At 41.2% G+C, this 288,358-nt stretch overlaps 3 protein-coding genes across 3 annotated transcripts; 2 read left to right on the forward strand and 1 right to left on the reverse strand.

The window, feature by feature from the left end:
- Positions 1-3,619: 3,619 nt before the first annotated feature.
- kcnh3 (potassium voltage-gated channel, subfamily H (eag-related), member 3) lies at positions 3,620-231,007 on the reverse strand. Its single transcript, XM_061723226.1, has 15 exons — positions 230,646-231,007; positions 72,794-73,027; positions 65,326-65,460; positions 58,035-58,174; positions 54,334-54,592; positions 50,784-50,941; positions 48,871-49,072; positions 41,383-41,736; positions 37,618-37,817; positions 36,162-36,411; positions 15,445-15,659; positions 8,117-8,373; positions 6,738-6,838; positions 6,506-6,558; positions 3,620-4,742 (listed from the first exon to the last, which is right to left on the reverse strand). The coding sequence occupies exons 1-15, from the start codon at positions 230,719-230,721 to the stop codon at positions 3,822-3,824; spliced, it is 3,555 nt and encodes a 1,184-aa protein (XP_061579210.1). The 5' UTR covers positions 230,722-231,007; the 3' UTR covers positions 3,620-3,821.
- Positions 231,008-238,673: 7,666 nt separating this feature from the next.
- On the forward strand, positions 238,674-249,383 carry idh1 (isocitrate dehydrogenase (NADP(+)) 1). The gene is made up of 9 exons (XM_061723227.1): positions 238,674-238,785; positions 239,626-239,747; positions 243,144-243,435; positions 243,976-244,078; positions 245,910-246,087; positions 246,174-246,325; positions 246,454-246,594; positions 246,701-246,863; positions 248,656-249,383. Exons 2-9 carry the CDS (start codon positions 239,626-239,628, stop codon positions 248,747-248,749), a joined length of 1,245 nt encoding a protein of 414 aa, XP_061579211.1. The 5' UTR covers positions 238,674-238,785; the 3' UTR covers positions 248,750-249,383.
- A 1,811-nt stretch (positions 249,384-251,194) lies between these two features.
- Positions 251,195-272,496, forward strand: epsti1 (epithelial stromal interaction 1). The gene is made up of 10 exons (XM_061724368.1): positions 251,195-251,419; positions 252,211-252,269; positions 252,353-252,436; positions 252,532-252,605; positions 254,905-254,988; positions 258,484-258,557; positions 261,987-262,065; positions 265,957-266,024; positions 266,379-266,581; positions 271,801-272,496. The coding sequence occupies exons 1-10, from the start codon at positions 251,277-251,279 to the stop codon at positions 271,944-271,946; spliced, it is 1,014 nt and encodes a 337-aa protein (XP_061580352.1). The 5' UTR covers positions 251,195-251,276; the 3' UTR covers positions 271,947-272,496.
- Positions 272,497-288,358: the final 15,862 nt, after the last annotated feature.

Consider the following 288,358-nt stretch of genomic DNA (forward strand, 5'->3'; position numbering starts at 1 on the left):
CTCCTTTAAGGATTACTGTGGCAAAAGTCTCTGTTTTTCTGAGTCAGTCGTGTCTAAAACTTAAAGAGCAGATTGCAGGTTGGAGACCCCTGTGAATCAATGTGTAGGAAAATAATGTAGGAACTGAATTTTCATTGAAATACGCATAAATATATACTACAGTGACCTCCGGAATTGTTTTTGTGAGAGTATTTTACTTCCGCATCTGAAAAAGCTGAACCGGAAGTGACGTAGCGGCAGGGAGTGCAGTGAATTTGAACAATAGGAAAAATAATGGATCTTAATGTTAGTTGTGACACTGAAGAGGTTGTGAATGTGTATTCACACCAATATGACGGGCCACAGCCTTATAATTACGAACCCGTTAGGGCCCCCACGTTCTTTTGATTGACAGCTGAAACTCGCTTTTTAAAAGGCTGATTTATGTGTCCACATAAGGTCAGGTATAATTTTGGAAAAAACCCTAACCTGCAATGTTCTCTTTAAAGCAGGTGCAGACAAAGTGGAAAAAAAGTAGATGTGAAAGGAGAAAAATCAACATGCCTTAAAAATAGAAAATAATGAAAGAGAGAGGACTGATGGAGAACTTTGTGGACTGGTGTCAGCGAAACAACCTCCTGATCAAACCAACGAGATGGTGGTGGATCTTTGTAGAAGCCGTTGGGCCCTCCCCTCACCAGTGAACATCCAGGGAATGGACATGGTACCTGGTTGTTCACCTCGACACCGGACTGGACGACACTCGGCACACTGATACGCTCTACGGGAAAGGACAGAGCAGGCTCCACCTTCTGAGGTGACCGAGGTCTCTATGAGTGAAGGGGACACTCCTGAACACCTTCATGGCTCTAGTGGCATCAGCCGTTCTGTACGGAGGCCTGCTGGAACAGGATGAGAGGAAGAAGCTGGGTAAGGTCATCAGGAAGTCCAGCTCTGTCCTGGGCTTCCCTTGGGATTTAGTGAAGGAGGTGGGTGGCTGGATGGTCTTGGCTAAAGTGTCATCCATACTGGACAATGACCCCCCACCCGCTGCACGGTGACCTGACAGCTGACAGGAGCAGCTTCAGCCTCCACGTGTGAAGGAAAGATATAGAAGCTGTTTCCTTCCTGCTCCTGCTAGACTCCACAACAAACACTCTTAATCCAGCTCTTATTCTGTATGTTGTTGCAAACTGCAATTCCTCCATTGTGGGACAAATAAAGGTTTTCTTATCTTGTACAAAGAACAGCAGCTCATTGGTTATGTGGGGGTACAAATGTTAGATACCTTTCCTCATTCCACCAGTCACAAGTAAGTTTGGTGATTAAAAAAAAAAAAATGTACAGGATGATTACATCTGCTCCGACACCAAAGAACGTTAAAAAGGCTTTCTTTCTTTCTTTCTCTTTCTTTCTTTCTTTCTTTTAAAAAGAAAAAATGCCCATCTCATCTCAATTCGACTTTACACTGGAAATTGGAAAAAGATGGTCCAATGCGAGACTAAGTCCTGTAAAGCTGACAAATAAACCTCTGTTTGCCAGCAGTTGTATGAAGCAGTAGCTTATGGAGGACAAAAACTGACATAATTAAAAATAAAAGCAGAAATATATATATATATATATATATATATATATATATATATATATATATATATATATATATATATATATATATATATATATGTATGTATTTGTTTTTCCTTTTTGTTAAACAGGAAGGATCTTGCTCCTTCTTGTTTATTGACCAATAATAGAGGAGCTGCAGCAAGAATGGCAGCCCTTCTCATTTGCTTAATGAGGCAGAAATGCAGAAGGTGAAGTAAAAAGAGGAGACGAGGGAATGTAAAAACAAGGAATGCGAAAAAGGAAAAACAAAATATATATATTTCTGCTTTTATTTTTAATTATGTCAGCTTTGGTCCTCCATAGTAGCTCCGGCGGTCTGAAGCATCTGTGTCAAGTTCCAGGGCTGCAATGCACCTGCAATGCACCTCCTCCTTAAACTTTCTCTCTCCTGCAATTGAAATAAAACGAAAAAGGCACACATATTCCAAGAGATGGACAAGAGTCAGGTTTTATAAAACAACTCTTCTTTATTTTTGTATTGTATGTAATTGTGGCTTCATATTTATTTATTTTTTTGTAACAGCGGTCTTTAATAAAATACATCTGCAGCCTGCAGGAGGGCAGGCAGGTTCTGCTTCACGAGCCTTCTGGCCTGGACAGCTCCAAAGCAGGCACATTTCTCATGCAAAAGTTCAAAAAAAGAAATAAAAGAACAACCTAACATGCATTAATTTTAAACCCCCAACCCCGCCCATCACACCCCTCAGGAATCAAGAGTCCAGACATCGCTGGGAGTTTGTGTTTCAGTGTCAGAGTAAGCACCTCCCCTACTTCTGTTACACAAACTGGAAAACTGAGCGTCTATATTACAAGTGTTGTGGTGCACAAAGCACCTCCTCAAAAGAAAAAAAGACAACAAAAATAAATAAATAAATAAAAAATATTCACAGAAGTCCTGAGACCTCCACCGTAATGCCGCCGGGATGTTGTAGTTCCAGCTCCAGGCTGTCGTCTCGTACCAACATGAAGCCCAGGAGATGGTCCAAAGTGTGCGTGCTACATAAGAACCGGGAACGTTTGCACCCATCCATTCACGGGGACGTGCAAGGGGATCCCATCAGAAATAAATTAAAGTATCAATAAATAAAGTGGTTATACTTTAAATAAAGGTGCAAGTGTTTTCAGTAGGGGACATTGATGGCTTTTTTTTTTTCTTCTTCTTGAACGTAAAGTTTGATCTGAACCCAAACAAATGATGGATTGTGGGGGAAGTGTTTACATGGAAAAGGCACGAATGGCTGGATGGCTAAAGCTGGGAGTGGGTGGGGTGGGGGTGGGGGGGTACAATCAGACAGGCTGCTTGTAAACACTTATGAGAGGAGGAGGTGGTGGGGGGAGGGAAGGGGGGGTGCTCTGTTTATGATTTGAGCTCTCGTACATCCTACTTTCCTCACAAACTTTGAAGTTGCCTCTGACACCGAGAGAAAATGTTTATTCTTATGAGTGGAGGGAGTGCGAATGACTTTTGTTTCATGCTGTTTTTAAAGACCCCCCCCCCCCACATGAAGCATACTGGCCTTCCAGATGAGGATACCTGGTGAAATTCAACAAAGAGCTTACATTCTCCGTCCCAGAGCACCGGCCTCTGGATCATAGTAAGACATTTCCTGCAGATACGTACTGTGTGTGTGTGTTTGTATACAGGACTGTCTCAGAAAATTAGAATATTGTGATAAAGTTCTTTATTTTCTGTAATGCAATTAAAAAAACAAAAATGTCATACATTCTGGATTTATTACAAATCAACTGAAATATTGCAAGCCTTTTATTATTTTAATATTGCTGATTATGGTTTACAGTTTAAGATTAAGATTCCCAGAATATTCTAATTTTTTGAGATAGGATATTTGAGTTTTCTTAAGCTGTAAGCCATGATCAGCAATATTAAAATAATAAAAGGCTTGCAATATTTGAGTTGATTTGTAATGAATCCAGAATGTATGACATTTTTGCATTACAGAAAATAAAGGACTTTATCACAATATTCTAATTTTCTGAGACAGTCCTGTATATATATATATATATAACTGGAGTTTGACGTGGAGTTTTGCCCTGGGGTGACCGGTGTGGAAACGCACTCCCGACTGAGGGACAACCGGCAGCGTCATGCGGCGTGGAGAAGTTGCTCCTCGTGTCAGATGGACCAGCTGTCTGCTCCTGATTGTCCCACCATCACTTCTCCCGCGACTCCGCTCTCGTTCTCCAGTTGTATCCGTTCATATTGCTGGCTCCTCGTCGTCGATGAAGCTGATGTGCTCCATGGAGGACGTTGTTCCCTCCTCTGCCCATCGCCCCCACTCTTGCATCTCCAGCTCCTCGGGGTCGGCGGTGGTGGCTCTCGTCTCCCTGAGCTGCTGCTGCGAGTTGCAGTCCAGGGCTACCGGCAGGGAGAGGGTGGAGGGATGGAGGGGCACAGTGGGGGGTACGCTGGGGGTGGAGGGGGAAGGCCTCAGTCGGTGATCTCCGGGGGAGGACGCGAGGGACGGAGGAGCTGAGCAGCGGGAGGATGAAGTGGGAGGGTCGTCCTGGGAGCGGAGCAGGGGCGTCAGGCCTCTGCTGGGGTTGCTGCCGGGGCGGGACGGATGGGGACCCTGGCAGGGGGAGAGGGATGGGGAAGAGGAGGGGGACATGGAGAAGGAGAGAGATGAGGACGGGGTGTGGGAAGCCAGAGGAGGCTGATCCTCTGGTGACAGTAAAAGCATCCCATTGGTGGAGGAGGAATGGGGGCTTTTGGGAGACCCCTCCACACATCCCTCATCAGGGGCAACAAGGTTGGAGCTAACTGGCTTCTTGGCGTCGCCCCCCGCGGGGTTGGCTGGGGGCCTTGCCGATACTGATGCAGGTGAATTAGGCCTTTTTGGTGAATGAGTGGTTGGGAGAAGGCATCCTGGCAGATCCACACCCTCCGTGTCTCTGCTGTCCAACAGGGAATGAGTGTCCGGTCTCTGGGAGGGACAGGGTGCCATGAGACACGTGCTGCACGACAGTGGGACGGTGCTGCTCTGAGGTGCGGTCAAATGTGGCGCCATGCTCATCAGGATGGGCTGTGACGCTGTCTGGAGGAGGGGCTTTAGCAGGCTAGCCATGTCCTGCAGCTCCTGGCTGAGCCTGGACACTTGTTTGGAGAGACTGTTCATCTTTGGGGTGAAAAGACACAAGTACAGGAAGTCAGCATTAAAACATCTGCATATTGGTGCCAACAATCTAATCAAAACATTTCCTCTAACAATAAGTGTCAAAAGTATTCACATTCATTACTCAGGTAGAAGTATAGATACTAGAGTTTAAAAATACTCCTGTAGAAGTTGAAGTATCAACTCAAGTTTTTTACTCAAGTAAAAGTATAAAAGTACTGGTTTCAAAACTACTTAAAGTATAAAAGTAAAAGTAATGTAAGGGGGAAAAGCCATTAAGGACAAAAACCATTGAAAATGAATGCATCTTAGTATAATGCAAATATATTAAAGAAGCATATATGTGTACTATTGAGCATTAACATGTGTTTCAGAGAGCAGGAGATATGATGACTAGTTGCCTATAAGTATTGTAATGGTGCAAAAAGTCAAACTTCAGAGGCATGTTATCATTTATCCTAACCTTTATTGGAATGTACATCCAAGTTTAGTTGCAGGAATCTGAGGGAACGGATGTAAGAACAAAACTGGACAAGAACATCTGAAACAACCACAACCAAATTCACTCTATCCGGATGGAGCAATTTAACTGGATAGTTTTTATTAAAGGCCGAAATGAAATAGAGTAACGAGGCTGTTTTTAAAATGTAAGGAGTAAAAAGTACTGATAATTGCGTGAAAATGTAAGGAGTAAAAGTAAAAAGTCGTCTGAAAAATAATTACTCCAGTGAAGTATAGATAACCAAAATTTCTACTTAAGTAAGGTAACAAAGTATTTGTACTTTGTTACTTGACACCTCTGCCTCTAACATTTGGAGATCCTCTTGCATTGCTGTACAATGACAGTGGAGTAAGCTGAAAAGTAAATGGCTAATTTGTTAATAACTAATAGAATATAATGACTAAAAAAAACATTACCATCAGGAGCCAAATTTACCATCGGTGTTCCGTGATGGAGGGACTGTATGTTAAACAGGACAGTGAACCGGGTGAAAAAGCATAATTAGGCCGCATCAACTGCTGCGAATGTTACCGGTGGAACTAGTAAAAGGTTGTCGTGTTATTAACGACATTAGTCACTTTTTCTGCATTGCAGAGCACACGTTTGAGGGTCTGCTGTGAATCGGTTTGTTTGGGGCCGTCTAGGTATCAAAATATGTCCTTCAGTGAGTCACTATTATGTCACAGAACCAGAATTATCCAGTTTTCAAGCAGTGCGAGTGTGCGATTCTCTGCGTCACCACAATCTGTCTCCTGATTCAAGGCAGTGTAGCCATAAGTGAAGAGTCGCAAAAACTGACATGTGAAGATGCCACTTTACTTTCAATTGTTTCAGCATTAATAACAACAGATAGCATTTTAAACCTAAATAAGACAGATGTAAAAAAAAAAAAAAATCATATAAACTTAGTGTATATGCTGATGTAACGGTCTGAAAAATCAATGAGAGTTTATTTGTATCAGGTTTTTGGGGGGTTTGGTGTTTATAGTATCTTTCTATAATCTTTTATATATGCATTTGGATCTTATAGCTAAAACTGAGATAAAACTTTTCTCCCTTTAATATTTTATGCATGGTTTTGGTGAGCACCGTGCACAAGACTACACCAAAAATGGAGCAGCGAGATGCGTTTCATTACATAATGTAGTTTATGACTGCTGGGGAAGAATAACGCTTACTTTAAATAATCTGAAAATGATTTGACGGATGAGTAAACATGCAATCATCATCATCATCATCATCATGTGTCAAGTCAGTTGCTCACCTCCTCCGTCAGCTTAGACACGCTCTGCTTGATCTCAGAGTGCTCGCGGATCCCTGCAGACAACACAAACACGCATCTACATTAACCTGCCATAAAAATACATTGCTTTCAGACAGAATACTCCAGTGGCTGTGAGTGAGTGAGTGAGTGAGTGAGTGAGTGAGTGAGTGAGTGAGTGAGTGAGTGAGTGAGTGAGTGAGTGAGTGAGTGAGTGAGTGAGTGAGTGAGTTACCTGGGTATGGGGAAGGTGGAGCTGCAGGTGACATGCTGGGGCTGAACTCAAACTTATGTGAAGAGGGAGAAATAGTCTCTGTTTCGATGCCGTCCACGAATCTATGCAGAAAAAAAGGATTAAATATAAAACACAGAGTGCAGCGCAGGAATGTTGATCGTGAAAACATTTGTCTTCTGCAGCATTTTCTCACAAACGCCCTCCCACCCCATCAGCAGATTCCGTTCACTCCAGGATGCCATAAATCTCTCTGCACACGTGGACACACTGCACACACACACACACACACCCCCCATCTTGGAGTATGAAACTCCACACACAGCAGTTAGGCCCCATGTAATCCACTAGCCCCGTAATGTACTGGTTGCTACGGCAACCTGCCATGTATGCCTGCAGAGCGATTGTGGCTTGTTATTCTTCCGAGTCTGTGAGATTGTGTTCCACATGTGATTTAGTATTCCTGATCTTTTTGATTATCCACACTCACATTCCTGGTGTGTGTGTGTGTGTGTGTGTGTGTGTGTGTGTGTGTGTGTGTGTGTGTGTGTGTGTGTGTGTGTGTGTGTGTGTGTGTGTGTGTGTGTGTGTGTGTGTGTGTGTGCGTGTGTGCGTGTGTGCGTGTGTGTGTGCGCGCGCGCTCGTGCGTGCGTGCGTGCGTGCGTGCGTGCGTGCGTGCGTGCGTGCGTGCGTGCGTGCGTGCGTGTTACCTGCAGAGGTGTCAAGTAACGAAGTACAAATACTTCGTTACCTTACTTAAGTAGAAATTTTGGTTATATATAATTCACACAATTATCTGTACTTTTTACTCCTTACATTTTAAAAACAGCCTTGTTACTCTATTTCATTTCGGCCTTTAAAAAAAAACTATCCAGTTAAATTGCTCCATCCGGATAGAGTGAATTTGGTTGTGGTTGTTTCAGATGTTCTTGTCCAGTTTTGTTCTTACATCCGTTCCCTCAGATTCCTGCAACTAAACTTGGATGTACATTCCAATAAAGGTTAGGATAAATGATAACATGCCTCTGAAGTTTGAATTTTTGCACCATTACAATACTTATAGGCAACTAGTCATCATATCTCCTGCTCTCTGAAACACATGTTAATGCTCAATAGTACACATATATGGTTCTTTAATATATTTGCATTATACTAAGATACATTCATTTTCAATGGCTTTTGTCCTTAATGGCTTTTCCCCCCCTTACATTACTTTTACTTTTATACTTTAAGTAGTTTTGAAACCAGTACTTTTATACTTTTACTTGAGTAAAAAACTTGAGTTGATGGACTACTTCAACTTCTACAGGAGTATTTTTAAACTCTAGTATCTATACTTCTATTGAGTAATGAATGTGAATACTTTTGACACCTCTGGTTACCTGGGGCTGAGCTCAGCTGGAGCGCTGCTGAAGCTGAGCACGGGGATCTGCAGGGTGGCGGGCCGCAGGTGCTCGGCCGGGGCCCGGAAGGGCCGCGGCGGCAGCAGGGGGGAGCGCAGCGGCGAGCTGAGCCCCCGGCTGAGGTGCAGCGGGGAGCGGGGAGCTCGGGACACGGTGCTCTGCTCCTCGTCCCCCTCCTCATCCTCACGGATGGACGGCAGCTTCTTCACCAGGCCCCCGTTGCTCTCCCAGTCCACCTGAGAGAACAGAAACACCATCACAGTTGGAGCTCAGGTGATGTCTGCAGGTCGGGCCATCACACCTGTTGTGACTGACTTTATGATCACTTCAAACAACCCGGTTGTTAAATGTGCTGCACGTATCGTTGTTCTACCACTAGGTGTCAGACAAACACAAGAAGTGACGTTCCTAACACTATTTTTATATTTGATGCACAATGTTTCATAAAATATAACTTCAATCTCAACCTTTAAGATTATTCAAAGGAAATTAAGTTAGACAACTGAAATTGTGAGGAAACTCAAGTCAGAGATGTGTCCTGCTGTCTCCTGTAGTATTTGGAGTGCAACATTTTACGATTTTGCCTTTACTCATCAGTAGAATGAATTTGTAATAGAAGAATCAAGATGTGAACAAAGTGCAGACGTTCAGCCTTAATTTAAGATATTCACAAAAATATAGCCTTTGCCATCAAGAATCATAGATATTTTCATAAACAAAGAACCTCAAGTGCTCAAGAGTCTTTGACTAAGTGACTGAAAAGTAGTAAATCAGCGAGATGTTGTCCATTCCTTTGTTACTTCAAGACAACAAAACAGATACAGGAGTTGATATCATGCTGAATTGGCATTTGGGATCTGTTTGAAGACCAAGTACATCTTGTTGTAAGTGAAAGAGGCTTTTATTAGGCTGAAAGAAACAACACAAATATGTAAGAGACAGCACAAGAACGTAGGTGTGGCCAAATCAACTGGTACACACTTTAAAAGAAAAGGCACTTGTGAGCTCAACGACATGGAAAGGCCAGGAAGAACGTGAAGATGAAGGTTGACAGAGTCCTTTCTGCAGTGAAGGAAAAACACCTTCACATCATTATCAGAAGTCAAGAATACTCTGGAGAAGGAAGACATGTCCTTGTCAAAACGGGCAATCAAGACACACCTTCATGGACGTATAAATACGGAGGGTTTGCAACACTCAAGAGCAGGAAAGCTGAATTACACTTTGTCATCTGAAAAATCATGTTATAATACGAGATTCTGTGGATGGATGAAACCAAGATCAACTTGTGATGAGAAGAGACAAGTATATGGAGAGAAACGGCTTATTATCAGGAAATGTGCCAAACATGGAGGAGGTGGTGTTATGATTTGGACATGGACAGGTTCACTGGTGTTTGATAAATATGTGCATGTTGACAGAAGCTCTAAGATCCAGAGTTTGATTATGTCCGTGGATTTTCATTTTCATCCAAGCATTGAAAATGACGGTTATATTTACAAGTGGAAAGGCCAATTCTTTAAAAAAGAAAGAAAAAAAAGGTAATTCTCCAAACACATCTGGACCTAAATGTGACTGCATTTAATATTTGCATAGCTTTGATTTTTATTTCAAGATTTATTCAATTGTCAAGCAATCTGGTTCATCTGTTTGTGTAACATTAAGCACCCATCCATCCATCCATCCATCCATCCATCCATCCATCCATCCATCCATCCATCCATCCATCCATCCATCCATCCATCCATCCATCCATCCATCCATCCATCCATCCATCCATCCATCCATCCATCCATCCATCCATCCACCCATCCATCCATCCATCCATCCATCCATCCATCCATCCTACTTGAAATGGAAGAACTGTGTACGGATGGATTAATGCACTTTGAAATCATCCTTAGTGCATTTGATGCATTTAAGTTGCTTTTATATTTTATACGTATAAATAAAAAATGCATCAGTAGAAAGTTACATTTTTGGGTCGTTGATGTTGCAAGCACAGGGGATGACAAGAAACATGTCCAAACTTCGAATGTCCATCTAAAGGGATGAGCAAGTTCAGAATGTTGAGGTTTTAGTTTGTTTGAGAGTCGGTAGACTTGTGCTTAGTTACTCCTATAAAAACCCTCATAGTTTCAGATAAGTGTGCAGAACTCCACCTGTTACTTTTCCCTCTCAGGAATTGTACCTTGAGTATATAGAAACATTTCAGAAAAACAGAAGTTCACTAAATATGGGGAAAAGTTTGCTACATTGCTATATTCAGTGTCTTGTCATATTTTGTCTTTAGGATTTTTTCTCTGTTAAAACACACATTTCTGAGACAGTTTCTGTAGTCTGGTTTGGATGTTGTACTGCTTCCTGTTGATAGTGTAATTTTTTAAACATTTATTATGATGAATAATCATGACGACTGAAATGTTGCTTATACTCAGGATCTTTCCAAAGACTAACCAACGTCTGGAATCAGACCCAAAATCCAGATGAGTTGAAGAGGATGTATCAAGGGCGTAGATAAGAAAGAAAACTGAGAGAAAGGAGGAGGAAAGTTTGCTTGATCATCCTGTGAAATGTAAGATAAGAAGGTGGTGCAGCTGGTAGTGCAGCCGTCTCACAGCAAGAAGGTCCTGGGTTCAATTCCCGCCGGGGATGCTGAGGGCGCTGAATGCGTGTTAAGTTCCTCCATGACTTCAGCACCCACACCCTGGGTGGGGTTGGCGAAAGGGCCTTTCTGTGTTCTCCCCTTGTTCCCCATGTGAGCTACCCCCACAAAAACATGTATGCAGTCCACACACTGCCCCCTCTGACCAGCCGGGGCGCCAGATGGGGTGGGGAGGATCCGGCCAGAATAACGTGATCCTTCCACGTGCTACGTCCGGCCAGAGAAACCCCACCCTGTCTGGTGAAAAGAAGCAGCCTGCTCACTCCTCAGGATAAAGAGGAGACCTGAGCTCAGTGCAGACCCCCACCCCCCGGGGTTGGTAGAGGATGGCAATGCCATCTTCTTTTGAAAGGTAACACTCTGAAGTTTTTCCCCCAACTGTCAGAATCACTGTAAGTGATTGAGTAATCTAAGTTTGAACAGAACTGAAATAGAAAGTTTTTATTTCCGCCTGAAATTTGTTTTGTAACCAGATGTCTGCAGATGAGTGTAGCTGTGACTTATTAGCTGGAAAACACAATGGCACCGCAGTATGAAGCCTTACCTAGTGCAAGTTCAAATTTGATAACAATACCGCAAAAAATTAGTATTATAAACATGTTTTTGTAAGATTGTGTCAAGGTGTTTCCAAAAATGGCCATTTGGAGATGCCAAAAGGATACTTGGATAACCATAGTCACATACCTGGGATAAAAGGGCATAACTCTTGAAACTTTCAACGTACAGTCATAATTTTGGCCTCTAATGAAAGGTGACTTAGAGGTATCCTATCCCATATCCAGATTCACTATCAATATTGCTAAAAAAAAGTTACTGAAACATTAAGCTAAACTTTGCATATAAAAGAGTCAAAACAAGTGCCATTGCATGTGATAACAAACTATTCACATATTTCCACAAATTTACAATTATAACCAATTACAGGTTATTGGCAACACACCAGTCATTGTAGCAATCACAAGTGGGGATAAAGCACAAAGGCACGTCACACGAGGAGCATTTCACTGGTGTTTCAGCATTTCACTGGTGTTTCAGCATTTCACTGGTGTTTCACGTCAGCTGCCGTAGAAGGCGCTGCCTTGTAGCTTCACAACACCCCTTTGTGGAAAAAAAAGCTCTATGAAGGACATCTTTTTAATAAAGACAGTGGCATCGCACACACACACCTCCAACCCCAACTCAATTACCCATGAGTCACCTCCCTGCTTATGAAATTAATAATTTGGGTCCTATTGAGTGCTGAGTGCTGCGGGAGCGGAGTGGCTTAGTGGTTCGAGCTTCGGGCTCATGATCCGAAGGTCGTGGGTTCGAACCCTGGCACTGGCATCACTTTCTTTACACTCGGCTTTCCTCACTTCACCCAGGTGTATGAATGGGTATCTAGCTTTGCTAGGGGAAGTATCCAGCGATAGACTAGCGTCCTATCCTGGGGGTGGTTACCATGGTTACCACCTGTTCGTTTGCGCTACAGAAACCGGAGATAAACACTGCACCACAAGGCTCAAAAAGGACATACTATTGAGTGCTGATACTTAACTGCTGCAACTTCTAGAAGGGACTAATGTGCAAAATGGATGTTTTTAAATCCATGTTGAAAATAAAGTTGCAAAAGCTTCTCTGAATACAAGTGCAGAAGAGAAGATTTTAATGCACTAATTTGTATTTGAACTGGACGGTTAGTCCCAGACATGCACTTTTAATTACTTTATTTATGCAACTGTTTGAGTGTATCTTAATGATAAGTGTGCTGTCACTCTGCAGAGATCATATGTTATACGGATAATAAATATACCTTCTCTCATAGGTTCAACCACTGCATGATGGATGTGAAACACTTTCATCACTCTCTGCACCAGATGAGCCAACGCCCCACTGCTCTCCCCTTCCCCCCAGCTCTCCCCCACCCCCAGCATCACTCACCCCCTAATCAAGTCTTACCCTCTGCCCCTCCATCCCTGCCTGCTCAGCATTCTCCCCCTCCCCTCCTCCTCCGTGCCACTGTGATGTATTTTTAGCCCTCTTGTTCTAATCTTAGCTCCCAGCTCCACGGGAGACCAGAGAGCGCTCTGCGATGCGGGGGCGTGATAACTGTACAGTTGCTTCGTGTCGGTGTGTATCTGTGAAGGAGTCGGGCTGTTTGCAGGAACCCGGCTGCACGTGAGGGGATGAATGCAAATTACACTCACGTTCCTGCAATGACAAGAATGCGCTTTGTTTGTCCTGCAGTATTTATAGGACATTGTGTTAGAGTGTGTCTAAGTAGCCTGCATGCACATGTGCACCTGTAGCCTTTACTTTCCTACATTTCATTCTGATGCTGAAGCTGAGCAACACAAGAGTTACAAAACTTGCAGTAATATAGTCAGCACACTCTGTGGATAAGTTGGTGTCGTGAGCAGCCTGTAAACTGCCAGCAACATATAAACAGAATTGAATTTCTGCTGTCTGCCATCCTTTGTAAACCACAGTTATTTCCTCATAAGCACCTCTTTCTTCTATTTATCAATTCCACAAGTGTCAGTGTGTTTCTTTTTGTTGCTGTGACCATTCATCTCTTTAATGTGCAAATACCTGAAAAATGGGGTGCTACATTTCCCAGCAGCCCATTTCTCGCATGCATATGCAAATACGCTCTCCCAGGCTGCTGGTACCAGAAGGGTTTTTTGCATAAATTACAAGAATGGACATCTGTAACCCAACCTTGAGATCTGGCAGCAGATTGTGCGTCCAGAATCATGCGTCTCTCATGATACGTATGCGCACTTGCTCCCCTCTCACACTCTGCAGCAGTGTGCAGTGCCACAGAGAAATGAAAAGTACCACTGCAGTAAAACAGAAGCAGAGAAAATGAGAAAGTGAAAGTAATGCCCCCTCCTCCCTTCTCTCCTCCTCTGCTGGCAGGGCTATTTATATCGAGCAGGATCCAATCTTAGCAGCAACGAAGGGGGAGACAGCCAGTCAGGGAGCGCCGTGCTTCCCCCCTCGTCTATTTTTAGCAGCAGGAGAGCTTCAAACAGCAGCACTCTTCTATTCTCGTCCTTGTGTTTTTCTCCCTCAGCGGCTGCTGCTGCTGTTTTTGGCAGGAGTTTAAAATGGAGCTCATGAAAGCAGCCACACGCACAGACATGACCATCTCTTTCAACTGCCAATTATCTTCACATAAAATATGACTTGCGATTTGCACCATCCAGGATGCACGTGAAGATGTTGTGGTACTCAGCTCGGCTGAGGGACGCCAGCTGCACAATTTCTAAGTCTTTTTCTAACCGCTGTCGTTAATGCAGCTTAAAAAGGACATTTGCTTCTATCCATCATTTGATGTGTTTCAACATTCTTCAGACTGCCCCCCCCCCCAACACTTTTGTGTTTTTGTGTGCAGGATTTGCCTCTACTGTCTTTGAATTTGACTCTGTGTGGATCTGATTCTTTGCACCATAAGAAGTGTTAACAAAGTGTGTGCGTTGCCTTGTACTCGGCTGTTAATGCACACTATTCACTTCACTCTTCATTCTGCCGGCAAGCCTGTCTTAGACTATTTTTTAGTTTATTTAAATGTTTAACCTTCACTAAGAACGCTTTGTGGTTTGTTGCCTATTTGTTGGCAAAAGTTTTCCAAAAGTAAACCCAGCATACTAGCCCAGAGTAGGAGGGCTTAATGCCTGCAGCTGGGCTAGAACTGGTTCTGGATTCAGGAGGTTGTTTTAATTTTTATTTTTTTTTTAACCTCGTTGGGGGCATGCATTCCTGGATTTGTCTTGATCTTGATGTTGTGAAAAGCCCTAATCACACAAGCTTTCCAAACTTTGGCAGCATTTCATTGATAAAACAGCTCATTTTCATTCCAGATCTTTAGTACTGACTGAAATCAGGTCAGTATTTACACAGATACGCATTTATATAATCAATTGAATTCACAATCCTGATAATTAAGACATAAAGCACAAATTCCCACAGCAGTTCTCAACAAACCCAATGGCTGCTGGCAGATGTGTGTAACTTGTCCAGAAGGGGGCAGTCTAAACTCTTCAAAATGCATTTTAAATTACTATTTAATATGTAATTGAACTATTCTACAGAGAGAAAAAAAAGCTTGATGCAATACAGCATAAGAAAGCCCATGCAACTGATGACCAGGTAATTTACTTGACAGCTCTGTGCTGCAGCCATCCAACGGCAGCATGCATGGACCGTCATGTGTGGAACATCTGGACTGAGCTGGCAGGCTGATAATCAAAAATGAAATGCAGGGCTACTTAAACTTAAACCACAGCTACTTATGATTGAGTGATGAAAAACCATACTTAAAAAGCTCCACAAATAGAAAAGTATCAACAAGAAAATCAAAACAAACCTGGATGTGGTTGCGGTTTAATTCAAAAAGTTTGTCTCTTTTCCAATTCGAATAAAAACTTGTATCTGCCAGTTGAAAGGAGTAGTTAGTACACTAACTAAATGCCGTTGTTCAATGTACATATAACTGTTGTAACATTGTTGACCTTCAGCTTGGAGTCCCGCTGCCTACTGTGAGCTCTCTACAATTACTTTTTATTCTTAAGGCCAGTGCAACGACCTAAAGGCTCACTGATAGGTTTAACACGCTCTCGTTGCGCTGCTCTTCATCAGCCGACACGTGGGTACTCACATCAGCTCCGTGGCCCTCTCGCAGGTTGTACGTGAGGTCGTGCTGGATCTCGCTGATGAACTTCTGTGCGTACTCGGGGTAGAGACGGAGGACCTCGCGGAGGCCCTTCAGGCTGATGTACTGCAGGTCGCAGTAAGTCAGGGCCTTCACGTTGGCGTTGGTTTTGATCACCTGCTCCTTCGTAAGAGAGTCTGAACCAATCAGGTCTCCTTTACCTGGAAGAAGGGATGAACCAACAAAAAAAAGGATGTAAGACAAGACAAGAATTATTAAGTCCTCCCATCTCTATCTCCAGCTTCCCAAAATGCTGTGTTTTGCATTTATTTGACGTGAGTAACACAAAGCTGCAACAGCAAATTTTGCTGATCCAGTCCCAATAACCAGCTGCTGATGACAAAGCTGTAAAGACATGCAGAGAAATTGTAAATGTATTAATAGATAGCCCCTTGAGATGAATCATCTCGTTTTCGAGGGGGTCCAACAAAAAACATACAACACAATACAAAACAGTTACCGGTACATACAACATACATAATACATACATAAGGCTCTCACACACAAACCCGACCACACACCAGTCCCCAAGACCTACCACACCTGAAGAACACAAGTAAACACTGCATATAATGCAGTAATAGCAACAATAACAACAATATTAATATTAATAATAGTCATTATCATCATCATTATGATACAGTATATGAAGAAATAGATACATTGTATATAAAATAAATAAATAAAAATAAAATGAGAGGGCAATACCACTAGAGGCAACTACATGGTTTATTGAGGTTGGAAAATAGTGAGTTTTTAAAGAGATGTAACGAATTAAGTTTTCTTATATTAATGGGTAAGTTGTTCCAGTCTGATGGGGCTTTAAACTTAAAAGCACGTCTGCCAATTTCTTTAAAGGTTAAAGGAACGAAAAAGAAGGGTTGCTGAGTGTTTCTATGAGAATATGAGGATGTATATGGAATCAGATATTGTTTTAAGTAAGAAGGATAACTAAAGTGGATACATTTGAATATGAGTTGGAGCCAGTGGTGTTGTCTTCTTGAGCTGAGGGGGAACCAGTTTAATGAATGATACATGGAGCAGTGGTGAGTTCGGTATGGGCACCTTAACACAAATCTACAGAGACTGTTGTAAATTACATTGAGAGGTTGAAGATGTGTTTCATAGGTGTTCTGGTAAACAACATCAGCAACATCAGAAATGTCACCTTTTGTACTGTAACTCTGTGGCATTATGATCAAAACATCATTTAGACCTCTGCTAACATCATAAGTCACCCTTAATACACTGTTTAGCTTTTTTCAACCCAGAATCCCATTAGTTCAAAGATGAGTTACAGACATAACCAGTTCTGTGAACCGTCTCAGTAATAAAGACAGCAGAGACCCCGTGTCAACAAAAACAAAGGAGTCGCTGGGAAAATCATGATGAAAGCAATAGAGTTTGTTATTTTTGCATTTGTTTTCTACCAAAGATTAAGACTGTTCTTGCCCTGTAAAGCACACGAGATAATAAAGATAGGATAAGTGTACAGGGAGAGACGAGCCCGCTCAGTGACAACATCTTTCTTCTCATCTCTCTTTCTTACCCTGTCTTAACAGGACACCACACCTGTTGCTAGTGCTGTGACGCTGCATAAGCTTCATTTCACATAGGGACAAAATGTAGTTTTGTTTTAATTCACAGGTTCAGAATAGGAGTATGTGTATACCATCTTAAAAAGTAAGCCACTCAGTTGACGGCTGCCTGGTGGATCTGGAGAAGGTGGAGGTCTGAAGATCTCTGTTTAGCCCGAGTACTAGGGCCCCAACAGGCAGTTGGATGGGCAGAATAATAGCACAGCTTAGATTGTCTTTTTTCTTCAGTGCCGTTTAAGTGTGCAAGGTCTGTGCAGTCTTTTTCAGAAAGATAAGGTAAGCCTCTACCTTAGTGCCGAAAAAAAAAAAGGAAATGCATTGTGGTCTAGAAGGGAAAACAGTAATTTGTGAGGCCTTTGACAGCTGCTGCGGTGTTTGGGAATAAAACAAAAACTCAGACAAAGACTGCTCGGGGCTGTGTAGCCACACATCAAGGAGAAGGCTGGAGAAAAACTGTGCCAAGAGGGAGCAGAGAGAAGAAGAAAGGGGCTGTGTTGGACCGGGGACAGGGCCGAGGAGGGATCTCAGACGGGCGATGGAGGAGTAAAGGTGAAAGAGAGAAACACGTGGTGGTGGGGGTTGCTGCAGACATGCAGGGGTGAGGGGAGAGTTATAAGATAAGGTAAGGTGATAAGGAGAGTGTGTCTGTGCCCATCCTCTGAACACCTCCAAACCTCGCTCTACCCGCTCTCTTTTTTTTCTTTTTTTTTTACCTTTTCTGCACACATATTAATGGTTAATACCATGCTGGTAAAAACCTAAGGCATAAATATGTGCATTGTTACTATATTTAATATATATACATATATATATACATACAAACCCAGTGGTTTTTTTTTTTTGTTTTTTGGGGGGGGGGAGGGGGGTGACATCCACTGCCAAACCAGGAAGCAAGAACACATGGAGGCAAACGTCGAGCACTAGAAATCTGCAACAAAAACCACAAACGAAACACGAAACCGACACGGAACCGACCAAAACACGAGCAGCAATCGACCCAAATCTCGAGATCCAATCACAGTCTGAGCTAAGATACTAACTAACTAACCCCAAAAACTACAGAGCAAGCATGCAGGTGAACAAGCCAATGTGTATGTCTATGTGTGTGTGAGTGCGTGTATGTATATGTCTGTGTGGCTATGTGTGTGTGTGTGTGTGTGTGTTTGTATATGTATATGTATATGTGTGTGTATGTATATGTGTGTGTGGCTATGTGTGTGTGTATGTGTATGTGTATATGTATGTGTGTGTATGTATGTATATGTCTGTGCTCTACCCGCTCTCTAACGCTCCTGCTCCATCCCTCCCCCCTCCTCTGTGTTTTCACTTAATTTGTCATTATTAGCTCTTTATAAGCTCCGTCCACCGTGCCGTCTTTTTCACATCAATCACATCTCCACTCCTCCTCTCCCCCACTCCCCAGCCCAGTCCTCTATTCAGCAGCGATGACGGACAGCAGAAGCATCAGGGAACACTTTCGCTCATGATAACAACTCGATGTTAAACTGAGCAGAAGACAAAAACTGGATAGCAACAGTCCTGTGGGTGCATCATTTTTGTTAGTGTAGGTGAGACAGACGAGACAAAAGCTTATGAAAGAAGTAATCTTTTTTAATCAATATCAGTGATTCTAAGCCTTTAGTATGCCCACAGTTCAGCTCTTGGTAAGTGTAAATATTCACCCAAGATTTCATACATTTGTAGTAATATAATGAAAATAGTCTACATCTAGCTCAGTGTGATGATCTCGCTGTGTTACAGCAGCTATACTGCCGTAACGAGATGAGTCTTATCCCGACACCAAACCTGCTCCTCTCATGCGGTCTTCTAACAAATTAGGCCTCCCAGCCAAGCAGGAGGTGATGTGAAATAAAAGGTCAATGTTTTTACTTGTGTCATAAACTATTAATTCAGCTTTAAGAAACACACAGCTCCATACTTGCAATGATTTCGTGCGATGGTCAGAGTAAAGGTCAACGCAAGAACAAACGTATGAGCTGTTAGATCACAGTCCTTGGTCCGGACCCGGTTTAATCTAATTAGTCTCGGTGCTGATTGGCCCGACACCGTGACAAACGACGACTCTCCATGCGAATTACACACGCCTGTAATTCAGCTCTTCTTGGTCAAAAAGGTGTTTTCTTTTTTTTTTTTTTCCCCACCCCAAAAAACAATAAAAAATAAAAAATAAAAAAATCACTGGGTTTGTATGTGTATATTTATGTATGTGTATGCATATGTATGCGTATATATATATGTATATATATTAAATATAGTAATAATGCACATATATATACCTTTGGTTTCTACCTTCATGGTATCAATCATTAATATGTGTGCAGACAAGGTAAAAAAAAAAAGAAAAAAAAAAGAAGGTGTTTTCTTGACGGAAACATTCTTCTGGAGTATGATAATACATCGATCATAAAATTGGAACAATGAGTTTCCAATTACCCGGTTATGAATAATTAAAATGTAATAACTGCTTTCTCAAGTTAGAGTAATAACAATGTTCGCAGATGTACATTGTAGCTGCTTGACAGCTAAAAGGATGCCGTGTGAGGACATAAAACTTTAACTGACTGTATATATTATTATATTATCAATATTATTAATATAATATTATATTCTACAGTAAGTAGAAAATGGTCCCCTCTACCGAAAGCACCCTTGTGTTTTATAACCTCCATAACAGCAGAAGGTTCAGTTTTTGGGTCCGGAATATTCATGTGAGTGTTAATATAGTGCCAAGGGGAAAATACATCAGAAATGATGTTTCTGCCTGTCAGTCTGGAAAGGTTTATGGAGTCATTTCCAAACGTCAAACAAAATCTTCACTCTTCGCAGGTGTTAATATCCAAGCAAGTTTGCACAAGAACACAGAGGCATAGATTATTTTAACAAAATTGTATCTGAAGAAACTGCAAGACTGTAATAATCTCCTTTGGACAAACGAGACCAGAGCTGAGATGTTTGACCACAATGCACTCTTTAGCCTGACGAAAACCAAACATTACATATCAGCATGGTCGTGAAGGATTGACTATTTGTTTTTTGTTTTTTTTTTAACATTTTTTCCCCTCAGCCACAGGTTTTGGGCACTGTGCCTTATACAAAAGTATTCTTATGTCAAATGTGATTCTTAAAATTTGGCCAAAACCGATCATGCAACCGGACAATGATCCGAAACGCACCAGCAAACCTAAGAAAGGATTGGCTGAAAAAAGACATCTGGTCTACAAAACTCAGTGATCTTGTTTACCCAATATTTTCTGAACTTATTGAAATGGTTCTTTCTCCCCTTGAAATTGACAGAAGAACCTGAACAATTTCTGTTATTGTCGCATTTTACAATATACCATCAAGTTATCTAAACCTCAGTAACAGTATCCACACACTGTAGTTGATGCTCCATCAACTTGAGGTTCACTGTGCATGATCAATTACTGTAGCTACTCTTTTGGCTCTTCTTTGATCAAGATCAGTGACGTCCTTTGTGCATCAAAGTTCTAGCAGATTGGCAGCTTTTAAAACGCTCATACCAGCCTCTCAAGTACAAATGAAACTAGTTCCCGATTCTGATCACGTGACCAGAATCAGGAAAGACAGATGATTTAAGTGACTTTGAAAAGTGGTATTATTTATGAATGATCGAAATCGATTGGAAATTATCAGCACAGCACCTCTCCGTGTCCAGACTGCAAACACTTGCAAACACGCCTCCACAAATGAACGCCTGGCTGATTTTGTGCTGGCCCAACACCATTGAATAATAATAATTATTCATACAGTATATAATTATAATTATCTGTCCCATGGCTGCCCTGCGATAGACTTGCGACCTGTCCAGGGTGTACCGCTGCCTCTCGCCTGTGACGAGCTGGGATAGGCTCCAGCAGACCCCCGTGACCCTGCTAAGGATAAGGCGGGTATAGAAAATGGATGGATTGCGATGGAAAATTCAACCTTGGCCACCTGATTAAACCAAAACTGCTGAGAGCAGCAAAATAATAGCCTTGGCCCGACTAAATGTACGGACTGGTAGTCTGCTCAAAAAAGATTAATACTGACCTTAAAAATGTTTTTGTCGACTCGAATCGTAGGAATGAATCATCCTCTGTGCCTTACACTCATTATGCTTCCTCTGTTTCATTGACATTCTGCATCTCATGTATGTTTTGACCCTTTTGGATGCAACTGTTTAATTAAATCTACTGAAATCTGGATCATTTCTCAAGTCTTATTCTTGGCAACTTAGACACTCAGTTTTCGTCCAGTTATCCATCTAGTTTAGGAAGAAGATATTAAAGAGAATTTGATGAGTTTTTCCATGACATTGACGTCCCAAGACTTTGGTCCTCTCTCCTACAGCATCAATTACAGTAACATATGCAATAGTGGGCAAGGAGCGGGCTCCTTGGAGATATTTCAAGTTGGACAGAAAACGCAGGGCTACAGCACCTTCTGTTCCAATTTGGGAACTGGTTGGATGGAAAGGTCAGATCCTTTTATCAAAAAGTTTTTTGTGGTACTAGGGGCTTTTATTGGGGAAGTAGGTAGATAGACTTACATGCAGTAAAGAGCGACAGGCTAGGACTTGAACATGCGCCACCTTGAACATGACCTTCATTTAATGAAGTATCCTCCTTTGCAGCTCCAGAGGCTCCAGCCATCCTTCTTTATCAGTTTGTCCAGTTTCTCTAAGTCTCTGGTCCTGATGCTGCTCCCCAACACATGGCTGCAGATGTGACTGAACTCTCCACAACAGACTTATAGAAGATATTTAACATCGTCCTGCAAACGCTGAAGGACCTAGCCTTCCTTTATAAGTAAAGTCTGCTCTGTGTTCTAAACAGCGTCAGTGTTGCATCTGCAGTCCAGTCTGTTGTCCAGGTGAACACCGAGGTATTTATACTCCTCCACCTCCTCCACTTCCCCCTTGATGGAAAAACTATCTTAATCCCAGCTCCCCTCAATCTCGCAATCATCCACAATCATCTCCTATGTCTTGTTGACATTTAAGATGAGATGATTGTTCCCACACCATGCCACAAACCGGTCCACCGGTTCTGTGTACACAGTTTCTTGTCCATCATTGAAACACCCCACAACTGCAAGGTCATCTGGTCATCAGTAATTCTGCAGATAGGAAAGACAGGACTCCGACTTGTCCTGGAAGTCTGAGGTGTACAGCGTAAAGAGGGATGGGAGAGTATATACACTATATTGCCAAAAGTATTTGCTCGCTTGTGGAAAACGTTACCAGTAAATATCAGACAGTCGTCTTCCTCTGACATTTTTAAATCTTCTCTTAAGACCCCACTTTTCTGCCAGGCTTTTAAATTAATATGAGATGTAGACTTTAACTTGTTATTTTCATTTCTTTTAATTATTTTTTATCTTAATCTTCATTTTATTCTTAATTTTGTATCTTTGTGGTTTTCATGTTATGTTTTTGAATTTGTTTCTTTTAGTGGTATGAAGTGTATTTTATGTTCAGCACTTTGGTCAGTGCTTGCTGTTTGTAAAGTGCTTTATAAATAAAGGTGGCCAAACCCTTCCACTCTTCCATCTGATTGCATCTTAACATCCGAGTTGCACGTACATCCGATTATAGTGATAATTCATGTGAGAAACAATGTAATTCAAATTATCCATGCTGTTTCATTATAGCTATACAAGCTAAAGTTACAACATATTTATATATGTTTTTCATATTATTTACATGATATTCAATTAACATTAACAATATTATTTAAGCCTGTCTATACAATAAAGTCATACTGGATTTACAACTGGTCTGAAAAATGATTTGAAAATTTTTTGAATATTTTGAATATCGATATCGAATCGGCCGGCAAAGTATCGCAATATATTGCCATATTGATATTTTTGCCCACCCCTACAGTTGATTTAGGAGTGAGGAAACTTCACAATGGACTTGTTGTAAAGGTGGCCTCCTATCACAGTACCACGCTGGAAGTCACGGAGCTCCTGAGAGCGGCCCATTCTCTCACAAATGTTTGTAGAAACAGTCTGCAGCCTGGGTGCTTACTTTTATACACCTGTAGCCATGGAAGTGATTGGAACACCTGATTTCTATTATTTGGATCAGTGAGTGACTACTTTCGGCATATAATTTATGTCATGCTCTGGGTATCTTGTATTGTAATCAATGCAATATAAATAAAATTGGATTGTGTATATATATATATATATATATATATATATATATATATATATATATATATATATATATATATATATACATACACTGTATGTATATATACATATACACACAAGTGTTTCTTCAAGTATATTATAGTGGATTTCTTTACATGCAACTCTCATTTGTAACAGGAAGGATGCTGTTATGTGAATTTAAATTGTACTTTGGTACAGTAGTGCAGTTTGATTTGATTTAGTGGCAAAATGGGCTGCCATCAGCAGGCCTACATTTGTTGTTCCACCACTTATGCTACCATCATAAATCTTTCATATCAGACTAACATCCAGTGTACAGACTGCAAATGTTTATATTTTCTGATAATAAAAGAAGAGCAGCTGTGAACACAGTCATTATTGGGAGCAGGAGAAAAACTAAGTGAGGTATGCAGCCTTGCACCTCCACTTTGTTTTTCCGAATTTTAATTGCCGTAAATTATAAATTTCAGCTTTTAAGTTCTGATATTGTCATTCCCTAGTTGTAGCCTCTTTGGGATGGAAAGTTTAGTTTTGATAAAACACAACCCCCTACCTTCAAACGGTTTTACTCTTAATTGGTGTATGTTGGTGTGTGTTGGCTCAGAATTTGCCGATAATACTCGGTACACGCAATCTGAGGCAGGAGCAGCTTCTGTATGACTAATTCCAGACATGCTGACTTATAGTCAGATATGTGTTTGTGATGGGAGAGACTGGTCGTCGGCTCTGAGACGTATCCTCTGTTATGCTCATTAATGGACTCTCTAATCCCAAGGTTAGGTAAAGGCCAACCAGGGCTGCAGCATGTGGGGGGCTTTCTAAATTCTGCTCGCTCCGAACTTCAGCATTAATAATCAAGGCCTTTTTAATAATGCAATATCTATTCATTATTAACAGCAGCAGCGCTCTGCATGCTGTCTGCTGCCTGCGTGTGTTTGTGTGTGTGTGTGTGTGTGTGTGTGTATGTGTATGTGTGTGTGTCATGATCAGGATCAAATAAATGCTAGAGGCTTGGCATTTCAAGATAAATCTACTTCATTTGACACACAGGCACAGACATACAGGTACATGCTGTTAATACATTAATACATTAATACATTTTGACCTTTAGATAAACAGGTACATCTGTTTTTGCTATGAAATCTTCCCCCCTTTCTCCAGATCGCCCCCCTATCATATTGTGTACCAGACATTCACACAAAAGCACCTCAGGACACTCGATTGTTGGATTAGTGTTACCAAAGCTCTGGGGCACATCAGGACTAATTAGATTTGACTCTGTGAGCAAAGCATCTAAAGAAATTACTGCAAACTGTTGTCACAGGTGCAACAGGTTGTCTGACGGCGCAGCTCACAATCAGATTCACTTCAATCTAAAAATGACAGCTCTTTTTAACATCCGACAAATGTATGATCGAAAGGCTTTGCAAACATGACCACAATAAACCGGCCTCTGAATTATTGGACACAGAGTGCTGAGTAAAGTTAGCTGGTTTCCAGGAGAAATTACTGCAAATGTTTAGGCGACAACAGAAGCAGCATTTTGACTCAAGTCAGAGGAGAAAGCTTTTAAAAAGCTTTTAAGAACCCCTCTTAGTCAAACAGCTTCCTGTGCCCACAAAATGGTCCCTGATAGAGCACAGGAGCACAGAGTTTTAGTCAGGATTTAGATCATAGCACAGACACAGCAGTGGTGAAAATGACCGAAAATGACCTGACGGCCTTAGATTATAGCGTTACCCATTTTATATATCTATATAATACATATAGTATATATATATAGATGGTTGTAGCAGCAGAGCCTTTTCTACAGTCTGTGATGGACCTGTTAGGATCAGCTGACTTAGCAAACTATTACTCCATACTACTGGGCCCTTTCAATGTCTGCCATCTGGCAATAAGAAAAGGAAGAACAAAATGCCAAAGCAGAACAACAAAACAAACTGGGTCGACGAGATCCGCTTTGAAGGAGCTGAGATGGTTGCTGCGTTTCTGTTTGATGAATCACATCAGTAGGAAACAATCCCAGCCGAGAGGCTCCAACACACAACACACCGGAGGCTCTGCTGCTGAAATCACAGCACCAGACACACCAAGATATCCTCTCTTTTTCCAGATCCAGACTGGTACGTACATACACATTTTATATATATATATATATATATATATATATATATATATATATATATATATATATGTGTGTGTGTGTGTGTGTGTGTGTGTGTGTGTGTGTGTGTGTGTATGTATATGTATGTATATATATGCACATATATATACGCACACACACACCACACACACACACACACCACACACACACACACACACACACACACACACACACACACACAGCTGGTGATTTAGATGAGATTTGGACCAACTCCTGTGCAACAAACGGGGAGCTGGTATAGTTTTTGCACTCCGCTTTGCAAAGAGATGCCCTTCGACACTTTCAGAAGTTGGCCTGAAGCAACATGCAGAGTAGAAAACATCTCATTCAGAAAACAGGGAGCACAGCCAGCACAGCTTGCATTTTCTTTTTCTCTCCCCACGTGTTGTGCTCTTATAGCCTTGACTTCATGGTGAAATGTTTATGGAGTTCACCAATGGTGTCCCTGAGGTTGAAAACACCAAGAACACAAACAACATTTCAGAGAATAAAACAAACTTTAGAAGGAAAAAAAAAATTGTATTTTGGCAAAATGACCTTTTTTTTTTGTAATATTGTGAAGATGACAACAAGAACACAGTGAAATATAGATCTTGGTTTTATTTTGTGGAACGCTGAAAAAGTCGATCGATTTTTGTTCTGAAACTTGTGGTGCTTTTGAGCCTCTGGTTTACAGCGTCATACTAATAATTTGATGTAAAAAGTCGGAGAAAACAAAGCCGTAACCCGATAACCTGACTCTGAGCTGAGCACTAATTACAGCAACTCCCTGCTGATAATGACGTCTTACAAGAAATATTTTGACTGCCTGTACCAACCATGGCAGCTTGTATAACAACACTCAGCAACATTTCTAAACCTCACCTTCTAGTATTATTATTATTATTATCATCATTATTATTATTATTAGGCATCTCACGTTAATAGTAATGATAAGAACACCAAGAGCTCCTTCATGTACTATTATTATTACCATTATCGTGTGTACTTATTTGTTTTCCCTTCACTCTTCATCTGTACCATGCATATATTATTAATTCAATCTATGACTGACTATCTTAATTGATGTGTTTATTTCTACCGTGGCCTCGGTGGCTGGGGTGGGGGCTGCTTTCCCAGTGGATACATGGCAACAGAGCAAATAAAGCAAATCACATTTGACTTGGAGCTGATAAATGTTGAGCAACAGTATTGCAGTATTACAACATTTTGTAGCATTTTATTTCTACATGGGTTGAAATTGACAAAGAAGAAGTAGTAGGATTGGAAAATACGCAGGAAGAAATACCAAACACACCAGTCACAGGCAGCGGCTGGCGTTGACCATAAGTAACGATTTGGAGAGGTGCAAGTCAGTTCAGTGTAGAAGCATAAGCCACAAAGATCAGACATTTTTAAGGCCGTTGTCACACCTGACTGTCCCGTGTGAACTTGATTTGATTATGATTACAGCATTCAGCTGGTCCGGGTTTCCTTTCACACAGCGCGTTGTCAAACTAACCGAACCTTCTGAATAACGTATATCCCTCCTCACCTGTGGTGGCATTGCATCAAGAATGACTGTATTTTGTGGACCATTAAGCGCACCGGCGCTTGATAAAACATATATACAGCTAAACTAAACAGTCTGGTAAGTCGAACTTTATTCACCTGATTCACAATAACTCAGAATATCGTTGAGTTGTAACTAAAACAGAAAAAAATTTCACATTTTAAATCATTTGTCTTTCATGAATCCACAAATAAAAAGTGGAGGAGGTTAGCATCGTACTATTTCTTGTTCTCTGATTGGTTCATCATTGCCAGCGATAGCGGACACCTGAAGTCAGTGTGAGGTTGGAACAACATTTGATTATAACTGGATTATGATACAGATTTGAAAACTGGGTTTACTCTAAAAACCTGACGTTGGGTTGACGTGTAATTATAGTGAGGTAACGTTGAATAGATGTTGGATGACTGTTGCTTGCCAGCGCTACATAGTTTCTGACGTTGCGACTCGTATCCAACCAACCGACTTTAATGTGTCAGCTGAACGGTCCGACCATCAATCAAGCTGAACGGCTTCATCACTACCAAAGTCGCACTAACACTGCACTATTTTTGAGTGCACTGTACCACAAAAAACTGGTTTCAGGTCAGTAAGCACATCAAAATTCATACATAAGACGCACCTGCTTATAGGACGCACTGCCGGTTTTTGAGACAATTTAAGTGTCTTATAATAGGGAAAATACGGTACTGAAGGAGACCACAAGACGAACAACAGCGCTACTTCCCTGCTAGTTAGTTAACAAACTCCATTGGTCTTGTGGGTGTTAACCACCAACTGTGATATATTTTCATACAACCATACTTCCTGTTAATTCATTTTCCTTCGGAGATTAATAAAGTATCACTCAACTGAATTGAATTTACCTCGTTTTCACTTAACGTCTGACCGTGACATATTTCTCCTGAAAATCATGTGCCCTTGTTGTCGTGATACGGTTTGCTGAGGACCCAAATGCAGGAGAGCGGGAGCCAGGAGTTGCAAAAACCAAGGATTTATTCAAGAAAAACCAAGAACTAAAAGCGCTGCAGAGCAGGATCAACAAAAACCAGGATCATGAAAAACTACGAGGAGACATGGAGGTAGAAACAGTACAGACTGACAGGGAACAAGGGAATGACAAGACCAGATATACACAGGGGATAACGAGACACGACGAGACACAGGTGCAGACGATCAGGGCCAATGGGACCCAGGAGGGACAGAACTGAAACTCAGAAACTGGGGGGAAGTGTCAAACCTTGACAGTTGTTTAGGTTCTGTTTATGCCCTGCATTGTAGTCCTCCTCCTGCATGGAGACCTATAGTTTTAGGCGTACCACAGTTCACTTCTTTGAGTTCAATTGCGCTTTCATACCAACGCAAACAAACCAAAGCAAACCGCCTCTTGTGCGTTTAAACTGGACCAAACGCGGCCGGTGTGAAGTCTAAATTTGATACATCAAAATGCATTTAAAAGTGAACATTATTTTCTCTGTATTTCCCCTGACGTTAGAGTTTCTCTAAAGTGTGAGCTTTTTTACTTTTAGTTGAATATTCCTGAAAACCACAACGAGGCGAGGAAAGGACCTATGGCAGCGCCAGGTTTCTACAACACCTGTCTTAAAGTGGCTGCTTTCTCAGATGTTTTCTGGAAGCTTATTTCAGAGTTTAAAAGCAACTAACGTCCATTTCACATCACTGCAGCCGTGACATCTCTACAGGGGTGTCTCCAATAGAAACACTTTTCCTCACCACCCTTGAAGCAGCAGAAGGGCAGATGGAGGAAGGTGCTCACCTGTTTTTATTTAGCTTCTGAAACTCACATTTGTGCTTTAAAGGACAAGAATGAAGGAATATGCTCTAATTTAAGATCTGATGATGTGAAACACACAGCGTAGTAACAAGATGGCAACTCTGATATCAGGAACAACAAGAGCCGGTGACACAATTCAAGACAAACTCTGCCTATATAAATGAATGAGGTTTGAGAGTCTCCTCTGCCTAACTCTAACTCTAAAGGCCCTTTTCCACTAGTATCTACTCAGCTTGCTTCTACCCGCCACGCCCCCGTCTTACGCTTTTCCACTACGGGCTGAGGCGGGTGGAGCCGCGCCAACCAGATACTTTTTCTGTAACCATTCTGCCGAGGTTCTAACCGGGCTGACGTCATCACCCTCCACGCCACTGATTGGTCGGGGGGCCGTCAGACATTTGAATCAGGAAGCGGCTCGCGGTGATTTTATTATACAGCGCAAACGTCTGTTTGGTGATCCAACTGAGGTGCAGATGTTCATAAACCTGGTGGCTGACGAGAGAATTAAAAAAGGGATGTAGACGGGTGATAAGGAACAATCAGATCCACCAGGAGCTGTGCTTTACTCTCAGCCGCTCGCGGCTCCAGCTGATTTCTCATCAGCACCGACACGAACAAAGGGGTTGCGCAATCGAGTACGTCACAGCAGCTTCACCCCAACCTGCCCACTTCTCCCCTGGCTGTGGAAAAACAAACAGGGACAAAACGGGTGGAGCCGGGACGAGCCGCGCCGAGTCGGGCTGAGTAAGTACTAGTGGAAAAGCGCCATAACTGACTCGTTCATAAACCACAAAAAAAGGAGTTTGAGACCTCTCTACAAAATCCTCTTTTATGCATTAAACTATTTTTTTAACTGTCTATTCTAAGTCATATGTGAGATCTGACAATAAACATCTCATATTTATTCAATATTTCTTCGAGGATCGACACTAAACGGTGCAGAGTGCCCCCCCCACATAAAACCCATGACTGCCCCCGTCTTTAGTAGGCGGCTGTCTGGAATCTACCGGTACACCTGATGGTCTCCATCAGCTTTGCTGATTACATTCTCAGGTCCTGCGCCCCACTTTCCTCCAGTCCATTCTCAGTCTCTAAGAGCCGAGTACTTCAATTTGCCGGTTCTTGTTTTGTTTTTTTTTGTCCCTCTTTCCAGCCTCTCCTCGACTTGTTAACCTCCGCCTCACCGCTCCTTCCTGGAAAGTGTTTATGTTGTCTTCATCTATTTACTTACCTTATTCCAGAGACCCAGCTCTGTGTATGTGTGTGTGCGTGTTTCAATTATTTATTTCCGTCTGGTACTCCACGTCTCACTTTTGACCCAAATCCAGCATTTGAGTCTCCTGTTTTCCCCTTTTGCACACAACACCGAGGCCCTGTGTTTGTGTCAAGTACTCTGGTAACTCTTTCAAGCAGCGGAGCGCAGACAGCAGCTCTTTATCAGCTTTCTCTCAGCCCTTCATGCTGGCTGACACACACAAATAAACACATCAGTCACTGTGTCCGGGCCACACACCCGTCCTCATTTCCTTCGTCGCCTTCATCAGCCTAATTTCCATTAAAACCCAGCCCGACTTGCTCTGGGAGGATGAAGTCAGAGCCAGCACTGTGAAATTATTTCAAGTGCAATCACTGAACTGGCAGATGATCTTTGTCTTCGCACCGTTTAAAATCAAACTGACACGCACACGCGGCTGCCTCCCGCCGGACAATCCCTCAGACGAGCCGCTAAAATGCAAGAGTGCCCTTAATCACCTGAAATCCTCACAGTCTCCGGACGATAGATCATTTTAGTTAGAGTGGAGCTGCTCGGGGTGGGATTTCCATTCTGCACTGTATCACACAGTCTTGAATTATTTACACAAAATAACATCACCCGTCTGAGTTTATTTATACAACCAAAATGGAAGAACGGCAAAACAGACAAGACAAGTGCAAAAGAAAATGAACTGGTACGCATATGTACGAAAACGGGTTGAAAGAATAAAGTTTGAGATACATTTTTGCTGAAAATTTAGACTATGTAAATATAGGCTACCGTTAAATACTAATGTTATTTCAATTTCTTCATTTATGTATTGAATTTTTTTATATAAATTAATTTAATGTCTTTATTTCCTCTTATATTTCTGCATATGTTTATTACATATATATATATACAGGGCTGCACATAAGTGGGCCGCCAGAGCGCATGCGCCGTCAAAATCCACAGTGCGCTGTCAATCTTGTGCTGCGAAGCGCTTTTGCGTACCAACAGCTGGGGCTCATATTATTGGTTGTGGCCAGACCAGAATACTAATATTAAAAAATCTATTGGGAGAGCTTTTCCCCAGAACCGCCACCATAAGTTTGTACTGGCCAATCTGCGCGTCCTTACTCCCCCTCCATGCTCGTTGCGGCGGTGAGGAAGAGAGGTAAGGATCAGCTACAAACCCCGACACGTCTCGTCAAAATGTCCAAGAAGCAAGCGCCATTAAGTAATTATTTTGGCGTTCCACCACCACCAACTACAAAGAGACGCCAAACTGAACCACTACCCGAATCGAACAGAAAACGTGTGTTCGCCGAGAAGTGGCTGCAAGATGTTACGCGGCGACGCGTACCATACGTTCGCGCTCCCGCGTATCCTACCCCGTAAGCTCTGCGTTGGTGCAACGCGGAACCATAAATCAGCCAGTGTCCGTCACTGCATGCAGCAGTTACCTGCACCAGCAAGACGCTGCTCTCTGATTATGGCTCAAAGTTTATGAAAACCCCAAATAAAAAATAATAAAAAATAATTAGAGAATATTTTATGAAATCAATAAACAATTCCATCATCAAAATTGTAACAAATAAAGGTTCAACATATCTTGCTTTGCATGTACAGTAAGACTAGGTAATATATTAGTTTCACCTTTTAAGTTATTATTATTGAAATAGATTAACTTTTACACCATATTCTAGTTGAATTATTGAAATAAATTAACTTTTACACCATATTCTAGTTGAATTATTGAAATCAATTAACTTGTACACCATATTCTAGTTGAATTATTGAAATAAGTTAACTTTTACACCATATTCTAGTTGAATTATTAAAATAAGTTAACTTTTACTCCATATTCTAGTTGAATTATTGAAATAAATTAACTTGTACACCATATTCTAGTTGAATTATTGAAATAAATTAACTTTTACACCATATTCTAGTTGAATTATTGAAATAAGTTAACGTTTACACCATATTCTAGTTGAATTATTGAAATAAGTTAACTTTTACACCATATTCTACACCTTGGCTGATGTGGACATACAGAGCATAGGCGGCTATTTCAGCTGCTATATGGTTGGCTGTCTGTACAGTCATGCAAGTTAGTTTAGAAGTTTTGGGGCTTTTTTTTGGCTCCTGCGCTGCTGAAATCGGGGCGTCCTTTATTTCTATTTCTGAAAGTTGGCAACCCTAGGTGCAAAATAGGCCGTGAGCATCCCAATCTGGCCGATAAAAACTGTAACTTACCGTATTTTCGCGACCATAAGGCGCAACTTTTTTTTTTTTTTTTTTTTTTTTAAATGTGCCGGGCGCCTTAAGAAACGGTGCGCTGTGTCTATTACCTGAATTACGGTAATGTGAGGCCGGCCACCATGTGAATGGTAAAAAGAGAAGGGGGCGGGTGAAGCCCCCGTGAGCTGCGACGTGAATGAGACCATCCACTGAGCTGTTTAATGCGAAACAGATGATGAAAACTTTTAAGGATTTGCTTGATGTGTAAAGTGAAACAAAATACAATCAAACTAAGTTTTGCTCCCGCTCTATTTAAATAAGCACACTTGTTCTGCAGCGCGCGTGTGTTTTGCATGTCGGGAACCGAGGATGCACCTGCCGTGGGTTTGCGGGTCCGATCGCCGGTTCCCCGGGGCAGATCCGGCTGAAATGCCGGTGCTCTTTCCCCGGGAGCCATTCCATGTGGGCTCCTCCGGTCCCGGCCGGTCGGAACCGTCCACATTCCCCGGTTAAAGCCGCGGTGATGGGCGCTGCTGCAGCCCGACTTCCTGGTTCCCAAAGCGGTCTGATGACCTGGTTCCTGCCCGCTTTGCGAGAAGGGATTTCTGGGGTACGTCTCAGGTCAGATCAGCTTCACCCTCCGAGATTTGCAGCCAAATCTGTCGGTTACAAACCCGGTATGCGCGTGTGTGTGTTCGCGGCGCGACACACACATTCTCATGTATGTGGTGCTTGCCTGCCGCGCTGATGGACAGAAACCTATGGTGATTTTTAAAAGAAAAACTTTGCATAAGACGATTCCAGCCGGAGTCATAAGGACGAATGAAAAGGGGGGGCTGGATGAAGGGATGATGATGATCAAGAAGCTGAGACAGGTCTGGAAATTCGGACTGGCGCAGCTGAATTAACGAGCGGAGCTCCTGTCGGATACAAACCCCGGTACCGGCTCCCCGACAGCGCGTGTGTGTGAGCGGGACCAGCGCGGGGGGCGGAGGAGGACCAGCGCGGGGGGGGGGCGGGACCCGGGACCCGGGACCGCCGCGGTCGGGATCCGCAGCACAACGGGGTATGAAAAGTTTATCTACTCTTGTGCTTGTCTGCTACGCGGATGGACAGAAACTGCCGGCCGTGGTGATTTTTAAAAGAAAAGCCTTGCCTAAACAGACTTTTCCAGCCAGAGTGAAATGAAAAGGGCTGGTGGCTGAGACAGGTTTATGTGCAGCGCCCCGGTGGTTTTTTTAAATTCTTTAATGCAGAAACAGAATATGAACCTTTGAAGGGTTTGATTGATGTGAAAAGTGAAATAAAATATCAAACTAAGTTTTGCTTCCGCTCTATTTTTAGCGCGTGTGTTTTGCAACGCCTGTGTGTGCAGCTCCGTCTCCGTAGACGGCGCCTTTTGGGTCGGTGCGCCGGATGTGTGTTTTAAAACCAAAAATGACACACAAAACTGAGCAGAGGTGGAAAAAGTACAAAAATATTGTACTTAAGTAAAAGTACAAATTTTCTGCTTGAAAATTACTTAAGTAAAAGTAAAAAGTACCCATTAAGAAAATTACTTAAGTAAAAGTATAAAAGTACCTCAACTTAAATATAATAAAGTACAAAAAGTACATGGGTTAACATGTACTTAAGTACAAAAGTAAAAAGTACAAAGTACAAAGTACAAAGTACAAAGTACAAAATTCAAAGTACAAAATTATTTTCAAAAGGATTGCAAAGAAATGAAGAATCCAAGAATTTGCTTACAACTCTAAATAATGGTGATATTATTCTGACCCCTTTAGCGTTTGTTTCCATTACCCCATTTTAATTTCTCCCTTTGCTCATCACTGCTGCTGTACCCCATTGGCCCCGCTGACAGGTCCACCCCCAGCCTGGAGTATGCAGTGACAACATTAAGCAACCCCAGCTGATAAAGGATGAGACTTTTGAACTTTTAAATGCCAAAACCACCTTAGAAGGGGTGGAATCAAAGAATGGTGCGCATGGACACGCGTGGGCTGCCGCTCAAGGCTGATTTATGGTTCGGCGTTACACCAACGTACCCTACGGCGAGGCTCTGCGTCGATTTAACACGGAACCATAATTCAGGCTTCAGTCCTCCTCGGTACTCGACGCGACGGCGGTTCCTCCGGCCTTCCGGCCCGCCTCTGCGGCGCAACTCTCCCGGGAGCTGCGGCTCCTTCTCGGTATATTCACGCGCCCCCCTTCCTTCCCGTCCGCCTCATGGTTCCGCGTTAAATCAACGCACACCTTACGCCGTAGGCTACGGCGTAGGGTGTGCGTCGCCGCGTACCCTACGCTGTAGCTCTGCGCCGGTGTAACGCGGAACCATAAATCAGCCCCCGCTGTGCTGTTCTTTAATTTGTAGCGAGTAACGACGTGTCCAATTTTAAATGTAGCGGATTAAAAGTACGATTATTTCCTTGAAAATGTAACGAAGTAAAATTAAAAGTACAGAAAAATGAAAGTATCAATAAAAGTACAAATTCTCAAAAATCTTACTTAAGTAAAATAACGAAGTACTTGTAGTTTGTTACTTTACACCACTGAAACTGAGGGTGCGCCTTTCCACACAGTGCGCCATATGGTCGCGAAAATACGGTACTTATACTGACTCTACAGACTAACACGCACCATAATTTGTTAATTCATCTTTATAAGTGAATAAATATCATTTTGCCTATAACTTATTCCTGCATCCCTCTTTTATCGATCGGGCGAGATGGGTCACCGTGTTTTTGGAGGCCCAAGTCACATATCCAGGGGCTCCTCTGAGCACCAGACCAAAATAATTATGTGCAGCCCTGTATATATATATATATATATATATATATATATATATATATATATATATATATATATATATATATATATATATATATATATATATATTATTAAATGTCTTTGCAAGCTTATGCTTTTTAAAATATCCTACACTTGTTCCTTACTGATTTCACCGTTATACTATTAGACAATAATGTTTGCAATCCAGCAGTCATCAAATTAAATGGCAGATTATAAACTCCAGTTTGAAATAGAAAAAAAGAAATGGGCCATTGTCAAATGTAATGCAAATCCCATAAACCCACATTTTATTCACAGAAAACATGTCAAATGTTTAAACTAAGGAAATTTACTTTCTTAAAAAAAAACTCAAACTCAAATTCTTTGTAGTTTTACATTGAAATATTTCATTATTTGTGTATGCAGCCTTTTAAACTTGACTTCTACGAGACTTTGCCTCTCAGGAATTCCCTTTTTAAAGTCAACCAGGTCACTGATCTGTTGCCAATTAACCTAATTGCTTGCACGATGAGGGCTTTTTTGTTGCCCATGTTCCAAAGTGTCTTTGAAACGTAGTGCTGCTATCAAATTTAAAATGAAAAAAATCTCTCGAAATGGTCACTCACTCGGTCCCTTCTCCCTATGGTAGCAGACAGGTCACTTACGCGGCTTTGTTTACTTAAAAACCTGCAGAACTTTGAAGAACTATCCACTATCCACTATCCACTTTGTTTACTGCCACTGGCAGTGATGAGGGGACGAAACACAGCTAATTTTGAACATCTGACACATTTTCTGTGTTTTACTGTGAATAAAATACGTGTTAATGAGTCAATCTGATTTCCTGATTTCCTTAAACACGTTTGGTCATCTAAATGGTGATTCTTAAATGAACGTACAAGTGAGCGTGAGTGTGTCTACGATGGGCTGGTGACCTGCCCAGGTGGAAATCTACCTTTCCCCTGAAGGCAGCTGAAGCCCCACCAGCCCCCGCCACCCTAATCAGGACGTTAGGAGAGGTTATTGATGCGTGATCTGTGTTATTTTCAGTCTTGAAGTCTGTGACCCAGACTCACCCAGAATAGCCAGCACAGTGTTGTCCTTCAGCACCTCCATGGAGCCCGAGCAGACGAAGTAGATGGCCTGCAGGGCGTCCCCCTGCCGGATGAGGAACTCCCCTGGAGCGCAGAAGGAGGTCTTGATGATGAGGGACAGAGAGCGCAGGCAGCCCCTGCTCGCCGACTCGAACAGCGGCAGCTGCAGCAGCTCCTTGTTCAGGTGCATGGCGATGTCGGCCCGCAGCTCGTCCGGGAAGTCCTTCAGCAGCTGCCAAGCCAGAGGAAGTTCACATTTAACAGCTGCTCTGTCGTAAGATCTGATCAGGGGTTGCAGTAAACAGCAGGCCTCCAGACAGTCTGCAAAAAGCCTTTAGAAACATGAAATGGCTATCCCCAAACACATCTAAATTCACTTGGCCTTAATACATGTGCTACATTTAATAGCACTTGAGAAGTTGGAATATCTGATTATTATAATTAGAGATTAACGAGCGAAGGCTAAATTACCTTTTAAACCTGGAGGGACACACATATCAAATCAGGAAATTAAAGGAGCATGAGGTTCCTTTTAAGAAATGAGACTTATTAGCGCCACCTTCACCACAACGGCCGTCGGGGGTACTGCAGCCAACAGCGAAGCCGGCACGGGAGAACGGGGAGAACGTGCATGCAGCGTCATGTGATGTCACATCCGCAGGACAGCGCGGGAAATTCCGGCCCGGAATTGCAGCACATTTTGCAGCACACAGCCTGTTCAAGGCAACGTAGAGATGCACTAGAGGGCTCATTCTTTTTGGTTTGGAACGCTTCATCTGACATTATTACTAGAAAACTTAAAACGTATACGAATTTTTTTCATAAATCCTGCCTCAATCCTGCCTCATGCTCCTTTAAGGACACACAAAGCTCAAACATCTCAGAAAACATAGATCTTCAAGGTAGAGCTGGGTATCATCACTGACCTCCCGATACGACACAATTCCGATACACTAGGTCCCAAGACGATACGATTTCAGATACGATACGATTCGATACGATTCGATATCGATATTCTGGTTACAATAAGGGAATAACATGATCCTTCCACGCGCCACGTCCGGCCAGAGAAACACCACCCTGCCTGGTGAAAAGAAGCAGCCTGCTCACTCCTCAAGTAAGGAGGAGACTTGAGCTCAGTGCAGGGCCTCCAGGGGTTGGTAGATGGAGCAATGTCCAGGACTGACTTAGGTAGAAGCACTGGGTGATGAAATGGGGGAAAAAATCGGGATAAAAAAAATATATATATATATATTTTTTTTTTTCTTAAATCGATACTTGGATTTATGTATCGATAATCGTTCCTACACATGCATATCGATAAAATATCGATATATCGATATTTTTAACCCACCCCTACTTCAAGGTCCTAAACATGTGTTTGGTGTAAGCAGAGCAACGAGCACATAAACGTGACACAATCCCACACCCTCCTCACCTCACTGACGTCTATCCCGTTGTTGACCGACCAGGTGGTTTGAAAGCACTCCAGCATGCGCTGCTCCAAGGCTTTGGGCAGGCGGTGCACCCTGATGAAGTCCTTCAGGTCCTTGGTGCGGGTGTGGTACAGCGAGCGGCGCGAGTACATCCTCTGGATGATGGCCGTCACGTTACCGAACACCACCGCGTGCATCAGCGCTGGGGACACAGGAAAGATGCCTTTATTGTTGTCTGGGATCCCAGTATGAGACATTACTGACCGCTGGTGGGACAGTGGGCAGCGCCGTATTGGCGCTTCACATTCAAGAATCCTTAAATCTCAGAAAGATGCTTTCCACGTGGAGTTTGGATGTGTGACCGTATTTAGATGAGTGACCTGTCCAGGTGTGAGCCTCCTCTGACCCAATGACAGCTGGAATAGACTCCATCCCTCGTGACTCAGACAATGATGAAGCTGGTAAAATAGATGGATGTTTGATTGGTTTCTGCAGACGTTCTTGCCCAGCCTGCTTTACAGAGGAACTTTTGATGCCCCAGGATATTAAGAAACTCAGGTCTAAATCTTTTATTTCTAGAATAAAACAAGATCAATCTAAGTGTTGAAACAGCTTCTTTCCCAGTTTGAAGAATGAGTCTTGGTGCTTCGGTGACATTTACAGCCTTGGTTTTACTACGAATGTGAACTCAGCCAATCAGCAGCGTAGTGGAATCATTTGCTGCACGGTGGTTTCATTCCCTGTATGTCTCCCGAGTTGAAAAGCTGCAGAACCACAGCTCAGACTGCAGGACGCTTACTGAAACCCACTCTAATGCCTGTTAAGTTCACTTTTCTTCCAGCTGCAGGACACAGTTCCTCTGGGCAGCATCTCTCCACTGAAGATGGAGAACACTCAGGCCAGGATACAGTTCAGATGGATTAACAAAGCTAATCTTTCTTTCTTTCTTTTTTTTCCTTCAGAGGGGCTACACTTATCTCATGTCACTTGAGTTGCAACACAAAAACAGTAAATACGCCCACTCCAAACATAACTAACATCATCAGAGGAGTTTTTCTTCCTGTGAATCCTGTGATTTCTGCCCAGAGCTGTTTTCCTCCCAATTATTGTTAAACAATGGGTCAAAATATTAAATGCATTTTCTGTGCTTGAGAGAAAATATTTGGGTCTCCAAGGCTGCAAAATAACAACTCGGACATCACACAACCCTAAAAACATGTCCCGTTCACTGAGCCACTCCCATTTGCAGAGTATTGTTCCATCACTGAAACCCCAAAACCAATCGCTGCTCATTAAGAGGGATTTAAAAGCAAGCTTTTATCACGTATCTCCATGGTATTTAGACCAAGCCGTGGCACAAACATTTAATTAAGACCTCAAGAAATGGTATCAACAAGGTCATAAACTCCTTCAAGTGTACAAAACATCAAAACGCGTACATTAATTTAGCCCTCCCATGGTTGGGGTGAGTGAATGCAAAAGTGGAGCTGAAGCCGTGAACATTCAAAAAGTAGTTGGATAAAGACTAAAAGGTAAATAATGTGTAAAAATACGAATTACAAAATGATACTTGAATTAAATTCAAGAAGAGTCCTGGCCAGGAACCCAAACTGGTCCTGAGATAAATGAATTGGGCTAAGACTAAAGGAATCTGAGTGGTGAGAACCAAGTAAGGGCAGAGGAAGAAAAAAACTTGAAAAAGAAAAAACTTAGCAAAGGGCAGAAAAAAAACATATTTTCAGAGTAAACCATGACACTTAAACAAAGAGAGCATCAGAAGTCGAGCGTAAAACCCAGAATGCCTTCTGCTGCCAGGTTTCCTGAAAGCACACGACACGGACACACTCAGCGGTTTGACAAGCACGGCCACCTTCTACCGCTTCATGGTCAAGCGAACGGTGTAATCGTTGTTCTGCAGTGCAGTTACCACCCAATTACAGCCCACATTACGGTGCTCAGTGGTTTGCAGGGCTTCCACCACAGGTCCAGCCTCCTCTCCCCACATGCATTAGTGAGTCTCACCCATTTTCCATCTTTAGACTACTTTTAGCCCATAACCACTGGGAACATCCAACGGTACCTGCTGTTCTCTAGACCAGCATTCTCTCTATTCCCCTGTGACCTTTGTCCAAGTGTCATTGATCCTCACACTACATCAAAAATTATTTCTTCAAGTACATTTAATACCAAGTAACATTGAATTTCATTGAACTTTTTACAGTTTTCTTGATCACTGTCAGATGAATTATTTACTACGATTAGGATTAAGATTGTTTTTATAGTTATTCTGCATCCAGTTAAATACGATTAAAACTGCATGTGCACTGTCTGCATGTGCATTAAAGTAATACTCTGTTCTTTCTTTCTTTATACAACTCCAAATTAGATAGATAGATAGATAGATAGAACTTTATTCATCCCCAGAGGGAAATTCAACCGTCCAGCAGCTCATCAAAACGTAAACATAAAAAATCAACCACACAATAAAAACACATTCATAATATTAAAATAAATATGAAATATAAGGTTTTTAAAACAAATATCAAGTAAAGTGCAAACTAAAATATAGTCCAGTTGTGGCAGAGGTGAGTATGTGAGACTGAGTTCAGGAAGAGTTAAAAAAATTAAAGATTAAAAAAAGATTTAGAAAAATACAAATAGAAAATTAGCACAATATTTCCTGCATTTACTCTGACTTTGATTTCTTTGCAGCCAGACTGAACCTTATACAGTTCATGTTTATCTTCTTTTTATTGTTCTTGGCATCAATTTTTGTATTTCTGGTTTGCAACACTTCCCAAAATAGATGAGACATTTTTTTTTTTTTTTTTACTTTTTACCACTTTGTAATGTTGCCATTCCTTCTCATAACACTTAACACTTTTGGGGTGTTTCTGGCATCGAGTCCACCAAGTGATTAAATATTTCAGTTTCTTCAGATCCTTGTTCTTAAGTAGAAACTGAGACGCACTGAATCGATGGTTAATCAAAGTCCTTCCTCTTTCTACTATTCTATAGAGGAGTGATTGTTTGATTGATTTTTAATGTATTGGCATAATATCAATTGGAATCAATTGAATTATAAAGGGGTTAAAACACACTTGATTTAATGGAGTATAACTTGAACTGTGACTGGTCTGTTTGTATCTTTTTGTGAAAATGTGAAATGCACCATCTCCAGACCATCTAATCACAAGTAACTCAATAACTCCAATCAGAAGATTTTCACATTCAGCTATAATTTCACTCCTAATTCTTCTTTTTACCTATACCATGACTTCTTATAAAAACATTTGGCTTACACTGTTGTGGCAAGCTCTTTTTAAATAGTAGAAAATGTGCTGCTGTGATACTAATTCATTAGATTGCAAAAGTTTGTCACAAAAGATAAACAAATGCTTAGAAAAGAAATGCCCTATTTATATAATGTTTCTATGCACCAAAACTAATGACTTGTTTTGTGCCTCAGGGAGAAATTTTACACAAACATGCATTTTAACCTGCTTTGTTTTGTTGTCATATCAGAAAAGCAAACATGTAATGAAGCCTCTCAATCAGCAAAGTGAGAGTAATGAGACGGTGAACGGCTGCTTTCTGCATGCAAAGTGTAAGCATCAATTGTTTGTCACTAGTGTGAAAAGAGAGAGAACAAAATGTGCGCAGCTGCATGTTGATGACACCACATAATGAGCTGAGTAAGTACTTCAGACGGAGCGCTCCACATCCTCAGAGGAAACTCTCACATGCATACAAATCTGCAGCCTCACCTCCCACCAGCATGGTGCAGATGGAAAAGATCTTCTCCGAGTCCGTGTTGGCCGACACGTTTCCGAAGCCCACGCTGGTCAGGCTGCTCAGAGCGAAGTAGAGCGAGGTCACGTAGCTGCTGCGCATCGACGGGCCGCCTTCCAGGACCCCCAGACCACCGGTCCCAGACGCAGCTCCGCCGCCCGACGCGTTCCCGTAATCCTGGCTGGAGTTCCAGGTCTCCCGCCCGCTGACCTCTGACCCCGATACGTTCCACTGGCTGCCGTTGGCTGAGATGGTGGGGGGGACCTGCGTCGTCAGGGACGACAGGAAGTACGGGGTACCCAGACGCTTGGCCAGCTCATGGAGCCAACCTTGGAAAGATGAAGGGGAAGGAAAGGGAAAGGAATTATAGTTTATCCATTCTTCTTATGTTTGTCACAAATCATGTCAACAGAAGCCACTTGAAACATAAACATCGACAGAAGTCTATCTTACAAAGGAAACAGACTGCACATAAAACCCCTAATCTGACTTCAGAGGCTAAATAAATCTGGTAAATTTTGATTATACAAATACAATATATCTGATCAAACACACAGTTGTGTAACCAAACAACAAGCATGACAACAAAGGAGAAAGCATGGAAGAAAGAAACTGAAAGGAAACAGAGATTGAAAACCTTGCAAGGAAATGAGTGGCGGAGCCCAGCTGAGCTGCTGACAGCACGAGCAGAAAAACGGCATTCAAACTACACGGTTGGATATGGATACATGCACTGATTTCTCAGGCTGTTCAGATGATGTGTGTGTGTGTGTGTGTGTGTGTGTGTGTGTGTGTGTGTGTGTGTGTGTGTGTGAGTGAGAGAGAGAGTTTGTTCTCAGGCCTGCCAACATAAATAAGCAGCTAAACCAACAAAGCTAGAGGATTAAACACCTGAGTAGTTTCCTAATTATGTTGTCATTAGTGCAACTTAACCTCTGTCATGCTGAGGAAATATAGGCCCGATGAACACATTGGTTCACCTGCACGTCTGTGTCTGGACTACAATAAGAAGGATTATTTTTCTTTTTTCTTATTTGTGCGTGTGTGCAAAACGGAAGACTGCATTATCACTGAAAATGGACGATGACGTTATGAGATATATCAGAATAAGTCACCATTAGCTCCCCGTTACTGTGTGCTTCAGTAAAACCTCTCTGTAAAGGAACAGAACATCATGAATGTTACAATACTAGATGGCTGAGCAAGGTTGAATGGACTCCTAGTTTTTGAATTTCAAGGCTTGCTTGGGGCAGATGTAGTCTTGCCTCTCCAGCAAGCTCTTGGCTCTAACCTGACTTACAAACAGCTTGATTATTGATGAACACTTGAATGCCTCCAGAAGAAGTGCCTCATTTTAAAATATCTAAAATATGACTTAAGAAGCAAACCACACTTTAACAGTTAAAGGAGCATGAGGCAGGATTGAGGCAGGATTTATGAAAAAAATTCGTATACGTTTTAAGTTTTCTAGTAATAATGTCAGATGAAGCGTTCCAAACCAAAAAGAATGATCCCTCTAGCATATCTCTCCTTTGCCTTGAACAGGGTGTGTGCTGCAAAATGTGCTGCAATTGTGACTGGAATTTCCCGCGCTGTCCTGCAGATGTGACGTCAAATGACGCTGCATGCACGTTCTCGGCGGCGCACGAGTAAACATTGGATACGCGTTTGAGTCATGGAGGCAGCTTCAACTTGAATTGGGACTGAAAACAGATGCTGACATGGCTCATTTCCTACTGACCAGGTAAGATAACATTGTAAGTCATATTTAGAGCTTGATTTGAACGGCGCTCCCGTGCCGGCTTCGCTGTTGGCTGCAGTAACCCCGACGGTCGTCGTAGCGCTAATGAGTCTCATTTCTTATTCTTGCCTCAAGCTCCTTTAAAGGCTCTTATCTACAAGGAATAACTAACTCTGCTGGCAGTCATGTGATGACACTGCAGTCTATTTGAATCACATTTGGAGTTGACCACTTTTGGATTTGAGGGTTTCTTTGTGAGCTCATCTGAGTCGTCACATATGTGTGTGTCCAGTGGTGGATACTCTCTATTGTCCTCTTCCTCAGAAACCTGCTAATCTATATTGCTTTGCTGCTCTGTGACCTCTTCCTCATCATTGCTGGTTTTAAATCTCATTATTTTCAAATGTTATAAGCTGGAGATGTGTACGCTGCAAATCACCAACTCTAAACTGAGCGCAGACACGTTACATATCCGTACACGTCCATCTAGATGACACCTTTGGAAGCAGTATATGAGTGGCTATTAATAAACGGAGAGGAGCTGGCTGCCAGTGAGCTGTTGGCTGACAGGTTTAGTGAACTGATAGAGTGTTCATGATTTCAGTCTAGGTAATAACTATATTTGTATACTCTTATATTATAACTGGCTCAAAACTGACCCTAACCCTAAGTCAACATTTTCACCACATTTTAGAACTTTGTGAAATATTTTTTTTTGAAATGATTCCTGACAAAGTCAAAAAGCTTTGCTGCAAATTTAAATAATACAATTTTTTCATCATTTTATTAAACTAAATAAATTAAATTTCATCAGGCAAGCAATTAAAAACAGGCTTTTCTTTACAAATAGGGCTTGAGCCGAAGGAGCAAAGACAATATGAGAACAGTCCTGGTGATGATGGTGATTGTATGCGCTTTTTTCTTTTCTTCCTCCAGTGTAAAGTCAGGCAGCTCCTTTGTAATATCATTCACAATGCTTTCTTTTTGCCTTGTTCACTGCAGGGACAAAATCCCAAACTGTGTGTTTGGCTCTTCATCAGCTCTCAATTAAGTCCAAAGAATAAAACTGGGTTGTATGCCCTAAAGTCATCTGCCACCGCCGTGATCTCATCTGCCTTTTTCTCTTGGTCCACGGCTGCCCCTGATTAGGACCTTTATTTGAACCACATGTGCGTAAGTTATGTGTAGGATTCTCAAGACCTATATAGACTCAATCAGTCGCCTGATCCCTTATAAATCCGGGTGTGAGCACATTGCTGCCACTTAAGGGATGTATCAGAACAATTTCATAAATTAGGTATCAAATATGCCAACTGAAGTAACTAGCTAATTTGTTTTTAAAGGAACGAGAGGGTAGATGCAGCTCTGCTCCGCTAGGGATCTCCTCTAAATTTCTTTGAGTATGCTCCCTTTAGGATGCTTAATTGTCTTAATTGTCTTAATCCGTTGAAGTCTAGTCTAATCTTCCAGACTTGAGCAGTGGTGTGGAGTCTTCTTGTCCAAGGTTTTCCATCCATGAATTCCAGGACATTTGTTTTTTGTACTTCATATTATCAATAAATAAGTAAAATAAAAGAAAATACTGCACATATGCAGGACATGATGACAACTTTCTTTCAGATGTGGCATCCTATTTGATTTTCAAGTACATGTACAGCTGAGCCAAGCAAAGTGGAAGGTGCATGAATGGTGTAGAAAGCAACTTTTACTTTCATGTGCACGGCCTCTTACATCAAAGAATAGCACAACAAACATAATGAGGAAAAGCATAAATAATACATGCTTTATTGTGAACAAATGCATAAAACTTATCCAGTACATTCTTTTTTGGGGTGTTATGAAATCATAAACTAAGTCAAGATTACAGGCTTTTATGTTATTCTCTCAGAATATGAGAATCATTTGATAAAAGGAGAAAATAGCTTAAAACACCAAGAAAAATCGGCATGGGCCCAAACAAAATTGCTGCTGGTCCCGGGGAAGATATATATTACATTGTTAGGATGACATTTCATGAAATAATCTAAATTTTACAAAGTTATCTAGAATATAGAAACATAGATAAGAGCCTGTTAGAGGCGTGTAACTGATAATCTGAAAGCAGAAGAAAATGCAGAAAAAGGAAGCTGCTTTTATGAAACTGGATATCAGACAGAGGGATTGTGCTATACACCCAGTTAGCCAAACACATAATTACATAAACTTTGTAATTTGATCATTTCTCTACAGCAGGCAATGTTAATGCTCACATACTGCATCCATTCAAGCATTAAACCATGAGGAATCATGCATCATTTTTATAGGTTTTGGGTGGATCCAAATACTGAAGTGTAAGAGGATTCAAGATGCTCACAAGACAAAATAAAATAAGACTCATGATTAATCCTGTATCAACATCTACTTGTGTTAATTAACAACTATTATTAATCTCTAAGTTTGCTGTACTAACTTGGTAAAGGGGACGTCTACCGCCCACATTGTGGAGGAGAGCTGATTGATTTACATGTAGTCCAGGAAAATCTGATTTGGGGTCTTGATGAGTGAGATGTAATTGTGCAAGAATAAATCGGAAGTGTCAAGTTCAAATGAAGGTTTCAGGAGAGGCTTGTCTACCACTGTCCGTGGTTCTGATCTGTCCTCATAGGGTTACTGAGTGCTCTGAACTGTCCATGGTTCTGATTTCCTCTCTCCCACCAATACACTCTGCAACTGCAACTTAAACCTCCGGAGCACTTTTATACTTTATGCTCAAGATAGAAATTAAAATTATATTAAAGCACATATGAAGCTTAATGGTCACTGTTAGCGGTCAGGGAGATTGGGTTTCACTGAAACATAGCTGGAAAAGCATGACCAACCCCTGATTTACTCACAGAAGTGAAATTATTGTTATCAGTGTAGTGTCCACCCTCTCTTCCCACCACCACCTGCATCTCAATTTAGCAGCACTTTTTAAAATGGAAAAGACTTAGGGCATAAAAGCTATTTCTGAACATTCACAGAAGACCTTAATATATGCATCAAATTTGGACATCACACTTTGGGGCTCTGAAAAGTGCCTGGAGACAATTTGTATTGTGATAAATGTTATATAAATTACTCAAGTGGAATTGAAGGGTCTCCTTATGCTGCATAACAAGTGATACGACTGCTATGTTGTGGCCGCAGCCTTATCCTTGGTAAACGGTGCCTTGTCAGTCACGACAGCAGCCAATGAAATGGATTTCAGACAGTAGCTCCACTGTTTTAAAAAAGACAAGCACCTCCCTCCAGTACCATAACAACAGAAGAGTTCAGCATATGTTCATTCAGATATCAGATCTTCACTGCAAATCCCTGCTTGTGTCACGTAAAGGTCAGACCACCAACTGGTTCTTTGTTGTTCCCTGCAAAACCCCAGCCTTTCTGAATAGTCCATTGAGGGACCAATGACATGAAAGGACTGCAGTGCTGCCTACTGCCACTGTGCAGTTTTCTGGAAATATAATGACAGATGATCTGGTACAAATCCATGAAAGGAGAATTGATGAAGAATGCACTGAGATCAGACAAATAAGAGCCCCTTATTTATCTGAGCCATGACCATGTTCAGTTGGAGTACTCCGTACGTCCTTGTTGCTCAATGGAATGAGAAGCATATAAAATTCTAGCATTGCCTCAGGTCACAGTCAAAAGGATTAAAGTTTGCTTCCTTGCCCTTGGAAACTGTCTGCTCGTCTGTGTGTCTGTACTAGTTTATCAGACTGTGCCAGAGTTTCATGCTGCCAGTGGGTTTTAAGATTTTTCTCATAGAGAAGTTTTTTGAAAAATAAACAAAACCTCGAAGGTTATATGTCTTTTCTTAGATGTTTTCAACATTGGCAAATATCACACAAGGTGATCATTTATTCAACAAAACTAAACCAAATTCCAAAAGCATTGTGTGAAAAAATGAGTATACCCTCACTTCTTCTACAATCAAGCAATCGTAAGCAAGTGTGAGCACCTCTATAAAAGCAGAAGTTTTTGCTTTTAGTTGGTGTGAAGCATTCGGGTGTGTGTCAAGAAAAAAATGACATCAGCAAAGGTCATAAAGAAGCAACTGATACTGCTCATCAGTCAGAGAAGGGAATGAAGGAGAGTCCATCTTTCTACAGTAAGACAGCGTACCGACAAGTGGAAAACATTCAAGGCAGCTACCAATCTTCCAAGGAAAGTGCAGGATGTTCAGGTAAGGTAAGAAAGTGCGATGTTCAGAAAAATTGTAAAATACCTAAATGATATCTCTCAGTCTACCTAAGCTAGCATTTTGAAGGCCATGATGTTAAAGTTAAAAAGAGCCTGAGCGTATAGAGCTGGTTTGAAACGGTTCTGTAAAGATCTGTAAAATGTTCCTTATAGACCAGTCATGTGTGAAACTGCTCTTGGGCAGCACGCTGAACTGCACATTGTCCCTAGATGTGCTCATCAGGGTAAAAATGTAAAAGTGCAAATCACTCCGGTTTATAATTCACTTTTACTTATATATTGCAAATTGACACAGAAAGTAAATGCAGTTTACAAAATTATTTGCAGTCCAATAAATACGATCTGATTCAGTTCAACTCATTGTAATTTCGGTAAAATCCAATTAGTTCCAATTCTTGTATGGAACTAAACAAATATTCAGCATATTCACTCTGTAAACACAGTGAACATACGTGCATACATAAATACAGTGAAAATGTAAAAAAGGTACCCTAATGAGAATCACTGTAAAGCACCTTGTAGAGCCTAGTAAGGCTGAAAAGGCACTATTTATATACCATATAGACCATTTACAAGGTGGACCTTTTAGAAGGCTGTGCATCAACCATATCCAAGCATCAGTAAATTGAAGGAATATTGTAAATAGTGAACTGAAATTCCTAAAAACAATGTGAACCACAGGTGACATCATACAGAAAACAACTATTCTGTTATTGGAGCTAAAAGTAATTCAACAAGCTGTTGAATTTACTTCACCTCTTTTACCACTTATTTAATGCATTGTTGTTCATTTGAGTTTATACATTTAAAGCTTGGTAACTACAAGACTATTTTTATATCCTCAAACATAAAACCTTAGAATTCAAAAAAGAAGTGTGCTTTATTTTTCACACGACTGTATATTCTTTAAATGCTCGAATGAAACAGCGACAATAAAAGCGAATCCAGTCTCACTGGTGCACAGACTAAATATAGATCTGATTAGAGAGTTTACTGTTTGTCTTCAGGAAAAGTTATTTTTTGTCCTTAATAACACAGAAAGAGGTGAACATTTTTTCGTCCTTGCTTCTGTACTCTAGCGCTGCGCTGTACATCTGTGTAAATCTAAATGCAAATGTATATATGCTTTGCAGGTACATCTTTCCAGATGTAGGTCTGATCTATCAGGCTGCATCGGTGTGGATATAGTGAGGTATCTAACGTCACAGGACTGCACACTTTTGACTACTATTTTAGTTCTTAGACAAATTCAGACCATTAGCAATGTCATGATATCTTGATAACATCAAAGTAACAGATTAAACAAGATGAGAAGGTGAATACTGATAGAGAACAAAACAAAAAAAAAACACTGTCAAACTTTCCCACAACTTCTTGTTACAGCCCAACAGAAGCTCAGTCTCACACTACAAGAACATGATCATGCTTTATGGTAAAGTACACACTAAATGTCTTCCTCTCAACACTGTGCTTGAATGAAAACATGCACACTAACCGATATCCCAGGAGCCTGGGATTTCTATCTCTTTGCGACCGATGAAGTACCAAACACAGGCCATCCAGTGGGCCAGCAGGGCGAACATGGACATGAGCAGAGTCAGGACCACGGCGCTGTACTGGGAGTAGCGTTCCAGCTTCTGCAGCAGCCGCAGTAAACGAAGCAGCCGAACCGTCTTCAACAGGTGGACCCCGAAATACTACACACATAGATACACAGCACGTCAGTACACACAGCAAGTGCAAAACTGATATCATTTAAATAGCCAGTGTTTCTAAGTCACACAGCCCTTGGGAAAGTATGTGAAAAAGAAAAAATATGGAGAATTCATTTGACTGTTTAATTATAGTACGGGGAAAAAAAGACATGTTTTTTTCCAAATTAAACAGCTGAACATTCTGGCTTTGAAAAAAACCCACAAACTAGTAGTAATCAAGGTTATATTTATTCAAGCAAGATAAAGAATATGGAATCATAAGCTGCAAAAATCTAAATTGGTACTCTGTTGCAGCTGCTCCGGGTTTTCTGACAGATGGAAGTCTTTGATGCCAGAATTTCCCAAATCAACCATTTTTTCCAAAATAATCAGACTGCCGTTTTTAAATCAGCTTTGCAGGTTGGAACCTTGTCATGGACCTTTTCTTTTTTTTTTGGACTCAATTTCCACCATGAATTTTACATTGGACTTCCAGGCTGTGTTCTTTGATCATAGGGTGTCAAAAAAAGTAATATCATCTTCAAATCAACTAATTACTGATCAGGTGAGAAAAGTGTCTAAAAGTGTTGTGCATTTGTTGTGGCGTTAATGACAGCTGTCTCCACTGGCCCTTTCTCTGACATGTCACCCCTCTCTGTTGAAATGTGTAGCTTTCTTTGCTTCAAACTTCTCTTTTTTTGTTTCATTCTGCACTGCCACCCTCAGTGTATGACGGCTTCTCTGTACTGTTAACTGTGTTTTCCCCTGTAGTTATTTGTTTTTCATGTCTCTTTCAGCGTGTTTTTATTTTCAAAGCCCATTTCTTTGAGTTTTCTGCCCTGAAGCTTTGTCTTCTTCTTTGGTTTGTGCCTCCCATTTATCTCCCTCCCACTTTGTTTGCACTTGTTCTCTCGTTGGGGCCTGGAGTATTGTTGCTGGGTTTTTTATTTGGTCAATTTGCCAGCTGCAACAGCTCATTAAAGTGTGTAAGAACTGTACAGCAGACTCATTTCCATATTTATAATTGTGTAGGTATTTTGGTTTGGAAATACAAATGACAAATTCCTCATAATTAATTGGTTAATTTTTTTATTTTCTCTTCAACTTGATCTGAACATTTTATTTATTTATTTTACAAAAGCCACAATGTTCAGCTGTTAAATCAAGCCATAAATAAATATGATTCATGCTTTTCACTACAAACGTAAACTGCGTAATGAATGTGCTTTTGGCAGAGCTTTCACTATTAATAATTAGTTTTCTTTAATAATTTTGTTCATTTGCTGCATATTTGAAAAAAAATCATTCAAGACTTAAATGTATAATTTATTGTTTAGAAAAACGAAGAACCTAATTTTTAAAAATGAATAATTTTACACTTTCTTGTTCAAATTTATACTGTATTTGATTTTGTGGATGAAAATCCAAATTAAAAACACATACTGTGACCATCAGCTCTGTATCATGTGTCTTCAAAGAGCATAATTTTAGACAAATTGTTGATCTAATAAGTCCTAACGGGAGCTAATTATATTTTGCATTCATTTTACTATTCTCCACATGCCCCTTATAGCCTTCTGTGCATGGTTGAGGCAACTCCACTTCTACGTGTTTGTCTTTGCTGAAGAATCGTCACTTATTATGAATCTGTCACATGTTGTTTCAATTCACCTGAAGGAGACTCAAATCAGTTGATCCAAAACGGCAGACTCACCACGCTGACGTTGAAAGCGTAGAGCAGGTCGAAGGGCAGGGCGGCGATGAGGTCGACGAAGAGCCACGTGGTGACGTAGTGAACGCAGATGGAGCGGGCGTCGTACACCACCTGACCCGACGTGCTCACGAACGTCGTTCGAAAGTTCAACATGATGTCTGGAGATGAAAACCACATTAGCATGTTGAGAACATCCCATCATGTTTGTCTGCTCTGAATTTCTTTATCAGTGGATTGAGATGAAAGGATGAGAAACTGTTGCGTAAGAAGATACAAGTTTTGTTATTGTAGCTGTGTACCTAAAAACATTAACGTTATGTAACAAGTCTAAACTTCAAGAATAGCATGGTCAGTCATAAACATTCGCCTCATGAAATGGACATGGTACCCTTCCCATCATACTACTCCCTTGTTCACACACATTTTCACCGGTACAGAATGTACCAAACCAAACCAAAGGGTGCAGAGGTGGGCTTTATGTGATGGAGCGTCCAAAAACCACCATTCAAAATAATCCACATGGCTGCAGAACTCCCAATAACACTTTAGAGAAACTAGTTTTTAACTGAATCACCAACAGCAAGTCACTTGGGATGTCTTTTGTTGACTCCCTGGTTGTCATTCACAATGTGTCACATGCTTTATGTCTCTGACTGGCTGCATGCATGAGACTTCTTCTGGTCCGCTGACACCGCCCGCTGGACGCCGTAGTCGAAGCCTGAGGATCCAGATTAATTCCATGTATTGAAGAATTGGGATTGGCTGTCCAGGCTAGATGCTTTTAGCTTTAACTTGAAGATACTCACATCCTGACTGGAGAAGGGATTTAGGAACTACAGCTCTTTCAATTGTAGCGACATCTCATACAGAGGCTCAAATACCATCCACCTTCGAGTTGTTTCGTGGATCGTTGTCAGTAACTTCCCTCTTTATTTCCTCACCATTAAAAACGGGGGGAAAGTCTAGAGATGATTCCAAGTGTTTCATGTCATTATTGCATCTGTAACTGGTTGTCCATAACATGTGCTCAAAGGGACTCTAAATGAAAGGGAAATCACTATTCCACATTTCTGGACCCTCCTTTTTAAACAAATATAACTAAGTGTAAGCACTGTAGTAGCAGTGCAAATGCATTAGGATCCATGGTGACCAGAAACTCACTGAACAATCAGATAATATGCAGCTAGATAGTGTGTAGTCTACCTTAATGCAGGTACCATCTATCAGATATGAATAAGACAACGTACCAGCTTTGCTGCATGAGCACTCATGCAGATGAATAACTGCAGCCTCATCTCTGGTGTCACATATTGGATGGCTTTAATTTGTTTCCAACAGTAATATAACACCTTTTGCATATGCAAATGCACTATTAATTATTACATAGGCACCATATGGATTAAGTGTTAATGAGAACTAATGGACGTTTGAAAGTTGAGAAATTACACTCTACGGATTTAGGGTTCATGATAACGAAACAGCAGCACAACATCAGACGGCAAGACAGAAACTCATAAACAAGGCAGCTCAGAAAAGTGTAGATGTAAAAGAGATAAAAATCTAGAAACAACTGAGGCCTGCCAGCTGGATCTGAAGGGTTTAAAAGATGACTTTGTATTTAAAAGAATAAAAAAAGGAAGCTCGAGGAGTGTGTCTGTAATGCAAGTTGAAGTTTTGATTCGGTCTTGACGCAGACAGCTGAGCATTCACTGACCGTATCCTCGTTGGTGTCATGAACTGCAGCTAAGTGTTATTTTATCTCTTCGTAGCTCTGGTTTTCTCAGTGTGTGCTGAGGATTTTTCTTGTTGTGGATTGTGCCTTTCAGTCAGTCCACAAGTTACCTCCTGTTGTTTATTGTGAGTGAGAGCTGCATGCTACTAACCCGAGCCCGGTACAAATCCGTTAACTGCATTGCAGGCTGCATGCTAAGTAAAAATCGTGATGCAATGTACAGAACAGGGCCTGCTATGACCATCATGAATTCAGGCCTGGTTCTGACTTGTTGATATCTATGGTCAGGCGTGCACACAGGCCGCTACTTGAGGGCCAGTTTACTGCACGTTTTAGATGTTTTCGGGCCTCAACACATCTGATTCTGATTTATCATCATCAGCACGTCACAGAGGTTTGCACAAGTCTGTTAATGACACAGCCCTGCCATATCAGGGTGTGTTGAAACAGGGAAATACCTAAAACACGCAGACTCGCCCTCGAGTACCGGCTCGTGTGCAGGCCTTTCTATAGTGGTAAGAGAAAAACTACCGGGTGGAAGTCACTGGCATTCTCTGGTTTTGTGCATAAATTTGCCTAAAAAAGTGGACTGATCTTCTTTTAATGAACAATAATGGAAAACAATATGGTTAAGTGATAATACAAAATCAATTATCATGTATCATGTCCTTAATGAACACATGCATTAAACATTCACATTCCAGGAAGAAAAAAAAGGTAAACCTCTCACTAATTACTTCAATGAAGGCTGATTGGAGTAAGCAAGTTGCACAACTTAAGTTTAAGAAATGAAATGAATGAATGAATTAAAAACCAAACAAATCTCTTTTGGGGGCGGATAGTTATTTACAGATCCAATAAACATGTCCAAAAAAAAAGAAGGAATTATTTAATATCAGGCTTTACAAAGTTTACGACTTTAAATCAACTTTAACCTCACAGGTGATCGATCCTTGATTTAACGCTTTCTCACCACGAAGAACCTTTTAACTTAAGATTTCTCATTTGTATTAGTTTTGCATGGTACAAGCTTGTGTTTGATGCGTTATTGCCTCAGCATGGATGCAAACCACAGGCAGGAGACCAAAATCGCTTTTCAGGTTGCCGTAGTTCAATTATGATCATTTTAGTTCTGAGGATGCACTGCAGCGTCTCGGGTGAATTAAAGGGAACGTGATGGACCAATCCCGTCCTCTGTGGCTTGCCGAGGGAACGTATTGACAAACAGGCTTGGACTATTAGTCCTAACGAATGGGATATGTTCCGAAATGAGTCAGATGTTTATCTCCTGCTTGCTCATTTAATTTTATTTCTGAACTTTATTGATGGAGGCTTATATTCAATCCTGCTTCTCCATTAATGGAATTTGTTCATTGAAGAGCACTCATGCAACTTTCTTGCTGTTACTAGGACAAGACTGGTGATAAAGAGGTCTGCTGTTTTCTAGGAAATGACTTGTCAATGAGATGTAATGCTCCATTGTGAAGGGCTCATATCCTCTTACTGCACTTTGCGTCATTAACAACTTTAACTGAAATTTTATCATAACTAATGAGGCTTTCAGATGGAGGAAGTGTGACTGACCTCTCATCAGTGAGTGGTTTTATGTATCTTTTATCCCCCATACATTTTTCTCTCTTAAGAAAGATACATGTCACAAAAAAACACATTTAAAGCTGAGAAGGAGGCAAAATACAAGAAACATAATCCAATATAATAACTTATACTCTGTAGATGATTACGTATGTGTTATTTAACATATTTTTATGGCTTCCCTCTTGTTTTATGGTGTAGACTTGTTACACAACTCAGTCTTACCTAAAATAAAGAGGATCTCTACGAGGATGTCGCTGACGCTGGGTGGACTTCGCGGGGCGGTGCTGCTGCCTTCATCTCGAGCTCCCACCACTGTGAAGCAGACGTTGTAGGGCACTGTGACCGCCACGTAGAAGGTCGCCAGCAGAATCAACCAATCCCAGCCGGCCTTGAAGGTGCCGTAGTGGAGCAGGATGAAACGCGACTTCTGAATAGCTGCTACTTTGTACTCTGGGATCGGAGGCTTCTGGCCGAACATGTTCTAGATGAGACGGAACAGAAATGGATGTCAACAGGCCTCTCCAAAATCATTGCATGCCTATGTGTGCTCTATAAAACTGCAATATCTGTATGTTCTGGATTATATAAAACTGTCAATCGTGATCAGACTTTGCAGCACGGCTGCGTGGGTAAACAGATTCAAGCCTCCTGTAGGTAAGAACTGTAATGTCAGGGTGAAAACTGTTCTGTGTGTACATACTGAAAACATACAGACAATATTAGTGCCACATGCAAATTTAAAATACAAATCCAAATGACATTTCTTCCCAACATGACTACTGGTGGACTGACGGACTACAGTCATGCATCCAATGCAAATGAGGAATCACTCAGAAGCTAATGCCGCGGCCCATCAATCTGAAAAGGTTTATTTCCAGGTCAGTTTCCAACAATTTAGAGCCGATTATTCTACAGTCAGAAGAAACATTCAAGACTGTTGTTAATTTTCCCAGGAGTGGACGTCCCAGCAGGTTCACCCAGAAAGTCAAAAGACTGTGCAGCACGAAGAACAGGCAGAGCATTGCAAAGATGAACTGTGGGACACAGTTCGGTAAATGACTAAGACGGGCACTTAGGACTTCGAAACCCACAAACAATTTCTCCTAAAAGGTAGTTTGTAGTTGTAGTAGGGATGGTGGTGGTGGTGGTGGTCGTGGGTGGCTTGTAGCTTGCATTACGGAGCACAAGTCTTTCCCTGACCCTGCACCCCAACCTGGGACTTGATGATTGGGCCGGAGCTTCGGGAGCTGCATGCTGGCCTGCGGTCCCCACCACTGGTCATCCCGTTGCTGCTTCCACCTGCCTGCTGTGCTGTTGCCGTCCCTGACCCACCAGTCTGGCCCTCGGCAGGAGGGTCCCCCCTTATGAGCCTGGTCCTGCTCAAGGTTTCTTCCCTCCTAAAGGGGAGTTTTTCCTTGCCACTGTTTGGCTTAAGGTTTTTCTCCCACTAGGGGAGTTTTTACCTGCCATTGTTTATGTAATAATTGCTCGGGGGTTATGTTCTGGGTATGGGTCTCTGGAAAGCGTCTAGAGACAACTCTGTTGTATTAGACGCTATATAAATAAAATTGAATTGAATTGAATTGAAATTGGTGGTAGTAGTAGTAGTAGTGATGGTAGTGGTGGTGGTAGTGTTGGTAGTAGTGGTGGTAGTAGTAGTGGTAGTTGTAGTAGTGGTGGTCGTGTTGGTTGTAGTAGTAGTGATTGTGGTAGTAATAGTAGTAGTGGTGGTAGTTGTAGTGGTGGTGGTGGTGGTGGTTGGTGTAGTGGTGGTGGTAGTTGTAGGAGTAGTAATGGTGGTAGTTAAATGGTAAATGGTAAATGGCTTACACTTATATAGCGCTTTCCAGCTGTACTCCTACAGCCCCAAAGCATAGTTGTAGTAGTGGTGGTGGTGGTGATAGTTGTAGGAGTAGTGATGGTGGTGGTAGTGGTGGTAGTGGTGGTGGTAGTAGTAGTAGTAGTAGTGATGGTGGTAGTTGTAGTAGTGGTGGTGGTGATAGTTGCAGTAGTTGTAGTAGTACAAACCGGATTCGGTTGAAGTTGGGAAATTGTGTAAAATTAAAATATAAACAAAATACAACGATGAAAATCCTTCTCAACCTCTTTTCAATTGAATACACTACAAAGACAACATATTTAAAGGTGACCTATTATGAAAAACACGTTTTTTCTTGTTTTAACATATATAAAGTGGTCTCCCCTCACCCTGCCAGCACAGGGGAGACAAAATACCATGAATTTCTGCAAGGTGTCTGACCCCCGCCGGCCAGAGTCCCCCAGTGTCACGTGGTTTTTTTTGAGCCGTTTAGAATCTGCTCCCGTCGTGACGTCACGACGGGAGCAGATTTCCAGAGGTTCAGCCTCCGCTGCTGAAACCACGCCCACAACCAGCTCTCTCCGCTGCTGGAGCGGTGCTTCCTTCAGCCAGTCGGACGCAGCGCCGCGGCGGAGCGGATCCAGGTTAAATCATCCAGGTTCCCGGGTGGTTTGAGAGCTGGGTCCTCGGGGGTCCGTCCCAGGCTGGACCAGCTTAACCCTACGAGATTTTCAGCGAAATCTGTCGGTTTGATCTCCGGTAACGGGCGATGCGCCGCGGAGCCACGCTGGGCGCCCAGCATGGCTCCGCGGAGCGCCGTGGAGCCATGCTGGGCGCCCGGCGTGGCTCCGGGGCCAGCGTTCAGCATCCGCCGGGTAGATCCGGCTGAAATAGTGCATAAATGTTATTTATATACAACTCATATTTTATTTTTTTAACAATAAAGTTTCCATTTGTGAAAATTCAGTGTTGTGATAATTTACAGGCTCGGGCTGCTCTGGCGGAGCGAGGTTTATGCTCCTCCCCTGCTACACGTCATTCAGGGAGCCAATCAGCACAGAGCCTCATTATCATACCCCCCCCTTCCCTAAAAATGAGGCGCAGAAAAAGAGGTTAGAAGCGGTAAAACTAGTGACAGGGCCCACAGGCTGGATTTCTGATTTATGTAGAAAAAACAAGCTTTAGATTGTTTTTAAGACATTCAAGGCCTGTTTAAAATATACATTAAATGCCATAATAGGTCACCTTTAATGTTCAAACTGATAAACTTAATTGTTTTTTGCCAAATAATAATTAAATTAGAATTTCATGGCTGCAACACGTCCAGTAGAAGTTGGGAAAGGGCATGTTTACCACTTGGTTGAGTCAACAGGACCTTTCTGAACTGTCCATCCTCAGGCAGGCTATAATGATTTTATGACCCCCACACAACAAATATGTTTTGATGAACTCCGGGGGGAGAAATAAGGTTTCTCCATGAAATTACAAGAAGTACACAAGCCCATTAATCTTTTTTTTTCAATTTAACCTATCAACAAGCAAAAGGCAAGATTTCCACATGTACTAATTTATTGAATTGTAGCCATGCTCCCTTGATATTACAGGTTTTGACGTTTTATGTCTTTATTGTGTTTCTTTCGTGTTTCTGTATCTCTGTTCAGCAATTTCCCTTTCCCCCCATTTTATCTGAAATAAATCTTTTCAAAGGGAGACAAATGAAGTGATCTTGATTTGATGTTGACCGGATTGAAATGCTGTGGTGGGTGTTTAGGACAGCTTCGTGTAAAAGGATATCTGGACGCTGGAAGTGAGCTGAGGCAACAGTGTGGAGAAGAGTGGACTGAGATTTATCCATTACAATTCTAAAGACTGATAATATCACAGAAAACAATTACTTCAGGTTATTTTTTATTCATGGCGATTCTGAAGGCTGTTAAATCATGGGATGTACTTAGTCACTCGCTGCTTCTTCACGTTGGCTTAGTTTTTTTTAAATAAATGATACGGAACAATGATGCTGTGTTAATCATTTGAAGCACAGGATAATTTATTTTTCATATCAGCCAGTCGCACCAGGGTGAAGAGAGCAGCCAAACACACTCACATTGTTGATCTTGAGCTTGCTCTTGTCTTGTTTCTGCAGGTGTCCAGACAGCTGATAGAGCACCGCTCTGCTTCGGCGCCGGTTGGCGTTGAAGCCTGGAGGGCGCGTTACCTGATGCACCTCCAATCCCGTCTCCTCATCTGTGGAGAGAAGATGAAGCAGAAAAAGAAAACACGCTGAGCTTTGATCACATCCACAATGCGAGAGCAGAATTTAAAAAGGAGCTCTGTTTGATTCGCTGCATGTTGACTCAAGCACAGATTTCTGCTGCAACAACTGTGATGTTTTGACAAGGATCTGATATGGATCGATGCGGGACAAATCCCGACTGCAACGATCAAGATGCTGTCTCGCTGATACAAGCTGCTCTGATGCGCCACCTTTTCTTTGAATCAACTGTTCTCATATTGACCTGTTGTCTACATATGTGAATCTCATTTAACTTTTCAGGTACTTTAAAGGTAGAATTCAATAGTATGGATCCATATCTGTGTCTAGAGATAATCTGAAGGTCATGGATTATAAGTGGAGATCAGACAACATACTCTTCTGTTGTGCCTGCCATCAGTATTGTCTGTTACATCTGGATTAGCCGGCTAAGAGTTGATCAGAGTCGTTAGTGGAAAAGGGTACACAGTGAATTTAGAGCTCTAAAACAAGTGAGTTTTAAATTGGACGAGACAAATAAGAGCATCATATCACTGGGGAAAATCATTCCATGCTGATATTTTCATTAAACTATTTATTTTTTCCATAACTCACTATTGGTTTGTAATGAACTTTGGAGTGAGTCTCCCTGTTTTAAATGGAGAATTTTCTGAATGAAAGAAAGAGAGACAGAACTGCGATGACTCACTGGACTAATTCCCCCTATTACCAAAAGATCTGTTGAATCGTGGCTCATCTTGTGCAAAGGTTTGCCTGAGGCGAGATGCGAGGCTTTGGTTTTTAATTAAAACTAGAGGAAAGGGCTGTCTTTGTTCTTTTATCTTTGTTTACATGGAATTTTGGAGTAAAAAATGACTGATTTTAGGGGATCCTGGTCACATATCCTTCAGTGAAGTACTCTATCACTTTTGTGTAGACTGGATGCTGTTTATCTTTTGGGAATCATAGAGCAGAAGGTCATTAATAATAAACTGTTGATTCGATATCTTAAGCTCCAGCTGGCCTTCTTTGACTGTCTCGGTAATCTCCTAAAAGGCAGAGCACTGCGGGGTTTTTGTGTGGGCTGGGGTTAATTAGCTAAAGGCTGACGTCTTTTGCTAATGAATAAAACACAACAGAGCTTATGGAAACTGCGTCCAGAACCCAGGCTCATCACTCTCTCAGGTGTGTCTGTTTCAGCTTGTATGTGGGAGCCTGGTTTGCCATTTTAAACTAATTTCTAAAACCTGTGAAATGTTTGAAAAAAAAAAGACCTCTCATCCCCTGAAAACAATTTACAAAGCTGTCAATGTTCTCCTAAAAGGTATAGTTAAGAGTTAAGACCATTAAAAGTTCAAGGTATGTGGTGTTAATTGTTATTTATACCTTTTGGCCCTGAATAACAACAAAGGGGTATAGGTAACGGATGTTGAATGGGTGTTAATGTAGGGCTGGGCGATTTTGGACAAAAATAAAATCCCGATTTTTTTCTCTGAAAACCCGATTTTCGATTTCGATTTCAATTTTTTTGGTAAAACTACAAAAGACAATGGAATAAATTGTTTCAAATATTTTATCTTTATTTTTAAAGAAAAATAGCAAACAAATGTTCCTATTGGGAATGAAGTGCAATTGAAAGATACTGTAAATCCTCCTTGAGTTTAGTAAAGTGACAACATTTACCATTTTCTTGACCAAACATAGATGACTAGACGAGCTCTGTCTGTAATGCAGCCAGCTGCAAAAAAGGAAAATCGATTTTCCGATTTTCCTTTTTTAACATCGATTGTGATTAATAAATCCGATTTAGATTTAAAATCGATTAATCGCACAGCCCTATGTTAATGTGCTAATTAATGCTCATTTTGGCCTGTTACAATATGAGATGTGAACTGTCTCGAAAAGGTGAAGACATCTGTTCATCTCTTGTGTTAGATTAATCAAATGCATGTTGCTATCAACTCCAATAAAGATTGCATGCTATAACACATATTAACCAGCAAAGATTTGGCATTATGGCTTACAAAATAAAACATTTAACTTTTTCTTTTTACTTGTCAACCCTTTATGACTTTTGGACAGATCTGAGCTTGCCCTTTGTTTTTGTCCCACATTAAGCCAAAGTAATGGGCGGTTTTTAACAGCAGAGACCTGGACGTTATTAAAGGAACAGCCACCGAGGTGAACAACTACATTTTCCAAAATGTCAAACTTCAGCGTTCTGGAAGACAATAACAGACATTGTGATTAAGTCAGAACGGAGAAGCAGGAAGCTCTACATGCTTTTGCTTTTACTATATTGAAGATGATACAGTTTGTCCTCGAGAGGGAGTCTCTGTGCGCTGGGGGGGCTGGGAAGCTGGCTATGGATTTTAAATGATTAATAAGTCAATTAATACTGCATTCCTGTGTCCGAACATGCTGGGGTTTTTCATGTTATTTTGCAGCATACAGGTTTTGTAAATTGACCTCAGTTAAGCAATTACAGCCTTTTTCTTGCCCTCCTTTGCTACAGCTAATGTGCAGCCAGCCTTTTCGTTTCATTAACTGATTTGAAAAGGCGCATCACGCTGTGCTAAGAGGCAGACGTGAGCCAGTCTGCGGGTCTCCTACTGGCAGCTAAACGTGATTGTGCCTAATTCTTTTCTTGTGTGCCGCTTTAACCTCTCACTTTAATTCCGTTTCACGTTGAGAAGCGATTAATCAAGCAGAAGTGTGGAAACGTGTAGATGATCGCAGACAACAGCAATTTAAGTCGCCCATTTTCTCTTTCTTTTCTGTTGGGGCTCTACTTCCTAAATCTGAGAAAGCAAAAGCAGGACAGTGAGTTTTTAGGCGAGGGCTCATACGGTTTATAAAATAGACACGGTAATTAAATAATGGAAAGAGGCTTCAGTCCTTTTTCCTATTCATGAAACTATTGAGGGACAGTCAAGGGAAAGTCATGGGATCACCTAAGAGTTTTCTTTTCTTTTCTTTCTTTCAGCATTCAAAAGAGACAGACAACGTGGGGGACAAATTGAGTATGTGATTTCCAGCTGCCTGCTGAGCCATGGCTTCAGTTATGCTGCTATATGCTGCTGCTGCTGCTGGTCCAGACTGCTGGGGACACTGCCCATGATGCATTGGGCTCTTTCCTCACTTTGTCCACTTAAATCTTCTTTTCTGTTCACATCATCATTATTGGACTGCGTTCTCCTTTGTGCCTCGTCGGCAGATATCTCAGGACTATTCTCTTCGTGGTTATTGGTCTCTCATTCCTTTCATCTCAGAAACCAGAACCAGTCGGGGCAGATGTCCACCGTCCCCGAGCCTGGTTCCATGGACATTTTGATTGTTCCCATTCATTTTCAACTCCACTGTCACCTTATGCTTGCTCAAGATAGAAGAATGAAAAAATATGAAGGTTTGGTCTAATTCTTTTTTATTTTTTTAATAAAATGAGATAACCATTTTATATTCTACTGGAATATAATTTCACTGAATTGGAATATAACTGCATTTGCCTGGACTGTATTTAACATGACATCATTGATCTCATTTGCTTCTTGTGTAAAGTGACATAATGTGATTTTTTTGTGTGAACTGACACTACATATAGGAAATAAAGTCAATTTAAAGGGAATTGAACTTCAGCGTGAAGTGGGAAAATGTGGCCATTTCTGAAACCCCACACAAGCAGCGTTTCCTGAAAACAACCGGAGGCCTAATTGTTTCACTGCCAATCTTTTCTCATCATTGCACCGACTGAAAGGAACTTCACTTGCTGCAAATAGTAGCCATATTGACCTTGAAAGTGACATGACGTTGGCATCAACGTCCAATGGTCCAATGGTCCAATGTTATGTATGACAAGAGCATTCTGTGCAAGCCCTGCCAGAGCCCATAGAGATTGCATTAAAGCCTGTCCAGACCGTAAAAAAAAACAATGGACGAAGCATTCGGTCTCGTGACCCAAGCCGATGGGAACACGCCCACCGCTGGTCAATCAAAGTTAGATTTGCTCCCAGCTCCTTCAGCGGATCCGATGCTAGGTTAGTACAAATGGCTGGTTGCTTCTCTAAGCACGGCAGCATGATGATTACGGATGAGGAAATGATAACAGCTGGCCGAGCCGACTGTCAATCAATCATATTAAAAATATGTGATGCACGATATTATCGGTAGCATATCAGTAAGGCCCCTTATAATATAATGGCCAAAAAAATGCTGCATCGGTATCAAACCGATGTCAAAATAAACCTGATAATTTTCACCGATAAAAAAATGAACGTGTTTGCGTCCTCCAATGCCTTGGTAACATAGGCAGAGGCACCTCAGCACTGTAGTCTTCTCCCCAGCAGGTGGCAGCAGTGTTATCAATATGCTATGAAAGCAGGAAATACATGCACTCACATGCGAGGAAGGAAAACACAAGAGCAAAAGCAAGAAAAATGTCTCTGCTGTGGAATTATTTTAAAGTCAGTGAAGTTCAATATCGTGCATCTCTATTAAAAATAGATTTATTGCTTTCAATAAATAAGTTCTGCATGAACCTCAACCTTGAAGTTAGATAGTTGGTGTTGGAGATGTAAAAAAACTGACAATATTGGCACTTTTCCACTAGTACCAACTCAGCCCGACTCAACTTGCCTCGGATTTGCGCTTTTCCACTAGGGGTGGAGGCGGGTGGACCCGTGCCGAGTAGATACTTTTTCTGTAACTACTCTGCCGAGGTTCTAAGCAGACTGAGTCGTACTGCATCTGACGTCATCACAGTACGCCACCGATTGGTCAGAAGACGACTGAGTCAGGAGGCGGAAATCAGCGAAAGAGCGACTCTGACGGCGGCTTCTTGTTCATTTTATTCGACAGGCAATGGCAGCACAAAAGTCTGTTTGGTGATCCAACTCTGAGGTGCAGATGTTCATAAACCTGGTGCTGAGGAGAAAATTAAAAAGGGATCTAGACGGGCGATAAGGAACGACAAGATCTACCAAGAGCTCTGTCACTTCATAGCTGCTCGCGGCTCTTAGTGGACTTTTCAGCAGCGCCGAGACAAACAAAGCCGCTTGAAGCTTCGCTCACTCTCATTTTTTAACTTGGTATCGAACACAAGCCACAGACCCAGCAGCACATCTATCATCTCTTCCATGTTCTACATCTTTAGTGTTGTTGTTATCTTCGTTTAGATCATACAATCAAATAAGACACAGCAGCTTCACTCCAAGCCCGCCTACTTCTCCAAATGCTGAATTGTTATGGAAAAGAAACTTGGCTGAGTTGAGTCGAGCCGAGTAAGTACTAGTGTAAAAGCGCCATATGTGAGATCTTTTGCAATTTTTAACGTAAAATTGCCTCAGAAGGGGCGGGAGCACTGGTGGCATGACTGCTGATTGGATCACACAAAGAGGTGGCTCCAACTGTCATGTCAGTCAGGGCGACTGTAACAGAGGGTTAAAATGAATCCTTGTCCTACCGCTGGTACGTTGCCCACCTGCATACAGCCTATACAAGCACAGTTTAGCTGATCATACTGGTCCATTGGACATCATTAGTATGTAGTTCCCCAACTTAAAAGGGATTATGCTACAGAACAGTTGGAAGTCCATCAACTGGCTGCTCTAACAGATTCTGATGTAGTGGGCTATTGCATTATCGGGTACAGTGTGTGTGACATAAGGTGGTGAGTTGCGTACTGGAAATTCTCCCAGAAACAGAATGCCATCTGGGTAATGGTGGCATACTGTGCACTTATTTGCATTCTGCATACTACTACATACATATGTAATTGAATTGTTTTAAGTGGTGTTGAAAATGATATCAGTTTAGCGTTGATGATACCGAAGGTTCAGTTAATGTTGGTCGGATGTTGGTTTGATCTGTTTAGGCATTTCTTGTCCAAGATGATGTGAAGGAGTTTAAAAACACTCAGAATAAAAAGTAGTTTTGTAGGAATTCTCTGAGATCATGATAAACATTTTTGTGTATGTCACTTTCAGTTCTGGCTGCTTTCTCATTAATACACTACATTAATACATTAACAAAATACTGCACAGTAATTTAAAACATGGCTTCCCTCATCAAACGTCTGCATTATCGCAGCTAGCCAGGTGTAATCTCTGACTGAATGTTTACAGTGCAACTGCATTTGATTTAAGGAAGTCATTTAATAATAATGAAATGCTCAAACTGACAGACTAATTTAATCAGGGTGAGATTTACAGTGTGTGTGTGTGTGTGTGTGTGTGTGTTTGGGGGTAATTAAAATTATTAATTGATGTTTAATTGCTGTTTGCTTGCAGTTATAATGTCCGCATAGCTGAAAATCAAAAATATTTGCATGCTGCCAGTCTCTCCAGTGATGAAAATTAATTAATCAAAACATATTTTGAGGGGTTTATTGAATTGGTTTGTAGTTTTAAGAGAAGTAATTGTGCCGGTTTTTAAGCTTTTAGAAGTAGCCGCGTGTGTTTTGATTATGCTATTTTACATTATTTTACAATTTACAATCTACAATCTTGTCTTGTTTCAAAATATGTGAGTAAAAAAGAAAATCCCCATCAGCAATAAACATGACTTTGTTCCACCTTCACTGCATTTCATTTTGCATTAAAACAACTGTTTTTCAACTTGAACCAGTCTAACTTCATTCAATTATATTTATTTTAACCCTTGAAGGGAAATTATATTGTTGAACAATAAACAATATCACTTTATAATAAGGTACAATAAGGTGCTTAGTTACCAGGGAACAAATGAGGAGCCAACGGCTTCTCAACCACTGCAAATATAAAAATCGGATAATGAGCATGAAAACAAATAATCAGTATTATACAGCCCCTCAATAAAGCTCCATTTTAAAAGATTAGCTCTTAAATATGGAGAAAATATATTTACTCATTATCCCATTTACCTTTGCTGGTAAATTCATAAATCGCACACCTAAACATTCCTTTATCTATTACAAACAAAAAAATCACTTTAACCTTTGCAAGCAGAAGTGTGCATTTCAGACTATTAACACTGCAAATGCACACTGAACACATTTGTCACGTACACTGAAACAAAGTTGGATGCATTATTGTAAACAGAATTGTTTAAGATGCTGTGCAGTTTCACCTGCTGCACTGAGAGGAGGTGAGAGGAGTTTACTTAAACTCACCGGTGTCGGGCCCCTGCTCAGGGTCCTGCTCCCTCTTCTTGTCACTGATGTCTTTGTGGGACACAAGGAACAGAACCACCTCACCCTTCTCATTCTTTATGGGTACAATGTCCAGCAGACACCAGAACTGTGTACCTGCAGGAAACATCAATGAAAGTGAATACAGTTAATTTATTTATTTGAACAATGTACATGAATGTCTTGCCAAATAACAAAAAGTTAATTCTGCACATATCGCAGCACAACCATTAGACTTATTCCCCTCCCTCTCCTAATTAACATCTCCACACACACTTCAACGTGCTCATAAAATCTATACTTTACAGCCTTTTTAACGATGCAAATTACCATTGGGTGTTGCTGAATGTGCAGTCTATCAATATAGCTTCAACACATAACATGATAAACCCATCTCATTTATGTTCTCATAATTACATTGTGGTCATTTTAAAGGTTGTGTAAATGAGGCTTCAAAGATGACATTGCAAATATTCATTTTTATGATTTGCTTTGACCATTTGAGAGGCCATATGATCCCTGAGATCCTTTTCAGAAGTCCATATGGTTATTTCACCCAGGGATAACATGTGCCTGGAATTGCAATGAGACCAACGGGCTCCTTGAGCTGGGGATAATGTCGTGGAAAAATCTACTAAACTTTAATATGTTCTTTCCAAATAGGTGGATAACTGGACTGAAACTGAGTGTCTAAGTTACCAAGAATAAGACTTGAGAGATGATTCAGATTTCAGTAGATTTAATTAAACAGTTGCATGCAAAAGGGGAGACATGAGGCGTCTCGATGCAGAATGACAATGAAACATCCATTCGTCCATCCATTTTCTATACAGGTGTATCCTTTGCAGGGTCACGGGGGGTCTGCTGGAGCCTATCCCAGCTAATTTCAGGCGAGAGGCAGGGGTTACACCCTGGACAGGTCTCCTTCCATCCAGTCCATCACAGGGCCACATATACAGACAGATAACCAGACATACTCACCCTCACACCTGCAGGCAATTTATAATCATCAGTTAACCTAGGATGCATGTTTGTGGACTGTGGGAGGAAACCGGAGTACCCGGAGGGAACCCACGCAAGCACGGGGAGAACATGCAAACTCCACACAGAAAGACCCCCACCGGGCCCGGGAGTCAAACTAGGAACCTTCTTGCTGCGAGGCAACAGTGCTAATCACTAAGCCACCGTGCAGCCCGACAATGTATAAAAGGAAACATAATGTAAGAGATTTATTTTTGTTAAGTTTATTATGGTCATTCATGGTTCATTATTTTATAAATATATTTTGTATATTGAATGAATGAATGAAAATTTTTGAAAATGAATGAATGAATGAAAATGAATGAAAATTTTATTTCGAACATGCTAAAAAAATATATATATATATATATATATGTAAATATATATATATATTTAAACCAAAGAACAATAGTTAAATAATAATCATGATAAATACAGTATAATATAAATCATAACAATCATAAACAAAAACATGCCTCACTAGCTTTTCTTTTTTTCCTTTTTTGCATGCTCGAAATGGAGCAGGGAGAAGTTAAAAAACGTATTTAGCCCAGCCCCGGTATATTCTGATGTAAGTCAGGGACTATAGTTACATTAGTCAGCATACCTGTTGTGATTAAGATGTTTTACATTGGGCGGAGTGATACCTGTTGATGTTCAAAATTCCTACACTGTTTTGGGTCATTAAAGTACACTCGAACTCCGAAGAAGTTCTTTTGCACTTACTCACGACCCGAAAAATGATTCATTTAATCAAGTAAGGCTTAACTCAACACCAGCCTTACAATAATGATTCTAAGGCATAAGGGATGATTCATTCTTACGATTCGACTAGACCAAAACATCTTTAAGGTCAGTGTTAATCTTTTTTGAGCAGACTACCAGTCTGTACATTTAGTCGGGCCAAGGCTATATTTTGCTGCTCTCAGCAGTTTTGGTTTAATCAAGTGGCCAAGGCTAAACTTTCCATCAAAGATAAAACCTGCTTTTTATATGCCACTGATACCCTTGAATTGACCAGAACCCTTGAGGAGTGGGTATGGTGTGGAAATCCAAGTCTCCACTGGAATAACTGACGGCAAACAAGTACAAAGCTCCGTGGGAGACAAATAAAAAAAAACCAGATAATGTCCAGCCAACTGTTTTATTATTGAACAAAAGAAGTTAAAAGAAAAAAAAAGAATATTACACACAACAAGGGCTGTTTGTATTTCCACAGCAGGTTTAGGAAATAAATGATGTAAATGGAATCGCTGTTTAATGTCAGTAAACATGATCCTACACAACAGGCCATACTGCTGAAACAGGTAAGGCTGATCACCGAATCACTAAATCACCCAATATGTCAAAGCTTTATGATTAAAAAACGTCACACTTGCTAAATCGTGTGGAGTTGGGGAAATTTCAGCTCCTATATGTCTGATTAACCTACTTTACTTCTAACGCCATGTTTGCTTTCAGCACTGTTTGTTAAAGGAGCTTGAGGCTCCTTTTAAGAAATGAGACTCTCTAGCGCCACCCTTCACCACGACGGCCGTTGGGGGTACTGCAGCCAACAGTGAAGCCGGCACGGGAGAACGGGGAGAACGCACATGCAGCGTCATGTGACGTCACATCCGCAGCCCAGCGCGGGAAATTCGGGACCGAATTGCAGCACATTTAGCAGCACACAGCCTGTTCAAGGCAACGTAGAGATACACTAGAGGGCTCATTCTTTTGGGTTTGGAACGCTTCATCTGACATTATTACTAGAAAACTTAAAATGTATACGGATTTTTTTCATAAATCTTGCCACAATCCTGCCTCAAGCTCCTTTAAGTAAAGCACCTAATACTTAATTGTGGCTTAGCCTGCTAAAAAAATAAGATACAAGCTCTCTTTCTTTTTCTTTCACATTTATTTTAATTTTGGCCATGAGATTTGTAAGACAAACACTAAATCAGTGTGAAGACATTTAAAATAAGATGTTGGGTAACATCACAGCTGGTGACGCAGCTTGTTTGATCTTAACTGCCATACTATAATCACTATTCAAACGTCACAGAGTTGAATGGATAACATATTTTAAGATGGGTATACATATATACCCAACTTAAAAAGTTGCGTTTTTAATAAGACTGGAACGATGAGACTGTAATTTGTTCCTCTTGCTAAAAGTGGGATAAACAAAAGGTGTGAATAAATCCAAACATGACTATCAGCTTCACATTCGTTATGGCCTACTATAAGACATAGATGAGTACAGTTCTGTGGCCTGAATGAGGGAAAACTGTAGAGAAAGACATCTGTGAAATTTACTGAAAGTCTAAATCTGTGCTGATGACAGGCTAATGAAAGAACACTGAGCTAAAACAAAGGTACGGCTATGTCTTTGTTTTGTATATTAATATAATCCATTATCTTAAATGTTGTATCACCAGGCTTCTTATGTAACTAATAATTTTAAAGAGGATCAGTAAGTGCCTGCTCATTGGTACATAAATGCAGGAAATCAGACTAAAACAAGCTGTTTTGGTTTCCAGTTACTCACACTTAAGCTCTAAGTCGTGACATCATTGGCGACAACCGGCAACATGCACGCTGTGTCCTGCAGCTCTCAGACTAAACCCCAGCAGAGGCTCATGCATGTAAATAATGGATTTAAATAAGCAGGAGGACTGCTTCAATAAAAACATCAGCCATATTGAGGCTGGATTTGTCCCATTTGCCTGGAACATGATGTTAAACAGATGCAGTTGAGACAGCGGGACAATGAGATCTGGGGATACGGGTTTTAACACAGCTGAAGTAACATAGCTGCTAATTTCAGAGGGTTACCGTGGATCATTTCCAGGGCAGTATTTTTCTTTTTGCTTTGGGAAAATCTAATTGTTCTTTTCAATGTGAAATACCAACATCAGACTGAAAACTTTTATTGAGCCAGATGGAAACGTGTTAAACCTAAAACAATTTTAAGCTTGATCGGAAATAATTGTGACATGAGAAATAGAAATTAAAAGGTCCAGTGTGTGCAGGATTGAGTGGAAAATTCCCAGACTGTCACCATCTGAGTACACCCCCCTACCCCCCCCCCCCCCCCCCCCCCACACACACACACACACACAATCTTCAGCCTACCTACTGCTTTTGATATAGAGTGTTTGTTGCAAAGTTACTAAACCACAACAAATCTTACTCTCATAGCAGTTCAAATGCATGCATCGGGTCAAGGAGTGCGACATCCATCGCAATGAAGATTTTGTACTTGTCTGATGTGGAGAAAAGAGGGTTGTGCCAAAAGGCAAAGCTGTTGATTTACCATCTCATCAATACTCCAACCCTGAGCTATGAACTTTGGGTAACGACCAAAAAAGTGAGGTTGCAGAAAGAAGTGAGATTAATGCTCGTTCTATTGCTCAGACATTGGAACCAGGGAAAACACGCAAGTTGACCACATTCCAGTTGCAAAGTTGGAAAAGTTACATTAAGGTGTTTTATAAAGTGGTTGATTGTCAGTCAGTGTATTGATCTGGTACTAATAGCTAAAGTTCTATAGTTTTGACTGCTTCCACTTCCAGTACCTTCAGTTTTGGACATGATAAGTCCATTAATTGCTATTTGGAGAAACAAAAATATGACAAATTCCGGTTCAAGTTCAAACTTCCAAGTAAGAACTCAGAAATTCAGATTTTTAAGAAATTCAAGTACCGTATTAATGGTTTGTGTTACCATATATTTTCTGCTTAGCTTGGGAATAGCTCCGTTGAATTCATTTAGACTTGCAATGTTTTGGAAAATCGAAACCTGATTTAAATTGTGTGAACTGAAAGGCTGCTGAAGTAGCTGTCTGGAGTGTAACCATTGATTCATAGAAACTATCATTTCTTACTTTAAAACTCAGAAAAACAAAAAACTTTGAGCAAGCTGCACAGAACAGTTTAAGTTTTAATTTGATTCACTTACGCACAAGTGGAAATCATTAAGGGAGGGGGTCTCTTCTCACTCAGCGTATCTTGTAAACAGGATGTCATTTGATGACATTTCATAAAACCACATTTGTTTCTTAAATCACTGTTAAATCTTGGGTCGGTACAGGGAACAGGGCGGATAATTGCTCTGTTTGTCTTTAAGGAAGCTAGCCGGATCACACAAATTAAATCATCGTAATTAGCTGAATTTCTAATCAAGTTTCAAGTCATTGGGTTTATTAGAAAGATTGGTCTGGTGTTGCTAGCATAAATTGTGCCAGACAGCTAAGAATATTTTTTGTATTTTTTTGAAACGGCTGCGCAGAGCTTGAATGCATCACAACAGTTTGAATCCTGTCTTATATAAGACGATACATTTATTTATGTAGTTAACAGTTTTATGAAGCAAAAATATGTTTTCGACTTATTGTTTCCAAACTGTTTGATTTTATTATTTTTTATTATTACTTTGAATTTGATTGCCAAAAGACTTTCTGTAGAAAACATTGTCAACCATGGTGCCTTTAATATTTTTTCAGTATGTACTCAGTTAATAATATATTATCCAGTTTTAAAACCATGTCTGGGGCTGAGGATCTGAGTGAGACAATATGCTTATTCATTTCCTTGTTTTTCTTCATAGCTGCAACATGGTTCCATAAAGAGCTTAAATTATCCATATTTTTAATTTACTTGTTTTTGAGAGAAACAGGCTTTTATAATCCTCTTGCTTTATATTTGAAGACAAGACAAAGGAATGCCTACATCTTCCTCAGTCGATAAATAAACTCCCCTTAGCTTTTATTGGACTGAACCTCTGCTCTCTTACCTCCTCACTCTTTCTTTAATCATTCATAAAAGCAATGATTTGTAAATTATTTATAGAGTGAGGATTTTCTCCAGTGTTTCTCCTTAAATATTTCTCTGATTATAACTGTCTTTGCTTTTGAATGTAATTTTTTTTCTTTTTCAACCCCCTAAAGTTTAAACAGCCTTAAATATCTGTTGAGGAAAACAGCACAAACAGTCGTCTTATTTTCTACCTAAGCATCTCTCAATTTTTTTTGACCATTTCATGTATTTTTTTCTCTTTTTGATGAGGTTGATTCAAACACCTTTATCTGGTGTTTTCTTAATGTTACAAAAACACTGTTTTTTTGTCTTTTCTGGACCAGATGTTATCTAGAGTGGGCGTTGTTTCATTTAAAGGTGCTTTTGCAACTGCAGGATTTATTCCATTAAAACAAACTCAAGTTTACTGTCCCACCTGGAGTGCGTCATGTTGTCTTGAACATTAGTGATAAGAACTATTTGTTCAGTTGTTGTACTCGGTGTGCCCCGAAACAACCAGACCAAAGTCCCCAAAAAGAGGTTGTTCCTACGTTGTCATGCCATAAAGTGGAACATGAGTTTAGTTCTTCAACACAAGATCTGTCTACATTTACGTTTTGTTTTTTTTACATTCTTGTAGCAGACACGTGAAAATGATAGAAGGTATGCTTATAGTTTTTCGGGTTGTCATAAAGGAACCAAACCAAGGAAAAGAATGCTGCGAGTTTACAAACTTATCAAGAAATTCTGATCGAGCAAACAAATAGTTTGAAAGCATTAAACATCAAATTTGAATTCATGGGATGGAAATTTGACAGAAAGTCTTGTTCAGGGCTTAAAACTATTGCAAAAGTAAATTCATTTTCAAATTTGTAAAATTTAGACTTTCATTATTGTATTTATCTTTAAAATGACTAATTGCTAACTAATTCCTCCTGAAGCTTAATACTGTTTTATACCATGATGGAACTGTATGTTGACAGGGAAAATAAATTTAAGTTTAAAATAAATTCAAAACTTTTGGTTTAAAAGCAAACAATCAAACATCTTCTAAAACATTTCACCTTTACACCCAACAATGAACAAAAGTTATCTTTAGGTGATTCTCAGGTCATTGCAGGGTCTGTAATTTTAGCAGTTTCATCAGCATAGAATTTATTGAAGTGTCATCAGCATTAAAATGTTGAAAAGTTTGTGTTTAATAAAATTATTTTTTAACACAAAGTTCATGACAATTGGGGGCAGTGGCTGATCGAGCCAGTAAAAGCAAAAACTCAGAGCTGTTTGGACTTTTTAGGGTGGAGACAAAGACCATTTATGACACAGCAGACTGTAGTACTAGTGTATACTGATTTCGACAAGTAAACTTACAGTATGTTATTTCTGGAAAATGTGTAGTTTACAACTGACCAGGCTACTTCAAACTATGTCCGATAAGAAAATATACCACTACAGCAGGGGTGGGTTGGAGCAGTCATGTGAGCAGTATGAAAAACATACAACTAACTTGTATGTACTGCACACTACATTGTAAATGCAGTATTTAGTATGTGATTTTGAAAATGGCCAATCTCTCTAACCATGTAATTTTAAACAAAATGTATGAAGAAAAAAATAGCAGTCTTTAAGCAATTTTGAACAGATTGTCTGACCTTCCTTCTTGTAGAAGATCAACTCGGTCTTGAACTCCCCCCTGTCGTCCAGGGCTCCTTGGATCTGGGCGGTCGACCGGTCACTTGTTTCCGGGCCGTACAGGAAGTGACAAGCGCAGCTCTTCTGCATGAGCTCAGCACGGGCGTAGCCCGTGAGCTCACAGAAGCCGTCGGAGCAGTAGACAATGGGATAGAGCGACTGCACCTGGGCATTTCCCAGAACAAAGTTGCTGTCTGTAAAGGGAGAGGAGAGGAGACAGGAAGTGATCAATATGACATTTCATTTTCAAGTCCATCACCTGGTTAGTCACTGAGATGGTCCTTATTTTCTACTGTTAAAAGACTCAATATGATCGCGTGTGCACATCATTATGCAGATGAAGCAAATTCTGGATGTTGCTCTTAAAAAACATACAAAGAAAAAAATAACCTGAATAAACGTGCAATTAAAATGACGTAAAATATTAAGTCAGAGGTTCATTAGTACGGTACATATTTCAAACACCATGATTTGCTTTTGGGTTTTTTTCAGAGTGCCAGTGGAAAATCAATCATGTGCAACTTTGCACCTTCCTGTAATATAAATGACTTGTCACCTGGCAAATCACAAGTGCTTTTTTGCAGATAACAGCAATGTGGATCGATTTTAATCTTCATCCATCCAGTTTTTGTCCATTTACCTGAGGTCGGGTCACGGAGAAAGTAGCCTAAGCATCAAAGCCCAGACTTCCCTCTCCCCAGCCACTACGGCCAACTCATCTGTGAGGTGTTCCCAGGTCAGCAGAGAGACATAGTCCCTCCAGAGTGTCCTGGAGTGGGAAAACCTCACCAGGAGCGTCCAGGAGGCATCCCCACCAGTTGTCCGAGCCACCTCATCTGGCTCCTCTCAATGTGGAGAAGCAGTGGCTCTTCTCTGAGCCCCTCCCGGATGACCAAGCTTCTCACCCTATGTCTTAGGGAGAGCCTGGACACCTTGGGAAGCTGTTCCATGTCCCTAGAACAAGCTTTTGTAGCCAAGGATTAGACCGCCAGGTTCCCCACTTTTGTCCACCACCCAGCTCACACTGCACCCGACCCCTATGGCGCCTCCCACAGATGGTGATCCCATGGGAATGGATACCCACTTTGCCTTTTCGGGTTGTGCCCAGCTGGGCCCCATAGGTGCAGGCCTGGCCACCAGGCGCTCACCATCATGCGCCACCCCCGGACCTGGTTCCAGAGGGGGGCCCCAATGACCTACTGTACATTCGACCAAGGAAACACTGTGTTCACTGCTTTTACTGTTAATCTTTTCTCTCTTATTGGTATATAAATATTGGACCAGATCAACTCATCCCTATTTCAGGAAATGAGCAAAAGGTTCTTTCAGTTGTAGTAATTAAACCTTTACTCACAAAACCCTCACTTGATCGAGACACATTAACGAATTTCCGACCAATTTCCTGTATGATTTGTATCTAAAATTCTGGAAAAAGGTTGTTGCAAGCCAGTTACAGTATGTGACAATTTGTATATAAATTGTTCATTTGGAGTTTTGCAGTCAGGGTTCAGAATGCATCATGGCACAGAGACAGCATTGGTTAAAGTGACAATGGATTAATGTCCACACTAGTTATGCTTGACCTCAGTGCTGCGACATGATCCATCGAGTGGTGCCCCTCACCCCTTTTGCTCTCTCACTCTTTCCTTTCTTAAGCTTAACCTCCAGTTATTAATTATAAGTATCTCATAAGCATAATTGTTCTCAATTATACTTATTGTGCTGGTCTGCACCCTCCTTTTCTCTTCTGTGCATGTTTGCAGGCCAGAGCTTCAGGAGCTGCATGCTGACCTGCAGTCCCACCGTCTGATTATCCCAGTGTTTACCTCCATCTGTCTATATAGATGTCTCTGTTGGATATCTGCTGACATCCTGGCCTGCAGTCCCACCCTCTGACCACGTCAGTGTCTGCTGTCTAAATCCGTTTATATAGTCTTCTCTGTAGTCCACCAACTAACCATGTAGCAGTCAGTGTGTCAGAGGGTGGTTGAGTTGGGGTATGGACAATGATTGTGCTTTTGTAACGTTGAGGTATGGCCAGTGATTATGGTTTAAGGGACACATCATTGTTTTTTATTTAAAAACAGTTTCTCCAAACTGTCTCCAAACTATCTCTACCTCTCTCCAAACTGTCTCCAAACTATCACTGACTGTAACTCTCCATCAAACATCCACATTTTGAATGGAGCCTGTGGGGTTTATACAGTATTGCTGTCAAAACTTCCTGAATCAGTCCGTGCAGCGAGACTTCGGACGTCATCATTGTCATGTCCTCCCCTAAATGAAGCGAGCCTCGATATGCGCATCGAGGAAATGCCCTACTCGACACACGCTTCCAAGCCTCAATACCGAATGTCACATCACTACCTGCATGCTACCTCCGTCTCCTGTATCTGGGTCCTACTCACCCATACCTCGACACTGGAATCACTGGATCACCGAAACCCCACTATGATAAGATGGCAACTCGAGGAGGATTTACAGGATCCCTAACTTCACATTTTTCTCAGCTATAAGGATAAAGTTTTTGTCATTGTTTTAGTAATACAACATCAACATTTGAGCCTCATCTGAACTTGAATGGGAAAAAAACTCTTCAAATTCTAACATTAAAGCTCTTAAAGCATTTCCAAAATAAACCTCTAGAGACTCTTTTCTTTCAGACAATCAAGAATCTACAGTACATGGGACTGCTTCATCAATGACCACTGGAGACAAAGCTGATAAGTTGCAGGAATTGATCAGGTGAAATAAGTACCAAACTTTGAGTGTTGTTTTCTTTCTTTTTGTAATTGATGCCTTCAGTAACAAATGCCCAAGTAACTGTTAACAATCAGCAGGAACATGAGCCCCTGCTTACTTGCTTCACAAACACATTTGCTTTGTTTGGCTGCTAGTCAGAGATCTGCATAATATATATATTTGTATGAGTGTGTCTGTGTTTGTGTTGTGCCTATTGGGGATTTTCTTACTGTTCCATATTCAGTTAATGGTTTTTGGCATGTACATGAGTTCAAAATGGACTATTTATTTCTATCTGCTTGGTTGTTCTCATTGATCCTTGATCCGTGAGTGCCTTCAAGACCCCATATTAAAGATTTTATGACTGATGTGCCTCTTTTCCTTTAAGCTCATGTTTATGTAGTTTTTGTAAGACTGACATCAGTCATGCAAACCATCACTTTAGCTAATTACTCCCTTGTCTGACACATCCACCCTTGGTTCCTGCTCTTTCTGCATTTGTTCTCCTGGGGAGGAATGATTTTCAGCTTCAGCTCAAACACAAACAGAAAACAGGAGAGGTGATGACCACCTTCCTGCTCATCCTGTGGGAATCAGTGCTGTTGTCATCAGGTGCACTTGGACTCAGATGTGCGACCAGGATGGAGCCCAGGATGTGTCCCACACCTGGAAGCATGTCCAGCTTCCAACTACCTGCAATTCCACAACGACAATGATTATTTGCTCTCTACTTTCCATCATAGTTGTGCCAGCGTTATATAATTTGTCTGCCGAGTTTGGCTTGCCCTAGTCAATCTCCCCCATCATAAACATTGAAATGTTTAAAAACAATGCCCCTCAATGGAGGTTTGAAAGAGATTTACATATTTCTCCTTTACATGTACATGAAAAACACATGCACAAGCAGAGGAGTGTATGAGGAGAGCCAAAATATGAGTTAACTGTGACACGACAAAAACTCTATATTCCCAACAGAGTTAGACATCTCTTAAAGGAGCTTGAGGCTGGATTTATGAAAAAAAATTGTATACGTTTTAATTTTTCTAGTAATAAGGTCAGATGAAGCGTTCCAAACCAAAAAGAGTGAGCCCTCTAGTGTATCTCTCCTTTGCCTTGAACAGGCTGTGTGCTGCAAAATGTGCTGCAATTCGGTCCCGAATTTCCCGCGCTGGGCTGCGGATGTGACGTCACATGACGCTGCATGTGCGTTCTCCCCGTTCTCCCGTGCCGGCCTCACTGTTGGCTGCAGTACCCCCAACGGCCGTCGTGGTGAAGGGTGGCGCTAGAGAGTCTCATTTCTTAAAAGGAGCCTCAAGCTCCTTTAAGGATTCATAATAATGAATTCACTTTTAAGACATTTCAGCTCCTACAGGAGACAAGCAAACTACTTTTCAGACAGACTGGGAACATGATGTCACACGGATGTGAAAAGGGCAGACCATACTCAGCTGTGGGGGGGGGGGGGGGGGGGGGGGACTTGAGTGTCAACAATAAGTCATAAACACTCACTGCAGTTTATTTCTATCTCCTTAGTAACTCCAGGAGTCTGAACAAATGCCAAAGCATGAAGATCCACCTTTGCTAAGTGACTCACTGATTTCACGTCATTTGACATGTCATAGAAATCTGAGCTGAAAAAAAACCTTGGATCCAGTTTTATGCAGATGAAAATGCTCTTACAGTAGTTGTTCAGGGGAGGTATTTACATAGCTGAATTTAAATGACTGCTCATGGAACCACAAAGATTGGGTTGTTTAAATTTCTATAACAGTGTAGTGAGTTAGTAGCTTCTGAAGCTGATGAAATGAGGATCTCTGAATTCTCTTTTAGAACAATCAACTATGTCTCAGGGTTTATCAGAAAAAAGTAAATGCTCTTCAAGGTCTTGCTTTCTGAGTGTTTTTGTAATTTTCTACAAAATGTACACACTGCAATATAACAGGACAGTCAACGTTCCTAAATGTAGCCAAGGCACCACCTAATCCAGGCGAATAATACAGCAACCAAGATTGCAGTTTTGTATTTGCTTCTAGTCTTCAATCTCATCACCTTGTCAAGGGAGTTATTCTCACCTTTTGCTGGCTAACATGTGACAGACTGAATGAGAAGAATCATAAATGTCAAGCTGATGTTCCCTGTCCCTTGTGAAGCCTGTCTTCCGGGCTTTTGTCCAACATAAAGGCAAAAAAGCCACTTGTGAAAAAGCCCACCATACGTGACATGACTACTGTATGTTCACGGCAAATGCTTTGTCCTGTTGTTAGTCTTTTGTGCAACACAGCGTTATCAGTAAAAGCATTTGGAATAATATCATCTCAGATACCATCCAACCACTATGCAACAACATCTGTATTTGTATTGGTAGGTTAAAGTATCGGTTGAGTTTTGCTCTTCTTGGTTTTTTTTTTGAGAAGGTTGATACGAACCTATATAAATTCACCAGATGTGGTTCAAAATAAACGTATGAGGAATATATGGGATGAAGTCTGAATATATTAATTGAAAGTCTGAATATATGGAATAAAATCTGAATATATGGAATAAAATCTGAATATATGGAATGAAAGTCTAAATATATTGAATGAAAGGCTGAACATATATCCAGAGATCCTTTAACTTTCCTCTAATTAGTATGATGCTCCACTTCTTGAATGTTACCTCTACACAGCTATTGATCCTATTGATCCTATTTTTCCTTTTTATTTGTAGTAACCCGTGAAACAATACTCGACTTCAGATGGTAAAACTCTATGCAGAGAGCGAACCAGACTGTTCAATCATGTACTCTGTACCTTTTATTATAGAAATAGTGTATTTCTGTTAAAGCAGCACAACGTAACTTTCAGCTTTTCTGAGTTTGGCGGCATCTTGTGGACAAAAGCGGTAGTGTTTTACCAGAAAGAACACTACGTTTCCCATGAGCACCAGCGCGTACTGCAGGAAAACTCCTGTCCCGTCGCTGCATTTGTTTTGATGAGAGAACATGGGACGCTTTTCTGTTTCACCAAGTGAACAGAAGGAACGCAAAAAAAGATGTTAAACTGCTGGAAAGGAACTGGAATTTACCGGGATACCTTAAACAAGGAAGCCAGGGAGCGGTATATGGAGAAAATAATCATTATTAACGGTCTGGATCCATATGAAATCCCTAAGAGATCCCTGAATCCCTGAAGAGCCATGTGTTTCAATAAATTTGTATAATAGTACAACATACAGTACATGTTTTGTATCCCTCTTATTCTCTTTTCTTTTTTTTGACTGCTATATTATGTGGAAGAGGCTCCGAAGCGTGAGCAATATTTTTGTTTTCCTCGTGAGATTATTTTTTTCCTCTGCAGCTACAAATAGAGTTAATATTTTTTCCTCAACAAACTAGTTTTATCTGAAGATTGGGGTTAATTGCTCCGCAGAGAGCTGGCCAGCAACTGCGTTTAGCTGGAGAAGTGGGGAATAAAACCCGTGTTTTGATCCGACCCGGGGCCTGTACTACGAAGCGGGATTTGGGGTTAGCGAGGTAACTTCAGGTTTAACCCTGGGTTTTCAGGACTACGACGGTGGTTCACTTCTTACCGGGACACATCGCCATGGTAACTTATGCTGAACCGCTAACCTGCTCCGGAGCAGGTTATGTTCCAGATACAGATCGCCGGGTGTAAAAGCACTGCCCACTGACCAATCAGCTCTCTTGGAAAATGACATGCCCTTTCGAAGAGACCCCAGTGGAGCTTGGTGCGCGGATCGTGAGAGGATCCCTCCGAACAGAACGCGTATTCAGGGACCACCAAAACCCCTTTGCTTTCCCTGATGAGTACCTGTATGAACGATCCAAAAAAAAAGGAAAAAAAGAAAAAAGAGGTGGAGGAGAAAATAAAAAATAAATCAATCAATGAATAAATAAAACAAATCATCACCCAAAATCCGATGTACAGTCAATCCAAAACTAATACCAATTAAATAAATAAATCAAGAAGAAATCAAAAAGAAGATGCATTTGTAAGGGGATAGCAAAAAACGGATTTTCAATTTCGTCCCTCGAACATTCTGAGAAGTCACTTTAAAATACTAAATACCCCCCTCCTGAAAAAATAAAAAATTAAATAAAATAAATAAAAAAACCCAATTCTTTGGTACAGCATCAGCACAAGTTATCGGTCAACAACAATAGTTATAGAACCAATATATACAGACTGTCTCAGAAAATTAGAATATTGTGATTTTCTGTAATGCAAACACAAAAACAAAAAAAATGTCATACATTCTGGATTCATTACAAATCAACTGAAATATTGCAAGCCTTTTATTATTTTAATATTGCTGATCATGGTTTACAGTTTAAGATTAAGATTCCCAGAATATTCAAATATATGTTTATATCCCTATGAATTTACGCATTTATACAGTCAGCGATCTTTTGCCAGCTGTCTTTCCTGCATTTTGCAGCTGCAACTGTGTTGCTTTTTGCCTGTATTATATGCCTATACTCATCATATTTCCGTAAAATTATTGTTTGCTCTTTGCTACTGAAATAAGCGGCTCTGACAGCGGACTTCTCCATGCTTGCGATTGGTCATGCGCTGAAAACACTGCCCCTTTTATGTGCACGCGCTCATATCCAGATTGGAGAAACCTGGGTTGATATACCGAGTTGATAACCACCGTCGTGTGACCGCTTAGCGTGATTGCAATTGTCCCGCTTAGTGAATCTGGATAAGGAAAAGATATCCTGGATATGTTGAACTTGCTTCGTAGTACAGGCCCCCGGTCTGTGTGAGTGTTTGTGGTTTAAGGCTGTTTATGGTTCTGCGTTAAATCGACGCAGACCCTACGGCGTAGGTTACGCGGCGACACGCACCGTACGTTGCGCGTCGATTTAACGCAGAACCATAAATCATGCTTTACTGTGTGTTTGGTCGTTACAGCCGCGATCCAAAGCGAGCCGACGGCTCTTTCACTCTTTTACTTTGTTATATCAGATACTTGGCCTCCGTGGTTCTGCCTCCGAGCAGGAAACCGTTGAAAAGTTAAACCATTAGGGTCTTTTCCCCATGTCTGTTGTGTGGAGCTGCTGCAGCCACAACGCAGCAACAGCTTCTGCGGAGCTCTGTGCTCCAAGCCCCGCCCATTTTCGTCTCGACTGCGAATCGGGAAGGAGGGGGAAGTGACGTATGCCGTAAAGCAGTCAAAGTCGTAACGATTTGTAGTTTTTTAGTGTGGCAGGGTTCCTACCATGCTCCTCAAAGTTACATAGTGCCAGTGAAGGTGATACAGACCCCCTCAGACCATGACAGAGGTTCATTAAACCTGTTGGAAGTTGATGTACCATCACAATGACTCTGGAAATATGATATTAAGGTGGAAAAGTTACGTAGTGTCGCTTTAAAGACCCACTGCAAAAAGACATGTAAATAATTCATGGTAAGGAAATGAAAAAATTAATATAACGAATTATTATATAGATGAACTGAAAACATAATTATTAATTACATAATCATATTTTTTTATCAGAAATCAATGTTTTTACTAGACACCAACTTTAAAATTGTTTATATATTTTGATTAAAAAGTAAATAAACTTTCCATTTCCTGTAAAACAATTACAACTCTCGACTCATCCTGCACTTAGGGGTGAATACTTGCCTTGGGTCCATTCTGCAGATGTTGGTTGATCAGGCTTCTTTGGAAATGGCTAATTAGAAAAGTAAGCTTGGGTGATGAGTATCACTCTAATTTTTACAGGAATATTATACAACCCCCAATAGCACTGTTATCACTGTTCACTTCAAGGTTACTACATTTGTGGGAACCACTGATATATGATCTCAGAGTTACTGAACCTCTAAGATGTGCACGCTGTGTATTCACACTATTAAGTATTCATGAGATTTGTGAGATCATAGTCAATAAAAACTCTTGCCAACCTCCAACCCATCTGTTACTGGCTAAACCACAAAAGTTTGGAGCAATTATTTCCCAGTAGATAGCCTACAGGTTTGGTTTTAGTTGTGATGATGGCAATGTTCCTTTTGTTGTCATGCTTCATTTTTTTTTCTAAATGCTTGAGGTTATTTGAGATGTCAACAGTTCATCTAGCCACATTAGTATTTTTGTCTTTAACCAAGTCAAATTCACATCTAATGACATTCTAGCCAGCTGGGGGTTGCGGCTGGAGCCTATTCCAGGTGTCGTCGGAAAGAAATTCAGTTACATCTCGACCAAACTGAAGCATGCTGCACGCTCACTGTTTTTTAAATAGTATGTCTTCCCATGATGGGATCAAAAGTTCAGCCACTGGCTGGAGTTTAAACATACAGCTCCTCTTTCACCCTCCTTCTCATCATTGCTATATCTGCCCTGAAGCACTCACTCTGATTTCTATGCAGGGTTTTCAGAAACTCATTCTCCTGCACATCAAAGACGACATCTCATTCAGCCTGGACCCCCACCAGTGTGCATTCCCTGTTCCCTATGAACCATATCTCTCCACTCTGCTCCCATATACCCTGAAAATAAGTTAAAAAAAAAAAACCTGAAGTAGCTGAAGACTACAGCATTGAACACCATGAATCGGACTGGGCCTGACAACAACTGTCGCAAACGGATGACACTGTACATCCTCCCTGACAGGCCGGGGGACAAGCAGGACCGACCCATAATCTACTGACATCATTTTACTCCAGGGGTGTACGTTGAACATACATTCTGTCAACCTGCAACTCCATGGATGTCTTGGGCAGTGTGAAAGACCCCAGAACAGTCTTATTTTAAAGGCAAGAGGAGAAGATTAGTTTGACATTTGTAGGACGATGTACAAGATCAAGCTGTTGATCGATTACTCCAAAATTCAAGAGAGTGAAGTCTGTTATTGAACCAAATTAGTTACAAACTCAACTGTCTGATATGTCCTGTAAACTTTCTGCATATGGAAACTGTGTCCTGCAGAATTTTCAAGCCTGATCACATATCTTCACATCATGCATGACTAGGGATCTTTATGTAATCAATCAGAATGTGAAAAAAGGGGGGTAAACTGAAAGGTTTTACAGCTCAAGATTGTACAGCAACACATATTCTCACAGACTAAAAATAGTAAAATAAATAAAGTGGGCTAATAAATGAAAAGAGGGCCACCTATTTCTAAGTATGAGGGATACTGACTGGCAGTTGTAAATACATTTTAAATGGCTTTATATATATATATTATATCATGTTAGTAGAAAAACCGCCTGACAGCTTTCATTAAAAGTGAAACTTGGCTTTCAGGTTTGTGTCAACGATTTGTCTCTTTTACACACAAATGTGTTGATGCCCTTCCATTAAGAAAGACAATCCTACAATGGTCACTGAAATAACTTATAACCTGAGAAAGTCATTAATAAATAAAAGTTACTGAAAAGTGACCAATAAAAATCATCGCCTGAATGCCTTAAAGAGTAAACAAATTAAACTGGCCTGGACATATTAGTTGGTACCCCTAAAAAAGACCATATTATTATTTGACCATAGCAACATGTTAAAATAAATTGCAATCTGTAATTAACATCACAAATGTCTTCAATCCCCAATGAGTCAGACTAGCTATTCAAAGGGTTACAAGTCGTTTCTTTGCTGTTTGGTCTCATGGTGGTCACCACACTGAACGTGAACCAGAAAACGCAAAGGAGGGAGTTGTCTGAGGAGATCAGAAAGTATGAAAATTATGGACATGCATGTTAATTCAATTCAATTCAATTCAATTCAATTCAATTCAATTCAAAAATACTTTATTAATCCCTGATGGGAAATGAAAGGTGAAAATAAATTAGAGGTGAAAGCTAGAAGACCATCTCCAGGCATCTCTGTGTTCCTGTGACTACAGTTTTAAAATTAATTGAGAAGTTAAGGGTTCACAGAGCTGTGGCCAACCTCCCTGCAACAACTTTCAGAGAGATTCAAGGGGAATTCCAAGGTCAAGGCACATCAGCGTCAGATCACACCATCCATCACTGTTTGAACCAAGGAGGACGGCTGAAGATAACTTCACTGTTGAAAGAAAATAATAAAAAAGTCGGACAGGAATTTGTCAAAATGCATATTGACAAACCACAAAGCTTCTGAGACAATGTCCTTTTGACAGATAAGACAAAACTGGAGCTTGTTGACAAGTCATATCAGCTCTATGCTCACAGATACAGACGTGAAGCCTTCAAAGGAAAGAAGACTGTAGCTACTGTGAAACATGGAGGAGGCTCGGTTATGTTCTGGAGCTGCTTTCCTGCATCTGGTACACGGTGTCTTGAATCTGCTGAGTTTTCGGCACTCTAGTGAGGAATTTACCCGGAAACAATTCGAGAGAACTAAAATGTGATCGCTAACTATACATGAGCATCCCCAAATTGTTTGGGGGGATGGGCTAATGACTGGGCTAATTCTCTCTAGAAGGAGCTGAAGATTCAGCTATGGGGCCCCCTAGTGGCTTGTGGGGTCCTATGCATTTGCATATTCCGCATATAGCAGGCAAACTGCTCCATCTGGGAGACATTACGTGGCCTGGTGTACAGGCATTATGGGCCCGTTTATAGCGCTGATCCCAAGTCTGGTTTCTGCGTATGTTTGAAAAAGCTCCACACATTATAGATAGAAACGCTTCTTCTCTTCTGATGACTCTTTTTTGATTTTTTTTCTTAGTCGTCACAGAATCACACGTTCACTTCCCTCTTTTATTTCTGTCCTTTTGAAACAGATTTTGCTGAAGTGCAGGGTATTCTTTCTCATTTCCCCTGCCTGCCTCAATGCAGAATTGTGTCAGTCACTCTTTTGTGCTGCTTCTTTTCTTTGCTGTTTATTTTATTATTTTGTTCTTATTTCTGGCTGCCTTCTCAGTTCATGGCAGGAACAGTGGTGATGATGCCAGGATAGAGCAGGGCGGTAGTGTGACATTGTTTGCACACATCCTAGATAACATCCACATTTGTCAATGTTCCTCTTCAAAATTCAAAATGCAGGTGCTTACTTAAAAAGAACTGCATGTTGTCATTGTAGGATAGATCCAAAAAGAGCTGTTTAGAACTCCTGAAACCACTTTATAAACGGATTGAACTTTACAGTCAGTGATATATCCTGTTTTTGCATCATCCTCAACTTTTTAACTCTTTTGCATCGTGCCAAACTTAAACCATAAGCTTTAGTGCACAATTAATACATACACTCTCGGAAAAATGAATGCCACAGCAATATCCCCAAAAATCCGGGCTTAAGTAGGTAAGAAAATGTCCCCTCTGGTTGCTGAAATTAGTCCCTAAACCTATTGTTCTGTCCTGGGAATTTGCTGAGAATTTGCAATTTGCTGTAAGGTTCACTAAAGTAGAGAGGGATGGAGCAACAGTAAACACGGGCTGACTGTAGCATACAGCAATGCAGCAGTGCACTTCTGCAGTGAAAACAAGTTTTGGACTTTCATTGGAGACAGACAAAATAAATAATACTTCAGTGCTTGTTTTTTACGTGTTTGTTTCCTGTCTTCCGGTGCTGAATTTAGATTGTGAATATCCTGTCCAACAGCAACAGCATCTGCACTTGCGGTTGCTTCCCTTCATACTGTAGACGTACCTAAACTTCAATCGTCACCGCTTACCCATAAAATCTAAATAAAAACAAGTATCCGTACCGTTCTTGATCGGTACTGCACTGGGAGGGTTAAACATCCACTCGCATGCACGTGTGACCAGACCGTCCACACAAAGGCGTTAGCAGGAAATATAATTAACATTGAAACAAAGAGGCTTCACAATCTGGAAAGAACAACAGTTGTTTTCTGCTGTACACTGCACGAGTGAGAAACGTTCAGCCATTTCCGCCAGTTCTCCCCACGCTTGGGTTGCTTTTCTCCAGGTGCTCCAGCTTCCTCCCACAGGCCAACACCATGCATGTCAGGTTAATTGGTGATTCTGTGAGTGTGTGTGCGTGTGTGTGTCTATATGTGGCACTGCACCCTGCATTTTGCCGGAAGAGGGCTGGAATACGCTCAATCTGACCCCCGTGACTCTAAAATAGGATTAAGCAGGTATCAGGCATCGCTGACGTGGTTTCTTTTGGGCTCGTTCTTGTAGCAATACCAAGTCGTTGTTTAAGTTTGCACATTTCACCTTTTAAGCAAATGTGCAAAAAATAATACAAATTGTACATTTGTGAAAACAAAAAGACGGACTTATTTTTCTTTTTGGAAAAGTTACTGGAGAGCAAAGCAAAAGCAAACATTTTGCTTTATACTTCAGCTCCTTTGAAGCAGTTTGATTTCAAAGTGTCTCCGAAATCTATAAAGTGTTATTCTTTTTCCAAGAAAACTTCTCATTCTCATCTTTTCATTGATTTTGTTTAAAAGATTTATGTCTAAAAGAGCCAGTGTGTAATATACCACCACTCAGGATGGATGAGGTACTGTAGCCTCATATTACAACGTGCTTAGAAAGAACGTTTATTTAATCCAAATCATAACTGCATAACTGCACAGAAGCCAAACAAAACTTTGATGTGACTAGTTAAATGGTTAACTCTGCTAGCTACTCTTACTTTAAAAGTTAAGCACCTTGCAAACTGTTAATGCTTGTAAGGCTAACAGATGAATGAATAGAATGTTTGAAGGGTTATCTGGGAGCAGACGTCTGAAGCAGAAGCAGAAATGTTCCAAAAAAGGGATTCATCCCACAAACATGCCTAAAGGCACAGCAGCTGCCCAGCTTTGATGAATAATCTAACACATTGGCGTGGCAACAAGTCCAGATGATTACAAGTTTGGACAATGCGTGTGTGTGTGTGTGTGTGTGTGTGTTTTTATGTGCATCAGAGAGACTTAAAAGTGTTGCTCGTGTTCCTTGTATTGATTGCTGAGCTACGCTGTAATTGGATTATCAGAGCTAGCAAACCGCTTTGTGATCAGGTCATTCACCATCCGATGTCAAATTGGATTACCCAACAGCTGGAAGGCCTGAAGTGATTCAGAAAATGCATTGATAAGCAACCTGGGTGATATGGTTACCAGGCTTTCAGAGACAGATTTTTGTTGGTATTACTAAAAAACAAAAAACAACGTGTAAGTAGGAATGTCGTATCCTAAATGAAGCTTGGATCAATTTGGTGACCCTCAAAAACATCCACATCCCCCGTAGAAACCCTAATTAATCCAGTCATACTTTGCAGTTTGCCGTGTATCTGTGAACAAAGTGTGAAAGAAACCAAATATATGAGCTTCTGCTGTAAACGAGAGACCAGGAATCAAATCAGCCAGGTGAATGAATATGAATAATTTGATAGCATGCGTGCCAGTGAGATTTGATTTGGATCTTGAGAATACATAATGAGCTTCCAGCGAGAACATTATAGACCTGTGATGAGTTAGAAGAAGCTGGGAATGATGCAATAATCTTAGTGGAACTTAAAGTTTTTGTTCACATTTCACTCAGTTCAGTCAGCGGTTGCAGTGAATATCTTTAGTCGTCCTTCTCAACCAGAGAGAGAGAGAGAGAGAGAGAGAGAGAGAGAGAGAGAAATTTACTTTTAGTAGGGTCCTGAAAAACTAGACCTTCCAGACAGTCGATATTTGTGTCCATATTTGTGGAGTAAAAAAATTAAAATTAAAAAATACACTTAATTTTGTGATATCTGCAGGCTACACCACAGGGTACAGCTCTCCTGCTGGGACAGGATGAAGGGAAACAGAGAGAGAAAGGTAAAGGAAAAAGATGAGATTCAGAGGAGAGCAAACTAGGGACAAAACTATGAGACACGCATGCTACGGGCCGTACATTTACATACACATCTATATAGTTTTGGAAGTGGGTTGAATACTTATGTATCACCACTGATTTTTTTGCTTTTAACAAGAAGTTAACAAAATTGAGCGTTATATATACATTCAAAGGTATTTGTGTCAGAGGTGTTTCCACATGGATGTCAAGTTGTCAGCGGACTGAGGCGTTGGTTGTTGCCGCACCGTTTCATGCAAAGCAAAGTTGTGAAGTAAATCCAAACTCAGGATGAAGCGATGCACACACAGCAAGATAAAAGTCAATTTCAATGAGAACTAAAAACACAGGAAGTACAAGTGACAGGAGGGCACTCTTCAAGCCAGTGATTTATAGACAAGTAACAGACCAAAAGCAGACTGCTTTGTTTCCCCGAGTACAAGGAAAATGAAGGGTTATAAGAATACTAAGAAGTGAATGACTGAAAAAAGAGATGAAATAGACAGCAATGGGGCATAGACAGGTAAAGCAAGATGAGACATAAAGAACAGAAGCCAGGAACCAGTAACCAAAACCAAGGTGCACCCCAACAGTAAAATAGTTATACAGGGACTCTAATTATATAATGAGAGTGGGATTAAAGCTCCAGTATGGAAGAGCAGTGATGCTACTATTGTGCCCTCTAAAAGCCTGCCATGACTACTGGATATTGGATAATTAAGGTTAGCACAACGTATTTGATCAAGTAAAATAATTAATAACTACAAACAAAGAAAGTACTGATTAAATACCGAATAAGTCCTGACTCTCAGCAGCTGAACAGCTGTACCTTAGTCAGGTTAGCATTCTGACTCCTGCAGACATATCAGCCATAAGCTGTGATGTTTTTAATGTCACTGGAGAGTCTCTATTGCTGCCTTAAACTACACTTAAATTAAGAATACATTTTAGATGCTACTTTGCTTCAAGAGGCAGAGCTGGCCATCCAGTAATTGGACAATTTGTGGTTTGAATCTTAGCTCACATCACATGTAAACGTGTTTGTGAGGAAGATAATGAAGTCCAAAAAGAATGTTTGGTACCATTGGTGGTCGCAGCAGACGAGAATAAAGGCACTAAAAACACCTCATGAAAGTGTGTAACTGAGCAACGGTGTGTTACTTGGAGGGGGTGAGTAAAACTTGAAAGTGTTACATAAATGCAGTCCCTTTATCTCAGCTTTGCTTGAAGTGACTACCCCAAGAGAGCCTTTCTGAAGATGACCTCTGATCTCTCTGTGAATGACCAAAAAAGCATGAGTGTTTTTGAAAATCAATAATGGTTATGTGGTTCAACGAGGACGGCGCGTGCTCCATGGGAATCAGGCAGACGGGGACTCGCTGCTGACCCGAGTTCATTTTAAATGGACCGGTGCAACGTGTCGACGGTCAGCGCACATGAAACAGGTGTCCAGATGTTATCGGCTGCATATCAACTACTCATCATTCTCACACTGCAGCTTCTTCGCGGCGATATGTGCAAAAAAGCATTAAGGTCATAAAACAAGTTTGCCCCAATTATCTCATTAACAATAATGATTTCAGTTTTTAAAAAATGACTTTGAACACCCACACAACAAGCAAGTTTGCAACATTTTCAAATATTTTGGCCACCCCCCTTTGATTCCTCACGGGGTTTGGTCCACACTCTGGGGGCCACTTCAAAATAAATGTGTCTCCACATCAAAATCTTTCTCGCTGCATGTCAAATGGCTGTCATGAAAATTAATTTCAAGTTAAAACATTTGGCACTGGTTTCTGGATTTTAACACTTCAAAGAATAATGAGAGATCTCCTGCAGCAGGAAATGTAATTTATGTGCCTGAGCTCAGTGAGGGCATGTTGTTTCTGCTTACACGGTGTGTCTGTTTGTTTGACGGGCAGATCAGTTTAAATGCCCCCCAAAAAAGATCAAAAGGTATCTTGTCATTTTTCAGTGTATTGACATGTTCATAAATACACGGCTCTCTGTAATATTAGCAGCAGGTCTGCGTAGGGAAGCGGTGAAATTCATATAAAAGTGTTTCATAATAGCGTCTTCAGTAGAAAGTGAGGCAACAGGGACACAGGAGGAGTCTCAGGTTAGTTCATCTTTGATCAGTGTTACACAACAATGGAGCTTTTTCAGACTAAAAACAGTGTTGCTGTTGTGCTGAGCAGTGCGTCTGGTAGCTCTGGATATGGAAAACACCTTGTGTCTATTCTTGGAGACACACTGTTCAGTTTCTGTGGTGGAGGTGGAAGAATCTGAGTCACAGAGAAAGCCTGAATGTTCAAAAGACACGAGAACATTAAAAAACGATAAAAGTGTTCCCTTCAATATCAGCTCTGGCGGGAAAATAAATTGTAAAAATTGGCCTTAGAATTAGGACTATTTCTGCACTTGGACACACTGTACAAACATAGATATGTTCCTTTTTTGTGGTGCATTCACAGTCTCGCCTCCTTTTTCTTCTCTTGTTGACACACGAGTAACCGGTGTGATATGGAAGTGGGAAAGGCTCAATCTTCTCCGTATCCTGATGTGATCCGAGTCCTTGAACAATCCAACTAGTGGTTTAAGATGTATGAGATGAAAGAATTAGTAGTACTCATGCATCCGCAGCAGTTTTTACACAGCAGAACATTCGGTCTTTCGCTTGCTATTAGTCCACAAAGATTTTTTATATATTTCTTTTTTTTTAGGCTGTCAGAGGGTGCTAGTAATAAGCGGTCTGGTAATCAAAGTCTCTTCAAAGAGCCTTTGAAGGGCTGAAGCTTTGAAAGGTGGAAAGAGTAGGGGTTGTTTGTGAGGGTCCTCCGATACCCCTCTGGTAAGGAAGTATTTTTAACTCCAGGTCACCTTCAATTGCTGGTGCTGCAGATTAACCAGATGTAATGATGAGCATCTTGGCTGCCGTGTCTGTAAATAATCTGCACTGTTCACAGATTCAGTGGCTGGGGATTACCGGCGAGGCAATGGCACTTTAAGTATCAAACACGCAGCTGTAACTGGTAAAAGCACCTGAACCAACAGGCATGAGGAGCAGCAGGGGGAGTATCAGTCCTCGGATGTCAATGTAAGCTTTTATCCACATGGGTGATGGTTTTATTTTGAGCAGGATGAAGGAAGCAAATAAGATTAAGCAGATGATGGTGATAAAATAAAAAAAAGATACAAAAACATTCAGCTTAATCTTTGTCTCCCAGAGTCACCTCTGCAGAGTCACAGCAAGCCTTTGTCCACTCCATGAGGTTTTCAGCTGAAAGGGAACCCGGCTCCTTTTAGGCTCAAGGCGGACAGGGGAATATGCTTTATTGTGACAAGAAGGCGATGTGTGTGAAAGGAAACCAATGTGAAGGAATTACATAAGAGGAGCGAGAATTTTCTCTTTTGAAAACAAAGTATATACTTATAAGTATATAACTTATTAGCTTATTACGTGCACCTACCGTCATCAGATGTGTTGGATGAGGTGACGCCTCAAATGTCATACGACCTCAGTAACACTGTAGCCTCAGAAAATGAAGGTTTTCTAGTTTGATTTTGAGAACTTTTCTTGGATCCGTGCTGTACATATGTAATTAGATTTTTTAGTTTTTAGTTCTGTTTCCAGTTTTAATTTGTCTTAGCTTAATGGCGTTGACTTCAGAAGGCCCACTGTGTGGGCAGGTCTGAACCCCTGATATCTTCCAAGTATATATATTTTTAAGGTTTTCATAAAGTTAATAATCTCTTTAACTCTGCTGATCTTCTGCAATTATCTATCCATTCTCCGTCTTTAAGAAAAAAGTTACTTTTAGTAGCACTGTTATGAGAAACTCCAAGGACAACTTTGTCAGCCAATTTCTTCTTTATGTTTGGCTTGTTGACATGGATAAAGGCAGCTTGGTTGTGAAGTGATGCTTTATTTCCTAAAGCCTGTTACACGCAATCCAGTTTTACACTTGTCTGTCATTTTAGATAAGTTTGGTGCCCAGATGTCTTAAAAATGTGTAAATATGTATGTTTAAAAGCCCTGTTTCCTCTTTCTGGCTATGTGGTTTGAATAATCATCAGTGAGTTTACATTTTATTTTTTCCTTTATACTCATTGAGTTTCTTTCTCTTTTTCCGACATTGCTTCAGTATAGATACATTATTTTGATTGCTTTTTTTGCCCTAAAAAATAAAATATGACTCGATTTAGCTTTTTTTCTTTTCTTTTTTGTCCTTTTTATGGGAATCAGCACAACCCATGTAGTACAAATGTCTAACAGAGGGTTGAAACAGTGGCAGAACACGTTTCTACAATTTAGCCAGCAGTGATTTAATGCTCCAAGTATCTCATAATATATCCACATAAATATGAAATTGACTAATTAAGGCGAATATAAACCAACATGAGTACATTTTTCCCCAAGAACACATTGATTGAAGTCTGTTTTTTTCTGTATCATCAGCCTGAGCTCCAAAGTGAATGGTGAAGTTGTTTAGTGGCATCTTTCCAGCTGTTAATTTCCTTTCATCTGATTGATGGAAGATCTAACTGTATACTTCACACTCAGTGAAGTATACAGCCCTCATTTACCTCTCGGTGTTGACCCTTAGAAAGAATATCTTCACGATATTTGCTGTATAATTTGATGTGCTTGTTGTGTTTGGCTGTGAATCCTTCCTCGGCTTACGATAAAAGTCAATGCTAAGCAGTTCATCGCCTGCCTCACTGCTGATCCACCCACCCGTGTGATCGGGGGCCACGTATCAGCCCTTTCTCCAACTCCGGGTGTGTGTGGTCACTGTTGGTGAGTGGTTAGGACAAACACACTGGTCAAAACCTGGCTAAATTATTTGATCCAACGCTGAACACTTACAAAGTATTCTGTTTTTTGTCTGATTTTTGCAGCTAAATGTACATAAATTAAGCTTGTGTGAACCAAACATTTTTTTAAAGAAAACTGTTGCATATAATGACAATTCATGATTATTTTTAAAGGTGCAAGAAAGCCAAATGGAAGTAGTTAGTAAAGTAGTTAACAAATCCTCTTGGCCACAGGTTCTGATGTTACGTTTTGTTAAGTTATGGGTTAGGCTTAGATCCACTTTTTTCATGTTTCAGTTTGAGATTTATTTTCAAAGACTATTACCCAATAGGGCTGGTCTACTTTGCTACCTGCCTATCAGCGGAGAGCATCAGCAGTACAGAACAGGGATCGGCTTATAGAGACTTTTGAATCAACTATCTCGTCCCGGTAAGTCAGATTGATGTCTAAATATTCATTCTCCTTTTAAATGGATTAGAACGGTCCTCCGGCACCTGTGCGGCAGCCGTCCTTCCACACGACCATTACGCCAGCACTCACTTGTTGCACCCACAGTTAACTACAAAAGGAAATTAAAATAATGACATTTCTGAATAAGGAAATTGTCTGTTTTCTTCAATGAAAAAGCTCTCAGAATGACGAACATTTTCCAAATTAAAGTACATTTTCAGCTTTCCTCACAAGCTCCTAAAGATTTGAATTCTCCGACAACCTTGCAGGACTAATGCAATCTGAGAAATGTGTGTGCGCACTCGTGTGTTGTTCAGAAGCGCCCTTCAGCATACACCTACAGGGATTTGTGGTCCATATGTGCCCTGGAGCAAAAGCCTATCACCCCAAACTTTTAATGAGAAGGTGTCACAGAGGCATATACAGCCAAATAATATGCTTCTGTCACTGCCGTGCGACTCTGACATGGTACATTGTGTGAGCTGAGTTGATCTGTGGAGAAGATGTCCAGCTGCAGATATCAGTTAGTTATGTAAGCCAGTATTGGTCGCTACGATTTCCTAATTAGCTGATTTGGAATGTGCTGAATGACACAAACCTAAGATTTTAAGGTCAAAGTTGCTCTACGGTGACATTTTATCTCTCAGTCAAAAAGGAATCTTCAGGAATAATTGTCCGTTCACCGAATGTTGGGTTTAATTGCGTTCACCATTAGTAGCCACTTTTACCTCAGTGATAACATCAACATTTTATCCATTTTGTTGATTGATACAGTATGTCTCACAAGGGAAGCTTGGAGGGATGCAGTGATGTTGTTATCCTGGTTACTGCTAATACATTACCATTTATAATAACTTTTACCTCATCATAAAACTTTCTCCAAACTATATTAACATCAAGCTCTGGTAGCTGTACGAGCAATTAAACATGTTTTTTAGTTCATAGAACCATCCTGGAGGGCAGTGGTCTCATCAAGTGTAGTGTTTCAGTATAAAATTGCCTTCCTATAGGTTACTAGTCATATACATATATATATATATATATATATATATATATATATATATATATATATATATATATATATATATATATATATATATACACACTGTATGCTGTCATTTGTAAATAAATTACATTAAATAACCCTTAAAACACTATATTTCTCTAAAAAAAGAGCATACATGAACTAGCCAATGACCTCACACTTGCATACGGGAAAATAAATAAATACTAAATAAATAAAATCCAATCTCAGTCTCCAGTAGTCATTCTCTTATAGGCAGAATCGTGCCACGAGTTCTATATTGAGCTGTGTTACAACCCGGCTTGTTCAGGGGATGAAACGTAAGACAGGTCCTGCTGGGGGGGCTTTATTGATGGCCAGAACACAAACACAACAAAAGGCCAGAAAAGGGCTATATGCAAAAAAAGTCCTTAATCAAGAGAATAAATAGTATAGCAATTGTTAACCAAAACCAGATACAATCAAACCCTAAACCAGAGGCGGTCCTGGCTACTTTTGCGCCCTGGGCGAACTGTCCATCAAACGCCAAACAAGCTACGCAAGCTCCATAGAGAGGAACGCTGCAGCAATGTAACAGCAAGCCAGTGAGTGGGAGCTGAGTCCATATTGTGAGGTAATTCTTCTACCACATGTAAACGTCATAGACCCCAGAATCCACTGTTGCTCCATTCCTGTATTTTGTTTTTTAGTTTTAGTTTTTCTTCAGTTTTTGGGTCTAATATGAGAAATCTCAAACAATATTTCACAGGTATATGTGTGTATATACATGTATATATATATATATATATATATATATATATATATATATATATATATATATATATATATATATATATATATATATATATATATATATAATATACGGTACATGTTTTTGGTGAAGTAGAAAGCTTGCTTATTGAGTACAGTAAACATAACATGCTAGTTTTCTCTTCTTGTTCTACAAAACATCCAAACTTCTAGAAGAGCTCTTGATGGTTTTTTTTTTGAATGTTGATCCTTGATTTCAGATTGAAGGTTAGTGGAGATAAAAATGGGGAAGACAATAATAGGGATGGTTCCACTCTGGACTGCGTCTGTGAAGTCCCAGAACCTTTTAAAAATGACCGGGTCACTGAAGGACATCTCTTAATTTCTTAAAGTTGTAGGTCCCCAAAACAAAAGACTGCATTCCCTAGCCGCATTACAGGCTTTTAGAACTCAATGTTATTTTTCTTATTTTTTGAGAGAGCAGACTTCGGTAATCCAGTTATGTCCTCCGAAGCACAAAGGTTTTTTCTTTTTTTGAAGCACTTTAAATTTGTGCTTTACTTAATACTGATGCGCAATTATGTTTGGGAGCATTGATCAGGAATGCAGTCCATCAAACACTCAATAAACTTTATGTCTTTTCATATTTTTTTAAGAATATTGTGCACTCGAGACTTCTGAGAGTATTTCAGTTTTAAAGTCTGGACACACTGGATGTGAAACAAACCACCACTGTCACACATGACAAACTGTGTGTACGTGTGTGTGTGTTTGTGTGTGTTCTCTGCCAGCAGCAGCCCTGTGTCCCAAAGATACTGGGCAATGTTGCCAAGCGACAGGTACCAATTGTGTGCGTTTCCGTGGAGACTGTAGGGAGGGTGGGGCTTTGATGAGAAGAACACAGTGTTTCTGACTCGTGTGTGAGTGTCGGTGCAGACAGCCACACACATGTCCACACCAGCAGTGAAGATTGGAGGGCTTACAAAAGTGGACCTGAATGGATTAACATTTCTTACTAACATAACTGCTCAACACCTCTGCCGTGACAAAAGCACAAACATAACCGAAACGTAACGACGTTCTGAAGCTACAAGATGTCTTGATAGAGAAAACTCTTTCACCCTGAAATAAAACTAATTGATGAGCAGCCCCCCCATTCATCTCTTTCACATGTATGCATTATTGTTTTACATCATCCTGCTATCTGATTGGATCAGATTTGTTCAGGTATTGAAGAATTAGTGCATTTGCTGTAAATTGATGAAAAATCATCCCTCCGGATTTTCAGGACACACTTTTTGACACAGCTTGCAAACGGTTCTTGATTTAGCTCTTTTTGGTGCTGTGTCGTGTCAGAATCTGCTGTTCTGATTTAGGATACAAAGTGCAGGGGAAGGATCAAGTGTTACTCTTGATTGCAGACTAAAGTTAGAGCGAAAGGATCTGGTGACGTCTGCTGCCCCCCTTTGTTCTCTCTAGTAGATGGGTTTGTGCGTATGCAGCTGTGTGGCCAGGTGTATGCTGGTTCCTCATTTTTCCATGCAAGTTCCTGCACACTTGAACCCCGATCAGCTCATTTGACTGCAGTCTTATCGTCACATCCCCAGATTGTTCCGACAGCTCAATGATACGTGTGCTCTGCCCCACGTACGTTTAAGATTCACCATGTGCAGACCGCCTGGAGTGTATAAACTGTGTGAAGCAAACCAACCAGAAAGAAAAGAAAAGATTGTCCGTATTGCAACATCTTTGTGAAAGTTGAAACCTCAACATGATTAAAATGTTGTGATGGGACCTCAAGAGAGCTGTGCTAAAGAACATACAACGTTGTTAAAAAGAATAGTCGTAAAAAAAAATCCTCCACACTTATGAGACTGATGGCACCATACATAAAATTATCTTGCTGTTTTTTTTTTAATCAAAGCGTCCACTTAGTTTTTCCACACACTGTTTCTGCACAAAATATTAGCTGTTATTGCCCATTTACCTCATTTTAAGACCTGGCCAGCAGTTATGATGCACTGAGACATTAAAACTGAGTTTATGTTTTGCGGACCAATATTTTTAACCGGTTCACATACTTGTATTGTAGAAATAATCAAAGTATCAATGTCACCACTGAATGACTTGTCAGTACTCAGCTACTCTAAGCTCAGCTCACGAACTGCTTTGACCAGTACTTAAACATATTTCCAAATAGGATAAAAATGCCACTAATTGAACCACAAATTGAATTTGCTTTGGTCTGCTTCGTGAGTGGAGGAAACAGTCTGGAGGTTGAATTTTAGTCATCCATGACTATGTTTCTGGCAGCATTGGGGACCAGTTAGTTGACTGATCTGCAATGCTTCGGCCCGTGAGGCAATGCAGCCTTACAACAGAACAATCATTTGTCCACAGAACAAAGTGGGACAGTTTTATTAGAAAGGATTTAATTTAATTTCCCTTCATAAACGAGGAGCTGCAGCTTACATGTTGCCATAAAACACATGTGCAACATGCTGGTACGTGTTTTGTCTATATAGACTTTGATATTTACGCTGGACAAAACTGATTTTAGTTGGGACCAACATCTATCAAACACAACCCTTCCTCTCATCCTTATTGATTGGTTTTATGTGTTTTGAACATACTAAATAATGGCAGAGGTGATTTATTTATCTCATTGATGTCACATTGACCAGATAGCATCAATAAGGGTCCCTCTTGGGGCCGCACCCCAGCTGGGGCCTTCTAGTGTGGCGCTGGTGTGCTCACATATTAGGTGGCTCGCTCATCCTAAATTGGCCACAAGAATGAGCATGTATGATTGTTCCTTATTTGTCTCCTAGGATGGACTGGGGACCTGATGCCCCTCACCTGATGACATAAGGACAGGCTCTATTCCCTCATGACACTGAACAGGATGAAGTAGGGGTGGACAGATGATGGTCAGATGAAAATCAGCCTGGACAATCTCTCCTCAAAAAACCCACAAAAGTATTAAGCAAGGCATCAAACAGGATCAGAGAAACGCTCAGACTTCACACTAACACACACACACACACACACACACACACACACGCACGCACGCACACACACACACACACACGCACGCACGCACACACACACACACACACACACACACATTACTCAGTAAGTCTTCTCAGTCTTCAAAACTTCTTTAATCATCAGTCCTGGAGCAGAACTAATAATCAACCTCTCCTTGCCAGAGGCACTGGCTTTTTTTGTGCGTACATGAGTGTTTTTGTGCACGCACGCACGCACGCACGCACGCACGCACGCACGCACGCACGCACGCACACACACACACACACACACACACACACACAGGCTCATCTGGTGTGAGCCCATACAAAACATTCAAACTTAAATGCACCAACATTTGCGGAATATAAAAGCTGGAGTCAATGGCACAGCAAACACTTGGTTTTCCACATCCAGCATCCTCTTTGCGCCCAACGATGGCATTAATGGCTCATTATGAAGTAGTGGAGCTATAAAAGGAAGTTGATCATTAACAACCCCCTCCCTACCCCAAAAAACTAGGTTCAGCTGTCGCCATAGTAACATGGTAAGGGACGGTGATTGGTGGTGAAGGTTAAGCTCCTGCTTCACCAAAGCACAGGAAAGGCTTCCAATACCGCCCGATGTAAATAACTGCTATCAATTAAATGTTTTCAGAGCTAAATTTCCACGAGAGGCAGTTTATCCTGCGCACCATTATCTTCCTTTTATGAGAACGTTCACACTTGCGTTATCATCTTAGCCGTAAATCATGATTACTTAACAGCTTTAAAGGCACTATCTTTTCAAGTCACACACTAATTTAAAGTACAGCACCAGCAGAGCACGTGCATTTACACTAAGCCAGAGAGAGATTTACCGTCTTTTAGAAACTATTTAGATAATATTAATCCTGTTACTGCAAAAGATGTAACTGTAACATGTAAAATCCTTTTAAATTTTGTTTTAACAGAGTTTTAACAGAGTTTTAACAGAGGAAAAACAATTGTCTTGATATCGTAATTTCATTGTATTAATGAAATACTGAATAAATGATAAATAAATCAATAAACCTGGCTCTTACTGTCAGCAGCAAAAAAAAAGTGGGAAGAGGGGCAAAGAAACACAGAAAGGTTTATAAAATATTCAGTTAACGCTGTTCTGGAAGATTCTACAGGCAGCAGGTTAAAAGGTGAGAGGCAATGTGCTGGGATCAGCTAGAAAAGGATTATCTTCAAAAAGGCTTATTCTCTCAAAGCAAGAACTCTTCTCTTTGGGTGAGACCCCAACAGAAAATCATTGATCAATTTAAAATATATACAGTACAGACCAAAAGTTTGGACACACCTTCTCATTCAAACAAATGGGTAAGTGTGTCCAAACTTTTGGTCTGTACTGTGTATATATATATATATTGTTCAATGTAAAACTGCAAGCAACTTTAGTCTTTAAACATCTACACAGCATAATAATGTGAAAACATTCAGAGAGTCTGGGGAAATCCCAGTGGGCAGCGGCCAAGGCTGGGAACCCCACGTCCCCTAAAGTACGAGCCTTTGGGCAGCGCTGCCTGATCAATACACACACGAGGACTTGGGAGTACAATGACACAACCCAGCCCTGCACCCACAAATTTAAGCTGAAAGTGCACAACGCAAGAAGGAGACCACACATGAACCCTGTGCAGAAACACTATCACGTACTCTTCACACCGGATCATCCCAGATGTGCTCAGTGGTGAGATAAGTCTGTGTTTCAGCTATTGTGGAAAAAGCAGACATTCATGTAACAAAGATTAGAAAGGGCACGAGGCTGTTATCAGTGAAACGTACAAAGGTAGCATCTGTGATGGTGTGGGGGTGCATCAATGTCCTGGGTGTGAGTGACCTTGCATATGTGTGTCAAGGAGCTATCGATGCAGAGGCTGCACTGGAATTTTGAAGAGACATGTTCTTCCCTCAAAGAGGCATACGTTCCTGAAAGGCCTGAGGTCCTTTCAGCGGGACGATGCCAAACCTAACTCTGTACAACTACCAACGGTGTAGTTTTGCAGGCTGCGAGAGCACCAGAGTGAGAGAAAACGTACGGAGCGCCACGACGAGACAAGTTACAGTAGACCATGTCATCCGTGGAGCTGCTGACATCTGAATAGATTCAGCAAGAATGAGCAGACATTCCTCCTGAACTGCAATCATTAGTAGAGTTTTCAGCAATTAGTAGAGTTTTATGAATATGCAAACAAAAGGAAGTATAACATAACAGTCAAAATCATAATCTTCATATATGTCTGATGAATAAGATTTAAAATAAAAGAGAGACATGTTAAGTTACATTATACTGTAGGTTTCCAGTTTTTCCAGAAGTGGGTTTATGGAAAGAATGAAACGGACATACGTAAACACAGATATACTCTGAGCAGTGTAAACTGGACTGAACGCCTGCCACAAAGCTTTATAACCTGGTTTGTTCCACAAACCCACCTGGACAGTCACTGTTAGAGCCTGTGTCAATACAGGTTATTCCTGTGGGGCACGCACAGCGTTTGAAGGTTTAACAGCAGGGATTAACTCAAGTTCAACTATAGTAAACTATAAACAGGAACGCGGTGCATGGAGTGCTGCTTGGGTATTTGCAAAAATAGTATCCCTCAGGTGCTCTTCAGTCGGAGAGATCCATAAATTGTTGTAGACAGAGAACTGAGGCACTCATGAGGGTAAGATTAATAAAATGCCTTTATTATTGCATGGCTAATCAATTAAAAGCGTGTCTACGCGTTTCAGCCAAACTGGCCTTCGTCAGGACAAAAGTGAGGGATTAAAAAAGTGACAAAAAAGTGACAAAAGTGAGCAGGGATTAACTTAAGTTCAACTATAGTAAACTATAATGAGAAGTTTGATTTACAGTAGTTGGTTTTCAGACTAAAATATACTAAAATGTACTGTAACCCGTTTGTGCTGCTACTTCCGAGTTGCAACGAGTGTGGAATGAGATGGAGGAGATAACGATGGGGGAATGGATGATGCTACTCTTATTCTTCACTTCTTTTCAGCCAGTTATTATATTATGACATTTTACTCAGGATTTTGGTGATGTTAGCACGTGCAGAAGAACATGGTTCTCCACGAGAGATGAGCGCAGTAAGTTCAAAATCTTTTGATTCATATAAACCTGATTCCAGGGAGAATGTATTTTTACCTCCAGACTTGATTAAAAGAAATACAATATATGAAAGTGTATTCTCTCCTTTGATCCTGCGTTTGTTTTGTGATGGATAAAACTTTGTTAAAGAAACATTGAACTGTGTAACAACCTGCAGCGGCAATTCATGATGCCAACAGGCTGTCTATCTTTCACCTACTGGGAAACAACCCTGAACATTTTCGACAAAGAATAACAAAGCAGTGTCGGGTTATGTCCGGTATCAGCAGGTAGACATATGAGAAGCATCACAGCATGTGACCGGCAACGGGAGAGCAGAACTCTTTCAAACTCACAAACAAAAGTAGGAGAAAATACGTTTATGTAACATTTCTCCGGAGAGTCATTTCTTTTAGAAATATTAATGGTTTTCATTGACTCATTGCCCTGAGTTGTGCTTACCGAAAGACCCATCAAAGACACATTATACAGCGTGCTTCAACATTGTCAGCCAATTACCCAGGGTAACATACAGCAGTTGAAGCAATAACCTGTGCAGATCTGTGAGCTGGAGACGCTGAGCTGCGACGGACTCATTGAGCATCACGTGGCGTTTTCCTCTCGCAGTTCTCTGATGAAATACACAATTAGCAGTCCACCACAGAGAGTAGGCAATAAAAGGAAGAGAAAGAATGAAAATGAATCAATTGAAAGCCCTAGCTTCAGCGTGTTTGAAAGCAGTCCCAGGAGAAATTGAAATGATGAGTGCTGCAGCTCCAAGGAAGCATCTGAAATTGATTCCCAAGAATTGTGAATACAAGGGTGGGTCATCATGTGTACGTGTGTGTGTGGCAATGTGGTGGCTCTGTTACCGAGCAGGTCCAATTCCCAGCCAGACCGCTGCTCATCACATGGAAATGGAAACAAAAATTCAAACACCTTGTAAACCTTTTAGGGCTTCGAATCGCCTGCATATCCATAACCGGATTAAAGGTTTCTAGACAAACATGTTGATGACGTAAGCCCGTCTTTCTGGAGCTAGACGTGACAAGCAAAAGATGAGTTATCCAAGTATACATACAGTATATGGCTTCATAAATTTGGTTAAAAGAATGCATATGCATATTTTTGTCTGCGTGTATACACAGTTTAAGTGATGAAACTGCAAAGTTGTGAGCCTCTGTCCTCTGCTGCTGATGTAGGCTGCTCAGCTAAACATCTGAGCTGTCAGATTGGGAAGATCGCAGACGGAGGGGAAGTGACATTACATGATGATGCTGTTTGAAGATGAAGGAAACAACAACTCATGTGGCTTTGGTTTTTCCTCTATTATCATTTTTTCTCACATTAAAAAATGTTTTTGTCTTAGCACTGCTTTGTATTTCAATTTTAGGGCAGAAAAAGTGTTGAATGAACTTGAGCAGCGTAACTCAAGCAGCTCAAGTCAGTGCAAGACAAAATTATATAAAGTAGAGCACATTGATTAGTAAATTTCAAGCATTTGTACGTTTTTCTAAAACAATATATTCTTGGAAGTTTAAATAGAAGATGATTTCAAAGGTCACGGCTGCCCACCTGCACACCTTAAATAAAACTATTCTTTGTGCGTCCCTGTATCTCTCTACACCCAAGAAATAAGTCAGGATGAAAATCTGCCTCTTGACCTGACATGGTCTGCCAGTATATATTTTTATCGTGTGTTTAAAAATTCCATCCTGGCGACTGGGATCTGGGTGCAGTATTTCGTCCCACCTTTTGTGAACATGTGTGGAATGACAATAAAGAACCTTGATTGCCTTGATTACCTTGATTACTAAACAAATGTCCACAAACCAGCAAGTGGGGTCATTAATGCCATCACAAACTGAGACACACAATCAATTAAATAAGAAATAACTTCAGATGTGTAAAAAAATAATCACGATACAAAAGCTGGAAGAGAGAAACGTGAAGAGATTGTGGGAACGGTGAGAAGAAGATGGAAAACATTTCTTTCTGTCTTGTGCCTGAAGTTCTCCCCGATACCGAAAAGATTTTGTGTGTTTACAAAGTTGGGCTGTGTTTTTCTTATGGTCGAGCAGCAGAAATGCAGCTTAATGTTGGGCAACAGGGGCGTTTTTAATGTTGAAATGTTCACCTGTCCTCCTGGCTTTTCTGTTGCTTCGAGCAATTACAGCAAAGAAGGCACTTAGAGGTTTCACTGTAATAAAAATGTACCCCAATATCACTATAATTTTCACTCTACTTACAAGCCAAGTGCTGTGAAAATTCACCCAAATATCCTCAAATTACACATTTAAAAAAAAAATTTCTGAAGCCAGTGATATTTAGCGTCTCTGGAAGGAATCAATTTTTGTATCTTGCCAGATACTAGTTTCCCCTGGCGAGTCATTCCCCCTGAGGAGGAACACAAGTGAATGAGGAATAACATAGAAACTTTAAACTTTATAAATATCATCTCCCATTTTAAAAATGTTAGCAAATGTTAAAGTTCTATTCAACTGCATTCAGTTGATTAGACGCCAGGGAGAAGCATCTCTGGTTGCAAAAATCCATCCATCCATCTTCCAATATTTTCCTTTGCGGTTGGAAGTGTACATGAAGAGCCGGCACACAGAGCCCCAGAACTGGATCTCTGCTGGACATCTTCTAACTCCAGCGGATGGACACCAAGATGTTCCCAAACAAACCTAGAGATGTGACCTCAGCTGAAAACATTCAGCATCCTGTTCTGATGTCCAAACCACCTCAAACTGTTTTCTTTTCCATGTGCAGGGGAGGTGATTCTGAGCACATCCTGAAGGAAAGTGTCCTACCTCTAGTGGAGAGGCAGGCTTAGGAGAAGTCTCACTGTGGGAATGTGTATTCGTGACTTCATGCTTTTGCCAACTACCCACAACCAGCACGTTTCCACTGGCGGGAGTTCCAGGTAAACCCACCAGACAGGAACCCTAACAGGGCCCACCGTCTCCTTGGCCTCTTCAGCTGCTGCGTTTCCACTACACTGTAGCGCCAAACAACCTTTGACTGAAAAAATAGCAGCGACCAACAGGTGGCAGTAATGCTAATTTTTTTGCAGTTCACAAACAGCCAGCAGAAAAAAAAGAAGAAACAACATGTAAACAACGGATGCTACTTGCTTTTCTTTTTAAACATACACTGCGATCGTAGCGATAGAGATTATAAGAACCCCCCCTGCTGGACCTCTATATTGGTGTAATATGACATCCAGACCTGAACCGATCCGTCGGTCCATCCATCGTTTTTTCATGTAATCTCCAACTTCATCAAATTACTCGTAGCAAAATGTCTCTGGTGAAAATGCTTAAATAATTTGCGGTCACATGATTTAAGTTCACATGACTGAGGGCTGATTTCCTGCTTTTAGAATACCTAATCAGCAAAGACCACCCACCAGGTAGCCCCTCTCGGCCGAAAAACGTCCCCCTCCTACTACAGGGTCGTTTTTTGGCCCCGTAAAGGTTCCTGAAGGCCATGTTACAGGGTAATGGAAATGCACGCACACAGACTGGCCCAGAAAAATCTAGCCCGAACTCCTGCCAGTGGAAATCCGCCTATGTGATCTGACAAAATATTTACTTACAGTGTGTAGCTTGCAGTTCCAGAAGAGCAGTGGGACAGCGATCTGAATTCAATGCTTAAAAACATGACCGGTGGGTGATTTCATAGTCGACTCGCCACATCTATCTGTTTTATACACCAACCCCCAACTGATTACTGGAGACCAACATACCTTCCTACATTTAACGCTGTCTTACGTTAGCACATGTGTAGGTAAAGTTCCTGGATCGTGGCGGAGCAAAGAAAACAGAGCTTGTTCAGTTAACATTCCTCATGACAACAAAAAAAAGTCAGAATATATCTTTATTGCCATGCAAAACTCAACAGCTCTTAACATCAGCTCGACAGTTGTGTTAATTCAACTCAAGCGGCTGTTTATAGCCCTTGTGAATTTAATGGACTGAAATATTTCAGTCAACAAACCATGATTTAAATCACTTGCCATGAAAAACATGCATGTCAGTGGAGTGGACAAGAGTAAAGTGACACTGAATGGTAGACAGATGAATAGTAATGATGCGTGCTGAGATTAAACAGCTGGCCAAGGCTACTTTTGCTTCTCAAATCAGAATAAAAAAGTTAGTAAATGGAGTGTGAGAAGGCTCCTCAGAAAAGTTCAAACATTTGCTGCATATTTATCTAAAAGAATCCTTAAATCTGGACCTCAACACCACGTTGCACTTCGGGTTCGAAGTTCCTGCAGCGACAGCAGATTACTGTCACTCAGGTCTCCTTTTGGATAAAAGTTGTTCACGGTGCACTGATTGAAGTGAGGTGAGTTAAAACAGGGGAGCCTTTCGCTGTGTTGGTGGACGTTCAAAGAAAGGTCACATTATGGCAGAGCAGGAGAAAAAAAAAAACAAAAAGAAAAAAACTCTGACCTTTCATATCAGTGTCTGGGGATGACTGTGGTCCGCTCGGGGAAACACTGACAAAAAAAATACACCTTTTACGATATAAAGTATCCTAAAAGTACATAATATTCTATTCCATTCCAGATTTGGATTTGTTATTGTAAAAGCAATGATACAATACCAACAGGCACAAAAAGAGCCTTTGTTGTGATACCCTGTGAGGCTTTCACAGTAATATATTTCAGTTGGAGGCGTGACTTTAATAACTTCCCTCTAAAGAGTCGATTTTACAGATAAGGTAGGATTCAATACAGTTTAAACAAGAGAAATTAGATTTTAAGATGTTGTGGAGGGTCTAGTCAAGCCATGATGATAGTTTTAATCCCTGACCAGGATATTGGGAAACCCCACTGCAATGAGCAGCCCAGCCAGTTCAGCCATTTTTCATATTTAAAACAACTCATAAAATGTGCTTTATGATAATTTAACTCATATCAATGATGATTAATCAGAGCACAGTCTGCTCAAAACAAACATTACATCATTGTCAAGTTCAATAGATGCCTGCCGCTCCGCAAGATTTACACTGGAGCTCTAACATGGCTAAAAATCACATGGTGTAGAGTCACCTGCCGACTACACAGAAGGCAGAGGAGTTCTCCAAACTGTTCTGGAAAGGCAGAGATTAGAGTTGGCAACAACAAAATGAAAAAAAATGAAATCCTATAATCACCAGAAAAACCTACAAGTCCATTATCATAACATGGGAAGAAAAATGTGCTACAATAAACCTGCCAAGAAAGGCCAACCCATCAAAGCCGACCAGGCAAGAAGGCCATAAATTAAAAGGAAAAAAAAAAAGAAAAGAAAAAAGCTGCATTTCTATTCGTGGAGGCAGGGTAAAACCTAAGAGAGGCTGGAACTGTAACAGGACAGAGCTCCTCCTTGGTCCTTTCAGCCGTCAAGTCCTCATTCACAGCGATGGATGAGATGCACTGACCGACCGATCTACCACTCCACACCACGTAGCGGCAGCTGTTTTCTGTTTACCAACTGCAAAAAAAACTGGAATGACGAGATCAACATTAATGGACGTGAGATGGTTGCCGTGTTTCTGTTTGCTGTTTGCATACACTGCGATGATGACGATGAATGTAAAGAGACGACTCGTGTTGAAAGGGGATATATGGGACGGTGGTACAAAGTCACGCTCAGAGCGTATCCAATCAGCACCCAGTAAACACAAGCGCCCACAAGCAGGGTTTTTGGTACCTATTTATTGTTCGTTTTCATAATAAACCATAATTTGCCCCTTAATAGAGGGATTCATGTTGTATTGAAAAAATAAAGAAATATAGGTCATATAGGGGTGAATACTGAAAGAGATGTTTGTCTATATTTCGCAGCAATAGACACAACTGTCTGTTGTCTGTAGCTATCTGTTTTTCAAAGAATGCATTTTTTCTTATTTCTCTTATATATTTTTTAACCCTCTCCAGCGTCCTTTTCCATTTTGTTTTCTCTGCATCACTCTGCTGCCTTTAAGAACTTCACAAGCTAATTCCAGCTGATCTTTTTAGCCACATCAATAAATGGTAGCTTAAAGGTTATAGTACCACAACCTTTTAAAGCATTTTTATTCACCAATGAGGAGAATAGCTATGAAAGAGGGAAGTTGTTTACCAAATGCCAAGTATCCCTAATGCACTTGGCAAAATTGTTTTTTTTTTTGCAGATAATTGCTGTATTTACCTTCATTCAGTCTTTGGAAAAAAACAACAACCTTTTAAAATAACTCATTTAAAAATGAATCTTTTGAATGCTGCAGGAAGCTTAGTTGTCTGTGTGGTAGGCTGGCTCTGAGTCTGTATGGCAGAGAAGGGACAAAGACAGCATGAGCCATGGACACATTGCACACATTAATGGAAGATACCCCAAATTCATCACATCAAGATCCCACTTCTCAGCCTCCCTGGCAGGGGCGGATCTAAGGGGGGGGGGGCATGGGTGCCGAGGCCCCGCCTGTACTCTGATAGGCCCCTGAGATGCCCCTGTTCTGTCAATCAACGGGCAAGCTGAGAATTTGATGATCGCTGCTGCAGTTCCACCCCCAAACTGTTGGTGGCAGTGCGCCTGTTGCGTCAATACAACTGAATAGAAGAAGAAACAGCTCGGTGCACTCTGTTAGGGCTGGGCTGTCCTCTGGGGCCCGGTCCCGCTGGGAGCGCGGAGTCGGCGCGGCGTGTGACCAGGCGAGCTGCGAGGAAGAGCCGGGCGCGCTCCGGCGCGCTCCGTTTTGTTTGTTTGTTGCTGTGTGCCTGGTGATTTTCTAGTTCCCCGTGAGGAGGGTTTTTGTTCCTTTTTGAGTAAGGAGTTTTTTTTGTACATCTCTCTGCGAATTCGCTGTGGGAGTTTTTTTGGTTTACAATTAAGCTACGCCATGTTTTTGGTTAAATTTAACCCTGTCTGGAGTCGTGCGAGATTCATATTCTGTGTTAATCATAAACTGTCGTGTTTGTTGGATATTGAGACAGAGAGGATGAAAAGAAAGACGCAGACTCCTGAATTCAAATAACTTAAAACAACTTCATCTGAGTGCTCCCGTCAAGGTAACACTTGAAATGCCTTAACACAAGGCAAGTGCTACTAACTTCAGACACTTTTGAAAATATTATTCTAAAAAAAATAACAGCTTCACAGTTGAAGATGCTGCCTGCCGAGATGTGCAGCTTTAAGTCAAAGTCAAACTATGTAAGGTTACTGATAGCAGCAGAAAAATGCCGTGCATTCATTCCTTAACAGAGGTCTGTCCTTTAAAAGCAGAACAGTTATTCTCCATGAATACTGGTGGACAGCGCTCACAATGCTGAGGCTTTGTGAAAGTGAGAAGAAAATTACAGCCTTTGTATTGTTTGCCCATCTGTATTTATGTGTCTTTATGAAAAAAGAGACAAGAGAAAGTATCTGACTGCATAGATGCCATTTACACAACCCTCTTAAAACCGAGAGGTACAAAAGCACTTGATGAGACCTCTCATTCGCCCACGCTCTCCTACACAAATTTACCACCTCAGCCTGCATGTTGGGAACAATTTAGGGGCTCATTGGTTTACCCAGGGAAACCTTGACATCCAGACAAGAGAAGCCTAGCATTAAACCACCAACCATGTGATTAATCCATGAGATGTTCTCTCTGCTAAGTCATGAGAACATCCATCACGGCGCAGGAACCACTGTCAGCTAACAGGTTGAAATTAGTTACAACAGTGGAGATGCGGAGAAGGAAATGAGAGGAGAGGAGCCGGACATACAGTACCTCTCCACATTCACTATGAAGGTGGATCAGACTGTATTTACAGGTAAATTGAGCTTTTGACCTGCCAGATGATACCTTTCAATACTATGTGATGTGAAAACCTCATGTGACATTATGCATCCTGCTCCTTTTAACCCATTACAGTCCACCCTTTAGCATTTCAAATCAAATCAAATCAAACTTTATTTCTAGAGCACCTTTCATGTATAGAATGCAGCACAAAGTGCTTTACATAAGCCTCCCCCCTCCCCTCTCCCTGCACACAGACAGACAGACACAAGCACACCACAATTTACCCAAGTTACACACACAGACACACACACACAGTCACACGGTGTAGACATAGCTGAGCACTGAGGATCCACTAGTTTACTAGTTTTTTATTAAAGTGAAGCCAATAACCAGTATCACCCCCAATATCAGATATATTTGACAAAGCACCATTTTTCATGTACCTAGATATGAAAATAAGGGCATTACTGGAATACAGCCTCATAGTAGTATGTGAAACTGTAAAGCAGAGAATAATTAGTTATGTTGATCCAACAGATGAAATAAATCTCCGTGTTCTGACTACTGTAAGTGCTTGATTTTGTTTTGTGCGACCTTTTATGTTTTACAATGTGACCATGCAATGTTGTCAAAGGTTCTGTTACACTTTTATATCGTTGAGGGCCTTAATATAGACTCACAGGAAGGAGGCAGCCAGATGGGAAATGGCAAGAGATTTTGTTAAAATAAGTGAACCCAAAGTTGTGCAGAACAGGAAACCTGTCTCAAACCCAACCATGCAAATTAAAACTAAAAGCAAACCAAACATCAGTCAAAAAAGCAGCATGTGTGCAAACTTTGCAACTGGGGAAATACAGGAATGACTTTAATGATCTGGCAAAGAAATATGATCATATACTGTATGAACAGGGGAGGAAATGATTTTGGATGCGTTCAGACTACACAATTGGTTAGTCACAAGTCTTTAAGTTCAAACATGAAGGTTTGTCACAGATGTATGCTGATGTGTCACTGAGCCATTGCCCATGGCCAACAGATACTATGTAACTAAAATAAAATGTGAAGCCCTCGTGGGAATTTGAGCTGCAGCCAATGAGAGACGAGATGAAGTCATCTTGAGGAAGAGAATCCCGAAGGGGAAATTCACAAAGCAATGGGGAAGACGCATACCATACCACAAAACTACATGTGGCTACTTTTTAAGTTTTAAAAGATTTTTTTTTCAACTCTCAGTTGTGCAATCACTCATGACATGACACACACAAAAGTCACTATCAGTAGAAATTATCATCATAAATATGATGGGTAAGACTGGCTTATTAATAAATGTTAGTTACTGACAACATTTCGTCACATAAATTGAATCCAATACCAGACATTTTCTCCAGAAATTGTATTAGCTCTTAGGTAGTCCACAGGTACAATGAAAGGCTGTTTGAAGGGAGATTTGCGTACGTCTGGAGATCTGTCTTTGGCTAGATGGACAGAGTTCATAGGATTAATAAGAAAGAATTTCAAATTCTTCACCTCAAACACAAAGTCCCTAATGACCACACTGTCAAACCTCAAGAACCTCATAAGTCCATATGATCCCAAATGGTGGACGGATCCTTCACCTAACAGGATGCAGAAACCCTCACTAGCGTTAACATTATGCCTAAAAATGTTCTTTTTGACAAAGTGTCTGTCTGCTGTGGATCTGGGCTTACTGAAATCCCAGAAGTTAGGCAGATACAGACAAGCTGTTCAGGCAAATATGAAATACACTGATATATGTAGCAATCAAGGAGTTTCATTAGTGAATGCAGATAATGTTATGTTATATATTTTTATTTTATATAAAGGCGTATTAATCATTAATGCATTCATTTTTCATGAAAATATATCTTGAATATTAGAAATTCAACAAATGGACATAAATACAAACTTCACTTGGAGCTTTTATATATATATTATAAAGTAGGTCAATGATATGATCCAGAAGTCCAGAATAGCTACAACACATTGTATTTCACATACTTATAATAGATCATTTATAATATTGATGGAAGACAGTCACTTGTATTTTTGCTGAATCTTTGCTTAAAAGAACCAAATGTGAGTCTGTCTGTTCTTTTTTATATCAAGTATATGACAGACACATCCTTGGATAAGCTGTGAAGGGCTTCATCTTCAGCATACGATGCCTCTGATTTACTCCTAGCCTGGTTTTACATGAAAGCAGCTACGATGGAATGAACATGATCATAATTGGATTGAAATAAACAACATTGATGATTTTTTATTCGTGCAAAGTCTCCTGGGATCATTTTTGTTGTGAACTGACCGCATACAAACTTCAGTGGACTGAATTATTGCCACTTAAAGGTGACCTATTATGGCATTTAATGTATATTTTAAACAGGCCTTGAATGTCTTAAAAACAATCTAAAGCTTGTTTTTTCTACATAAATCATAAATCCAGCCTGTGGGTCCTGTCACTAGTTTTACCGCTTCTAACCTCTTTTTCTGCGCCTCATTTTTAGGGGGGGTATGATAATGAGGCTCTGTGCTGATTGGCTCCCTGAATGACGTGTAGCAGGGGAGGAGAATAAACCCTCGCTCCACCAGAGCAGCCCGAGCCTGTAAATTATCACAACACTGAATTTTCACAAATGGAAACTTAATTGTTAAAAAAATAAAATATGAGTTGTATATAAATAACATTTATGCACTATTTAAGCCGGATCTACCCGGCGGATGCTGAACGCTGGCCCCGGAGCCACGGCGGGCGCCCGGGAGCAGCGCTGCTGGAGCAGCGCGCATCACTGCGGCTTTAACCAGGGAATCTGACCGGTTCCGACCGGCCGGGACCGCAGGAACCGGCCTGGACTGGTAGCAGGGACTCCCGGGGACCGACCAGCGGAATTTCAGCCGGATCTGCCCGGCGGATTCTGCCCGGCGGATTCTGCGCGCTGGCGCTGCAACCCCACGGCGGGCGCACAGATCGGCTCCGGAGCGCATCCGCGGCGCATCCGCGGCGCATCCGCGGCGCATCTCCCGTTACCGGGGATCAAAACCGACAGATTTCGATGAAAATCTCGGAGGGTGAAGCTGGTCCAGCCTGGGACAGACCCCCGAGGACCCAGCTCCCAAACCACCCGGGAACCTGGATGATTTAACCCGGATCCGCGGCGCCGCGTCCGACTGGCTGAAGGATGCCCCGCTCCAGCAGCGGAGAGAGCTGGTTGTGGGCGTGGTTTCAGCAGCGGAGGCTGAACCTATGGAAATGAGCACCTATGGTGACGTCACCATAGGCCCAGATTCAGAATGGCTCAAAAAAAGGTCACGTGACACTGGGGGACTCTGTCCGGCGGGGGTCAGAGACCCTGCAGAATTTCATGGTATTTTGTCTCCCCTGTGCTGGCAGGGTGAGAGGAGACCACTTTATATATGTTAAAACAAGAAAAAACGTGTTTTTCATAATAGGTCCCCTTTAATCAATTTGTTCTCTGAAACAAGAACTTTAAAAAACTGTCAAGTAGGCCTATGTATGAAAAAACGAAATTCTGAAAAAAAGAAAAAACAGAGATGAATACATTCACCCACACACACCTTTAAAAAACGACTGAAAACATACTGAAGCAACAATATGAAGAAAAATAATCAGGATATTAAGACTCCACTTATACCTAAATGAATATGGTGACTATACTGATGTACTATACTGATGTAACTGTTAAAGCAACTAAGTCTCCATGAAAAAGGACAGATGTATGAATGAAACAACGATAACAACTCCTGTGGGCTACTTTAACTTGAAGGCTGATGCTTATTTTTTATTTTTTTATTTAAATACATGCTGAGGATCTGTTCATTCTCTGATGTGCCCACCCGCTACAGAAGAATCCCAGTTTCTGTCCTTGGGCCACGGCTACTGTATGTGCACAAAGGGAAAAAAAGATCGATCAGATTGATCTACGACATGTAATTCAAGCCACCCTGCAAGAGGAAGTGCTTGAGCTCATCATGCAAAGATTATGTGCCCTTGTGATTTTAACCATTAAGATTTCAGAAGATTTTTTTTTTTTCTCGCACCACTCCCCCTCATTTTCTGCATGGCCATCAAATAACACCCCGGTTTAACCCCAGAGGGTTTACACGGTCCAGATAAAAGATGACAACTGTGATGACAAGTGTGCCGAGATCTTTGCTCGTGGCTTTTAAAATTGAGGTCCTACATCAACACTTAAACAATGATCCATATTAGCTCCTTTCAAGCGCTGAAGGGTATTTTTATTTGTTGAGATTAAAAGATGTATTAATGAATAGTTCAACATTCCTTCTGGAGAATTTGGCGCACTCTCCTCAATGATTGTTACTGCTTACTTCTGTAAAACTCTAATGGCAGAGAAGGCTTGGCAAATCTTTCATGGGTGCAGCCCACATCCTCAGCTCTGCTGCTCATCCCAGAAATGCATGTTCTTCACAAACGTGGCACCATTTAACAGGGAAATGAACAGGCTTTTCAACTGTACAAGATTTGTTGCTAAGAAATATAGTTACAACAAAGAAACACAAATGTCCTTACTTTTTGTTTTTTAAGATCCTCATTTTTAAGATGTCTAGTTTATAGTCCTCATGAGGAAAAAGACCTAAACATGTCAAAAATTCACATGACAATGTAAAATGAAGGAAAAATCAATGTGTAGCCAGACAAAATCTCATTAACATGCACATTTAAGAAGGGACTCATTCTGCCACTTGTAGATTTTACCATTTTTACTCGTACAGATGTCTGTATTTAATACATATAAATGCAAATTTTATGTTTTGTGCTGGAACTCAACATTGCATTGAATCAAAAACACTATGGTTGTGCATAGAAATGAATAATATCAACCAATGTGTCTTGAAAAAATATCACTGTGTCGCCTCAAACACTGCAAGAAATTGTAGTGTTTTTGAACAGTACAAATGAGGAAGCAAGAAGAAAGAACAACCAGAATCAGATGAGGAAACTGAGATGGACGGCTTCAGGGTTTTATTGTAGTGTGGAAATGTGTCATAAATATGATGAGTTACACACCGTACCTGAGGGAGATGTTATGTAAAATGAAAAAGTTGGGTGATAAAAGTAAAAAACATGAGCAGGATAGGAGTAATATATATTTTTGAAACCTATTTCAATTGACAAGACTGGAACTGGAGTGTAAATAAATGAATAAAATACATAAAAAACAGAGAATCAGCTCAAGGTGTTTGTCATATTCACAGTAAAAGTGGTTTGAATGAAATTCTTTGAATACTTTGGAATCATTCCTCTCTTCCTCGGTCATGTTTCCTCTGCCCACCCACCTTTCGCCCTCTGTGGCTCGGGGGGGAAAGCTTTTCTGCGATGCATACAAGCACCTGCACAAATGTGCAAATAATGGAGAACAATGCATTCAATTGTGATAACAGGGACAAGCTGTGCGTGTTAATGGTGATTGAATTTGGCCAGAGTCATTGCTGGGACACAGCAAGAAGCTAGAAGCAGAAAATGTGGCTGTTTCAGATGACTGCAGTGTGTGCTCCGACTGCGTGGTGCCATGTTGACTCGGTCACCCAGCAGCAGCTCTCATTTAAATATACAAGCAAATATGAAGAAATAAAGCATGCTCTTGTAATAAAAAACCTTCCATCCTGCCTGTTAGGAAATATGTACGTCCAGGTGATGAAGCACCTGGCAGGACACTATGGAAATCAGCCTACTCATCATTCATAGAGGATTCATCATGGTTCTGTCTCACGGAGGCCAAGACCAGCTGAAATACAACCATTATTCAACAGTCTGGCCATGATTTGTGTCTTACACTAAGCACCTTCTTGCATAACTCCTGTGGACTGAGCAAATTATTTATTCATCTACTTTTATGTGCCGTTATTTACAAACTCCGTCAGTAATTGCGAAGATGAGACGGCTCAATAACAGCCTGCTGCGCTGTCGAAGCTTATTCAATACCTACGTGGGAAACAGCCATGAGCATTTCGACTTTAACTCTAATCCCTCATTTACAATATCTTTCTTTCCTTCAAGTAGATTTGATTTCAACTGAGGGCATTAATATGTATATATGCCAGTCAAGTCAATATTTGATTTATCTTGGTGAGAATGTCAGAAGGGGATTAATGTCAGAGGGGATGAAGTTAAAAATGGTGTGACTTTTATTTTTTTTTAAGCAAGATGAAGAGAAGAAGTTTTTTGTCACCCTGTGTATAGATACTAGATTAATTTATGGATTATGAGTTTTAAAATATCAATAAAGGAAGTTCTGGAGACCTGGTCAATGATCAGTAACAATCTCTTCAGAAAAAAGTTAGAAGCACTTTTTCCCGACTTAGTTAGCCCTTGTTTGGGGGATTTCTGTTAATTCTGTGAGATTCTTTGGCCGTTTGGCATGCTCTGCTCTTTTGGAGGGACGGCCACGTGAATTTGACCATACCATGGTCAGGCAGGATGAGAGCAAGTGCAGAACCTTTCACTTCTTTATGTAGCCAGCTGGGAACCTTCACCTTCAGATTTTTTTTTCAGAGTTGGTTAGGTTTGGAAAATAAAATACGTAGTTAAGGTTAAGAAATTAAACCTCTGTTTGGGGTTGGGGATGAAAACATTCATCATAAATCATCACCAAGAGGTGGCAGAAAGTTGTGTATCTTTTAAGCAAAAGTCTGATCAATCGTCTGATTCTTTAACAAGTGTTTCGTTTTTCCATAAAATCAATGCACAAATTTCTCAGAGAGTATTCTTGGGCTTTGGTTCCAATACAAATATGAAAAATATCAAATAGGGAGAACAAAGAAGAAAATAAGCAGATAAACGGATGAAAAATAGGTCAACTCTCAGTTTGACCTTGTTTCTTTGTTATCTGCCATGTCCACCCTACAAAGTGAAGACGGAGCTCCCTGAAAAGACTGACATCTCGTTCTGGACTCCTCGTGTTTTATGGGCCTTGGTTTTTCAATGCAGCTTCTCGGGGACTTCTCCCTCGATGATTGTTGGTGGAAGCTTTGAGGAGTCAGCATGTTTTCTAAGCTTTGAAAAGCAGACGTGATGCAAATGATGACTATGAAAAAAGCCAAACTACAAGCAAGCTAATTAAGCTCCAAAACCTGCAACCTCACCTCCAATGGTCCTCCTTTCATTTTTGTGCAGAATAAAATTAATATACAGTACTTATCTTGCTTTAGATGAAGAGAGTTTTTCTTCTTTTCTAATCTTAAACCAGAATTCCTTTTGGTGTCAATTCTCATTGGACTATTTACAGTAACATACCTTTCTAACCATTGTTATAACCCAACCAGGTTATAAAAAAAATGTAAAACTGGTAACTGCATGATACTACATGGTCTATAATTAGCCAAGATTGCTGATCTTTAATGATTAAAGATGTCAAAAAGAAAAAACTGCACTAATGATGATTATTCACATGACAAGAAGACATTCAACGAATAGATCAAAAGCACTTCGAAGTCAGTTTAAAAGTGCAATTAAAACGTCTTTCAGTCTCATTAATCTGTTTCATTCATCAATTTTGTTTCAGTGAAAAAGAATTAATATGATAGGGTATAATAACTGAAGAAGTTGATAAAATACATCATATTTAATAGGATGGATCATATCAAAACAGCAGCAAAACTGGCAGGCTGACACTTATGTCTCTAAAATATGGAGTCTATAATTATTAGATAAAAATAGAAGGTGGGATGGTTTTAAGTTACAAAAACTAAAGACTACACTTTGCAGTCATGGTAGGAAACAATAGCAATACTGTGGTTCAATTTCCTCATTGAAGCTGCTTCATATGTGCTTAAGTCAATTCAGTATCTTCTTTCAAAAGGTCAACTCCGTCCGAAAGGGAAGCAAAATAATCAATACATCCAAATCTTCATGGTCAAGCTGTGTTGAAGCTCAATAACCGTGCAGTTTCTGAGAAGATTTTTCCCTCATACTAAATAACAATATAGGACACCAGCAGTGGTTTTATTTGCAGTTTCTTTAAAGTGACCTCTGATTAAGGCCACATTTCATACTTTATATATATATATATATATATATATATATATATATATATATATATATATATATATATATATATATATATATATATATATATATATATATATATATATATATATATATATATATATATATATATATATCTATATGTAAATCATGATCATAAAAATGAAATCAATGTAGAAGAAACAAAATTGTTGTGGGGAAGAGGGAATGCAGACAGGTCATTTTTACTGAGGAACAGTAATTGGAGATTTTCTTTTTAGTTGCAGATCTGGTTGCAGTCCTGCACAGATTTACACTCTGGTGTTGGAATTAGACCAAAAATGTGTAGCTGATCATCAACCCCTTACAGTGACCATTCTTTTTGCTTCCGACCTCAGCAAAACAACGAGACTGGCCATGTCAGTGTAAGAACCCCGGAGATCAACTGTCCTTCATTCAAAGGAAACCATGCAGGATGCCAGCAGGCTCTTTTGAACCAACAACAAAGGCTTTATCCATTTTCCATGGGCTAGCCCTGAAAAATTAAGCCAGAGGTTTTAAAGAAGTCCACTCTCACTCAAAAACATATAGGGGATATCTTTGCCCACATGTCCAAAGCATAATTTTTCAAACCACATAACAAGCAGATCCATCAATGTCCATTAAAAGAGACATATCATCCACTTTTTTCACGTGATTTTGGAAGACGTGACTCTTTCAAAACTGGTTCCATAGTTTTGTGTTATGCACATTGTGATGCAACAGAATCCTGCAACAGTCTGAACTGCTTGGTGAATGACAGATTTTCAGGCTGACGTGGACAAGTCAAATTTTTATCAAAAATGTTTAATTTTCACTTCATACACCCTAAAACACAATATGTTCTACAGCACAGGACAAAAAAAGAGATTGTGTATTCATAATACATCTTTAAATCTAATTCAAATTTTTTACTTCTACACCTAAATATTTGCCGGTATAATCGCAGTAATAAAAGTGAAGAATCGCAGCCGTGAGAGAAGTAGAAAAGAAATCTGCATAAAAAGTGAAAATACTCTTAAACTTGCAATATTATGCATGAAGATTCATGAGTTAGGGCATTTCACCATCTCAGATATCATCAAACTGTTAGTAAATGAAAACAAAAATTACATATTTGGAGCAAACAAAAAATTAAGTGACTTTCTGCACATATTTGATTTGCAGAATACAGCCATTACCGTTACGCTATACAACTAAGAATCAGCCACAAAATACAAACCCAAAGGAACATTGCATTACAAAACAGACAAAAAATGCACGCACAGTCTCCATAGTCAACCTAATCTATACTTGGCCTTTGGCATTATTTATCCAAAAATCAAACAAACTTTAAATTGCAACCATGCATGCATATTTTGTCATGAAAAGAAATCTCCTTTCTTTTAATGGTGAATGTTTTTAATTCAATTATATCACACCGATTCACAATAATTGACAACTCAAGGCACAAAACAAGTGCCTTAAGTTCAACCATAGACTGTATATAACAATGGGCTAAGCATTCGAGTATGTGATCCATTGGTTTCTGAAGATTGATTTTGAAGCCTGCCTTTTCTTCGTACAGAGCGCAGCCATGTTAGATCTGCAAGCTGACGGGAACATCAATCAAAGCTAGCTTTGCTCCTAGCTCCTTCAGCCAAACCCTGCTGAAATATTTGCAGAGCTGCCTTTCTGAGTGGGATATACCATTTAACATGTCGACTCAATTCCAGATGAGGAAGTGATAACGGCTAGCGATTGGCTGAACTGCTTGTCAATCAACCATATTAGAAAGAAATGTATTGCTTGACATAAACTCTCCTGGCGTGGAGAAAAATTCACACCCCTCAGAATTGTCATAGATGTGAAATCAAATGATTGATACCAAAAGTTTTTCTTGAACCAGGCAATAAATATGTTTATTTCTGCTGTAAGGCTGGACATTTTAACATGGCAGTCATCGGATCTTGACTCGCGTTTGCAGCCAGCCTCTAGTGGTCAGGTGAGGAACTGCAACGTAACGTAGTTCCACATGAGACTCAAAGTGGAAGTAAGATGGTTGCCGCTTGGGTTCAACTAAATGTTGGTGCGTTAAGTTAAACATCAGGTCTACCTCATTTCAGATGTTTTTTATTTATTTTTCTTAATTTAGTTTTTGCATTTTTATTCCTGCCCAGTCCACAGCTGTCAATGCTCCTGTATTTTTTACTGCATTATCTGAGCACCATGACAGCCCTGGTGATGGTGTGTGCACTTCCACTATAGTTACTGCCAGTTTTTCAAGTGTTTTCACTCATAGGCTGGTTTGTTTGTTTCTGCTGCCGCAGAGAAAACAAAGTTGTAAAGGTCAGCTTCCACATGTGATAGCTCTCTTCTTGGGTGATGTTTCAGAAACAGTGAGCTCAGGCTCCAACACCTGGCAGCGACCTGGTGTCTCTGGACCTTAACCAGGATTATTGTACTCTTCCACCACGTCTGCAAATTACAACATCTGCAGCGTAATTGCTAAGGGAATAGTCACGGCCAACAGAGTCACTGGTCATGTTTGTGAATATTTATGAGAAGACCATGAACATGTGCGTGGTTCTGGAGGCAGCCACGTATTTAACAAAAATGATTGTACCTGCCGCCTGCCTCTAAAAAAGAGGATGTTAAATGAGGTAAAGACAGTGAAAAAACAAAACAAAGAGAGCATGCAGGATTGGGAGTAAAGTAAATTGACCAAAATTCCTCACAGGTAGGACTGTCAGTGAAGGATAAGTAAATTAAGAAGCAGGAAAGGAGGTAAGAAAGGGCAAGGGGGCAGGAAATGATGGACAAATGGAAAGCAGAGACAACTGAATCAGAACGGGCTTCTAAATCCTTTTCTTCAGGGACTTATAATGAATCATGGTCTGGTAACTGAACATGAAGAGGATTCCTGGAAAATAAATGAACTCACATGTGTATTTAAAGTTCATTCACATCTAACATCTCCTTGAGGATGTATCCTGTGGGGTGACACTGCGCCAACAGAGGGGGAGTGAGGATGGCGAAGGAAAATCTGGGTAAAAGGATGGCAATAAGGTGAAAGAAAGCAATCAGACAGGGAAGGGAAGGGAAGGATTCATTTGAAATGTAGCATTTGCATGAAAGAATGAAAGGGGCGGGTTGACGGTTAAAAAGGCAGTGGGAAAACAATGACCACAAGATGCGAGCTGCTAAAAGAGGAGAGACAGAGAGATTAGTCAGCAAGAATAATAGGAGAATAAAAAGATGGAGCTGCTCTGCAGCATGATTAGGACATGCAGGGACACATTCTGCTGAGATGGAAGGACTGCTGCAGAAAATCAAAACACACTGAGCGAATGATCAAACCACCCCTGTGTTAGGGCGATTACTGAAGTTGCAACAAGAAAAAATACATAAAAAAAGGTGCCAGCGTAAATTGGTAAATGTGTGATGGCTCTTCAACCTCAGCACATAGTGACGATTTTCATGGCAAATATGTACGTCATAAAGTAATGAGTTTCTTCTAAACTCAGTGTTTTTTGTCAAAAAAACGAATTGAACGCCAATTAAATTTTTCATTAAACTGTGACTTCTAAAAACTCACCTGTAGCTGACCCTCCACATCCTGAGGACAGTCCCATCGCATGGTCCACATCTGCAGCCTTCATATGTTACTCAACTTCTACTGGTCTGCAGTAAACCCTACTGTACATGCTCTGACTTTTCTGTTTTGTTGTGGTTGCATCATAGGGCTGCTCATTCAAAGCATTTAATGAGAAGTGTCATACTGAGTAAACAGGAGCTGTGAAGCATGTCTCTGATCTCAGAGCAGGTTTGAACCACCATGAAAGCTCACATTTTTCTAAGGTGCAGTTGTCCAAACTGCAAAATCAGTCATGTATAGGCTTCTATTGCCAATGTGCTTTGAGAAATATGGTTTGGTAGGGAAGTCTGAAGTTGTACAAATATAAAGCTACATACAATTACTTAAACATACGTGTCATGGTTTTTATTTCTATTCTTGTGTTTCAGTCTTGTTTTTTTTTTTAAATGATTTTTCTTACCATTTCATCATTTCTAACGTTCTGTTATAGTGTCTATTTCTTTGTGTGTTAACTTCCTTTGTTCCCATCTCTCCTGATGTTTCACCTGCCTCCCATCGATCCCCGTGAATATGTTTTGTCTTGAATTTTTCCTTAACAGTTTTTCTGTTGTTGCATTCGGCCTTACACTTTATTTATTTATCTATGTATTTATTTATTTCTGATGTACTGTAGGACTTTTGTTTGTTCCTCTGTGTCTCAGCTGGCTCCTCTGTATGAGACTGCAGCAGAAACATATTTAATTTCCTACTCGGATCTTATTCTTTTGGGCACTACACATAGTACATGACCATACAGAGAGATAAACAGAGAGCTTTGCCTTTTAGTTCAACTCTCGCTTCACCACAGATGACAGTACATAGTCTACATTGCTGCAGATGCACCAATCCTCCTGTCAATCTCCTGCCCCATTCCCCTCACTCATGAACAACACTGGGTAGGGTCTGTAAACTAAGACAACATGAACAGATGTAACCTAAATATGTCCGGCTGGTCTGTGCTGAACACAAAAACGAATAATCATTCTATGAAATATTTAGTCTAATTTAAAAAAGGACACAGCAGGACGGAGGGTGAGCTAACGTTCTTTTGAAGTATTCAGTTTCAGAAGTGCCCCCACACAAGATGCCAATGCTTTTTTCATGACAGAAAAAGATATACACCATTAAACTTCAAATAAAATCTAAACCTAAATGTGAATATAATACGTTCAAAAGCCTTACCCTTAGTCTAAAACTCCCGAGCTGAAAATCAAAGAAACCAGTTTTGTTAGTGGTAGTGTACCGCCCCCCTGCTGGTGCTTATCCACAGTTTTTGTCTGAGTTTTCAGATTTCCTGTCTGGTTTATTGATCAGTAAAGACAAAGTCATCATAGTGGGTGACTTTAACATTCATATGGATGTTGACAGCGATAATCTTAAGTTAGCTTTTAATTCTCTTCTAGTATCATTGGGTATCTCACAAAAAGTAAACAAACTGATGCACTGTTTTAATCATACCCTGGATCTCGTCCTCGCCCACGGTGTAGAACCCAATAATCTGTTAGTGTGGCCCGTAAACTCCTATCCGACTACTATTTAATACATTTTGAATTTAACATTGTCAACAATAAAGTGCAAAACAGGAGGTATTCCTTTAGCAGAAGCTATTGCTAAATTTAGGGTGGGCATCACTCATCTTACCACAGTGGAACATGGTGAAGCAGTTGAGGGCAGTGACCTGGTTGTACCTCTGCAAATGTTGATATCCTTGTAGTAACACTGCGGATTTGCTGCACTCAGCTTTAGATGCAGTTGCTCCTTTGAGAAAGAGGGGATCTAACCATAGGAGCTAAACTCCCTGGTATAATTCACATATCAGCATGTGTGTTGCAACTAATGCCAATTGGACCCAGAGAAAGTCAATACTCACAACACTCACAATGCCCATTTATACTCAAAACCCAGATGGAGTGTAAAAAAAGCTTTAACTCCGAAGTTTTTTTCATTGAAACAAGAAAAAAAGCATATTGTTACTTCTTTTATGCCAGTGTGTCTCCCTTTGAAATCATAATCGATTGCAGATGGAAAAGGGAGGTGGAGAGATGAGTGCGAAGAAAGATGAAGATGAAGGAAAGTGCAACCAGAGTCTTACAAACCAACGATAAACCTTGCTGGCTTCACTGGATACACACAAGCACACAAAGCAATTAAGATGCTGCATAAATATGAATACAGATATAATTGCAAGAAAAAGTGTTATGAACTCTTTGAAATCATTTGGCTTTCTTCATTAATTCACCATAAACTGTGACACAATCTTCATCTACGTTACAATCACAGACAAAGACAGCAGCATAAGGCTGGAAAAGGGTTATAAGGCACAAAGTGTTTAGGAATCTATCGGTCCACATTTAGACAAGCTGTTGACAAATGGAGACAAATTTAGCTACGGTTCCATATATATGGGCACCCAGCCAAGATCACTCTAAAAGCACAAAACAGAAGCCTAAATGAGGACAGGAAGAACCCACAAGTAACATTGAATGTCAGGATCTGTATTCATGGTATGATCATTTCCAGTTTTATTTTGTAGCCTTGGTTCTGTTGTGGTGCTGTTTGCTTTACTTCCTGGTTTTTGATTACTCCGGTTATTCATGGCACTGACAATGGTGATGCTCTTCACAGAAAACATTGTGGCCTGCGTGAAGTTTGCCAAAAGGCATCTTGTGTCATTTCCAGTGCTACTGAGAAAATGTTTTGTGGAAGACTGTAAAATTTGAATAGGGCAACCCAAGAACCGCAAAACATTGACTACCTTGGCATTTTTGGTCTCATCTCAAAAACTGAAGAGAATAAGAAGAGCTGAAGATGAGTTTACCAATCCAAATGGCTTTCAGAAAATCTAGGAGCGAGTTAGAGAACCCTTTTCAGCAAAAGGGATTATATTCTTATGTGAAAAATCAAGAGTTTTGTTGTGGCTGCAGGTATGAAGAGCTGGAGGACTGTGTTGAAACCAAATCTGAATCCGCAGGGACATGATCAAAACCTGCAGAAAAATGGTATATCTCGATGGCATGGATGGGCGTTTCACCAAAAAAATCTTAGTCCAATGACGCGGATTGACATTCCCCATGTAAGCTAAAAACATCCAGGGGCGAAGAATGTTACCATATGTATTTGGTCAGATTGGATTTCATCGCAATCGTCTAGAAAGATCAGACCAACACTAGGAAGATGTAGGGTCTGATAACAATCAATGGGACGTCCCCAGCCAAGGGTCCAATGGTTGCTTATCAACCTGCCTTAACACGCAGTTGGTTAGCGCTACAACTAATCAGAGAAAGAAACAAGGTGACATATTCAGACCATGTAAAACGAATGGGCTGTGTAGTAGAGGTTGATGGTGCACGAGAGACAGCACTGTAATAAAATTTGATTGTCAGCGTTTTTGTGAGTAGAATTTGATAACTGGTGTTCAAACATTCTACCAATTTCTTTCACATCAGGGACCGTGTGTAACACAGCTAACGTTAGACAGACATAAGCAAGTTCAGATTACTGTACTTCTTGAGTAGCTTACTCTGTATTTATAGAGCAAGTTTAACAAATATTTCTTACCATTTGTAAATGAGATGGGCCTCATCCACCGCACACCCCAAGTGATTGTTGATCAAGAGATTGAGGAGATGGCCCAACATGTCTCATCATTTCATCTGCAAAACCCAGGATTCAGGCCTGCTGAACATCAGCTGATATTGGGCACTCACTTTGTGGATGGCAAGTTGCAGGGCTGAACATCCACCATCCACACTACAATCCGCTACACCGCTCTGTCTTCATCATGTGAATCCCAGAGACCCTCTCTGATTTGATTTGCTCCCCATGACTTTTTGGCATAGTCCAACGGATGGCAGCTAGATGTACTTGCAAAGCAAATTACAATTTTCTTGCAGTACATCTGGATTTATAGGCTTATCTCCCAGGTCGTCATACCTCCACTCTGAAGCTGCAAGAAAACCATCAACTCCACCCCCCACACACACAAGTATATAATCCCTTTCGCTGAAAAATGTACCCTTACTCTCTCCTCTGCAAGCATGTTGGTTGGCAAACTCTTCTTTTTCCCTTCAACTTTGGAAGTAAGACCAGACATTTCCAGGTCTGCAAAACCGTTTTGGAGTATTGCTATTAACTTCCTTTAACCAGCACTATGAGTGTGTTCAGTAACTCTCATAACCTTTTATGAGAAATTTAAGAAGAAAATCAGTTAAATCCAAGTGTTTCACATACTGTTTTCTTGCCAGTGTGTGACTATGACACAAGCGTGTGCATGCCATTTGGTTCCACTTGTTCAAACAAGGAGCACTGATCGATACTGCTTTCTTTAACCAGTAACCTTTCTTTTTCTAGATGACCTGCAGCCAACAGAATGTCCTCAGTGAAATGAAGCGTACTGTTGTGTGGACAGGAGGCATTTTACACCCAGGACTTTACATGACTACGTGGCTCTTATTCTTGTGGTTTCAGCTTGGTGGAGTTGGTTAAAGAAGAAGGGATAACATAAAATGATAAAAGAAGGCATGACTCTCTTGACATGCCCACACACAACATGCACAAATGCACACAAACAAATCAGCAGCTCCTACAGTAAGTGTTTCCAAAAGCATGGAGCATGAAATCCAAGACTCTTGCAGGTCTTGGTTTTAAGCAGCTTTATGATACATTTGCACTCTTCTTTACAAATGACATTACCACATTCCAGTTCACCTAAAGCCTGTTACACAAAAGAGGATTATAGTTTTGATCGCTAAATTCTCATTCAACTCTCGTATTTCACTGGGGTGAAACATGGAGCTTCTAACCTGCTCCAGAGCAGCTTTTTTTTAAGGATGGTTGTAATTTTGAGTCAAATGTGCAATTCCAGCTACAGGTGTTTTCTGATTGATCGTCCGATAACACCTCTCCCTTTTACATGGAGGTGCACATATCCAGAGTCAGTAAGCAAGTGATTGTTTGGGCTAGTTACGTAGTTAGAACATCCTGATTATGTTTAATAGGGCTACAACTTTAATAGTCAATTTATTTATCGATTATTGAAATTATCAATCAATTAATTGGATTATGGATTTTGCAATGTCTTAAACCATTGTATCTATCTACTACGATTTAAAATGAACTCAAAATGTGTTTAAGCCATGAGGCAACTAACACGCCTATACCAGGGGTCGGCAACCCGCGGCTCTAGAGCCACATGCGGCTCTTTAGCGCCACCCTAGTGGCTCCTGGAGCTTTTTCAAAAATGTTTGTTTCTTTTTTTTCTTTTTCTTTTTTTCCTTTTTATTCTCTTTTTTTTCCTTTTTTTTCTTCTCTTTTTTTCCTTTTTTTCTTCTTTTTTTCCTTTTTTCTCTTTTTTTCTTCCTTTATCCTTTCCTTTTTAATCTTGACATTTCAAGTTTTTTGTTAACATTTTGACTTTTTTCTCGACATTTTGACTTTTTTCTCGAAATTTTAACTTTTTTTTCGACATTTCTACTTTTTTCTCAACATTTCTCCTTTTTTCACGAAATTTTGACTATTTCCTCGACATTTCGACTTTTTTCTCAACATTTAAACTTTTTTCTCAACATTTCTACTTTGTTCTCGAGATTGTACTTCAACATTAATCTTGAAATTTTGACTTTTTTTCTCGACATTTCGACTTTTTTCTCGACATTTCGACTTCTTTCTCAAGATTGTACTTCAACATTAATCTTGACATTTCGACTTTTTTCTCGAAATTTCGACTTTTTTCTCGAAATGCATAATGAAAAAAAAATCTTCCTCCTCTAAAATATTATTTTTTATTTTTCTCCTGCCTGGCTCTAATACTCTTCCATAGATTTGTGTAACAAAAAGAGTCATGTGGAAAGACATTAAGCATGCTACATTTGCAGCCGAGGACCCAGTTATAACTAATATAGATACATGCAGCATGTGTTGCCTTCATTCTTATACAACGCTTATACAAGACTTTTCATTTTTTGCGGCTCCAGACATATTTGTTTTTTGTGTTTTTGGTCCAATCTGGCTCTTTCAACATTTTGGGTTGCCGGCCCCTGGCCTATACAATACGTTCACGGCAGAAGTCTGCCCCGATGTGTTTATGAAGACACACGTACACTCACAGGTGAGACACGCCCACCAGGGGACAGAAAGCACATCAGAGTACATGTGGGGTCAATCACATTAAACTTTTTAACTCATTAAAGCTGTTACCATAACTGATGTCATTAAAAGAAACATGAACACCATTATTCCTTTTAGAGGTGTTGTAATTTCCAACCCACAGATGTGCGATGACATAACCAGCTAATTAACGGTTACTAAATTTGCTGGCAGCTACTTTAATTTGGTGCTCTTATAATCTGTTTCTGCTCTGTAACACAACATTTTCTTGCAGGTGAAAAGCAAGTTTTTGTCAAAGTCGCTGCCGTCACAAATCTACCAGCCTTCAGCACCAGACTTCCATGCGCTAAAACTGTATTTACCCTTCAAATTTTGACGAACTGAATTCTGGTCACTTTTATTATTTGGTTACTTTCAGTACTTGTTTATACCTAACAAATGATCAGTGCTGCACAAATTTAATCAAACCACTCTAAAAACAAGAAAGTTTAAGTAGAAAACCTAGCTTTCCAAAGGTCATCTTGACCTTGGAAACCACTGCTCCACCTCTTTTTTGCAACTGAAAACCTCCACCTGTCAATTGTATTCAACAAGATCGTCCTGCGGACTTGATGTTTATTCACAAGTGAACAGTCGGGGGTAGGTTTTCTGTTTTCTATTGCTGCCCATATTTAACAGCATGGCAAACAAAATGAGAAATGAGAACAGGCTAACTCGTCCAGCGAGCTGCACTAGTGTGATAAGGAAACTTGTCTACCAGGATATAATACCAGGAACGGACAACTAGTGAAGTGGAATATCTCTTGAAAGCTTAAGTTACACTTTTAAAGATAATCATAATTGTGAACATAAAGACTGGTCTTTATTTTCAAGAGTAAAAGCTGTTGTTACCAAATATTGTTTTAATAGTTCTTCTCTTGAGTGAAGTGATAAGAACTATTGGTTTTGCACATTTCTTCCTGTCATCTGTCTGATGTATTTAGCTCTTTCATTAAGTTATCACAGTGTATATAGGCCAGAAGTTTTAACTTATAATGATGAGCAGCAGAAACTTCCCATCTCTTTCTTGAATTTCACTCTGAAGGATCTGGACTCAGACATCTTTTTTCTTCCTGCAGAATACCGTCTCCTCTGAGAGTCTCAGAGGTCCATCTATGAAACGGACTCTGTTTAAGGCAAGAAAGTTGAATGCTTCAAAGCAATTTCTCCTCTCCTATTTCCTTATCTGTCAAATCTCAGTCCCGAAGGAACGGGAGCCCATGAAAGAGCCTTGGCAATATTCAAATGACTGAAACTATTTTGAATTTGGAATAGACGGAGGAAAAAATCTGAGGTGACGAAAACTGAGTAACAAACATGATACTGGACACAAAAATCGTGAAAACTATAGTTTCAAGACTAAAACGGAGTATACACCCAAAGATTTCACCAGATTTATCAACTATGTCGATACAGGACTTTCTTTAAAAATGGTAATTATTGTGAAATTGTATCTGCAACTAAAGAAAACGTCATTAATATATAAGTTATCCTAACCAAAAATGAATAATAATATGTTAGGACATTTTTATTATGCAGGTTTATTTAGACACTATTAAAACTATACACGTTCAGTCCACATTAATATTAAAATTCAATATTGGTAAATTAATTTCCCTTTGTGGATTTATACAGTATTTTTTAATTGAGTTTTAATTAACTAAACAATTTGGGATGACAATTTATTTTTGAATACTCAAACTTGATGCCATGACCTTGAAATAGTCTCAACACTGAATTTATTCTCAGTTCTTAGATGGCTTTAAGCTCAAAGAGAAAAACCTGATGTTATGCAATTCAAGTAAACTCAGTTTTAGAGCACGAAGACAGAAGTATCAGCAGAAACTGCAGATAGTTATAAATCCACTGATAAAGCCCATTAAGCTGCCAGCTAACTGGGATGAGCATTAAAAGTTCCTCCAAGGTCGACTAACCTTACTGTGAGAAGATCTTTAAAATTAAGGATTTGAAGTTGCACCTCTGATGCCAGTAGCTCAAATATACTGTAGTTGTGTTTTTCTTTTTCTTTTTTCGTATCCACAATTCAAATTTAATCCAAGTCTCCCTGCTGATGCGTTTAAACTAAATTGCTGCTATTAGCTCAAACTAAACATAAAGTGTGAGTTTGTGAGTTCTTGCACTGGGCTCTGCAGGTATGGGTTTCAGAGTGCGAGGCATTTTGTGAAAAATTGCAGGGATGAGAGAGGCCTTTGAGAGAAAAGAAAAGACAAAAAAACTAAAAGATGACCAAAAGCAAAAAAACTAAACACTTTTCAGATCCGTCTTCTCTCCAGGCCTTCACTATTTAGCTCCATTCCCCCCCCCCTCAACACTCTTGGACGTATTTCTTCTGGCCGCTTAATAAAAACCATCACCAGGTTCTTACAAAATGTTTTTGACTGATAAGATAAAAGGTTTCTCCCAGTAGGAGGTGTGATTATTACAACCTGATCTCACAAAAATCCGTGAAATGCCCACGACCTCTCACCACTATTTTCCGTGGTACCAACACGGAAACTGGTAAAATTACGTGTGGGCACCACGGATATTGTACCATGCAAAGTCAATGGGATCCGTGGTCGTGATATATACACGGATTATGACATTATTATTATTTATATATTATTCTTTGTTATAGTGGCTAAATTATGCGTTTTTGTCGCGCAACGTACTGTTTTTTAATGTCAGTTTGTAAAAGCCCGTTTTTAACGCTGTTTTAGCAGTGTTTTAATGAGGTTTTAATCTGAGCACCACGGATATAGTACTATGCAAAGTCAATGGGGGCGTGGTCGTGATATATACACGAATTATGACATTATTATTATTTATATATTATTCTTTGTTATAGTGGCTAAATTATGCGTTTTTGTCGCGCAACGTACTGTTTTTTAATGTCAGTTTGTAAAAGCCCGTTTTTAACGCTGTTTTAGCAGTGTTTTAATGAGGTTTTAATCTGAGCACCACGGATATAGTACTATGCAAAGTCAATGGGGGCGTGGTCGTGATATATACACGAATTATGACATTATTATTATTTATATATTATTCTTTGTTATAGTGGCTAAATTATGCGTTTTTGTCGCGCAACGTACTGTTTTTTAATGTCAGTTTGTAAAAGCCCGTTTTTAACGCTGTTTTAGCAGTGTTTTAATGAGGTTTTAATCTGAGCACCACGGATATAGTACTATGCAAAGTCAATGGGGGCGTGGTCGTGATATATACACGAATTATGACATTATTATTATTTATATATTATTCTTTGTTATAGTGGCTAAATTATGCGTTTTTGTCGCGCAACGTACTGTTTTTTAATGTCAGTTTGTAAAAGCCCGTTTTTAACGCTGTTTTAGCAGTGTTTTAATGAGGTTTTAATCTGAGCACCACGGATATAGTACTATGCAAAGTCAATGGGGGCGTGGTCGTGATATATACACGAATTATGACATTATTATTATTTATATATTATTCTTTGTTATAGTGGCTAAATTATGCGTTTTTGTCGCGCAACGTACTGTTTTTTAATGTCAGTTTGTAAAAGCCCGTTTTTAACGCTGTTTTAGCAGTGTTTTAATGAGGTTTTAATCTGAGCACCACGGATATAGTACTATGCAAAGTCAATGGGGGCGTGGTCGTGATATATACACGAATTATGACATTATTATTATTTATATATTATTCTTTGTTATAGTGGCTAAATTATGCGTTTTTGTCGCGCAACGTACTGTTTTTTAATGTCAGTTTGTAAAAGCCCGTTTTTAACGCTGTTTTAGCAGTGTTTTAATGAGGTTTTAATCTGAGCACCACGGATATAGTACTATGCAAAGTCAATGGGGGCGTGGTCGTGATATATACACGAATTATGACATTATTATTATTTATATATTATTCTTTGTTATAGTGGCTAAATTATGCGTTTTTGTCGCGCAACGTACTGTTTTTTAATGTCAGTTTGTAAAAGCCCGTTTTTAACGCTGTTTTAGCAGTGTTTTAATGAGGTTTTAATCTGAGCACCACGGATATAGTACTATGCAAAGTCAATGGGGGCGTGGTCGTGATATATACACGAATTATGACATTATTATTATTTATATATTATTCTTTGTTATAGTGGCTAAATTATGCGTTTTTGTCGCGCAACGTACTGTTTTTTAATGTCAGTTTGTAAAAGCCCGTTTTTAACGCTGTTTTAGCAGTGTTTTTATGAGGTTTTAATCTGAGCACCACGGATATAGTACTATGCAAAGTCAATGGGGGCGTGGTCGTGATATATACACGAATTATGACATTATTATTATTTATATATTATTCTTTGTTATAGTGGCTAAATTATGCGTTTTTGTCGCGCAACGTACTGTTTTTTAATGTCAGTTTGTAAAAGCCCGTTTTTAACGCTGTTTTAGCAGTGTTTTTATGAGGTTTTAATCTGAGCACCACGGATATAGTACTATGCAAAGTCAATGGGGGCGTGGTCGTGATATATACACGAATTATGACATTATTATTATTTATATATTATTCTTTGTTATAGTGGCTAAATTATGCGTTTTTGTCGCGCAACGTACTGTTTTTTAATGTCAGTTTGTAAAAGCCCGTTTTTAACGCTGTTTTAGCAGTGTTTTTATGAGGTTTTAATCTGAGCACCACGGATATAGTACTATGCAAAGTCAATGGGGGCGTGGTCGTGATATATACACGAATTATGACATTATTATTATTTATATATTATTCTTTGTTATAGTGGCTAAATTATGCGTTTTTGTCGCGCAACGTACTGTTTTTTAATGTCAGTTTGTAAAAGCCCGTTTTTAACGCTGTTTTAGCAGTGTTTTTATGAGGTTTTAATCTGAGCACCACGGATATAGTACTATGCAAAGTCAATGGGGGCATGGTCGTGATATATACACGAATTATGACATTATTATTATTTATATATTATTCTTTGTTATAGTGGCTAAATTATGCGTTTTTGTCGCGCAACGTACTGTTTTTTAATGTCAGTTTGTAAAAGCCCGTTTTTAACGCTGTTTTAGCAGTGTTTTTATGAGGTTTTAATCTGAGCACCACGGATATAGTACTATGCAAAGTCAATGGGGGCGTGGTCGTGATATATACACGAATTATGACATTATTATTATTTATATATTATTCTTTGTTATAGTGGCTAAATTATGCGTTTTTGTCGCGCAACGTACTGTTTTTTAATGTCAGTTTGTAAAAGCCCGTTTTTAACGCTGTTTTAGCAGTGTTTTTATGAGGTTTTAATCTGAGCACCACGGATATAGTACTATGCAAAGTCAATGGGGGCGTGGTCGTGATATATACACGAATTATGACATTATTATTATTTATATATTATTCTTTGTTATAGTGGCTAAATTATGCGTTTTTGTCGCGCAACGTACTGTTTTTTAATGTCAGTTTGTAAAAGCCCGTTTTTAACGCTGTTTTAGCAGTGTTTTTATGAGGTTTTAATCTGAGCACCACGGATATAGTACTATGCAAAGTCAATGGGGGCGTGGTCGTGATATATACACGAATTATGACATTATTATTATTTATATATTATTCTTTGTTATAGTGGCTAAATTATGCGTTTTTGTCGCGCAACGTACTGTTTTTTAATGTCAGTTTGTAAAAGCCCGTTTTTAACGCTGTTTTAGCAGTGTTTTTATGAGGTTTTAATCTGAGCACCACGGATATAGTACTATGCAAAGTCAATGGGGGCGTGGTCGTGATATATACACGAATTATGACATTATTATTATTTATATATTATTCTTTGTTATAGTGGCTAAATTATGCGTTTTTGTCGCGCAACGTACTGTTTTTTAATGTCAGTTTGTAAAAGCCCGTTTTTAACGCTGTTTTAGCAGTGTTTTAATGAGGTTTTAATCTGAGCACCACGGATATAGTACTATGCAAAGTCAATGGGGGCGTGGTCGTGATATATACACGAATTATGACATTATTATTATTTATATATTATTCTTTGTTATAGTGGCTAAATTATGCGTTTTTGTCGCGCAACGTACTGTTTTTTAATGTCAGTTTGTAAAAGCCCGTTTTTAACGCTGTTTTAGCAGTGTTTTAATGAGGTTTTAATCTGAGCACCACGGATATAGTACTATGCAAAGTCAATGGGGGCGTGGTCGTGATATATACACGAATTATGACATTATTATTATTTATATATTATTCTTTGTTATAGTGGCTAAATTATGCGTTTTTGTCGCGCAACGTACTGTTTTTTAATGTCAGTTTGTAAAAGCCCGTTTTTAACGCTGTTTTAGCAGTGTTTTAATGAGGTTTTAATCTGAGCACCACGGATATAGTACTATGCAAAGTCAATGGGGGCGTGGTCGTGATATATACACGAATTATGACATTATTATTATTTATATATTATTCTTTGTTATAGTGGCTAAATTATGCGTTTTTGTCGCGCAACGTACTGTTTTTTAATGTCAGTTTGTAAAAGCCCGTTTTTAACGCTGTTTTAGCAGTGTTTTTATGAGGTTTTAATCTGAGCACCACGGATATAGTAGCCTACTATGCAAAGCAACCTGATCTCACAAAAGTCTGGGAAATGCCCACGACCTATTTCCGTGGTACCAACACGGAAAGTGGTATAATTCCGTGTGACCACCACGATATAGTACTATGCAAAGTCAATGGGATCCATGGTCGTGATATACACACGGATAATGCCCACGACCTATTTTCCGTGGTACCAACACGGAAAGTGCTATAATTCCGTGTGACCAACACGGATATAGTACTGTGCAAAGTCAATGGGATCCGTGGTCGTGATATATACACGTTTTTTGACATTATTATTATTTATATATTATTCTTTGTTATAGTGGCTAAATTATGCGTTTTTGGCGCGCAAGGTACGGTTTTTACTGCCAGTTTGTAAAAACATGTTTTTAACGCTGTTTTAAGAAGAGACAGGCGATATTTAAAGTTTCTCCCATTTCGTCAACCACAGGGGATTCCCTGGGCGTCCCCTCTACGTCATAGAGTGACGAGGGGGGATCCTGATCACGTGACGGATCCCCCCGAATAATAATGATAATGCTAATGATAATAGTAATATTAATAATAATAATAATAATAATAATAATAATAATAAGAAGAAGAAGAAGAAGAATGATAATAATAATAAGAATGATGATAATAATAATGATAATGATACTAATAATAATAATAACAATGATGATAATAATAATAATAATAATAATAATAATAATAATAATAATAATAATAATAATAATAATAATAATAATGCAGAAATTAATTAATTATTTATATTAATCATAATATTAATATTTAGTATAATAATAAATACACCTGTAGCACAAACCAGTGTTTATAGCAAACATTCAGAGACATTATCAGACAATGATTAATGACGCAACACAGTCTCACTCCGGAGGCATGTGCTTGTGCTCTTACAACGCCATATTAAAACAAATTATAAACCACATTAACACTTCATAAAAACAAAGATCGAGGGATGAGGTCTGAAAGATCTGTTTTGAAACGTGGCTTAATACGTTACGCCACTGAACGCAACCCTTCCTGTCGCCGAGATAGGCAGCAGGACAAAAGAGAGGGACCTGGCTGCAGGCAAGATGGCCGACAAGGGCGCGGCCATTTTTTCCAGCCATACCGGAATTCCAGACCGGAAGTTGGTCTTCTTCGTGTATATTATTATTCGTCGCGCCGAACCAGACCGGTTTTAATTTGTTTATGATATTTAGTATTGATTAAGTTTATTTTGTTACTTAACCATGTTTTATTTTGAAAGTACTGGGTAGCTGGAGCGCACCAGGTGAGATTATATATATGGGTTGGCAGACACAGGTGAGCCGGGCACCTGGGAGGGCAGATGGTTTTTTACCAGGGCAAGAAAGGCGTCAAAGATCTTTGCTCGTTTGTTTGCCAGGAAAATAAACCATGGAAACTATATTTTTTGCCTGGACAATGGACTTTCTGTATCCTGCGTAAATCCACTCCCTAGGTGTCTCAGTGGCCGTTTGATTATTATAGTTTGATACTTTGAGTTGAATATTTTGATTTATTTATTTACTTTGTTATAATTCACCTGGAGGACAAATAGCCACTACAATGATGTTAAACACATGACATCTAAAACTCCACGGCACCGTCGCAACAACTACGACACATCTCTCTCCCTGCACGTTTGCTCAAACCTGATGGAGGTCAGTTTTATTGTGAGGTGGGGATCTCACGCCACAAGCTCATTTTGTTAATATTGACCCTCATTTAGTCCCGTGCAGGGCGCTGCCTCCAAATGAAAGAGCAACAGAAGAATACATATTTGAAGTGCGTTAGGTGTGTGTGTGCAGGAGGATCTCAGTGGAAACACCCACACCTGCGCCTCCGCGGAGCCGCAGATGATCTACAGGATCATTAGAATGCTTATGAATGTGGTCGAAAACGCAGATCTTCGGTTATGTGTGGATGCAAATGTTTTTATAAACGGAGGGGGGGAAATATTCGTTTTTAAAAATACCCGGCTACGTGTGGACAGGGTCTTAGACTTGTGTTATTCCTGCCTGATATCTTATTTTCACAAACCATACACCGTTGGCTACAACGGAAATGTTTAAGTACAAGAATGACAAACCATTATTATTCTTGCTATTAAACATTTCTGTTTGGTGCAAATTGGCAATGCAATGTGTTTCTGAGTGATTATTCCGCCGAACGGCTTAGTTTCAGCCATCCTCGTTCCCGAGACACACACGACCGCGCTTTGCGAGTGCACGGCACAGCCGTGACGTCACGCCCATAAAGAGACTTTTCTTTGACTTTTCTGGCCGTTATAAAACATTTTTGACGGATATAAAGTCCATGACTTAAAAATATAGAATACAAAGATTAGTAATTGGTGGTGATTACAGCTGGAGGTGTCCTGTGAACAGTTTTAGAGGCTTCTCTTTTACTATTGCGGTCTATGGGAAAAAAGCTTTCTGGGCCCCATGGGATTTTTTGTTGCAGTACCGCGGCTGGCCACTGGAAAAAATCGGCGTGCCTGCTGAGCGCGAGACTGGGGGCCTGTAATATACACGAAGAAGACCAACTTCCGGTCTGGAATTCCGGTATGGCTGGAAAAAATGGCCGCGCCCTTGTCGGCCATCTTGCCTGCAGCCAGGTACTCTTGGGACAAAACGTTAAAATAGCACTAATAAATGCATATATTGATCTTGTCCATCACATACATCTACTCACGATATAAATATACATTTTATGGTCACACTTTGTCTGTTGAAAAATGAGCGGATATATTATTTCGGAACCCTAATGTCAACATCTGTTATGAGATTCTGTTATAGTGGGAGGCCCCGCCCCCTCCGGTGTTGTCATGGTAACGTTTTGCCCCGACTGTTAAACAGGAAGTGCTGTACAGCTGATGTCTCGAACGTTAACCGTTGAACGTTAATTAAAGCAGAGACGTTCAATAAACTGTATAGCGTATCTTTGATTAAAGTACTGCTGAAGTGATAGAAACGCTCCATGTCTCCTCTCCATTTATTGAACACAAACAACATCTTAACCCTAAACCGGAAGGAGGTTACCAGAACTTTTGAACTTTTTTTAAAAACATTTTTTAAGATGTGTTTGCATAACTTAAACACACAGAAATGTATTAGCACTATGATATATTATACATTTGATCATCCTTGATCATCCAGGATCATCCTGTCAGACTGGGGAAGCGGTTAAAGGGTCTCTAAATAGCCATGTTAAGTTAATGGGAAAATTTCAAAAGGTGAAACAATCAGTATTTAAAGGGGAAAATAAACTCAGAACTGGTCCAAATTGAATAGTATGACTGTGTATAATACTATCATCGATATCTTAAAGAAATCTGGCCACAAAATACTCGTTAAAAGATTTTGACTGATTGTTTCCAGCTCAGCCCCTTAAATAGGTCTCTGAATATACAAGTCAAACATCCATGATCTGTACCAACAAGAAAATCAAACTTTGTCGTAGGACAACAGTGAAGACATCGTTGGAAAGGTCTTAACCTCAGGAGCAACATATGTCAATATGAGATTTGTGGGCAATTCCTGCTCCCCAGGTGTGCCCTTTGAACCTTGTACCTGTGACACTTTTGAAGGCCTATAATTCAACAACAAAATATGCTAGAGACATGGGGTCAACAGTTTTGGAAAGCTCTGCACCTCTACTATCATGCCCGACAGTAGTCCAATAGGGGGCGCCACTGAATAGGGTCAAAACCTATAAAAAACATGATTTCACCCTCTTACCAATACAAAAGTCAAAATCAGACCGAACAGGCGTGCTTCCCACCCTTAAAAACATATAATAAGCTTGCAAAGTTCGTGATCACAGTTTTATATAAGCGCTAATTCATTGGAACTACAAAAGCTATGACGTAGCACAATGCTGTGTATTGTAACTTGGCGCAAATTGTAGTTCTGTAACCTCTTCCGGTTTAGGGTTAAGATGTTGACATTAGGGTTCCGAAATAATATATCCGCTCATTTTTCAACAGACAAAGTGTGACCATAAAATGTATATTTATATCGTGAGTAGATGTATGTGATGGAAAAGATCAATATATGCATTTATTAGTGCTATTTTAACGTTTTGTCCTGCTGCCTATCTCGGCGACAGGAAGGGTTGCGTTCAGTGGCGTAACGTATTAAACAACGTTTCAAGACCTCATCCCTCGATCTTTGTTTCTATGAAGTGTTAATGTGGTTTATAATTTGTTTTAATATGGCGTTGTAAGAGCACAAGCTGTTAAAAATAAGGGCAGTAGAATACAGCAGGTAAGTATTTAATTTAGGAGTGTCATCAAACCACACTTTTAAATTGAAGTACTGCTCTGATCGTCACATATAGACGGGATTACATTGGAAGTGTCATACAATTTGGTGTATTCTATTTGTGTCTGAAAATTTCTCGCTAGAAATGTCATCAAACCATCTTTTAAATTGAAGTATATGCATTTAAAAAAAAAAAAGAGGAATGGGGAAGCCGCTCGCGGTGATCACCTGCTCCGAGCGTCAAATCTAGCCGCAGACGGGATTACATTGCAGCCAATAGGAGCCTATTTGCGCCTCCGGAGTGAGACTGTGTTGCGTCATTAATCATTGTCTGATAATGTCTCTGAATGTTTGCTATAAACACTGGTTTGTGCTACAGGTGTATTTATTATTATACTAAATATTAATATTATGATTAATATAAATAATTAATTAATTTCTGCATTATTATTATTATTATTAGGGCCCGAGCACTTGCAGTGCGAAGGCCCTATTGTATTTGCAGGAATTTTTAGGGCCCGAGCACTTGCAGTGCGAAGGCCCTATTGTATTTGCAGGAATTTTTATTATTATTATTATTAGGGCCCGAGCACCTTCAGAGCGAAGGCCCTATTGTATTTGCAGGAATTTTTATTATTATTATTATTAGGGCCCGAGCACTTGCAGTGCGAAGGCCCTATTGTATTTGCAGGAATTTTTATTATTATTATTATTATTATTATTTTCCTGACAAAGTGAAGGCCTTTTTGCCCCCCTTAACATGCCCAAAAAGTCACCAAATTTTGCACCCTAGTCAGGCCTGGCGAAAAATTTGATATTTAAAGGTTTGCATTAATGGGCGTGGCAAAATGGCTCAACAGCGCCCCCCAGAAAACTTTGTGCCTCAAGCCCCACGATACGATTTGACGTACATGCACGAAAATCAGTACACACCTGTATCATGGGACAACTTAAACAAAAGTCTCTTGGGGTCATGCCCGAAAGCGAACAGGATGTCGGCCATTTTGAATTAGTCGTGTCATTTTGGCAAAATTTATGCCATTCCTTCGAAAGTTAATTCAGCCCGAACCGTAACGTGCCCCCAAGTGTGTTATACATCAAAATGTGCGTCTCCATCCTGCGACAACACGCATTACTTTTCTCTTTCAAAAGCGTTACCGTGGCGGCGCTAGACGCCAAAAAGCGCGCCCACCCTTCATCTGATTGGTTCAACAGAAAAAACTTTGTGCCTCAAGCCCCATAATACGGTTTGACGTACATGAACGAAAATCCGTACACACCTGTATCATGTCGCAACTAAAAGAAAAGTCTCTTGGCGCCATGGCCGAAACCGAACAGGAAGTCGGCCATTTTGAACATTCTGAATTAATTGCGTAATTTTGGAGCAATATATGCCATTCCTTCGAGAGTTAATTCAGCCCGAACCGTATCGTGAACCCAGATGTGTTATACATCAAAATGTGCGTCTCCATCCTGCGACTACACGCATTACTTTTCTCTTTCGAAAGTGTTACCGTAGTGACGCTAGACGCCAACAAGCGCACCCCCCCTTCATCTGATTGGTCCATATTTGATAGTTCCCCAAAAGGCACCAAATTTGGCATGCAAGCCAGGCCTGGCGATAAATTTGATATTTCATGGTTTGCATTAATGGGCGTGGAAAAATGGCTCAACAGCGCCCCCCGGAAAACTTTGTGCCTCAAGCCCCACAATACGGTTTGACGTACATGCACGAAAATCGATACACACCTGTATCATGTCGCAACTTAAAGAAAAGTCTCTTGGAGCCATGGCCGAAACCGAACAGGAAGTCAGCCATTTTGAATTAATTGTGTAATTTTGGCGCAATTTATGCCATTCCTTCGGCAGTTAATTCAGCCCGAACCGTAACGTGCACCCAGGTGTGTTATACACCAAAATGTGCGTCTCCATCGTGCAACACCACGCATTACTTTTCTCTTTCAAAAGTGTTACCGTGGCGACGCTAGACGCGAAAAAGCGCACCCACCCTTCATCTGATTGGTCCATATTTGATAGTTCTCCAAAAGTCACCAAAATTTGCATGCAAGCCAGGCCTGGCGATAAATGTGATATTTCATGGTTTCCATTAATGGGCGTGGCCTAACGGCTCAACAGCGCCCCCTAGAATACTTTTCTCTGCCATAACTTTTGAATGGTTTCACATAGAGAGTCGTGGGTGGTGTCATGGGACTCTGTAATGAGTCCTTAAGCTTCGTTGGCCTTAATTAGCCCCGCCCCTTCTTCTAATTGGTTGTCCCGATTTTCTGCTATAACTTTTGAATGGTTTGACATAGAGAGTCGTGGGTGGTGTCATCAGATTCTTTATGGAGTCCTTGACCTTCATTGGCCTGAATTAGCCCCGCCCCTTCTTCTGATTGGTTGTCCTTTTTTTATAATAAAATTGCCGCGAGCCGCCAGTCGCTCTCGCGCTGACTCCCGCTTCCTGATTCAAACGTCTGCCGGCCCCGCCCCCTGACCAATCAGTGGCGAGTAGGGTGATGGCGGCCCCGCCCCCCGACCAATCAGTGGCGAGTAGGGTGATGACGGCGCCGCCCCCCGACCAATCAGTGGCGAGTAGGGTGATGACGGCCCCGCCCCCCGACCAATCAGCTCCCTGTAATGTGGTGACTTCAGAAATATTCCCGGCTCAGCCCGGTTACAACCTTGGCAGAATGGTTACAGAAAAAGTAATAATTTAAATAGTAGGGTTTTACTAATATTTATAACTTACAAATATTTAAAAAATTAGGAAAAAAAAAGTTCCAGACATTTTATCGCTATGTTGGTCTGTCCTAAGCCAGTAGGTCAAAAAAAAGGAATAGCTGAGACTTAGCTCAGCCAGATTATTGCGGTCTTTGCTGCCAGAGGTCGAGAGTTCAAGCCTGGCTTGATATGCCAAAATTTTTGTCAGCAATTTTTGTGTTTTTTTTACATCAAAATGTTCGTCTCTGTCCTGTGACGACGCACATTACTTTTCTCTTTCCCCTTCTTCTGATTGGTTGTCCCGATTTTCTGCCATAACTTTTGAATTTGAGTGGAGTTTGCGCGCGCAGCTCCCGCGGGGGGAGGGGCTGATGTTCAGCGCGGCCGCCATCTTGGTCGAGGCGCCGCATTGACTGCCTGAGAACGTCGGGCGTGGCCGCCATCTTGGATCGGTATCGCTTTAACTCTAGAGCGTTCACTTCTATTGTGGAAGGAGGTGTCTGCATAAGTAAAATAACTATAACTCACTTGATTTTCAACCGATTTTCACGCGGTTTGCTTTGTTACAAACGGCAGACATGTAGCTATGATACATGATGCTTGATGTACGTTAAATATGCAAGCTTTCATGCTAAAATACGTTCTGCAGGTAGTCACACTTCAGGTATACACACACACACACACACACATATATATATATATATATATATATATATATATATACAACACACACACACACACACACACACACACACACACACACACACACACACACACACACACACACACAATATACACAATACAAAATACAGTATAGCATATTAATGAATGTATTAATATATTTGAATAACAGACATAACAAGCTTAAAGACAAAAAACATAACGGATGACAGCATACAATTGTCATAATGGAGAAAAAAAAGAAACATTTGGAAGGAGTGTGTGTGTGAGGAATTGTATATTAGTGTTATAAATTGAAATTATATAATAATGCAATCGCTATGATATATAATTTTACAATATAATACAGTCAAAAATATAGGAAATGAAGCAACATACAATGCAATAATACAATATGCTATATTACTGGGTACGCTAATATGAAATAACAACATGTAATATAATATGGTATAATAGATTAATATAATATCATACATTCTGGACCATGAGATACAGCTGTACTGTATGATCGTCGTTCATTTGAGTGATCAGATTTTTTTTTTCATGGTTTGCATTAATGGGCGTGTCCTCACGGCTCAACAGCGCCCCCTAGAATACTTTTTTCTGCCATAACTTTTGAAAGGTTTGACATAGAGAGTCGTGGGTGGTGTCATGGGACTCGGCATTGAGTCCTTGACCATAATTGGTGACAATTAGCCCAGTCCCTTTTTCTGATTGGTTGTCCCTATTTTCTGCTATAACTTTTGAATGTTTTGACATAGAGAGTCGTGGGTGGTGTCATGGGACTCTGTAATGAGTCCTTGATCTTCTTTGCCCTGAATTAGCCCCGCCCCTTCTTCTGACTGGTCGTCCCTTTTTTCTGCTATAACTTTTGAAGGGTTTGACATAGGAAGTCGTGGGTGGTGTCATTTCTGATATGCTTATGGGGGGCGGTTGACGTGAGTGCGAGGGCCCGTTCATTGCTGCTTGCAGCTTTAATTATTATTATTTTTCTGACAAAAGGAAGGCCTTTTTGCCCCCCTAAACGTGCCCAAAAAGTCACCAAATTTTGCATGCAAGCCAGGCCTGGCGAAAAATTTGATATTTAATGGTTTCCATTAATGGGCGTGGCAAAATGGCTCAACAGCGCCCCCTTGAAAACTTTGTGCCTCAAGCCCCACAATGCGGTTTGCCGTACATGCACGAAAATCGGTACACACCTGTATCATGGGACAACTTAAAGAAAAGTCTCTGGGCGTCATGTCGAGAAACCAAACAGGAAGTCGGCCATTTTGAATTAATCGTGTCATTTTGGCGAAATTTATGCCTTCCTTCGGCAGTTAATACGGCCCGAACCGTAACGTGCACCCAGGTGTGTTATACATCAAAATGTGCGTCTCCATCCTCCGACACCACGCATTACTTTTCTCTTTCAAAAGCGTTACCGTGGCGACGCTAGACGCCAAAAAGCGTGCCCCCCCTTCATCTGATTGGTTCAGACAGAAAAAACTTTGCGCCTCAAGCCCCATAATACGGTTTGACGTACATGAACGAAAATCGGTACACACCTGTATCATGTCGCAACTAAAAGAAAAGTCTCTTGGCGCCATGGCCGAAACCGAACAGGAAGTCGGCCATTTTGAACATTCTGAATTAATCGCGTAATTTTGGAGCAATATATGCCATTCCTTCGAGAGTTAATACGGCCCGAACCGTATCGTGAACCCAGGTGTGTTATACATCAAAATGTGCGTTTCCATCCTGCGACACCACGCATTACTTTTCTCTTTCAAAAGTGTTACCTTGGCGACGCTAGACGCCAACAAGCGCACCCCCCCTTCATCTGATTGGTCCATATTTGATAGTTCCCCAAATGGCACCAAATTTTCCACGCAAGCCAGGCCTGGCGAAAAATTTGATATTTCATGGTTTGCATTAATGGGCGCGGCCTAACGGCTCAACAGCGCCCCCTTGAAAACTTTGTGCCTCAAGCCCCACGATACGGTTTGACGTACATGCACGAAAATCGGTACACGCCTGTATCATGACGTAACTTAAAGAAAAGTCTCTTGGCGTCATGCCCGAAACCGAACAGGATGTCGGCCATTTTGAATTAGTCGTGTCATTTTGGCGAAATTTATGCCATTCCTTCGGCAGTTAATACGGCCCGAACCGTAACGAGCACCCAGGTGTGTTATACATCAAAATGTGCGTCTCCATCCTCCGACACCACGCATTACTTTTCTCTCTCAAAAGCGTTACCGTGGCGACGCTAGACGCCAAAAAGCGCGCCCACCCTTCATCTGATTGGTTCAGACAGAAAAAACTTTGCGCCTCAAGCCCCATAATACGGTTTGACGTACATGAACGAAAGTCGGTACACACCTGTATCATGTTGCAACTTACAGAAAAGTCTCTTGGCACCATGGTCGAAACCGAACAGGAAGTCGGCCATTTTGAACATTCTGAATGAATCACGTAATTTTGGAGCAATATATGCCATTCCTTCGAGAATTAATACGGCCCGAACCGTATCGTGAACCCAGATGTGTTATACATCAAAATGTGCGTCTCTATCCTGCGACTACGCGCATTACTTTTCTCTTTCAAAAGTGTTACCGTGGCGACGCTAGACGCCAACAAGCGTGCCCCCCCTTCATCTGATTGGTCCATATTTGATAGTTCCCCAAAAGGCACCAAATTTGGCATGCAAGCAGGGCCTGGCGATAAATTTGATATTTCATGGTTTGCATTAATGGGCGTGGCAAAATGGCTCAACAGCGCCCCCCGGAAAACTTTGTGCCTCAAGCCCCACGATACGGTTTGACGTACATGCACGAAAATCGCTACACACCTGTATCATGGCACAACTTCAAGAAAAGTCTCTTGGAGCCATGGCCGAAACCGAACAGGAAGTCGGCCATTTTGAATTAATTGTGTAATTTTGGCGCAATTTATGCCATTCCTTCGGCAATTTATACGGCCCGAACCGTAATGTGCACCCAGGTGTGTTATACATCAAAATGTGCGTCTCCATCCTGGGACTACACGCATTACTTTTCTCTTTCAAAAGTGTTACCGTGGCAACGCTAGACGCCAAAAGGCGCGCCCCCCCTTCATCTGATTGGTCCATATTTGATAGTTCTCCAAAAGTAATCAAATTTTGCATGCAAGTCAGACTTGGCGATACATTTGATATTTAATTGTTTGCATTAATGGGCGTGGCCTAACGGCTCAACAGCGCCCCCTAGAATACTTTTATCTGCCATAACTTTTGAATGGTTTGACATAGGAAGTTGTGGGTGGTGTCATGGGACTCAGTAATGAGTCCTTAAGCTTCGTTGGCCTTAATTAGCCCCGCCCCTTCTTCTGATTGGTTGTCCCTTTTTTCTGCTATAACTTTTTAATGGTTTGACTCCCGCTTCCTGATTCAAACGTCTGCCGGCCCCGCCCCCCGACCAATCAGTGGCGAGTAGGGTGATGACGGCCCCGCCCCCCGACCAATCAGTGGCGAGTAGGGTGATGACGGCCCCGCCCCCCGACCGATCAGCTGTTGTAATGTGGTGACGTCAGAAATAGTCCCGTGCTCAGCCCGGTTAGAACCTCGGTGGAATGGTTACAGAAAAAGTAATAATAAAATAGTAGTGTTTTACTAATATTTATACCTTACAAATATTTAAAAAATTAGGAAAAAAAAGTTCCAGACATTATATCGCTATCTTGGTCTGTCCTAAGCCAGTAAGTCAAAGTGAGATATCAGCTGAGATATAGCTCAACCAGATCATTGCGGTCTTTGGTGCCGGTGGTTGGGTGTTCGAGTCTGGCAGGATGCTGAAATCTTTGTAAGCAAATTTTGTGTTTTTTTTACATCAAGATGTGCGTCTCTTTCCTGCGACGACGCACATTACTTTTCTCTTTCAAAAGTGTTACCGTGGCGACGCTAGACGTGAAAAAGCGCTCGTCCCCTTCATCTGATTGGTCCATATTTGATAGTTCTCCAAAAGTAATCAAATTTTGCATGCAAGTCAGACTTGGCGATACATTTGATATTTAATGGTTTGCATTAATGGGCGTGGCCTAACGGCTCAACAGCGCCCCCTAGAATACTTTTCTCTGCCATAACTTTTGAATGGTTTGACATAGGAAGTTGTGGGTGGTGTCATGGGACTCAGTAATGAGTCCTTAAGCTTCGTTGGCCTTAATTAGCCCCGCCCCTTCTTCTGATTGGTTGTCCCTTTTTTCTGCTATAACTTTTTAATGGTTTGACTCCCGCTTCCTGATTCAAACGTCTGCCGGCCCCGCCCCCCGACCAATCAGTGGCGAGTAGGGTGATGACGGCCCCGCCCCCCGACCAATCAGTGGCGAGTAGGGTGATGACGGCCCCGCCCCCCGACCAATCAGCTGTTGTAATGTGGTGACGTTAGAAATAGTCCCGTGCTCAGCCCGGTTAGAACCTCGGTGGAATGGTTACAGAAAAAGTAATAATAAAATAGTAGTGTTTTACTAATATTTATACCTTAAAAATATTTAAAAAATTAGGAAAAAAAAGTTCCAGACATTATATCGCTATCTTGATCTCTCGTAAGCCAGTAAGTCAAAGTGATGTATCAGCTGAGATATAGCTCAACCAGATCATTGCGATCTTTGGTGCCGGTGGTTGGGAGTTCGAGCCTGGCAGGATGCTGAAATTTTTGTAAGCAAATTTTGTGTTTTTTTTACATCAAGATGTGCGTCTCTTTCCTGCGACGACGCACATTACTTTTCTCTTTCAAAAGTGTTACCGTGGCGACGCTAGACGTGAAAAAGCGCTCGTCCCCTTCATCTGATTGGTCCATATTTGATAGTTCTCCAAAAGTCACCAAATTTTGCATGCAAGCCAGGCCTGGTGATACATTTGATATTTAATTGTTTGCATTAATGGGCGTGGCCTAACGGCTCAACAGCGCCCCCTAGAATACTTTTCTCTGCCATAACTTTTGAATGGTTTGACATAGGAAGTTGTGGGTGGTGTCATGGGACTCTGTAATGAGTCCTTGACCTTCATTGGCCTGAATTAGCCCCGCCCCTTCCTCTGATTGGTTGTTCCTTTTTTCTGCTATATCTTTTGAATGGTTTGACATAGAGAGTCGTGGGTGGTGTCATTTCTGATATGCTTATGGGGGGCGGTGGACGTGAGTGCGAGGGCCCGTTCATCGCTGCTTGCAGCTTTAATTATTATTATTATTATTTTCCTGACAAAGTGAAGGCCTTTTTGCCCCCCTTAACATGCCCAAAAAGTCACCAAATTTTGCACCCTAGTCAGGCCTGGCGAAAAATTTGATATTTAAAGGTTTGCATTAATGGGCGTGGCAAAATGGCTCAACAGCGCCCCCCAGAAAACTTTGTGCCTCAAGCCCCACGATACGATTTGACGTACATGCACGAAAATCAGTACACACCTGTATCATGGGACAACTTAAACAAAAGTCTCTTGGGGTCATGCCCGAAACCGAACAGGATGTCGGCCATTTTGAATTAGTCGTGTCATTTTGGCGAAATTTATGCCATTCCTTCGAAAGTTAATTCAGCCCGAACCGTAACGTGCCCCCAAGTGTGTTATACATCAAAATGTGCGTCTCCATCCTGCGACAACACGCATTACTTTTCTCTTTCAAAAGCGTTACCGTGGCGGCGCTAGACGCCAAAAAGCGCGCCCACCCTTCATCTGATTGGTTCAACAGAAAAAACTTTGTGCCTCAAGCCCCATAATACGGTTTGACGTACATGAACGAAAATCGGTACACACCTGTATCATGTCGCAACTAAAAGAAAAGTCTCTTGGCGCCATGGCCGAAACCGAACAGGAAGTCGGCCATTTTGAACATTCTGAATTAATTGCGTAATTTTGGAGCAATATATGCCATTCCTTCGAGAGTTAATTCAGCCCGAACCGTATCGTGAACCCAGATGTGTTATACATCAAAATGTGCGTCTCCATCCTGCGACTACACGCATTACTTTTCTCTTTCGAAAGTGTTACCGTGGCGATGCTAGACGCCAACAAGCGCACCCCCCCTTCATCTGATTGGTCCATATTTGATAGTTCCCCAAAAGGCACCAAATTTGGCATGCAAGCCAGGCCTGGCGATAAATTTGATATTTCATGGTTTGCATTAATGGGCGTGGCAAAATGGCTCAACAGCGCCCCCCGGAAAACTTTGTGCCTCAAGCCCCACAATACGGTTTGACGTACATGCACGAAAATCGGTACACACCTGTATCATGTCGCAACTTAAAGAAAAGTCTCTTGGAGCCATGGCCGAAACCGAACAGGAAGTCAGCCATTTTGAATTAATTGTGTAATTTTGGCACAATTTATGCCATTCCTTCGGCAGTTAATTCAGCCCGAACCGTAATGTGCACCCAGGTGTGTTATACACCAAAATGTGCGTCTCCATCGTGCGACACCACGCATTACTTTTCTCTTTCAAAAGTGTTACCGTGGCGACGCTAGACGCAAAAAAGCGCACCCACCCTTCATCTGATTGGTCCATATTTGATAGTTCTCCAAAAGTCACCAAAATTTGCATGCAAGCCAGGCCTGGCGATAAATGTGATATTTCATGGTTTGCATTAATGGGCGTGGCCTAACGGCTCAACAGCGCCCCCTAGAATACTTTTCTCTGCCATAACTTTTGAATGGTTTCACATAGAGAGTCGTGGGTGGTGTCATGGGACTCTGTAATGAGTCCTTAAGCTTCGTTGGCCTTAATTAGCCCCGCCCCTTCTTCTGATTGGTTGTCCCGATTTTCTGCTATAACTTTTGAATGGTTTGACATAGAGAGTCGTGGGTGGTGTCATCCGATTCTTTATGGAGTCCTTGAACTTCATTGGCCTGAATTAGCCCCGCCCCTTCTTCTGATTGGTTGTCCTTTTTTTATAATAAAATTGCCGCGAGCCGCCAGTCGCTCTCGCGCTGACTCCCGCTTCCTGATTCAAACGTCTGCCGGCCCCGCCCCTGACCAATCAGTGGCGAGTAGGGTGATGGCGGCCCCGCCCCCCGACCAATCAGTGGCGAGTAGGGTGATGACGGCCCCGCCCCCCGACCAATCAGTGGCGAGTAGGGTGATGACGGCCCCGCCCCCCGACCAATCAGCTCCCTGTAATGTGGTGACTTCAGAAATATTCCCGGCTCAGCCCGGTTACAACCTTGGCAGAATGGTTACAGAAAAAGTAATAATTTAAATAGTAGGGTTTTACTAATATTTATAACTTACAAATATTTAAAAAATTAGGAAAAAAAAGTTCCAGACATTTTATCGCTATGTTGGTCTGTCCTAAGCCAGTAGGTCAAATAAAAAGGAATAGCTGAGACTTAGCTCAGCCAGATTATTGCGGTCTTTGCTGCCAGAGGTTGAGAGTTCAAGCCTGGCTTGATATGCCAAAATTTTTGTCAGCAATTTTTGTGTTTTTTTTACATCAAAATGTTCGTCTCTGTCCTGTGACGACGCACATTACTTTTCTCTTTCCCCTTCTTCTGATTGGTTGTCCCGATTTTCTGCCATAACTTTTGAATTTGAGTGGAGTTTTGCGCGCGCAGCTCCCGCGGGGGGAGGGGCTGATGTTCAGCGCGGCCGCCATCTTGGTCGAGGCGCCGCATTGACTGCCTGAGAACGTCGGGCGTGGCCGCCATCTTGGATCGGTATCGCTTTAACTCTAGAGCGTTCACTTCTATTGTGGAAGGAGGTGTCTGCATAAGTAAAATAACTATAACTCACTTGATTTTCAACCGATTTTCACGCGGTTTGCTTTGTTACAAACGGCAGACATGTAGCTATGATACAGGATGCTTGATGTACGTTAAATATGCAAGCTTTCATGCTAAAATACATTCTGCAGGTAGTCACACTTCAGGTATACACACACACACACACACACACACACACATATATATATATATATATATATATATATATATATATATATATATACACACACACACACACACACACACACACACACACACACACACACACACACACACACACACACACACAATATACACAATACAAAATACAGTATAGCATATTAATGAATGTATTAATATATTTGAATAACAGACATAACAAGCTTAAAAACAAAAAACATAACGGATGACAGCATACAATTGTCATAATGGAGAAAAAAAAGAAACATTTGGAAGGAGTGTGTGTGTGAGGAATTGTATATTAGTGTTATAAATTGAAATTATATAATAATGCAATCGCTATGATATATAATTTTACAATATAATACAGTCAAAAATATATGAAATGAAGCAACATACAATGCAATAATACAATATGCTATATTACTGGGTACGCTAATATGAAATAACAACATGTAATATAATATGGTATAATAGATTAATATAATATCATACATTCTGGACCATGAGATACAGCTGTACTGTATGATCGTCGTTCATTTGAGTGATCTGATTTTTTTTTTCATGGTTTGCATTAATGGGCGTGTCCTCACGGCTCAACAGCGCCCCCTAGAATACTTTTTTCTGCCATAACTTTTGAAAGGTTTGACATAGAGAGTCGTGGGTGGTGTCATGGGACTCGGCATTGAGTCCTTGACCATAATTGGTGACAATTAGCCCAGTCCCTTTTTCTGACAGGTCGTCCCTTTTTTCTGCTATAACTTTTGAAGGGTTTGACATAGGAAGTCGTGGGTGGTGTCATTTCTGATATGCTTATGGGGGGCGGTTGACGTGAGTGCGAGGGCCCGTTCATTGCTGCTTGCAGCTTTAATTATTATTATTATTATTTTCCTGACAAAGTGAAGGCCTTTTTGCCCCCCTTAACATGCCCAAAAAGTCACCAAATTTTGCACCCTAGTCAGGCCTGGCGAAAAATTTGATATTTAATGGTTTGCATTAATGGGCGTGGCAAAATGGCTCAACAGCGCCCCCTTGAAAACTTTGTGCCTCAAGCCCCACGATACGGTTTGACGTACATGCACGAAAATCGGTACACACCTGTATCATGGCGCAACTGAAAGAAAAGTCTCTTGGCGTCATGCCCGAAACCGAACAGGAAGTCGGCCATTTTGAATTAGTCGTGTCATTTTGGCGAAATTTATGCCATTCCTTCGAAAGTTAATTCAGCCCGAACCGTAACGTGCCCCCAAGTGTGTTATACATCAAAATGTGCGTCTCCATCCTGCGACAACACGCATTACTTTTCTCTTTCAAAAGCGTTACCGTGGCGGCGCTAGACGCCAAAAAGCGCGCCCACCCTTCATCTGATTGGTTCAGACAGAAAAAAGTTTGTGCCTCAAGCCCCATAATACGGTTTGACGTACATGAACGAAAATCGGTACACTCCTGTATTATGTCGCAACTAAAAGAAAAGTCTCTTGGCGCCATGGCCGAAACCGAACAGGAAGTCGGCCATTTTGTACATTCTGAATTAATTGCGTAATTTTGGAGCAATATATGCCATTCCTTCGAGGGTTAATTCAGCCCGAACCGTATCGTGAACCCAGATGTGTTATACATCAAAATGTGCGTCTCCATCCTGCGACTACACGCATTACTTTTCTCTTTGAAAAGTGTTACCGTGGCGACGCTAGACACCAACAAGCGCACCCCCCCTTCATCTGATTGGTCCATATTTGATAGATCCCCAAAAGGCACCAAATTTGGCACGCAAGCCAGGCCTGGAGATAAATTTGATATTTCATGGTTTGCATTAATGGGCGTGGCAAAATGGCTCAACAGCGCCCCCCGGAAAACTTTGTGCCTCAAGCCCCACAATACGGTTTGACGTACATGCACGAGAATCGCTACACACCTGTATCATGGCACAACTTAAAGAAAAGTCTCTTGGAGCCATGGCCGAAACCGAACAGGATGTCAGCCATTTTGAATAAATTGTGTAATTTTGGCGAAATTTATGCCATTCCTTCGGCAGTTAATTCAGCCCGAACCGTAACGTGCACCCAGGTGTGTTATACATCAAAATGTGCGTCTACATCCTGCGACACCACGCATTACTTTTCTCTTTCAAAAGTGTTACCGTGGCGACGCTAGACGCCAAAAGGCGCGCCCCCCCCCTTCATGTGATTGGTCCATATTTGATAGTTCTCCAAAAGTCACCAAATTTTGCATGCAAGCCAGGCCTGGTGATAAATTTTATATTTCATGGTTTGCATTAATGGGCGTGGCCTAACGGCTCAACAGCGCCACCTTGAATACTTTTCTCTGCCATAACTTTTGAATGGTTTGACATAGAGAGTCGTGGGTGGTGTCATCAGATTCTGTATGGAGTCCTTGACCTTCATTGGCCTGAATTAGCCCCGCCCCTTCTTCTGATTGGTTGTCCCTTTTTTCTGCTATAAACTTTGAATGGTTTGACATAGGAAGTCGTAGGTGGTGTCAAGGGACTCTGCAATGAGTCCATGAGCTTCTTTGGCCTGAATTAGCCCCGCCCCTTCTTCTGATTGGTTGTCCCTTTTTTATAATAAAATCGCCACGAGCCGCCAGTCGCTCTCGCGCTGACTCCCGCTTCCTGATTCAAACGTCTGCCGGCCCCGCCCCCCGACCAATCGGTGGCGAGTAGGGTGATGACGGCCCCGCCTCCCGACCAATCAGTGGCGCGGAGGGTGATGACGGCCCCGCCCCCCGACCAATCGGTGGCGAGTAGGGTGATGACGGCCCCGCCCCCCGACCAATCAGTGGCGAGTAGGGTGATGACGGCCCCGCCCCCCGACCAATCAGCTCCCTGTAATGTGGTGACGTCAGAAATATTCCCAGCTCAGCCCGGTTACAACCTTGGCAGAATGGTTACAGAAAAAGTAATAATTAAAATAGTAGGGTTTTACTAATATTTATAACTTACAAATATTTAAAAAAATTAGAAAAAACAGCTCCAGACTTACATTACTAAATATCGATATAGACAGGGTCAATTTTCACAAAATCAGAACCCCGAAGGCATTTTGTGAATATTTATAATATACAACATTTCTAGGGGTATTAAAGGGTGCTGAATCCAAATCTGCTGTATATGAAGCTCAAAAATGTCCCAAAATGCCTCAAAATTGAGAAATCCAACATGGCCGCCACTGCCAGGCTGAAATCTATTTTTCAGTATATCTTTTTGACTAAACAAGGTACAAACATGAATTAAAAGTGCTTTTGTAAGTTTTCCTACATGGGCAATTCGATGCCATATTCAGAATTGAGATGTAATGTGAAGAAACTGCTTATATATTGCAAAAATAGTTGTTTTTAACTATGAATAATTACTCAATTATTATTATTATTATTAGGCTACTTTTACTTACTTTGTATTTTGTTTTGAGGTAAAATGTATCAAATGTGCTGGAATGGAACCTTTGCCATCCCCAATATCACCCCACCCCCCAAGCTTAGCTTTTCTCACACTTCTCAGAACGGCTGATCGGAAACATGAGACAGCTAACAGGTAAAGTCATGTCCAGTGTATATTTTGATAATGTGACATGTTTTATGTAGTTTCAATAATTGCAGTATATATTTTTAGCATTTTTGATCACTAAAAGAAGCCTAACTAGCTAATGTTAGCCAGCTAGTTGCTGGGATTAGCTAACGTTAGTGGCTAGCTAACATTACTGGCTCCATGAGCTAGCTAAATAAATACTTATCGATGTCTTAGACTTTGCATTCGTATTCTAAGAAAACTCACTCTTTCTTGTAGGAATTAGTCAATTGGCGACAGAAACCATGGCTGAAGCAATAGATTATACCCAAGAAAGCTTAATGTCCTCGGACCCACAGTTATGCATCATTGTTCAGATGGCTGTGTGAAACAGTCTGCTGCTACAGTCCGCTCTGTGATTCCTCTTTGGTGCAGGTACTATATTGGTCATTGCCTTGGGGATATTGAGGGTTTCTGACTTGGAGTAAAGATCAATTCCTTCAAGGGGATCACCTTCAGGTGGACCACTTTGCCAGGCGGCCAGTTGAGTGGCATGGAATGTCCCTTTTCCGTCCAGAGTGTATTCGTTGATGTCAACATTGTCCGCTGAGAAATTAAAAAAGCGACCCTTTATCAAATTTTGTGGAACAACGGCACCATCATCACCCAGGATTTCCAAGGTCATCTTAGCCAGTGCAGTGTCAAGTTTGATTACCTCACGGTAACTCATAACATGACCTGCCTGGTGAAACATGTTCACCAACTCCTTCCAACGTGTAGCTTGATGAAGGGTACTAGCCAGTCCTATGTGCTTCGGAGTGAGGAACTTGTCTCCACTAGCTGTGTACATAAGATCCTGTGCAATGCTGAGGATCTTCGGCAGGAGGGTCCCCCCTTTTGATCCTGGTCCTGCTCAAGGTTTCTTCCCTCCTAAAGGGGAGTTTTTCTTGCCACTGTTTGGCTTAAGGTTTTTCTCCCACTATGGGAGTTTTTACCTGCCATTGTTTATATAATAATTGCTCGGGGTTTATGTTTATGTTCATGTTCTGGATCTCTGGAAAGCGTCTAGAGACAACATCTGTTGTATTAGACGCTATATAAATAAAATTGAATTGAATTGAATTAAGCTGTCGTTTGGCTGTGTTATTATCATAATCTTCAACGTCATCCCCCAGCAGGCGCTGACCACCTAGTAACAAGTTGAGGAACATGTACAGACTGTTGGGTATGCTGTCTATTGCTCTGTTTTCACTGATGTCTATCCCCTCTGGTTTTGGATGTGAGATCATATCTCTTCGGATCTGCAATGCCACATGGACCATGTTCAGGAACATATCTTGATCCTTATGTCCTCAAGACGATCAGCTATTAGTTCCTTGAAGGACTTTCTTTGGCTTAGAAATCTAGATGGTATATCTAATTGAGCCTCATTATCTAGTGTAGAGTACCTGTCCCACACATGTACAAGATCCAGAATATCCGCTTGCTTTGCTGATTGTTCAAGTTCTTGGCAGATCCACTCTAATGGCATTTCCGTGCTCGGAAGTGACTCCATGCGTTTGGTCCTACGTTCAAACCTGTTTTTGCAAGTCATGTGATAACTTCCTTCTGCAGCTATAAGATCATTTACTCAAGCTAGTCGCACTCTTAAGAATGAATCACACGTTGCTGCTTGTAGGATTCTGCTGCTGACTTTCATTTCTTGTATGAGATGTAGTTTTTCTTTCTGATCTTGGTGGCAAAAGATACACTGCTTCCAATCTATTGGAGGTATTTTGCTCCGTAGACTAACATTTTGCGGAGTTGGGGTGGATGCAGACGAACTTTGTTTGGTATCTTTTTTCGATTCTGCCTTCAATTTCCTTTCTATTTCACGTTTATTCATGTATTTTGCTCGGCAGTTCCTATGCCATAAGAATTGCTGAGGCAACTCTCCTTGAAGTATCTCAGTAAGTCGATTGGTTGCATCTCGGAAATTGTCATGATGTAATTTCATCCGGAGTTGTCTTATAGTGTCAGCTGACTGGAGGCCATCCTTACTAATTGTCATGAGATTTTGCTTATTGTCTTCCTGGCATATGATGCATAACTGTGGCTCCAAGGACATTAAACTTTCTTGGGTATAATCTATTGCTTCAGCCATGGTTTCTGTCGCCGATTGACTAATTCAGACCTACAAGAAAGAGTGAGTTTTCTTAGAATACGAATGCAAAGTCTAAGACATCGATATGTATTTATTTAGCTAGCTCATGGAGCCAGTAATGTTAGCTAGCCACTAACGTTAGCTAATCCTAGCAACTAACTGGCTAACATTAGCTAGTTAGGCTTCTTTTAGTGATCAAAAATGCTAAAAATATATACTGCAATTATTGAAACTACATAAAACATGTCACATTATCAAAATATACACTGGACATGACTTTACCTGTTAGCTGTCTCATGTTTCCGATCAGCCGTTCTGAGAAGTGTGAGAAAAGCTAAGCTTGGGGGGTGGGGTGATATTGGGGATGGCAAAGGTTCCATTCCAGCACATTTGATACATTTTACCTCAAAACAAAATACAAAGTAAGTAAAAGTAGCCTAATAATAATAATAATAATTGAGTAATTATTCATAGTTAAAAACAACTATTTTTGCAATATATAAGCAGTTTCTTCACATTACATCTCAATTCTGAATATGGCATCGAATTGCACATGTAGGAAAACTTACAAAAGCACTTTTAATTCATGTTTGTACCTTGTTTAGTCAAAAAGATATACTGAAAAATAGATTTCAGCCTGGCAGTGGCGGCCATGTTGGATTTCTCAATTTTGAAGCATTTTGGGACATTTTTGAGCTTCATATACAGCAGATTTGGATTCAGCACCCTTTAATACCCCTAGAAATGTTGTATATTATAAATATTCACAAAATGCCTTCAGCACTTTAAATAAGCACATTTTCAGAAATTCTGCCTAGACTAATATGTTGGTTTCTCCTAAGTCAGTAGGTCAAATAGAAATGAGAAGCTAGGTCTTAGCTCAGCCAGAGCGTTCCCGTCTTTGGAGTCAGAGATCAGAGTTCGATTCCTGCAGTATACAGACTTTTTTGTCAGCAATTTTTTTTTTCTACATCAATATGTGCGTCCCTGTCCTGCAACGACGCACATTACTTTTCTCATTTAAAAGCGTTACCGCGGCAACGCTAGACACCAAAAAGTGCGCCCACCCTTCATCTGATTGGTTCAGAGGGAAAAAACTTTGAGCCTCAAGCCCCATAATACGGTTTGACGTACATGAACGAAAATCGGTACACACCTGTATCATGTCGCAACTTAAAGAAAAGTCTCTTGGCGCCATGGCCGAAATTGAACAGGAAGTCGGCCATTTTGAATTAATTGTGTAATTTTGGCGCAATTAATGCCATTCCTTCGGCAATTAATACGGCCCGAACCGTAACGTGCATCCAGGTGACTTATACCTCAAAATGTGCGTCTCCATCTTGCGACACCACGCATTACTTTTCTCTTTCAAAAGTGTTACCGTGGCGACGCTAGACGCCAAAAGGCGCGCCCCCCCCCTTCATGTGATTGGTCCATATTTGATAGTTCTCCAAAAGTCACCAAATTTTGCATGCAAGCCAGGCCTGGTGATAAATTTTATATTTCATGGTTTGCATTAATGGGCGTGGCCTAACGGCTCAACAGCGCCACCTTGAATACTTTTCTCTGCCATAACTTTTGAATGGTTTGACATAGAGAGTCGTGGGTGGTGTCATCAGATTCTGTATGGAGTCCTTGACCTTCATTGGCCTGAATTAGCCCCGCCCCTTCTTCTGATTGGTTGTCCCTTTTTTCTGCTATAAACTTTGAATGGTTTGACATAGGAAGTCGTAGGTGGTGTCAAGGGACTCTGCAATGAGTCCATGAGCTTCTTTGGCCTGAATTAGCCCCGCCCCTTCTTCTGATTGGTTGTCCCTTTTTTATAATAAAATCGCCACGAGCCGCCAGTCGCTCTCGCGCTGACTCCCGCTTCCTGATTCAAACGTCTGCCGGCCCCGCCCCCCGACCAATCGGTGGCGAGTAGGGTGATGACGGCCCCGCCTCCCGACCAATCAGTGGCGCGGAGGGTGATGACGGCCCCGCCCCCCGACCAATCGGTGGCGAGTAGGGTGATGACGGCCCCGCCCCCCGACCAATCAGTGGCGAGTAGGGTGATGACGGCCCCGCCCCCCGACCAATCAGCTCCCTGTAATGTGGTGACGTCAGAAATATTCCCAGCTCAGCCCGGTTACAACCTTGGCAGAATGGTTACAGAAAAAGTAATAATTAAAATAGTAGGGTTTTACTAATATTTATAACTTACAAATATTTAAAAAAATTAGAAAAAACAGCTCCAGACTTACATTACTAAATATCGATATGTTGGTCTCTCCTAAGTCAGTAGGTCAAATAGAAATGAGAAGCTGAGTCTTAGCTCAGCCAGAGCGTTCCCGTCTTTGGAGTCAGAGATCAGAGTTCGATTCCTGCAGTATACAGACTTTTTTGTCAGCAATTTTTTTTTTCTACATCAATATGTGCGTCCCTGTCCTGCAACGACGCACATTACTTTTCTCATTTAAAAGCGTTACCGCGGCAACGCTAGACACCAAAAAGTGCGCCCACCCTTCATCTGATTGGTTCAGAGGGAAAAAACTTTGAGCCTCAAGCCCCATAATACGGTTTGACGTACATGAACGAAAATCGGTACACACCTGTATCATGTCGCAACTTAAAGAAAAGTCTCTTGGCGCCATGGCCGAAATTGAACAGGAAGTCGGCCATTTTGAATTAATTGTGTAATTTTGGCACAATTAATGCCATTCCTTCGGCAATTAATACGGCCCGAACCGTAACGTGCATCCAGGTGACTTATACCTCAAAATGTGCGTCTCCATCTTGCGACTACGCGCATTACTTTTCTCTTTCAAAAGTGTTACCGTGGCGATGCTAGACGCCAAAAAGCGTGCCCCCTTAATCTGATTGGTCCATATTTGATAGTTCTCCAAAAGTCACCAAATTTTGCATGCAAGCCAGGCCTGGTGATAAATTTGATATTTCATGGTTTGCATTAATGGGCGTGGCAAAATGGCTCAACAGCACCCCCCGGAAAACTTTTCTCTGCCATAACTTTTGAATGGTTTGACATAAAGAGTCATGGGTGGTGTCATGGGACTCGGTATTGAGTCCTTGACCATAATTGGTGAAAATTAGCCCCGCCCCTTCTTTTGATTGGTTGTCCCTATTTCCTGCTATAACTTTTGAATGGTTTGACATGGAGAGTCGTGGGTGGTGTCATCAGACTCTGTATGGAGTCCTTGACCTTCATTGGCCTGAATTAGCCCCGCCCCTTCTTGTGATTGGTTGTCCCTTTTTTCTGCTATAACTTTTGAATGGTTTGACATAGGAAGTCGTGGGTGGTGTCATTTCTGATATGCTTATGGGGGGCGGCGGCCGTGAGTGCGAGGGCCCGTTCATCGCTGCTTGCAGCTTTAATTATTATTATTATTTTTCTTCTGACAAAGTGATGGCCTTTTTGACCCCCTTAACATGCCCAAAAAGTCACCAAATTTTGCACCCAAGTCAGGCCTGGCGAAAAATTTGATATTTAATGGTTTGCATTAATGGGCGTGGCAAAATGGCTCAACAGCGCCCCCTTGAAAACTTTGTGCCTCAAGCCCCACGATACGGTTTGACGGACATGCACGAAAATCGGTACACACCTGTATCATGGGACAACTTAAAGAAAAGTCTCTTGCCGTCATGCCCGAAACCGAACAGGAAGTCGGCCATTTTGAATTAATCGTGTCACTTTGGCGCAATTTATGCCATTCCTTCGGCAGTTAATTCAGCCCGAACCGTAACGTGCACCCAGGTGTATTATACATCAAAATGTGCGTCTCCCTCCTGCGACCACACGCATTACTTTTCTCTTTGAAAAGCGTTACCGTGGCAACGCTAGACGCCAAAAAGCGCGCCCACCCTTCGTCTGGTTGGTTCAGACAGAAAAAACTTTGCGCCTCAAGCCCCATAATACGGTTTGACGTACATGAACGAAAATTGGTACACTCCTGTATCATGTCGCAACTAAAAGAAAAGTCTCTTGGCACCATGGCCGAAACCGAACAGGAAGTCGGCCATTTTGAACATTCTGAATTACTTGCGTAATTTTGGAGCAATATATGCCATTCCTTCGAGAGTTAATTCAGCCCGAACCGTAACGTGTACCCAGGTGTGTTATACATCAAAATGTGCGCCTCCATCCTGCGACTACACGCATTACTTTTCTCTTTCGAAAGTGTTACCGTGGCGACACTAGACGCCAACAAGCGCACCCCCCCTTCATCTGATTGGTCCATATTTGATAGTTCCCCAAAAGGCACCAAATTTGGCACGCAAGCCAGGCCTGGCGATAAATTTGATATTTCATGGTTTGCATTAATGGGCGTGGCAAAATGGCTCAACAGCGCCCCCCGGAAAACTTTGTGCCTCAAGCCCCACAATGCGGTTTGACGTACATGCACGAAAATCGCTACACACCTGTATCATGGCACAACTTAAAGAAAAGTCTCTTGGAGCCATGGCCGAAACCGAACAGGATGTCGGCCATTTTGAATAAATTGTGTCATTTTGGCGAAATTTATGCCATTCCTTCGGCAGTTAATTCAGCCCGAACCGCAACGTGCACCCAGGTTTGTTATACATTAACATGTGCATCTAAATCCTGCGACACCACGCATTACTTTTCTCTTTCAAAAGTGTTACAGTGGCGACGTTAGACGCCAAAAGGCGCGCCCCCCCTTCATGTGATTGGTCCATATTTGATAGTTCTCCAAAAGTCACCAAATTTTGCATGCAAGCCAGGCCTGGCGATAAATTTGATATTTCATGGTTTGCATTAATGGGCGTGGCCTAATGGCTCAACAGCGCCCCCTAGAATACTTTTATCTGTCATAACTTTTGAATGGTTTGACATAGGAAGTCGTGGGTGGTGTCATGGGACTTTGTACTGAGTTCTTAAGCTTCGTTGGCCTTAATTAGCCCCGCCCCTTCTTCTGATTGGTTGTCCCGATTTTCTGCTATAACTTTTGAATGGTTTAACATAGAGAGTCGTGGGTGGTGTCATCAGATTCTGTATGGAGTCCTTGACCTTCATTGGCCTGAATTAGCCCCGCTCCTTCTTCTGATTGGTTCTCCCTTTTTTCTGCTATAACTTTTGAATGGTTTGACATAGGAAGTCGTGGGTGGTGTCTTTTCTGATATGCTTATGGGGGGCGGTGGCCGTGAGTGCGAGGGCCCGTTCATCGCTGCTTGCAGCTTTAATTATTATTATTATTTTTCTTCTGACAAAGTGATGGCCTTTTTCCCCCCCTTAACATGCCCAAAAAGTCACCAAATTTTGCACCCAAGTCAGGCCTGGCGAAAAATTTGATATTTCATGGTTTGCATTAATGGGCGTGGTAAAATGGCTCAACAGCGCCCCCTTGAAATATTTGTGCCTCAAGCCCCACAATACGGTTTGACGTACATGCACGAAAATCGGTACACACCTGTATCATGGCACAACTTAAAGAAAAGTCTCTTGGAGCCATGGCCGAAACCGAACAGGATGTCGGCCATTTTGAATAAATCGTGTCACTTTGGCGCAATTCATGCCATTCCTTTGGCAGTTAATTCAGCCCCAACCGTAACGTGCACACAAGTGTGTTATACATCAAAATGTGCATCTCCCTCCTGCGACCACACGCATTACTTTTCTCTTTCAAAAGTGTTACCGTGGCGACGCTAGACGCCAAAAAGCGCGCCCACCCTTCATCTGGTTGGTTCAGACAGAAAAAACTTTGCGCCTCAAGCCCCATAATACGGTTTGACATACATGAACGAAAATTGGTACACTCCTGTATCATGTCGCAACTAAAAGAAAAGTCTCTTGGCGCCATGGCCGAAACCGAACAGGAAGTCGGCCATTTTGAACATGCTGAATTAATTGCGTAATTTTGGAGCAATATATGCCATTCCTTCGAGAGTTAATTCAGCCCGAACCGTATCGTGAACCCAGATGTGTTATACATCAAAATGTGCGTCTCTATCCTGCCACTACACGCATTACTTTTCTCTTTCAAAAGTGTTACCATGGCGACGCTAGACGCCAACAAGCGCACCCCCCCTTCATCTGATTGGTCCATATTTGATAGTTCCCCAAAAGGCACCAATTTTGGCATGCAAGCCAGGCCTGGCGATAAATTTGATATTTCATGGTTTGCATTAATGGGCGTGGCAAAATGGCTCAACAGCGCCCCCCGGAAAACTTTGTGCCTCAAGCCCCACAATACGGTTTGACGTACATGCACGAAAATCGCTACACACCTGTATCATGGCACAACTTAAAGAAAAGTCTCTTGGAGCCATGGCCGAAACCGAACAGGATGTCGGCCATTTTGAATAAATTGTGTCAATTTGGCGAAATTTATGCCATTCCTTCGGCAGTTAATTCAGCCCGAACCGTAACGTGCACCCAGGTGTGTTATACATCAAAATGTGCGTCTACATCCTGCGACACCACGCATTACTTTTCTCTTTCAAAAGTGTTTCCGTGGCGACGCTAGACGCCAAAAGGCGCGCCCCCCCTTCATGTGATTGGTCCATATTTGATAGTTCTCCAAAAGACACCAAATTTTGCATGCAAGCCAGACTTGGCGATACATTTGATATTTCATGGTTTGCATAAATGGGCGTGGCTAACGGCTCAACAGCGCCCTCTAGAATACTTTTATCTGCCATAACTTTTGAATGGTTTGACATAGGAAGTCGTGGGTGGTGTCATGGGACTCTGTAATGAGTCCTTAAGCTTCGTTGGCCTTAATTAGCCCCGCCCCTTCTTCTGATTGGTTGTCCCGATTTTCTGCTATAACTTTGGAATGGTTTGACATAGAGAGTCGTGGGTGCTCTCGTCAGATTCTTTATGTAGTCCTTGACCTTCATTGGCCTGAATTAGCCCCGCCTCTTCTTCTGATTGGTTGTCCCTTTTTTCTGCTATAACTTTTTAATGGTTTGACATAGGAAGTCGTGGGTGGTGTCATGGGACTTTGTACTGAGTTCTTAAGCTTCGTTGGCCTTAACTAGCCCCGCCCCTTCTTCTGATTGGTTGTCCCGATTTTCTGCCATAACTTTTGAATGGTTTGACATAGAGAGTCGTGGGTGGTGTCATCAGACTCTGTATGGAGTCCTTGACCTTCATTGGCCTGAACTAGCCCCGCCCCTTCTTCTGATTGGTTGTTCCTTTTTTCTGCTATAACTTTTGAATGGTTTGACATAGAGAGTCGTGGGTGGTGTCATTTCTGATATGCTTATGGGGGCGGTGGACGTGAGTGCGAGGGCCCGTTCATCGCTGCTTGCAGCTTTAATTATTATTATTATTATTAGGGCCCGAGCACTTGCAGTGCGAAGGCCCTATTGTATTTGCAGGAATTTTTATTATTAGGGCCCGAGCACTTGCAGTGCGAAGGCCCTATTGTATTTGCAGGAATTTTTATTAGGGCCCGAGCACCTTCAGTGCGAAGGCCCTATTGTATTTGCAGGAATTTTTATTATTATTATTAGGGCCCGAGCACCTTCAGTGCGAAGGCCCTATTGTATTTGCAGGAATTTTTATTATTATTAGGGCCCGAGCACTTGCAGTGCGAAGGCCCTATTGTATTTGCAGGAATTTTTATTATTATTATTATTATTATTATTATTATTATTTTCCTGACAAAGTGAAGGCCTTTTTGCCCCCCTTAACATGCCCAAAAAGTCACCAAATTTTGCACCCTAGTCAGGCCTGGCGAAAAATTTGATATTTAATGGTTTGCATTAATGGGCGTGGCAAAATGGCTCAACAGCGCCCCCCAGAAAACTTTGTGCCTCAAGCCCCACGATACGATTTGACGTACATGCACGAAAATCAGTACACACCTGTATCATGGGACAACTTAAACAAAAGTCTCTTGGGGTCATGCCCGAAACCGAACAGGATGTCGGCCATTTTGAATTAGTCGTGTCATTTTGGCGAAATTTATGCCATTCCTTCGAAAGTTAATTCAGCCCGAACCGTAACGTGCCCCCAAGTGTGTTATACATCAAAATGTGCGTCTCCATCCTGCGACAACACGCATTACTTTTCTCTTTCAAAAGCGTTACCGTGGCGGCGCTAGACGCCAAAAAGCGCGCCCACCCTTCATCTGATTGGTTCAACAGAAAAAACTTTGTGCCTCAAGACCCATAATACGGTTTGACGTACATGAACGAAAATCGGTACACTCCTGTATCATGTCGCAACTAAAAGAAAAGTCTCTTGGCGCCATGGCCGAAACCGAACAGGAAGTCGGCCATTTTGAACATTCTGAATTAATTGCGTAATTTTGGAGCAATATATGCCATTCCTTCGAGAGTTAATTCAGCCCGAACCGTATCGTGAACCCAGATGTGTTATACATCAAAATGTGCGTCTCCATCCTGCGACTACACGCATTACTTTTCTCTTTCGAAAGTGTTACCGTAGTGACGCTAGACGCCAACAAGCGCACCCCCCCTTCATCTGATTGGTCCATATTTGATAGTTCCCCAAAAAGTACCAAATTTGGCATGCAAGCCAGGCCTGGCGATAAATTTGATATTTCATGGTTTGCATTAATGGGCGTGGCAAAATGGCTCAACAGCGCCCCCCGGAAAACTTTGTGCCTCAAGCCCCACAATACGGTTTGACGTACATGCACGAAAATCGATACACACCTGTATCATGTCGCAACTTAAAGAAAAGTCTCTTGGAGCCATGGCCTAAACCGAACAGGAAGTCAGCCATTTTGAATTAATTGTGTAATTTTGGCGCAATTTATGCCAATCCTTCGGCAGTTAATTCAGCCCGAACCGTAACGTGCACCCAGGTGTGTTATACACCAAAATGTGCGTCTCCATCGTGCGACACCACGCATTACTTTTCTCTTTCAAAAGTGTTACCGTGGCGACGCTAGACGCGAAAAAGCGCACCCACCCTTCATCTGATTGGTCCATATTTGATAGTTCTCCAAAAGTCACCAAAATTTGCATGCAAGCCAGGCCTGGCGATAAATGTGATATTTCATGGTTTCCATTAATGGGCGTGGCCTAACGGCTCAACAGCGCCCCCTAGAATACTTTTCTCTGCCATAACTTTTGAATGGTTTCACATAGAGAGTTGTGGGTGGTGTCATGGGACTCTGTAATGAGTCCTTAAGCTTCGTTGGCCTTAATTAGCCCCGCCCCTTCTTCTGATTGGTTGTCCCGATTTTCTGCTATAACTTTTGAATGGTTTGACATAGAAAGTCGTGGGTGGTGTCATCAGATTCTTTATGGAGTCCTTGACCTTCATTGGCCTGAATTAGCCCCGCCCCTTCTTCTGATTGGTTGTCCTTTTTTTATAATAAAATTGCCGCGAGCCGCCAGTCGCTCTCGCGCTGACTCCCGCTTCCTGATTCAAACCTCTGCCGGCCAGGCCCCCTGACCAATCAGTGGCGAGTAGGGTGATGGCGGCCCCGCCCCCCGACCAATCAGTGGCGAGTAGGGTGATGACGGCGCCGCCCCCCGACCAATCAGTGGCGAGTAGGGTGATGACGGCCCCGCCCCCCGACCAATCAGCTCCCTGTAATGTGGTGACTTCAGAAATATTCCCGGCTCAGCCCGGTTACAACCTTGGCAGAATGGTTACAGAAAAAGTAATAATTTAAATAGTAGGGTTTTACTAATATTTATAACTTACAAATATTTAAAAAATTAGGAAAAAAAAAGTTCCAGACATTTTATCGCTATGTTGGTCTGTCCTAAGCCAGTAGGTCAAATAAAAAGAATAGCTGAGACTTAGCTCAGCCAGATTATTGCGGTCTTTGCTGCCAGAGGTCGAGAGTTCAAGCCTGGCTTGATATGCCAAATTTTTTGTCAGCAATTTTTGTGGTTTTTTTACATCAAAATGTTCGTCTCTGTCCTGTGACGACGCACATTACTTTTCTCATTCCCCTTCTTCTGATTGGTTGTCCCGATTTTCTGCCATAACTTTTGAATTTGAGTGGAGTTTGCGCGCGCAGCTCCCGCGGGGGGAGGGGCTGATGTTCAGCGCAGCCGCCATCTTGGTCGAGGCGCCGCATTGACTGCCTGAGAACGTCGGGCGTGGCCGCCATCTTGGATCGGTATCGCTTTAACTCTAGAGCGTTCACTTCTATTGTGGAAGGAGGTGTCTGCATAAGTAAAATAACTATAACTCACTTGATTTTCAACCGATTTTCACGCGGTTTGCTTTGTTACAAACGGCAGACATGTAGCTATGATACAGGATGCTTGATGTACGTTTAATATGCAAGCTTTCATGCTAAAATACGTTCTGCAGGTAGTCACACTTCAGGTATACACACACACACACACACACACACACATATATATATATATATATATATATATATATATATATATATATATATATATATATATATATATATATATATATACACACACACACACACACACACACACACAATATACACAATACAAAATACAGTATAGCATATATTAATGAATGTATTAATATATTTGAATAACAGACATAACAAGCTTAAAAACAAAAAACATAACGGATGACAGCATACAATTGTCTTAATGGAGAAAAAAAAGAAACATTTGGAAGGAGTGTGTGTGTGAGGAATTGTATATTAGTGTTATAAATTGAAATTATATAATAATGCAATCGCTATGATATATAATTTTACAACATAATACAGTCAAAAATATATGAAATGAAGCAACATACAATGCAATAATACAATATGCTATATTACTGGGTACGCTAATATGAAATAACAACGTGTAATATAATATGGTATAATAGATTAATATAATATCATACATTCTGGACCATGAGATACAGCTGTACTGTATGATCGTCGTTCATTTGAGTGATCAGATTTTTTTTTTCATGGTTTGCATTAATGGGCGTGTCCTCACGGCTCAACAGCGCCCCCTAGAATACTTTTTTCTGCCATAACTTTTGAAAGGTTTGACATAAAGAGTTGTGGGTGGTGTCATGGGACTCGGCATTGAGTCCTTGACCATAATTGGTGACAATTAGCCCAGTCCCTTTTTCTGATTGGTTGTCCCTATTTTCTGCTATAACTTTTGAATGTTTTGACATAGAGAGTCGTGGGTGGTGTCATGGGACTCTGTAATGAGTCCTTGATCTTCTTTGCCCTGAATTAGCCCCGCCCCTTCTTCTGACTGGTCGTCCCTTTTTTCTGCTATAACTTTTGAAGGGTTTGACATAGGAAGTCGTGGGTGGTGTCATTTCTGATATGCTTATGGGGGGCGGTTGACGTGAGTGCGAGGGCCCGTTCATTGCTGCTTGCAGCTTTAATTAGGGCCCGAGCACTTGCAGTGCGAAGGCCCTATTGTATTTGCAGGAATTTTTATTATTATTATTATTAGGGCCCGAGCACTTGCAGTGCGAAGGCCCTATTGTATTTGCAGGAATTTTTATTATTATTATTATTATTATTATTTTCCTGACAAAGTGAAGGCCTTTTTGCCCCCCTTAACATGCCCAAAAAGTCACCAAATTTTGCACCCTAGTCAGGCCTGGCGAAAAATTTGATATTTAAAGGTTTGCATTAATGGGCGTGGCAAAATGGCTCAACAGCGCCCCCCAGAAAACTTTGTGCCTCAAGCCCCACGATACGATTTGACGTACATGCACGAAAATCAGTACACACCTGTATCATGGGACAACTTAAACAAAAGTCTCTTGGGGTCATGCCCGAAAGCGAACAGGATGTCGGCCATTTTGAATTAGTCGTGTCATTTTGGCAAAATTTATGCCATTCCTTCGAAAGTTAATTCAGCCCGAACCGTAACGTGCCCCCAAGTGTGTTATACATCAAAATGTGCGTCTCCATCCTGCGACAACACGCATTACTTTTCTCTTTCAAAAGCGTTACCGTGGCGGCGCTAGACGCCAAAAAGCGCGCCCACCCTTCATCTGATTGGTTCAACAGAAAAAACTTTGTGCCTCAAGCCCCATAATACGGTTTGACGTACATGAACGAAAATCCGTACACACCTGTATCATGTCGCAACTAAAAGAAAAGTCTCTTGGCGCCATGGCCGAAACCGAACAGGAAGTCGGCCATTTTGAACATTCTGAATTAATTGCGTAATTTTGGAGCAATATATGCCATTCCTTCGAGAGTTAATTCAGCCCGAACCGTATCGTGAACCCAGATGTGTTATACATCAAAATGTGCGTCTCCATCCTGCGACTACACGCATTACTTTTCTCTTTCGAAAGTGTTACCGTAGTGACGCTAGACGCCAACAAGCGCACCCCCCCTTCATCTGATTGGTCCATATTTGATAGTTCCCCAAAAGGCACCAAATTTGGCATGCAAGCCAGGCCTGGCGATAAATTTGATATTTCATGGTTTGCATTAATGGGCGTGGAAAAATGGCTCAACAGCGCCCCCCGGAAAACTTTGTGCCTCAAGCCCCACAATACGGTTTGACGTACATGCACGAAAATCGATACACACCTGTATCATGTCGCAACTTAAAGAAAAGTCTCTTGGAGCCATGGCCGAAACCGAACAGGAAGTCAGCCATTTTGAATTAATTGTGTAATTTTGGCGCAATTTATGCCATTCCTTCGGCAGTTAATTCAGCCCGAACCGTAACGTGCACCCAGGTGTGTTATACACCAAAATGTGCGTCTCCATCGTGCAACACCACGCATTACTTTTCTCTTTCAAAAGTGTTACCGTGGCGACGCTAGACGCGAAAAAGCGCACCCACCCTTCATCTGATTGGTCCATATTTGATAGTTCTCCAAAAGTCACCAAAATTTGCATGCAAGCCAGGCCTGGCGATAAATGTGATATTTCATGGTTTCCATTAATGGGCGTGGCCTAACGGCTCAACAGCGCCCCCTAGAATACTTTTCTCTGCCATAACTTTTGAATGGTTTCACATAGAGAGTCGTGGGTGGTGTCATGGGACTCTGTAATGAGTCCTTAAGCTTCGTTGGCCTTAATTAGCCCCGCCCCTTCTTCTAATTGGTTGTCCCGATTTTCTGCTATAACTTTTGAATGGTTTGACATAGAGAGTCGTGGGTGGTGTCATCAGATTCTTTATGGAGTCCTTGACCTTCATTGGCCTGAATTAGCCCCGCCCCTTCTTCTGATTGGTTGTCCTTTTTTTATAATAAAATTGCCGCGAGCCGCCAGTCGCTCTCGCGCTGACTCCCGCTTCCTGATTCAAACGTCTGCCGGCCCCGCCCCCTGACCAATCAGTGGCGAGTAGGGTGATGGCGGCCCCGCCCCCCGACCAATCAGTGGCGAGTAGGGTGATGACGGCGCCGCCCCCCGACCAATCAGTGGCGAGTAGGGTGATGACGGCCCCGCCCCCCGACCAATCAGCTCCCTGTAATGTGGTGACTTCAGAAATATTCCCGGCTCAGCCCGGTTACAACCTTGGCAGAATGGTTACAGAAAAAGTAATAATTTAAATAGTAGGGTTTTACTAATATTTATAACTTACAAATATTTAAAAAATTAGGAAAAAAAAAGTTCCAGACATTTTATCGCTATGTTGGTCTGTCCTAAGCCAGTAGGTCAAAAAAAAGGAATAGCTGAGACTTAGCTCAGCCAGATTATTGCGGTCTTTGCTGCCAGAGGTCGAGAGTTCAAGCCTGGCTTGATATGCCAAAATTTTTGTCAGCAATTTTTGTGTTTTTTTTACATCAAAATGTTCGTCTCTGTCCTGTGACGACGCACATTACTTTTCTCTTTCCCCTTCTTCTGATTGGTTGTCCCGATTTTCTGCCATAACTTTTGAATTTGAGTGGAGTTTGCGCGCGCAGCTCCCGCGGGGGGAGGGGCTGATGTTCAGCGCGGCCGCCATCTTGGTCGAGGCGCCGCATTGACTGCCTGAGAACGTCGGGCGTGGCCGCCATCTTGGATCGGTATCGCTTTAACTCTAGAGCGTTCACTTCTATTGTGGAAGGAGGTGTCTGCATAAGTAAAATAACTATAACTCACTTGATTTTCAACCGATTTTCACGCGGTTTGCTTTGTTACAAACGGCAGACATGTAGCTATGATACATGATGCTTGATGTACGTTAAATATGCAAGCTTTCATGCTAAAATACGTTCTGCAGGTAGTCACACTTCAGGTATACACACACACACACACACACATATATATATATATATATATATATATATATATATACAAACACACACACACACACACACACACACACACACACACACACACACACACACACACACACACACAATATACACAATACAAAATACAGTATAGCATATTAATGAATGTATTAATATATTTGAATAACAGACATAACAAGCTTAAAGACAAAAAACATAACGGATGACAGCATACAATTGTCATAATGGAGAAAAAAAAGAAACATTTGGAAGGAGTGTGTGTGTGAGGAATTGTATATTAGTGTTATAAATTGAAATTATATAATAATGCAATCGCTATGATATATAATTTTACAATATAATACAGTCAAAAATATAGGAAATGAAGCAACATACAATGCAATAATACAATATGCTATATTACTGGGTACGCTAATATGAAATAACAACATGTAATATAATATGGTATAATAGATTAATATAATATCATACATTCTGGACCATGAGATACAGCTGTACTGTATGATCGTCGTTCATTTGAGTGATCAGATTTTTTTTTTCATGGTTTGCATTAATGGGCGTGTCCTCACGGCTCAACAGCGCCCCCTAGAATACTTTTTTCTGCCATAACTTTTGAAAGGTTTGACATAGAGAGTCGTGGGTGGTGTCATGGGACTCGGCATTGAGTCCTTGACCATAATTGGTGACAATTAGCCCAGTCCCTTTTTCTGATTGGTTGTCCCTATTTTCTGCTATAACTTTTGAATGTTTTGACATAGAGAGTCGTGGGTGGTGTCATGGGACTCTGTAATGAGTCCTTGATCTTCTTTGCCCTGAATTAGCCCCGCCCCTTCTTCTGACTGGTCGTCCCTTTTTTCTGCTATAACTTTTGAAGGGTTTGACATAGGAAGTCGTGGGTGGTGTCATTTCTGATATGCTTATGGGGGGCGGTTGACGTGAGTGCGAGGGCCCGTTCATTGCTGCTTGCAGCTTTAATTATTATTATTATTTTTCTTCTGACAAAGTGATGGCCTTTTTGCCCCCCTTAACATGCCCAAAAAGTCACCAAATTTTGCACCCAAGTCAGGCCTGGCGAAAAATTTGATATTTAATGGTTTGCATTAATGGGCGTGGCAAAATGGCTCAACAGCGCCCCCTTGAAAACTTTGTGCCTCAAGCCCCACGATACGGTTTGACGTACATGCACGAAAATCGGTACACACCTGTATCATGGGACAACTTAAAGAAAAGTCTCTTGCCGTCATGCCCGAAACCGAACAGGAAGTCGGCCATTTTGAATTAATCGTGTCACTTTGGCGCAATTTATGCCATTCCTTCGGCAGTTAATTCAGCCCGAACCGTAACGTGCACCCAGGTGTATTATACATCAAAATGTGCGTCTCCCTCCTGCGACCACACGCATTACTTTTCTCTTTCAAAAGCGTTACCGTGGCGACGCTAGACGCCAAAAAGCGCGCCCACCCTTCATCTGGTTGGTTCAGACAGAAAAAACTTTGCGCCTCAAGCCCCATAATACGGTTTGACATACATGAACGAAAATTGGTACACTCCTGTATCATGTCGCAACTAAAAGAAAAGTCTCTTGGCGCCATGGCCGAAACCGAACAGGAAGTCGGCCATTTTGAACATTCTGAATTAATTGCGTAATTTTGGAGCAATATATGCCATTCTTCGAGAGTTAATTCAGCCCGAACCGTATCGTGAACCCAGATGTGTTATACATCAAAATGTGCGTCTCCATCCTGCGACTACACGCATTACTTTTCTCTTTCGAAAGTGTTACCGTGGCGACGCTAGACGCCAACAAGCGCACCCCCCCTTCATCTGATTGGTCCATATTTGATAGTTCCCCAAAAGGCACCAAATTTGGCATGCAAGCCAGGCCTGGTGATAAATTTGATATTTCATGGTTTGCATTAATGGGCGTGGCAAAATGGCTCAACAGCGCCCCCCGGAAAACTTTGTGCCTCAAGCCCCATAATACGGTTTGACATACATGAACGAAAATTGGTACACACCTGTATCATGGCACAACTTAAAGAAAAGTCTCTTGGAGCCATGGCCAAAACTGAACAGGATGTCGGCCATTTTGAATAAATTGTGTCATTTTGGCGAAATTTATGCCATTCCTTCGAGAGTTAATTCAGCCCGAACCGTATTGTGCACCCAGGTGTGTTATACATCAAAATGTGCGTCTACATCCTGCGACACCACGCATTACTTTTCTCTTTCAAAAGTGTTACCGTGGCGACGCTAGACGCCAAAAGGCGCGCCCCCCCTTCATGTGATTGGTCCATATTTGATAGTTCTCCAAAAGTCACCAAATTTTGCATGCAAGCCAGGCCTGGTGGTAAATTTTATATTTCATGGTTTGCATTAATGGGCGTGGCCTAACGGCTCAACAGCGCCACCTTGAATACTTTTCTCTGCCATAACTTTTGAATGGTTTGACATAGAGAGTCGTGGGTGGTGTCATCAGATTCTGTATGGAGTCCTTGACCTTCATTGGCCTGAATTAGCCCCGCCCCTTCTTCTGATTGGTTGTCCCTTTTTTCTGCTATAAACTTTGAATGGTTTGACATAGGAAGTCGTAGGTGGTGTCAAGGGACTCTGCAATGAGTCCTTGAGCTTCTTTGGCCTGAATTAGCCCCGCCCCTTCTTCTGATTGGTTGTCCCTTTTTTATAATAAAATCGCCACGAGCCGCCAGTCGCTCTCGCGCTGACTCCCGCTTCCTGATTCAAACGTCTGCCGGCCCCGCCCCCCGACCAATCGGTGGCGAGTAGGGTGATGACGGCCCCGCCTCCCGACCAATCAGTGGCGCGGAGGGTGATGACGGCCCCACCCCCCGACCAATCGGTGGCGAGTAGGGTGATGACGGCCCCGCCCCCCGACCAATCAGTGGCGAGTAGGGTGATGACGGCCCCGCCCCCCGACCAATCAGCTCCCTGTAATGTGGTGACGTCAGAAATATTCCCAGCTCAGCCCGGTTACAACCTTGGCAGAATGGTTACAGAAAAAGTAATAATTAAAATAGTAGGGTTTTACTAATATTTATAACTTACAAATATTTAAAAAAAATTAGAAAAAACAGCTCCAGACTTACATTACTAAATATCGATATGTTGGTCTCTCAATAAAAAATTAGGAAAAACAAGTTCCAGACATTTTATCGCTATGTTGGTCTGTCCTAAGCCAGTAGGTCAAATGAAAGGATTAGCTGAGACTTAGCTCAGCCAGATTATTGCGGTCTTTGATGCCAGAGGTTGGGAGTTCAAGCCTGGCAATATGCCGAAACTTTTGTCAGCAATTTTTGTGTTTTTTTTACATCAAAATGTTCGTCTCTGTCCTGTGACGACGCACATTACGTCTCTCTTTCAAAAGTGTTACCGTGGCGACGCTAGACACGAAAAAGCGCTCGTCCCCTTCATCTGATTGGTCCATATTTGATAGTTCTCCAAAAGTCACCAAATTTTGCATGCAAGCCAGGCCTGGCGATACATTTGATATTTCATGGTTTGCATTAATGGGCGTGGCCTAACGGCTCAACAGCGCCCCCTAGAATACTTTTCTCTGCCATAACTTTTGAATGGTTTGACATAAAGAGTCGTGGGTGGTGTCATGGGACTCGGTATTGAGTCCTTGACCTTCATTGGCCTGAATTAGCCCCGCCCCTTCTTCTGATTGGTTGTCCCGATTTTCCGCCATAACTTTTGAATGGTTTGACATAGAGAGTCGTGGGTGGTGTCATCAGACTCTGTATGGAGTCCTTGACCTTCATTGGCCTGAATTAGCCCCGCCCCTTCTTCTGATTGGTTGTTCCTTTTTTCTGCTATAACTTTTGAATGGTTTGACATAGAGAGTCGTGGGTGGTGTCATTTCTGATATGCTTATGGGGGGCGGTGGACGTGAGTGCGAGGGCCCGTTCATCGCTGCTTGCAGCTTTAATTATTATTATTATTTTTCTTCTGACAAAGTGATGGCCTTTTTGCCCCCCTTAACATGCCCAAAAAGTCACCAAATTTTGCACCCAAGTCAGGCCTGGCGAAAAATTTGATATTTAATGGTTTGCATTAATGGGCGTGGCAAAATGGCTCAACAGCGCCCTCTTGAAAACTTTGTGCCTCAAGCCCCACGATACGGTTTGACGTACTTGCACGAAAATCGGTACACACCTGTATCATGGGACAGCTTAAAGAAAAGTCTCTTGGGGTCATGCCCGAAACCGAACAGGATGTCGGCCATTTTGAATTAGTCGTGTCATTTTGGCGAAATTTATGCCATTCCTTCGAAAGTTAATTCAGCCCGAACCATAACGTGCCCCCAAGTGTGTTATACATCAAAATGTGCGTCTCCCTCCTGCGACCACACGCATTACTTTTCTCTTTCAAAAGCGTTACCGTGGCGACGCTAGACGCCAAAAAGCGCGCCCACCCTTCATCTCGTTGCTTCAGACAGAAAAAACTTTGCGCCTCAAGCCCCATAATACGGTTTGACGTACATGAACGAAAATCGGTACACTCCTGTATCATGTCGCAACTAAAAGAAAAGTCTCTTGGCGCCATGGCCGAAACCGAACAGGAAGTCGGCCATTTTGAACATTCTGAATTAATCGCGTAATTTTGGAGCAATATATGCCATTCCTTCGAGAATTAATTCAGCCCGAACCGTATCGTGAACCCAGATGTGTTATACATCAAAATGTGCGTCTCCATCCTGCGACTACACGCATTACTTTTCTCTTTGAAAAGTGTTACCGTGGCGACGCTAGACGCCAACAAGCGCACCCCCCCTTCATCTGATTGGTCCATATTTGATAGTTCCCCAAAAGGCACCAAATTTGGCATGCAAGCCAGGCCTGGCGATAAATTTGATATTTCATGGTTTGCATTAATGGGCGTGGCAAAATGGCTCAACAGCGCCCCCCGGAAAACTTTGTGCCTCAAGCCCCACAATACGGTTTGACGTACATGCACGAAAATCGCTACACACCTGTATCATGGCACAACTTAAAGAAAAGTCTCTTGGAGCCATGGCCGAAACCGAACAGGATGTCGGCCATTTTGAATAAATTGTGTCATTTTGGCGAAATTTATGCCATTCCTTCGGCAGTTAATTCAGCCCGAACCGTAACGTGCACCCAGGTGTGTTATACATCAAAATGTGCGTCTACATCCTGCGACACCACGCATTACTTTTCTCTTTCAAAAGTGTTACCGTGGCGACGCTAGACGCCAAAAGGCGCGCGCCCCCTTCATGTGATTGGTCCATATTTGATAGTTCTCCAAAAGTCATCAAATTTTGCATGCAAGCCAGACTTGGTGATAAATTTGATATTTCATGGTTTGCATTAATGGGCGTGGCCTAACGGCTCAACAGCGCCCCCTAGAATACTTTTATCTGCCATAACCTTTGAATGGTTTGACATAGGAAGTCGTGGTTGGTGTCATGGGACTCTGTAATGAGTTCTTAAGCTTCGTTGGGCTTAATTAGCCCCGCCCCTTCTTCTGATTGGTTGTCCCGATTTTCTGCTATAACTTTGGAATGGTTTGACATAGAGAGTCCCGCTTCCTGATTCAAACGTCTGCCGGCCCCGCCCCCCGACCAATCAGTGGCGAGTAGGGTGATGACGGCCCCGCCCCCCGACCAATCAGTGGCGAGTAGGGTGATGACGGCCCCGCCCCCCGACCAATCAGCTCCCTGTAATGTGGTGACTTCAGAAATATTCCCGGCTCAGCCCGGTTACAACCTTGGCAGAATGGTTACAGAAAAAGTAATAATTTAAATAGTAGGGTTTTACTAATATTTATAACTTACAAATATTTAAAAAATTAGGCAAAAAAAGTTCCAGACATTTTATCGCTATGTTGCTCTGTCCTAAGGCAGTAGGTCAAATAAAAAGGAATAGCTGAGACTTAGCTCAGCCAGATTATTGCGGTCTTTGCTGCAAGAGGTCGAGAGTTCAAGCCTGGCTTGATATGCCAAAATTTTTGTCAGCAATTTTTGTGTTTTTTTTACATCAAAATGTTCGTCTCTGTCCTGTGACGACGCACATTACTTTTCTCTTTCCCCTTCTTCTGATTGGTTGTCCCGATTTTCTGCCATAACTTTTGAATTTGAGTGGAGTTTGCGCGCGCAGCTCCCGCGGGGGGAGGGGCTGATGTTCAGCGCGGCCGCCATCTTGGTCGAGGCGCCGCATTGACTGCCTGAGAACGTCGGGCGTGGCCGCCATCTTGGATCGGTATCGCTTTAACTCTAGAGCGTTCACTTCTATTGTGGAAGGAGGTGTCTGCATAAGTAAAATAACTATAACTCACTTGATTTTCAACCGATTTTCACGCGGTTTGCTTTGTTACAAACGGAAGACATGTAGCTATGAGACAGGATGCTTGATGTACGTTAAATATGCAAGCTTTCATGCTAAAATACGTTCTGCAGGTAGTCACACTTCAGGTATACACACACACACACACATACACACATATATATATATATATATATATATATATATATATATATATATATATATATATATATATATATATACACACACACACACACACACACACACACACACACACACACACACAATATACACAATACAAAATACAGTATAGCATATTAATGAATGTATTAATATATTTGAATAACAGACATAACAAGCTTAAAAACAAAAAACATAACGGATGACAGCATACAATTGTCATAATGGAGAAAAAAAAGAAACATTTGGAAGGAGTGTGTGTGTGAGGAATTGTATATTAGTGTTATAAATTGAAATTATATAATAATGCAATCGCTATGATATATAATTTTACAATATAATACAGTCAAAAATATATGAAATGAAGCAACATACAATGCAATAATACAATATGCTATATTACTGGGTACGCTAATATGAAATAACAACATGTAATATAATATGGTATAATAGATTAATATAATATCATACATTCTGGACCATGAGATACAGCTGTACTGTATGATCGTCGTTCATTTGAGTGATCTGATTTTTTTTTTCATGGTTTGCATTAATGGGCGTGTCCTCACGGCTCAACAGCGCCCCCTAGAATACTTTTTTCTGCCATAACTTTTGAAAGGTTTGACATAGAGCGTCGTGGGTGGTGTCATGGGACTCGGCATTGAGTCCTTGACCATAATTGGTGACAATTAGCCCAGTCCCTTTTTCTGATTGGTTGTCCCTATTTTCTGCTATAACTTTTGAATGTTTTGACATAGAGAGTCGTGGGTGGTGTCATGGGACTCTGTAATGAGTCCTTGATCTTCTTTGCCCTGAATTAGCCCCGCCCCTTCTTCTGACTGGTCGTCCCTTTTTTCTGCTATAACTTTTGAAGGGTTTGACATAGGAAGTCGTGGGTGGTGTCATTTCTGATATGCTTATGGGGGGCGGTTGACGTGAGTGCGAGGGCCCGTTCATTGCTGCTTGCAGCTTTAATTATTATTATTATTATTTTCCTGACAAAGTGAAGGCCTTTTTGCCCCCCTTAACATGCCCAAAAAGTCACCAAATTTTGCATGCAAGCCAGGCCTGGCGAAAAATTTGATATTTAATGGTTTGCATTAATGGGCGTGGCAAAATGGCTCAACAGCGCCCCCTTGAAAACTTTGTGCCTCAAGCCCCACGATACGGTTTGACGTACATGCACGAAAGTCGGTACACACCTGTATCATGGGACAACTTAAAGAAAAGTCTCTTGGCGTCATGCCCGAAACCGAACAGGAAGTCGGCCATTTTGAATTAGTCGCGTCATTTTGGCGAAATTTATGCCATTCCTTCGAAAGTTAATTCAGCCCGAACCGTAACGTGCACCCAGGTGTGTTATACATCAAAATGTGCGTCTCCCTCCTGCGACCACCCGCATTACTTTTCTCTTTCAAAAGCGTTACTGTGGCGACGCTAGACGCCAAAAAGCGCGCCCACCCTTCATCTGGTTGGTTCAGACAGAAAAAACTTTGCGCCTCAAGCCCCATAATACGGTTTGACGTACATGAACGAAAGTTGGCACACTCCTGTATCATGTCGCAACTAAAAGAAAAGTCTCTTGGCGCCATGGCCGAAACCGAACAGGAAGTCGGCCATTATGAACATTCTGAATTAATTGCGTAATTTTGGAGCAATATATGCCATTCCTTCGAGAGTTAATTCAGCTCGAACCGTATCGTGAACCCAGATGTGTTATACATCAAAATGTGCGTCTCCATCCTGCGACTACATGCATTACTTTTCTCTTTCCAAAGTGTTACCGTGGCGACGCTAGACGCCAACAAGCGCACCCCCCCTTCATCTGATTGGTCCATATTTGATAGTTCCCCAAAAGGCACCAAATTTTGCACCCAAGCCAGGCCTGGTGAAAAATTTGGTATTTAATGGTTTGCATTAATGGGCGTGGAAAAATGGCTCAACAGCGCCCCCTTGAAAACTTTGTGCCTCAAGCCCCACAATACGGTTTGACGTACATGCACGAAAATCGCTACACACCTGTATCATGGCACAACTTAAAGAAAAGTCTCTTGGCGCCATGGCCGAAACCGAACAGGAAGTCGGCCATTTTGAACATTCTGAATTAATTGCGTAATTTTGGAGCAATATATGCCATTCCTTCGAGAGTTAATTCAGCCCGAACCGTATCGTGAACCCAGATGTGTTATACATCAAAATGTGCGTCTCCATCCTGCGACTACACGCATTACTTTTCTCTTTCGAAAGTGTTACCGTGGCGATGCTAGACGCCAACAAGCGCACCCCCCCTTCATCTGATTGGTCCATATTTGATAGTTCCCCAAAAGGCACCAAATTTGGCATGCAAGCCAGGCCTGGCGATAAATTTGATATTTCATGGTTTGCATTAATGGGCGTGGCAAAATGGCTCAACAGCGCCCCCCGGAAAACTTTGTGCCTCAAGCCCCACAATACGGTTTGACGTACATGCACGAAAATCGGTACACACCTGTATCATGTCGCAACTTAAAGAAAAGTCTCTTGGAGCCATGGCCGAAACCGAACAGGAAGTCAGCCATTTTGAATTAATTGTGTAATTTTGGCACAATTTATGCCATTCCTTCGGCAGTTAATTCAGCCCGAACCGTAACGTGCACCCAGGTGTGTTATACACCAAAATGTGCGTCTCCATCGTGCGACACCACGCATTACTTTTCTCTTTCAAAAGTGTTACCGTGGCGACGCTAGACGCGAAAAAGCGCACCCACCCTTCATCTGATTGGTCCATATTTGATAGTTCTCCAAAAGTCACCAAAATTTGCATGCAAGCCAGGCCTGGCGATAAATGTGATATTTCATGGTTTGCATTAATGGGCGTGGCCTAACGGCTCAACAGCGCCCCCTAGAATACTTTTCTCTGCCATAACTTTTGAATGGTTTCACATAGAGAGTCGTGGGTGGTGTCATGGGACTCTGTAATGAGTCCTTAAGCTTCGTTGGCCTTAATTAGCCCCGCCCCTTCTTCTGATTGGTTGTCCCGATTTTCTGCTATAACTTTTGAATGGTTTGACATAGAGAGTCGTGGGTGGTGTCATCAGATTCTTTATGGAGTCCTTGAACTTCATTGGCCTGAATTAGCCCCGCCCCTTCTTCTGATTGGTTGTCCTTTTTTTATAATAAAATTGCCGCGAGCCGCCAGTCGCTCTCGCGCTGACTCCCGCTTCCTGATTCAAACGTCTGCCGGCCCCGCCCCCTGACCAATCAGTGGCGAGTAGGGTGATGGCGGCCCCGCCCCCCGACCAATCAGTGGCGAGTAGGGTGATGACGGCCCCGCCCCCCGACCAATCAGTGGCGAGTAGGGTGATGACGGCCCCGCCCCCCGACCAATCAGCTCCCTGTAATGTGGTGACTTCAGATATATTCCCGGCTCAGCCCGGTTACAACCTTGGCAGAATGGTTACAGAAAAAGTAATAATTTAAATAGTAGGGTTTTACTAATATTTATAACTTACAAATATTTAAAAAATTAGGAAAAAAAAGTTCCAGACATTTTATCGCTATGTTGGTCTGTCCTAACCCAGTAGGTCAAATAAGAGGAATAGCTGAGGCTTAGCTCAGCCAGATTATTGCGGTCTTTGCTGCCAGAGGTCGAGAGTTCAAGCCTGGCTTGATATGCCAAAATTTTTGTCAGCAATTTTTGTGTTTTTTTTACATCAAAATGTTCGTCTCTGTCCTGTGACGACGCACATTACTTTTCTCTTTCCCCTTCTTCTGATTGGTTGTCCCGATTTTCTGCCATAACTTTTGAATTTGAGTGGAGTTTGCGCGCGCAGCTCCCGCGGGGGGAGGGGCTGATGTTCAGCGCGGCCGCCATCTTGGTCGAGGCGCCGCATTGACTGCCTGAGAACGTCGGGCGTGGCCGCCATCTTGGATCGGTATCGCTTTAACTCTAGAGCGTTCACTTCTATTGTGGAAGGAGGTGTCTGCATAAGTAAAATAACTATAACTCACTTGATTTTCAACCGATTTTCACGCGGTTTGCTTTGTTACAAACGGCAGACATGTAGCTATGATACAGGATGCTTGATGTACGTTAAATATGCAAGCTTTCATGCTAAAATACGTTCTGCAGGTAGTCACACTTCAGGTATACACACACACACACACACACACACACACATATATATATATATATATATATATATATATATATATATATATATATATATATATATATATATACACACACACACACACACACACACACACACACACACACACACACACAATATACACAATACAAAATACAGTATAGCATATTAATGAATGTATTAATATATTTGAATAACAGACATAACAAGCTTAAAAACAAAAAACATAACGGATGACAGCATAGAATTGTCATAATGGAGAAAAAAAAGAAACATTTGGAAGGAGTGTGTGTGTGAGGAATTGTATATTAGTGTTATAAATTGAAATTATATAATAATGCAATCGCTATGATATATCATTTTACAATATAATACAGTCAAAAATATATGAAATGAAGCAACATACAATGCAATAATACAATATGCTATATTACTGGGTACGCTAATATGAAATAACAACATGTAATATAATATGGTATAATAGATTAATATAATATCATACATTCTGGACCATGAGATACAGCTGTACTGTATGATCGTCGTTCATTTGAGTGATCTGATTTTTTTTTTCATGGTTTGCATTAATGGGCGTGTCCTCACGGCTCAACAGCGCCCCCTAGAATACTTTTTTCTGCCATAACTTTTGAAAGGTTTGACATAGAGAGTCGTGGGTGGTGTCATGGGACTCGGCATTGAGTCCTTGACCATAATTGGTGACAATTAGCCCAGTCCCTTTTTCTGATTGGTTGTCCCTATTTTCTGCTATAACTTTTGAATGTTTTGACATAGAGAGTCGTGGGTGGTGTCATGGGACTCTGTAATGAGTCCTTGATCTTCTTTGCCCTGAATTAGCCCCGCCCCTTCTTCTGACTGGTCGTCCCTTTTTTCTGCTATAACTTTTGAAGGGTTTGACATAGGAAGTCGTGGGTGGTGTCATTTCTGATATGCTTATGGGGGGCGGTTGACGTGAGTGCGAGGGCCCGTTCATTGCTGCTTGCAGCTTTAATTATTATTATTATTATTTTCCTGACAAAGTGAAGGCCTTTTTGCCCCCCTTAACATGCCCAAAAAGTCACCAAATTTTGCACCCTAGTCAGGCCTGGCGAAAAATTTGATATTTAAAGGTTTGCATTAATGGGCGTGGCAAAATGGCTCAACAGCGCCCCCAAGAAAACTTTGTGCCTCAAGCCCCACGATACGATTTGACGTACATGCACGAAAATCAGTACACACCTGTATCATGGGACAACTTAAACAAAAGTCTCTTGGGGTCATGCCCGAAACCGAACAGGATGTCGGCCATTTTGAATTAGTCGTGTCATTTTGGCGAAATTTATGCCATTCCTTCGAAAGTTAATTCAGCCCGAACCGTAACGTGCCCCCAAGTGTGTTATACATCAAAATGTGCGTCTCCATCCTGCGACAACACGCATTACTTTTCTCTTTCAAAAGCGTTACCGTGGCGGCGCTAGACGCCAAAAAGCGCGCCCACCCTTCATCTGATTGGTTCAACAGAAAAAACTTTGTGCCTCAAGCCCCATAATACGGTTTGACGTACATGAACGAAAATCGGTACACACCTGTATCATGTCGCAACTAAAAGAAAAGTCTCTTGGCGCCATGGCCGAAACCGAACAGGAAGTCGGCCATTTTGAACATTCTGAATTAATTGCGTAATTTTGGAGCAATATATGCCATTCCTTCGAGAGTTAATTCAGCCCGAACCGTATCGTGAACCCAGATGTGTTATACATCAAAATGTGCGTCTCCATCCTGCGACTACACGCATTACTTTTCTCTTTCGAAAGTCTTACCGTGGCGATGCTAGACGCCAACAAGCGCACCCCCCCTTCATCTGATTGGTCCATATTTGATAGTTCCCCAAAAGGCACCAAATTTGGCATGCAAGCCAGGCCTGGCGATAAATTTGATATTTCATGGTTTGCATTAATGGGCGTGGCAAAATGGCTCAACAGCGCCCCCCGGAAAACTTTGTGCCTCAAGCCCCACAATACGGTTTGACGTACATGCACGAAAATCGGTACACACCTGTATCATGTCGCAACTTAAAGAAAAGTCTCTTGGAGCCATGGCCGAAACCGAACAGGAAGTCAGCCATTTTGAATTAATTGTGTAATTTTGGCACAATTTATGCCATTCCTTCGGCAGTTAATTCAGCCCGAACCGTAACGTGCACCCAGGTGTGTTATACACCAAAATGTGCGTCTCCATCGTGCGACACCACGCATTACTTTTCTCTTTCAAAAGTGTTACCGTGGCGACGCTAGACGCGAAAAAGCGCACCCACCCTTCATCTGATTGGTCCATATTTGATAGTTCTCCAAAAGTCACCAAAATTTGCATGCAAGCCAGGCCTGGCGATAAATGTGATATTTCATGGTTTGCATTAATGGGCGTGTCCTAACGGCTCAACAGCGCCCCCTAGAATACTTTTCTCTGCCATAACTTTTGAATGGTTTCACATAGAGAGTCGTGGGTGGTGTCATGGGACTCTGTAATGAGTCCTTAAGCTTCGTTGGCCTTAATTAGCCCCGCCCCTTCTTCTGATTGGTTGTCCCGATTTTCTGCTATAACTTTTGAATGGTTTGACATAGAGAGTCGTGGGTGGTGTCATCAGATTCTTTATGGAGTCCTTGAACTTCATTGGCCTGAATTAGCCCCGCCCCTTCTTCTGATTGGTTGTCCTTTTTTTATAATAAAATTGCCGCGAGCCGCCAGTCGCTCTCGCGCTGACTCCCGCTTCCTGATTCAAACGTCTGCCGGCCCCGCCCCCTGACCAATCAGTGGCGAGTAGGGTGATGGCGGCCCCGCCCCCCGACCAATCAGTGGCGAGTAGGGTGATGACGGCCCCGCCCCCCGACCAATCAGCTCCCTGTAATGTGGTGACTTCAGAAATATTCCCGGCTCAGCCCGGTTACAACCTTGGCAGAATAATTACAGAAAAAGTAATAATTTAAATAGTAGGGTTTTACTAATATTTATAACTTACAAATATTTAAAAAATTAGGAAAAAAAAGTTCCAGACATTTTATCGCTATGGTGGTCTGTCCTAAGCCAGTAGGTCAAATAAAAGGAATAGCTGAGACTTAGCTCAGTCAGATTATTGCGGTCTTTGTTGCCAGAGGTCGAGAGTTCAAGCCTGGCTTGATATGCCAAAATTTTTGTCAGCAATCTTTGTGTTTTTTTTACATCAAAATGTTCGTCTTTGTCCTGTGACGACGCACATTACTTTTCTCTTTCCCCTTCTTCTGATTGGTTGTCCCGATTTTCTGCCATAACTTTTGAATTTGAGTGGAGTTTGCGCGCGCAGCTCCCGCGGGGGGAGGGGCTGATGTTCAGCGCGGCCGCCATCTTGGTCGAGGCGCCGCATTGACTGCCTGAGAACGTCGGGCGTGGCCGCCATCTTGGATCGGTATCGCTTTAACTCTAGAGCGTTCACTTCTATTGTGGAAGGAGGTGTCTGCATAAGTAAAATAACTATAACTCACTTGATTTTCAACGGATTTTCACGCGGTTTGCTTTGTTACAAACGGCAGACATGTAGCTATGATACAGGATGCTTGATGTACGTTAAATATGCAAGCTTTCATGCTAAATTACGTTCTGCAGGTAGTCACACTTCAGGTATACACACACACACACACACACACATATATATATATATATATATATATATATATATATATATATATATATATATATATATATATATATATATATATATATATATATATATATATATATACAGGGGCGCCACTAGGCCCTTTTTGGGGGGGCTTGAGCCCCCCCAAAAGAAGTCTCAGCCCCCCCCAAAAAATAGAGACAATTTTTTTTTTTTTTTTTTTTTTTTTTCCCCCTCTGTGGGTCATTACTAGCAGTTTCTGATTACACTCAATGCGCTGTGTGTGAGTTCCCCCCTCTATGTTCTTAGGGTGTGCTGACAAACATTTAGGGGGTTCAGCCCACCAAGGGGGCCCTGACTCAGCCCACCCGAAAAGTTTCTAGAACCGCTACTGCCAGGCGCTCCCTCCTCCATCTATGTGCCTAATCCCTTCACTTCACACAGGTCACACACACACACACACTGCAGCAACAAAGTAGCCCTTCACAGTCAACAATCGTTCTCCCCAGTCCCCACTCATGATGAAACTGTGAGGTGAGCATTGAGCAGTCAGAGTCGTTAGTTACTCAATTAGCGCATATTGATATGCAAATTAGCGCATACCGTTGTAGTAGCTAAACAAACTAACGTGTCACTGTCCCTGCCAGACAGGTGACTATAGGCAAGGCTACAATGACACACCCAGCCAGCCAGCCGTCATGCTAGCTCGCAGTAAAGCGGGTCTAAATGGATGCAATGTCTTTTGAGAAACAATATGGGCATAAGTGAAGAACATATTTTCAAACGGGTCTCTTGTCTTCTGAATGAAATTAAGCCCTTCAGAATCGCAAGTGGCTGCTTTTCAACTAGTTGACTGCAAACTCCTGCTTTAGCTTACAGTATATTATCTTGTCGGAATATTATTCCAGCCAATAAGTTAGGAAGTTCCATTTGATTTGATTTAATTTTACTTTTGTTTTGGCTACAAAGCAAAATATTACTTTACTTGAGTCTCCCCTGAAGTGATTTTGGTATTATTTATGCAAGCAAAATTCTACCATAACCTGTATGCAGAATATATATAGGGAAACAATTATTTTTTCATCGCTGTAAAACCACAGAACAGTAAAGAAGATATTGATGTGTATAGGTCTTCATAGATCTAGTCCCTTCATTTTGACCTCAAAGTGCACCAGATTGATCCATTTTTACTTAAAATCTACAAATTTTTCTTGCTGAGCCCCCCCAAAGCTCTGATGCTAAAATCGCCCCTGTATATATATATATATATACATACATACACACACACACACACACACACACACACAATATACACAATACAAAATACAGTATAGCATATTAATGAATGTATTAATATATTTGAATAACAGACATAACAAGCTTAAAAACAAAAAACATAACGGATGACAGCATACAATTGTCATAATGGAGAAAAAAAAGAAACATTTGGAAGGAGTGTGTGTGTGAGGAATTGTATATTAGTGTTATAAATTGAAATTATATAATAATGCAATCGCTATGATATATAATTTTACAATATAATACAGTCAAAAATATATGAAATGAAGCAACATACAATGCAATAATACAATATGCTATATTACTGGGTACGCTAATATGAAATAACAACATGTAATATAATATGGTATAATAGATTAATATAATATCATACATTCTGGACCATGAGATACAGCTGTACTGTATGATCGTCGTTCATTTGAGTGATCTGATTTTTTTTTTCATGGTTTGCATTAATGGGCGTGTCCTCACGGCTCAACAGCGCCCCCTAGAATACTTTTTTCTGCCATAACTTTTGAAAGGTTTGACATAGAGAGTCGTGGGTGGTGTCATGGGACTCGGCATTGAGTCCTTGACCATAATTGGTGACAATTAGCCCAGTCCCTTTTTCTGATTGGTTGTCCCTATTTTCTGCTATAACTTTTGAATGTTTTGACATAGAGAGTCGTGGGTGGTGTCATGGGACTCTGTAATGAGTCCTTGATCTTCTTTGCCCTGAATTAGCCCCGCCCCTTCTTCTGACTGGTCGTCCCTTTTTTCTGCTATAACTTTTGAAGGGTTTGACATAGGAAGTCGTGGGTGGTGTCATTTCTGATATGCTTATGGGGGGCGGTTGACGTGAGTGCGAGGGCCCGTTCATTGCTGCTTGCAGCTTTAATTATTATTATTATTTTTTTTTTTCTTCTGACAAAGTGATGGCCTTTTTGCCCCCCTTAACATGCCCAAAAAGTCACCAAATTTTGCACCCAAGTCAGGCCTGGCGAAAAATTTGATATTTAATGGTTTGCAGTAATGGGCGTGGCAAAATGGCTCAACAGCGCCCCCTTGAAAACTTTGTGCCTCAAGCCCCACGATACGGTTTGACGTACATGCACGAAAATCGGTACACACCTGTATCATGGGACAACTTAAACAAAAGTCTCTTGGCGTCATGCCCGAAACCGAACAGGAAGTCGGCCATTTTGAATTAATCGTGTCACTTTGGCGCAATTTATGCCATTCCTTCGGCAGTTAATTCAGCCCGAACCGTAACGTGCACCCAGGTGTGTTATACATCAAAATGTGCGTCTCCCTCCTGCGACCACACGCATTACTTTTCTCTTTCAAAAGCGTTACCGTGGAGACGCTAGACGCCAAAAAGCGTGCCCACCCTTCATCTGGTTGGTTCAGACAGAAAAAACTTTGCGCCTCAAGCCCCATAATACGGTTTGACGTACATGAACGAAAATCGGTACACTCCTGTATCATGTCGCATCTAAAAGAAAAGTCTCTTGGCGCCATGGCCGAAACCGAACAGGAAGTCGGCCATTTTGAACATTCTGAATTAATCGCGTAATTTTGGAGCAATATATGCCATTCCTTCGAGAGTTAATTCAGCCCGAACCGTATCGTGAACCCAGATGTGTTATACATCAAAATATGCGTCTCTATCCTGCGACTACACGCATTACTTTTCTCTTTCAAAAGTGTTACCGTGGCGACGCTAGACGCCAACAAGCGCACCCCCCCTTCATCTGATTGGTCCATATTTGATAGTTCCCCAAAAGGCACCAAATTTGGCATGCAAGCCAGGCCTGGCGATAAATTTGATATTTCATGGTTTGCATTAATGGGCGTGGCAAAATGGCTCAACAGCGCCCCCCGGAAAACTTTGTGCCTCAAGCCCCACAATACGGTTTGACGTACATGCACGAAAATCGCTACACACCTGTATCATGGCACAACTTAAAGAAAAGTCTCTTGGAGCCATGGCCGAAACCGAACAGGATGTCGGCCATTTTGAATTAGTCATGTCATTTTGGCGAAATTTATGCCATTCCTTCGAAAGTTAATTCAGCCCGAACCGTAACGTGCACCCAGGTGTGTTATACATAAAAATGTGCATCTCCATCCTCCGACACCACGCATTACTTTTCTCTTTCAAAAGCGTTACCGTGGCGACGCTAGACGCCAAAAAGCGCGCCCACCCTTCATCTGATTCTTTCAGACAGAAAAAACTTTGCGCCTCAAGCCCCATAATACGGTTTGACGTACATGAACGAAAATCGGTACACACCTGTATCATGTCGCAACTTAAAGAAAAGTCTCTTGGCGCCATGGCCGAAACCGAACAGGAAGTCGGCCATTTTGAACATTCTGAATTAATTGCGTAATTTTGGAGCAATATATGCCATTCCTTCGAGAGTTAATTCAGCCCGAACCGTTTCGTAAACCCAGATGTGTTGTACATCAAAATGTGCGTCTCCATCCTGCGACTACACGCATTACTTTTCTCTTTCAAAAGTGTTACCGTGGCGACGCTAGACGCCAACAAGCGCACCCCCCCTTCATCTGATTGGTCCATATTTGATAGTTCCCCAAAAGGCACCAAATTTGGCATGCAAGCCAGGCCTGGCGATAAATTTGATATTTCATGGTTTGCATTAATGGGCGTGGCAAAATGGCTCGACAGCGCCCCCCGGAAAACTTTGTGCCTCAAGCCCCACAATACGGTTTGACGTACATGCACGAAAATCGGTACACACCTGTATCATGGCAGAACTTAAAGAAAAGTCTCTTGGAGCCATGTCCGAAACCGAACAGGATGTCGGCCATTTTGAATAAATTGTGTCATTTTGGCGAAATTTATGCCATTCCTTCGGCAGTTAATTCAGCCCGAACCGTAATGTGCACCCAGGTGTGTTATACATCAAAATGTGCGTCTACATCCTGCGACACCACGCATTACTTTTCTCTTTCAAAAGTGTTACCGTGGCGACGCTAGACGCCAAAAGGCGCGCCCCCCTTCATGTGATTGGTCCATATTTGATAGTTCTCCAAAAGTCACCAAATTTTGCATGCAAGCCAGGCCTGGTGATAAATTTGATATTACATGGTTTGCATTAATGGGCGTGGCAAAATGGCTCAACAGCGCCCCCTAGAATACTTTTCTCTGCCATAACTTTTGAATGGTTTGACATAGGAAGTTGTGGGAGGTGTCATGGGACTCTGTAATGAGTCCTTAAGCTTCGTTGGCCTTAATTAGCCCCGCCCCTTCTTCTGATTGGTTGTCCCGATTTTCTGCTATAACTTTGGAATGGTTTGACATAGAGAGTCGTGGGTGGGGTCATCAGATTCTTTATGGAGTCCTTGACCTTCATTGGCCTGAAGTAGCCCCGCCCCTTCTTCTGATTGGTTGTCCCTTTTTTCTGCTATAACTTTTGAATGGTTTGACATAGAGACTCGTGGGTGGTGTCATTTCTGATATGCTTATGGGGGGCGGTGGCCGTGAGTGCGAGGGCCCGTTCATCGCTGCTTGCAGCTTTAATTATTATTATTATTATTATTATTATCATCATTGTTATTATTATTATTAGTATCATTATCATTAGGGCCCGAGCACCTTCAGTGCGAAGGCCCTATTGTATTTGCAGGAATTTTTATTATTATTTTCCTGACAAAGTGAAGGCCTTTTTGCCCCCCTTAACATGCCCAAAAAGTCACCAAATTTTGCACCTTAGTCAGGCCTGGCGAAAAATTTGATATTTAATGGTTTGCATTAATGGGCGTGGCAAAATGGCTCAACAGCGCCCCCTTGAAAACTTTGTGCCTCAAGCCCCACGATACGGTTTGACGTACATGCACGAAAATCGGTACACACCTGTATCATGGGACAACTTAAACAAAAGTCTCTTGGGGTAATGCCCGAAACCGAACAGGATGTCGGCCATTTTGAATTAGTCGTGTCATTTTGGCGAAATTTATGCCATTCCTTCGAAAGGTAATTCAGCCCGAACCGTAACGTGCCCCCAAGTGTGTTATACATCAAAATGTGCGTCTCCATCCTGCGACAACACGCATTACTTTTCTCTTTCAAAAGCGTTACCGTGGCGACGCTAGACGCCAAAAAGCGCGCCCACCCTTCATCTGATTGGTTCGACAGAAAAAACTTTGTGCCTCAAGCCCCATAATACGGTTTGACGTACATGAACGAAAATCGGTACACACCTGTATCATGTCGCAACTAAAATAAAAGTCTCCTGGCGCCATGGCCGAAACCAAACAGGAAGTCGGCCATTTTGAACATTCTGAATTAATTGCGTAATTTTGGAGCAATATATGCCATTCCTTCGAGAGTTAATTCAGCCCGAACCGTATCGTGAACCCAGATGTGTTATACATCAAAATGTGCGTCTCCATCCTGCGACTACACGCATTACTTTTCTCTTTCAAAAGTGTTACCGTGGCGACGCTAGACGCCAACAAGCGCACCCCCCCTTCATCTGATTGGTCCATATTTGATAGTTCCCCAAAAGGCACCAAATTTTGCATGCAAGCCAGGCCTGGCGATAAATTTGATATTTCATGGTTTGCATTAATGGCCGTGGCAAAATGGCTCAACAGCGCCCCCCGGAAAACTTTGTGCCTCACGCCCCACAATACGGTTTGACGTACATGCACGAAAATCGCTACACACCTGTATCATGGCACAACTTAAAGAAAAGTCTCTTGGAGCCATGGCCGAAACCGAACAGGATGTCGGCCATTTTGAATACATTGTGTCATTTTGGCGAAATTTATGCCATTCCTTCGGCAGTTAATTCAGCCCGAACCGTAACGTGCACCCAGGTGTGTTATACATCAAAATGTGCGTCTACATCCTGCGACACCACGCATTACTTTTCTCTTTCAAAAGTGTTACCGTGGCGACGCTAGACGCCAAAAGGCGCGCCCCCCCTTCATGTGATTGGTCCATATTTGATAGTTCTCCAAAAGTCACCAAATTTTGCATGCAAGCCAGACTTGGCGATACATTTGATATTTTATGGTTTGCATTAATGGGCGTGGCCTAACGGCTCAACAGCGCCCCCTAGAATACTTTTATTTGCCATAACTTTTGAATGGTTTGACATAGAGAGTTGTGGGTGGTGTCATGGGACTCTGTAATGAGTTCTTAAGCTTCGTTGGCCTTAATTAGCCCCGCCCCTTCTTCTGATTGGTTGTCCCGATTTTCTGCTATAACTTTGGAATGGTTTGACATAGAGAGTCCTGGGTGGTGTCATAAGATTCTGTATGGAGTCCTTGACCTTCATTGGCTTAAATTAGCCCCGCCCCTTCTTCTGATTGGTTGTCCCTTTTTTCTGCTATAACTTTTGAATGGTTTGACATAGGAAGTCGTGGGTGGTGTCATGGGACTCTGTAATGAGTCCTTAAGCTTCGTTGGCCTTAATTAGCCCCGCCCCTTCTTCTGATTGGTTGTGCCGATTTTCTGCTATAACTTTGGAATGGTTTGACATAGGAAGTCGTGGGTGGTGTCATCAGATTCTGTATGGAGTCCTTGACCTTCATTGGCCTGAATTAGCCCCGCCCCTTCTTCTGATTGGTTGTCCCTTTTTTCTGCTATAACTTTTCAATGGTTTGACATAGGAAGTCGTGGGTGGTGTCATTTCTGATACTTATGGGGGCCGGTGGCCGTGAGTGCGAGGGCCCGTTCATTGCTGCTTGCAGCTTTAATTATTATTATTATCATTCTTCTTCTTCTTCTTCTTCTTCTTCTTCTTCTTCTTCTTCTTCTTCTTCTTCTTCTTCTTCTTCTTATTATTATTATTATTATTATTAATATTACTATTATCATTAGCATTATCATTATTATTCGGGGGGATCCGTCACGTGATCAGGATCCCCCCTCGTCACTCTATGACGTAGAGGGGACGCCCAGGGGAATCCCCTGTGGTTGACGAAATGGGAGAAACTTTAAATATCGCCTGTCTCTTCTTAAAACAGCGTTAAAAACATGTTTTTACAAACTGGCAGTAAAAACCGTACCTTGCGCGCCAAAAACGCATAATTTAGCCACTATAACAAAGAATAATATATAAATAATAATAATGTCATAAAACGTGTATATATCACGACCACGCCTCCCATTGACTTTGCATAGTACTATATCCGTGGTGGTCAGATTAAAACCTCATTAAAACACTGCTAAAACAGCGTTAAAAACATGTTTTTACAAACTGACAGTAAAAAACCGTACCTTGCGCAACAAAAACGCATAATTTAGCCACTTTAACAAAGAATAATATATAAATAATAATAATGTCATAATCCGTGTAAAAAACGTGTATATATCACGACCACGGATCCCATTGACTTTGCACAGTACTATATCCGTGTCGGTCACACGGAATTATAGCACTTTCCGTGTTGGTACCACGGAAAATAGGTCGTGGGCATTATCCGTGTGTATATCACGACCATGGATCCCATTGACTTTGCATAGTACTATATCGTGGTGGTCACACGGAATTATACCACTTTCCGTGTTGGTACCACGGAAATAGGTCGTGGGCATTTCCCAGACTTTTGTGAGATCAGGTTGCTTTGCATAGTAGGCTACTATATCCGTGGTGGTCAGATTAAAACCTCATAAAAACACTGCTAAAACAGCGTTAAAAACGGGCTTTTACAAACTGACATTAAAAAACAGTACGTTGCGCGACAAAAACGCATAATTTAGCCACTATAACAAAGAATAATATATAAATAATAATAATGTCATAATTCGTGTATATATCACGACCACGCCCCCATTGACTTTGCATAGTACTATATCCGTGGTGGTCAGATTAAAACCTCATAAAAACACTGCTAAAACAGCGTTAAAAACGGGCTTTTACAAACTGACATTAAAAAACAGTACGTTGCGCGACAAAAACGCATAATTTAGCCACTATAACAAAGAATAATATATAAATAATAATAATGTCATAATTCGTGTATATATCACGACCACGCCCCCATTGACTTTGCATAGTACTATATCCGTGGTGCTCAGATTAAAACCTCATTAAAACACTGCTAAAACAGCGTTAAAAACGGGCTTTTACAAACTGACATTAAAAAACAGTACGTTGCGCGACAAAAACGCATAATTTAGCCACTATAACAAAGAATAATATATAAATAATAATAATGTCATAATTCGTGTATATATCACGACCACGCCCCCATTGACTTTGCATAGTACTATATCCGTGGTGCTCAGATTAAAACCTCATTAAAACACTGCTAAAACAGCGTTAAAAACGGGCTTTTACAAACTGACATTAAAAAAACAGTACGTTGCGCGACAAAAACGCATAATTTAGCCACTATAACAAAGAATAATATATAAATAATAATAATGTCATAATTCGTGTATATATCACGACCACGCCCCCATTGACTTTGCATAGTACTATATCCGTGGTGCTCAGATTAAAACCTCATTAAAACACTGCTAAAACAGCGTTAAAAACGGGCTTTTACAAACTGACATTAAAAAACAGTACGTTGCGCGACAAAAACGCATAATTTAGCCACTATAACAAAGAATAATATATAAATAATAATAATGTCATAATTCGTGTATATATCACGACCACGCCCCCATTGACTTTGCATAGTACTATATCCGTGGTGCTCAGATTAAAACCTCATTAAAACACTGCTAAAACAGCGTTAAAAACGGGCTTTTACAAACTGACATTAAAAAACAGTACGTTGCGCGACAAAAACGCATAATTTAGCCACTATAACAAAGAATAATATATAAATAATAATAATGTCATAATTCGTGTATATATCACGACCACGCCCCCATTGACTTTGCATAGTACTATATCCGTGGTGCTCAGATTAAAACCTCATTAAAACACTGCTAAAACAGCGTTAAAAACTGGCTTTTACAAACTGACATTAAAAAACAGTACATTGCGCGCCAAAAAACGCATAATTTAGCCACTATAACAAAGAATAATATATAAATAATAATAATGTCATAATTCGTGTATATATCACGACCACGCCCCCATTGACTTTGCATAGTACTATATCCGTGGTGCTCAGATTAAAACCTCATTAAAACACTGCTAAAACAGCGTTAAAAACATGTTTTTACAAACTGACAGTAAAAAACCGTACCTTGCGCGACAAAAACGCATAATTTAGCCACTATAACAAAGAATAATATATAAATAATAATAATGTCATAATCCGTGTATATATCACGACCACGGATCCCATTGACTTTGCATGGTACAATATCCGTGGTGCCCACACGTAATTTTACCAGTTTCCGTGTTGGTACCACGGAAAATAGTGGTGAGAGGTCGTGGGCATTTCACAGATTTTTGTGAGATCAGGTTGGATTATTAGGTCCTGTCATCTCTGCGTCTCTGGTGGAGATCATCGTTCCAGTCCGTTTAAACCCTTCAGGACCCTTGGAGAAACACATGCATGAGGGTTTGACGACACTCTCCTCCAGCACCATCCACCAACCGCAATCTGTAGCGCACTGCCCTCGAACAGAGAGAGGGGAGTGGGACAAAGAGAGCAGGTAAAAACCAGGCCGAGGAGCTCCATGTCTCATTACATCCAAAATCTACTTTATCCAGAAGTGCTTGTGACAGATAACTACCAAATGAAAATGATTCAAATTTTAAAGTATTACAAGTCTGTCCGTTTTTATTGGAAATGGAAAATGTAGCCATAATTTTGAATGCATTTAGGCATTTTTTTGAAATGTAACCTCATGAAATGAAATTTTTTATTTTTTTTTTATTTGAGAACTGATTCTGTATCCTTGGTCAAAGATATTAATCAATAAACTGTGGCCAGACCTCAAGAGAGCTGTGTTTATACAAATCCCTAAAATCTTAGTGAAGGCTGGACAAAACTGATGTCATCAGGAAAATTCAGGTTATTGCTGTTACTGTCGGTTTTCTGGACAAGTTGCTAATTTAAAATCTTCTGTTCATCAGTGAAGTTATTGAGAAAGCAGTGTTTCAACAGTTAAATACCTTCTTAACTCTGACCAACTGCTTTGACATCTTTCAGTCGGGTTTTCGTACTCAGCACCGAGGCTTTCCTTGTGAAGGTGTTCAATGACATCCACATAAATACAAACTGTGGTTTTTTGTTATAAACTGATGCTATAAAAGTAGATCTGGATTGAAAAGAGGCACTTATCTTCATCTTCAAACTTCATCCTTTGATATTGTATGATTCACCAGCACAACTTTTGGTTTTAATGTGAGTTGTCGTGCTCGGAGGCCTTCCTGACTGCTTTGTCACATATTATTTACAGTCTGCGGCAGAACAAATTCGAAACTCCACATTTATTCTTGGAATCTCTGCAATAATCCCTCCTGCAACATGCCGCACGAAGTAAACAAAACTACAAAAGCAGCAGTCACAACAACAATGTTGAATGTATTTTTCTGGTGGCTGTCTTTCTTTTCCCATACAACATTTAGAACTTTTGCGTGCCAATTCTTACTCTTTTTTCCCACTGGAAAACACACACCCGGTTCTGTCACACACAGCTACTTTCAGGGGTTTATCCCTGGAGAGCTCAAAGAAACACCACTGATTTTTGCATTAGCACTTTCAAACAAAGCAGCAGATGGAGGTGCAGAGGAGACAGAAAGAGAAGTACAAGACAAAAAAGAGCTAATCATGGAGAGCAGGAGCAGGTGAAGGAGGAAAGGAGAACAAGACAAGTAGGTGCACAGAAGTGGGATGAAAGGAAGGACAGAAAAAAGGGGAAGGAGAGCTAGTGTTAAATTCCCATTAACTTGTGGGTGGAATTGAGCGCAGAGGCGTATAAACATTGTAGTTGCCAGGTGGTGGGGATGTCATCTCTTCTCTCCAAATCACACATTCAATCCTCTTCCTCTCTTCACTTTGGATAAGCTTCTAAGTTCCTCCACCTCCATCTCGGCTCATGTATACACATGTCCACATTCCCGCTTGTGCTCCAAAGTATACACATAAGTAACATTTATCCGTGTCAAGCTCATCCTTACATCATCCCCTCCTCTCTCTGAGTATTATCTCTGTTTCGTTAGCATGCATATATATCTGTAAGAGTTTAAGATTAAAATATGCACCTGCAGCTCTAATACCCCACAGGCCTTGTGGAAGACTGGCCTGCCAAGAGAGTCATGGAAAACTATTAAAAAAAAGTGGTTATAGTGTTTGCATAATTGGCCAGATAATTATTTCCCGAAATGTTGACGCTGCTGCATGCAACTTCAGAATAGAACAGAATTGACTCGCAGCTTCTCCGATTGGATATGCAGAGAAATTGAGGAAACGGGTCCTCTAATCTAATCATCCATTTAATTATCTGCATTTTGTATATAAAATTTAAAAATGCTTTTTTCTGAACACCACAGCCAGGCTTAGTTACTGGCATGTGGTTGTTTAGGGGAACAACTGTTAAGAGGGGCCACATGATACAAAAAAAGGGTCCCAAATGAGGTTCAGTTCAATTTATTCAACAAACTCCTTTCCTTGTGAATGTTCATTCAAATAATGTTTTTTCCCCCAAATAAAGTAAGAGATTTGTTTATAATTCATTTTTCCATCTCTATTAAATTGCGTGTTTGCGTGAAAAATAGAAAATGCAGTTATTGATGATATGAAGTTGCATGTCAGGTATAAAGTACCAAGTAAATTATGGATATTCAAATTACTTATAATAAGACAACATTAAAGTTACTTTATGTTCATGATGCCAGTATTTTTCTAATATATTTGAAAGTGACAGAGTTTCCATCATGAATATGGAGGAGCAGAAGTGGAATAAGGTGCATGGATCTTTTTTGTCTTAAGATAAGGCAACTACTGTGTCTGTTACATAACAATACATAAACATGCATAAACCTGCATTAAGAACTCAAGCAGTTAAAGAAATGATGTACCGTATTTTCCGCAATGAATCCTTCAATCCTTCCTTCAAACCTTCTTTGCTTCAATGAATTGCGTATTTTAAAACGTTTCCATACATAAGGCGCATCGCATTATAAGGCGCACTAAATGTTTGGTAAAATACCGTACTATAGGGGCTGGGGTTGAGTTGCGTATCTACCTGATGGAGTTGCGCTACAGGAAATGCTACAAAACCCTACAGCAAATGCAAAAAAAAAAAAAAAAACAAGAAGAAAAGTACCGTCCGCAAACTTTATTAACAAAATAAAAACCAGCTTTGCTTCGTCTCGTCAAAGTGGCCATTATGCGAGTCAGCGTCGCTGCTGTTGTCTTGAACGTGTGTGACGATTCCTGACATTTTTAGCGCCATTACTTCGGCGACACCAACTACATTACCCACAATCCCCCTGACTACAGTAACAGAAATTACCGTAATTATCATATATAAGGTGCACTGCCGGTTTTTGAGAAAATTAAAGGCTTTTAGGGGCGCCTTATAGTGCGGAAAATACGGTAAGTGAATCTGGGAAAAGTTGTTAGAAAACATAACATTCAAATTTCTGTTTCATTACATTGTATCTGAGGCTGGGCGATATGGACCAAAAGTCATATCTGGATATTTTCTAGCTGAATGGCGATACTCGATATATATTGATATTTTTTCTGTGCCATAATTGGGGTTTCCCCCAAAGCATTATAGCATAGCATCTCTGTTAGCTTAATTTTTTTCTGAGGCAAACCCTTAAAAAAACAGTCAGTTTTAATACAAAGCCTCGTGCCAAATGTCACACAGGTTCCTTTATTAACAGAGGTCTGCACAATATCAAAATGTATAAAACAAATGAAATAAAAATAAACTGCCTGCATATATAAAATAAAAATAAATAAATAAAACAAATATCCCTTTCCTGCATAACAATTAAATTAAAATACACTGTGCAATTAATAGAATGTAGACAGTAACAGGCAGACTTTTCCAGAGGTTGACAGTTGTGCAAATAACAAAACATTTGTGCAAATCTCAAATAAAACATTCAAGTCAATTCGTCACAAAATAAGCTATATCAAAATCATAAAAAAAAATAAAAAATAAAATAATATATATATATTTTTTAATCGATATAAACGATATTGTCTCGTACCATATCGCGTTTGAAAATATATAGATATATCTTAAAATCTCAATATATCATCCAGCCCTAATTGTATCCATCAAAAATGATTGATTTGAGTTGAATTGTCTTGATAACTCACTTGGGTCTGAGTAACTGAGCTTTTCTTTGAGCCTACAAACCTGGAAAGTTTCATTTCACACAATCGAGATGGCTATTTGTTCATTTATTCAAGCTCCATGGTTGCAACACGTGAACATGTGTGTGCATGCATGTGTGTAATTGTGATGTGTCTTATGTATGCATACGTTACATGTTTCTAAACTGGTACAAACTCTGAAAAGTAAAGTAAATTTGGTTGGAGGCTTGTGTCTAAACTGTCCTCTTCCTCCGTCCCTCTTGGCACTTGTATCCAAGAACCTTCTAATCTAGTTCCTCCGGGCTCATTAATATACAAGTGACTATTGACAATGGACCGTTAATTAATCTGGCGTCTCCTGAAGGGATCTGCTTAATCATTCTTTAAGCTTTATAAGGACTAACTCCATTAGCTGGAACGCCTACTCATCCTACAGCCAATACTTTTTTTCTTTTCTTTCTTTCGTCTTTAAAAAACACAAATTAGAGCGTTACCTCAAAACACAAAGCTTGTTGGAGAATTTGTCAAATGTAGAAATCCCATATCAGCAGTAGCTACTGTAACGAGGAAAGGAATACACGGTTTGAATAACTGTGCTGGCAGACTTCCACTGAAGATAAACTAAAACTTCTGCACGTCTCTCTCTGCGGCAGCTACTGTATCTTTGTGCTTCCCACATGTTTTAATGATACGATGTGATTCCTACTGTGAGGAGCTTTTCCTTCAACAATGTGTATTTTTATAATTACATGGCTGGAACATTATTTAATAAACTGGCTAGATTCACAGAGCATATTATCATTTAGGAGAGATCATTTTTGCTTTTGAATCAAACAGGAAATGTATAGACAAAGATAACTAAATTATGACACCTGCAGGTCTTCTCAATGTGCCGAGTTTAGAGACTGCAATCATTTATTTTATCCAAAATTTGCAGAATCTTTAGTTATACTCCACTCTGTCACACCGTCATATTCCAGCACATATGCTCATGGTGCTGCTCTGATACATTATTCTCAAGCAAATGATCAATATGATCCATTAGCCAGACACATCCTGATCGATAACAATCAGCTCATTCATTAAATATTTAGCCTCTGTTTTGCAAAGTTTGCTGCACAGCTCTGACTCGGAAGCCGTTTCAATCAAGTGTTATAGGTCATGAAAATTTCTTTTAAAGTTAGAAGAGATGATTTTCATTACAGCTAATACTGGATATTCACCTCTGAGTGCCACAATCTGTTGCAAAAGGCATATTTTGGCTCTTGATTCTCAGCTCTCAAAGACTGAGAAAACACGCAAATTAGCTGTTGAACTGAAATGTTCGTTCCATCTCTGAGAAACACATCAAAGTACACCGGCAAGTAAGCAGTCTAGAAAAAAAACAAGCTGTATATGAATTTATGTCAAAGCTTTACTCCTGCAGTGTGATGACTGAAGACACTGATGTTTGTATAATAAGATGACGCCCACTCCCAACGTGCCGCCCGTCCAGATGATGCTTGAAGAAATACGAATGCGACTTTTTGACACTGCACAAGGAGTCGTGATAAAAACTACCTCCCTGCATTGTTAAAATGACAAACTTGTTCTCTGCTGTCTCTACGATGTCAAGAAGTCGCGCTTATTTCCCTACTTTGTGTCAAACCTGTCAGCCCTGCCCAAGAAAGCAAACAACGTAAACAGTGTATTTAATTTTTATATCGACTTCAGCCCTGTTCAGGGTCATCGTGGGGGTTTACTGGAGCCAGAAAGTTGCAGTCCAGATTAGTCCAAGTTAGATTCCAAACAGATTCAATGTGTTATAATCCATTTAGTCATATCCCTGTTTTATCAAATTCAAACGCTGCCTAGTTAGAGAACCCAACACACTACATCAAATCCTACCTAAATTCAGTCCCTCATCCCCTACGTGCCCTAGGTGACGTGTTTGGCAAAGTCCACACATTTGTCTGAGGCACACCTGAGGCAGTGTTGTTGAGGCTACAGCTCTATGAAAACAGTTGGGGTAGCAGAGGTTTATTTTCAAGCTAAAGTCCACTATTTTTTTCAAAAAGAGGAAACTATAGAACACGCCACTTTTCTAGCACTGATGGATTGAGGTAAAGTGTGGGAGACAGATTTCTCTCTTCAAAATATTAATTCAGAGTATCTTTCTGTCCTTCTAGTCCTCTAATACACGCTACACACTTTCAAAGGCCTTTCATAATCTGCCATGAGGGAAATTACTCTTTTAGCTTTTTGTACAGCTTTTTGGGCAGCCCCTTGGAAGAAAAAAAAAATCTTGGTACCAGACAAATCAGGTTGTACTGCAAACGGTAATATCGGTGGATTGATCTACTTGGGACCCGATTCATCTCTCAGGGTGTGACTGAAAACAAGTAGCACTGCATAAAGTTACTTGAGTGCAAACATATAAGATGCAAATGAGAAACACATTGCAAAATGCTTTGTGTAAAAAAACAAAAAAAAAAGGTTGAGCATGCAAAATTAGTATGTGAGGAGTTTGAAGTGAGAACATGGAGCTAGAGGAAAAAAAACCTGGACTTCTGGACTTATTTAGTACAACCTCTTCCACCCCGACCCACTCCTAATAAAGGATGAAGGCAGCATTTGCTCCAGTTCGTGCATCTTAGAGAAACTGCCCTTTTTGACATTCTGGGGGGTGAGAGTGAGAATAATTTTTAGTCAGCATAACAAGATTTTAACATCTGAAGGGAGTCCATGTACTCTTTTGAAAATGTCACAGTTGCATTAACACTGCATGATAACACAGTCGGGAGCAGGACTGTCTCTTGTCTGTGTGGTTCACGTAACTGGAAGGCCGTGAAGGACACCCGCTGACTGAAGCCTTCTAAGAAAAATCCTTCTCGTCTTTGTCTGCTTTGACACGCTGGAGCATCTGCCCAAAAATAATCCCAAATCTCCTTGATAAAGGACAGCTAAAGGATGATCTCGCTGTCACCGCTTTCTAAAGCCTCCATGCTCCAACCTGAAGGACTGAAGGTGAAAATGAGCATCAGGTCTGATAAAGCAGCTCTATTTCATTTAGAGCCTTCTGCCAGTGTGAAATAGAACATGCATTTTCTCTTATCATTCTCGACTCTTTACCCCTTAATAACATGTTTGATTTGCTTTTTTTTCATCTTTTACACATGGACTCAGTTGTTCCCCTGCAGTTTCTGAGCATTAGATCACGAGGGAGAATATTAAAGCTCAGGTAATAGATACAATATGGCTTATATGGGTAATTTGCGCTTTTGGAAGTAGAATCAACAAGTTTGTCACGTTGTCGCACGTGTAATAGCTTCTCCATTGAGGTGGAAAAGCAGATTATCTTGTTGCTTTATCCTCCATGCATCTTTCTATAAGACACTAATAGTTAACTTTGTTAAATCAGCGGTGCAGGATTTATGGTTTTATGGATTTAGGTTTTATGATGGCAACTTGCAAACAGGATCAATATCTCACCAGGTTCTGATGGTTCTTGAGAGATTAACCTCTATCTAGGAAATTAAACCAATACCAAATTCTGTGTGATGTTTTACGCAGGCCCGGGTCTACGAGGGTGCAAAAGCATGCAGTGTATGTGTTTGCATGCTCAGTTGAAAAGACAAAAAGAAAACTGAGAAATGCGCGCGCGTCAGCCTGATTTATGGTTCCGCGTTAAATCGACGGCGTAGCCTACGGCATGAGATACGCGGCGACGCCCACTATACCTTCGCGTCACCGCGTATCCTACGCCGTAAGCTCTGCGTTGGTGCCACGCGGAACCATAAATCAGCCAGTGTCCGTCACTCCGTGCAGTTTCCTGCAGCAGCAAGACGCTGCTCTCTCTCTGCTGCTCCGTTAACAAAGTAACCATGGATATGCACAACGACGCAAGCAAGTTTACAGGACTGTCTCAGAAAATTAGAATATTGTGATAAAGTCCTTTATTTTTCTGTAATGCAATTAAAAAAAAATAGTCATACATTCTGGATTCATTACAAATCAACTGAAATATTGCAATCCTTTTATTATTTTAATATTGCTGATTATGGCTAACAGTTTAAGATTAAGATTCCCAGAATATTCTAATTTTTTGAGATAGGATATTTGAGTTTTCTTAAGCTGTAAGCCATGATCAGCAATATTAAAATAATAAAAGGCTTGCAATATTTCAGTTGATTTGTAATGAATCCAGAATGTATGACATTTTTGCATTACAGAAAAAAAAGGACTTTATCACAATATTCTAATTTTCTGAGACAGTCTTGTATATTTATGGTTAAATTTATTTTTGTTGCTATGTTTTATTTTCTGTTGCTTGATTGTCTGATGGGTGAGGTAGCCCAGACTAAATGTAGCATTTTCTTTGTTCTGCAGCAATATTGCTGCAAAAATGCACTTGAAATACACTTCAAATATTGTTGTTTTGCTATTATTATTCCGCTTGAAATTATGGGAAAATGCATAATTTAGTGTTAAATAACGTGACACATGTGCACCCCCTCTGATCTGAGATGCACCCCTAGTCATCATTTTCTAGACCTGGCCCTGGTTTTACGGGTGAATGGGATCAACACCATCGCAGTGCACCTCACTGGCCCATTGCCCATTTAACTTTGTGGTCCAGCCTGAATCACTCTCCTCAGTAACCATGTTACAGCGACCCATCACACACCAGCATTAACTTCTCTGTTAACCAGGAGCAAGTGGGGTCAATACTCTCTGTATTTTCATTGTGGAAGATGTGTGGAAGAAACTGAAGAGGAACATGCTGCAGAAAGTAAGTAAGCAAGGAAGAGAAAACTTTGGACCGGTTTTTACTTTCTAAAAACCATAGGGCAGCACACCCGCCAACTGTTTAGCAATAGTTGCAGCTTACAGCTTAAGATGTCTTGGAGGTTAGTCTGCACGTCTACACATAAAGTTTTGGGAAGATACCACGGTGATTCACAGTTTTTATCTGAGGATTGTGGCGTTCCCACATTTTGGAGTCATGAGTGAACCTATCAAATGTCCATCTAGGAACATGAGTTTAAGAGGGTTCTTGGTGATTCTGCTGAGTGTTGTGGGTGACCGGACTGCAGATTGAACTTGGATAGTCTTCCATGATTAACATCAGTCTTTACATCTACAGAAGCTCAATCTTGTTCTGTGGTGTAGATCTTGCAATAAAATCGTTGAAATTCTCCACTTTCATTTTCTTCTCCCCTCGTTCAATATCCCTGAGAGGGAAATCATTTTCCTATGGTCTTAATAATACATGCTCAGTCTGCGTTGATGGATGACGGGGGCAGTTCCTGGTTTAGTAATAGTCTGCATGTGTACATTTGTGTGACTCAGGAGGGTTTAAAAACATGTATCAGGTGTGTATTGTCACATCGACCCTTGGAGTCAGATGTATTGATCCAACAGACCATTAGGTGTGTACAAGGCTTGTTCATTATTCTGGCCATTGATCTGGAAGATTCCTGTAACTAACTGCTGTTTCCAGCAAGCAGAGGATGGAAGAAGGGAGGCAGCTTCTCAATGGTGCTCCTCCATTTCTTTAATGAACTGATCAAGGAGGAAAAGGTGTCAGTGTGTGTGTGTGACAGCTGGATTATAAAAGAACGACTAACTTACTGAAAGAACGCAGTGTAACCGTAGTGTCTCCTGGCCATCACATAAATCTGTCTTGCAGACACGTGACTGCTTTCTTATAAAACAAAGGTGTACACAGTTTCACCGACTCAGGAAGCAGCTGCATGTTTATTGATTGTCTCTTATGGTCCCTTCAGGTGTCTGCACAAAACACACATGCTCCATTAAAGATGTAACCAAACACATATACACAGGAGCAGGCCCACTCAGGTGCAAAAGCTCAACATTTCTTATTTTCTTGGATGTTACAAGCAGGTTTACTAAGAAGGTCTGGTCGAGTCAGGTCTTTAAATGTTAAAGAAATGAGCTTCAATTATCCCTTTATTGTGTCCTTTAGGGATAACAGAGCATTCTTTATGAAAGGAAAGGACATGATTCCATCTCCTACGGTCTGTCAAACTGCTGAGTGCTGCAAATCAAACTGTGGCCCTTTGAACTCGCGATTTCACACTTGGGTTTTTGGTGAGTGATGTAAAGTTTGCTGTCTGCTCAGCTGGATTTATGAGATCAGGAGTTATACCCAAAGGAGTCAGGATCGTGTGAGAAATATGAGGTAACCTCAGTGCCCTTCTTGGCTCTGACATCCAGACAGCTCGACCTGATGTGTGTAAACTGACACAGATCTGCAGCAGCAAAGTGCTGGAATAGACTTGGGGATGTATCCCTAGTAGAACAAGGTGGGGGGTCTCTTCTAAACCGTACTGCAGCACTTCTGCTTGAACCAGTCACGTTGACTAGAAGTTCAAAGGCCATCGAAGGACAACAAGACCACCATCACAGAAAACCCTGCAAGATGGGACAGTCTGTGGCTTAGTGCTGGGCGATTTTGGACAAAAATAAAATCCCGATTTTTTTCTCTGAAACCCGATTTTCGATTTCTATTTTTTTGGTAAAACTACAAAAGACAATGGAATAAATTGTTTCAAATATTTTATATTTATTTTTAAAGAAAAATAGCAAACAAATTTCCCTATTGGGAATGAAGTGCAATTGAAAGATACTGTAAATCCTCCTTGAGTTTAGTAAAGTGACAACATTTACAATTTTCTTGACCAAACAAAGATGACTAGACGAGCTCCGTCTGTAATGCAGCCATCTGCAAAAAAGGAAAATCGATTTTCCGATTTTCCTTTTTTTAACATCGTCTTCTTGATTAATAAATCCGATTTAGATTTAAAATCGATTAATCGCACAGCCCTACTGTGGCTTCATGACATCTTCAACGTTGGTACATGTAGTTATTTACAACAAAAACATATACCTCTCAGACATGCTCCAAAAGTTCAACAAATACATGAGTGTTTTTCCTTTAAGACACAAAACTCTACATGTTTACTGAGCCAAATGCAGCTCAGTGCTCAGACTCCACTGAGAAACAGAGTTGTTACTGCATCCAGTGATGCATTCACTGACCACAGGGAGTTCAGACTCCTAAAGCATTTAATTCACCAGGAAGAAATTAAGGAAAATAATAATAACACATTTAATCTATCTGGGGTCTTTCAAGATACTCAAGGTTGTCGTACAAGAAAATAAAAAACATGACACAGGACAGATACTATAAATAAATAACAGCAGACAAATTTCAACTGTCACAAGAGTGATTTCTGAGTTGGTAACTCAGGTGATGGTTGTCAGCCTCAACTTCTGCAAATTTGCATTTTTGTTGTGCTTCTGTAGTAACCAAACCTGCGCATATAACTTATATGGCTTTTTGACATGATGTAATTTACAATAAAATGTTGAGCACAACTCTCTTTATTCCAGATAAGACAAATTGGGAAAACTTGAAAACTTCCCACGGACAAAACTTTTGAGTTTTGATGTCTAGGCGCTAATAAATCCCCACTTTTAAGGCAAATATAGAGATCTTGGGGATAGTGAAAATAACTATACTTCCATAAAATCGTAGCTTTGAAGCAGAGCTGAGGAGGAAATGGAAGCTTGGCACACAAGAGACAGCTAAAGGGATGTGAGAGATTAATACCTCCCTAAAAGCAAGATGGGGTAATTGGTTCAGACCAAGTAGAGAGGTGAGAGCGAGCACAACATGTCGCCTGCTCTTAAGCGTCGGCCCTTGAATGTTTTTAACTACTTCAGAGTTGACTGACGAAACAACACCAAGGTTCCTGTTGGTTCAAAACTCTGCCGTTACTCTGACAACCAGGACCTAAAATCACAAACCTCTCCCCCCTGTGCTTGCTTTGACGCCTTGTTATATTTTGTATTGATTTTAGAAATCTCACAGCTCACCTTCAAAGTTTTAAATGGCCTCTCCCCCTTAAATGCATCTCAGGCTTATTGACCTGGTACATGTACTCTGAACCACTGAGATCCAAAGATTGCTCCCTAACTATTCCCAAGTGACGGATTGTGACAAAGAAAGATTGGCCTTTTCCATTAGAGCCTCCGTTTTATGGAAGTTGTGGCCCACTGAACTCGGGCACTCCAGCTCTCCAGTTACCTTTAAAGAGTTCCTCCAAACAATCTCCTTTGTGAAAACCTTTGGCAATGTCCAATATATTTATCAGACATTTTGCTTTTCATGGCCTGGGGTTCCTGTCGCGTCACAGTCCCACATGGGCGCTGTTTTTACACAAAACAGTCAGACATATTTTGTTCTTATTCATTTTTTTTAATTAAAGGAGCATGAGGCTCCTTCTAAGAAATGAGACTCTCTAGCGCCACCCTTCACCACGACGGCCGTCGGGGGTACTGCAGCCAACAGCGAAGCCGGCACAGGAGAACGGGGAGAACGCTCATGCAGCGTCATTTGACGTCACATCAGCAGGACAGCGCGGGAAATTCGGCCCCAGAATTGCAGCACATTTTGCAGCACACAGCCTGTTCAAGGCAATGGAGAGATACACTAGAGATAAACGTATACAAATTTTTTTCATAAATCCTGCCTCAAGCTCCTTTAAGCATTGTGCCATTCCTACATATTGGAAATGTGAATAAATGTACCAAATTATGATCTTAAGCTGGAGAGTTTTCTAGCTCTCCCCCTACTCTGCAGCCCTCCGTTGTTCATACGTATCAGAGTGCTATTTACTCCATTTAATGTTTGTGTCTAATGTAGCCTCTGTGGTGCTTTTGCTGTTCAAGTCAGTTCAATTCATATTCAAAATTTAAAAAAAAATCTTTATTAAACCCACGAAGGGAAATCCATTAAATTCGAACAAAAAAAGAGTTTATTGTCCTTGAACAAGAATTTCAAACATTTCAGATGTTAAGTACTACTTAAGTACTAAGTTAACTACAACCGGATGGACAAGATGATTTGTCAGGCAGAGCCATTCACAAAAGTATTTTGGAAAAGGGAAAGGCCTTTGAAAAAAACTAAATAAAATAATAAAGATACTTGGCACAGGATCGGATGAAGCATATGCTCTACACTGTCACAGTGGAAGAAGTGCTCAAAAGGACACCAGACAGTGAATCAGCGTTGCTGTTGACAACCGACATCAGCCAGCAAAGGATGGCAGTTGGTTTGAACCTGAGTGATGGATAATCTTTGATAACAAATGGATAACTTGCAGCTGGGGAAATGGATTCTCATGCGATTACGGTCTTGCAAAAAAAATAAAGATGGGTTTTTACCTACTTTGGGGCTTATTTTAAGGCTACATTCATTCTGTTTTCTTTCTTCTTTAAAACAACTAAACACTTATCTCTCAGATTCAATCAGTTTTTAATTGTCTTGATCCCAGGTCAATGTATTGGCTAGCAGTTTGATTTTATTCATATTATTTATCACTTCTGAGCTTGTGTCCTGATGGACCCAACAGACCTGATGGGCCAGGAGCCAAACACAGAAACAAGGTTTTGGTGAAGACACTCATTTTTTCTGTGTCTGGCTGCTGGTTTGTCCCACTCAACAGAACCCGGCAGTTCTGAGTGGCTTTCATCCTCAAGTCCAGTAATTTATCTGATTCTTCAATTTCTGTCTTTTATTTTCAAGCATCTGTTTTTACTTTCCAAAGTAGTCACATGCATATGGAGTTATTTCAGGAGTTAGATGTGGGAAATTGCTTCAATATCAACACCAGGAAAATCGAGAAGAAGAATATTTTCTTCATTCTGAGATTTTATGCAACTTTGAGATTATCATTCAAGCAAACATCCCAACTGATTACCAGTCTGGAAGCTTTTCTCAATAATTTTATTTTGTTGGAACCTATAAAGTGCTTAAATAAATAGATTTCAGGAAAAAAAATAGGAAAAATAAAAGAGAGGGACAAGAGGCAAACATAATGCTAAAAGAAGTGGATTTTAAAATGTATCCTGAGGAGAAGAAAGAACACAATAACACATTAATGGCCCATACACCAGGCTCTTGGAAATATAATGAATAGCATGGCCTCATCGATCGAAGCAACACAACTGTACGACTAACAGGCAAATATAATAAGTGAACAGATGGAATGACAGGTGGACAAACAGAACCATGGTTTAGATGGCAGATGAATAGATAAACAGATGGACAGACAGACAGACCGGCAGACGGGACTTTAATGCTCTTCATAGAAGGTAGAGAGAGATGAACAGACTTTCCTTTATGAAAGAACCAGTAAAAAGACAGACGGACTGAGGATGGTTCTCTTCAGCAGGGTGTGCACTAACGTGCCAGTGACGCCATGCACAATGACTGAGTTTCATTTATAAATTGACATAACTGAACTGACACCCGTGTCCAGTTGTCTGAGTGAGTGTCTGCTGGACAAGGAGTTCAAGGTTTATTCCTGCTCACCCCCGTCCCCAGGATTGGGTGGCAGACCCAGGAGTAGAACCGAACTCAGACGTCTGATATCTATCTAATGAGCTGGATGTTCATGGAAACAGGCAGTGGCGTAACGTCATGGTGATGGGGCCGGCTGCCAATATTTTTTTGTGCCCCACCCCTGCCCTAAACAAAAGCGCACACCACATGCACGCACACATGCACAGCCACTCTAGAGAACTGCTAGTGTCACCATGTAGGCTAATCTAACGTTGGGACTGGCCCCCGGCGGTCGGGTCAGTGCTGTTTCATTTATGGAGGTAGCTGACAAGCTATCCTCTGGCGGGACGCTGGATTTGTCCTCGGTTGCAGTAAAAAACGTATCTAATTTGGTCATTTTTGCTTCAACATCATCCTGACTCTTTTTTTCTTTTCTCTTTTGAGCGTCGCTTTTTTGTTTGGGCTTCCTAAACATGAGGCTATGCTATTTTTGTCGTATAGTTTCTTTTGTTTACTTTTTTTTCTTGCTGAAAACTCATCTCACATCATGTCATTGCCTCATTATGCATTTAACATGACTGAGTTAGAATATTCAGGTGATTGAACTATTCCCTTCACCAAAACCTTTTTTTTTTGTTCTCCCTCTTTCATGGGCCCTTGACGGCGTCTGGGCGCCCGGTAGCACCGCCAATATTTACAGCTGTGGAAACATGTCTGTTTGCAACTTATGTCAAGTTTAGCTGTCCCAGCACGTAATTAAAACAACTAACTAGTAATATGACTTTTTCCTTCAGCATTATCAGTCTTTGTTAGCCCTGAATGTATGTGCTGTTAAATGTAAAAAGGGATATTTTAAAAAAAAAGTATGTTCAGGAAGTTATTCTGTGGAGCTCACTATTAATGGATGAGAAATAAACAGATGTGCATAAAACCGTTAAAAAAGAAACCCAGATACACGTACAGTACATCCATTATCTTTACCTGCTTTTTCCTATCTATGCTCACAGGGTTCTGCTGGAGTTTATTCCAGTTGCCTTCAGGCCAAATTTGGGCAAACACAGCCTCAGAAGAGCCACGGCACTAAGCATATGGTACAGTGTCATCATTTAATTAACCAAAATTAAGTCAAAATGAAGAAACATTGCCTGAAAAAAAGCCCCAACTACCCACTCTCGTACTAAGAAGATAAGAGGAGCCAGGTTCTGCCAAGCAAATACACTTGATTAATGGATCATCAACACTTAATTAATTGCACATCACCTCTAAATGCGGACGTTAATCTTCCCAGAAGTGGACATTGCATCATTTTCACATCCAACCGACAGTCCAACGACTGTAATATTGAGAGAAACCATAAATACATTTTTAAAAAAAGCCAAGAGCTAATTCTGTACAGGCATAAATTATCATGTTAAATAACAATGTCCACGACAGTATTATTAATAAAATCATAGACAGAGCCACATTTGGTGAACACAAACAGCAGAAACACCTGATAACAACTATGAAGCAACAATAAAGTCGTGCTTTGGGGCTGTTTTGCAACCATTGAGGTCCAAGTTCATTTTATTATTTGTATACCACAATATGCAAATGAGAGGGAATCTGTGCAGCTGAAGTTAGAACTTGGCTGACACTGGGTCATGCAGTTCGCCGATGATCCCAAATACACATAGAAATCTATATGAGTATGAAAAGAACCCATTTTTTTCAATGGTTTGGTCAAAATCCAGACCTGAACGAGACTGAACTGCAGGTTCAGGACGTTGAGAGAGCTTTGCATAAATATAAGTCTTCCGCACTGAGGTGAGACTAAACAACATCATACTAAAAAATGACTAATTTAGACAAGGTCCATCCAGCTATCCATTATGTATACCTGTTTTTTTTTCTCGTCAGGGTCACGGGGGCCTGTAGGAGTCTCTCCCATCTCTCGTCAGGCATAAGGAAATGTATGTATCGTATTTCATCAGATGCTCTGGTTATCAAAGTTTAAGTAAATGTATACATACAGTACATATGTATGTATAGGACTATTAAGGCAATTCCTTTGCACATCCCTTTAATAACATACGTGTACAAGATGAATTTTCAGAAACTGTAAAAGGTAGCTGAGAATTCTGTTTCCCCCCAAAGTTTCCGTAGTAATATTGTTGGGGCTGGTGAGTCACAGGCTGTCACACTGCAATCTTTACATTTTTATCCTCTAAAAATATCTTTATGCCCAGCCATGTTTTTCTATCTATAAAAGGATAGTAGCCTGTATTAATCATTGAAGGAGAACGTTACAGGCTGACAGGCAGCAGCTTGTCACGATGTGTCATAATCAGTGACAAGTCATGGCGCTTTCTGAACAATTGACTGGAATAAAAGAAATAGAAAGAATAGAAGATCATTTCTGTGCATTGACAGTCAAGGAATTTCACGCAGATACAGTGAGACAATCCTGTATCTTATGGAGAAGATATGGAAGCTTGAAAAGACTATTGTTTAGTTTTTGAGAACTGCAGCTGTACATCAATCAGATCATAGCAGCAGAAGAGGACTTTTGTCTCCTCACACTCACTTCATTTGTCTTTTACTGCTGCCAACATTTCCCTTCTGTCTGCATTAATCACACTGTGATAACATAGTTGATACACAGCATGTACAAAGGATTAGTTTTCTGCAGTTTTCTTTGCATCGCCGGTGATGTGGGGGCAGACGTGGTCAGGTGGGGAAGAGAAAAGAAAACATTTTATTCTTCTGTCCTCACCACTGGTTTACACATCTTTCTCTCAGAAGTCGGACCCGTTGCATATACCGCATACAAATATGATTAAGTTAATAACTCTTAATCAAATGACAGAAACATCCAGATTATTTTTGTCACGTCTGCTTTTCTGAAGAGGTTATAGCAGTGTGAGCCTTTTGAAGTGTTCATATCATTTTCAGAAATGTATTTGGTGAGGTCGACTGTATTAGGTTTACGTGTCCTAATGTTCACAGATCTTATTACCTTTTTTCATACTGCACATTATTGAAGCAGCTCTTTTCACCTTCTATCTTCCTTTTATCGAAAACAGTCCGTTTTAGCTCCCTTTTCTTTAAAACACCCCTCCTGGAGGCCCCGGCCAGCCTAATTTAGTTGATTGGTGGAAATGGTGTTCGTGAAAGACACCTATTCAGTTTGATGAAGCCAGTCAGGCAAATGAGATGCTGATGTCAGAAAGTTGTGGAAAAAAAACAACCTAGACTGGCAATGATCTATTTCACTCATTTCAGGAAAAGTATTCCATAACACAATGAGTTTTGTGTGTTGTAACCATTGTAAATACACAAAAAGCTATAAAATCAATTAAAAGAATAAGAAAAAAGATAAAGTTCAATAACTGTTTGATTGATGGTTTCGTATAAACTAATACTTGCTTACATGCTGGTGTGACTTTTCTTGCACCAACATGAACATGTAGTTTTCAGAGCATTAATCACACATGAACTGTAACTAGAAAGACCTATGATATCTTATTTGGAGCAGATCTGTTAGAGTCCAACCTCAGATTAATGCCACTGCAAAACAAATATTGTATCCTGCTTTACATTGAAGACAAAAAACAAATCACATCAGTATACAGCGTTTGGCAACAGATTCAAGTGGTGGTGCCTCAACAAGCACGATACTAAACTGGGGAAATTACACAGACCCTTGCAACCTTGAATCAGACAGAGGAGAGTTTTCCAGACCTCTTTGTACTAGCAGCCTAACAATTGAACGCATTCCGACCTCTGACTCAATGACTCTTAACTCAAGTGCCGTTACCTGCGTATGTATCACGTCATTTTTTGCAACAGACAATTGTCGTTGGGAGTCTAGCAGAATGTCCAGAGTTTATTCATCCCCCTCCATGTTCCGGCGGGAACAACACACACAGTGATTGTGACATTTAGAAAGACTTTTATTTCAGTGCCAACATCACGAACCCAACGTGCAGTTTAAGTTTTGCCTCATTAACTTCTTTTCAGTTATTAATACAGTTATTGCACTTGAAGAAATGAATGTAACTTAAAAACATTCAATGAAGCTTGCAAGAAAATTAAATAAGGAAACATGAAATATCATCAGTCCATACCGTCAGTTAATAAAATAAAATCAAAGGAAGTGTGCATTGATGCTTGTCCTTTCATTTTGCTTCATTTTGACTGAGACTCTCCTTCGTAAGGGGTTTGGTCTGGTTGTGGTTTGTGTAGCAGCCTCCGGACACACTAACAGAAGGGAGCACACACAAACACACACACAGTTCGTAGATCCATAGACAGCACATTTAAAATGGCCAGTTGCATGAAGACATTGATTGTTGCAACAGCATGGGTTGCACTGTGTATAAACTACCACTAGATTTCAAAAGAAGACATATTGACGGTAAACAGAAGAAATGTTATGCATAATCAATTTTCTGTTCCTTTTTATTTATTTTTTGCTGCAATCTTGCAAAGCCTGGCCACTTCTTGCTGTTGGGTCTAAACAAAATACAAATACATGAGCACAAAAGGAAAGTTTACTTTGAAAGCTACAGGTGTAAGGCTCTTATATCTGCATAATTTGTACTTATTGGCATGCATAAAAATATTTGAGATGTAGGCTACTCAAGGCAAAAACTACTAAGAATCTGTCACACTCATTTATCAAAACCAAATCGGTAGTACTATATCAAATGACCGGCAAGGCCATGATGTGGAGCAAACAGAGGATGGTCGAAGAGACTAATGTTCCAGTGACAGAGCACACCAGTGCCACGTTAATATTAATGTATGTAAATGACAACAGTCACGCCACTCTAGGCTTGACAGGAGATGCTTTCTGCTGCCCCTTCCTTCATTTACTGCTGCTAAATATTTCATGGTCCAATCCAGACCTATCTGTCAGCTCTGCTTATGTGTCTGGGATGTGGTTGCTGGTCTCATTCATCTCTCGCTCCACTCACCTTCTCTTTTTGTTTGACAACAGTGTTTTGAACTTTTTCGAAAGAAAGTAGGTAAAGGTGCATAAAATATCCTTATTAGGACCGGAGCACTTACAGTGCGAAGGCCCTATTGTATCCGTAGGAATTTTTTTTTTCCCCGTTTCCCGTTTTTTAATTTTTCGGACGAAAGGAGGGCCTTTTTCCCCCCCTAAACAGGCCCCAAAAGTCACCAAATTTTGCACGCAAGCCAGGCCTGGTGAAAAATTTGATATTTAATGGTTTGCATTAATGGGCGTGGCAAAATGGCTCAACAGCGCCCTCTAGAAAACTTTGCGCCTCAAGCCCCACAATACGGTTTGACGTACATGCACGAAAATCGGTACACCCCTGTATCATGTCGCAACTTAAAGAAAAGTCTCTTGGCGCCATGGCCGAAACCGAACAGGAAGTCAGCCATTTTGAATTAATCGTGTAATTTTGGCGCAATTTATGCTATTTCTTCGGCCGCTTCTTCGCCCGAACCGTAACGTGCACCCAGGTGTGTTATACATCAAAATGTGCGTCTCGATCCTGTGACAATGCTCATTACTTTTCTCAGTCAAAAGCGTTACCGTGGCGACGATAGACGCCAAAAAGCGCGTCCCCCCCTTCATCTGATTGGTCCATATTTGATAGTTCCTACTTTCTGCCATAACTTTTGAATGGTTTGACATACAGAGTCGTGGGTGGTGTCATCGGACTCGGTTTTGAGTCCTTGAACATAATTGGTGCAATTTAGCCCTGTCCCTTCTTCTGATTGGTCGATATTTGATATAGTTATGCCATAACTTTTGATTGGTTTGAGATTGATATACTGTAGAGAGTGGTGGGTGGTGTCATCCGCTAAATGTCCAGGCCTGAAGAATCTACATGCAAGTCATACAAGCGCTTCCACTGCAGCACGCCTGAACGTGCACAAGGGTGCGAGGGCCCGTTCATCGCTGCTTGCAGCTTTAATTTCTAATGTCATTAAAACTTCATAAAAGCCATTATAGAACATGCAGATTGACTAGAAAATTGGTTCTGTGACTCATATTGACTCATATGGATAGGTTACAACAAGGAGCACAATGTCCTTCCCCCAGGTATGGGTCAGTGAGGTCCCACCCTGTAGTCAGGTCCGGGGAACTCGTGGTTCTATGGATCTCTGAGGAACCAGGGTTCTACAATCAACCCTCTGATCGTTTGCAAGTGCCTGGTGGCCGGGCTTTCACCCATGGGACCTGTCCTGGGTGTGTTCAAACAAATGACATGAGTTTGTCATCCCCGTGCCCCATCACCTGTGGTAGGGACCATATAAGTCAGGTCCAATGTGGCACAGGTGAAAACTGAAAGAACTGGACTTGGGACTTGATGATTGGGCCGGAGCTTCGGGAGCTGCGTGCTGGCCTGCGGTCCCCACCCCCGGTCATCCCGTTGCTGCTTCCACCTGCCTGCTGTGCTGTTGCCGTCCCTGACCCACCAGTCTGGCCCTCGGCAGGAGGGTCCCCCCTTATGAGCCTGGTCAATCCTGCTCAAGGTTTCTTCCTCCTAAAGGGGAGTTTTTCTTGCCACTGTTTGGCTTAAGGTTTTTCTCCCACTATGGGAGTTTTTACCTGCCATTGTTTATGTAATAACTGCTCGGGGTCATGTTCTGGGTATGGGTCTCTGGAAAGCGTCTAGAGACAACTTTTGTTGTATTAGACGCTATATAAATAAAATTGAATTGAATTGAATTGACTTGGCTTTCGAAACTGACTCCCGGGATCTTGTTCGAAAAGGAACCTGAGCTTGCGTGCAAATACTGATTAAACTTGATTGGGCTCACCTCATTGGTTCAATTCCATATTCGTGCATCAGAAAAAAAGTAACCAAGTGGCCTAGTTTTAGTGTAAAAAAAAAAAAAGAACTTATTTAACAAATAAACCTTAACTGGTAGAGCTGAATGTGTGACAAATGCCAAAACGCATTTCACCAACAGCAGTACAGAGTCACCAACTCTGTAAATGCTTCAAATATACCATTTGTGGGACATGCCAAAAGCTCATAGACCTAATGTAAGTATCTAGCAAGTCAGATATTTTGGGGGATAGGAAGGTGTGTATGAGTTAGTGGTCACAAACCACAACCAATGACAATGATAATAGGGTGAAGGGGCATGAGAAAGGACAGCGAAATACAAAAAAGAAACTGCTCTGCTTGGACTCACTGAGTAGAAGTTGGTTAAACTTTGGCAAGGACAGCCATGCCTCCTTGACCTTTCCAAGGCACAATACCATAAAGCTTTTAGTAAAAGAGAGTTATATAGAGAGAAACTTGTATTTATCTTGAACAACCAACTAAGTAAAATAGGAAGAATCAAATATTTGAAATAGCGGAACTTTTTTGCATAATGCTTTTATGACACAACTGTCTCATAAAGGCAAGAAAGACACGTTGGTGAAACATCCTCTAATCTGGGACCCCCTGTTGGTGACTTAATTTGCAAATGCAAAGTTCAATGATCTAAAGGTTTATCATAATTAAAATTCTGTTAAAAAGTAAAAATGACAGCAGAAGCCATGCTACATGTTGATAATGCAGTTCTGATACTTGGGTCAGGACCTCACAATAATACAGAGAAACTCAATTACCCCTATTGGACAAAACATATGGCAAAGAAAAATAAGTGGACATTCTGTGGTAAATGGAAAATTGGAAGATTGGTTGAAAATTGCCTTTGGGCGTGGATGTGAGAGATCTCTGAACTCCTGATGAGTATCACAACAAATAAGAGACAATTCAGAGCAGAAACGCCAACATGATCGTAACCTACAGCTAAAAGCACATTTCCAGCACCTTGTTAAAGTGTTCTTGACCTGCATGTTCAGGTTGAGAAACAAACAATTACAAGGCTGAATGGAAGCAACAAACTGGGTCTCCGTGAAGCACAGCACACAGCGTATGTATGTTTTACACTTGAAGACGTACACAACGGATAAAACTGACAGTCAAGGAATATTTTCTTTTAAAATACTCAGATTTCCCTTATCTGGAGTTCGCCCATGGCTAGTACTGATCCCAGGTCATGTGACCAACCCCCCAAGGTTGTTAAATTGCAGCATAGCAGAAATGAAGGCTGACATGTATCATCCAGCCACAAAGGGTTGGCAATCAGCTATTTGTATCACCTCAATAAACCCTAGGCCAAACATTTTTGTAAGAAATGGCAGAGGGTAAGGGTTCTGTACAGAGAGGCAGTCTGAGGTTCACACAAAACCAGAGCAGTCATTAATAGATAGGGGGCATTAACCGTCCAAAAAACTACAACATACATATATAGCGCCTGTCCAGTCAAAGGAGCACTCAAGACACATCCAGAGATTTCCATACAGTAGATTTTGCACCCTGTCCTACTGTACATCCTTTGTGTACGGACCAGATGCCAATCCAGATTATTTCTTGTTACAAGGTTGTTTCTCTAACAGAGAACCTCCTGGCGTGAAATGCAATTGTAAACAAGCAACCGTCGAGACCTGATCAATTATATTAGTTCCAGGACATAAGAGGTTAGAGAGAGACAAACATCACTAACGATAATGTCTCTTTTGTCATTGTGCCTTCAAGCAATGCTTCTAAGCAGTTTATCTTCTATCAGTGCTGTGTCAATCTACAGCTGGAAGGCATCACCAAGATCTAGAAGCTCATTGGCTACTGAATGACTCAGCACCTTACATCAACGTTGCAGTCATGGAGAACCAGCAATAGGTTGTTAATGTGTGTCCCTACTCTTAATAATATCAAAAAAGTTGTTAATGTCATTACGGACATATAACAATGTATTACTGACTAGGGGTGGGCAAAAATATCGATATGGCAATATATCGCGATACTTTTCCAGCCGATTCAATATCGATATTCAAAATTTGAATATCGATTATTTTTTTATTTTTTTTAAATATTTTTTATCCCCGATTTTTTTCCCATTATATCACCCAGTGCTCCTACCTAAGTGACAGTCCTGGGCATTGCCACTCTCTACCAACCCTGGGAGGGCCCTGCACTGAGCTCAGGTTTTATTGCACGTTTTATTTCATTTTATAATTTATTTTTTATATAACACAATTGCCTGTCCTTAAAAAATGAAAAATAATGGACAGAGGTTTATTTATTTATGGATTTATATCTATACTGACTGATCACTGTGCCTGTCCTTGGTTTTAGTACCATCTTTCTTGTGTTTATTATCATTTGCCACATAATTAAAGCAACCTCATACTAAATTTAATGTTAATTTCATATGATGTAAATAATATGAAAAACATATACAAATATGTTGTAACTTTAGCTTGTATAGTTATAATAAAACATTGTTTTGACTCAGTTTGTCCCATGAATTGTCACTATAATCTGATGAACATGCAACTCGGATTTTAAGATCCATCACTATCATCTGATGTACATATAAACAACTTGGATTTTAAGATGTGTAATGCATTTTTAAATTTTTCGGTGAACTATGTAGAATATAATAATCGGGATATCGCATAATCGGGATATCGCAATGTGTATCGTATCGTGGCTCAAGTATCGTGATGCGTATTGTATCGTGAGGTCCTTCCCAATACCCACCCCTATTACTGACATATAACCACTTACTTCCATCGGAAGGAAAGTGTAACCGTGATAGACGATTTACCTCCTGGTTACAGATTATGGCTTTTGATTTGCAATATATGTGGCGTAGAATTGGCAGCACACTCCTCCTCTGCTGCTTGTGTCATTTTATTATTTAGTTACACATGCAAGGATATAAACAATCAATCTTTGAACTAAATCATATAAAAATCCTTTGATTTTTTTCTGCTTCATTTCTTCGACAATGAAACAAAATTCTTCTCACAGTATTTTAGTAATTATCTAGCTGTAATCAGATTGACTGATGCTGCACGATGCCTGTGGCACGTTCACGCATCATTCTCTCATCAGTTTGACACACTGCTGTAATTGCATAATCTTACAATTCTGGCAGGCTATATTAAGAAAGGTGGCATTAATGCAAACAGCTTGAAGCTACAGATGCAACTCATGACAAGACACGCACGCACAGAAAATGTATCAGAAAGAGGCTGCATTCAAACGTACAGCCAATTAGTTTGACAGCGGAGGGCTGTGGAGTTAAGCGCCCCAGTCAGTCATCGGTACATTTGCCTGTAGCTGACAGGCAGTACGGAATAAGCAGAGAATGAAAAGAATAAAATAAATACCTCCGCAGGGTTAAGGCTCGATCTGTAGCATGAATGTAAAAATACATACATTTCCACTTTCTGCAGAGACCCCCATGGTGCCAATGCACACTTAGATCAAGACCCATAATCCTTTTGTCATACGAGGTGGGCTGTTTGTAAAAGCTCCAGCAAAGCTGAAGGATTAAAAAAGTATCCGACAAAAGGACATATCCAGAGTACCGGGGGTCCCTGCAGTTTCTTTAACAAATATTCCTTAGTCATATAATGTCATAATAAACATTAGTGATTGTGAGGCCTTGTGTGGGGAAGGGGCTGCAAAGCTACATTTTTTCTTTGGGTCCTTGTTAAAGTTAAGTATTTCATCCAGCAGCAGGTGCATCAGGTCTTTTTCCTCAGACCAGCTGCCGCTCCCAGAGCACTGCCATGGAAAGCACAATTGTTTCTCTTTATTGGAGTAATGTTCACCCACTGGCCTTTTGATGCTGGGAAAGAGCGACAGACCCGCCGCCTTCTCGAAAGTCAATATTTGCCACAATTACACAAAAGCAGGACAAGATGACAAACTGGAGAGCAGTGAAGGGGCTAATGATCCAATATAAAGCTCATCGCGAGCCAAAAATCAAACAGGTGGACATGAACACAAGTGAAACACAGACCTGTATCATTCATACACACACTCACACACACACACACGCAGACACACACACTGGATCTGCAGGGTTACTTAAAAAGCTGCATTGAGTTTGAGGAGCCACCGCGATAGCGGAAACGTCTGTTCAGCGAGTCCGACTGTGAGCCGGTCGGAGGTACAACGTGACGGGCCCCAGGCTCTTTCTGCCAAGTCTCGTTTGGGTCACTTGGCTCTGACATGGTGTCTGTCTGTTTGACTGACTGACTGAAGAGAGTCCAGCATCCCTGCACCACCTTCAACTCTCCTCCCAGCCATATGCCGTCCCCCACTCCCCCCTGAAAAGCAGGACCTTTTCAACTTCAACTGTTTGCAGCTTTTATCAGGCCTTCAGATTCCACTAAAAAGGATGTTTGCATTCGAATGGTGCACTTCTTATTTCTTTGCACCATCCCCGGCCTCTTTGGAAACCCTTTTCAACTGCTTTTCATGTTCAGCTGTATGTTTCATCTTGATTGTATCATTTGATTCAATTGTTGGAATGAGGACATGCATAAAACATGTACCAGCTCTCTTTATTTCATCTCCATCATCAATTTCTTGGGGAAAATAATAAGCATTTTGAATAAAACATACAAATTGTTCTCCTATCAGCCAAGGACAAGTCTTTTTTTCCCAACACATCTGTCTGGAACCTTGCAGCTGCTCACATACATATTACAACTATGCTGTCAGAATGACCTTTCATGTTCAAAAACAGGTTTTTATTTGAATAAAAGCTATGAGCATACTTGTCCTTTAAATAAATTGGACTGTCACAGTAAGCAAAGTCTGTCAGAACAATCAAGTTCAGACAAAAAAGAATGTTTTCAATAAAACCCTTTGCTTTTAGTTAAAAATACCTCCATTTGCTCACAATGCTTTATATCAAAAACAAGAAAAGCATGATATCTTTAGTCCAAATGTAAGATTGATGCTGAGGAAATAAGCTGCTAGAAACATTTTCCTCCACATCTGCACTTGAAGACACAATGCCGACCTGACTGCCCGAAGAACTGATTCTTTGTCAATTGTGTTTGGCTGGAAAACCTGACAAGAACAACCATTAGAAATACATAAAGTGAACAAATCAAGCTTTCTTCAACTGCAACTGGCACCCATGGTGGCCGTGCAGTCAGCGTGGTCTCAAATGAACCTGGTACGTCCCATTTGGATGTGTGACTGAACGAGAACGTGCAAGGTTTAACTCTTGGTTTTAGTTTCATCAAAGTAGGGCTGTGGAAACTTCCCTGCAGTGCAATATGCGTTTAAAAATCTTGTTTGCTGCAAAAAGACATGACACTGAAAGCAGGAGCAACGAAAATGTAGAATTTAAGTGACATTTTAGTGCCAAAAAATAAAAAAAGAAGCATCAGCTCATGCTAAAAAAACTGCATCAAGGCTTCTGGAGCACTGGCAGTCCCTGCTTTATCTACAACAGACGACTGGTTTGTTTATGTATTGGTATTATTCAGCCTTATGAGGAGACGATCAGGAGGGACACACGGATGTACAGATGGAGGGGTGGGTTGGAGGATTTTTTAAATAGCATTTATGAGGGTAAATTGTGACATGAGCCATCAGGTACCCAGAGTCATGAAACCAAATCACCTGAGATTTAGTTTGTTAGTTCAGATAATGAACAGACGCTCTGACAATGTGAAACACAAGTTCAGTACTCCTTTTAAGTTGCATTTACATATTTGTGTATCGTGGGGTCAAAACACAATGCTGATGACCTGTTACTTTTATGCAATTAGGAAGCCCGTTAGAGAAAAGGCATTACTGAGCTCCATCTGTATGCGAGCATCCTTGCAGAATCAGCAGAATCTGGGCCATTCAGAGCCTGAAACTTTTATCCCGCCTGTCAAAACAACACATGCTCAAAAGCCTTTTCTTCAGGATCAAGTTGTTTGATCTGATGGTGGTGCTGGATGAATAAAAACACTAAGAGTGACTTTATTACCTGTGCTACATTTCAAAATGATCCGTCAAGTAGATGTCAAAACTGCAAATGGCAACCAAAGATGGACTTAAATAAGATATTTGAGCGCAGTCTGAAGTCCTGCTTTAACAGTTTATCCCAGAGTCACATCACTAAATGACTAAAAATATTTCAAGTTACGAGAACATCTACCCAAAGAGAAAAGAGAGCTAACGTCATTGACTGTGGCATCATTTGATGTTTTTTTTCCATCTAAAAGTGTAACCATTTGAATAATAATGGGGTTTGAACATAAAGCCACTCAGCCAGTCCCCCAACTCTGGGATTGTTAGACAATGGATTTCACTGCAGATTTTCTCATGACCTTGTATCCTCTTCATGTCCTTCTTTGTGCACATATTTGCATCTTTAAGTCCTATCCAGTCCAATTCTCATTTTGCTTAAAGGCCTATCCTAGTTTTTTTTTTTTCTTCTTTTGGAGAAGGAATATGCCTTTGGAATAAAACATGCCTTATCTGATGACTTCAGCAAATCCCACATCTTATACAGTACGCTAGTATGAGCTACTTCAGAAGGGTAAGAAACCCCTCTCTTCCGTGTCCCTTTTCTTGATACCACATCATTTTGGTGCTCAAAAATATCTGTGACACTTTCTTTTTCTTTTGGAAAAGTAAAGAAGTTAAAATATTTTGTGTTTTGTTTTGTCGATAGCAACAAATTCCCAAAACAAAAAGCAGGAACGGGCCATAATCTCACTAAATGTATTGCTTTTTGATTCCAATCAGCACCATAAAAATCTCTCAGATAAATTTAAATGTAAATTGTAAGATAGAGGTGACAGCAAGTGACAATTATTTTGTGCATCTACTTAAGACAACTTAATTTTACTGTGTAAAATCATTTCTTTTGATAATTTCTTTGCAAATTTATTTTCCAATATTTCTTTTTGTTAAATATAGTGAAATACAATTCTGAATACATATACTGTAAATGATGGAGTAACACAGTGCAGTGTGAATCTAAATTATACAGCATTTTATGCCTTTAATCTATATTATTTTAAATATAATTACCTTTTCTCTACTAAACCTTGAAAAGTTGCACAAATATATAATATGCATGTATATAATTTCACAAATGTATGTATCCATTTTTTCCTACTTTAATTTCTGTTGTTTTCTGTACTACTGAGCGCTGAGCTGCAGCTACTGCTCCGAGCTGGCTGGTAATTCTAGTAATTATAAGCATTTATGAAAACCACTATGATTACACAGTTCAAAATAATCAAAAAAATATTAGTTTGTGAAATTTTCGGAAGCAGATGCAAGCTTTTCAGTCTAATAGCCTAAGACAGCAAGGAACATTAAAAATCATACTCGTCTGAGCATTCGCTCATTTCAGAGGAGAGTCAGGCAGTGAAATGAGCTTAATTGAGCTGAAATTTGGTTAATATGAAAAAAAAGAGAAGAAAGCGCGCCATGTGAGGAATCATCCTGAAACGCCCCTAATAGCTGCTGTGAACTTCCATGTGGCTGCAGTGAATGCAGCGTTTAATGGAGCCTCAGCTCGGATTCATCTGCTTCCTATTTGAAGAGATTACTTCAGAGCAGTCGAATTTACCCCTTGTCGTTTTGGCTTCATCACTTTCATTTACTGCCATTATAGTCTCCGGCTCAGACCCTCTCCTGCTGCACACGGATGTCTCTTGCTTGCCTCATTTCTTACGCACATGGTGACATCCTCAATGACCACCTGGTCTGGCGACTATTTCTAGCTCCATCAGCTTCTCTGCCGGTTCTCTGTCCTCTCCACCTGTCTGCACCATGTTCTCTGCCTCACTCCCACTGAAACTTATAAAACAGCAACAATATACAAATGAAGTTATAATCAAGTCATCCACATAAAGTACGTTGCTTTTGTGTCTTGTCGAGGACAAGCTCCCTAATCTCTGTTGAAGAAGAAACTGTTCTGCAGTCTGGTGGTACGGCGGCGGATAAGTCTGCAACGCCTCGTTCCCGGCGAGCCCAATGCTCCTGTCTTGTAAAAGCTCACGGTACTTTTCAAGTATAGGCAAGGAGTTTTCAAGGCTTTCATCTGTGTTGATTTGTTATGACAAGCAATATCCTGACAGCAAAAGACCAGTACGTGACAGATGTGTTGCTCACCAGGTCAGGAGAACAGGTGATTGGCAGATACTGATGATGTTCTAGGAAAGGCTCGGCGCCAATTAGGACGCTTTCTTCAGGATAATGAAGCAGTGAGATAGGGTTAAGTCCAAAATCTGAAGTTATAACTTAAAGGTCAAGCACAGAGAAGTGGGCAGTGTGGAGTGACACAAGGACGAAAACTCAAGAAGCTAAAGAACAAATACACATATATATATATATATATATATATATATATATATATATATACACATACACACACACACACACACAAGACTGTCTCAGAAAATTAGAATATTGTGATTTTCTGTAATGCAATTACAAAAACAAAAATGTCATACATTCTGGATTCATTAAAAATCAACTGAAATATTGCAAGCCTTTTATTATTTTAATATTGCTGATCATGGCTTACAGCTTAAGAAAACTCAAATATCCTATCTCAAAAAATTTGAATATTCTGGGAATCTTAATCTTAAACTGTAAACCATAATCAGCAATATTAAAATAATAAAAGGCTTGCAATATTTCAGTTGATTTGTAATGAATCCAGAATGTATGACATTTATGTTTTTCTAATTGCATTACAGAAAATAAAGAACTTTATCACAATATTCAAATTTTCTGAGACAGTCCTGTATATATATATATATATATATATATATATATATATATATATATATATATATATATATATATATATATATATGTATAATATGTATGCAAAATAATAAAATAAGCAGGAAACACGAATAAATCCACAATTTTCTCGTTAACCTTCAGCAAAAGCACAAGTGGAGATCTCCTCCAGATGAACTCCGGATACGTTTTTTGAACTCTGACTGTTGAACAGCGGGAGTAGGTTCGTCTGCGGGCTGATTAAACTGCTCTGATCGCACAAAGGTGGTGAAAAGAATGCATATTGATCGTCTTGAAAAGAGGCAGCTCTTGTTTGGGTAGCTGCTGATGGCGGCTCAGGTACCGCTGCCAAAAACAGCCCACTTCAGCCGTAAATAGATTTCAGCGTACAAATACACAGTTCTAAGAAAAAGACCTGCAAGCGTTTTTATTCCAGCTCCAGACTGTGCACCACAGTGATTCATCTTCTGGAAGACCTAATTCAGTGAGCAAGTTCTCTCTTCATTGATTATCAGCCACATAATCTGACTGCAGGCACCTCATAAGAGCAAAATGGAGACAGATATAATGAAATAAGCTGCACTGACTTCAGAGATCTCTAAATTATAAATGCACTTAAGAGCCAAGCTAATTGATGGTTTCATTAAATCTTATCTCTGATCACGTCTCATCGCTTTATGAAATGCAACAAGTGAAAGACAGCCCACTATTGTCATTTACTGTATGTTTCTCCAGTGCTGTTACAGTCACAGGTTTATTTTAAAGACCTCAGAGTAATGAGGCCAGCTATAAAACTAAACGCCAGAAGACCTTAGCAGAAAGAAATCTAGTACTCTCTTTTAAATGAGAATAAAATATCACTTGGAGCCGCAATGGCTGAACTCTTCAGTCCCTTTCCATCCCTCTCCCTCTTCAGTCCTCTTCATATACGACATTTTAATCAAATCTACCATGAGGAAACCCCACACCCCGTCATTACCCAGCCATCACTCATTATACCCCTCTTCCTCTGGTCCCATTATTTGCTCCTTCCCGGCTCTTTCAACCGCTTGTGACAACAAGAGCAACATTATGACCTGCAGGCTGAGCTACATTGCAAACACAGTCACACTGCATTACGCAAGAGTATTAGCTGCAGCAATCGTCTTAATCATCTATTACATCTTCCCTTTGGATGTTTTTGCCCATTTTTTTTCACGTTGGTCCCATTTCTGTGTTTATACGTTAAATTGGTTCTTTACTATGATTTACAGTAACTGGAACATGAAATCACATGAGTGTCAGGCTCGGTCATCAGAGCCATTTAACTGTATCTCACGCTCACAGAGCATCGTTACATTACTAGTGTTACAGGGAGCTGTGTGATATTATTTTAGGCTGTATAATCTTCTATTTATCAAGAACAAACCATGAAAACTAACAAATGTTGCATGCAGATAATTGACATGATGAAATGGGGAGGGTTGGGATGAAATAGAGAACATTAGATAAATGTATTACAATAAATGGAGAGAAAAAGATCTGACATTTATATTGAAAAAGTCATCATTTTGTGAAAATGAAATCATGGTTTGATTTATGTAACAAAAAAAGTAAACATAATCTATTACAAATACCCCTGGACAACATAGTCTCTTGGATATTTTTTCAAGATTCTGATACTTGTGACATTGATGATGTTTATGTAAAAAAAAAATTGCCTTATTTGTAAAGTCATTAGATGAGGTGGGCTAATAATATCATGAATGTATTCTTATGATGTTACAGTTTATGTCAGTCTTTTTTACAACACGGTGTGTCGTAAAACCGCAAAACAAAACTACATAAATATGGTTATATTACTCATACGCCATCTCTAAAAACCCTGTCTGACTTTCTTCTCCTCACTTCAGGGTTTTCTGTGATCCGCCGTCTTGTGGGAGGTTTTTGAAATAAAACCTGATCTTTTGTTTTGCGTCTGGAGACACAATTTTTTCCTATAATGTGGGGATACAAAAGGATTGATTGCTTGGTAGAAGAGGGTAAACCGACTGCATTACGAGGTTGAAGGAGTTTGGTGGTGGAGTCAAACGTGACTGTCTGCAAAGAACTCCTGCTTTTAAAGTTCAAAAATCATCAGGGCTTGGACGTATTACTGTGTGAAGCGGACTAGATTAGATTTGACAAAAGATTCAGCAGAAGAATAGCTGCTACAAAAGGTCTCACTTAAAACTTTCAATGTTAAGATATCAGTTTGAATTTGATTTAAAGGCATATTTGATTATTTTTAGGAAGTTTCATCTAGCACTTGTGGTTTCTCATCCTTACTTTCGGGAAAAAAACCCTCTCTTAAGGTAGCTTTTGACTCCCAATGCAATTTCTTGCAACAGTTGCATGTCCCTTTACAGAACTATGTTGCACATCAGCGATCATGCAATTAGCTCACAGAGCTACAGGAGACGTCGTGGCAAAAGTGAGACTAAAGAAAGGAATGATGAAAGGGACAACGAGATTGATGAAAAGACTGAGAAACAAAGGAATCTTTGAGGCATAAGACCTACTTAACCTCCACACCTATAGGGGCACTCACAAAGAACTGCATTGCTAATTTAAAGTATCATATAGGCAGTTTGATAAAAGCGCTGGTGCTCCCTGAGTCTTTGCCTGTCCAGCTGACACCACTGCCATTAATTTTACACCACGTCCCTTTGGCATCAGCCGGTTACAGTGACTGAGTCAATAGGGTTTGTTACATGGACAAAGTAAATAAATGTCTGTTAAACATGTCTAATCCTTCTCAGCATCTGTCGGCTGAGCTCCTCATCAGAATTCTGCCTTAACTTTCCACTAAAAGCTCTGTGACCACTGTCTAATGACTGGTGACCTGTCCGGGGTGTATCTGCGTCTCACCTGTAATGAGCTGGGATAAAGTCCAGCAGACCCGCCTGACCCTGCACAGGATAAAACAAGCATAGAAAGTGGATGGATGGATGCAAAAGAAGGCAGATTAGATCTGTGTAAGACCTTCAGCATCAACACTTTGTCTAAGCTTCTGCAAATGCTTGTGTGCGCTCGCTACGCACATTAACACATGACATCCTCATAATGTTCCCTGAACAGACTTCTTGAATGCAGATTTTCAGGCCTTTTTATCTGGTGGAAAATACAATTATCGTAGCGTGCTAATACAGCAGAAAGAGAAAAGCCCCGCTGATCCATTATTAGTCCTATCATTATCTGCTCCTGCCTGACTAGAAGCCAGGGGTGGGGAGAGCACAGAGCGCCACAGGGAAAACACACACCTGAGACATGACAATGCCTCGCTACTAATCTGTGCACTCCCAGGCACAGATGTACACAAAGCATGCACAGGGAAGTGATGACCGTCTCCATCCCTGCAGCCCTTCACACTCATAATCTCACTTACTGTATGCACACACATATGGACAAGATAATGTTTAAAAAAAAAAAAGAAGATAGGGTACAACTAATGAACAAGATGGGCAGATGAGGAGGAGGAGGAGAAGAGGGGGATGACAGATAAATTGACACTTCTCTGCTGCAAGAAGGAGCCAGAGTTGAATGTACAGTATCTCAGTTGTATGTGACTCTGGAGCAAGTGGTCTTTATGGGTTTGATGTGTGATCATACAGAATATGGAGGGGAAAGATCTTTACATTTAAAAAATGATTTAGAAACCATCTTCTATGCCGATAAATTTTTGTTTTGTTAACAACAATCCAGCAGTGCAAGCAGCACTATTGACTGAAAACCGATTCCTCTGCAGGTGTACAGAAGCAATCATGGAAAGACAATCTGAGACCAGGATAAGGGCCTATGAGGGGTAGAAATTAAGTCTAGATTGCGATTTTTCTTTCATATCTGCAGACCCCTTGACAAATTTGAAGATTAATCTTTCTCTCATCTGCAAAAGTATACCCCAGGAACCATATTGGAACTGTGCCTTCATGTATTTGCATCTACTTTTGGAATAAAACGAAATCTGAGAGGACAATCTGATGGCGGGCCAGTGGGAGTTTATGCCACGCTGGTCCTGACATGTCCATGTGGTGAACAGGCTCAAGCCCTAACCTGATTACGACCAGGCCGAGGCCCACTCAATTAATAGGAGCAATTGACTCATGTAGTCGCACACAGCTGCTGCCTTTTCTGGGGAGCACTGTCTCAAACAGACAAACAAACGCTGATTAAAAACCAGGCACTGCTTCTATCTCTCCACACTCAATCTGCCCACTTTGCTCCAGTTTCTAATTTCAATATTCAATTCAAATCCTGTAATGATTTTGATTACAATTTTGTCCAATTCAAATCATTATGAAACAGAAAAATTCAAAATCCCCAGGGAGCATAATCATTTGTCAGATTTTGTTTGCACATCCTCTTCGTGCGCATTTGTGCATGTGTTGTAATTGTCATGCTATTCTGAGGGGTGTTTGCTGCATCATGTGGGGGGAGGGGGCTATAGGCTGTCTATAACAATAACCTTCTTCCATTTACGTGATTCAGAAGTCTTGATATTGAGATGCAGCACTTCAAATCAAAAAATAATGTGTACTGAAGAGTCTCTTCTTACACAATCCAGTTTTTTATGGTTAAGAGTCTTATTTTCTTGACTGAAAATTGCATTTTGGTTAGGAAAAAAAAGGTAAAAATAATACACAGCAATTCACCCAAGGTCTGTGCACACAGAAACCAGCCACAGTGAGGGCATAATCCACAAAACAATGAACACTCTCCCCCACAGAAATGCATGAAATGAGCACAACCGTTTTGACTATACTTTATGAAGTGGTGGCACAGGGACAAGGCCAGGATTAGGTCATTTCATGGATCACTTGTAGTCGAAAAAATGATCTCACTATATTCAGGAAGTGTAAAATTCAAATTGTTCTCTATCATTTTGACAGGCGGAGTGACTAGAGAGGATTACCCGAAATGAGTCCTCTGCTTGTAACCCATCACTAGTTACACTATGGGAGCAGTGGGCTGCCAGCTCTCTGGCGCCCGGGGAGCAGTCGGGGGTTAAGTGCCGTGCTCGGGAGTCCGCAGTCATTCACCTCTGTTGCCAACCTGGAGACTTGAACCTGGGTCCTCCAGGCCCAAGCCTACCAAACGACTTCAGACAGACCGACGGAGGTGGGGTAGGAGTGCTTGTAGTGCACGTTAACAGATGGTGTCATCCTGACCATGTGCCTAGGAAATTGCAGCTCTCCACCCCAGATGTTGTATTGTTTACAGCGTAAGTGTCCATGCTGTCTACTGAGAGAGTTTACCTGAGAAACCTGCTGATGTAGCATGTGATATCATCACTGCAGCTGTTGCCAGGCAACTAAAATACAACTCCAAAGCATTTCCTTTTACCTCTGGAGATTTCAACCCCACCTATTATTATCCAAAAGTTTCTCAATGTATGCTTGTTTTTATTTTCATTTCCTTATTATTATTTCATTATTTTCATTATGCTTGTTTTTTTTTTCTTTCATTGTTTTTTTATTTTTATTGTACATTTTATTTACAGATAACTGTATTGTTGTAATAATTGGAAAAAATGTCAATAAATATAGTGTTAAAAAAAAAAAAAAAGAAATTCACATTGCAATGACATAATTTACCATTAGTGATTAATAAAGTATTATTCAATTTCACTTTTTACTGTGGTTAAGATAAAATGATCAAAAAAACTTGGTTAGGTTTCAGCAGGAATATACTTAATAAGGGCTCAGGCCCACTTGGCCCACGGCTCCTAATAAGGCCCCAAGGTAGGACTTTAATCTTTTCACAAGAAAAGTGGGGTTGTCATATTACTCCAGAGTGGGGCCTGTAACCATGGCAACAGGTCGGGACTGACAGACATAATTGAAACAAATAGGAGCCCGTTTCGTTCTACACCCCCACCATTATCTGTCCACAGAGGGTCCAGAATGGATATGCCGGGTCTACCCCGGGGCCTTCTTGGATTGGACATGCCCAAGACCCCCCGCAGGGAGGCATCCACAGGGGATCCTAAAATGGCCAGGCCATGTAGATGTGAAAAAGCAGCAGCTCTACTCACAAACCTTCTCTCATCCCATCTCGTAGGGAAAGCCCAGCAACCCAACGGAGGAAATTCATTTTTTCAGCGGCTTGGATTATTCGACCTCATTCTTTCACTCACTACTCATAATTTGTGATCGTTGGAGAGAGTAGGAACGAAGATTCAACGGTAAACAGAGTCATGCCTTTTCTCCAAACTCTCTCTTCAGCACAACAGACTGGTACATAGCCCAGCACCACACCACGCTGATCCACCTGTCAATCTCCTGCTCCATTCTCCCCTCACGCCTGAACAAGTAACCAAGTACTTGAACTTTTCCACCTAAGACTTCACCTCAACCTGTAAAGGTCATGTCCGCCACTTTTCCAACTGAGCACCATCATTGCTGAGGAGAGAGTGCTCTCAATTATTTGTCTTTGTTTGGACTCAAGTTGTGTGGTGTCACTCGTTAATTGGTTGAGCTGATTGACAAGACAGGTGCTGTGATTTGTGGGTGTGTTCAATAAACGGCTGCGCATCCACAGCTGACTTCAGTTGTGGATCGAGTGAAACAAAAGACTGTATGAAGTTCTGTTATCTCCGTTTTTGCGGTATCTACTTATTTTATTCTGGTTTACCACGCCAAGCCGCCTGCTGCATAACCCTGCCAACAATCATGATTCTCATTCCCAACACTTCACAGTCGGCTACAAACCGCTCCAGTCAGGGCTCAATTATTCCAGCAGAATCACGTCATCCGTAAAAAAAAAAACAGAGATGAAACTCTGACAACATTAAAGCAGAGGGCAGAGTTCAAAGTCCATGATGAATGATTCGGACATACCACCTGCAATGGGGACCAAATTCTTGCTCTGTTTGTATAAGGCATTAATACGCCCAAAAATACTCCCAGAACCACCTCAATGGGAATACCCCAAGAAACATGGTTGAACGCCTTCGTCACCAACCACCTGTGGACCGGGTGACTCCCGTGCCTCCTCCAGGACCCCAGTGGGGGTATGTTCCTTGTCCCAAGAGCCCATTTAAACAGCTGAACGTCAGCATGTCAAAGCTTTCTGACCTGATCTCAAGCTTGATGCCATTCAGTAAAAAGAATCATTTCAACTTCATCGAAACTGTACATGGTCAGGTCTGAGGTATCTAAGCGTAACACCAGTAGCACAACCCCACATACTTTATCAAACAACAGAAATGTGTCACCGGTGAAGAGCTCGTTCAAGTAATTGTTTTTTACATCTGATTCACATCGTCAAAAACATAACACATCACTTCACTGATCCACCCATACATTTCCACCAGTGTGGGATTTAATAATGAGTTCATGTCAATTCATTTCTTTTAAAAATCATCAGTGTCTTTGTTACAGCCAGAAAAAAGATGGATTTTTATGTAGACATCAGAAAAGCCCCTTCCACCCCATCCTTCCTCATCCTCCTCCATCTGCCACAGGAGCGACACCCCACACCCTCCTCCCCAACAGCCAGCACACATTACCGCCTTCCCCACCCCCACAACCTCTCATTTCAACCTCTTCCTCCTCCTCCTCCTCCTCCTCCAACAAGGAGAAATGCCACGATGAATTCCTGACATCCCTTCGTGTTAATTACAATGACTGCAAATGTACTGCTGAAAATGTGCAATTATCACACCTCAGCAAGTAAAAAGGGCCGTGTCTTAGTCTGTCAAAGAAAAATAGCTGCAACTTGTGTTGTAGATAACAAGAGCTGATCTACAGAACGGGAGCTGGCTCGCTTGCTGATTTCTGTGTCAGTATGCTGTATATGTGCAGTGCATGTTTACAAAACCTTACTTGTGAATATTTCAGTGTTTAAAGGTTGGCTTGCACGTGGCTTTAGAGAAAGGACAATACAGCACAAGTTGCAGGTGTCTTTTGTGTGCAGCAGATCCTTCTTGCAACAAGTCACTTTGCCTTTCAAAGTGGGGACATGTAAATGTCTGTCAGAGACAAACCAGGAGCTTCGCATCTGTAGTGATGAGAGGAGACCTTGAGTGGGATCAGTAACTGCCTCCGAGGGACTCGCTTCCTGCCTGTTCATAATCTTTTCTACGGCTCTGTCACGCATAACTGGTTTTGGGGAGACGCTGGCTTGCCCCACTCGCGGACTCGCATAAACTCCCACCACTCTGAATACTAAATACAGAAACAGCCCCCAAATGTGGCATAAGCATCTCACCCACCCAGCAACTCAACATGCACCCAAACACACACACACACACACACACACACACACACACACACACACACACACACACACACACACACACACACACACAGACACAAGACGGGCTGCTCATTGCATCTGTTCCCAGCAAAACCTCGCCAAAGGAAAAAAAGGAAACATAGTCTGTGCGTGCAGCCTCACTCTCTCCCTCACAGTCTCAGCTGCCAATTCTCAGAACTGATATCACAGAGATCACAATAAAGCAGGATTTGAGATTGCTCATCTTGTGTAGTAAAGTGGGAAAGATCTGAGTGGGCTTCGCCCTGAACTACAGCCTTCCTGCTTTTACAGACAAAACACAGGGGAAGCCAGGGGAAGCCAGGGGAAGCCTGGACATAGTGACACTTGGCCAGTCCTGTATCACAGCCTGCCTCACATCCAAGGAAGTCTTCAACCGCATTAATGTCTAATGAGTGATATGCAGACTTATATGATGTATGATCAAAACTTCTGGCTTTCCAAATCTTTGTGAGGTTCACTTGAAGGTTGTTTTTTTTTTAGTTTTTGTTTTGTTTTGTTTTTTTTTAATAGAATTTTAAGTTGTAAATATTAGTCCTCTGAGGCTGCAGGACCCAATTTTAGAACTTTTATAATCTTTGCATTTTTGAGCGCCTTCAGTAAACCAGCCCAGTTTGCAGCTCAGTTTGCAGAGAGGGCTCACTGGACGGTGCTCGTTACTCACGGGTGCCATCGAAGCGGGTGGCTATGGTGTCCAGGAAGGTGTTCTGCGGGGCCAGCAGCCCTCTCATCACCGGCATCCTGCTCCGGGTGGACTGGCTCCTCCTGCCCCGGCGTCCCGGGCCAGAACTGGACTCCTGCTCAGACCCGAAATTCGGGAGGAAACGAGAAGTGCCCGGTGCGCATCCCAGCCCCTGGAGAAGCGCACCGATCCGAGAAACGCGCGGCGACTCCACCTTGGCACCGCGGGGGTTGTGACCATAATAATCAAGTACACGGGGAGCATTCAGGGCGGGATGCACCTGTGCACCCTCCGGAAAACCCTGTGGCAAATCAAAGTGAGCGCAAAACCTGGAGACGGGTGGTGATTGATGGGGTGGACTGCAAGTTTTGGTGCTGATGGAAGCGTGGAGTGAATCTTATAGGAGCAGGCTCCTCCTCGGCTCCATCCCTCTCTCTCTCTCACTTCTTCCTCCCTCTCTTTCTTGTTGCGTGGTAATCGTGCCACAATTGGGTGTCACATGACGCCCTTTCGCGTCCTGCAGAGCTGTGGTCCTGTTTCAAAGTGGAGGAGGAAGACAACTAACAAGATTCTGTTTGGAAAGATGAGGTTTTCCCACAGTTTATCCGATCTGCTCAAGTCTGAACAAATCAAATAAGACGCCAGAAGCTTTGAAAGGAGGAGGAAGTGACATTTGCGTTACAAATTTCAGAAAACTGCGAAGAAACCCATCTTTCTTGTTCCAAAGAAAAGAAACCCGCTATGGCCTGAGGGGGAAACTCATGTTTGGGATGACGACAGCAAGAACAAATATTAAAAAGAGATGTACTTCAATTAAGGCAAGAGAAATATGGAATAGTTGTGAAAATATGTGCAGTTCTATCTACAAGTTTAAGAAAATGTTTAAAGAAAATATTGTAAATAAATATAAAACACTATAACTATAAAGTATATTATCAAAAACATTCTAGAACGTGAAACGTCAATTTTATATTTAGTCTTATTTATGTTTTGTCTTCTTTATGCATTGTTATTTTCCACGGATTAATGCAAATGTTTCAGATTTAAGCTGATCCCAAGAGAAAAAGGGTAGGCACTATAAACTACGGCTTCAGCCTACACCTTTTAGGCAAAAGCAATGTTTATTTTACTTTTTTCAATTTGTTTTGTAAAATAACTTGTACAAGACCGAAATAAAGACAATACATTCATTCAATTCATTCATTTCCACATTTTATAGAGTCTGTTCATAAACTTGTATAGAAAACTAAAACCGAATGAACACTGTAGGCTAATGATGTATAGCTCAGGTTAAGACTTCATAAAAAAGCGAATTAAAATGATCGAACCGCGTTGATGAAGTCTTGGGTTTGCGACTCTCCTCAGCACCGATGGATGAAACGGTTCAGATCTCAAAGCAGACTGCGCCATCTTCTGGTCGCTGGGCGCAAGTTAAAGAAATACTTAAAAAAAACGTTACCGCACAAATGAAATAAACTGGCAAATTGAGTTTCTTTCCTTTTTTAAAAAAAAGCACCATTTGATAATCATCTGATGTAAAAGTTTACAGCTTGAAGAACGTGGTTGAAATGAAGGTGAGTCATATTTTCTTTTATCATGGGAAGCTGGAATGATGGGATTGTCAAAAAAATATACCTTTCAAAGAAAACACGAAAAAAGATGTGGAAATTATCAAGTCAAATGACAAAACACACCTTTAAAGCTTTTTATGTAATTATGAATCTTTTTTTTTTAAGCAAAGTAAAGCAACTTCCTTCAGCTTTGTCTTTAATAAGGACAGTGTGTTCTGCATATTGATTTCGGATATGTTTTAGAGCAGGTACAGTACAAACAAATGTGATCACGTGTATGAATCCAGAGAAATGAGGAGGGTTGTGTCGAGAGTGTACCTGTCTTTGGGGGGGAAAAACTGTATCTCTTGATCTCCAAGCAGCTCTATGTTCCTGTGACTACAGTGCCAATTTCATTCAGAAGTCTATAGGGTTCACAGAGCTGTAGCCAACCTCCCCAGATGTGGTTCCAAAAGGAAAACTGATGAAAAATCGAGACGGATGATGGTAACCAAAGAGCCCAGAACAACTTTCAGAGATTCAAGAGGAACTCTAAGGTCAAGGTCCACCAGTGTCAGATCACACCATCCATCACGGTTTGAGGCAAAGTGGACACCTGAAGAGGACTCCACCGGTGAAAGCAAATGAGAAAAAGCTAGAGTGAAAATTGTCAAAATACATTATTGACAAGCCACAAAGCTTCTTGGATAATGTCCTTTGAACAGATGAGACACAACTGGTACTCTTTGGAAAGTCACATCAGCAAAACAAAAGATTAAAAAAAAAACTGTAGGTTCTCTGAAACATGGGGGAGGCTTGGTTATGTTTCGGGGCTGCTTTTCTGCATCTGGTAAAGGGTGCCGTGAAGCTGTAGTGGTATTTTGGAGCTGCCCAGTGTCAGAAAGCTTGCAAAAATCTCACTGAAAGTTCCAGAAATCACTTGTCATCATTACTTTAATGGAAGGGTACCAACAAATACTGTATATAAGACCTGAACTATGAGAACATGGCTTGTGACCCTTTACTGGCTGGGTCATTGGGGGAAAATCCAAGATTCAGTGTCCTGCACAACGACACTTCAACATCTGGCAGGACCACCAACTGTACAACCGCAGGTGCACCCCATATATATTCCAATACTTTGTGAAATGGCTATGCGTTTTTGGAGACTGGGCTTTTTGTAATATAACATTTTTCCTGCTGGGATTAAAAAAATATTGCTGAAGGGGGGGGGTGTCCAGGGTGTAGGGGACATTGTCCCACGTGGCCCGGTACTCCCCGCCTCACGGTTGTAATAACACTGTAGACACTGCACATTCAACAGGTGGTGTAGACACAGCACCTCTGGTCCTGGAGGGCCGCTTTTCTGGGGGCAGGTGCGCCTGCCCGCGTCGGTGGCCGGGGCGGCTCTGTCTCTCCGGGCAGGCTGGCCCCTCGCCAGGTGGGGGTCGTTGGCCTGGGGGGTGAGGGCCTCCTGGCAACATGTCCGGCCCGGACCGGGTGGCCGGGGTTCGCCTGGGTAGCGGTCCGCCGCCGCGGGATCCCTGGCTGCCTCTTCCCGTAGTCGTGGGGGCCCTGTCCGCGGGTCTCCTCAGCTGCCACTGGGGGGGGGGCGGACCGTGCTGGCGGTGGGTTGCCTCCCTCCTCTCGCCCTCTGTGGGGTTGCTGGTGGTCTGGGTTCCGGGTTCTTCCTTGTTGGCCTCTGGTCTCGCAGGTGGCGGGGTTTCCCCCCCCTCCCCCACTATAGATACACTTCAGGTGGAGCTTTGATAGGATTATTACACACACACACACACACACACACACACACACACACACACACACATGCATACACATAGCCACATAGATACTGTATATACACACACACACCCACGTACACACACACACACACATATACATACATTCATACATGCATACATACATACACATAGCCACACAGATATATATATACACACACACACACACACACACACACACACACACACACACACACACACAGCCACACATACATATACACGCTCACATACACACACACAAACACACACACACACACACACACACACACACACACACACACACACACACACACATACAGCCACTCATATACATATACACACGGAACATACAAACACATAGCCACACACACACACACACACACACACATACAGCCACTCATATACATATACACACGGAACATACAAACACATAGCCACACACACACACACACACACACATACAGCCACTCATATACATATACACACGGAACATACAAACACATAGCCACACACGCATGCATACACATAGCCACATAGATACTGTATATACACACACACACCCACGTACACACACACACACATATACATACATTCATACATGCATACATACATACACATAGCCACACAGATATATATATACACACACACACACACACACACACACACACACACACACACACAGAGACATATACATACACACAAACACACACACACACACACACACACACATAACCACACAGACATATACATACTGTACACACACATACATATACACATACAGTACACACACACACATAGCCACACAGACATATACATACACGCACACACACACATAGACATTGGCTTGTTCACCTGCATGCTTGCTCTGTAGTTTTTGGGGTTAGTTAGTCGCGGTAGTTTAGCTCAGATTGTGATTGGATCTCGAGATTTGGGTCGAATGCTGCTCGTGTTTTGGTCGGCTCTGTATCGGTTTTGTGTTTTGTTTGTGGTTTTTGTTGCAGATTTCCAGTGCTCGACGTGTGCCTCCATGTGTTTTTGCTTCCTGGTTTAGCAGCGGATGTCACCCCCCCCCACCAAAAAAAAAACACTGGGTTTGTATGTGTATATATATATATGTATGTGTATGCGTATGTATGCGTATATATGTATATACAGTATATTAAATATAGTAACAATGCACATATATACACCTTAGGTTTTTATCAACCATTAAATTGTGTGCAGACAAGGTAAAAAAAAATACTGAGGTGAATTGAGTTTTAATTGGTGAGGGTAAATATTTGATTCAAGAAAATGAAAATTTCGTTGGATGGCTAGATTATTTTGCTAGTTTTAGTTTTTTTTTTTAGTCATTGATAGAGATAATTTGACTAAATTTGTAAACAATTGGACTATATTTAGGAATATAAGGTTCATTTATAGAAGGGTTGTTATTGTAGAATGAACATGGGTGACAAAAAATTTGAATATAAAGAAACAACAAACAATGAATACATATGTTTATTTAAAGTCAATTTGTTGCAATTAAATTAACATGTTATTACATGTAATTATTCATTTATCATTTGTTTTTGTGTTCCCACATTTCTATTTGTATTATTCTTTGCAATACTCTCACTATGTGGGACAGAGGTCACCCCTCCAGTGACTGGACACAAATTGCCCCCTCAGGAACTGTGAGATGAACCCATTCCACAATAAGTTGCATAATACAGCCACATGCAGTCGCTTCCCCAGAAGGCAGCAAATCTGATTCTGTTTCATGTGTCAATGATTTGTGTCATTTTATTCACCTTCAAAGCTGTCATATGACATTTATATATCTTATGTTCATTCTGGTACAATTGCTGTTTAATCCTGGTTGTGTGCAGAGAGACGATGTGTCACGTGTAGATGTAATCAAGACAGATTCTCTTTTCTCTCTCTTAAACTATACCTTGATATGCAAAATGCATGGGGTCAGATGATGTTCTGGTTGTGTGCTTAGAGTGTAATGCACACATCATGCAACCTGTTGACTGCATCGTATCAACAGGAGGTTGGTGGTAACAAGGTGCAGAGTGCAGCAGATGGAGGCTATTAAACAAGATTAGCAACAGTGCAGAATAAGATCAGTGATCTATAACAAAAGTGAGGTAACTGGTTCAAATGAAGCACATCAGCTAAATCTCAGGACGATTTTTGTTTCTTTGTCGCTTTGGCTTTTTTTTATTATTTTTTTTATCAAGAACAACTTTGTGAGTCTTTCCTGCAGCAAAATTGGTGCTTTGCATGTGAAACAAAAATCTCATTAGGCTTAACTTCCAGAAAAATAACAGGATATAAAAGTATTTGTTATCAGTCATTTCATGAAGTGAAGATGACCTGTCGTGGACAGCAACCTTCTGGAAGGTTAAACATTATCCTCCTCAGGGACCGCCCAAGGACATTTTAGTGAAACAGCTACTGGGTTGTAAATTCTTCTATTGTGTGTAAATGTCATGTGCATTGGGAAAGTCTTTCTTCATTTCATTCCTTATGACTAAACCCATGATCATAGAAAAATGCAGTACTTTTAACTCATTATTTCAGTCTGGTCAGAAATGGCCCCAGCAATGATTTTAGTCTTGCTTAGAGATATAAACAGAGTTGAATCTTTTCTCAAAGATATTCCTGACAACCCAAAAGGGACATCAGGTGTATTTCTCCTCCATGGCAGAGCTGATGACGGTGTTGGGGAAACCTGCCATGTCGTCTTGACAGCCAAACGGAAAGGAGATTGAAATTTAAAATTCTAAGATATATATAATTATTTAAAATAAAATATAAAGAAAAAATAGTTAATTTAAAGTTGAATTAGCTGACAACATGTCAGAGAGCAAAAGCAAGACTTTTTAAATTTTCCTCTTTACATTTTATTTTAGTTTTGTGATTGTATTGTGTTGCAGTATGTACGCCAGGATCTGGGCTGGAGACCCAGCGAATCGATTGAATGGTTATACATAAGGCAGATAGATTTCATACCTTTAGAGGGGTTAAAGTCCAGTCAGAAAAGGTCTAGTTATATTGTAGAAAGACAGGTTAAAGTTCTGTTATAAAAAAAAAAAATCTGGTTTCAGTCCAGGTGAAGGAACTGATTAGAGTCCAGTAGTGTGACCTTTAACATACATTGTGCTGTTGAGGAAAACCGGTCTTAAGGATGATGATTGATAAGAGCTAACAGAGCTCAGTGGGTGTGAAATCATGAAGTGGTGCCAGATGAAATCCAAAGCATTTCAGTAAAATGTTTAAAATGAGCAAGAAATTTAAAAACACATTGAAAAAAAGGAAAGGGATACAAGGACAGGTAGGGCCATGTTGTGCAAAAAAAATAAATAAACAGTGAGAAGTAGGGGAGAGGGACAGACAGTACTTCTGGTCTTCTCTATGTACAGTATATAAAAATGTAACCAGTCAAAGCTCTTATAATGGGAAAATAAAGTTTAAGCCCTCTAAAATCTCTAAAAAGGAGAGATATAATAATGTGGAGAAATAATTTAAATACAGTCAAAAACGTATCGTACAAGAAAAAGAATGGAAAAAGGAATGCACCTAAATGGGGTTATTTTACCTCATAAACCAAACATGTATGTTTGTCTGTTTCATTTCAAGTGTATGAAAGAAAGATTTCCCAGATTTTTTTTTTAGTTAACAACAGGGCAAAGCTGAGATGAGGAGTGTTGCATGGTCTCTTCTATTAATTTAATTTTTCTTAAAGAAACATACAAAGTTATAGCTTTTTGTAATGACAAGAGCTTAAGTTTTATGTCTTAATCTATGTAAAGGTAGGGGAAAGAAAGACCAAGAACTGTTTGCAAGAAAGTGAAAGGTAGGCTACTTGGTGCGCAGAGAGCAGTGTACAGAAATGAAGCTTTAAGAAAGGGGAAAGAATCGTCAACTTCCCAAGAAAAATGTTATTGGAAAATAAAATAAATGTTTTTCTTGAAATGTGAAATTATATGAGCAGAAAATAAATAGCAAAATGCTGTATGTGTGCCAAATAAATAAAATTCTGTTTAAATATACTCAAAAGACTGAAGAACAAAAAAGAGGAGTAAATAAAAGAATAAATGAGCTCATCAAAATAGATGAGGATGAATATACAAAAGATAAAGAATAAATAATTACAGAAACATCAATGAAGTTAATAAACCTGAAGAAAATCATAATCACACACATTTACATTATGTACAGCCCAGTATGCTTATGTAATGATTGAATACATATACATATTTTACGTGGAAAGATATATGTTTGATTGTTAGATTCTACATTTCCTATTCATTTTACCATGGTGGCTATTTCTGACACCGCCCCTAACCCCCCGCCCACCCACCCCCCACTACTAACACTTTAATTTTGAATGGGCTTATGCTACCGATTAATTTGCTTACTCGTATACAGATTGTATCTTATTGTGGTGCTCGTTTTAAATTGTACATACAGTGGTACATCCTGCTCTCGTCGCCTAATCCTCTGCAGTGTAAAATGTAGTTCCGTTTCTATTCTGTACAGTATTCAGTTGTTCGTGTACTAGAACAAAATGTGAATTATTTAGCTGCACCAATCAGAGTATCCCTTTTACTCCTCCTATTGTATAGCCCCATCTGATTGGTGGAAACATTCCCCGCCTGTCTCTGATTAGTCGGCCACGCTGTCATTCAACTCAGTGAGCGCCGGCTCCTGCAGCAACCTGATCAGCTGTGCTGTCACCTCGGACCTGACATCAGTGCGCTCCCTCGTCTCGTCGCTGACTGTGGACATATAAACTACAAAACGGTACGTTTTTGTCTTTGAATTCTAGTTAGTGCAGGAAAAAAAGGATAATGGCAACGTAGGAGGAAGTTAAATGCTCTCGGCTCTTATCTCGATTCAGTCTTCCTGTTTTCTTGCTAGACTTGCACCAGTCTAGCTTGAAACAGGCAGATATTTTAACAATAACGATTTAATGCGATGCCCGTTGGCCCGTTTGAGGAACAGAATTCAACTGTGCACTATTTCATTGTGTCCTAATTCAGACGAAGTAAATAAATGGCTAACAAAAGGTAACTGTTAAGGCCGTGGACAGAAAAGTCCTTCCTGGTTTCATGTTTCATGTTATTGTGGTTAAAGACATTAACCGTGTCGGGTCCGGCTGTGGAGAACTGCACACGTTTACATGTGTATATTCCCAAGTGCTGGTTGTCTGAGCAGATCCTCCTCATCGAGCTGTAGTCTGGAGGATTTGGGGATGTTATGCAACATCCAGAAGGAGCAGTGACGTGTGAGAGCCGGGTTTAGGCTGGTGTCTGTGGTTCCTAACCCTAACCCTAACCCTGACCCTAACCTGACCCTGCAGGGTTTCTCTACACCGGTTCATTTAATGGACTTTTCAGTTTAAACAGATTAACATTAAGTTGATCCGGTGGAGCAAATGAAAAGCTGAGTCACTGCCCTGGCCGATCCCTGCTCATGTTGTGAATGAACTCATTCATTGGCAACACAGTTTTGTTTGCTTTTCAGAAACTTTGGCACAGAAAAACTGCAAATCTCAGCCAGTTTTCCCCCCATATTTCTTCCTGTGTTTAATCATTCCTGTCTTCATCGTCCTCTGTGCTCTCTCTCCCCGTGTGTGTAAAGATGTCTCCGAAGATCAAGGCCGGCTCTGTGGTGGAGATGCAGGGAGATGAGATGACCAGGATCATCTGGGAGCTCATTAAGGAGAAGCTCATCTTCCCCTATGTGGAGATGGATCTGCACAGGTGAGGAGGCTTCTGGGGGAAGTTAAGTTAATATACTAAACCAGAGTTCAACTTACTGTCATATAGGACTAAATACATTAGAACACGTTTACATTTGAAGGCGGTGGAATCAGAAAATTTGGTAAATCGCTTTTTTCTGTACTTGACAGTAATTGACATTTCGAGGGGCCCCTTTTCTTGTCCTTAAAAAAAAGAAATTACGGTAATAAAAATCCTGAATGTCTTGAGTTTCAAGTTTGACTTGTTTATCTTTAACGTTTTCAATGAAAAACATGGCAACTTGGATTTAAATTGAATGAAAGTACATCACAGTGCAGTTGGGTCGGCACTAAGTGACAAGACAGGCGCCGGCAACGTATGATTCGTATGATTACGAGATAAAATTAAGATTAGAGATTTGTTTTGCTGGTATTATCATTATTGTTAATGTGTGATTTTACTCCTCGAGGACGTTATCTTTACTCTAGTACATCGAGTTGTGACGAGGAGGCTTAAACCTTCCTGATTGGTTGGTTTTTCTTGCTCAGATCAGTAGGATCTGTTCATGGTGTCAGTGACCTTCCTCCTCCTTCTTTGTTCAGACTCCTATCTTGTTTACATGACGTTAACGTGAGGCTACAGTCACTCACAGTACTGTGACAAAACCTTCAGCTCTCAATTTATTTTTTGGTCTTTTTCTGTTTGAATAGAAAATGCAATGCTAATATAAAAGATAATCCAATTAATTGGTTGGCTGGTCAGTTGCATTTAAAAAAAAAAATTATTGGCCACGGAAAATATTATATTGGTTGACCTCAAAATTATATGTATATGTAAAAAAAGAAACCTTGAAACCTTGTTCTGAAACCAATGTTCTGAAGCAAAAGTTTATTCTTTTCAAGGAAAACAGTCCCATACAGATGTTTGTTATTATATTAAATAGGATTCTGTTCTATTCAAGTTTAAGATTGTGGGTTTCCTGTGTTTTTTTTGTCTGTTTTTTTTTTATATCTTAAAGAGACTGGAAAATAAATGTGGATATCATTACAACTTTGATAAGACCTCGAGACTTGGGGGTGCCGAAACCTTGTCCGCAGCACTGTACTTATCTTCATGCTCAGGACTCAACAAACCAGACTATTTCTTTGGTTTACAATAATATGTCATTACATTTTCTGCCATGAAAACCTGATTTAGTGAATGGTTGTTGTGCAAGAGGTCCTGAAAGTGGACATTCAGGTCTTTAACAACCTTAATGCAATTTTTGCCCAGTTTTGCAGACGAGCAGTCAAATGACACTGGAAATATGCCACCGATTTGTCTCGGTGGCTGAAAAAAGCATCAATCTGTTGAATGACATATGATGTCACAAATATAAATACTCCCCTGTTTGAAACTTTCCGTCTTGGATCAGGATTGAGTCTGTCATCATTTGCTGAGCTCTGTGTTGTCACAGCTTGGTTTCATCTTTCTGAGGAAGAAAGTAGGCGAAAGGTCGAAGCTGCTGTTAAACAAAGCCGGCGGGGGGGGGGGTTGCCCACAAGCTAATGCTCGCTGGGAATGATAAGCGATCCGAGCTGGTTTTCAGGTCTCACGGGTCGGTTCTCATCCTGGGCTTCTTTAAGTGGAACAAGTGGAGCAACTCGTCCAGTGATGTCGGCAGAAAGCCAGCGGTCGTTGCACAATAGAGGACAACAGAGCGTGTCTCTGTTCCTCGCTGCTTTCACAGATCTCCTCATTGGGTCGCTGGCAGTGCAGCATTAAAGAGGAACAGACGGAGCCCAGTGGTGCTACTTTGAATAAGGTTAATAGCTGTTCTTAATGTGAGCACTGTAACAAGTCTTGTAATTGGCCACAGCACACACATGTAGCACCGAAATGTCACATATGTAGTGTGAGGGGTCTAGGAAGCAATTGGTTTAAATATAAAGTTTGAGGACCTGAGCAGAATAAATGAGTGGTGAAAGAGAGCGTTGGCGTCATTTCAAGTAAAGAATTAGTCAGAAGACACTGTAATTATGTTTCACATCACGGTCATTATACTTTTAAAATTCAGCCATGTAGCCAACCAAAGCAGTGGTTTCTGCTCATCTAAGCGCTTGTCTGGTTAGTGCTCTGGGGCTGCTGTTAAATGGAGTATGCTGAAGCAGAAATAATCCAAGAGTTTCTCTAAACAGAGTGCTCTTGTTCATGGTATCCATCTATAACTGTACTGATGGGATTAGAAACGGTGTTCGCTGTTGCTGAGCAGCGTTCAACGTTTTTGGATGTACCTTGAGGTCATACTGGACTCAAGTCTCACTTTTAGAAAACATAAACTATGTGTTGGTCATACAGTGGTATATTTTAAAGATATTATAAAGCCGGTATTTTCAGCCGACGCTGCAGGTCCTACCTCCACTCCACGATGGTAAATGCTGCTTTACAGTTTCATTTCGCGGTGCCACTGCATTAATATCCAGAAAACAACTTTATAAAAAGCCGTTAATGTGTTTGACAAGAAACTATATAAATGTTTTCATTGTACTATTGTTCAGAAAAGCCATTTATTAGACATTGAAGATTTTAAAAGTTTTAAACGTGTTTGTTTTATCCATAAATGCCTCAGTGGTTTAACGGTCTGATCTTTAATGTTCTTTCAGTGGTACCTCGAGAGCGAGGCGGTTCTGTTTACTGGGCTGTCATGTGCACATCCAAATACCTTTTTAAATACAATAAAAGAGAGAACAATTGAACTAATGGTGCAGTTTTTTGTTGTTTTTTTTAATACCAAAATGTTTTTGTTAAAGATGCATTAAAACCCATTTTGTGTGTTGGTTCTGATGTCTTTATATGTTGATCTGCAATTCCAAATGTCTTTTTCAGACCTATAATCATCCTCGTGCAGTCATTAACCGGTGACAGACAGTAGAGGCCGGCGGCTGAGTGGCTCGACTTTTAGCCTCTTAACCTTTTACTAGCATCAGGCTCGTTCAGCATTTTCATCATACAAGCTCTAGATATTACCATCTTTGGGGATTTAAAGATGGAGGCTTTTGTTTACTCTAAATATTTTGGGCTCCAGCTGTTGATTTCTAACTCGCAATTGTAGCTATGAGTTTCTTTTTTAATGCTTTCTGAAAGAGCAGCACACATAAACGTTACAGCCTGTTGAGACGTTAGCCAGCTATCCATTTATACTTCTAATTTAAGTGGTCTCCAGGTGAAACTCCAGTCGAAACTCCAGACGTAAATAACAATATTTGACCAATATTGTAATTAGACACTCATCCATTGATATCATGAAAGCAAGTCTGTTTTGCCCAAAAGTATTCAGTGTCTGTACTGAAGGAGACTCTGTTGTTAAATTAGATTTATGTGTGCTTTAGTTTTTTTCTGGCTTAATTAAATCTGCTCTCTTCATCCTGTTGTGCAAAGCTACGACCTCGGCATGGAGAACCGAGACGCCACAGACGACCGGGTGACGGTTGAGGCGGCGGAGGCCGTCCGGCGCTACAACGTGGGCATCAAGTGCGCCACCATCACACCGGACGAGAACCGCGTGGAGGAGTTCAAGCTTAAGCAGATGTGGCGCTCGCCCAACGGGACCATCCGCAACATCCTCGGGGGCACGGTGTTCAGGGAGGCCATCATCTGCAAGAACATCCCCCGCCTGGTGCCCGGCTGGGTGAAGCCCATCATCATCGGCAGACACGCACACGGAGACCAGGTAAATGACTCTATTAGAGTTTCAGGTGGGAGACTTAAACAGTTTGTGAATTGTGTTGCCAAAATCCTTCTGAGTTTACATATAAATGACACCAACTCTGTCATTTTCTAACAAAGCTGTTATGAATCTCACGACTGCTTTGTCTGACTCATGTTCAAACCTGATTAGTATACAGTCGGTACAAGCACCGTGGGGTTGCCAGCAGCAACTCGGTCGATAATTACGGTTTTTAGAACACAATGTCTCGCCTGTGCAGCCTTGAAAAGCTCCCGCAGTGTCACAATGAAATCTCCGTTTACCGTTGCGCGTGGCAATGAGCCAAAGTCAACAGTTCATCCATCAGAGGAGAGCAGGTGAAGTGTCAAAAGCCTGCAGGTTACATAACTCATGGCGGTGGGGGGGGGTGTGCAGTAACAACCGTCACTAGTGAGTCTTGTCGATGTGTTTTTGTCTGTCGCAATTGTCGTTCTATGAACTTCGACTCCATCTGACTCCCTCCGACGGTATTAACCTCTGTCCTCCTCCCTGTGGTCTCCGCAGTACAAAGCCACAGACTTTGTGGTGCCTGGGCCGGGAAAAGTGGAGATGATCTATACACCAACAAGTGGAGAGCCGGTCAAGTTTGTAGTCCATGAATTTCAGGGTAAGAAAATGGGTCAGATGCACGATAGCACTTCCAAACATGAGTTGTGTGTTCGGTCAAGGCAGATGTTTAAAATCCTCCCAGACCAGTCTTTTTTTGCATGTAGCAGCAGATCCTTGAAGTAGCTCAGCTGCTGCCACATTGAACTGTTGTAGATGCTCACTATTCCACCTTCTGAGCTAGATTATGGGGGCTTCTTGCTGATAATGAGAGGCTGAACAGGAGGTGGGACTTCAGTACCTCCCTCGCCTCCACGCCTGTTCGATAAGAATCAGGCTGTAGATACGGTTACATCACCACTGGCACCGCCCTTTTTGGCCTCGTGGCTGGGGAACCTTCACGTGTTTTACAGAGCTGTCATGAACTTGGAATTTAAATGATGGAAAGAATTTAAATGACTTTTTCTTGTTGTCCCCCCCCAGTAGGTATAAAAATGAGTTTGGTAATGGCGGGTCACCAACCCAATAATGACCCTCATAAGCCAAAAGCTTTTTAAATTTAAATGAATGGTAAAAAATATCAAACCTCCATTCCTTTCAGAAATAATTTACATGTTTGAGTGAATAGCAATCTTATCCTAGTTGTATAGCACAGTAAAATATTACCTCCAGGTCTTTGTCCGGGACCTCTCTAAATGAACACCGTTGCTGTGAGTCATTTGAGAGGAGCAAGTCACTAAATTGTAACTCAGGTAATAAGTTACAACTTGGGTTGCAAAGGTGTATCAAAGAAAAACAAGTAAAGACACAACATACCATTATCTGCCATTAACGGGAAACATTGCATAAACCTTCACGTGAACGTTTTATTGTCACTAAACATTTAACTCGCTCATAAAGATTACCTTTATCTTTTCCTTTTCTTGTGCAACTTACAGCTTAACAATTCAGTGAGTTATGGTGTTTGAACATGCTGCCAAAATGGAGTATTAAGTAATAAGTAGTAAGTATTTTTGTATGGACTATATATTATATTATATATATTATATATTTAGAGCAGTTTTAGAGTTGCACACCTTTAAAACACACAAATGATGTGTAGCACGAAGGATACTGATGAAATTAAGACAAGATTAATGATAAAAAGTTTGGACCTCTGCAGGACTTTTGATGCTGAAGAGATTTAAAACAATGAATGCACCCAGACATGAAATACCGAAGCCTTATACTGATGTTGGTTAATGACTGCTAGAATTGCTACAAGTTAGGGCAGGTTTATTTGTACAGCAGATTTTATGTACCGTACAAGACAATTCAAAGTTCTTTACATAAAAACATTAGAAAGTGCATTAAAAGGGGGATGCGTTAAAACGCAGAATAAAAGTTAAAAATATTAAAAAAGAATAAGATGGAGTGCAAGTAATAAACATTACAGTGCATTTTGGGAAATGCAGCAGTAAATAAAAAGGCTTTTAACCTTGATTTAGAGCAGCTGAGTTTCAGCAGTCCTGATGCATTCTGGGGGTTTGTAGCTTTAAATTTGACATAACATCAAGTTAAAACAAAACTTCACTTATGTTTCGTTTTTAATCTTTTAATCTTTAGTTTTAATTTGATCAGTCTGGTTTTACCTCTGTTTACTGCTCGAGTTTGAAACAGACACAAAAGAAGAATGATAATAAATTAAAGTATAAATCAGATGTAGACTTTTTTTTTTTACAAACACAATTTCATATAAAGCTCACTTTATAGCACGAATTATAAATGAAGCTTGTTTTTTTTTCCCAAATGTAACTTTTAGCTGCTCTTGTTTTTAGATATAAGTTTAATTCATTTGTAGTGTTGACATGAACATCCACAGGGTGAATAGTGTGTGATGGTGTGTTTTGCAGGCACGGGGGGCGTAGCTTTGGGGATGTACAACACTGACGTGTCCATCAGGGACTTCGCCCACAGCTCCTTCCAGATGGCTCTGACCAAACTGTGGCCTTTGTACCTCAGTACCAAGAACACCATCCTGAAGAAGTACGACGGCCGCTTCAAAGACATCTTCCAGGAGATCTATGAGAAGTAAGGAGCACACACGTTCACTAAACACAGATGGAGAGCAGAGTTTTTTTCATTTATTATGTGATGTTTGTTTCTTTTTTTTCTAGGGAATATCGTTCTAAGTTTGAGGCCAAAGGCATTTGGTATGAGCACCGCCTGATAGATGACATGGTAGCTCAAGCCATGAAATCTGAGGGGGGCTTCATCTGGGCCTGCAAAAACTACGATGGGGATGTCCAGTCTGACTCAGTTGCTCAAGGTTGGTGAAACAAGCGCGTTTCTGTCACAAGTCACGCATTTGAACCACCTCATAATCGCCCCGTGGGAAAAAGTCTTTACTGCTTAAGATTTCCTGAAGTAAATGTGTGAGTTTTTGTTGTTTTTAAGGCTATGGCTCCCTGGGAATGATGACCAGTGTGCTGATTTGCCCCGATGGACGTACAGTGGAGTCGGAGGCCGCCCACGGCACAGTGACACGCCACTACAGACAACACCAGCAGGGAAAAGAAACCTCCACCAACCCCATTGGTAGGACAATAAGCACTTCCCTGAAAACGCACACTTCTGATGTTGTAATCGAGTATGGATTTACTCACAACCGCCTCTGCTGCCACTGTGCGTCCGTCTGCCTCAGCCTCCATCTTCGCGTGGACACGGGGCCTCCTCCACCGGGCAAAGCTGGACAACAACACAGAGCTGAGGGCCTTCTCTGAGGGTCTGGAGGCCGTCTGCGTCGAGACCATCGAGGCTGGTTTCATGACCAAGGATTTGGCCATCTGCATCAAAGGCATGCCAAAGTAAGTCACATGTGTTGTGGGGCTACATTTAGATTAATTTATAACAAGTTACTTGAACTAAATATGGCAACAAGGGGTTGAAACGGCGGCTACACCGCCAGGTGAAGGCAACAGTGTTGGAGATAGCAGCTGGGCATTTAGAGCAACTCCAGATGTCAATCTAGAGGAGCTCAGTCATAGGAACAGTTAAAATGCTGCGTAGTCCCCTCAAGCTCCCGGGTCTCTGGTAGATGATGTGAAACATTATGGTAGGAACGCTCAGGGTGAAGTTCCCGGTTCTAGTAGTCCGTCTGTGGAACAGTTGCAATGAGACCCCAACTGATGAAGTGCTGTGAGATTGTTCTGTCGTATTCGCTTGTATGTTCTCATTCACTTCTTTCTGGGCCTCAGATCGTCTGCTATTAGGGTGAAGGAAAAGTCCAAATTGAGGCATAAGAAGAACATGTTTTGCTTATGTCCATCAGCCAGTTTCTTTACCAAAGAAAGTTTCTTTTGGCTAAAAAGCTGCTTCTGACTGTGTAGTAGTATCATGGCGTCATGCTTCCGTTCCCCCAACACCTTTGACGAGACACTTTGGTCATTGAATGCACAACTTTTTCACTTGTTCCGCTTATCTGCACACAGTATACGAATAAAGAGGAATCAAGAAGACAAACTGGCATATCACATCTGCCAGTGGCAGCAGCAGGAATTGGTTGAGGTTAATTTTTGCCCGTCATCAATGTTAATCAGCTGATGCAACCTGCCGCTGGCTGCATTTACCATTTATGCATCAGCTGCCTGAAAACATTGTACAATAAGGTTTCCTAATAAGACTGGAAAGATGACATTTCTGATCTCATCAGAAAGTGGATCGTCAGTAATTCTGGCTTGTCTCAGTCCTTTTCCTTCATTTTGATAGTGATACTTTGCATCACTTCAGGACGTCCCTTAGGTTAGCACGTAATGGACACACATTGTTAAATGTCCAGAAGCTCGTCGTCATGATTTTATTGATATCAGACGCCGACCGTGCTTATATCAATCGATTCTTTATGGTTGAGAGGGATAATCATGACAGTAATAGAAATGGCATCAGCTGATTTCTTGTTCCCAGCGAAGCTTGTAGATGACTCCTCAGACGCCCCCCCCCCTCCGGGTATGTTTGTGGATCTTCCAGCAGAAGACCTCCTCATATTCCATCAGCAATGGCTTCATAGCTGTCGGCTCCAACAGAACAAGGCTGGCATTTATTTAGAAACATTTAGTGTCAGCAATGTCCTGCAAAGAAGGTTCCGGTTTGGTTCTGGTGTTTTGTTCTCATGCATCCAGAATGGATGATGTTAAACATCTTCAGCACTGACACCCACACTGGTGTGGTTGTTAAATACTGACCAAGTTAGTGTTTCATCAAGACTAAAGGGGCGGTCCCATCTCTGAAAGCTTTACTCTGACTGGACACATTCCATAAAAGCTCCTCTGGAAATGTTGACAGTGTGCAGAGTTGTTGTTGTTTTATTTGCTCTCCAGGTAAGTACAAAGCCATTTTCTTCTCTCTTTTGGGTTATAAACCAATGTTCATGACTTCAATGCTGCAAGTTAGTTAATTTAATAACTCTTTGAACACTGACTTTTGAAGAAGTTTATACTTATACATGTGCAGCCAATAAAGCTGCAGTCTATCTTTGGTTTTTATTCTTAATGAGCTCCATGACCATGAAGCTAAACTCTTAATCTGTCCTCTTCACTGAAAGAAGTTTAAAGTTTGTGAGAATCAGAGCGTTTCAGCAGACTTGCTCTTCTCTCGTTCCAGCGTGACACGAGCCGACTACTTGAACACCTTCGAGTTCCTGGACAAGTTGGCAGAGAACCTGAAGGTGAAGCTCGCCAACCAGCCCAAGCTGTGAGCCTGCCCTGTCCTCATCCCAGCTGCAGCCGTCACACACAGACCCACACGTATACGCCCGTGCACACAGACACATCTGTACAGGAACTGGAGTTGCTGGAGGAGCGTCCTCCCAGACTTCCGGGAATCTCAGATCTGCGTCTTCTGGTACCCCAGAAGAACGAAAAGGCCATTCCTGTGATGGTGAACACACGATACAGAGTTTAAGGACCTCCAGGACACACACGGGGCTCCGACCCGACGACTCGGTGCCCTTCTTCACCCTGATTTGCACTAGCTAAGTGTCGTCTGTATCCGTCGGCAGTCGGCGCTGGACGAGCTGAGGGAGCCTCCGGACCTCCACTGCCTTATTCAGTTTGTGTCAAAGTCACGAGTGGACTCTCGTCATCTTCGTCGCCTTTCTACTGTGTTAACAGAACCTCAGGCAGCATTTTATGTGTGAGTGCCAGAAAAACAAAGCACAGTCGGCCTGTCTGTCACCGATGAGCTGCGTGAGCACACATTCCATGAAGTTTTATTCTCCTGCACCTCAAATTATAAAGACTTTAAACGGAGGTTGTCTCCTCTCATGCAACTTTTAAACACACTACCTGGAACCATTAACAGTTCATTAAATATCAATTGATTCAATATTATCTTTTTAGTTTTGTCCTTATTAATTTGTATCCATCCATCGATTTTCTATACCCGCTTTTTAATTTGTATCAGGTGTATTTATTCATCTGCTGTGTGTGTGTGTGTGTGTCAGCATTAACGTCCATGGGAATACATTTTAACCTGGTATTGTAATCATTATTGAACTTGTACATTCTTGATAATGATTGATTGAATTGTTTTCAAAAGGAAAATAAAACAAAGTTAAAAAAGAACTGATACAACACAAACTCACCGCGCACTGACACGCAAGTGAATACCTAAAGGAGAATACTGCAGCGTTGACAGCATCTGTACACAACCTGATCACTTGCAAAACTGTCCTGGTTTGAGCTCCAATACTCACCAAACAGCTACAGCTACGTACAGTCACAGACCAATTAACACCTCATCCATCCGCCCATTCCACGTTCCCACCTATTCCTATTCAGGGTCATGAGACTCGCTGGAGTCTATCCAAGCTTTGTTCAGGCCGAAGGTAGGGTTACACCCTGGACAGGTGGCCTTCACATCACACATAACGTGAGATCTTAATGAAGCTTTTCAGTCTAGAGCAGCTAAACACAAAGTTTCAAGGCTGTGGTAAGGTGGGATAATGTAAAACACCCAAATAAATATGGTCAAACAGAAAATTGGATTCTTTCATAATTGTATATATCTGTATAAGAGAAAGGTGATCGTAAAAGGTTATTATTCAAATTGCACTTTACAAGCCTTCTGAGTTGAAATATTGCTCTTGACATTTCTCACTCTATTTTAACGGTTTCTTTAGATGTTTTTGTTGGCTTGGTAGAGGCCGGTATTTGACCTTACCATATACAGAACATGGTAGTTAAAGGAGCCGTCAGTAAGAAATGGCCAAAACTGGTACTGCAGTCACTTTCAAAATATTGAGCGGCGTGTACCCTCCCCCTCCTCCCCCCGACCAGAGGTTGCCAGGTAGGCTGCAGAATGCAGCAGGAACGTAGGCTGCCATGGCTGCGATAATTAGAGCCGAGCTGGCAACCCGGATGCCGAAACAATACTGACTTGGTGATTGGGAGATAGGTGGAGGGTGGAGCTTCAGAAACAATACTGACTTGGTGATTGGGAGATAGGTGGAGGGTGGAGCTTCAGAAACAATACTGACTTGGTGGTTGGGAGATAGGTGGAGGGTGGAGCTTCAGAAACAATACTGACTTGGTGATTGGGAGATAGGTGGAGGGTGGAGCTTCAGAAACAATACTGACTTTGTGATTGGGAGATAGGTGGAGGGTGGAGCTTCAGAAACAATACTGACTTGGTGATTGGGAGATAGGTGGAGGGTGGAGCTTCAGGCCAAAACAAAAAATGACAACATAAACATCAGTTGAGGGCTGCAACTCCTCTTTTTAAACTGGAATATGTTGGCTTGAGTGCTGTTGTCAGTGACATAAGTATTTGAAATGAACATGATTTTTAAATGTCTGTTGACATATCGGGGTCATTTTATGATTCGTTTTATTATTGCTCTTACATACAGCTCCTTTAAAGGAATGAGAAGCTGCTCACAGTTAAGGTTAAATAAACTGTTGCAAAAACCTATTAAGCACTGTAGAGTCTTTCCATAGAGAGGTTAGTACCTATTTTCTTTGTTGACTACTTAATTACTTCAGGAGATATCCCTTTTTTCTTTCGTACCAGTAACTGCCTGTAGGCTACTTGCCTGATTGCCGTGTAATACAAGGATGGGCTATGCGCTTAATTGAACAGCAGATGGCGCTGTTGTGCCTGAACCCTCCCACCCTGTTCAGAGTCTAAGTGCAGATGACTCATCTGTCAACATGATATCCTCCCAGCACCGGGAATAGGACCAGAAAAACAGCGATATCAGGTCTGGGTCAGGCAGACACGGGATGAATCCTCACCAGAACCAAAGACAAAAACGAACCCAGGTGAAGTCCCACCTGGGAGAGAGGACGTCACCCGTCTCTGAAGGAGACCAACCTCCTCCGGCTGACACCAGAAACCAGCAAGAGGCTGACAGACAGCCGCAGTAGTAAGTGTCAAATGTTACAAGGAAGAAATTGCTTTCTATAAATTTCGTTTATTATTTCTCCAGGGAGAAACTGAATTGTTATTTCAATCTCAGCACTATATATTTTTTCTTTTGAGGATGTAGAAGACATTTAGATATCTAGATGAGTTGGGAGCAGAAGAATAAACATTACTGTTTACCCACAACACTTAAATTCCTTGTCATGTTGTTGTTTCAGCTCTGTGCTCAGTTTCACTTTTGTTTCATGAAAATGGAAAGAGACACGTTGCCTTCATGGTCACTCGTAAATCCCAGTGTCTTCATACAAACAGAACACGAACCCCTCTTTAGCCCTGGTCCCACATGGGTTAAATAAAGTCTTAAAGTGTTAAAATAAAATCTTATTTCCAAAATGAAAGCTTATTTCCATTAAAGTCTTAATAGATTTTTCTAATAGATAAATAGACAAATAGATTTTTCTTTTCTTTGTGACCAATCCTAAATGATATCTGATATCTGAAGTGTAGGCTAGCATGCGAGAAAACTGCTTCAGTGACATCATACAAGGAAAACATTAGTTATTTTGGTCAGAGATGAACAAGAATAACCTTCTACAAATTATTTAAAAATACTTTTAATGGATTTAAATGCTTTTACAGTTACATCATTTACTCAAGCTATTTTAAACCAACTTCACTTGAAAGCAGCATCATATCTTTCAGTACAGCACAAATTGGCCTTTGAACTTGTTCACTAAACTCACCTTCCATTCACTGTCTAAATATGAGCGTCCTTGTGTCTCTGTGTCTCAGCTCAGGTGGATTCACCGTTATCCCACCAAATGAATCCCTGCGAAGCCAGATAAAAACAAGTAACTCTCCCACCTCTTCAGTTTTGATCTTCACACATGTTTAGAATTGCTCTTCAGATTAGTGGTGTTTGTTGTTGCTGCAGAGGCTCAGAAAGAGGAGGACGAATTTCAGAGATGGAAAGAGGCCCACAGGACTACTTCTGTGCACACGAATCCAGAGAAGCTGGGTAAACCAACACACAACAAACGTCACCATCACACTTTATTTGTTCTCAGATTTATTTGTTTTATCCTCCCTTCTTACATCTAATACTTTCACCAGGTGGCAGTGTATCATTGGCTGAAGCCAGGGAGAAACAGTTAAGAGATTTAAGGTGCTCCAAACTGCAGAAGAAGGTACATTTTCAGCAAAAATATCATGTTCACCTCATCACTTCATATAGGCTACAGTTGAACAGTTACAGTTATGAACACTTTATTTGATCCCATGCTGATTTTGAGTGTTTGACCACACTGTGGTCTTAATGTGCTTTATCCTGGGCATCTTTGTTGTTACCATGGCCATGTTTAGTGTTATTGCCATGTTGGAAGACCCTCCACGACCCTCTTCAGTGTTCTGCCTCATGGAAGGAGGTTCTTGTCTTGTCTTTTTTTGGTGCATGGCCTAGTTACCCCTCAACGAAATGAAACAGCAGCAATCCCAAAGCATAATGTTTCCATCTTTGCTTGACATCAGGGATGGTATTCTTAGGGTTGTAATCAGCATTTCTCTAAACACAGGAAGTCCAATTGATGCCAAAGAGGACCTTGGCTTAGTGTGTGTACATTGGGGTTCACACCAGTGAACCAGAGGTAAACCTCCCTCCACCTTTAAGTAGAAGGACGGGTCCCGACTGTCGTTTGTGCTTATGCATGTAACAGCAGTTCAGAATACCCACCCTTTTTGGAGTCCTTGGTAGGGTGCTGAAGACTGTTTCCGTTGGGGACTCCCTCGTTCTGCTAGGAACTTCAATGCTCACATGGGCAATGACAATGAGACGTGGAAGGGCATGATTGGGTGGAACGGCCCCTCCGATCTGAACCCGGGCAGTGTTTTGTTATTGGACTTTGGTGCTCATCACGGACTGACCATTACAAACAACATGTTCAAGCACAAGGATGTGCACTTGGCACCTGGACACGCTAGGTCGCAGATCGATGATTGACTTTGTAGTTGTTTCATCGAACTTGCGGGAACATGTCTCTGAAACTTGGGTGACGAGAGGAGCAGAGCTGACAACTGATCACCACCTGGTGGTGAGTTGGCTCTGGTGTCGGGGGAGGACGCCAGTCAGATCTGGTAGGCCCAAACATATTGTGAGGGTGGACACCAGTGGTTAGGGATGCCATCAAGCTGAATTCTATGGGGCCTTTTTGTCTTGGGCCGCTGATAGGTACCGGCAGGCCAAGCGAAACGCAGCTTCGGCGGTGGCTGAAGCAAAAACAGGGTGTGGAAGGAGTTTGGAAAGGCAGTGGACTTCCGGATGGCTACAAACAGATTCTGGTCCACCAACCGGCGGCTGTCACCTGTCCACAATTGAGACCGCAGGTGACTGCAGTCGACTGCTTAGAAGAGTTGTGGTTATTGACCATGGGTGAGGGTAGTAACCAGCTCAGTCAGCTCAGTCAACTGGTCTCTCAGCTGGCCTGGGAACGTCTTATCCCCCCAGATGACCTGGATGAAGTCTGGGCTTCTCTGCTTAGGATACTGCCCCCACAACCCGACCTAGAATTAATTGGAAGAAGATGGAGCCCAAATTTGGTCTTATTTGACGACATAGTGTTCTCCCAAGGTTTTTCCAAATCATTTTAATGTTCCCTGGCAAACTTCACACAGTACATGTCCTTTCTTGAGCAGCGGGACTTTGCAGGCACTGCAGAATTTAGATTTGGATCGCTCGTATCATTTAGGAGCTGTTACACTCAGGCCTGACCGTCCTTCTCCGAGGTCTGCCTGGACCTCTGCTCAGATACCCCCTTGGCATGGTTTAGGACCACCCTGCATTCCTGTGTTACCAATGGCCAATGGCTGTGGTTCCAAAAGCCTGGACTTTGTGAAGAATCTCTGGACTGATCCCTCACATTGATCATTATCATCTTTACCCCACAAGTTCAAATCTGGGATGGAGCACCATAGAGGGGAAATGATGGTTATTTTGCATTATTTTATTAATGAATAATCACACCAATGGTTGTCTCCTCTTCACCAAGCTTGCAGCTGAAGGCCTTTTAGCCCAGTGCCTGACGTCCTTTGATCTTTCCATTCTCATGTCCAACAGCTTGTCTATCTGGCACCATTGATTGTTGATTAGCAATGACAGTACACAGTTGTTTGCCTGACTGACCGTATGATGTGGTTACAACTCAATGGTTTTTATTTACTGCCTCTCAGATTTGATAGGACGTTTTAATCCTGAAAGGGGTGGAGTACCCAGATGTGCAGGGCGGACGTTCTTGCACGCTTTATCCAAATCCAAGTCAACCTAAATGTGATGAATTTAGGTTGACTTGGATTTTTCCTTTTGTGGAAAGCAACTGAATCGAAAAGAAAATGCTGTACGTTTACAAACTCTTTAAGGGATTTAGGCCAGAGCAATCAAAGAACAATGGGTTTGCTTGTTGCATTGCACTTATACATTTCATTCATTGTTTCAAGCTGAGAAAAGAGGAACAGGACAAGAGGAGGAAAGAAGAGGAGGAGGAGGAGCTGCAGAAGATGAAGACCATACAGAGGGAGAAGGTGAGCTCAAGATTAAAATAACAATGTGTATTTAGTGTTCAGGTTAATTCTTTTTTATTTTGACTTGTACAGTAAAATATATTCAAGCTATTCAACAAACGCTCTGTTTACTTTGAGTTGTTTTGAAAATAGTGACTTTAAATCAAAGGAAATTCCCTTATGAGAGATATTCTGAAATAATTGATATGGCTCTTTTTGTTCTTCAAAGTCGAAGCCATAATTATCTATAAAGTACATTTAAAAGCAACAAATGTTGAAATTTGCCCAGGCACAACTGACCCCTCTGGGGGATTCCCGCGGGTCCAAACTCCTGTCTTAGTTGATTTTACCCTGCCCGTTCATTTACTCCAACCGTGTGCAGTCTCACAGAACAGACATGACTGTGGATTTCTGTTGTTTTTGTTGTTGTTTTTGGCCAATTTCAGTCTTCTCACATCTGAATTTCTGGTTTGAACCGCTGTGTTTTTATACCATTGTCACTCAGACATCAATAATTTGTACCACACCTTGCACTCACACGAGTCAAATGAAGCAAACTTTAGAGGTCAGTCACGCTTGGGACCAGAACAGATTGTCTATTATGTGCACTATTACACAACAATTTACAAACAGGAAGAGCTTGGAAGAGTGGGAGGACCGAACTGTTTCACAACGCTCCAACACTTTCACAGCTTAATTTGGATGTGTCTGATGATCACATAGCTCCTGTACGGGTGTGGGCATGTAGAAGATGTAACAAGTATGATGGTGCCAATCCATTTAAAAATCAACAATAAAATCTCATTTAAAAAAAGAAAGAGAACAGGGTGGCCAAGACTGGAGTAATATGATCAAGCAACTGAATTTTGAACCATCCGGAGACGCTGCAGGGCAGACTGATCTAAATCAACATCAGGTGGTTTATAATAATTTGATATAGCGGTAATACAAGTGTAATGATGCATAATATTGTCTACTTCTTTGAAAGAGATATGAGGCTTCAGCTTTGCAATCACCCTTAGTTGGAAAAAAAAACTTTAATCACATCACTGATCTACTTGTCCATCTTAAAAGTGGCTCAAAAAAATCACACCCAGGTTCTTGACAGAGGAGGACGTCAGTCAGAAATGATAACATCGGCAATGCTTTACAGTTGGAGGGAATATTCGGGTCGATATCTTTCTTTGATGGAAGGCTGAATGACAGCATGTTTATAAACAGTTGGAGTGCATCCTGATGCTGAAGACAGATTCCTGTAAAAAAAGAAGCCTTGAGATAACAGTATGAAAAACATCCTCAGCGAGGTTTGTTTTGCCCTCTCCCATCTTTTAATCTTTGTTTGACAAACCGTCCGTATTAAAGAATGTGAGTAGGTGGAAAAGCGGCTGTAATAGTGAAAGCTGCTTTCCTGTCAGAGTGTTGCACCACTTTCTCAGCGCATACTGCACTGAGGTTGCACTGCGTGAGAAAAAAACACTGTAAATCAAATCTAAACTTGATTTCTAACCCTTTGGCCCTAAAATATATTTATTAAACTTTTTTGACAATTGAGAGAAAGAAGAAGGTAGAGAAAGATTTAGAGCACTTACTGTATGAACCACAAAGCAGGATTTGGACCTGGCATCAACAATTTAAAGAATAAATGAATACGTAAATATGAGGAAAAAAAACCCTCAGATTGAATCTGTAAAAACTTAAATGATAACTGTCAGTGGTACTGATGTTACTGAAACCATTTTCTCAACTGCAGGTATTCGGAACCCCTTGCAGCAGAAAATTAAGTGCAGCACATACAACATTCATTTTCTGTAACAAAATACCGACCGGCTTCTTCAGCCTTGCAGGGTCATGTTTGGGAACCACTGAGTAACGGTATCAGTGTCGTTTTTATATCCTGAAACGTCCAGCACAGTGCAGGAAGATGTAAAACCTGAACCCAGCATTTTCACTATCAACTATTGTACGTTTAGTGGTTGCAGATCTCCTTTGTTTAAGCCAGTAGATGTCAGTGTCCACCAGAGGTGCAGCAATGGAGTCTCACACCAGCTTCACACCCACAAAGAAAGCCAGATTGGTGGGTTTGTGGATGTCCAGCTGTCAGACAGAGAAATATTCACCTAGAAAGTTCTTCTCCATGTCTTCCCTTGGTCTCAATCAGAGTGGCCGATGGTCCGCTGCATTTATGGGAAAGGGAGAACTGATTATAACGATCAACCTGGACTTAAGCTCCCACTCCAGCACATCCCATATGTGCTTTATTGAGTACTCTTTGAGAACATCTCATTGTCATATTAATGAAACCAGATAAGATGATTCCATGGATTCAGATGAATGGGTCATCATCAGCGTGCACAGCAAGGTCTGCACAAGGCTCTTTACGGCACATTTATTTGAAATCATGTGTGTTGAAGCAAGTGAACGTCTGAAACATGCAGGTCCCTCGACATCCCTGCTCTAACCAGTCTGACCATTGTGTTTGCCCTCTGGCATCACAAGGTCTTGCCTGAAGAACTGACTGAATGGTCACTGGATTTCTCCTCTCTTTTGAACAGTTCTCTGTAATCACCAGACATGGTTCTACTTGAACATCCCAGTCAATTAGGAGTTTCTGAAATACTCATCAACACCCACGCCATGTTCAAAGCCACGGAAATCACCTTGAATTGATTATTCTTCTGCTCAGTTTTAACATCAGCTGCAATGCTGCAATGTGATTGGCTGATTTGATGTTTATAGTTGAACAGGTGAGCCCAATCCAGGTTTTTCACGCCATTCAGCAGGTCTTTCTCATCACACGTATTTTATAATGAGACAAAATATTGTGTGTCCACATTCTGTTAGAAATAATCTGTTCTTTTTCATTCCACATCACAAATTACATGAATTATTTTCGACTAGTTACTAGTTACCGTCTCTAGATGGCAAAAGGGTGATGAGACGAGTACAATACTTCAAAGAAACGTCCCTGTTGCATCACAGGAATGTGCTGCCAAAGCCGAGACAGTGAAACGGTCTTGTCAGTCTGCAGACGTGATCAAACATGATACCTCTGCCTCAGGAATGTATCCTACTCGTCCCCGCTTCCTCTGGATTCTTTATGTTGCTGGGCAGAGAAGTCCTTTCATGCCGTAGAAATGTAGTCACGGATGAGTGAACCAGTCATGTTGGCAGTGTGAGAATGTGATGAGGACATTGAGATGAAATCCACAGATTAAAGTGTTCCTTTTAGCTGGAAAATATAAATAAAAGGAACCTTAATATTTTTAGCGATTCATTCAAAATTGAGATTTAGTCACAAACAAATGCATCGCTGCACAAAAGTTACCGGTAAAAGTAATAAAGCTTAGGGAAGCTTCACAGCCCCCCGAGCTCTAAAGGTATTGCAGAATCACTTTTACTCTTCAAAAAGTGAGGTTTATGTAGAGTTTTGTGTGCACGATACTCCACAACAGCTGCAACTCATACATCACGCTGTAATGAACAAGTTTGCGGTGACGCGTCTGTGGTGTGTTGCAGTCGGAGCGTCTGGAGGCAAGGAAGCGGGAGGATGATGCAAGGAGGAAGGAGCATCACCGGGAGGATCACAGCAGGTCAGCTCCGGATCAGGCTCCACTTTGATGTTGTTTTGGTGTTCTCTCTCGCTCTGTAGTGAAGCTTAGTCGTGACACAAACACCTGTCCTGCACGAAGCAGGCGTCCAGTGTCTGATCCGCTGGTGGGATGCTGCTGGAGCCAGATGCATTTCCTGTTCATGGGAGAAGAGAGAAACAGCATATTGGTTGTAGGTATCAGGGGAAGTACAAAGATGCAGATGAGGTTAACCTCTAATTGCACTTGTGCTGTGGCTAAAAGGCTGAAAGTTTTGCGAAAATGCAAAAAGAAGACTTAGCCTCCAACCTCACGACCAACTCTGAGAGACTCCCGTTTTTGTGTGCTGATTGAAAACTGAGTCACAAACTATAAGAGCATACCTTATGTTAGGTGTTTTAAAACTCCGTACTCGTTGATATGAGAAAGAAACTTCTCTCAATTAGAATTTTTATTATTGGAGATTAAGTAAACTTACACACTGCCCTTTTCCTGTTCAGCAGACAACCCCCCAGGAAAGACCACAGAACAAAATAAGTATCATAGTTTTCCACGGACAAAAATGCAATTATTTAGATAAATGATTACAATATAATTTGCAAAACTTAGGTTAGCCCTCCCTTCGTTGCATCCATGATTGTTCCCAATCACTCGGCTCTCTTCGTCTTCTTTCGCCCCAAACATCGTGGAATTGGCCTCAAGTAACCACTCTGGGCTGGCTCCCCTCTGTCGCTGTTTGCTTGAGATAAGGGAACTACTTCAAGTGATTAAGAGCTAAACTACGTAAACGTGTGTGATACTGTACCTCCATATCATGCAGGCTTTGCCTGCGTAAGAGTGTGAGCCAGGCCACAACACACAGATGATGTTTGGGCCTTTTTAATCTATCTCCCAGGTCTCTGCAACTCCTGTAAAGGCTAAAATACATTTATTCCTACCCATAATTAGGTTTAAAATAAATAAATAAATAAGAATGAAACTCACAGCCAGAACAACAGGTGTGGTCGCTCATGTTTTGTTCATTAACAGAACGATTAAGCCTGTGAAGCAGTAAAGCTTGCAAGTCAGTCTTCTGTGGGTTGTTGATATTTTTTTCCGCTTGGATAAAGTTCAAAATAAGGCATTTTATTTCATAAAGAGCACAGGAACAATTGAGTTCTGGAAGAAATGAACGCATGAATGGCCATTCAAAAACTTCAGCAGCAAGAAGAGATAATCTATGTGTGGTTTTAAACAGGGCTGCACCATTTAGCACTATGTGAAAAGAAAAAAGTGGCATGCCTTTTATTTATTAACCAGAAAAAAATCCCATTGAGATTTTTTATATGTAATGCAAATAACACAGTAGGATATGCTCCCCCAAATAACTTGAAACGAAAGTGACAATTCTGGAAAAACAACCCTATTTCCTTCACCGCATTCTTTCTTTATATCCTTAAATCCATCAACACAGCCGCGGGTTTCTGAATTGAGGTCTTTCTGCAGATTGGTCCACGCTGAAGGTCTCTCGTCCAGCTGTTAAAGCCTGGGGAGACGAGGAGGAGTAACTCTAAAGCTGGATAAAGATCCAAATTCAAAGTACCAAAGGAGGCAAGCATAGCAAAGCTAAGCTTGGCTTAATGATTATGAGAAATGTCCAAACGCATTTCTCATAATCCACAGCTGAGGCTGAAATACTGGAAACCAAACTGAAGCTCAGTTACAAACAAAGATGAGCAACAGAACTGCAACTGGTGACCCAGCAAGAGGAACCAGAGAAGACAGATAACAGGGATGATAGATTTAATAAAGTTAATTTTGTCTATGGTTTTACACTTTAATTTGCTGATTCTTTTCGTCTGAGAATATTTAGGTTTATTAAATATCTGACATGTTTCAGCGATTACTTTCGCCTTCATCAGAGTCCGACTCTGATGAAGATAACACTTTTCATACTCTGAAATAACTTTTGGCAACATTATAAATTGATAAATGCTTTACTGTTGAGACCTTTAATGCAGACAGAAATATGTCTGCAGAAATGAATGTGTATGAACAAGTGAATTTATGTGAAAAAAAATCATGAACTGTCTTGTGTAGGGATGGGAATCGAGAACTGGTTCTTGTTTGGAACCGGTTCCCAGTGTTTCGATTCCCTTTTCGATGTCAGTAGGCACCAATGATGTCATCCATGCATGTTGCGTAACTTACGCATGTAGCTTGCGCATTTTGCATAGCAACTAGCCAGCAGTCAATGGTAAACGTGGCACCCAAGCGATACAAACGCATGAAAGTCTGGTTACATTTCAGTAAAAAAAGACAACAACAGGGCGACTTGCAATACTTGACAAGTGGATATTTCGTCAAAGGAAGGAAATACTGACAACATGCAAAAACATTTGTGCACACAAAATGCAATAACAATCAATGAATGTTGCGTATTTGATCCGCTCAAACGTCAGTAATTCTCAATCCAGCAGTAGCAACGTTAGCATGTCCTTGGCTAATAATACTGACATGAGTAACTAATTAACTAACGAACACTGCCTATCATATTAGCGGCATTTGCCGCATTGTTCTTTTTTTTCCAAATAAGAATCGATAAGGGAATAAATAAAGAACCGAATCGTTTAACAAAATAGAAAAGTTGGAATCATAAATCATATCTATAACCATACCTAGTCTTGTGGTTATACTGTCTGGAAAGAAATTAAAGTCAAGGTAAACATCATTTATTTTGTTGTCATATCATGCCATTCTTTTCCAAATTATAATTTAATTGAAAGAATCGCTCCAAGTGACAGATTAATGTGCTGTGGAGACAGGTAAAAAGTCCCCTCATCCACTGTCGGCATTTTTTAGAAATATAGATCAAATCATCGGTTGAGAAAAACCGCCCATTATCACCGCTGTGCTTAACTGACATATAAAATCAATGTAGGGCCTCCTTAAGGGAGGTCAGGCTTTTATACTGGGTGTAGATACAAAAGGGATTTAGTCTGTCTGCTGTACAGTATTTTTGTGGTTTTCATCCGATATTCTCCAGTTTTGTGTCGGACCACTTTAAATCAATTAAATTGACAGGCTAAATGTTAGTGGAATCTGGGGCCGACTCCGAGGGAAACGGCCTGTCAAGTAGCATCTCTGGCTCCCATACAAAAGACACAAAACCAGCAGACAGTGGACCGAAGTCAGAACCTGAGGAAACAATGAGGATATTTAGACATGGGGCTGAGTCGCAGGAGGAGCGTAACCGATCAGTTGTTCCGCGGACGGGGACGGCGGTGTCAGACAGGGACAAACAAACCCGATCAACCTTATGGGACTGTCAGCGTCCCGGGCCTGTGGAGTGTCTGTGGAGTAAAACAATCCCCTGTCAGGTCTCATTATTTATGTGTGGGTTTGTCTCTTTGAAACACTCAAGGCAGATGATTTACTGTTTATTTACTGCAGGAAGACGCAGAGTTTTCTGGAGAGGATTGAGAGCAGGGCAGCGAGACCATCCAGCAACGCCACACCGACGTCATCCAGGGTGAGCCGGCGACCACACATGTATGTTTTGTTTGTATACATGTAGGCACACACAGGCTTTGTGTGTGTGTGTGTGTGTGCGTGTGTGTGTGTTTCAGGGCTCAGCTTTGAGCCTCACGTCTGTGGCGCTGGAGAATGAATCTTTGTTGTATTTCACACCAGTAGAACTGCCTTTGGAAACTGTTTTCTGAATAAACATTTTTGGGTGCCGGGTTTTCATCATCCGAGGCTGCCTAAGTCTTAAGCTCTTTCCCTAAAAGACCGGGTGGAGGTGGGGGTGCGGGGCCCCGAGACCCCTACAATTATCCCTTGCTTAAAGCCGAGGCACACAGCAGTGCAGGACCATCAAGAAAAGCCACCGCTTTTTATTCTTCCCTCCTTTTTGCTCCTAAGTGTTATCCATGTGTCTGGTGACTTTTTTTTTCTTTCTTTTTGTCTGCTTCCTATTTGTTTTTTTTCTCAGCCTCTCTTCCTCTCTGAATGTTGGTTTTCCTGGGAGGGACGGAGTGGAGTGGAGTGCTAGGAGAGTTCAAGGGACTTCCCAGAGTTCACGGCGAGCAGAAGCAGACAGGCAAAATGACGTGACTGTGAGGTTTCTGCAAAAGAGTGAAACAACCTGTCCTGGTAAAAGTCAGCGCAGAAAAAAAAAACAGCTCCTCACCTGCAGTCAATTCCTTGCAAATTAAGGAAGTCATGCAATGTTCTCAATTTTTCCCTTTCCCTTCACCGTGTTGCATGGTTAAAGTGCTGCCGAACTAGCTAGTCATATCACCATGTAATTCCTGTACACTATGACAGTTTCATACCTCTCAGAAGAAGACCAGTTGCCATACTTTCAGTTATTCCTGACCAGTCAGAGCAAATGGGGCCTTCTGGGAGGGGTGCCTTAAAGAGACAGGCCTGGGCGTTTTAGATAGAAGGTAACAAGAGATGCTGCAGCAGATCACAAAATAAGAAATAATCTCAAGCAGCATTTATGCTTATTGCCAGCACTCTGCAGAGTTTATTTTAATTTCTCATCCATAAACATTAGTGAAATGGCTTCTCCTGTTTTTCACCTGCCAAGCTCTCTGAAACTCTTCCTATTCTACCTCCTCCTCAGCTTCCACCGTAGGCGCCACTTCTGTGGGGATGGGGGTTGAATTAAGTTAATCACCCTCAAATATCTCTACGTAAGCCTCAGACAGCAGGACTGACTGAAGCTTAGACATGTCAAGTACAGTATGTTTAGTCATTAATAGACTGAAATTAATATTTATTTTTCTTCTTTTCATTTCTTCCACAAAGCAGCTACCTTCTCTCTCTGAAACTATAAATAATAATTCTTCTCAACCATCACTCTTCTGGTAATTACCGTCATAAATCATAAGACTAAAATCTGCTGTAAATCTTGGCTCTAACACGTGAAAAGGTCACATTATTCTTAGCTTGGAAAACACACATTTATTGAATAGTGTTGACAGCTTCTTTTAAAACGTTGTACGCGGTGCAGATGACTGTGCACGCTCCTCCACCCGGCGCATCGCTGAAACAGCCCGTGGATGCACGACATGTAATTTGGACGACGCCGTTAAAAAAATGTACACGCTCTGTGGACGGAGGAAAGACTTTCTTCCCCCTGCACTCATCCCCCACCCTTCTCGATAGATGTGACGCAAATCTTTCAGCCAGAGAGGAAGAGACAGTGGGTCAAAGCTTTTGGTGGAGAAAGACAAGGAAGCTCTTACAGTGAGAGAGACGTGTGTGTGTTATGGTAGACCACAAACACACGAGTACACAGACAGGCTAACTGGGTGACAGAGTTGACAGGATGAAGTTACAGATGGTAAAAAAAAAAAAAAAGTTCAACTCTTCCTGGCTTTTCCACCTTTGTCTTACTCTGTCTCCACCTTTCCTCCCCTGTCATCCCTTCCATTATTTTCTCGTTGCCCACATTCACTTATCATCCACTCTTTGTTCCCATCAACTCCTTTTCTCTCTCTCTCCTCCCATCTTAACTTCTTCTTGGCTCATTTGTCTCATTTCCTTTTAACATTTTCTTGTATTTGCTTCTTCCATCTTTCCTCTCTCCTTCCCCAAATCTCCCAGCTCTGTAGCTCTGTCCGATGGACGTCACAGATTAGGAGATGAAAGCGCTGCGGCCGCGAGGCAACAAAAGTCAACCTTCTTGATGTGGTTCTGATCGGGACGCTGGGATCTGTTGTTCTTACAATATTGGCTCCAAAAGACAGACGATTCTCCACCCTCACATACTTCTGTTGTGGCTCTACGTACAATTGTGGTGTGTGTGTGTGTGTGTGTGTGTGTGTGTGTGTGTGTGTGTGTGTGTGTGTGTGTGTGTGTGTGTGTGTGTGTGTGTGTGTGTGTGTGTGGGAGAGTTGATGCAGATCTTTGGTGAGAGCGGAGTGCTCACTCAGGTGGGCTGCCCACCCCCCCTCCTGGGAAGGAAAGTTGAGAAAGGAAGACATTGTACTTATTTTCTCTGTAAAATTAACATTAAATTGCATTTACATTAAATTTTAATTCATATTGACAGTTAACCTGCCGATGTCTTATGTAAGTTAAGCAAACTAAATGATTTATAACTGCTAATACAGAAGTGATTACTTCACTTTACAGTAATTAAGCGTAACATATTTATTTTTAACAAGTAGCAAATGTGTGAGTAATACTGTGTTTTTTCAATGTTTTGCATCATTGTCTGCTGTCTGCATGGCTGCTTTTTTCCTGCCACCCTCTTGCAGTTTTGGACTTAGTCTCAGCAGCATTTGTGCACATGAGAAACAGAACATGGGCTTTTACAAGAGTAGAACTTGTTTATCTTGAGAAGGAGGTGAACTTGGCTCTAAGATTTGAATGAATTTGGCTTGTAGGCCCTGGTTATTTTGGCAGATTAACATGCTAACATCTGTTATAACCACCACACTAAGAGTACAACTAGCACGGTGGGAATGTTTTCAGTTTTGCAACTTTGCGGGAATCCTCTGTTCATGACAAACCAGCAGGCTTGAGACGTGAATCTGAAATAAAATGGAAAACTGACCAAATGAAGAAAGATCTTTTTCATATTAATAACCAAGAAATCAGTTTTCATTGTTCTGGGGTTTTTTTTCTTCATAATTAGCTGCTTCTACAGATTCAGGTTACGCAACAGGTCTCGCAGTTTTGACTATTTCATCTTGAAACAAACTTCTTTCCAAGTGTGATTAAATTAGAATTAATTTTGGTCGGATTCATGTCTGATTGTCGTGTCTGCACGGCGTCATGGCTGGGCTAAATGGTGTGTAATTATCCTGATGGGTTTTAATTCCTAAAGCTAACAAAACAAGCAGTGGAGGCTGATGGCGGCGTGCAGAAAGAGTGACATCATGGCATCTGCTGAGCCAAATGCTTCTGTGTCATTTCATCCAGTCATCCACCTACACATTTTTGTAGTCTAAGTGTTTGCAAGCTGCAGGAGTGATGCTTTTCCACTCAAACTGGAGAGAAGAGGCTTTTTTTCTTTTTTTTGTAAAATAACCTCTGTACAGTCCAAGATAGTAAAATAATTAGATTTTTACAAAGGCATCCAAATACTTAGAAGCTGAACAGATTTGTTAAAACAACTTTTTTTTATATGAAAGATGTGCTGTTGGAAAGCTGCAGCTGTGTAGTGACGTCATGTTTACAACAGCGACCCTTGCTGTTTAGCGTGAAGATTGCAACGTGTGGGGAACACTCAAAACACTCTTATAAATGGCACCGATATCACAATTTCCTCATGCAATCCCAAACATTCAGGGCAATGACCTTTTCAAAAACTGCCATGAAGCTTCACAACTTCACTATTTGATTTGTTCTCTTTTCTTGCTCTGCACGATCAGACTTTGATGTAACTTTTCTGTTTTGTCAGCTCGAGGAGGTGGAGAACAAACAGAGAAAGTCAAAGAGTGTTGAAGAATTGGAGCTGGAACGCAAGAGGTACAACCAACCATGCACTTATTAAAAAAACAAAACATGAGGTATGAGGTAAACGATGGAGGATAGGGGACATCTGATGAAAATACAGAACTATTTGAGTTAAACTGAAACTAAACTGGGGAAAAACTCTCATTGAGATTGTTTGTTTTGCTCATCCCTTTGGAGCCAAACCAGTACATACTGACCGGGTCGGTGAATGTCGAGTGGCTGAGAGTACTATATTTTAGTGGGTACAGAAGTTTAAAAAGCTGTCAAACACTTGGAGCTCGCTGCCAGTTGGAGCCTGCAGGCATATTTAAGACCACAACACTTGTTTTATGTGAAGCATCATTTTTATTCAGTTTATTTTGACAGGGTGAACGCAGCCTTTCTGGACAAGCTTGAGGGCAAGAACACATGGAAGGAGGAAGAGACCCAAAAGGAAAGCACTGTGGAGGAAGAGCATCCCTATTTGGCCCCTGTTGACGTGGGACAACAGGCAGCGACTGGACAAGAGCCCTGGACTCACCTGAAACCAGATTCAGAGCAGAGGTTCTCCGGCTGGACCGAGGAAGCTGGTGAGCTGAGATTAGATGTGTGAATAACTCACAGAGTCCCGTTTCTCACGCTTTTTTTTTTCATTCTGGTTAACCAAACCTAAATCAGGCGTGTGACAAAAATTGCCCACCTCATCCTTTCTGTGATTTTTTGTTTAGTCTATGTCCAATGAAAGGCTTTGCATACTTCCTTCATGCATGCAGGAAGTTGTGCATGGCACATTCTGATACTGTACCTCCGGGCATTTAAAATCCTGCTGATACTTGTAGTTTGTGGGAAATGGGAAAACGTGTGTGTGTGTGTGTGTGTGTGTGTGTGTGTGTGTGTGTGTGTGTGTCCGTAAGTATGAGTAAGAGAATTTTTTCCAAGTCTTTCCGTCACACTCTTGACCAAAATATCAAATGTAATTAAACATGTGAATCTGCAGAGCAGACACAGAGCGCAAGAGCATCAGACCTCAACAACACCCACACAAACACGCAATTTGTTATTAAGCATCCGTCAGTCATGGAGGGGAAACTCTCTAAAATGTTGAAACCAGGCTAGACTGACAGACTCGGCCCGCAGCCAGGCAGACATGCCGAGAGGTACGGTCCCACCCTTCTGTAATTGGCTTAAATTGACATTATTGGACGGCAAACTCACATGAATACCTGAGGACTGGAAAAAAAAAGAAATGTTCTGCTACCACGCATGTGCGTGTTGCATGAAATGGAATGTCTGGTTTTATCCCCACTCAATCAAACGAGAGTTGAGGCGTTAAAGATCTGTACCAAAGAAGAACTGGTGTAACAAACCATAAAAATCACATTCAGGTGTTTTATTTTTGTAATGTCAACACGGATATGATCCAGTCATCCAAAAGATGCAACTTTGGGTTGCTTACATTTACTAGTACAACTCCAAAACTGCCTTAAGAGCTTGTCAGAGTCAGGTTTCCATCATTAAGATATGCTGAACGTCATCAAATATAACCTCAAAATCCAAGATAGCTGCAAATGATGGAAACTTTAAAGGGGACCTATTATGGCATTTAATGTATATTTTAAACAGGCCTCGAATGTCTTAAAAACAATCAAAAGCTTGTTTTTTCTACATAAATCAGAAATTCAGCCTGTGGGCCATGTCTCTAGTTTTACCGCTTCTAACCTCATTATCTATGAGGGATTCTGATGGGAAGGGAAGCTATGATAATGAGACTGTGCTGATTGGCTGCTTGAATGACGTGTAGCAGGGGAGGGAACAAAGCCTCTCCGGCCAGAAGAGCAGCGGCTCTGTACACAAAGCGTGTCCCATGCGATGCGATCGAACTTCAGTGACAAAATCAATTCCATTGCTTTATTTTCTATTGGACTGTCCTAACTGGCCGCGAGTTTAACGGTTTCAGTGTGGACAGAGAGCGTCCGATGTCACGCAGCTCGACGCGATAGTCGAACGCTCGCATGCAGTTATGACCCGGTGTGGGATCTTAAGCCTGAATTACGGTTCTGCGTTAAATCCACGGGTACCCTACGCCGTAGGCTCTGCGTTGGTTAAACGCGGAACCATAAATCAGCCTTTAGTTACCTGAAGAGGGAACGGGTCACCTCGTCTTCACACTAATTCACACAGGAAGATTTAATTGAATTCTAAACAGGTACACCACAGTTATTTACTCCGATTCCTCATCATTTCTTATGTTACAAGACAAATGAATCATGTTAACTGTAAAGAAATCACAACACTGAAGGTTCACAAATGGCAACATTATTGTTAAAAAAATAAAACACAAGTTGTATATAAATAACATGTATAGACTATTGCTGGCTCAAGGAAGGGCCGTGCATTTCTTCTGTAGGTGTCGTTGAACAGCTTCAGGTGCTTGGAAGATCTGAAACCATAAACAGAAAAAAAATGTATTACGGTACTAATAGAGCTCCGTAACACGGAGTAACACCGGAGCTAGGCTAAATACTTAGCCCATGCAAAGATCATACTTGTAAACAAATATAAATAACATAAAAAATGAACGTTCTTACCGCTGACTCGTGTGCAGTTGCCGGGTCCGTACTGTTGGTACTGATCCTTTTATGAGGGTAAATGTCGATGCAAAACCTCATTTTTACTGTCCCTCGCTGTGGAAACAGCCAGCGATACACTCCGCTTCTTAACAATGGCGGACGCTCCGTCTGGCGGAGTTAGTTGTGGGCGTGCTTTCAGCAGCAGAGGAGACCGAGGCGTGGTTTGCATTTTGCTTACGTAACGAAAATGCACAAATCTGAACGGCTCGTAAAAGTCACATGACACTGGAAGGATCCTCCGGGCGGGGTGAACAGACCCTGCAGAATTTAGTTGCTTTCCTCCTTCTCTGTGTTGTCAGGGTGAGGGGAGACCACTTTATATATGTTAAAGGAAGAAAAAACGTGTTTTTCATAATAGGTCCCCTTTAATAATTTTCTGTTTATTGGCTTTTATATCTATTTTGTGTGTTTCTACCTAAATGGTTCTAAGTAGCATAGATCCATCATGAGTTGCTCTAGATTCTACTCTAGAGCTAACTCCACCTGTAAACTATATCGTATATAATTTTTCATCCAGTATTTTGTCCCAAGGAGAAATGCACTTAAGGAGGAATTTCCCTTGTTTATGATATCAGAGAACAAATCAGCTTTTAATGGAAAACAGCTTCACATTGGATGCATTCATTTGCATAAAGTTTGGCCGAGCTCAACCTTTGGACACGCTGCCTTCCAGAGATGTTTTTGCAGGGGCGTTGACCACACTTCTTTGGTTTTAATGGGATCGGTGCAAAGCCATCGATTCGTCACATGCAGTGGACGCTCGCCTAAGCCTGCTCGGATGTCGAGGCTAAAGAAGCAACAGCTGATGTACCGACACAAGCCATATTGGTGGAGCATTTGTCCCTGGAGGCAAGTCAGCTGACGTAAGGGCCGTTATGACCATTACTGCCTAAGTCATTTCCGCGGGTTTAGATACTTAAGAGTTGGTTTAGCCATAGACTGGATATAAGAGAAGCCTGAGTCATAAAGGCAGCAAGTTAAACACAATACCACTTCAAACCATCTCTGGGTCTTGGGGACTGGTTGAGAGGCTGAGACGCTCCATGCTGTGTAACTTCTGAACTGGACACAGTGGAACGCTAGACCTCGTGGTGGCCAGTTCAAGAGTGAAAATGATGTCTTGTCCTCATTCATGTACTCTTTCACAGCTAGAGTCCAGTTATTTCTGTTGTTGAGACTCGTCTGGCCTAACGCTGCTGTGCCCAGACTTGACCCCAGCTCACGATAACGCAGAAACTAACCCTGATCCACCCATGACCTGAAATCGGGAAAAATATGGACTCACTGGACCACATGAACTTTTTCCATTGCTCCAGAGTTCAGTGTTTACTCTCCTGAGAAAACTGAAGCTTTTTCTTTTTTCTCTTCTCTTTTTTTTAATGACCACCAATAAGTGGTTTTCTTCAGGCTACGCAGCTGTTTAGTGTCAGTAATCTGAGTTCATCTCACACTGTGCCCGTGGAAATGCTCTTACCTTTACAAATAAACAATGTTGTTAGTACCTTTTTAATTAGATTCTTAACAAGTACTTAAATCTGGTAACAATCATTCACGATTTATTCCTGCATTTATTCCCCTGAGATAATGGCTCGCCGCGATCCTTCCAGGTTTTAGCAAAGCGTCGGACAATTCTTAACACCGGATAGGTATTTACAGCAATCTTCTTGTTTTATTTGTTGAATGCAGATCAATAATTTGACCTTCTGAAACAGGGGAACATCTTTTTTATGACCACAGGATGCAACAGGATATGAGACGCTTGCTTGTTACAATCACAGCAGTGCTGTGTTGATTTGTTTATGAGCAGGCAGTGTATCCCCTATAAGTCATCACAGTTTCATTTATTAGATTTACTCCTTCTCATCAATCAGGTCAGTTAATACATACAGACCTGAATAGGCACCAGGTCTCAAAGATGCAAATTTTTGTTTTATAAGGTTTTAATGTTACTCTGAATGTTATTCTAACATCACCAAGATAGTGCGTTTTAAACATCAGCTTTCAGTGACTTTACGCATCTACCACAGGAGAAGGGTTTTATTGAGGGAAGTAGATCATTTTAAGGAGCAGCGGTTCTCGTTTACAACCTTAAATAGCAAAAATGGTTTGCTGACTTATACCTCAGTTGCTGCAGTCCACAAGAGCAACAAATCTGAGCGGACGCCCCAGCACTCGCTAAAATTGCAAAAGCAAGCACCTCGTTGTCCGGCCGAACTGTCCAACCCTAAATAACCGGCAGGTCACAACAATGAAAAAAAGAAACGTTTTATTCTTTTTTTTTTTTTTTTTTTTTGCACATGTAGTGGAGTCTAATTGACCACTTTTATTTCATACAGATATATACGTAGCTTTCCATCCTGGTGGGATTACAACTAAAATGTAGGAATCTATAGCACCATGGGAAAAAAAGGGATAATGTGCATTGGTTAGTTTCTGCACAGGACTCAGTTCACAGGGCAACTACTGCTTCCTCTCCATAGCGGCTCATTGTTGACCAACTGCCATCAAAACACTAGCCAGAGCAGGGTGACTTCACGCACCCAGGGTTTAAGCCAACATATCCAGGAGTATTTCAAGCCTTTTGCTCTGGCACTTGCATTGTGGGTGCAGTTCTGCATGTTGAAATGCCACAACATCCTCAATCCATGACAGGATGCATCCGCCAGACCAGGCCTGTATTTCACCAGTGTGAAGATGGTGTTTTTCCATTCCGCCATGGCGTGCCTCAGACAGCTCTGCTGCCTGGTGGGGTGATGGAAGGATGGGAGATGTATTTATTTATCTTCCCTCATCCTACAGCCGGACCAGACGGCGAAGGAGAGAACTTCCAGGAGTCTGATCGCAGAGCTGTGGGGAAGACACAAAATTGGCCAGAAGGGAAAAATGTTAAAGCTGCCTCAAAGAAATGACCACAAAACTTCCTGTCAGATGTTGAGGAGCATTTTTAGCCAAACAGCTGTGGAAAGAGCATGATGGGGATTGCTGCTCAGCATGCAGTGGCCGATCGTGACTGAAAATGTTTAGCAAAACAGATTGAATTGGCTGTTTTGTAAAGAAAACAAAAGTTGTGAGATGGAGACCTTCAACTGTGGACGGAAATGTCAAAAACAATTAAAAAACTTCTTTGTCATGGAGAAAAAAGGACCGTGTGGGGATTATTCCTTCACTTTGTTTTCCAGATCCTGAACCCGACCGCGACTGGGCGTTGATGAAACTGATAACCAACTTTCCAGACTGCGCCAAAGACTTCCTAGAGGACATCCTTACCCAGTGCAACGGCGACTACGAGGACGCCTACACATTACTCATCTGCACTCTTAGTTAAATTTAATGTTTTAGTTGAAGGGGGGGGCTGTCTTTCATTCAATTCTAGGGCAGTTAAAACCTCTACAGACACAACCATAGCATAGAAATACCTACGATGCAGTGTGCGTCCGTTTGAATCTTTTTTCCATGATGCTGTTAATCACTGAGTGTTTGTCTCTTGTATCTGTCTGGATCCACTGGGATGAGTCATGTCTGTTTTTTTACCACGTTGTAGAGTTGATTTGGTGTTTGTGTCCTATAAATTTAATTTAAAAGGTCATCCCTCCATGACTCATAATCATTAGTTCATATGTGGGTCTCTTAATTAAATCCGCCTGCGCAAATGGAAGAACGCTCAAGCATCTTTTGTTTGTTTTCTATAATTCTGTGCGACAAAGAAGGAAGTAAGGACTGACATTAGTTCTGCTAAAGTGAAATACCTTTTTTTCACTAATTATATTAGGGCATTAATAAGTTTTATGTTTTTTAACGTTTTATGTGAAGCACTTTGTGTTGCATTTTATACATGCATGAAAAGCGCAATACAAATAAAGTTTGATTTGATTTGATATCTTCACTTTTTTTTGGCCCACATTTGGCTCTGACTGATGAGCTTCAACTCACATATGTAGCCACAAAACATTGCCAAAAGTCTCCATGTTCTTTTACCCTTTGGCCACTTGTGGCCCTCATAACACTCTAGCCAAAGTCATTTTATAAAGACATCTGGGCCACATTACCAACTCTATAAGGGTGTCAAAAGTGGCCCAGATTAGGCCCAACTGTACCTGTTAGTTTGGTTATTGGATGTGGATGTTCTCAAATGTTAGAGGCTGGCTGTGACGTCATGTAATACAAGTGTTGTGAAGGTTCGGCGTTGCAGAAAGGGAATGCAGATAATGACAGGTTCTGGTGAATATCGGGTTGAGTTTATGCAGCCACATTGAGCCTCATGACATCATTGGCCAGGGCTTGATATGGACCCAAGCAAACTGCAGATGTGCATCATGTTTGTGCCCAATATTCCATTACTAACCAACATAAAACCATTATTTACCCATTTCCAGTGTTTTTTACTTGTAGTTTTCATATTTATGACAATTTTCCAACTCATGGAAACAGCTCCGACATCAACAAGCAGGTTTACAGAACTGTATCAGGATAAGGGCATGAAGTCTTCTCCGAGTGATTTCCTTTTACCTAGGAGTACACGTTAAATAAGTCAGCTTTCTTATTAGAAAACGTGTTCAAATTTGTTGTGATTTAAATTTTTTCTTTTAATTTCACTTTCACCAGCTTGCACATTGCGCAAGTTCAATAACATATAAAGTTAGATAACATATAAATTGTTGCAAGGTAAATTTAGCATATTCAGAATCATAGACGTTTCAGCTGCTCCCATCTGACTTTAACTTAGCTCATATGCCACGGTACTTTTGTCTTCGTGACAACAAAAGCATTATTCATTTATGCAGACAGCTGAAAACAACTTCGTCTCCAATCCGTGCCAAAACTGAAAGTAGCGTGACTTGGGAGGAGGCTGGAATGGATGAATAAGCCCGCGAAGTGCGTGATCAAAGAGACCCCAGGTTGGTTCACATGTTTGACCAGTACCCCGACTCGTCACCAGGAACTTAATAATGCGGAAAATTTAATGCAGCTGTGTCATTGTTTTGTTGATATTTGGCAAATCGTTCTACTTTTTCGCTCGCATAGAAGGATTGTTTGGCTGTAATAATCAATATCCAAGATAAATGACTTTTGTTGCAGTATATTTGATGCAGGTTTTGGAGCAGCGTAACAGAAGACTTCCAGCAAAATGTTAGTCATATGAACAACCAGCTGTTTCTGCTTGAAAAGGGTAAACAATAATGGATAAAATCGAAGAGTTCAGAAGAAATACCTGAACACCCTTATATACATTTTTGTGGGACCAAGTAACCGGATTTCGATTTTTTTTCCTAAAGTCTTCTTTTCACAACAGTTATTGTTACGGGAACTGTATATGTAGTCACGCCACCAGCTTTTTGTGACAACAATGAAGATATTTTATTTATTTTAAATTAGTTTATGGAAACGTACCATAAGAGAATTTTTTCTTTCGCAATATTTTTGAAAATTTGATGGATGGATGGATGGATGGATGGATGGATGGATGGATGGATGGATGGATGGATGGATGGATGGATGGATGGATGGATGGATGGATGGATGTGGATCTGAGTGGGTTGATCACGACCCTCCATGCCCCCCCAGTGAGGAGTTGTACAGTCTTATATCCGGGGGGAACAAAAGAGTTCCTGCATCTGTTTGTGGAGCCGGTCAGAGAGAGCAGCCGCTGCTGAACATGCTCCTCTGTCTGATCAGCGTCTGGTGTAGAGGGAGTCTTGTGTTGTCCAGGATGGACAGAGTCTTCTCTAGGGTCCTTCTCTCTGCCACCGACACCAGAGATTCCAGCTCTGTGCCCACCTCCTTACCAGTCTCTTCAAACGCAGCCCTCCTTTTAATACTGCCCCCTCCAACAAACCACAGTGTAAAAGAGAACACGAGACACAACAGATTGGTACAACAACATGGGTTTTGACTCTTGATAGGAAAGATGGATATGTCCTTCGCACATAAAAAAAATGCTCTCAGAATGCAATATTTTCTCAATTTTGCAAACACAATTAAAACATTTTTTTTTTTCTAAAATGTAACAAACAATATCATTAGTTAATCGGTTTGACCCCCGATTGAGCACTCAAGAAGTTATTCTCAGCGTCTTCACTGTACACGGTCACATGTACATGCTCCTGCGCTGCAAGAAACGCACACAAGAGAAGTCAAGAGAAAATATTTATATTGTGTACTTTTGCCTCATTCAAGCTCAGTGTAAGGAGGGTTTCAGTAAAGTGCTGCCAGCTTGTTTACTGTGTCTCATGTAAGTTCAATAAAAGCGTCCCATCAATCATCAGTAACCTTGCATTAAACATTTTAAATATCGTTGAAGGTTCTCTATGCTATGAGAGCAGCATAGAGAAGTTATTGACATAAGACAACAGTGTGGAGAAAACATCAAGAACAATTCATCGAAAGCATTTCTAATAAAATAAAATATCTTTACAAATCACATGAGCAAGACCGCTCATGAGTGATTGGATATAAGTTCTTTTCCCTTTCAATACCGTAATTTCTTATATAAATATATTTCTTTTAAAAGAAGACAAGCTAATTTATAATAATCCTGTGTGTTGAAACATGAACTTTAGAAATATTTTTAACGTATACTTCCGTCCATCGTGTAACTACAGGGATGGGGAGTGTTCAGAGTCAGACAACAAACATGCTGACAGCAGCTAAATTCGGGATTTTTTACAGTAATGAATCAAATGACACAGTAGAAATCATGTGAAGAGGTGACGTCTGCCAAACCAGTTTACAAGATATGTCAGTAATGTCTTCACAGCTTATTTCTACCGCCCCTAGATTTTCTCCCTTGTGTCCAATCAGCATTTTCTTGTATCAGTCAGGTAGTTTTCCTAAAGGCAGTTTTTGCATGACTTAAACCTTGTAATTTAGGTCTAACCTCAACCACAGCTGTCGCAGGATTTAAAAAAAAAAAAAAAAAGAAGCCTGATACGAGTCATTTTGGGCCTGACAAATGACTTTCTCGGGCCTGTAGGTATGAGTTCTTCTCCCTGCTTGTGGGACGGCTGTTTTTCACTTAGAAATTCAAGACGAGGTTGATCAGGAAGAAAGTTCAGCCTCACAGAGGAAGAAGTGGGCAGGTGCAGGAGGAAGCAGAGCCTTTCCCAGAGCTTCAAAGTAGAAAGACTTGTTTTTGCCTGAAACTGCACAAAATAAACAGATGTTTGACACACGTGTGCAATGCCAACATTCATGGAGGTTAGCATACAAAGCCCCCCCCTTCACTCCCACCCGTGTGAAGGATCCTTTTCTTTCTGGCCGCCAGCACTTTAAAATTGTTGTTCTTGAAAAGAGATGAGTCAGGGCAGAGGTGTACGGGAACAACTGCCCTTTTTACTCTGGTCCTAAACCTCTCCATGCAAGTCTCGTATTTCTGTCAGCGACTAGGTGTACGAGTGTCTCCTTACAAGAGCGTGTGATACATAAACTCCAGTGAGATCAAATAAAAGAGAAATTTATTTAAACAAACCCAAAGGGCTTGAAGTTTGCACTCACTATCTGCAAGCGTTAGTCATAGCCCTCACAGCTGTAAAAACCATCACAGCGCAGTTTCTCCTAGAGCACCCGGGAGCAAACACAAACATCTGAGGCTGTTAAAGAAATTACTTTCAGGATTCACGTATCACATCTTTATGTTTTTCCACTTGTACCTTGGAGGCACGGTCCCCGTGTCAGACGCAGGACCACCCAGCTGGTGTTGCAGGGGATGATCTGTCCTCGCACAACGACCGTTACCTCAACATATGGCAGAGGCTGCGCAACACTGACACACATGCATGGATGCAGAAGCCTACAAACAGTTGTGAGTCCAAGAGTTGGGGGATTCCCAGAGGGTGGTTCACAGTCAGAATGAGGTCACCTCATGCTGTAGTGTTACACACAAACACACCCCAAAACCTGTGGTGAAAAAAGGAAAAAAAACTCAACTTCAGATACGTCTCAGCAGTCACAACAGGCATGAAGCTCTGGAGAATATTGGATATCAGTTTAAAAGGCATACAGCATCTTGATATGTCAGGGAATCACCTCCTTTGTTTTTGTAGCTCATGAGATTGGTTCTCTGGAAGGCTATTTTACATCAGGCACACATGCACTTTGTTCCTCTGCCAGATAAATCAGCCCACCGCCCCGCCACCTAACCACCCTCTATTGCTTTGGGAGGGGGAAGTCCATCGTCCATCTATGGGATCCCCCTGCCCTTCAAGATACAGATAAATGAAAAGCAGAGTTTGGAAAATTACTTTATTACAATTTTACGCTCTTGTTTCAGTCAAGCTAAAGTGTGTATATCTTTTAATTTTCCGTAACGTCACACCTTGCTGTGAATGCAATAAAAACTTCCCGACGAGCGCCAAAGAACTTATATTAATACTGGTTCAATATTGCTAAACCGGGCAGTCTGCCAGTCCCAAAACAATGTGCATGTCAGGCTGAATTCATCAAAGGAGTGAGTGCGAGAGTTTTTTTTTTTAGTTTGTTTCTGCGTAGCCCTGTGATGAACTGGAAAAGGCTCCAGCAGAACCCTGTGACCCTGAATGGAAGTAAGCAGGTGTGGATGGATGGATGGATGGATGGATGGATGGATGGATGGATGGATGGATGGATGGATGGATGGATGGAGGGATGGATGGATGGATGGATGGATGGATGCTGTACACTACAATCCCTTGAATCTGAATCAAGGGTCGTATCAGTCAAAGCGCGCCATCTACAAAAACGTGTCGGCTGCATAGCATCACTTATTCTGTCTTTACTTCTACCTAAACAGGAGCATTTCCATGATATAACTCCTACTTCTTTTGTAAAGACTCACATCATCAAGTGAAATCAAATATTGATCATACTTTGACAAATTAAATCAGATAGACAGCAACATCAGCCTATTTAACTAATTCATTCAAGAGTATGTTTATATTTTAAGTGATCTTACTGTAAGTTTTAAAACATCTTGATAAGATTTCAAGTTCATCACATATTGATACCAATGCACAATCAAACTGTACAAAGTCACTTTTGAAAATAGGATAAAAATAGACACAAATATCAGACATTTAGATTTTAAATATCTGCAAGTAATATAGCAAAAGCCACAAGGGAGCCAGAGGTTCTTCGACTGGTGTCAGAAAATCTAAAAATGAAAACATCGCTAAACACATGAGAAAGGAAGAATAATCATCGTTTGTTTCGATAATGTGTCCAATTTCTTTTGCAACAGAACAAAAGAAAAGAATGGAGAAAAAATAAACAGCGACCAGCTTAGTCATACTGGATAATTCACACCCTCGTTGGACAACATTTGTTCCAATGAAATCGAGGTCTGCGATAATTCACAGCAACAGAAAAAGTCTTCCTAGAAATGGATGTTTCTCTGGAGATTTTAAACCTGCAATTTTTCAACACTTTGAACAGCATGAGCAGAGTTTCCACTGGGTTCCCTTATATTGCGGTGGTGACAGAAAACTCACAAAAGGGTATTTCAAAACTTCAGCACATAAAACCAAAACTATCTGCATTGTTAGCTGTTAGGTTGTTTTTGGCCCACTTTGGCCGTATATATACACAACATAAGGCTATTTCCCCATCCAGGAGTGTGATGTCTGGGTGCCTTTTGGTTTTGACAGCACCCTGCATGCTCCTGTTAGACTTTAAATATGGGGCGTAGTGGTGTGAAATCTTTACCAAGTCTCATAAAACATTTCCTTCTGTGTTGTATGAGACACATATATTTTAGGAAATCAGCAAACCTCAGACTGACCTAAGGATGCCATGCCACTGCTGGAGCTCAATCACCTAAAAATGTTTGGGCACACAAACTCAAATAGACTAACAGAGGAATGTAAGCATGCAATGCGCATCCAGGCGGTCCTGCCCTTATTTTGTGTCCCTCCCTCTTCGTCTTTCTTCACGTACACACACACGTTATGCACTCACAAACAATGTCGAACCACAACTGAGTCACATTGCTTCCTGAGGGAAAATTGGCTCCACAAGAAGGGCAGTGAAGGCACTCCTTGCCTGCTGGCCGATAGCGCTGACAGCAGCACAGCAAACGCTCAAACCCGTTTGTTCTCCAGATATCGGCCGGCCCTGAGAATGTCCTGCAATGTGAATGAGTTATGGCCGTGAAGAGGTTAAAGGTTATCCACCGTGAGGGCATCCCATCAAGTGACTCAGGGGCAGGAGTTTGAGACAAAATGATAAAGAAGTCTTTCAGCTGAAGGTCTGCGCCTCAGAGTTGTAAACCCAGGAGCATGTCGCCAGTCTGTAATTATGTAAAGAGACGCAACCTGGATTTAACAAGGCTCTCTGTTTCTGAGTTGTTTACTTTATGTAATCAGACAAGTCAGGTTCTGGCGGCAGGTGGGAAGATTAAACCATAAGTCCCATTTTCTCAATCTTGCATGATATAATTAATTGGTGTTTTTTAACAGTGTCGTCATTTCAGAAACACAGAGTGCAGAGATCTGCGTCCAACAATTCTCATACACAATCACTTAAAGGGGACATATTATGGCATCTAATGTATATTTTAAACAGGCCTTGAATGTCTTAAAAACAATCTAAAGCTTGTTTTTTCTACATAAAACAGAAATTCAGCCTGTGGGCCCTGTGTCTAGTTTTACTGCTTCTAACCTCTTTTCTGTGCTGGATTCTGATGGGAGGGGAGGCTATGATAATGAGGCTCTGTGCTGATTGGCTGCCTGAATGACATGTAGCAGGGGAGGAGAATAAGCCTCTCTGGGCAGAGCAGCCGGCTGCGTACACAAAACGTGTCCCATGCGAGAAGCTTCTGCGACAAAATAAATCCCATTGCTTTATTTTTTTGTATTGGACTGTCCTAACTGGCCGCGAGTTTAACGGTTTCAGTGTGGACAGAGAGCGCCCGATGTCACGCAGCTCGACGCGACAGTCGGATGCTCTCATTCAGTTACACGCTGTAAACGGATCTTAAAGCTTTTTTTTGATTTACGGTTCTGCGTTAAATCGACGCGTACCCTACGCCGTAGGCTCTGCGTTGGTGTAACGCGGAACCATAAATCAGCCCTTAGTCACCTCGTCTTCACACAGGAAGATTGAATTGTCATGTAATCATTTCATATGTTACAAGAAATCACAACACTGAATTTTCACAAATGGCAACTTTATTGTTAAAGAAATAAGAACATAAGTTGTATAGAAATAACACGTATGCACTATTGCTGGCTCAAGGAAGGACCGTGTGTCTTCTGAAGGTGTCGTTGAACAGATTCAGGTGCTTGGAAGATCTGAAACCATGAACAGAAGAGAAATGTATTACGGTACTAATAGAGGCACCGGGGCCCGGGGCTCCTCACCGGTCCGGTCTGATGAGGGGCCCCGGTGAGTGGCTCCGGTGCTCCGGAGCTAAGCTAAATACTTAGCCCATGCAAAGATCATACTTGTAGACAAATATAAATAACATTAAAAAAATAACGTCACTTACCGCTGACTCGTGTGCAGTTGCCGGGTCCGTACTGTTGGTACTGATCCTTTTATGAGGGTAAGTGTCGATGCAAAACCTCATTTTAACTGTCCGTCGCTGTGGAAACCGGTGGAAACAGCCACCGCTTCTGAACAATGGCGGACGCTCCAGCCGGCGGAGAGAGTTGTGGGCGTGGTTTTAGCAGCGGAGGCCGACCTATGGAAATCTGCCCCTGTCGTTACGTAAGGACAGGAGCTGATTCTGAACGGCTCGTAGAAGTCACATGACACTGGAAGATTCAGCCGGGCGGGCTGTACAGACTTCATCTTCCCTGTGTTGGCAGGGTGAGGGGAGACCACTTTATATATGTTAAAACAAGAAAAAACGTGTTTTTCATAATAGGTCCCCTTTAATATCTGCCAATATTTATAGCTTATTCAACTTCAACTTCTTTTTATTGCCACACGGCTAGGCCGGAGGAATTAGCTATGGCAGATAACGATTATGACTTATTAGATATATATTAAACATAAAACATTACATTACATTACAAAGTAGAATTGTGGTGGTCTGTGGTAGGAAGGGCGGCGCAGAAGTCCAGGGATTGGCGCGTGGAGAAACTGACCCGGCTACAGTCCATCGAGTTTTTTCCCCAACCGTTTGTGCTTAAGCACGCTGGTCTTCAAGAAGACAGGCCAGATCAGAACACTTCCCTCATTCACAGAGAAAGATGGTCTTTAAAGCTCCATTTTCAGCTGATTTTATGTTTGCTCAGTGTTTGGTGCAGCTTCAGGTTCAGAAAAGGAGCATTTCTGAGAGATTCTTGCTTTGTTGGCTCATTTATAGATGTAGTTACAGTATCAAGTAGGACTCACCTTGCATTGATCTTGTCAATCTTTAAGGAAAAAAGAAGCGGTGTGGTCAACAACTATGGAAAGCATCTCAGGAAGACGAAGTGTCCAAGCAGCGGTTCAGAAAGTTCAGCTTGGCCCAACTTTATGCAAATTAACTTTCTCCTGTCCGATCCAAGCTGGCAGTGTTCTCCTATGTCCTTGCATCCAGTGTGGATGTTTCCTTCCTTTCTTTTTATTTCATTTTCCCATCTGCATCCTAAAGTAGCTTAACTATTGGTTATGTCAAGTCTATGCAGGATATTTGTAGACGTTTCACTCTACAAATGACTTTCACTCTTAAAGATTAATTTGAATTCAGTGATTTTGTTATTTTGATGTTCTTATTCAGAAGGTAGACCAAGCTGTGAGGCTTTCTGCGCCTGAGGCATACAGTAGCAATGGTATCTAAATGGGAGATCATTATATTCACCAACTCAGGTAGTTCCAGAGTCAATTGAACTGCAACACTGAGGTCAAAAAGCATTTGTGATTGTGCAACACACTCTTCACAAGAGCATGCAATTTCCAAACTTTTGTAACCTGGAACAAAGCAGCTGGTGAAGTGCAAAACTGACAAGCTGAGGGCCTGTCACTTTTTGAAAATGCACGAATAAATCTATATTAGAAAAGGGAAAAAAAACAGCATGGCCGCACCACAAATGCTTGAAGACCACAGAAATGGTGTTACCAAGTATTGAAAACAGCTTGAAATATATTACAAAACAGTGAAAGTGGGCCCCCGGAGAGCTCAATTGGTTGAGTGTGCGCACAGCCACAGAGGCTGTCGCCTGTGCAGGTTCAAACCCCGGCCTGTGACTCTTCGTTGCGTGTCTAGCCCAACTGTCCTGACTAGCTTTCTAATAAAGGCCACAAAAAAACACATACAAGTTCTACATTTCCAAAACTATAACATGAAAATATAAATGTTCATGATATCCTCACGCTCCCTCCGTTCCTCCTCCACCTACCTCTTAAAAACCAAACAAACGAAACTCTGCACAATGGGTGATCAAGCCTTCAGTTCTGCCGCTCCTCGCCTATGGAATGCCCTCCCAGACCACCTGAGGGCCTTGCAGACTGTGGACGCTTTTAAACGTAGCTAAAAAACCCACCTTTTTAAAAAAGCCTTTTCCTATTGATTTTATTCATGGTTGATTTTAACTTGAAGCACTTTGAGATTTGTTTTTAATGAAAAGTGCACTAGAAATAAAACGTATTATTATTATTATTAAATTTGTTTAAAATCAAAAAGACAAAGCGGTTGCGTTTGGAAGTTGTGGCTTCCCATCCTTAATGATTTCCTGTGTGGTCCAGATTTTGTGTCTTGTGTTTCACAGACGTCGTCTCATCCAGTTTCCATTTCATGAACAAATCCCGGGTCACAGTACCGATATTAAGCCGTAATGATGATTTATGAGTTCCTATGTAACTCTGTGATATCTCAACAGTGAGGAACAGTAAGATAATATACACTCATCTGTTTTGTCTGAATCCCTCGCTTTCTGCTGCTTCCAATTCCATGACACCATTTTACACCGTGACTGCTTTTCACTTGCACTACAGATCCATGGTATATAAAATGCTACCAAAAGAAATAAAACAAGAACCTTTACTCTTAATGAAATGTAATAAAAGCAAGAGAAATATCAGTCAGAGTTCCCGAAATTCCCGCAAATAGCAGCTCAGGAATACCACAGCCTGAGACAGGGGAGCTGCTCTACGCTCTGAGCTCACTTCTAATGAATGTGACTCACTGTGTTTATAATGGCAGACTCCAGTTTGATCTTCAGCATTAAAGCAGGTTACAAGTTCAGTGTCTTCAAACATACACAGATGCCAGGGTGAAGGTGAGGTGAAAGGGTTCAGATGTTCACAGGTCAAAACATTCTGCTGATACTGGAGAAACACGTGTCCCGGCAGTTTCCTTCTCATGCAAGAAGCCAAAAGCACATCTCTGCAGCTTAGCAACTGTCAACAGCGTGACCAAAGGCAATGTTATGATCGAACTGGTTCTAAGTTTCCTCCACCCACAGGATGGTCTGCCTGGTGCCCCGTTTCTATATTGCTTACACTTGAGGACAAACAAACACACATATGAAGTGGGATGAAAATGACTAAAAACCACTAATCATTTCAGGGCCACTGTATTGATTCCCCCTCATCTTTAAACCCAGAGAAACATAACAAAAGCGATGTAGATAGGGAGAGAGTTGTTTGTGAAACCAGGTTGTGGCTTCATAACTCCACTGCCTGTCATGAACATAGAAACCTCGTTAGTCTCTTATCTTTCCACATCTGTGTCATGGGCTCGTTGGGAGGGGTGTTAACTTGTGCTGCGGCTGCTCCTATGTGCTATACTGAGGGCATGTTTGGGAATCAGTAAGACAGGAGTAGCACACAGCGATCGAAAAGTGTGACGACAAGCTGTGGACCTACAGTACAGCGTGGCTGGTTAGCGCAGCGTACAGTATGTGGTCCAGTGGGAGTCAACTGGGAGGATAATTAGAGGCTTGTTTCAAGTGGAGCAGATCTTACAGTAACAAGGCTGTGACGGTGACAGATTGATGGCGTGTAATGGGAGGTTAGGACAACACTGGAGGTCCTGCTCATGAATGGATGAGCATTTTCACCTACCGTGCTGCATGAGCTGTCCACCAAGTCTGGGAAAGAACTTTGGGAAAAGCCCACAGGGTAACACATGTGCACATGAAGCACTGGTTATTGCACGGATTTTATTTTGCTCCTATTATGTAATGCAGCAGGAAAATGTAGCCCCAAATTATAAAATGTTGGAATGTTGTGGAAGCAGACTATATATGGGGAACTAGACATCACAGGGGTTTGTGATGTCATCCATAGGTTTTTTGAGGAGTGCTTTTGAAGCCTCGTTCCCCATCCCACTGTGCCATGTTGCACAAGCAGGGCTGGAAGACGGCCGGAACACGCCCATCTTACATCAGTCACTGATACATTAGCCTGGCTGGCTTTACTTATACAAACTTACGATGTTAATTGATATTAACGTACATTAATTCTGATCTAATATACTAATTTAATGTATCAGAACTGAAAGACACCTGAAAAAAAATGACTAGCAGAATCGGCATGTTGCTTGTGGGGATAAGACTCGTTCCAGTCCGGCAGGCCTATAATAGGCCTGCCGGACTGGAACGAGTCTTATAGGCCGGCTATTGAGCTTCCAGTTGCAGAATGATTGACTGGAGGTCCCAGCAGACTTTTGCTCGGAAAGGTCCTGAATGGATCAGCCGTGGCCCAGCTCTTTCAGCTGAGCAACGTTGTGGGAGCTATGAAGATCCCAGCAAATGTTTACAATGGGACATTCCAGTTCAAACGTTGTTTATTTCTGCTGCATATTCAACCCAGAAGTGGAATGTATGGAAAATTGGGGAAAAAAGAAAACTGGAAAAAAAAATGCATTGATTCTTAAATTGATGTGGATTTTTTAATTCTGTTTCAAATTCCTTGCAGACCCTACAAACTCGTGTTTTTTGGTGTTTTTTTTTTGTCAGCACCTTTCATCAGCTTTTGCCTTTCAGGCCGTCAATGTCTTCCAAAAAAGATGATAGATATGTAGTTGAGTCCTGATGAGGAAGTTAAAGAAAAAAAAATTATCTATGTCAAATTAGCACTTGAAATGATGATTTGGTATACAAACACTAACAAGACAATTTCCACTTTGTAAATAAATGCATGAAGAACTGAATGAAATGCTTCAAAATAGTCCTCCTCAAAGACATATTGGAAGACGATACGTCATATCATTTAACAATTCAAGGAATCCAGAGGATTTTGAGTGTGTAAAAGGCAAGAATGTAAGCCTAAGATCTCCTACATCTCAAACAGTACAGCATCAAGAACTGCCATTCATCAATAGACAAATGGTTTGGAGGTTATTTTAAGAAACCTTTCTCACAACCATACTAAGCTACTTTCAAAATTTCCATTTGAAACTTTATTGTGCAAAACAAATCAACCAAAATGACTATAATGACTATAATGGCTACATGACTTACGTTACCCCTGAGCAGGTCGGGCAAATTTGATGGCAGCAACCAATCTAAAAAAATTGAACAGTGATGTTTGCCATTGGTTTGCATCCCCACTTTTTTAACAACTGTCTGTAAATGTCTGGAGAGTGAGGAGACCAGTTTGTTCAGTATTAGGAGAGAAATTTGGTCTTATTTTTGTCTGATGCAGGATTGTAACAGCTCCCGGGCCTTTGTTGCCAGATTGTTTTTTTTATTTTTTTTTTAATGATGCTGAAATATGCAAGACCTTCACTGAAAGAGACATTGTTTGTTTGGATGAGAGGAGATGTTCTTCTAAAACCTGTACTGAAACCTTTATTATTAATGGAGCCTTTCCAGATGGCAAGGTGCCAATTCCATCGATAATAATGCAACCTCATACCATCAGAGATGCTTGGGTTATGAGCTAAGCCCTGCATGCAGGGCCTCCCTCCCTAAATGCAGAACACGCGCTGTGTGTAGGGCCTCGTGTTCCAACAGGGGCCACATTTTGCACAGTGGTGCATATGCGCATCCATATGCGCTATCGTGAGGAGAGAAACAAGACCTCTAATCTGACCGCGCCATGACTGACGATACTCTATGTCTGACCAATCAGAGGGGTGCGTGCAGGCGGGCTCTTGCAGAGCTATGGAAGGTGACATTTCAACATGTCGTCCAAAAGACATCACAAATCAGGAACGAGCAAGAGAGAAAAAAGACAAAACGCGAAGAAACTCGTTCTTCACTTGAAGGTTGGTATATTGTTGAAATAAAACTTTGTAGAACAAACACCTAAGCTACCACTCATTAGATAGAAATCTCTGTCTTTAGTTTCTATCTAGACTGGAGAATTTAGTTTTTTCAGGGGCTCTGATGAACATTTATTGAATGCCTTGTTATACCTCTGGTGAAAAAGTGTGGTAAAATGATCAGTCGTTCATACATAATCTATACATTTCAGCCAATATATAACATATTGTTATGTTTTTAAGAAGTTTTTGACCTCACTGATGACTTTGCAAAAAAATTTAATTTGACTCAAACTGACTCAAAAGTCAAATTACTGTATCTATTCTTACAGTGCATTTGTTATTATTAATAAAGGTTGTCAAGTTAAACGGCATGTTGTTATACAGTCATTTTGTACCTATGATACATTTGGGATGGGGAGAGGTGTGAGGGTGTGGGGCGGGGTCCTCCAAATAACATTTCGCTTAGAGCCCCAATTTGGTTGGGGTTAGCCCTGACTGCATGGTCCCTCTTCTCTTTGGTCTGCAGGGCAGGGTGTTTCCAAAAAGAATTTCAAACTTTTATTCATCTGACCACAGAACCGTTACCTATTTTGTCTCAGATCATTTTACAGTGTTTCTGGGTCATGTTCACATGTGTCTTCTTCGTTGCATGATAGATCCATCAGCTGCATTTGTGGATTTCATGGTGAACTGTGTTGACAGGCAGTGATCTCTGGAAGTGTTACTGAGCACATGCGATGATTACAGTACCAGTAGACAGTAGACACATGACTGTTTTTAAGGCAGTGCCGCCTGAGGACCCAAAGATTACGAGCATCCAGTTATGTCTTTCTGCCTTATCTCTTGGGTATGGAGATTTTTCCTGATACTGTTCTTTTTTTTATATACCATACACGTTAGATGAAGTCTTTGCAATTTTATGTTGAGGAATATTTTCCTGAATTTGTTTGTTTACTGTATATTGGTAAACCCATCTCTGCCTCTCTGAAATGCTCTATTTATAACCAGTCATGTTATCGACCTGTTGCCAACTAACTCAGTTAGTTGCAAAAATGTCCTCCAGTTGTTTCATATTCATGGCAATTAGTTGTTCAGCCTTTTGTTGCCCAGTTCAAACTTTTTAAATATGTGTTGCTTTCAAATTCATCAAATTCAAAATGAGCTAATATTTTCTATGAAATGACAGTGGCATCATTGCATTCTAATTTTATTAAAATTTCAGGGTGTCCCAATTTCATTAGAATTGGTTGCACCAACACACAGTGGAATTGTTTTCAGACAAATCCATTATCTGGATCTTTTTTTGTAAAGAAATTGACACCATGAAGTTCCATCCAGACTGTTATCAGAAAAAAATCAAGGTGCCATCTTTTCGAAAGAAGTCCATGCATTTATCAACAATTTAATGTGCAACTACATTCTGAACACCTTACAAAAGCATGGCTCCGAAAAAAAAGGTAAAACTATAGGACATGCCTTCTTACAGTCCTGACCTGTCTTCAATGTGAATGTGTGGACAGTCCTGCATAAAGTACTTACGAAAAAAAAAAACTTGAGTTAAAGGGGACCTATTATGAAAAACACGTTTTTTCTTGCTTTAACATATATAAATTGGTCTCCCCTCACCCTGCCAACACAGAGAAGGAGGAAAGCAACCAAATTCTGCAGTGTCTGTTCACCCCGCCCAGAGGATCCTTCCAGTGTCATGTGACTTCTACGAGCCGTTCAGATTTGCGCATTTTAACGAAAAACCGAGGCGTGGTTTGCATTTTGCTTACATAACGACGTAAGCAAAATGCAAACCACGCCTCGGTCTCCTCTGCTGCCTGAAACCACGCCCACAACTAACTCCGCCGGCCAGAGCGTCCGCCATTGTTTAGAAGCGGGGTATCGTGTGGCTGTTTCAACAATGAGGGACGGTAAAAATTAGGTTTTGCATTGACACTTAGAAGAGTGGAGAAGTCACCATAATCATCACACACAGCATACATGACTGACACTCTACATTTAAACCTACATATACTTTTTGGTTTACTTTGATTTAATTTTTACTTTAATGATTTATTGATCTAATTTCTATTGATATGATTTACTAATAAATTACATTTTTGAATTTGGTAATTCATGTGTGGACTCCCTCTTTGTCACTAACTGGCCTGGTGTGTGACAAAATGGGGGCTCGTCCTTTGGTCTGACTATGGTTTTTTTATGCTGGCGTGTGGTTTGTGTTTTTGTTAGGAATTTTAGTTTGGCCTTAGTTGCATTTGAAGTTATTTGGTTTCAGATTGGCTTATTGGTAGCACCTGTTGAAGCCAGTTAGGTGCCAGTGATGGGAGTTCCACATGTGATTCGTCTCTTCCTGATTTTCAGTTTGAAGGAGGTTTTGGTCGGTGGAGTTTTGGAGTAGTAGAACTTAAACTTAAGGACAAATGTCCTTAAGTTTTGTTTTTGCGGTTTGTAGTGTTTTGGTTGCAATAAATAAGGCAAGGGTTGGAACTTTGAGACTGGTCTTGGGGAATGTTTGTTTTCCTCTGTCCATATTGCCATATGAGTTTTCTTTTAGTTTGAGCTGGAGATTGCCGGTAGTCCTGTTTTGTCGGTTTTGTTTAAGGTTATAGATTTAC

This window comes from Cololabis saira, chromosome 6 (assembly GCF_033807715.1).
Source record: "Cololabis saira isolate AMF1-May2022 chromosome 6, fColSai1.1, whole genome shotgun sequence".
NCBI classification, from domain to species: Eukaryota; Metazoa; Chordata; class Actinopteri; order Beloniformes; family Belonidae; genus Cololabis; species Cololabis saira.

What these genes read in the sequence shown, in the direction of transcription:
- kcnh3 (XM_061723226.1), bottom strand. Translation starts at nt 230,721, where the DNA reads ATGCCGGTGATGAGAGGGCTGCTGGCCCCGCAGAACACCTTCCTGGAC. An exon ending in CACCCGCTTCGATGGCACCC is followed by an intron (nt 73,028 to 230,645) that starts GTGAGTAACGAG and finishes CTCCCTTTACAG; the next exon opens with ACAGCAACTTTGTTCTGGGA. An exon ending in TGTCTAAGCTGACGGAGGAG is followed by an intron (nt 4,743 to 6,505) that starts GTGAGCAACTGA and finishes TTCACCCCAAAG; the next exon opens with ATGAACAGTCTCTCCAAACA.
- idh1 (XM_061723227.1), top strand. Translation starts at nt 239,626, where the DNA reads ATGTCTCCGAAGATCAAGGCCGGCTCTGTGGTGGAGATGCAGGGAGAT. An exon ending in TGTAGTCCATGAATTTCAGG is followed by an intron (nt 244,079 to 245,909) that starts GTAAGAAAATGG and finishes TGTGTTTTGCAG; the next exon opens with GCACGGGGGGCGTAGCTTTG. An exon ending in GTCTGACTCAGTTGCTCAAG is followed by an intron (nt 246,326 to 246,453) that starts GTTGGTGAAACA and finishes GTTGTTTTTAAG; the next exon opens with GCTATGGCTCCCTGGGAATG.
- epsti1 (XM_061724368.1), top strand. Translation starts at nt 251,277, where the DNA reads ATGAATCCTCACCAGAACCAAAGACAAAAACGAACCCAGGTGAAGTCC. An exon ending in GCTCCAAACTGCAGAAGAAG is followed by an intron (nt 252,606 to 254,904) that starts GTACATTTTCAG and finishes CATTGTTTCAAG; the next exon opens with CTGAGAAAAGAGGAACAGGA. An exon ending in TTGGAGCTGGAACGCAAGAG is followed by an intron (nt 266,025 to 266,378) that starts GTACAACCAACC and finishes TTATTTTGACAG; the next exon opens with GGTGAACGCAGCCTTTCTGG.